The following is a 280,198-nucleotide window of genomic DNA, read 5'->3' on the forward strand; positions in this document are numbered from 1 at the left end:
AGTGTAAATCTAAAAAGGTAAAGGGTAGTAGATCAGAAAAAGAAGCATGTTTTAAACATAATCAAAGGTGTGCTATATCTTCTTAAGATTTAATAACAGGCAAACGCAACACATGGATCATAATGGGAAATATCTGATCAAGGTTGAAAGCTTACAATTCACATATATTTCAGGAATGGAAGGAAGTAACATTTTCTAAGGAATCAGTTAAAATCTTAAACTAAATACGTATTGAATGCTTAGAACTTACATAGTGCCCTTAACAATGGTTCGCATGGTTTGTGGCCAATTCAGCACTTTTGGAGTATTGTCACTGTTTTATGGCAGAAAAAGAGGCAGCCAATTTTCACATTTCTGTTTTCCACACACAGCAATTTATTTAAAATATTCATTCACAGGATGTGGACTTCACTCTATCAGCTATTATTTATTGCCTGTCCCAAGTTGACCTTTAGGATGTGGTGGTGAGCTTTCTTGATCTGTTGCAATTCATTTGGTGTAAGTTGACTCATAATGTGATGACGACCAGTGGTAACCAGCATTTAGTGATATTGACTGAGGGATAAATTTTGGCTTTGGACCCGAAATAACCCCCTCTATGTTCTTTGAATGAGTGCCATGCAACCTATTATGTTCACAGCACACCTATAATACTGCCATGGAGATTCAATCTAGTTTTTACTTTCAAACATCTGGCAAGGAATTTAAGCCCACAACCTTCAGACTGGAAGTATTGAGGCAGGGTTGAACTGATAAAAAGCATGTCATAAAAAGGAAAATTAGAATAATATAAATACAAGGAGCTACAGAAAGGCATAAATGCTAGTATGAGAGAACACTAGGTTAGCAAAAGATTAATTTAAATTCTGTACGGATACCTTGATCACAAAAGAATAATCAAAATAAGAAAAGGCTGGTTATTAAAAATTTGTATCTCCTCTCAGTTTGGTGCTACCATTCACTCAGAAGCAAGAATCCAATATGCTGAAGTAGACTTCTAGTCTACATATTTCATCCACCTCCAACCGTCTTTGGTTTGAATCAGGGTAGTTTATTCTGATGGCAGTTATTTCAGCTTAATTAGCTCCCAAACATGTTCAGAATGAGCCAGAAAAATGTTAATTTTATAAAAATTGTATTTGCTTTATAGTGATGATGACAAAGGACGTTCACCCATTAATCACCGAATTATGTTCTGATGACATAATGAAATTTCAAACTTTTCACCTTTTGACTTTGAAGTCTGGCAACACCATAAAGCGGAATTTGTTACATTTGATCTTGATAAATGATCTTAGGAAACGAGCCACAAAATTGTAAATTCTACTGCTGTTTGAATAAAATACCAAGTAATTCCACCAGCTTGGATCAAAGGGTTTTTTAAGTCTTTAAAAACCAACAGGGAACAGTAATCCATGGGACAGCTCCATGTGCACATTTACAGAAATAACCTTGTTGGTAATTAGGGTTTCTGTGCTAAAGTGAAATGTTTAATCAATAAACAAGTAATTATCCATGAGATCAACAAATTTTATGGCATTGGTTATATATGTCTAAAGATTCTTGTTCCCACGCAATTACATTTTGCAGGAATTTTACCAGAAAAATATTTATTTCCAAGCTAATTGTTCTCTCATGATATTGTCCAGAGTAAAGACATGTCATGTTCACAAAGTAGGATGCAAGCAGCCGTGCACTTTGTCCTCTTTTTCTTTACTACATCAATATTGTGTGAAGCCTCCTTTCAGCAAGGACAGATAGACAATGAAGCAACTTCACATCCAATGTGCTGCATAGCCTTAGTCCATCTGAGTGGTAGAGTTTGTTGGCACATATTTCAACTCCAATGCCAAGCTCATGGTCTAAATGGAGTAGTGTTACCTGCTTTCCTGAATACTTGAGAGACATGAAAAATTACCTCACAAGGAAAAGCTAGATAGACTATACCTCTAACCTCTGACATTTAGAAGAGTCAATAAACATAAGTCAACAACATAACAAAAATATAAGATACTGAGAGGACTTGACCAGAAGGGTATCGAAAGGATGTTTCCTCTTATCAGAGAATGAAGAACTGGGGTCATAATTAAAAATAAGAAATCACCCATTTACAAGAAAGAGAAAAAAAAAATTGCTTTCTCAGAGGGTTTAAAGTCTTTGGAATTCCCTTCTTGAAAAGGCAGAGGATTCAGAATTTTAAAATAATTTTAAGGCAGAAGTAGGTAGATTCTTGACTACAAAACAGAAGAAAGGTTATCAGAGATAATGAAGGAATATAGAGTTAAGTTTAAAATCAGGTCAGCCATGGTCTCACTGAATAGAGAAGCAGGTTCAAAGGGTTGAGTGGTCTACTCTAATTCTTATGCTTATAAAATATACAGTAGACTCCTCAAATCTCTAGAGAAATATCATCACTGGTGCCTGTGTAAAATCCTGCAAATATAATGGCAGGATAGGTGTTCCAATGTCAATGTCTTCTCTCAGGCCTACATCGCCAGCACCAAAGACTGGCAATAGTTAATCAACTACATTGGATGGACCACATCACCCTCCTGCTTCACACAAGATTCTAACAAACAAGCTCCCGAATCGACATGTCATCACAGCAAGTGGTTACACAGCAAGCAAAGGAAGTCTTTCAAGGACATCCTCAAAGCCTCACTAAATAGTGCAACATGTTTACAAACTCATGAGAATCTCTTGCCCAAAATTACTCAAAGAAGTGTCCAAGAAGTTGGAAATTATTTGGAGCATCTTTGTCATGCTTCAGATGGAAGTCAAGTATAAACACCAACAAGAGCGTGTGAAACCCAAGCAAGCCTCTCTGATGAAGGGTCTAGGCCCGAAACGTCAGCTTTTGTGCTCCTGAGATGCTGCTTGGCCTGCTGTGTTCATCCAGCTTCACACTTTGTTATCTTGGATTCTCCAGCATCTGCAGTTCCCATCATCACAAGCTCTCCACCTGCTCTTTATATACTACCTGTGGGCAACTGTCTGTGTGGAGTTTGCATATTCTCTCTGTGTCTGCGTGAGTTTCTTCTGGGTGCTCCAGTTTCCTCCCACAGCCCCAAGATGTGTAGGCTAGCTGAATTGGCCATGCTAATTTGCCCATGGATGGGCTATGGGAAATGGAGGGTTACAGAGATAGGGCAGTGGGTGGATCTGGGTGGGATGTTCTTCAGAGGGTCGGTATGAACTCAATGGGCAGACTGGCTTGCTTTCGCTCTGTAGAGATCTTATGATTCATGACAACGCCGATCTGCAACAGGGTACGCAAATCCAACTTTGGACGGTAGATGCACTAAGATCTACAACTCCAGAGTGTAAGGTGGTCATGCTTGGTTCTTGGGAACTGCGTAAGAAGAAGGATAGCTGCCCTCTTTCCCTGCTCCTCATTGGCTGCAACAGGTTCTTTTTTAAAATAAACAGACAGGCTTGTCATCCAAGGATTGTTTAACTGTTTACATGCTGTGGCTGTAAAATGCAGGTACAAGTTATGTCCAGTTTTTATAACATTTAACGAGAATTGTGTTCATTATTGTTTGCCTTGAAAGATCCTGAATTTTCATCAATCAAAAGTTTCCACTCAGCTTTCCTCTGATGCCAGAGATGAGTATTGCCATTCTGCAACCTCCCTCTCAGACTTGGATTATCCAGTCTTCAGAAAAGATTCTTACTTCAAATTGACAAAGTTTTGAGACTCTTACCATGCTCTAAACTCTGTGTATTGCTTTTGAGCTGTCATGGTTCATGATGTGAATATGCAAGAAGCATTCAACTCTCTACCTCAAGGGTTAACTGCAATTACCAAACATCGTCATTACTGTATACATTTATAGTCAACCAGAATGAGTTCCTTAAAAAAACCCTGTTTCATTGTACATCATTCTTCCTTTGTGAACTAAGAAAATCTTATTTACATCACAGATCCGGCTGTGGAACATCAGATGAACACATAATTTGCATGCTTTACAGTGAATACTAACTAAGATAGGAATTCAGCCTATATTCTAAAACTTTTGGATAATAAAGCAGAAAAGAAATCATTAAAACAGAACTGGAGTCAATTGGATTCTCTCAGGATCACATTACGTACAAATCTGCGCAGTTATTCTAGGACATTATGAATAACTATAGTGCTCCAAAATATATTATACGCCTACAAATGGCTGGAATTTTTGGAAACATTTTAAATATAGTCTCTTACTCTTTAAATATACAGTTGGTCATAGAAAAACTTATGCCCTCACATTTAATTCATGACCAAACCAACAAGACCATTTCCTCTCAGCCATGTCTTGCATTTTTGCCTCATTGAGGATGCAAACTGAATATGTCTCTTGCCTCATTTGTTGCTACAATAATCAATCGTACTTAAGTATTTTTATCTCAAAAAGTAACAAAGTTGTGGACAGAACCAATAGAAAAATCTTTTCCATTGAAATTACACAAACTGTTTTTTCACACATTTGGGAAACTAGTAAGGCTAAGTATCTCACCTGTGACAATATTTGTAATTAAAGGAGAATTTCATTATTTCTTAAAAAAAATATTGCTTTTACAGCTGTGAGCATCATTTTGAATTTATTCACTGGGCGCCCTTAAATCCTAAAACTATGCTTATGTATGAATATGACACAAGGTTAAATAGGTATATAAATACTTGTAAAAGCACAGTCCCAATTCCAATACAACAACAACAAATATAACAACACAATTCTAATGTGTAGGTTGTGGGCTGTCTTCATTTCACATAAACAGATGCATGTACTTGGTTAATGATATACTTTTAATTCATTAACAGTTTCAAATGTTTCCAGCTCCATATGGCTTTGCTAAGTTGTAATAATATGCAAACAAGTGAGAGACATGGCACAAAGATGGAGAAAGATAAGCAATTTCATTCATTCAATATACGCAAACATCCTTTTAAATAAGTCAGACAATGAAAGGCACGTTCAAAATAATGTTTTCAAATGCCATTTTCCCACCTTTAACAATGTTATAATCAAATGAGGGAGGTATGCAATGGATCCCCTCTTTCCCTCTCCTCATTTGATTGCAACAGGTTTTTTTTTGTTGTGGGAAGGATATACTTGCCAATTTTGTAGTGTTTATGCACCATGAACCAAACTGGATAGCTTTTATTGAGCTTAACAATGAGTTGTTAGCTTTATTATTCTTAAACTCAAGTAAAAATAGTAAAATACACTCAGACTCATGCTACACCCCACATACATTTTTACAGAGCGAGAAAGAGAAGATTTTGCTAAATTAAATTCATAAAGAATGAAAACAATATGCAGCGTGTAGTTTGGTGATTCAGGTGGAGCCAGACTGAATTCAGTGGCATTACTTTAATGGTTTTAATGCATGAAGAATGTAAACAGCTGACTCACTTGTGCTTCTGTCGAGGGTAGTTCTGTGCTGCACTCTTGCTCTGCAACTGCAATGTTCCTGGATAATCCTAGTCAACAAACAAGTCTTGAATCTTACCATGTGTGTTAGAGAAAGTGCAAAGAATGAGGAACCCCACTTAGCTCTTCTCTTTCACTTGCCTTTCTTTAGTTCTGCTTAGAAAATGAGCTTTTAAAGCTTACAAAATGTTGACTTGTCATCTGATATTCCCTCTCCAACTGTCCAGGAGAATTAAATAAGATTATTGTCCATGTATTTCAAGGGTGGTTTGATTAGATCATGTTTAGAAAGTTCTTCTAACCAGGGCCTCTTTTTCTAAGTGATTAGCCTTAATGGTTAACCTCCAACTGTTGAATAGTTCAAGTGATTGCCTACATACCTTGTTAATGGGAAAGGAGATGTGGATCCTTCAAACTCTCCAAAAGGTCACGATCTTTGGTGGGCTTTGTTGACATGCTTTCTCCATTCTCAATTGATTGGAATTTCTAATGTACGCTAATGCAAGTTGTAGCCATTTTGGGGAGTGGTTTTATGCCTAATAAAGATTTTTAATCCACCAGCTGAAAACATGATTACACTTTTAAAATTGATTTCTAAAGTGTAATCATGCTTTCAGCTGGTAGATTAAAAATCTTTATTAGACTTAAAACATATTTTCATGACAATAAATACTTCCCTTTTTTGGAATGATGGCTAAAAAACGCATGCAGGAGTAGCATGGCTTGAGTTCAGATAGCTTTTAAACTTTCCTTAACTTTCTGCAAAGGAGTGCCAAGTGCAAAAGAGTTTCTGCTAAGTCTCTCCATCATAGCCTTGATAGAGATTAGAAATATATTAAATGGGGAACAACTAATGTATTGGTGGAATGAATCAAATGATATGTTTCTTTGGGCTGTTCATAATAGGCACCACACAGATGCTAATCTACCAGCCCACACTTACAAAGCCCAAAGCAAAATATCATGTTAACATGATGAAGGCTTAGAAAGATTTTCCAGGATGTTGCCAGGAATGAACAGTTTGAGTTATAAGGCAAGGCTGGATAGATTGGGACTTTTTCCAATGGAGCACAGTGGGTTGAGGGGTGACCTTATTAAGGTTTATTGATCATGAGGGATATAAATAAGAGAAAGACAGGTGTCTTTTCCCTAGGTGACAGGAGAGAGATTTTAAAAAGATATGAGAGGCAATTTTATTGCATAGTGATTCGTGTGCGGAGTGAACTTCCAGAGGAAGTGGACGTGGATACGGTTACAACTTTTAAAAGATATTTAGATAAGTACGTGAATAAGAAATGTTGAGAGAGATTTGGGCCAAGTGCACTCAGGTGGGACTAATTTAGTTTGGGATTATGGTCGGAATGGAATGGTTGGGACAAAGGATCTGTTTCCGTGCTGTATGATTCTATGACTCTAATTATTCTTACTGAACATTCTTAAGTGTCCCAGAAGTTACACCAATTACAAACTAAAGATAATCAGTCAAGTTCACAATATGATTCACTTGTACTTGCTAAAAGAGAAATATATTCATACACAGCAACCCAGTCTCTACAAATAAAAGGAACGTGGTCAAGCCGTAATGACACAGAAATATGGGAAGCTTATGGTTCCTCATTCCTTTCTGAATGGCAACATCTCAACTAAAATCACCTTGACAAGCAATCAGAAAACTCTTATTCTTTCCTATTATTGTGATCACTTGAAGTTTAAAATTCTTGCATATATCCTGTTGAGTGCAAGACAAAAAGCTTTACCAACATATCTCTCTTTTCAGAACATCTAAATAGGATAAAATAATCTCAAACCTTGGCTGAGCTTCTAACGACATGAAAAGCAATATTTAATATAATCTTCAAAGAAACAAAGTATAAATAATTCATCAGGCTTTGTAACCTTCTTAAATTTTATGCTGCTTAATTTCTGCTGTACTTTGGCTCCCACTTAAGCAATAATTTTAAAATTCTCATTGTTGTTTTCAAAACCCACAATGCCTTCATCAGGATCTAACTGCAAATTTCCTCCTATCCCACAAATATCATGTAATTCTGGCCTGTTATGTATTCCTGATTTTACTACAAGCAGCTCTACCTTGTGAAGACAGTAACCTAAGGTCGGGAATTCCTTTGCTAATACTTTGCAACCTTTTCAAGGCATTCCTAAAAATCTACCCTCTGACCAACACTTGATTATAGATTCAAAGAATCTGTACAATGTGGAAGCAGGCCATTCATCCCATCAAGTCTAAACTGAACCACTAAAGAGCAGCCCGCCCAGATCCACCCTCCCTATGGCCCTGCTCTACCCCCATAACACTGCATTTCCTATGGCCAGTCCACCTAGCTTGCATACCTTGGGACTGTGGGAAACCCGGGCACCCAAAGGAATCATACAGACACAGGGAGAACGTGTAAACTTTACATAGACAATGACCAAGCAGGGGAAGTGAACTGGAAGTCCCTGCTCCTGACAGGCAGCATTGCCGACTGAGTTACCTTGCAATCCCATCTTCCTTACTATTTCCTTATGTGGTTCAGGGTCAAATTTTGTTTCCTAATATTTCTGTGAAGCACCACAGTCAATATAATTAAAGGTCCTACATTGATGCAAGATTTCTGTTGTTGTTCATATCCTAGGTACGAAGCAGGGAATTGAACTCAGTCAATTCTCGTATTAGGAGGTGTAAAATAAGTGAAATTGCCAGCAAATTATGAGCACTAATTTTTAAGTGCACGGTAAATCCAAGAGAGGCTCATAAGTTAACAATCTACTTGAATGTGAACCACCTTCCATTATGTTTTTAGGATTTAGCTGACATCTAATTCAAAAAACCTGCTAACAGTTTTGGACAGAAGGGAAGTTTTATAGGGAAGAGGCTGAGTCAATAAGGGTCAATGTTCTCTCAATTAAATTGCAGTCATCATTTAATGTGATTAGAAGATTGTGCTTAAACAAAGTGGGGGAGGGGGTAATCAATGAACGTGATAGGATCTCGCCCACTGGCAAGAACCATGGAGACGGATGTTCGTCCTGCTGAGAGCAACTCAAAGGGTTGCAACTTTTCAGTATGCAGCACTGGGAGGTGAGGCAGCTTCCAGGCCTACATCCTCCTGAGCGCAAAATCAGTGATGGACCAGGGCTCAATGGAGGTTTCATGGGTGTGGAGTGAGGAGGGTCAGCAGCATGGGAAAAGGAGTGGCTCTCAATGGCCCTTACTTCCTGATGTCTGGTCCCATGATTAGACTCTGAGTGCCAGGAGAAAAGAGATCCCCTTGGAGCTGTTTATGGGGAGGGTTTGTGGTATTATTGACAGATGTTCTGGGGACTTGGGTTCAAATCCTGCCACAGCAGACATTTGAATTTAACTTCAATAAAAATCTGGAATTAAGAGTCTAATGATGACCATAAAAGCATTGCAGTTTTTCAGAAAATCTAACTGTTTCTGAAATAACTGCGAACTTCATTTCCAATAATTTTCCTAATTCCCTTTTGAAAAGTACTATTGAATCTGTTCCCTTTCATCATCTTTCTGTTAGCGAGCTTTGTCGTGATAATTCCTATCTTCATTTTCATTCTTAGGGCTGATTTTGAACAGATCATTGGCTACAGCCTACTTTCATTAAATTATTTACCCTGTTAATTTAATTTCAAGTTACAATTTAATTCCTAGGAAATATGTAACCAGCACTTGCACTAGTCTCTAGAGGGAAGGAAATCTGCTATCCTTACATGGCCTGGCCTACATGTGACTCCAGACCCACAGCAACATGGTTGGATCTTATCTGCCTTGCAGGCAATGAGGGATTGGCAATAAATGTTTGCCCAACCAGAGACACCCATGTTCAATGTGTGAATTTAATCACCCCTCCCCTGCTGCTTAACACTGCTGGACACTAGCATCTGCGGGAATGAAGCCTCAATTTCAAATCTTTTGAACAACAATGACAGAGGGGTGTATCAGCCATTGACCAGGCATTCCCCAATGGACTTAGTTGATGTAGACATGGGAAAGTGCTGTAATCTCCTGTCTGATTAATTGTCCCCTGCCAGAGGATAGGGCATTAATTTGTCAGTTTAAATAATAACAATTCTGCACAACTTTACTTCAACAATCTTTCCAGTTCTCTCCAAAAAATAAAACTATCCTGCACATTCTTCTCTACTATGTTTTTGGGGAAAATTTCCAAGTCTTGGGAATCTGTGGTACCATTAAACCAATTGGGAAAAAGGTAATGGTGGGAAGTTATTTAATCTGATCATGTTTTTCTAAATAAAATTGCTATTTCATCTTAGTTTTACTTGGCACTGCCAAATCACAAGAGACTAGTACAAATGCTGGTTACATATTTCCTAGGAATTAAATTGTAACTTGAAATTAAATTAACAGGGCAAATAATTTAATTAAAGTAGACTGTAGCCAGTGATCTGTTCTAAATCAGCCCTAAGAATGAAAGTGAAGATGGGAATTATCAGGGCAAAACTTGGTAACAGAAAGATGAAAGGGAACATATTCAATAGTATTTTTCAGAAGGGAATTAGGAAAGTTATTGGAAAAGAAATTTGCAGTTATTTCAGAAACTGTAGAATAGGGAGATAAGTTAGATTACTCTTTCAAAGTGGTAGCATGGACAGAATGGATGAAATGGCCTTCTTCTGTGCCACATGATTCTAGATTCATGATTCCTGATGAAAGCAAGACAAAAGAATTCAATTTCTTGCCTCCTGTTACCAATGTTTCAAGTTTTACCAATGTTTAAGTTCTGCACTCCCAAGCAGTTACATCAGGGAGTGTTCAGTATAACAGGAAATTCAGATTGTTTTACAGTATGGGCAGATTAATGAAAATGTACTTTCTGATGAGTAAACAGCATCTCAGGATATAACGCCAGTTTGTTCTTTGAAATAATTGATACAAAGGGAGATAAATGTAGAAGTGGGCGTATTGCTTTTATAACAGCCGTCAAATAGAACAAAGACGTTCAATAGGCCCAATGAAGAAACTGTCATGAATTTGATTTTACGAGGCCAGATGCTGTGATCCTTGAACATGTTGTGTAAGCTAAAGAAAATTTCATAGCTAAACCATTACTATTGGCATACGAGCTGGTGATTGATCAGGGAACTGCAACAGTAAAACCTGGAGTGCTCTAACTCGCAACTTTAGTCAAAGCTGCCTGAATTAGTAGAATCTAAGGTTCTGAAGGTGCTAATGTTCATAACACATTGGCTCCAGCCATTCTGCTGATGTCATTCACAATTATTGGTGCAGACAAGAGGCTGAATTTTACTATAAACCGGCTTGGTGCGACAGTTCGGTTGCTGCCAGCCACAAAGGGACCTTCACAGTACATGCAGTGAGAGGGAAACAAAATAAAAATACTTTCAAGGGCACATTACTGGCACTGATGGCATTTCATCTGAAATAGAAGTTCACATGCATAAATATGTTGCCATTTTACATCATTAGCTATCTGATTGACTGTCATAGTAACTGCAGCTATAAGAGTCAAGATACATAGGTTACCTGTCCCTGGCACCACACTCTATTTGACTTCTATCGAAGAGGGTTGAGACTCTTTCCCTAACCTATAGGAATGAGCGAAAAGAAGGAATTGAGTGAGATCAAAGTGGCTGGCACAGCGGATGGTGATGATGCAGATACCAGAAGTGGTGAAGTGTCCGGACTGATTGCGTAGGAAGAACAGAGGTCATGAGGAGTTAATAGTGTGAGGGAATTGAGTGGATCAAAGCGAATAAAGAAAGATGATGTATGCAATAATAAGCACAGTAGATCATGAGCTTAGGTGGGAGATAGGTGATGCAGCAAAATTAGAGTGAATGCGAAGTAACGGAGGAGATTGGGGCTCTTACCATTGCAAAATGCAAAAGGTCATTGACTTTCTTGTGACATTGCTGCACACACCTTGTACCTTGGACCAAACTAGCAGTGCCAGAAGTTATGGTCCCCTTTGGAAGTCATGGGGAAGGTAGGCCACCATCCTCAGCAGTACCTCATCCATGTTCGAGTCCCTATTGGCCAAGCATGGTGCCAATTTCCCTCTGATTGCTGTGTCTAGGACAAATCTTCATACAAAGGATTTGTCACAGGTATGTCTGGACCGAAAGGATTTGAGCTGGTACACAACTGCGTTGTAAAATGACACAGGCACCCGGAACGACAGGCGTTTCTCATCAATGACTAGAGACAGAAGAAGTACAAGCAGAGTGCCTTTGAGCCTTGTGCATTGGTAATGAGACAAGTTTCAGTAAATGACATGAGGAAGCTCAGTACAGCTCACGGACAGAAACCCTCCATGATATTTGCCAAAATTCATACTTAGCCAATTTCTGATCAAATTCAGCCACTGTCACCTTTGTGCCAAAGGCATTTGGCACTTGAACTTGTGCATAATCAAACATCTTTGTATATGGCTGATGATTCTAAAAGTTTGAAACAATTTTCACCTCAGTGTCATGAAAGCAAACATTAGTGCTGAATTAGCTTTTCAATTAAAAAAGCCTGTATAAGACTGCAGAACCTAGCTTTTTTTTGTCATTAACAGCTCCACAGTTTATTGCAAGATTAATATTAATCTGTGACCTCCATAGAAAATCTCTGCTTAGAATGTTTATTCTTTTGAAAATTTGATAAGTTGTTGAAATTTCACTTTAGTTGACCACAGCATCAAAATCCCCAGTTGAGTTTCTCAACCAATTCCAGATAAGTTCAGAACTCAATTTGAGAACAAGCAATAGTTAGGTCCTATATCTTTTAATAGCTTTTCTACTTTGGGTATGTTATTCTTCTTCCTCTTCAAGTAGCACCCTCAATTGTTCAAAGCTAATCTAGCCACAGCTTGTTCCAAGATTTGACTGCTGCACTGTGGTATTTTTCCTGATGATCATTCCCGGTACATTGTGGTCTTTACCGCTTCTACCATGTTGTGTCATTAGGTAGAGGTTTCCTGAGAGAGCTCACTGCCAACAATCCTCCTTTGTCTTAGCCCAATCCAGTGATTAGTGGTAAAGGATACTGCAGTGAAAAGTATATACTGTACAGACGCTGATCTTGATCAACAAGAAGATTTAGTGCATGATGTCAATAAATACAATTACACTTGATCAGGCTTGGTTCCCTTGATGTAGGGAGCTTATACAGATACTTTGATTCTCTTTTAAAGCGAGAATTGGATTCCTTCTCTCTGACCACAGGTTGTGATGTCAGTATGATGAGTTTAGCCAATGCAACATGAACATTAACTCCATCAATGAAGAAGCCCTCTTATGGTACGGTGGTAGCATCCCTAATTCTGGGCTGAAGATCTGAGTTCGAGTCCCACCTGCATCAGAGGTATGTCACAGTAGTTCCAAACTTTAAAATAACTAACCCCATCAGAACTATTACCTTGTACAATGTAGACAAGGCAAAGAAGCAGACTCCAAATCTGTATCAGCTGAAACGAGTATCAAACTTCATTTGTTTGGTGTTATTTTGAACCACAAGTCAGACTTGTAGCCAAATGAGTGGATCTGGACCCCATTACTACATTTCATAATAAACATGATCAAGAATTTTCATAACTCAGTTGACGAGGGGGAGGGTGGTCCCTTTACCTTGTTAATAATCAAAGTTCTATGCCCATGCACTTTACTTTTTGAGGTTAACTGGAATTGCTATCTCCTTACATGTGAGAAGGTGACCTGAATATTGGCTCAATACTGTGTGCCAAAAGTCATATAACATTGAGTAGCGACATAATAAACATATTTCCCATCACTTATGAAATATTCATGGCAGAAAAGATGAACTGCAAACCCATAAAGGGCTGACTTTGTCACTCCTGTTCAGCATTAGTGAAGCTCTGCACAGTGAACGGGACCTCATAGCTTTGGGCTTTTCAATAATAAACATCACCCTCAGGTAATTTATGTGAAAATTAATGTACTGTTTCATATGTTTCCCTTTGGAAATATTGACAGAACTGATAGTCGACTGATTACATAATGTTGGACAGAAGAAAAATATTTAACTAATAATAGATGGCGAGCCACAAAGTTATAAAACATCCTGTGTTCATTTTTTGTTGATAATATTTAAAAGTCCACATCCAACTCCCATATGTATTCAGACCACACACAGCACACAGTAAAATATCAAAATAAAATGTGTAACTATGATCTTGGATCTGTATTTTGACTATAGAAAATTAGATTGAATATACAGGAATATTCAGATAAACTAAGTGTATCCTGTTGTTGCCTTAGATTAAGATATATATTCTTTGAAAATATTGCTACAACATTTAAGAGGAACAAATGGTCTTCATGTTAACTCTTCCTTGATATCAAATTAGTTGTCTTATGTGGGCACAACAACTTCCTTTCTGACTCAATGCTGCCTTTAGACAAACTATTTCATAACCTTAAGCAGATGTTCCTGAACATTATTGTGTTTTTTTCTGACCTTTAAAAATTTCCGTGACATCAGGTAAAGATCTTTGTTCTCAATTGTGTTTTCCCTTTGACTTTTAATTCTGAATGCATTTCTCATCTCAAGTCAGAAAAGTTTATTAGATTTGTCATTTCTGGAAATGTTGTACTTTTTTGTTGCGTATGTATAATGAGATGGAAATGAACCCTCTAACCCTACATTCAGAGCAAAGCAACACTTAAGTTTTAAGTCAGAATGCACTGTTGACATACTGCCTTTCAGGTTCACTAAACAGTTAGTCAAACCGGACACTCTAGCACCATTACACATTGATTTAATTTCTTGTGAAATTGTTTTAGCATTGGTAAACCAACCAGCATTTAAGTAGCACCTTTTAAGGATTTCAAGTGTTTTGACAACCTTTGACCTGGACACAGAAACAGAAAATGAAAATTTGTGATTACTTTAAATGTTGTGGGGAATGAGCAATTGTTTTTACAAATGCTTGAAAATGACTTGTAAGAGTTTGTATCAATCGTAAAGCGAACCTTTATAACTTTTACAGATAGCAGGATGTACTGGTCCCTGTCTTAATACTTAACCTGGAAGCCATGCAAACAAGAAGGACGTTAAGACAGCAGCTGTGTAGCTAACAAACACAAATATATTCTATAGCAAGGGGTATAAAAAGTCACACAAAGGGGAGCTGGAGATAGAGGGCATGAAGATACATGCACAAACAGAAAGTCGACAGCAACAGAAAAAAGGAACACAGAATTCATGAGAGGAGAAACCAGCAGGAGTCTTTGCATAATAGTTGGTTTTCTCTTTGGCAGTAAGGACAAAACTAAAATTCAACGATTTTCTGAGGGAAGCGATATATGAGTGAGTGAAAAAAAAACTGATTCCTTTCTCCAGCTCCCTTTTATCTGCCTTTTTATGCCCTTTAATGTAGAACATATTTGTATTTGTTGGCTACATCGTTAACCTTCTTCTTGTTGGAACTGCTTCCAGGTTAAGGGTTAAGACAGGGGCCAGCATATCTTGTTATGTGCAACAGTTCCAACAAGCAGTTGAAGGAAAAGTTACAAAAAGTGAACACTTGTCAATAATTATTACACTTTGGGGGTTATTTAGTGAAGTTGATTAGTTTTGCTTTCCTTTTCCCCATGAGGATCACATGGGTTATAAAGTAAAATACAAAATAGGTTTCATGTTCAGAGATATTAGTGCATGTCTAATAGCCTGGTAAAATAGATGGACTTTAAGAAGAACCTTAAGAGAGGAAAGAAATGTAGACAGGCTGATAACTTTAAGACGGAATTGGGCTTGGAAGCCAAAGCAATTAATATCTGGGATGCTCAAATTTTGCTTTAATTCGTTCATTGGATATAGTGTCACTGGTTGGGCAGTAATGTTTGACCATTCCTAACTGCCCTTGCTGGCTTCCCAGGCCATTTCAGAGAGCAGATAACTGTTAAGGACATTGCTGTTATTCTGGAATTATATGTCGGTCAGATCGAGTAAGGATGGCAGATTTCCATCCCTAAAAGGAAAAGTGAACTTGATGGATATTTATAACAATTGATGGTGGCCATGCATTAGCCAATGGATTAGTTTTTGATTCCAGATTTTTTTTCCACCATTGAACCCAAATTTCACCATCTGCCATTTTGGGTTTCAGACCCATGTCCCCAGATTAGTCTGGGACTCTGTATTAGTAACCAATGATATTACCACTAACTTGTCACTATGTCATCAAGTCCCCTGTCCGAATTGGAGGACTCCTGATATTGCGTGGCTGAGAGACTGAGGGAGACTGAAGAGATATGTTTAGGAAGGGCTGTAAGGGATTTGTAAGAAGGATGTGATTTTCTTTTTAGAAAAAAGGCACTTCTTAACCTGAAGCCAATGTGCATCAATAAGGACAGGATAATGCCTGAATGAAATTTGGGCAGAATCAATGCATTTTCATGACAGTGGTTAAATATAGACTGTCAATTTTAAACTTACGTAAAGTCATTTTAAAACTTTGAACTTTTATGGATTGAAATGGTTTTAAAGCAAAAAATAAGTGACTTAAAAATGACTGCAACAATCACACCTGACCACAGATCGAACCAAGCTTCCTGAAACCATCAATAAACAGGAGCCAACTATAACATGTTTTCGAAGAGACTGAAACCAATCACTTAGATCTGTATTTCCTGTTTGATTTAAATCTTAATCAAAAGTTCACATGACAGAGATTAAAACAAAAGCATTGTCTGCAATTAACAGACTTGAAGACAACAAAACACAAATTGGAATACATGAATGAGCTACATTTCCAGATACTGCCTTTGGCAGCACAATATTGAGATGGATTTGTAACCGGAGAAGCCTTCCTTGCTTTCTTGATCTCTCTGCTTTCTCTCAGGTTCTTGGAGTATAAAATTGATAACTCAAATTGGGGAGAACTGCCTGACCACCAATTATTTAAAAATATCTGAATATTCACTTCTGCCATTGATTGAGGACATCCCTAAACAATTGCGATATCAGGCTAAAACCTAACACCTTAAGAACACCTGAAGGACTTTAAACTACATTTACTTTTATCTTCATTTTCGTATTGACAACTAGCAGGTTTAACTTTGTGCATGTCATTGCATGCGCTTTTGACATCACACCAATTATTATTTCTTTTGAGCTTAACAAGATATAAAATTGCCCTTCCCTTCACTGAAAAAACAATGCAATAGGATCCTTAATTGTTTCTGGTGAACTGGAGCATGGACAGAATTTTGGATGTCGTCAAGTTTTTTTTATTCACTCATGGGTTGTGGGCACCACTGGCTGGGTGAGCATTTGTTACTTATCCCTAACTTCTCCCAAGAAGATGGTGGCTAGCTGCCTTCCAGAATCACTGCAGTCCATTTGCTGTAGGTAATTTCTCCATATCATTAGGGATCAGGGAATTCCAGGATTTTGACCCAGTGACATTAAAGGAACTGCAATATATTTCCAAGTCAGGATGGTGGGTGTTGGGGAGGGGTACTTGCAGGTCATGGTGCTCCCATGTATCTATTTCCCTTGTCTTTTAGATAGTATTCGTGAGTTTGGAAGGTCAGATTGAACAAATGATTTCTGCAAAAAAGAGGGTAAAATGTGGGAGGTCAACCAGGAGTAATTTGGAATAGTCAAATCCAGTGGTTAAAAAAAATGCATGTTTCAGTTTTTCAGCAGCAAATGTGACAGGGATAGAATTAGGCAATGTTTGCAAATGAAAATGAACGGTCTTAGTGCTGATGCAGATTTGTGGTCAGCTGCTTATCTGTGCCAACATGATGCCAAGCTTGTGAACAGACTGTGCAATCTGAGTTCTCAGAGACAAGGATGGAGTCAATGGCCAAGGAATGGATTGTTACCAAGACATAGAAATATTTCCACTGGCACACATCACATTTAATTAATCTGTACTGGTAGTGTTCATCATTTGGGTGGATGACATCATGGCAGCATGTACCTTGACTATTGTGTGTGGTGGCCTAGTGCTATTATTGCTAGATTACTAATCCAGAAACCCAGTGAAAGTTCTGGAGTCCTGGGTTCAAATCCCACCATGGCAGACGGTGGTTTTTGTCTTCAATTTAAAACAAAATGTGGAAATAAGAGTCTAAAGATGACAATTAATCCATTGTCAAGTATCAGAAAAATCCATCTGGTTCATCAATGCCCTTCAGTTGCCATCCTTACCTAGTGTGGTCTACATTTGATTCAAGACCCACAAGAATATGGTTGACTCTTAACCGACCTCTGGGCAATTAGGGATAGCAATAAATATTGGCCTTGCCAATGATGCCTATACCTTGATAAAACAAAATTACTTAATACCATTGAGATTATAAACATAACCAAATATGAAGTTACAGCTTTAAGGTGAAACAGTTATGACTTGATGGAGACAGTGAGTTCCTATATCTTCTCATTAGCGGACTAACCAGAACTTACTTCCATTTCAAATTACCCCAACTCTTTCAAACAAAACTCAAATGGCTGTTATATTTTCTGACATGTCTCCTTGTAACCAATACACGCCCTGTTCTCTTCCATGATTACAATCTTCAAGATTTAGGTGACAAACCTTCATTTGAGCATCTGACTCAACAGAGTTGTCATGAATGAGGATGCAAAATATATCTGGTAAGCAGACATAGATAATGATTGGGCATGAATGCTGACTCCCAGTCAGTGAACTCAGAATTTTACACTTAATCCTTGCTATTTGATTTCTTCGTAGCTTATATTCTGCTGAGTATTGGGCAGCACAGTGCCTCAGTGGTTAGCACTGCAGCCTCACAGCGCCAGGGGCCCAGGTTCGATTCCACCCTCGGGTAACTGTCTGTGTGGAGATTGCACATTCTCCCCGTGTCTGCGTGGGTTTCCTCCAGGTGCTCCAGTTCCCTCCCACAGTGCAAAGATGTGGGTCGGCCATGCTAAATTGCCCGTAGTGTTCAGGGGTGTGTGGGTTATAGGGGGATGGGTCTGGGTAGGATGCTCCAAAGGGCGGTATGGACTTGTTGGGCCAAAGGGCCTGTTTCTACACTGTAGGGAATCTAACCTAATCATTGGTGTTTAGAAACCAGACTTCTTAGACATAGGTCTCCTGCAGAGATCTGTCAACAAAGTTTTCTGAAAAGCATTTACATATTTATTTGCAGACAGTATTCATTTCTCAGGTAATTAGAAAGGTATCATTGCTTATGGTTCTGCACAAATTGCTTCTTTACCTCTTTAATCTTCAGATGCACTTCTAGGTGCAAACTCCAGGCCTTTTGTTTCTCTATTTGCTCTTGTTTCTTTCCCTGTCAACAGTGCATGGAGCAAGTGAAGTGTAACTTCTTTCAATGATCTCTGCGGGAAATGTTTGATAAAGCAAACCTATTCCAAACTGTCTGGAACAGATGTAAACCCTCAAGAACACATGTAATTCTCATACTCAAGAAAAATATCAGAGTACAACCTACAAAATTCTACAAGTATTACAGATACATGGGAACACTGCCACATGCAAGTTAGCCTCCAAGCCACTCACCATCCTGACCTAGATATATAACGTTATTCCTTCAGAAAAGCTGGATTAAAATCCTGATAGGTCCTCCCTAACTGCATTGTGCATTTATCTACAGTACATGGGCTGCAGCAGTTCAGATAGCAGCTCATCACCACTATCCCAGCCAGGGACTCCCACATCTCGTGAATGAATAAAATAAACCTGACAACTATAGACTGACCTCAGCAAACAGTGAGTATATCCTGACTTCAATTAACAGTAACTATAACCTGACCTCAATAAGCAGTAACCACAGACTGATCTCAGTGAACAGTGAGTACAGTTTGACCTCAATTAACAGCAACTATAACCTGGCCTCAGTAAACAGTAACTACAAGTTGGCCTCTATAAACAATAACTACAGCCTGGCCTTTGCAAATGGTGAGTACAGCCTGACCTCAATTAACAGTAACTACAACCTGCCTAAATAAACAATAACTACAGAATGACCTCAACAAGTAGTAACCTTAATCTGGCCTCAATAAGCATTAACTACAGCCTTACTTCAATTAACAGTAAAAGAAAGCATTTGTAAGACAAAAACATGATGTTAACATAGTCAATAAAATGACAGTATCTTGCCAGGCTGACCTCTGTATCTCTGCATTTACTTGGGTGGGTTCAGTAGAGGGGGTGGTGGATGCAGACATCAGTAATATGTGTCCCAGTTTAATACAAACTCTGAGGTAGCCAAGCAAACAGTCATATTTGCTTATTATCCAGAAGGAAATTGATTGGAATGCTTATAAAGGAATAATGTTTGCAGACAAAAAGTAACCAAAATTGCGTTTTTCATGAATTATGTTGGAATGTTCTGGTCTAAAACTCGCTGTACTTTTTTGTGTTTAAGAGCCACTGTGGAATGTAATTTTGAGATAAAGAATAGTTTAGGAAAATGTGAATTTTGAATTATGAGTTAGTACAGAACTTAAGCATTGCAACTAATCTAGTTACCTAGACAAGGGCTAGCATGATCCAACATGCAGCATTTTTTTGGATGAACTAACTGCTTAAGTTTAAAATAGAGTTCACTTTTACCCTATAAAATAGCCAGTTCAAACTCATTCAACTGTGATCTGTAACTTTGTACAGATAAGCAGGTTCTTCCATTAGTGTGCAAACAAATTTGTTGGTGGGGCTCAATAGCCAAGGGGATCAAATTCATACCTCCTCATCCAGATGTTTGATGGTTTGAGATAGCCTATCGCATTTGAAGCTATAACAAATTTGGGAACTCCTCACCCAGGGACGAGTCATAACAATTCTCATTGAGATGGGGTAACGTTTGAAATTACGCAAGGAGAATTAGTTCGCAGAAGTTGATGTCTTATATGCCTACACCCACTGGTAGATAGACAGACTTTTAATCAGTAAGGGAATAAACAGTTATTGGGATAATGTGAGAAACAGAATGTGAGGATTATCTAATTAGCCATGATTTCATTGAATGGTGGAGAACACTCGATGGTCCGAATAGCCTACTTCTACTCCTATGGTCTGAAGTAATAAAGGTCAATGTTGGGGGAGAAAATGGGAACTGCAGATGCTGGAGAATCCAAGATAACAAAGTGTGGAGCTGGATGAACACAGGAAGCCAAGCAGCATCTTAGGAGCACAAAAGCTGACGTTTCGGGCCTAGACCCTTCATCCGATGAACACCGATGAACATATTGAATTTCTAATTATAACATTTTTTCCCCAAAAAGAGAACATGCAGCAAGTCAAAAATTGAATGAGAATGTGAATTCTAATCAACATAATTTAGTGACTATCTGGAAGGTATGTATGGATTATCCTGAGCCTCAAGGGAGACCCTGGGATGTCACAACCATTGACTGTTAAGGAAACTTCAAACAGAAAGTCTTCAAAAGGGAGAAAGCTACTGAAATCAAACTAGTATCGTCAGATTTATTTCAGAGGATGGGCATTGAGTCATTGCATCATACTGCACAGAAACAGATCCTTCAGTCCAACCTGTACATGCCGAGCATAATCCCAAATTAAACTTGTCCCACCTGCCTTCTTATGGCCCGTATCCCTCCAAATCTTTCCTATTCATGTACTTGTACAAATGTCCTTTAAACACTGTAATTGTGCCCACAACCATCACTTCCCAGGACGTTCATTCCACACACAAACCATGAAAAGAGAGAAGACTGGGTAAGAGTGATGCTTGTGGGTTTCACCTTTCAAGGATACAAAAGAAGAGGGGGTAAATGCTAATTTTAACCCTGGTCTGTATATGCCAGTGACCAGAAATGTGTGCTGTGAGGGTCACAGCTGAGAAAACCACTGCACTACATGTATAAAAAAGAAGTTTCTTTGTTCGCCGGAGGGGAGAAAGCAAATGAAACTGCACTTGATGGGAAACAAGGCAAAGCCCTGACCTGCAAAGCCCAGCATCTCAAAATCAACTGCTGACCTATCAATGTTGGTATCACCAGTATCATCTCATATTCCAGCTAGAGTGTCTCATTGAATACTATACATTGAACTGAGACACATCCTTTTTTTAATGTAGTTTTTTTTGTATTCACTATTCATTTCTAATCTGTATACGTGAGTTGCATTATTATTTCTTGTTATGCTTAATCACCTGTAAATTCACTCTTTCATCAACCCCAGAAAGTCTGGTTAATTTGGTTCATTTTAACACAAACATTCATTTGATTTGGGAGCAGAGTAACCAATAGTGAAGCGATCCTTTTTTTAAAATAACCTTATAGTAAACCAAAGGGTAGGTGAATAAGGATGGGAAGCCAATTCATCCCTTCTCACCCTGAAGCTTAATAATTTAGGGTATTCCATTAGGAATTGTAATATATGAATGAACCTCCCCTGGGTCTGGTTGTAACAAATTGTGGTATCATGCCCACAACCTGAACCAACAGACAATAAGGAAGTATAAGGTGGATAAATTGTCCACATTCAATGCCCGTGCTTTGCAGGAAAGGTTGTGTGAAATTACTTCTGAGATGTAAAAGTTCAGTCCTTCAAACAGTGAAAAGATTTTGTGAGGAATTAGAAATAGAATTTCAGAAAACCAAAAAACCCAAATTTTAAAAGGGTTGGCCATTGAATTAGAAGTAGAAACTGAGGATGATGAAATAAGTGAAATATTAATAGGGAAATTAAAACTGAAATTTTGTGAAGATCGAAGATAGGTATTGAGAAAGCAAGAGAGAGAGCTACAGAAATACACCAGAGAAAGTCAGAAGGGAGAGTATTTTAGGCAAAGTGGCAGAAAAGGAGTCTTAAACCATGACAGCTCGAGCTGATTGGCAAGATACCTGTTGAAGATAGGTGTCTTCCCTTGAAGATACCACAAACTCAGAATTAAGGATAGTGGCAATGCAATTTTGCCCATTTGATTCCTAGGTCTGATGAGGCAAATGTGGAAATCTTGTTTCTCTTTGGGTAACATAGCTATTAAAGCAGTCAATCCAACAATGACCTTAACAAAGTGTGGGGCTGGATGAATGCAGCAGGCCAAGCAGCATCTGAGGAGCAAGACAGTTTATACCTCGTATTATAGTTATGATTACACATCTAACTGTTTTGTTATAGAAAATCAGTAACTGAAGATTTCACCTTTCAATCCAGTGGTCCAATTGCTGTTGCCCATTCTCATGCAATTTGCAGAATGAATTTTGGATAAACTTGGGTGGATTGTTAACACAGTACTATAGGATCATTCACAGGAACATCAAAAAATCTTGCGACTACTCAAGATTGTCAAAATTGGCACCCATTCCCTGAGAGTTTCATTGTTTTGTGGTTTGTGAACTTGTCACGACTGTGTCATTATGTTATTGCATACCTAGAAAGGAAGGCTCATCTGTCTGTAAAAACTAACACAGAATTTGGCATGTTGAACTGAAGGGGATGTTTCTGTGCTGTATATTCTGATTGACTCTATGATTCTAATTTTGCAGGATGGCTCCCAGAAACGACACAACTATCCTTGGGGGTTCTCCACAGCCAAAAAATAGCCAGCAGACTGATGTGTTATGTTAACATCAATTACAATGGGAAACATCTAGCACTGTTCAACATAATGGGTTCATCCCAAGTGTGAAAATTCAAAGCTTCTGAGAAAATATTTTCTTCATACCTATTTTTAATCTTTGTATTTGTACATTTTTAGTTAAAAACTATCTTTTTTCCAGAATAACTTTCAGTAATAATTGTATAACGAAGTAACTTTTGAACTTGTTTAACACAAAAAACAACTCTGCTGTTGATTATGTTTAAAAGGCAACACCTGAAAAACATAATGTCCATAATGAGCTGTACAATTTCCCAATCATGGGCTACTCTTTGGACATACCTGTTGTGGTTATGAGAATCTGCAAAGTCCACCAATATTCCAGAGGGGTTTCGGGAAGAGGAGTATAAGGATATATAAATACCATGTGATTACCATGGTGCAGGAGCCCTGAAACTAAATAGTGAGAAATGGGACCAAATCCTAAATTGAATTACCATCATGGCCACATGAATCAAGAAGTCTTTGAGAACAGATGTATCCTATTGGTTCTTGGCCAATCATCATCCACCTTTCATGCTTCTCCTAATTTGTAAGTTAAATGTTACAGAGTTAACGTATATACTCAAGAAGGTATAATTTCAAAGGATCAAGGTGAACTTGTTTAGCTCTTACATTTATCTTTTCATATTATCATTCTGCCTGTCTGTAAATAGAGAAATATTGGTTTAATTTATAATTCTGGAATTTCTACAAAATGACTGAGACAGTGTAAATAGGTAGAATGTCAATACCAATGATGTTTTCTCTTAAATATCTCCAGAATAGACGATTGAAAAGTATATTTGTTCATTTCACCTTCAGTAATTAAAGGCTGATACTTAGCAATAAAATCTTTCAACCTGACTATCGTTCAGACTAATTTTCGTAGGCAAAATGATCTGAAAAAATACCTCTATGTCTGTAGGTTTAAGTGGAGACTAGAATGTTTGGTCAGACTAAGTTTCCAGCGACATTGCATCCTGCCTCAGACACAAAGATCCTTCATAATTTTTTCAGCTGTTCAACAGATGTGAATGGCAAACAGTGGGAAATAGTTTCAGTCTGGCAATTGTACAGGTTCCATATGAGCAACGTCCAGCTCTATTGTTTGCCAAGGACAGATGGTTGTTGGATTAACAGAAGACTAATGACAAGAAATGGTGAAAAGAAATCAACAAAAGAGTTGAGCAAACCATATGCCGCAGATTAGCAGAACTACCGTGGGTGAAACTACAGAAGAACAACTCACAGACCAAAGACGTACAGGTTCGTGGATTGGCCATACTAAATTGTCCATAGCATTCAGGGATGTGCAGGCTGGGTGGATTAGCCATAGGAAATGCAGGATTACAGGGATAGGGTATGGGATGGGTCTGGGTAGAATGGTCTTCGGAAGTTCGGTATGGACTTGATGGGTCAAATGGCCTGCTTCCGCACAGTAGGGATTCTATGATTCTATGAACTGTCAATAATGTTTGTTGCATCCAGAACTCTGAAGATTTTCTCGTGATAAACATTGAACATATTGGCCAAGCCCTTATAGATAATTGCATGCACTAGTGTTCATCAGGGAGAATAAGACTATAAAAATTCAATGGCATTATTGCCCAATTCTGTATGAATTAACTCAGCTCAACTGGAACACTATAACTCTAATCTTCTGCAAGTTCAAACTCAAGAGAAGATGTTTCCCATACTACTTCAAGAAGAAATTGTAATTTCTTACTATCCATGCATCAATAGAAGGTTGCACTTACACAGCATCTTTCAATACCACTGGACATTTGAAAATGCTTTGCAACAAGTGAAATACGCTTGAAGCATTGCCACTGATACTCCAAATGTTAGTGATATGGATTAATAGCTTCTGGGAATTTGGCAGTCAAACTAATTTGACTTAAATACAAAGACTTTTCTAGCAACGGCAAATAAATTGAAATTCAAATCTTAGAGGTGAAAGAAAGGTGATAGAAAAGTCTATTCATTCTGTTCCTGACAAATTTTTAATTAGGATGTCAGAGGAGGGTATATTGTAACACCTTGCACAGTGTCCCTTTAGAGAAGCCTTAGCTCCAATTTGCCTCAGTTGAAATATAAACCCAGGATTCAGAAGTGAAAGTACAGTATTCTAATCCTCTGCAGATGAGCCATTCATCTCTTTGCACTCAAATGGATTTAACACAGGTTCTAGACATTTGGTTTAATATTCCTTTTTTTACATATTCAGCAGCATATGCTCGAGCTGTCTGTGTTTCCCCTTTCACAAGTTCCCTTGGGTGTATACCTAAATTGGCACAGAAATAAAGACTAGCAGACAACACCTAATCCCATGTCAATTCTAATGGAGTTTCTGGAAGGCTACTTCAGGGGTCTCCCTATCCAGCTTTCCTTTCTTGTTGGTCACATGTGCAGCAATTCGAACCAGGATCTGAGGATTTAATTCCTGGCCTGTGCTTAATTAGTTCAGCTCAACAGGGTAATGGTGGGGCTGCTCTAATTGATCTCAGTATGAGATCTATTCACTGAAATTTTTTGATTTATTTTGTCTGAACCCCCACTATTGAAAGATGCACTTATGATTTTGAAGGATTGATTAACAATGACGGAAACTGCATTGCATTTGAAACAATTTGGTTTTACTGATTTTGTTTGAAAGATCAGAAAATTGTAATTCCCACAAGAATGGTTAAAAGAAGGAAACATGATTGAAGAACATTTTTTTTGTTTACAAATTAGGACTATTGAAGTATACTATAATTTTAATGCATTTTCATGTCTGTCTCAATTCATGTATTTCAAGCCCAGATGTATTTTTGAAAATCTAAGTATGTGTGACCAAGTTCAAACATTGGCTCATAGACACTTCCATGTCAAGTGTGAATATTAACAGTTGGTATTATACCAGATATTAGTAGCTGCTTAGTAGCAGTAAGTGCAGAGAAAGTACTCCCCAGTGCTATTAGGGTGTTATTTCTGGGACTTGCAGCACAGATAGAAAGCATGTGCGGTATCAGGCAGCAGATGGTGGACCTTACTGTGGCAGAGTAGAAATAGTAACTGACTTTGTTCTTAGGTTTCTGGGCTTTCCTTAGTCTGCTGAGATTGCTTCAACCTGACTGGCAACCTCAGGCCAGGCTGGCATGGTCTGCTGTTGTGGCCTTCACTGCTGGTTCCTGGGAGAGGATGAAATTCCATGTTATCACCACCTGTCCAAAAAGACCTCTGCACCCTGACCTTAAATTGGGGCATTGGTTTCCCCACCTGCCACAGTAGGGGCAAATGTCAGCAACCACCCCCCCATACAGCACACCCCCAGATTGACAATGCTCGTCCGGGTGCAGAACAGGCTTTTAAAGGTAGCATGGACGCAAGGGCCGCTTGTGAAATCTGGGATATCTGCTGCGTGCTGAGTTGTTCCAGGAATGGCACGTGGTAAACAATGTTCCTTCTCAGCCTTGTGGTTCAGCCTTTCCAAATGTCCACATGTCCATGCTGTGGGCAGCATTGAATTCCAGCTCCAGAAGTCGCTGCCTCACATTGGAGTTTGGCAGACCACACAGGAAAAAAAGAAATTAGGAGAATGCTTATGGAAGATGGAGTGGAAACTAGATGTATGAGACACCATAGGGCATTGTAAGTAGTTAATGAGGGAAGGTGGGTAAGGTATGATGAGAGAACATGCTAGATTTCTTGGCAATAATGCCTCCATAAACTGGATCCTTCTTAGACTTAGACAAGAAGGGTAAGATTTAGCCTGGAAAGAAAATACAATGAAAGAATCCTAAACAGACAGCTGCAAAGACATCACCAAGAATAAAAGGACAATACAAACAGGTAATGTGCACATCATTGTTTTGTGGCTGTGAACAACTCAATGGACAAGTCACACATATTGAACCTTTTTCACATCTTACATAAGCATGCATATTGGAAAACAATCACAGCTCTGCTTATTTGTTGTGTGAAAACCAAGCCATAATTTAAGCCAAATTACTATTTAATGGCCTAGAACTAAGTGAACAAGGAAAGTGAGAATGGCTTTTACCCAGTCTTGGCATGCAACTATTTTGGATTTGTAGCCTTACAAGGGCAGGAGACAGCAACACACTTTTTATTTACAGATTAACATGCTACATTACACTTTCCACTGTATACAATCCTGTATTTGCTGACCAAGCATATATGGAGACATTAAGGAATATATAATACTTTGTTAAGTTCTGAAGGACCTTCTACTCAAATACACTGTCAAAATATCTGAAAAACATAGTAAAAGAAGAAGCAAATTGTTTTTGCATCGTGTGGATGAAACATATGTGGTGCTTTCATAATTGCTTGCCATTTAGCAAATCAGAGTCTTTCAAGTGGGCCACCAAATACATAATTTCATGTTGTTTTACATTAATGTTAATAAAAAATATCACTAAATAAAAGCCACCTACATAAATTTGAGAAGCTGGGTGTTGGAATAGTTTATAACTATTGGACTGATTTAGCAACAGAGCAGATAAAGAAAGGAAGAAAGCCTGGAGATTCCAAATGTGATTTGAAAAAAAAAGTTTTTAAAAAGTTGCCAAATTAGTTCAAGGAATTTTCCAGCCCTCATAAGGTATTCTATTTGGCAGTCCAGTCTACGAAATGACTTGCAGTTGTGAAACTAGCATCTTTAGTGCAATGCCATTCAGCGACTAAAAGCTCCAATTTCCTGCTGATATTCTTGTTGGCATATGCAGTGCAGGCTTAATACTAGTTTCAATCAATCACTTGACTGGTCAAAATGCCTGATTAGGGAAAGCGGAGCTTTGACAGTCACTTGAAGTGAGAGTGAATTATACCTTGGAGAATATATACTGTGTGTTCCAAGGTACAAATAAATCAAGAAATTGAGATGATAAATCATGTATTCAATTTTGTCTGTCTACCAATTCAACTCTTTGGAGCACACACCAGTGTGTGTGTTCATCTGCATAACATCTATAAACCTAATTTGTTATCGCGTCCTTTTCTGTGTTTTGTTAGCAACAATGGCAATTTAATGACTTACAGTAAAGTAGGAAACAATTTCAAGTAATGATGTTTTCATTGGTTAATACAAACAACTTTCTTAGATTTAATGCATTATGTAACTGAACATGAAACTTTGACAAAGTTGAAAGAGGATGGTGCAGTTCCACTAAACACAATATGAAAGTTTAATCTTTTGGAAACTATTAAAAAAAGCCTTTGGGCTCCAAAGTCTACCAGTGAGTTTCATTTATCCTCTTCTTGTTTTGACATCTGTAAGTGAATAAAATATAGGATTTAACGGCTAAGAAATTGGTTTACATTAGTAGGAGATGTTCGCTGGGCTACTTCGCCCAAGGCCTAACTCATATTGGGTCTTGGCCTCAACTGCATGACATTTGAGAAAGCTTGGATAGGCTTCCAGTGAAAATTCCCAATTTGAAATATTATGCCACTGCCAGCAGCCCTTGGCTAATCCATTAAGGGGTTAATGATCAGATAGGAGGAGGATGAGTAAGAAAGTGTGGAGTCAGCAATTGGATGTGTGAATAGAAGAATATAGAGGGAATGGTGAGAAGGGAAATCAGGATAAGGAGGAGAGTGTTCAAGAAGGAGGCAGTAATTAAGGGGCTAAGTGGGTGTTGCAGCAATTGACAGAGGGAGCGAGGCAATTGGAAGGAGGTTGAGAGGAGGTCAGAGCAGTCTTTGTGTTATAGAGCGTAGAGGAGGAGCTCCATGCTCAACTAAGAGTTTTGTCTTAGAACTTCCCATTTCGACAAAAGCCTCCAGTAGTGCTTTTAATGATGTTCAATTAAATCACAGGGCAACCATGGAAAGAATTTAATCCAGGAGACTAGGATCCTACCTAGTGGCTGGATACCTCGTGAGAGCTCTGTGCCACTTCCAGTAGCGACATGCCACCATATTAAGTATCAAACAAGCATTTAAGTGGTCGGTAGCCATCCTTTCCAATGAATAAGAAGAGCCACTGGCAGATCCTGGTAATGCATCTACCAGAAGCACAGGATTAGTGTGGGAATGAGGCCAAAAGTGTGTGAGAGCAGAAAGGAGGTTGGAGGAGGGGTGTTAAGAGGGTCGAGTGGAGAGGGGTGTGGTGGTAGATAGTTATGAGTAACCTGGGGAAAGAAAGGGCAGAATGTGGTCTGCACAGGACAGCTGCTTCCAACTGCAAGATCCTTCGATTAGGCACTGAGTGCCTTACAAAGACAAACCCTCAATGAGTGGGGATGTTTTACAGGCATCCTGAGTAGCGACTGTGCCCAACCCCTAGCACCCCCACCCCACACTCAGCATCTTATGCTTGATTACCAACAATGGTTGTCCAGGAGCTTTCCTACCCCAGATTTCAAAGGGTAAAGGAGGGTGGGCCCTGGAATCACCAACCGGCACTTCTTAAAGGAGACCAAGGGGAAAAAAATCTCTAATGGTTCAAATGGTAACATATGCAAAAAAAGATTGACTTTCAACAAGCACAACGTTCGTCCGAGCCTCATGACATTGATTCAAGATTTCCGAGGCAACTTATCATTAACCTTCCTTCCAACATAAGGTCAGAAATGGGGCTGTTCACTAAGGACTGCACGTATTTAATTCCATTCATGATTTCTCAGATAACAAAGCAGCAATTCCGTCATTTCCATAAAAACTAAATCTCTCCTTACAAACGGCTATGTCATCTCCAACTTCCCTTTCCTCTCCAAAATCCTTGAATACGTCATCAACTTCCAAATCTATTTTGATCTTTCCAGACACATGGTCCAAAGATATGTCAGCTCTACATCACCTCTTCCACCATTGCTAAATTGGATATGTTGAGGTTGAACAGGACTTTGATGAGGCCTCTTCTGGAGTAATGTGATCGGTTCTGATCACCCTGTTATGGTAAGGATATTATTAAGCTGGATAGGGTTCAGAAGAGATTTACCAGCATGATGCTAAGAATGGAAGGCTTGAGTAATAAGGAGATACTCAGTAGGCTGGGACTTTGTTTACTGGAATGTAGAATGCTGAGAAGTCACCTCATAAAGGTTTATAAAATCATTGCTATAAAGTGAACGGCAGGTGTCTTTTCCATAAGGTGAGGATTTCAGTAGCAGGGGCCATATTTTTGAGGTGAGAGGAGAAGTATTTTAAAAAAGACATGAGGGACTTTTTTTTCCCTCACAGCGTGGTTCATGTGTGGGATAAACCTTCAGAGGAAGTGGGGGAAGCAGGTGCAGTCACAATGTTTAAAAGGCATTTGGATAAGTACACAAATTAGCATTGTTTGGAGGAACATGGGCCAGGCCCAGGCAGGTGGGACTCGATTAGTCTGGGATTATGGTCAGCATGTACTGTTTGGCCTGAAGGGTCTGTATCACTGCCCTATGAGTATAAATTATCAGATTGCTTTTCTGACATCCAGTCTTTGAAGAACAAACATTTCCTACCACCAAGTATTGAAAACTTTGATACCGCTGTTTTCAATCCAAACTCCTCCAAATACCTACTAACTTCATCCCTCTTTCTGACAACAAGGTGTGATTGGGCATGTCTTTTTGCAGCCTTGATTTCATTTGATCCAGAGATGAACTTCTATCCTTTACCTCATGTGATCATTAGGTCTCTCTCTTTCCACTTATTTTGCATCACCCCAATCTCTTCTTTATTCCAGCCCATCCTGTGAAAACACTCAATCAAATCTCTTCTGTGATTGTCTTCCACTCTCTACCCTTCGTAAACTTATCGTCTATAAATATGCTCTCCTGAAGTTTGTGCCATTCACGTGTCACTTCAGTGATCACAGAATCCCCAATTGATCCCCAGTCAAGCTTGAAACTCCTCAATGGCCTCATCACCCCATCCTCCTCTTCTCTCACTCTCTCTGTCAGTAACATTCTCCAGCCCCTCCAACCTCTGAGATATCTTCACCAGTACCATTCTGGACTTGAGCATCTCCAATTTTAATTATCTTGTTACGATGTCTCAATTCTGCATCACTATTTCTGCCGATGTACCTTGAATTGGCTCAGTGCATGTACAACTAATAACCCAAGAAGGTTAATAATACAGTGTATGCTAAATACATGTACCTGGGACTAACAGCCAAAAGCTCTCCATATCTATGGACAAACCAAGCTATTAATTGACTGCTTTAGTTAACCTAGAAGTTTGACTCTAACAACGGCTTTATTGTGAGCGCTGTGACTGTTCAGTTACTTACACACAGCCTGAGGATACAAATCAGTCTTCCTTTGACTTTTTGCAACATGTAGCTATTACTGAAATATGGCAGAGTTTTGGCTGTTGAGAGCTGATTTTAAAATTTTTCTTCTGTTTATTATTTCAATCAGTTTCTGAAGTAATGTTAATAATGTTGTTATTAAACCACATCTGTTTTCTGTATACATCATTTAGAGAATAACACACAGATGCAGAAGTTTACTAATTGCACAAGTTAAATAAAGAAGCTCTTTGGAGTACAGCAAAGCATTGTGTGCTCTTAAAGATTGGGCTTTCTTTTGTACCTACAAAATTCTACAAATAATTCCCTTAAAATTAAGATAATCATTATGAAGTTGAGTTGTTGCAGTCCTACTCACAGCATTTTTTATTCACTCACACGTTTCGCACGGATCCTCTCCCTTGAAAGTTTAGGGTTGTTGTTCCTATTTATTAATGTGAAGCATCTGGTTCTTTGGGCTTGGTACAGGGAAACTCCCCAAAGTGTTGAATGGAGAGTAAATTGTATGCATTAGGAGCTCAAAGAGATGTACCAAATTGACCAGGAAGTGCTGTTTGCAGGTTACATGTGGCTAAAAATCTTTTCAGATGATTGCAAAGAATATAGGAAACAAATAAACTGGCAAAAGTGGCTGGCTCAATAAATGTAGAAACAGCATGGTTATAATACAGAAGGAACCTGTTTAGCTCCTTGGGTCCATTGCCAACTCTCTGTAGATTATAGAACATAAGTGCAGCAAGATGAGTCTATGGTAACCTGATGGAGTGGCACTGCAGATAACAAAAAAACACCCAATTTGATGGACTTTATAAGGTGGTGAAAAGCAATGGTTATTTGAGAACAGTAGTCCAGGGCACTCTTCCTAACATGGTATGCCCAACATGAGAGAGCAGCCAGGATCAATTGTGTGCACCACCCACACAACCTTGAAAGATGTGACATGTGCTAGAAGTTTAACAAAGAATAACCAATATTATTGAAAATATAGTGAGGTGATCTAAGTATATGAGCTACAATATGTTGCCTGTTATTTCAAGCTGGCACATGCCAAAACCTCAAAGAACTTTATAGGTCTTTCATTGGTAACTAGACAGACCAAAATATAAGCACTTTGAAGCTTACATGACAAAGCACTGCCACACTGACTATGGTGCAATGTATGGTCAGGTCACCCTCTAAGGCATCACATTATCGGAGTCTTTTTCACTGCAGACACTTCAGCACATAATCTAGGCCGGAGTGCTTCAGTGCAATACTGAGGGAGTGCTGCACTCTTAGTCAGAATATAATGCATATACAACTAGAAGAGCAGGAGCCAGCTACTCAGAGAGCAACATTAATAACCATTTCTAATACAATGCATTGGTTTCAGATTGTGCATTTGTATACTAATACATGAGCACTCCTTCAAATTGCAGTATTCAATTACCATGTCTATTTTTTCTCATGCCACGGTGAAGCTGAAATGAGATCTTCCAAACCACATTCTCTACTGAAGCCTCATAAGATGGAGAGGGATTAGAGAAAAAGAGAAAAGTTGATAGTTCAGTGGCATTGCCATTGTTGGCTCATGTTCCACCTCCTGACCCTACTCTGTTGAGAGTCTAACCTGCTCTTCTGCTGAATACTGGAGGGAAAAGTGAGAAAACAACTGCAGGTTTCTCAGAAGAAGAGTCATTTTATATTCACAACTTTAAGTCTGTTTTTCTCGCTGCAGATGCTGTCAGATCTGTTGAGTTTCTCCAGCATTTGCTGTCTTTATTGCAGATTTCTCAGATTTGCAACTGTACACATGGCTGATGTTGTCAAGCTTTGAAGTTGTCCTTGGGTTGGAAAGGCATTTAACAACAATTTAAGACTTGCCTATTTTATATTGTCCTCACCTGAGTCTTCCAGAGACTCTGCAGGCCACGGGTCCATCAAGTTAGTGTATTGCACAGATTTTCATCCATGTCCCTCTGTGAAGAATAACTGACCAGGAACATCCCTCTCACTGAATTAAAAATACCAGCACTGACCATGTCTCGATCCCAGTAAGATATTACTGGCAAACTCCAGGAATTCCAGGGCCAGCATAACAAAGTCAAAGGCCTAATATATGAAGATCTCCATTTCTGATACTAAACCTATGAGATACAATGAAAGTAAATTCTGATTGTACACCTTGCAATGCAAATTCAGTTTTCCAGATATACCTGCATTTTCAAATTTGTCATTTTTTTCCCCACAGTAGGCCTTGAAAAAGTAGTTTACCAACAGTGGGTCCATCTAAAGCAACATCTCTCAGAATCCCTACATCAAAGAATGGAAGTATTTGCCCAGCTACACAGAAGATGGAGTTGGTGAACTTGTAACCTCTAATCCAATGTAATTATTGTCACACCTGCACTATTGTATGTAAAGGTGTGTCAAGCTTGACTTAGTGGAAGAACTCGCACCCTCTAAGACATCACATTACCTGAGTCATTTTCATTGCAGACACTTCAGCACATAATCTAGGCTGGGGTGCTTCAGCGCAATACTGAGAGAATGCTGCATTGTTAGTCAGAATATAATGCATACACAACTAGAAGAGCAGGAACCAGCAACTCAGAGAGCAACATCAATAACCTGAAATATCTGTTTTATCTCATCTCTGTTGTAAAACCATGCCATAGAGTCATATAGCATGGAAACAGACCCTTCAGTCCAACCAACTCATGGCGACTAAGTTTCCCAAACTAAACTAGTCCCATTTACCAGCAATTGGTCCATATCCCACTAAACCCTTCCTGTCCAAATGCCTTTTAAATGTTGTTTTGGGAAATGTTGTGATATTGGACAGCTTTGCACCATTTTGCATGGTTCAGTGGAAAGGGAGTGCATCAGTTTTCAGAACAATGTGCCAATTGCAATACATTTCTGTAAATTAGCTGATGTTGCTGGTGACTCTGGCACTAGCCTGAATAGAAGCATGGACTGATTCCCAGCTCAAGGCCTTGAAATAGGCACGTAATTTTTGAAGTTAACTGAGATCAGTGCTGCTGAGACAATGAGGAATCAGGTATATGATTATTCAAGAGAATATAGCTGCAGATATTGAATTAAATATTAGCAATATACATGCGTTCTTGATATATTAAGAGGGGTGCCCTCCACACATTATGGGTTTAAGATCATCTGTGAAGACCTGAACGTATAATCAGGTGATGCTTCAGTGTAGTACTGAGTGAATACCACACTGTCAGACATAAAATATCTCAGATTGGAGACTAATCCAAGGCCTCTGTCTGCTCTGGGGTAGTAGGGACTGCAGATGCTGGAGATACTGAGATAACAAGGTGTAGAGCTGGATAAATACAGCAGGCCAAGCAGCGTCAGAGGAGCAGGAAAGCTGACGTTTCAGGCCTGAACCCTTCTTCAGAAATGGAGAGAGGGAGGGTTCTGAAATAAATAGGGAGACAGGAGGAGGCAGATCATAGATGGATAGAGGAGAAGATAGGTGGGGAGGAGATAGACAGGTCAAAGAGGCGGGGATGGAGCCAGTAAATGTGAGTATAGGTGGGGAGTTAGGGAGGGGATAGGTCAGTCCAGCGAGGACGTACAGGTCAAGGGGGCGGGATGAGGTTAGTAGGTAGGAGATGAGGGTGCAGCTTGAGGTGGGGGGAGGGGATAGGTGGGAGGAAGAACAGGTTAGGGAGGCGGGGACGAGCTGGGCTGGCTTTGGGATGCGGTAAGGTGAGGGGAGATATTGAAGCTTGAGAAGTCCACATTGATACCATTGGGCTGCAGGGTTCCCAAGCGGAATATGAGTTGCTGTTCCTGCAACCTTCGGCTGGCATTTCTGAAGAAGGTTCTAGGCCCGAAACATCAGCCTTCCTGCTCCTCTGTCTGCTGTCTTCAGTAAACATAAAAGATCCTTGATAATAATATTCTTTCCTTTATGCAATTATGGGGTGGAGGCATCACTAGTAGGTCAGCATTTATTGTCAATCCCTCATTGGCCACAGGGCATTTAAGCATCAACCACATTGCTGTCATTTTTAGGCCAGAGCAGGTAAGGATGGCAGTTTCCTTCCCAAAGGACATTAGTGTTGTTTTTTATTTGCCCGACAATGGTTTCATGGTCATCATTAGACTCTTAATTCCAAACTTTATTTTTATTGAATTCAAATTCTACCATCTACCTTGACAGGATTCAAACACAGTTTCTAAGATTATTATCTGGGTCTCTGAATTAATAGTTAAGCGATAATACCACTAGGCCATTGCCTTCCTCTATGATTAGAACAAGTTATCTAGTCATAACCTTGTTGCTGCTTCTGACACCTGGCAGTGCACAGACTGGCTGCTTATTTTCTTACATTAGTGATGGCTGGGAGCTTTTGTTGGTGCTGTACTAAGCTCTAGGAACTGATTATTGATCTTTAAATCCTGCTGATAAATCTGTGACAGAGGATAAAGAGTGGGAGAGTTTCCTGCTTTGTCACGAACTGGTTACTATGACAAAATTATTTGCCCAGGTTAAAAAATTCCACATGCAGACTCTTACCATGAGCAAGCATCATCCTCATTCCAAAGGGCTACCAGACAGATCATGGCTACACTTTAAATATATTTCAGCGGACCTAAAATATTTTGGAATGCACCAAGATCTTGAAGCACTAAATACGTACAAAGTATTTCCCCTTCATTAACCCAATAATTCTCTGGAAATATCACACTTATTTCCTGTTACTGCTTTGGGAGAATTCTGATATATCCATGCTTTGGTTACAACAGCTAGATACAGCTAGCACCAACAGACTCAATCCTGTATTGGCCTCCCTTCATGGATTTTATACATCCTTGGTTCTTTTGAATGTGCATGTTTGAACTGCACTCTTACAAGCTCTACTCTCTGCCTATACTGGTATGACTGACTGTTTCACATTCCAGTTTGTCCTAAACTTCGGGGAACTCTCTCTCACATTCTGTTGATTTCAGATTTGCATCATAGAACATATGGATACCATTCATACCCTTTGTCACTGTCACTTTTCCTATTCTACAATCCCCATTTTCATTTGCATACAAAACAATTCACCATAAACAATGCATTGGGATACATCAATATGACATGGAAGCGAGCCATTAGTGACATTTAAGCGACTGCTAGACATGCACATGGACAACAGTGAATTGAGGGGAATGTTGGTTGGGCTATTTTAGTTTTGGATTCGGATTATTCCACGGCACAACATCATGGGCCGAAAGGCCTGTACTGTGCTGTACTTTTCTATGTTCTATGTTCTATCCTGTCACTTGCCATATTTTGAAGCAAAGCATTATTGGGAATGCAGGAGGAATCCAAAGGGAGCAATAGAGGTAAAAATTACAAGCCAGGCAGATATAAGGGGTGACACATGGCTATAGGCATCAAAAGAGGTCAACGTTGACTTAACTCAAAACTGAGCGCCGTAAACAGACAGATTGAAAACTTCTTTAAAATCACAAAGGAGACATGAAAATTGCAGCATATTTAAAGAGGAAACTCATTTGATTCTATAAAGAAATAATTGCTATAAACAGATAGAGTGAAAATCAGTTTTAAATATAAAAAGACATGGTCACTGTAGAATATATAAAGCAAAGAATTGATTAGCCTTGAAAGAACATGATCGGTATCAAATGCATCAACCAGAGACTCATCAAATTTCACAAAGAAATGTAAATGATTATTTAAAAGTAAAAGCAAAGCTCCTCATCATACGATAATGAAAGCACCTAGGGAGCTAACATGATTGCAATGTAATATAGGGGTCATGTGGTGCGGTGGTATTGTCAGTACTTTTAGACCAGAAGGCCTGGTTTCAGATCCCACCTGCTCAAGAAGAGCATCATAACATGTCTGAATATAATGATTAAAAAGTATCTTTAAATGTGTAATATTAACTATGATGAGGGAGATGGTCTCTCTAAGCACTGTGTGAAAACTTTAAAAATCCATTGTTTGTTCTAGATCTACAACTAGAACATAGAACATAGAACAGTACAGCACAGAACAGGGCCTTCAGCCCACAATGTTGTGCCGACCATTGATCCTCATGTATGCACCCTCAAATTTCTGTGACCATATACATGTCCAGCAGTCTCTTAAATGACCCCAATGACCTTGCTTCCACAACTGCTGCTGGCAACGCATTCCATGCTCTCACAACTCTCTGCGTAAAGAACCCGCCTCTGACATCCCCTCTATACTTTCCACCAACCAGCTTAAAACTATGACCCCTCGTGCTAGCCATTTCTGCCCTGGGAAATAGTCTCTGGCTATCAACTTCTATCTATGCCTCTCATTATCTTGTATTCATATTTAGTGTCATTTGAACACTGCAACAAATCTATGACTTATCCAAATACATTCAAGCAAAAACAAGATTAATGGTTCCTTTCCCTGGATTTTTCCGGTAAATCGGTACAGATCAGTCAGAAACAATGCAAGGTCAGTACTGTAAACATGGAACCTTTTCTACAACTCGATTCTTGTAGAATTAATCATTCCTATCGTCTTGTTGAAATGCAGACAATTTCCTTTCTAAAACTCATAACCCTCTTGAATGTTCCTTTTTATTGATAACATAGACAAGAAAGACTGTATGTTGTCAAAATTAATTCATGGAAATTTTAGTGGGTCATTGGGGTTTAAACGATGTAAAAAACATTGAAGGAGCCTCAGTGGTTTTATTACAACAGTAAAGTTCGCAGATCATGGAAATGTATTTGTCTGCTGAAACTAACAGAGAATCTGCACATAGAGATAACAAGGTATAGAGCTGGATGAGCACAGCAGGCCAAGCAGCATCAGAAGAGCAGGAAAGCTGACGTTTTGGGCCTAGGCCCTTCTTCAAAATAATGTTATCTCAGATTCTCCAGCATCTGCAGTTCCTAATATCTCTGAGAACTGCACAACTGTTCAAATCACAAAAAGGGTTTATTTTCTATTTTTGCTTTTAAAATTGCCATTTGAATTAATGGGACAGTCAAGTTGATAGATTTGCATTCTGCAGAAAAATCATTTTTCTATATTTCTACAGACCTGAGTTTTCCTATTGTCCATTTCACGTTTTCTTTTATTGTGCATCTTTGAATTTCAATCACATTAAACAACTGTACGTAGCTATGTAGTAAAATATGCTGTATGTAAGTTGAGGTGCTGATAAAGGTAATTTCAAAACTGCCTCTCAACATTGTCCATGTTAAAAAAAGTACCACAAGAGATAAAGCTGGAAGCAATTCACTTTCTATGATAGTTACTGAAAACTTACATGCATGTTTATACATAGTCAGTAACATGTTATATATAAAGTACCTATGGCCTAAAATATATTCTACAATGTAAATAATGGAATTGTAGACACTGGTATAAAACTGACACAATAAACAGATCTCAGTAGTTGTTTTCAGATCAGCTTTCTTCCAGACAAGTTCTAATATACCCATCAAGAACTGTTTATGTTAAATTAATTCAGTCAACCATATTGCAAGAGGGTCTCTTTATAGAATATACCACAATTATAATGAACAACAGAAAAATCTGGAATTCATTGCACAACCTTTTATTTTACAGAGCGATGGAAAACTCGTCTTTTGTACAATGTCCGTCTTCCAATTAAATGGCTTCAGTGTAATGTTGTGACATTATTAAACACGTTCTAAAAAGTAAATACACATTTCAGATATTCCCTATTTAACAAGTTAATTGCAGTAAATCTATTGTGTTGGAGCTGAATCCATTGGAAGCTACATTGAGCCCAAGCTATTACAATTAGATCACATCAACTTTTGGATCACAATTACTTCATGTTAAACTGGATTTCAATTTAATTGCATAGATACTTCTCCATTACATTTGCGCAATTGTCCAAAAGCATTGCGCAAATTTCTCATTATAATATTTTGCATTGCAGATAAATGCATAACATTTACCTAAACAATACATAGAACATAGAACATAGAACATAGAACAGTACAGCACAGAACAGGCCCTTCAGCCCACAATGTTGTGCCGACCATTGATCCTCATGTATGCACCCTCAAATTTCTGTGACCATATACATGTCCAGCAGTCTCTTAAATGACCCCAATGACCTTGCTTCCACAACTGCTGCTGGCAACGCATTCCATGCTCTCACAACTCTCTGCGTAAAGAACCTGCCTCTGACATCCCCTCTATACTTTCCACCAACCAGCTTAAAACTATGACCCCTCGTGCTAGCCATTTCTGCCCTGGGAAATAGTCTCTGGCTATCAACTCTACCTATGCCTCTCATTATCTTGTATACCTCAATTAGGTCCCCTCTCCTCCTCCTTTTCTCCAATGAAAAGAGACCGAGCTCAATCAACCTCTCTTCATAAGATAAGCCCTCCAGTCCAGGCAGCATCCTGGTAAACCTCCTCTGAACCCTCTCCAAAGCATCCACATCTTTCCTATAATAGGGCGCCCAGAACTGGACGCAGTATTCCAAGTGCGGTCTAACCAAAGTTTTGTAGAGCTGCAACAAGATCTCATGACTCTTAAACTCAATCCCCCTGTTAATGAAAGCCAAAACACCATATGCTTTCTTAACAACCCTGTCCACTTGGGTGGCCATTTTAAGGGATCTATGTATCTGCACACCAAGATCCCTCTGTTCCTCCACGCTGCCAAGAATCCTATCCTTAATCCTGTACTCAGCTTTCAAATTCGACCTTCCAAAATGCATCACCTCGCATTTATCCAGGTTGAACTCCATCTGCCACCTCTCAGCCCATCTCTGCATCCTGTCAATGTCCCGCTGCAGCCTACAACAGCCCTCTACACTGTCAACGACACCTCTGACCTTTGTGTCGTCTGCAAACTTGCTGACCCATCCTTCAATCCCCTCATCCAAGTCATTAATAAAAATTACAAACAGTAGAGGCCCAAGGACAAAGCCCTGTGGAACCCCACTCACCACTGACTTCCAGGCAGAATATTTTCCTTCTGCTACCACTCGCTGTCTTCTGTTGGCCAGCCAATTCTGTATCCAAGCAGCTAAGTTCCCCTGTAACCCATTCCTCCTGACCTTCTGAATGAGCCTACCATGGGGAACCTTATCAAATGCCTTACTGAAATCCATATACACCACATCCACAGCTCGACCCTCATCAATTTTTCTAGTCACATCCTCAAAAAACTCGATAAGGTTTGTAAGGCATGACCTACCCCTCACAAAGCCGTGTTGACTGTATTTGATCAAGCCATGCTCTTCCAGATGGTCATAAATCTTATCCCTCAGAATCCTTTCTAACACCTTGCAGACGACAGACGTGAGACTTACCGGTCTATAATTGCCGGGGATTTCCCTATTTCCTTTCTTGAAGAGAGGCATTACATTTGCCTCTCTCCAGTCCTCAGGTACGACTCCAGTGGAGAGCGAGGATGCAAAGATCTTCGCAAGTGGCGAAGCAATTGCATTTCTCGCTTCCCAAAGCAGCTGAGGACAAATCTGGTCCGGGCCTGGCGACTTGTCAATCTTAATGTTTGACAAAATTTTCAGCACATCAGCTTCCTCTATCTCTATCCATTCCAGCATGCACACCTGCTCTTCAAAGGTTTCATTCACTACAAAGTTCGTTTCTTTCGTAAAGACAGAAGCAAAAAACTCATTTAGGGCTTCCCCTACCTCCTCAGACTCCACACACAAGTTCCCTATGCTATCCCTGATCGGCTCTACTCTTTCTTTGATCATTCTCTTATTCCTCACGTAAGTGTAAAATGCCTTTGTGTTTTCCCGGATTCCTTCTGCCAAGCCTCTCTCGTGCCCCCTCCTGGCTCTCCTCAGACCATTTTTGAGCTCCTTCCTTGCCTGCATGTAATCCTCTCTAGCTGAACTTGACCCTAGCTTCCTCCACCTTATGTAAGCCACCTTCTTCCTTTTCACAAGAAGCTCCACCGCTCTCGTCATCCAAGGTTCCTTTATCTTACCCCTTCTTGCCTGTCTCAGAGGGACATATTTACTCATCACTCCCAACAACTGTTCCTTAAACAGTCTCCACATGTCTATAGTTCCCTTACCATGGAACAATTGCTTCCAGTCCATGCTTCCTAACTCATGTCTAATCGCATCATAGTTTCCTCTTCCCCAATTAAATATCCTCCCATTTTGCCTAATCCTCTCCTTTTCCATAGCTATGTAGAATGTGAGGCAGTTATGGTCACTATCACCAAAATGCTCTCCCATCACAAGATCTGATACCTGCCCCGGCTCGTTTCCGAGCACCAAGTCTAGAATGGCCTCTCCCCTCGTCGGCCTGTCAACGTACTGCGTTAGGAAACCCTCCTGAACACACCTTACAAATACAGCTCCATTCAAATCTTCTGCTCGAAGGAGCTTCCAATCAATATTAGGAAAGTTAAAGTCACCCATTACAACAACCCTACTGCGACCACACTTTTCCAAAATCTGTCGACCTCTGCTTTCTTCAATCTCCCTGCTGCTATTGGGGGGCCTGTAGTAAACCCCTAACGAGGTGACTACTCCCTTGCTGTTCCTAATTTCCACCCATACTGACTCAGTAGGCAGATCTTCCTCGACAATGGAAGCTTCTGTAGCTGTGATACCCTCTCTGATTAGTAGTGCTACACCCCCTCCTCTTTTTCCCCCCTCCCTATTCTTTTTAAATGTTCTAAACCCTGGAACATCCAGCAACCATTCCTGCCATTAGAAACCCATGTCTCTGTTATGGCCACAACATCATAGCACCAGGTACTGATCCATGCTCTAAGTTCATCACTTTTATTCCTGATACTCCTTGCATTAAAGCAAACACACTTTAACCGATCCCTTGGTTCCTTCCCAGGAAAATCCTTCCCACTAGCTGGTCTACCTCTTGCTACTGCCTCACCTGCATCAACGCTCACCTCTGGTATACAGCTCATGTTCCCACCCCCCTGCCATACTAGTTTAAACCCTCTCGAAATACTCGAGCAAACCTTCCACCCAGGACATTGGTCCCCTTCCAGTTCAGATGCAACCCGTCCTTCTTGTACAGGTCCCACCTTCCCCAGAAGGCATCCCAATTATCTACATATCTGAAGCCCTCCCTCCTACACCAGCTGCGTAGCCACGTGTTCAGCTGCGCCCGCTCCCAGTTCCTCACCTCGCTATCTCGTGGCACCGGTAGTAAACCAGAGAACACTACTCTGTTCGTCCTGCTCTGCAGCTTCCATCCTAACTCCCTGAAATCACTTTTTATATCCTCAATCCTATTTCTGGCTATATCATTTGTGCCAATATGTAACACGATTTCTGGCTGTTCGCCCTCCCCTTTTAGAACCTTATACACCCGATCGGAGACATCCCGGACCCTGGCACCAGGGAGGCAACATACCTTCCGGGAATCCCGATCTTGGCCACAAAATCTCCTGTCGATTCCCCTAACTATCGAGTCCCCTACCACGAGTACTTTTCTATTCTGCCCCCTTCCCTTCTTTGCCACAGTGTCAGGCTCAGTGCCAGAGAACTGACTACTATGGCTTTCCTCTGGTAGGTCATCCCCCCCAGCAGTATCCAAAATGGTATACTTATTGCTGAGGCGAATGCCCACAGGGGATCTCTGCACTGTCTGTCTGTCCCCTTTCCTCCCCCTAACTGTAGCCCATCTATCCTCGTCCTGAGCCTTAGGAGTGACCAACTCCCGATAACTCCTCTCAATTACCCCCTCTGCCTCCCGAATGATCCGTAGTTCATCCAGCTCCAGCTCCATTTCCCTAACACGGTTTTCAAGGAGCTGTAGTTGGGTGCACTTCCCGCAGATGTAGCCAGGGGAGACGTGTGCCACATCTCCCAACTGCCACATTCTGCAGGAGGAGCAAGCAACTGCCCTAGCATCCATACCCCACTTATTTGAACACCCACTCAATACTAAAGTAGAAAGCTTACGTCAAGTAATAATAACAAATTAATAACAAACTTATATTCAATAGAGAAAGTTTAGAATGAACCTTACCTTATTAACTAGGTTAGAGGAGGAGGGCGGGTGGGAGACTCTACAGTTGTAGAGTCTCGGGTTTAGCCACCTTGCTGATGTATATGGCTGTGAGTTATTTGGAAATGCTTTATGCCTCTGTGACACCAACAACATGGGTTCAATTTCCACACCCACAGAGGGTACCATGAAGAATTCTCCTTCTCAACCTCTCCCCTCGCCTGAGGCATGGTGACCTTCAAATTAAATCACCACCAGTTCTCTTTCTCTGTGTGTGTGTGTAGTCAGCCCTATGGTCTGGTAAGACAATGGTAATCTTACTTTTTAACCTAACCCCAATGATTCCGAACAAAGCAGTTCACTCATGAGCTGTATAAATTCACTCTCAAAGGCCTGCAATGGCAAGTTTGAAAATGTATCTATGTTACAAAAACATGCAGCAATAATACTTCATTTTTAGTACAAACCATGCAATTCTGGCTATCAGGTTAGTTTCCAATTATAAATCAAAGTAATCCACAACTAACTAACTCAGACTTATTATTATCCTTCATTTGACCTTATGTCTATTCTTTACTCCTTCCAGCAGCATGAACATTTTGCAAAACCAGCTCAACACCGGCATGGTTTCAGCAAACAGAAGATGCAAAACATAATCCCAGGACTTTATGACCCATATATTTAGATAAATTCCTCTTCTGTAAGATGTATTAATTTTCTTTCTCTGGTACGGCTGCACTTGGAGTATTGCGTACAGTTCTGGCCACCGCATTATAAGAAGGATGTGGAAGCTTCGGAAAGGGTGCAAAGGAGATTTACTAGGATGGTGCCTGGTATGGAGGGAAGGTCTTACGAGGAAAGGCTGAGGGGCTTGAGGCTGTTTTCGTTAGAGAGAAGAAGGTTGAGAGGTGACTTAATTGAGACATATAAAATAATCAGAGGGTTAGATAGGGTGGATAGGGAGAGCCTTTTTCCTAGGATGGTGACGGCGAGCACGAGGGGGCATAGCTTTAAATTGAGGGGTGAAAGATATAGGATAGATGTCAGAGGTGGTTTCTTTACTCAGAGAGTAGTAAGGGAATGGAACGCTTTGCCTGCAACGGTAGTAGATTCGCCAACTATAAGTGCATTTAGGTCATCATTGGACAAGAGTATGGATGTACATGGAATAGTGTAGGTTAGACGGGCTTGAGATCGGTATGACAGGTCGGCACAACATCGTGGGCCGAAGGGCCTGTATTGTGCTATAATGCTCTATGATCTATGTTCTCATCCTGCAAAACAACCAGTGAAGCCAATTCATTTCTATCCTTCATGGAACTCCTACTTTGATCCAAAGATCTTAACTTTTATCTTTTTGGGACTCATCTCTCATTTCTAATGTGTTGATATGTGTGCTCTGTTATCATTTCTTCTCATTTAGTAATGAGTAAATTTACTCCTGCATTAGCTCAAGAAAGTTTGGTTAAATTGGTTTATTGTTCTCATTCATTGATTAGATTCCCTACAGTGTGGAAACAGGCACTTTGGCCCAACAAGTCCACATTGCCCCTTGAAGCATCCCACCCAGACCCATCCCCCTATAACCCCCACACCCCTGAACACTACGGGCAATTTACCATGGCTGATCCACCTAGGCTGCACATCTTTAGACTGTGGGAGGAAACTGGAGCATCCAGAGGAAACCCACACAGACACGGGGAGAATATGCAAACTCCGCATAGATAGTCACCCGAGGTTGGAATCGAACCTGGGTCCATGGTGTTGTGAGGCTGCAGTGCTAACCACTGAGCCACCATGCTGCCCTTGATGGGTTGTGGGTGTTGCTAGCTAGGCTCAAGTTGCCCTTGAGAAGGTGATGGTGAGCACCTTGAACTGCTGTGGTCCACTTGCTGTTTAGTAGACTCTTAATGTCGTTAGGGAGGGAGTTCTAGAATTTTGACCCAGTGATAATGAAGGAATGACGACATATTTCCAATACAGGATGGTGAGCAGCTTGAAGGCAACGTGCAAGTGACATTGTTCCCATGTGTCTGCTGCCCTTATCATTCTAGATGGTAATGGTCATGAGTTTGGAAGATGCTATCTAAGTAATCTTGGAGAATTTCTGCACTATGTCTTGTGCCTGCTTATGATTGTTGATATTGGTGAATACGGTGCCAATTAAGCATGCTGCTGTGCCCTGGAGAGTGGCAAATTTCTTAAATGTAGCTGGAGTTGCATATTCAGGGAAGTGCAGAGTATTATCACACTTCTGATTTGTGCCACATATATGTGAGACAGACTTTGGAGTCAGAGGTGAGTTATTCACTGCAGTATTCCTAGCCTCTGAACTGCCCTCGTAGCCACTATATTTACATGGCAGGTCCAGTTCTGTTTTTGGTCTGTGGTAACCCCAAGGCTGGTGACAGGGGGACATTCAGCGATGGTAATGTCATTGAATGTCAAAGGGTGAGTGTTAAATTCTGTCTTACTGGAAATGATCATTGCCTGACACTTGTGTAGAGCAAAGATTACTTGCCATTTGTCAACCCAAACCTGGAAACAGTCCAGATCTTGCTACATTTGGAATGCTTCAGTATCTAAAGAGTCCTGGATAGGATCGAACATCATGCTGTAATCAGCAAATAGCCCAACCTCTGACCTTATGATAAATGAAGGTCATTGATGAAGTAGCCAAAGATGTTTGAGCCTAGGTCCACCTCTGGAATTCAGCTCCTTTGTCCATGGTTAAACCAAGGTCAGGACCTGAGTGGTCTCAGCATTGGTTATTGCCAAGCAAGTTCTGTTTGATAGCATGGCTGATGATACCTTGCATCATTTTACTGATGATCAAGGGTAGACTGGTGTGGAAGTAATTGGCTATGTTGGATTTGTCCTGCTTTTTGTATGCAGGACATACCTGGGCAATTTTCCACATTGTCAGGTAATCCCAATGCAGTAGCTATGCTTAAACAGATTGGCTAGGGGCCTGGTAATTTCTGGAGCACAAGTCTTCAGTGCTATTGTCGGAATGTTGTTGGGACCCATAGTCTTTGCAGTGTCTTGAGCCTCCTTTCCAAACAAATTCATTTGGACTAGACGGAAGGCATCCTCAAGGAAGGGACTCTTTCTAATTTAACCTCAGTGTGCCCACAGTTCGAGGATCGTGAATAAAGAAGGGGAACCTGCTCATCCCTCCTCACTTGACAGTTTGCTAATTTCGTATATCCCATCAGGAACTATAAAACATTTAGGAATGTCACCTGGGAACTGGTTGCAACAGCATGTTCCAAGTAATCATTGCTCTGGAATGATGCCCAAATGAATTAAACCATTGAACACAATGAATATTACCAGGTCTTCAATAAACCATGAGTAACAAATGCGCGAGTTTCTAGGAAGAAAAGGTCAGAGTTGAGAGAATACCATGTATTTATAAGGCATTATCAACGATGTCGCAAAGCTTTTTACAGCCAGTTAAGGACTTTTAGAGTGTAGTCTCTCCTTGACTATAAAACTATACAAGCCAGTTGGGCCAAGTAAATTTCCCAAAACAGCAAATTGATAATAATAAGATTATCGTTGCTTTCAAGTAGTAAGAGAAATAATTATATTTATATATCTAAATATTCAAATATTATAAAGAGATATGAGTAATGCCAAACTGTCAGCCATCGAAAGACAGCTAATGGTTTTTTTATAACACATATATATGATTAACAGGTGGGTGATGTGTGAAACCATATAAAAACATTCTCTGTTTAATCATATGACTTTGGGAGATGGAGGTTACCCAAATTCCCTTGGATATGGAGTAGGTATTACATCAGCAATGTATGTGAGGCTAGATCTGTGCACAGGTTATTGTGTTTTTTCATCTATTAAGCATGGTTTAAACCTTGTGGTCCAGATAGGCAGTAAAGGCCTTTTCTCTATAATGACATTTATGAGTCTAGTTGTCAAGTAGGACAAATTGGCATCTTAAATTACACATTAGTCAACGTTAATGGAGTTATGATACAAAACATTCACACTGATACAGAGGCTACTGTACTGCTGAGAATGGTTACAATGCATCATATTACGTGAAACAGTGTCAGGACTGTACCTGAATTGTGACACTATGACAATCATTCTGTATGAATTGAAACTGTTTTTGTACTGTAATATAGTGATCTTGCACCTTTATTGATAAGCACAAAGTTCAGAGCAGAAAAAAATGTGCCATTAAGGTCAAACTATTCAAGCACATAATCTTCTACTGAGTGCATTGAAACATTGACTCTTTCACCCATTCAACAGTTTGTAACTAAAATATCAAAGAAGCTTAAGCACAATGGTTCCACTCACCGAGCTAAAATTAAGTGTAATATGAGGAGAGACAAGAACTTCTGTAAAATTCCTGAAGGAAAGTACGTCAGGTGTCTTTAATATTGCTTAGTTTATTTGCCAGAAGCAAAGTCTAAAGGCAGTATTTGGCATGGGGCTTCATGGATTAATATTAACATAGACTTTCCGACTCAGAACACAGAAAAGGAAGGATTTCAATATAACATTTTTCATTCATGAAGGAAAATATAAGCAAAAAAGAAAAAATTACTTGGAATTACAAAAAAAGGCCAAAATTGCATTCACTACGTAACTCAAAAATTTATGATTTTATAACCTGGTAGTGCTGTGGTAACAGTTTGAAGTTTGGTGCGATCTATACTTTCACAGTGCAGGACATCGAGTTAAATCATTTCCAAACCTGCTCCCAAAATTCTATAGCATGTATGCATTGGTTCCCAAATTCCACTGTTGTAAAATGGTAACTAGTATCAATTGTTCATTTTTACGTTGTGTTTAATAATGCCCGGATTATCTTCTGTGAAAGGAAGCTCTGTGGGCTACAAAATGTGTGCAGAGTCAGCATGCCATACTTCTTCAAAACAAAGTCAGAAGTCACATGACAACAGGTTTTAATTGAAATCACAAGCTTTCAGAATATGACAAACAAACAGCACTCCGAAAGCTTGTGCTTTCAAATAAACCTGTTGGACTAAAACCTGATGTCATGTAACTTCTGACTTTGTCCACCCAGTCCAACACCAGCACATCCACATCTTTAAAACTAACACAGAGAATGGTAGAGAAACTCAGCAGGTCTGGCAGTATCTGTGGAGATAGAAACAGAGTTAGCCTTTTCAGTCCAGCATGATTCTTCTTCACTTGAGTTTCTCCAGCATTCTGTGTGCTTGTTTCAGATTTCCAGTACCCATAGCATATTGCTCTTGTCAATTTTTTTTTGATGCATGCGGTGCCCAGGAGTTATCTTTAATCAAAAACCTTTATGAGAACAAATTCATTACTCATATAAAAATACTGTGGATTGACATGGAAACCATTATAAGCAGAGTGAAAATCATCAACAATTGGAGAAATTTTCTAACTTGACAATTTACGTCTTTGGTGTGAATTTCCAGAGTATAAATGGCTGAGAATGTCTTCAGACAGACTTGTAGCTGTGCCTTATAACATCTGGGAATTGTGAGTAATAACCAAGAACAAGGTCTCTGCAGCTGAATGCCATATGTCTTGAATGAACATATTCTATTTAAGTTAGTTTATGCCCTACATTGTGGTTATCTTCTTTCTCGTTGGCTGAAGAAATCATTTTTTTTAGATCCTGCCAAGTTCCTGTGAAGGGCTTCCTTCATACTAATAAATCCAAATTAGCACTTTGTTGCTTGTGCATATAACTGTATAAGCATTCTGCTTGCATAAACTAGGTCCAAATGAGCTGTAGGAATGTTTACATACTATAGTCACTTTTCTATGTTCCAGTTTTAAAAGGCAGATGCAGCAAGTTAGCGTCAGGATTTAACACCTCATCACTCAGGAATGCTGCCAGGCAGTAGAAGACTTTTATGGGACAATCGGAAACAAAGTTCTATTATCAGTGAGTCCAAACTGAAAAAAAATCAATCAAAACATCCACATGGTACTGAGCTCAAGAATAAAATGGATTTATACAGATACAGTCTTAGGATGTTGTAACATCTATGGAAGATAATAGCATTATCTTCAAAATTAAAGTGAGAACATTTGTTTGAAATTACAAATAACTATATTGTAATACAGTTTACATAAATATTATTCACATCAGTATTCACATCAACATTCTTTATGTCATTCACCTGAAAACTACCATCAAATTTGGCCTCACTCAATAATACACCACAATTCAATGTATAAAGTGTGAAAATTAAAACAGGGATTTTAGTCATTGCTCAACAAATAATGTGATAACACCAGAAGTTAGGAATCCTTATCATTTATTTAGTTTAGAAGATGAGTCTGCAATTCAAGTATGTTACACCGTTTCATTATTAATACCAATTTACTCAACCTGCTTTTGTTTTTTCTACGTTCTTTAATATTTTTGCTAGGGAAAAAACCTGCCCTGAGCATATTAAGCAATTACACAGGGATGCTACAACCTCTGCCTTGCGTTATCCAGTTGTGACATTTTCCTGTCAGCTGTTCAAAGCACCTGCTGGTATGACTTAAGGGTGAACCGCAGCATCCTGTGTGTATGTAATCACATCACTGCTAAGCCCAGACAGCAGCCAAAGATCTCCTTCAGACAGCAGGTGCACTGCAGCAAGATCTCTGATGTTCTTATTGCTGTTCCTTCATCCAAGAATTTTGGAGCAGCGCATTATTAGATCTTGGATAATGGCAACATTAATTTTTATAACTCATTCACAGGATGTGTGTCACTGCTTAGGCCAGTATTTATTGCCAATTACAAATTACCTTTGGGAAGCTGGTGGTGAACCACTTTCTTGAACTACAACAGTCCTTCTAGTGTCAGTACACGCACAACATTGTTATTTTCCTGCTGAACGAGTGCTACTCGATTGTAATTTCATTGACCCTTTGCATAATTTTTTTTGGTGATTGAGAGTGGACTGATGAGGCCGTAATTAACCAGAGTGGATTTGTCCTCCTTTTTGCAGATTGAAACAGCTGGGCAATTCTCCACGCTGCTGGGTGTTGTACTTGCACTGGAACAGCTTGGCTAGGCGTATCTGCATTTCTGGGGTGCAAGTCTTCAGTATTTTTGCAGGAACATCACCATGTCGATAGCCATTGCAGTATCCAATGGCTCCAGTCATTTCTCAATACCATGTAGAGCAAATCAAATTGGCCAAAGGCTGGCATTTGCGACAGTAAAGGCCTTTGGAGAAGACTGGGTTGCATGTTCTGGTTGAAATTGCACATAAATGTGTCAGCCTTCTCTTTTGCACTGATTTGCTGAGTTGGCTTGTCATTGATATTCAGGAACCCCTGCCTCTCGCGAGTTGTCTGATTGCACGCCACCATTCATGACATAGCCATTCCTGGGAGGTTCCAGCCTTCTGAATGAGAAAATAGAACAAAACATTAAATGAAATGTGTAAGAATTTTGTAGTCCTCTTACAAATAACTGACAGTATTGGTTTTGAATTTCAATGTGGCCTCTCCTGATAACCTATTTTACATTTGGTAGATAGAGTCATACAGTATCAGAGCATTCCAATCTGACCTTGTCCCATTTGCCAGCATTTGGATGATATCCTTCTAAACCCTTCCTATTCATGTATCCATCCAGATACCTTTTAAATGTTGCAATTGTAGCAGCCTCCACCACTTCCAATGGTAGCTTACTCCATACACGCACCACCCGCTGTGTGAAAAAGTTTCCCCTCAGGTCCTTTTTCAATCTTAATCTTCTCACCTTAGACATATAAACCTCGATCTCTTCAGGCTTGCTCAAGGAGTCAATAAATTTCAGCTGATTAGGTTGTAGGCTCAACTCTACTTTCCTGTCTGAACCTTGGCTATGTCAGCCTTGAGTAAATTCAATGACCCATCTCCATTGTTTTCTGGGGAAGAGAATTTCACAGACTTGTGCTTAAACTATGGCACATTCGAATCTCTCCTGTAAAGGGAAGTACCCTCTCAACATGCACCCTGACAAGTCCCCTCGAGATTTTATGTGATTCAATACAATCACCACCCATTTTTCTAAACTCCAATGGGTAAAAGCCCAATTTGTTCAACATTTCTTCAAAAGCCCCACATTCGAGGAATGAGTTGCGTAAATCTTCTCTGAGCTGTTTCTGATTAACATTGCTGCTGGTCTGCTGTTCCTTCAATGACTGTACCTTTCAGTTAAAAGTTTGTTTTTAAACCTATTTTCCTGGCGCAAATGTGCCAACCATTGCAGACTATAATAACCTTTATGGTGTGTCACCTGCTGTGAACAATTGAACTGATCCTTCTTATATATGTTTTGACAGTCTCATGGGTATAAATACAGAGTGCACTTTGAGAAGATGAAGAGCTGAGTTTTTATCTTTCTGCCCATCAGCAGCAACCCCAGTGTTGATTGACGGCAGAGGAGTGAACGACAAATTTAACAGCAATGCATAAAGCCAATTTCGTTTTCAAAAGGGACTTGACTGTCCTTGCCCAGCTTCCTATCTCAGTTATGGGTTCCTTGGGGTGGCATGGTGGCTCAGTGGTTAGCACTGCTGCCTCACAGCGCCAGGGACCTGGGTTTGATTCCACCCTCAGGCGACTGTCTGTGGGGAGTTTGGACATTCTCCCCGTGTCTGCATGGGCTATCCTCACAGAGACCAAAGATGTGCAGGTTAGGTGGATTGGCTGTGCTAAAATTGCCTGTAGTGTTTCAGGGATGTGCAGCTTAGGTGGGTTATAGGGGGATGGTTCTAGGTGGGATGCTTCAAGGGCCAGTGCGGACCTGTTGGCCAAAGGGCCTGTTTCCGCACTGTAGGAATTCTATGATGTTTCAACTCGAACATGTGACAAGCTCACATTGACTGTAAATTGGCTGAAATGCTCATTGGCAAACTGCAGTCCATTGTCTGACGTGATCATAACTATGTCTCTAAATGTGCTTAATAATTTATTCACCTCTATCCACTGTGAAAATAAAGTAAGACTTTCCATCAAAACTGAATAGGCCTATGCTAGTTCTTGCCCACATGTCGGGGGAGTGATAGGTGTCAGTGGTAGGCATTGCTCTGGCCTGTGAACGGTACAAATTTTATACGAATGAGATTTCCAATCTCTTTTAAAAGATTGACTGTGCTCTGGTTCTGCACTTAGTGATCCTCTAAATGTCCTTGCTGTATTTTGTTTGATATATCTTCCTGGAGTGAAGCTGAAGTGACCAGCCTTTCATCATATCCTTGCCACATCCTACCACTGGCACTGCAGTGAGCGCTCCTCTGCAAGTAGCTTCCAGCCTTGGCCTGAAGTGCTGGCGAGTCCCCAGGTATCTGTATCACCTTCCTAGTAACCTATCCAATCAACCCCACAGGCTTCAAACTTGCCCAATCCATTTACATTTGCCTCCTCCAGGAATATGAGGTGGCCATGCCTGATATGCTCATACACTACCACTCTTGAGGGCAGGGTGCAACTGGCAACTCACCCTCCTGCACTGGCCCCCACCCTAGCCATGTTTTGACATATTGCCCCCTTTGCAGACCCCAATAAGTCCCCTCCAGAATTACACCTCACCTTTTTCCAGAGACAGAGGATCCAGATCCCAAGACTAAGCTGCTGATGCACATTCACATGGCAAAGGTTGTACTTACATCAGCAACCCTCCCCATCTTCCATATTTTCTGTGGACAGGCTGACTGTAGTCCAGTCCCTCTTGGGAACTAAGTGGTCAATGGTGACTGAGATGTGCCTAATCTCTAACTGGTGGCTACGACCATGGCAGGACTCACCCCAGCCCCCACGAGACTAATTGCTGTGGAGACAAAGTTCTGAACTATGACCTGATCCCTGAACCACAGAAGAACAGATCCCATGCACTAAGCCACCCTAATTGGATCCCTGACTGTGGCCGATTCACATTACTGATATGGGAGGCTGCCCTTAAACAACTGTGCCTCCTGACTGACAGCTCCCGCATGTACTCCATTGATGACTACTCCCTGAAGACTCCGATATAGGGCTGACTGCTTGAAGCACTTACAGTATGTGCAGTGTGAATGCTGCTGCCACATGGTGGCACACTGACATACTGCAAGGTGTATAACCCTTTTGACTGTGGACTGCCATCACCAGCAAGGCAAGCTACCTGGTTTGTGTGACCATGCCAATTAGCACTGCAAGGTAAGGTAAGCATACTGCGGGCACACCAAAAGGTATTAAATGAATGCATGCTACGGGAGTAAGCAAATAGCCCATGACATGCAGACTGGTCAAATCCGTAAGCTGGGTGTTTATTGCTGTAAGGTAAATGTGCCCAACACAGCCTTTCAGTGATAGATTCCAGTGTGCCCTGCTATGCAAGTCTTTACTTCCAGGACTCACTGCCAGTGCATTGGACACAGACCAGGATATTGTCAAGAGTTTACATATTACAGGAAACCAGCAGTCATGGTAAAGAAGGTAGGTGCAGCTGTTACCCATAGGTCATACCCGGGGGCTGTAGTTTGGTCATAGGCAAACAGAGGTTCCTCAAAGGCAAGTTCAATTTGCCAGGTACTTGCCCTGATTTCCATGTCGGAGAAGGATCATGGACATTTCAATGAATTCAGCATCAAAATTGTAGTGGGAGTTCTCTGACTTTAATGCCCATCAGTATGCCATCTTAAACATGTTGCCAGCCTCTTTGTCTGTGCTAATGGCCCAGTGAGACTACCAACTTTATTTCTGAGTCCTTTACTATTTTATTAGTGAAAGATAACTGACATGAAAAATTTTCCTGGTTTTTTTTTGATATGCAAACCACTCCTCAATAAATTAGCACAAAATTGTTATACTTGTGCACTCTCAATCATTACTCAAAAGTGATTTTTACGAACACTTCCATTTGCTGTTTTATGATAGTCTTAGCATGAAAGTTAAATTTAGTTTATGATTTATTTGTGAAAGGAAAAGAGAGATAAGAAAACAGAGAAGTTCAGTTTTTTGAGGAATTAAGACAGCAAAAGTCAGACTTTCTAGTTATACCACAGGTATACAAACTAGCAAACATATATAGTAATCCACATTAAGAAAAGTATTTTTGGAAGTCATCACAGACTGAAGTTTAGAACGCCCCTGGACAAATTATCAGATAGAAATGTTTCTGTGTATAAACCTAGTTAAGATTCTGATTCAATGTAACATATTTAACTTTTAGTTTGTTTAACTTTTTATCCCAGCATTTGATTTAAGACCAATCATCTTCCTACTAAAGCCCTATTTTACATCAAAGAATTCTCTTTGCATTTGGAGCACAATCACAGCAATTTTAGCAAAACTACTTTTTGTTTTTAGCAATTCCTATTCCTGAGCTTTCACATCTTTTACATATTAAACTGAAACAAGTATGAGAGCTGTTTGGCCTGTTTTAGCAAAACAGCCAGACTTTCTTGTTACCTTTGATTTTCACTTCTGTTCTTTCAATCATGTGTTTATGATCAATAAGCTTTTCTTTGGCTTCTTCCCCATTTTCACACTGCAAGAGCTCTTTTCTTCCTTGGTTGAGTGTAAACTGGAAAGGAAATTAATTTTGGTTCATTCCACATAGATTTCTTTAGTTCAGCTTGAACCCAAACTACTGAAGTTCCTATTGTGGTATTCAGCTGATAAATTGGAATCTCATCCACCTAAATACTATCACGCAATGAGCTTAAATTGCACTTATACAATCTTCAGAATCTTCAACATAGCATATAAGAGAAGCCTGGGTGATGAAATCATCCTTATTTAAACAGTTACAATCACCAATCCCATCTCCTCTAACAGCAATGTCTGTTTCTTAAATAATTCTATGATTTTTGCCTCCAATATCATTGCCAAAAGCCCATTACAGATGTGGATGACTTATTGTGTGAAAAAGAGTACCTACACATTAATTCAAATGGACAGAATAGTGATGATTTAGGGAGGGCGTTTCGAAGAAACATGGCTGAGGACAACTAAACAACTGTCGTTTGGTGGATAAACAGTGGCTGAGATGAGAGAATGAAGTCAGCCATAGTAGTATATGCCATGTGGTTCCATGGGCTGCTGTGTGAGTACTTTACCAGTAAGAAGCAACACCAATGCTTGTCTTATTGCACAGCTAACTTTGAGATGACAGAGGTGCAAGGAATGCCTGTTTATTGATGAATATCTGATGAGTGACAAATTGTTCTGGGAATAGCATGTGGTAAAATGAGACTAGAATCACAAGGGAGGGACTCCATAGGGACAGTATAGGTAGTTAGGGGTAAGATAGTGGCTCACACTACTACCTCACACAAAGCCAGAGGCTCAGATTCAATTCCAGCCTTGGGTGACTGTGTGGAGTTTGCATATTCTCCCCGAGTCTGCGTGGGTTTCTCTGGGTGCTCTGGTTTCCTCCCACAGGCGAAAGATGTGCAGGTTAGGTGGATTGGCCATCGGAAATTTCCCGTAGTGTCCAGGCAAGTGCAAACTATCCATGGTGAACTATCCATGGGAAGTGCAGGATTATAAGGATAGGGTAGGGGAGTTTGGCACTGGGCATGAAGCTCTTTAGAGGTTCAGAGTGGACTTGATGGGCCAAGTGGCCTGCTTCCACACGAGAGAGATTTTATGATATGGTGGAAATCTTACTTGGCTTCATGATGGAAAACCCTTCAAAGCCTGATGCATCTGGCACCAGCCCTCAAAAACATGAGATTCAGCCTTCATTCTCAGATGTCACAAATCGGACATATCCTTTTGGGAAGTGAGCAGATGAACCAATCTTCACTCTCAAGAAATTTAATACATGGCATATGATTTGAAATCTCACTTTTCAACTGACCATACCTTATTCCATCCAATGCACTGAACAGGCTTTCATTATTCCAACTTCCATGAGACAGGCTAACAACGTTGAAATGTATCAGCAGAAGGAATCTCAGCCTGTATGTTGTTCTTAAAAGGATTCGTTTACTAACACTTGCCAAGAAGGGGTTTCTCCTCCAGAATTGTGAATGGTTTAAATTTAACATGTTCATCTATCAATTGCCAGATGCATTCCATTTCCTGGGATAAGTTACTTCTACATCTCAAACATAGGCTTTGTTCATTACATCCTCATTGCCTTTGAATCAAGGAGAGAAATGTGAACAGTCTAAACATCTCTGTTACTTCCAAGGTTTTAATTATTAAAGCAATTATATTATGTGTAGCACAGCACATATGCAAAAAAAGCCAGTGTAATATGGAGAATATATAAGTTCAAAATCTGAATTTCTTTTCCATCACACATGTTTAGCCACTATGAACTCCCATCTCTGACTTCCACTGCCCTGTAACTCAGGATGTATATAGGTTTATGTGCTTATATTTGTACTCACAAGATGAGAGATGTTACTGTCAGTGCATGAAATGGCATGAAATATTTTCCATTTCAAGGTGTGCTGCCTCCTGGATGGGATGTATAATACATATGAATATTTATAGATACACAATGTGGCAATTTCTGCTATTCCATTTTAGACACATGTCTATTTAATCCTTTCTGCTGCTGAATTGTGATTTTTTTCCAATTTAACTTGAATGCAACTTTTTACCGCCAGCAGATGGAGGAAACTTTCATTTCATCAGACTGGGCTAGAGTCAACTGGAAAATCGATTGTCTAACCAACTGCACCATCCGATTTCTTTTGGCTTCTGAAGTGATCTTAAAGCTCCTGATGAGGGCTGGACTTTTATGAGTTGATAGAAGTCAAGATAAATCAATGACAAAATCTTATAAAAATTTCGCGGTAAAAACATCCCACCAAGGACTAGTGAAGTTTATCACATTGGCTCTAAAAATGTTGGAGGACACTCAAACAGAACAAAGTAAATTTGCAGAAAATTGGTGGAAAACACTGTGCAAAATCTCTTTAAAATAAAGATTTCACAGAGTCAGCATCAATGGTTTTAGTTAATATAAACTCCGATTAAAGGTCTTTTTAAAAGGCAAAATGAAAGACTACTTAATGAAAAGTTTCCATTAGATTTATGCAATTAATTCTCCCATATGTTTGCCTCATTTAGTCTCTGAAATACTTCCACAGGGAAGTCCATTTTGGAAAAGCTGCAGTGAAAGGAAGGGGACTGCTGGTTCCACCAAATATTTGCCCTCATTCCTTGTACAAAAGGAAGGCAGACAATGCTGTCCCAATCCATCAAAGAAGCTGTCAGCCTCCCCTTTTTGCAATCATGGTCTCTCTCTTTCCCTTTGTCTCCCTGCCACAATCTCCAAACTCCCTCCCAAAGCCCAAAAGAGATTCTTTCACCAATCCCAATCACACCTTATGTTCAGAATGCCAAATTTCTCCAGCTCTCCAATGCCATGCACTCCTTTCAATCAATCATCCCCATGTTATCAGCCATTTAGTTTTCCATCTTCCTGCCTATCTGTTTGGTTGGCTGCCAGGCAGAAAGTGGAATAAAAGTTCTTAATAAGACTCTGTCTTTATATCTGACAGCCTTTCCGGGTTCATCAGATATTATCAGTCTGTCAGCACCCTGCCTACACGCTATCATTTCTCAGATTCAGCTAACAAGCGTTGTCGTAACGAGACACATATGTACTTACAATTAACGTTATGGAAATTGTTTTCTGGTTAATGCTCCCTAAGTATATTTCAGAATCTTGTTGCTCGTGCTAGCATCCATTAACCTCTGTTGTAAAGCAGTGTGTTTAAAGACCACTAGACTTTATCACAAATTCTAAGCTGACACTTTTGTGCAATGACGAGGGAGTGCTGAAGAGACCTTAAACTGAATCCACTACAACTGTAAAAATGTTCCACAGCAAACCAAAAAGGTGTCTCCTACAATCAACACCACTCAAAATAATAATGTTACCTGGCCATTTATTAATTTGTTATTTGTATGACCATGTTGTCAGGCTGTCACATTTGCTGTCACAACAGTGATCTGAGTTTAAAAGGACATAAATTTATAGTTATATAACACTTTTATTATCCGTCCTGCGCATTTCCAATGGGAATCCTAGCAAATCAATCCCTCAGCCCACATATAGAAAACAGCACAGGATTCTATTAAGTCTAAATTACTTTTCTGAATGTTCAAGTCCTCCCCTGAGCTTTTTGCTATCTTTCCTCTCCAAGATGTTTGTACATCAGGAACCAATTAATGTCACATGTATTTATGTTCCAACAACATTCTCCACTACAGGAGTGAAAGACCAGTCTATGAGGAGATTGATGCTGCTATCCCCAGAATCCCTGAGTCAGAGCATCTTCACTTTCTAAAGGTATTTTAATGTAATACGGTGTGTAAGAACATAAGAACAGAAGAATTAGGAGCAGCATTAGACTAGTCAGCCCTTCAAATTTGCCCTCCCATTCAATCAGATCATGCTTGGTCAATAAGATCTGTCTGCAAGCTTCAACTTCTCTTTCATGCCAGCTCCTCATTACCGTCAATTGGCCCATATTTCAAAAATCTACCATTATCCTTTTAAATTCTTTCACTGATCCAGCCTGCACAACTGTCTTGATGTAGGGAACTCCAGACATACACTACACCATGAGAAAAGAAATTTCTTCACATAAAAAGGCATTTAGCATGCTTGCCTTCATTGCTCAGTCCTTTGAGTGTAGGAGTTGGGAAGTCATATTGAGGTTGTTCAGGGCATTGGTGAGGCCTCTTCTGGAGTATTGTGTCCAGGTCTGACTTCCCTGTTATCAGAAGGATTTTATGAAGCTAGAAAAGGAACAAAAGAGATTTATCAGGGTGTTGCTGGGGTATGGAAGGTTTGAGTTATAAAGAAAGGCTGGGGCTTTTTTCGGTGGAGTGCAAGAGGTTGCGAGGTGACCTTATAGAGGCTTATAAATTCATGACGGGTTTGGATAGGGTTAACAGGAGGTGCCTTTTCACCAGAATACAGGATTTCAAGGTTAGGGGGCATGGTTTTAAGGTGAGAGGAGATGGATTTGAGGAAGACTTGGGGGAAAATGTTTTACACAGTGAGTGGTTGTGTGTGGAACAAACTTCCTGAAGAACTGGTGGATGCAGGTACAGTTACAGCATGTAAAAAACACTTACGTAAGTACATCAATAAGACAGGTTTGGAGGGATATGGTCTAGGAACAGGCATGTGGGACTTGTTTGGAATTATGTTCAGCGTGGACTGGTTGAACTGAAGGGTCCATGCTGTATGATTCCTTAACTCTATCTCAGTTTTAAATAGATGTCCCATTATTCTGTGACTGTTTGTAGTTTGAGAATCCTCCACTATAGAAACAGCTGCTCAAGTTCTGCCCTATCAAGCCCCATCAGAATCTTGTGTGTTTCAATAAAACTTCCCCTCACTCTTCAAATCTCCAATGAGTAACAATTTAACCTGTTTAGCCATCCTTGATAAGTAAACCCTTTCACACCAGGAATCAGCCGACTGAATCTTCTTTGAACTACATCCATTGAATAGTATATCCTTTTTGAAATATGGGACAAAAACTGTAAGCAGTAACAGCGCATGCTATGAGGCATGGTTCTCCTGCCTTGGACCTCTTTGCCCAAGAAAGATAAATAAGAAAAGACAGAGACCACTTCAGCTTTGTTACTACCGCAAGCCTTGTGGTAGTAACACCTTCTTGTGAAACCACTCACTTCATGAAATGTGTCCAGGAGACAGCCAAACTCAGAGCATTAACACGAGGTAGCATAGACCATTACCAGGTATAACTCTTTGAGCACATTGTAAACATACATAGCTAACTGTGATACAGGTCACTCCCTGACATGCACCAGGGTGAGTATGCATCACTTGAAGTTTCTTGAATCAAAGCAGATATGTCATCTTCCTATCAATTTCAACTATACTGTCTATCCAGACAAAAACATACAGCTCCACAACTCAGTCGAATAGGTTAGCACTGCTGCCTCACAGCACCAAGGACCTGGGTTCGATTCCAGCTTCGGGTGACTGTCTGTGCAGAGTTTGCACCTTCTCCCTGTGTCTGCGTAGGTTTCCTCTGGGTGCTCCGGTTTTCTCCCACAGTCCAAAGATGTGCAGGCTAGGTGGATCGACCATGCTAAATTACCCGTTGTGTCCAAGATGTGCAGGCTAGGTGGGTTAGCCATATGCAATGTGGGGTTACAGGGATGCAGTAGGGGTTGGGTCTGGTTGGGATGCTCTTCAGTGGGTCAGTGTAGACTCAATGGGCTGAATGGCCTGCTTCCATATTGTGGGGATTCTACGATAATGAGTCTATTCTCTGACATTCCCACATTGAAGACTGAAATCACTAGTGACTTAAACCTGCTGAGGTGTTAGAGACAGGGACACTTGTATGAGTATTGTATGAGTGGTGTTTTGGAATTGTACCAAAAGTGAACCTGGCACACGATACAACATTTGTTTTGGTTCTTTTAATTCATAAAGGAATGTTTGTGATTAATGAGCTTGTACTTACACTGTGTGTTTCAAACATCTTTGAATTTGTATTGTAAGTAGATAGTTTGGATTGTTCTATTTTTACCATCATTTCCTTTGTAACAGACTTCCATTTTATTGTGAAAGTAAAGTCTGTAGCTTAAGTTTCAGCAAGAGATCACTTTGTTAAAAGTAAAACTAATAAAAAGATTATTTATCAAGCTGGATTCCTGTCACAGAACTGACTTGTTTGGTAATAAGATCAGTTGGGATCATAGCAACTACCTTCATTAATCTCTCCTAGGCATTCAGCGATGTGACCAAGACATATAAACCTATGAATTAAGACCAAGAGTCTTCATTTTGAGCTTGCTCCACCATTCAATAAGGTTGTTGCTGTTCTGATTATTTCACATTCCTACCTATCACTCTCAACTTGCACCCCCTACATGGCAAGGAGTTATCAACTTCTGAAGATTTTAAAGGCACTCTAATTGCACTACCTCTTGAAGAAGAGAGTTCCAATGAATTATTACCCTCTGTGAGAACAAAAAAAACTTCTCAACTGTGTTCAGTGGCTGACCACTTACGTTTAAGCAGTGACATCCAGTTCTAGATTCTCCCAAAAGAAGAAACTTTCTTTCCCCATCCAGCCTGTAAGACACTTTAGGATGTTTCCACACTGTAGGGATTCTATGAAAATCTATGAAATCTTATATATTTAGATCATGTTGCCGCTTACCCTTCTGAATTTCAAGGGATAGAAGCCTAACCTGTCCAAGCTTTCTTCATAAAATGACCCACCCATTCCAGGCGTGAGCCTAGAAACCTTTACTGAACTTCCTACAGATTTAGATTGTTCCTTAAAAGAACGAACTAGTACGGCACACGCTGTTCCAAATATGGTCTTACCAGCATCCTCAATAACTAGAGCATATCCTCCCTATAGTTTGTATCCAGTTTTCCCCACATGGTTTAGTGAATTGGAAATCATGTCTCATTTACTTGATTGAGTTTTTTGAAGAAGTAACAAAGAGGATTGATGAAGGTAGAGTGCTGGACATGATCTATATGGAAAGCAATCAGGCATTTGAAGAAGTAACAAAGAGGATTGATGAAGGTAGAGTGCTGGACATGATCTATATGGAAAGCAATCAGGCATTTGACAAAGTTCCTCACAGTAGACTGGGTTGCAAGGTTAGATCACATGGAATAGAAGGAGAACTAGCCATCTGAACACAGAACTGGTTCAAAGCTAGGAGACAGAGAGTGGTGTTAGAGGGTTACTTTTCAGACTGGAGGCCTGTGGGTTGGTGCTGGGTCCACTGCTTTTCATCACTTATATAAACGATTTGGACGTGAATGTAGGAGGTATGGTTAGTAAGTTTGCAGATGACACCAAAACTGGAGGTATAGTGAACAACAACGAAGGTTACCTCAGAACACAACTGGATTTTGTTCAGCTGGGCCAATGGGCCAAGGAGTGGCAGTTGAAGTTTAATTTAGATAAATGTGAGGTGCTGCATTTGGAAAGGCAAATCAAGGCAGGACCTATATGTCTAATGATAAGGTCCTGGGAATGTTGCTAAACAAAGAGGCCTTGTAATGCAAGTTCATAGTTCCTTGAAAGTGGAATCACAGGTAAACAGGGTGGTGAAGAAGGCATTTGGTATGCTTGCCTTTATTGGTGAGTGCATTGAGTATATATCGTTGGGAGGTCATATTATGGCCATACAGGGCATTGGCTAGGCCAGTTTTGGAATACTGCATTAAATTCTGATCTCCCTGCTTTAGGAAAGACGTTATGAAAGTGGAAAGGGTTCAGAAATGATTTACAACAATGTTGCTAGGGTTGGAGGGTTTGAGCTGTTGGGAGAGTCTGAATAGGCTGGCGCTATTTTCCCTGGAGCATTGAGGGCTGAGGGGCGACCTTAAAGAGGTTTATAAAATCATGAGGGGTGTGGAGAGGGTGAATAGCCAAGGTCTTTTGCCCAGTGTGGAGGAGCCCAGAACTAGGGGGCATTGGTTTCAGATAAGGGGGAAAGATTTAAAAGGGACCTGAGGATCAACATTTTCACATAAAGGGTGGTGTGTATATTGAATGAGCAGCCAGAGGATGCTGGTACAATTATGCCATTTAAAAGACATCTGGATAGGTAAATGAAAAGGAAGGGTTTAGAGGGATATTGGCCAAATTCTGTCAAATTGGTTTAGATTCATTGAGGACATATGGTCGGTGTGGATGAGTTGGACCAAAGAGTCTGTTTCCGTGCTATATAGCTCTATGACACTATGATTGTATGTTTATATTTGTCAGCCAGGGCTCCATGATTGGCCCAGTTTAACAACCCCAATCAAGGATCTCAATGTCAATGAGATCCATTTGGTGCGGGGTCCAATCACTACATACTTTTTGAGTGCATGTTATTGTCATATACATTGATTGAAATTCAGTCAGAATGCAGAAGTAGAAGGAAGTCATAGGGCTGTTTATTATCAGCAATTTAGTTGAGAAAGTATGCAACAAGAAAAGACTACTCAGACCACTGGTTGGATTGTTGTCAATTGTTATTGTCATGGTTCAAAATTGTTCATCTAATAAGAGCAAAGAATGGCCAGATGCAACACTTGTACTGAGAGAAAATCCTTTGAAGTTACTTCCAAATCCCACTAAAATAATCAAGCGAAACTTACTTGGTAAACACCAGCATTATAATCTGCATACTTCCAGCAATGTAATAATAGTTGCGCATTTACGCCATTTGGCGCTATCAGAGCTTTGATTTTTGCTATATCCTTCTATTGAATGGCAGTGGTTTTAGTGCTGCAATCCAAGATTGTATGTTTTATTCAGGACTGGTAGAAATATGAAAAACATCTCTTTGGGGGGAAAAATCCATCTGGAATATGTTAGACAGAGTCTGGTGTCATGCAAAACAGAATTGGTAACTATAACCTTAAGTAGTGAAGAGAAATAAATGGAAATTTCTGCTATTTAACAAATGCCAGGAAAATCCAAACTGCAGAGATACTAATACACTCAGTTTCTTTTAAACAAATAACTTGCTTGCTGTAAAATTGTGTTCACTTGTCAAGAATATCAAAATGTTGGAATCTCACTGAAACATTATGAAACATTCCACTGCATATTTTGATATGTATATAATTAGAATGAAAAACATACAGTGCACAAATTAGGCTCAGAGAATTTTCAATTTTATGCTCAATTTATAAAAGGTATTAAGTACAGCTTTAAAGTATGTGTATTTATCTAATCTGTTCAAAATATAATTTGATACTGATCAATCTTCATTCAGATTATCCCTGAGGCTGTTCTAAGCATAAAAAAAACACAACTGAAATCTGTGTTTTCTCTTTATGCCCTTTACTCCCTTATACAAACCTATTTGCATTTCCCAGACAGAAATTTCCAGTCAATTCCTTGTAACTTCTGAAACAAAAGCTAAATTTCTCCAGATGCTGGAAACTTGAAATAAAAATGAGATAGTGAACAAGCTTCCACCAGAAGCATTAAGCTCTTTTGTTCTCCAGTGTCTCCAGCCTCAGATAAGAGTTTGCATTTCTACAATCCTGGTTGGGACACACATGAATTGTTATGGTCCTGGGTGAGATGGGAGGAACTGGTTCCCCTTTTTATTCAAACATTCCTGGCCTCAGTCAGTTGCAACATGGGATTCCTTTCCTCATGGAAGCCTTTTTAAATCCCAACATGCTGATGTTTAAAAGGAGACAATTTATCCAGGCTTCCTTGAGTCAAGTCATTAGTTAGGAGAAAGCACTGAAAAATAATAAAACACAACACACAGATTAGAAATAAGAACTGAAGAAACACACAATGGAGAAAAGAAATGCGGCAGTTTGTCTGCACTGACTAGATTGTAAAACATTGGGGTCATTTGGTTGAGCGGTCTGGTGGAATTGACCTTCAGAGGCTCTGGTTCTGAAAGTTAACTTAAAGGAGTTAACAAGGCATAGAGCTGGATGACACAGCAGGCCAAGCAGCATCAGAGGAGCAGGAAAGCTGATGTTTCGGGTCTAGATCCTTCTTCAGAAAAATAAAATTCTGAAGAAGGATCTAGACCTGAAACGTCAACTTTCCTGCTCCTCTGATGTTGCTTGGCTGCTGTGTTCATCCAGCTCCATAGCCTGTTATCTCAGATTCTCCAGCATCAGCAGTTCCTACTATCTCTGTAACAACCTAAAGGAATTATCCGGTTTCCTTTCAAGGGTGGCTTTGCTGACTTGCAACAGGTTTTTTTTTTATTAATCAGCAAGAGAGAGATAGACTTTTTCTTTCATCTACCAGTTCAGAGGTGCTTGTTGAATATTTCTCAGTGTGATCTTTGCAGTACATCCCAGGCCTGTAGAACTAAAGCATCAGGCTAGCACATTGAGACCCAGGTTGCAATTGTTGTTAAATTCCCTTCTCTTGCATATTGCTGTAAGGGAAACACAAACAGGTCTTTCACCAGTGATCACTTTCTTTAACTTCCCATCATGTTCACATTCTGGGACACAATTCAAAGGAGATGTTTCTAGCTGAAGAGATAATTGGTCTCCAAGTATCTCTGCAACCATAGAAAATTTAAACTGTTCAAAATATAATTTGATACTGACCAATCTTCATTCAGATAAACCGTGAGTTTGTGCTAAGAATAAAAAGAAACACAACTGAAATCTGTATTTTCTCTTTATGCCCATTATTTTCTTTTACAAATCTATTTGCATTTTCCAGACAAAAATTTCTAGTCGATTCCTTATTTTTGCATTGCATTTCTTTATTTGAAATATCTCTGGTTGAAGCTCCTTACACCCCACAGGTCTGACATTCCATGCCCTCCCTAGGGATGGAGTATAATCCAGACAGAAGTTTTCCAGACAGTCGTGGAATTGCATTCTCAGAATTTACATTCCCAGTCATCCTTTGCTTGTATTTTCTTTTACTCTTTTCAAACTAAAACACGGTATCAATTAAAAGTTGATTGCAAGTTTAAATAATTCAGGTCTTTAATCCATTACCATGACAACTAGTCGTGATGGGATGAATGCTTCCAACATGTTCTCTGTTCATATCTTACAATTACTGTCCATTCTTAATACATTCTAAATAACATTTAGTTCTAGTTACTACTGGTTAAGAAGTAACTGAGGTGGAACCCACATCCCTGTTACTGTTCATCCTCTGCCCCAGTGCTCCAGTGCTTGTAAAATATCCAAACATTTACTCAACTAATTTAATCTCCACCTTTCTCTGAGCTGTATTCACCTTGTCGCAATTAGCAGCACTCTTTCCAAAATCAGGAAGCTGTCAATTTAAGTCCTACACCAGCATTTGAACATAAAATTCAATCTTAACACTGCAATGGCTTACTGACAGATTGCAGCACTATTGAGTGCATTTCTCAGATGAGATCTTAAAACAAAGCCACATCAGTGTTCACAGGCATTTATCAGACAGAACAGGGGGATTAGCCCTCATATCCTGAGCAATCATTATCACTCAATCAGTATCATAGAATAACTGGTCGTCATCATGTTTTTGTTTTGGGAGCGAAACGTCAGCTTTTGTGCTCCTGAGATGCTGCTTGGCCTGCTGTGTTCATCCAGCTTCAAATTTTGTTATCTTGGATTCTCCAGCATCTGCAGTTCCCATTATCTCTGTGTAAATTACCTGCCGTGTTTCCTGTATTATAAAAGAACTTCACTGGCACTTTCACTTCACATAAAGCACTTTGGGACTTCCTATTGTCATGAAAGTTATGCAAGAAGCATTAATCATTCTTTCATTCATTTGTTTAAGAACAACAGTATTATTCATGTCCTGTCCCTTACAACAGGACTAAGGTACAATTATGTCATTGAAATACTTATAACAACACTAAGTAAGCTTTATATCATTGTCTAGTGTTACAAAGGACAGTTGCTAGAAAAATACCAAAAAGCAATTTGATTTTGTCATTCTTTGAAGAAGTAACATGTGTTGTGAATAAAGGGGAACCAGTAGTAGCAATGTACCTAAATTTCCAGAAGGTTTTTGATACGGTAAGATCACATCATTTAGGGAGTAAGAGATCATGATGTAGGGGGCAAGGTGCTATCATTAATAAAAGTTAACAGGAAACAAAGAGTAGTCCTAAATTGATAATTTTCTAGTTGGTAAGGTAAACCATAGGGAGTATCATTGGGGCTGCAACATTTTACTATTTACATTAGTGATTTGAATGAAGGTTGCTAAATTTGCTGTTGACATGATGGTAGGTGGGAACGTAAGTTGTGGTGAGGACATAAGGAGACTACAATGAGTTATCAGCAGGTGAAATGAGTAGACAAATACCTGGAAAATGGAGCAAAATTGTCCATTTTGGCAAATAGAATAAAAAGTAAGAAGAATATCTAAATGCTGAAAAATTGCAGAGCCCCAAAGTGCGGAAGGATCTGGATGTGTCTTATGAATGGGTCACAAAAGCTTAATAAGCAAGCGCAGCAAGTAATTGAGAAGGCTGATGGAATGTCAGTACTTATTGTCAGGAGAACTGAATACAGAGTACAGACTATCTGCTTCAGCTACACAGGGAATTGATGAGACTACATCTGGATTACTATGCACAATTGGAAACAGTTCATAAAAAGTTAACTCAAATAATACCTGGGGAGTGAATGGGTTGAATGATGAAGAAAGGTTGAACAATCCGGGCTTCTATTCACTGGAGTTTAGAAGAATAAAAGGCAACTTGATTAAAATATGTAAAATCCTAAGGTGACTCGAGAGGGTAGCTATGGGAAGGATTTTCCTTTGTGATAGCATCTAGCACTAGGGGTCACTGTTTCAAAACAAGAGCTGAACCATTTGAGGCAGAGATGACGAATTTTATTTTTACTCGAAGTTGTATGTCTTTGGAAATCTCCTCCAAAAAGGTGATGGAATTGGAGTTCTTGAATATTGCTACTGGAGAGATAGATAGATTCTTGATGATCAAGGGTGAAAGGTTATAATGTGGAATCATCAGATCAGCCCTGATCTTGTTGAATGGTTTGCCAAGCACAAGGGGCAGAACGTCCTAATTTTGTTTCTAATTCACATGCAGATATTTTTAATCAGCCCGCTCAGGGAGATATTATGGTATATCACTGGAGCAAATGGGACTTGAAACCAGGCCTTTTGGCCCAAAGAGAGAAATACTATGATCACACCACAAGAGCCCCATAGCTTATTCGGCCTGTGTGCATATTCATATGAAACTGTGAACAATTCATAGAATCCGTGCAGGGTGGAAGCAAGCCACCCAGCCCATTCAGCCCACACCGGCCCTCTAGAGAGTATCCCACCCAGTTCGAAACGCCTATCCCTCTAACCTTGCATTTCTGATGGCTAATCCACTTAGCCTAAACATCTCTGAACGCTGTAGGTAATTTAGCATGGCCAATCCACTTAACCTGCAAGTCTTTGGACAGTGGAAGGAATCCAGAGCAGATTGGAGGAAACCCACACAAACACAAAGAGAATATTCAGACTCTACACACAGTCACCCGAGGATGGAATCAAACCTGGGTTCCTGGTGCTGTGAGGCAGCAGTGCTAACCCCTGTGCCATCATGCCACTGTAAGGGGGTAAAATATTTTTATCATGGCAACGAGTGTGGGTGGAATCAATAATGACATGGTGTATCAGGGAGGAGAAAGGGGAACTTTAAATCATGGGACGAGAAACAAATGGTCTTCAGGATAGTGCCAGCTGGACACCACATGCCAACAACATTGCCTTGGTACCTGGGCATCAGGGTAGACATTGTGTCAAGCTGCTTTCGTGAATTACCTTAATGAGAGTTTGGGCACAAACAGCCATGTTAGCACTAAGTCTAAAAATTAGCCTTGAAGTACACAATATGATGTTATTGTGCAAATGTATTAGCCTATTTTCCTGAAATTCCTCCTCTCGTTTTTATGGAGGCAATAACTCAGTCACACATTTAAAATAAATGGGTTAATACATTCACCAAAATAACAGAGAAAGGAATTCCAGACAAATGCATGAAGCATTTATTACTGTTAACTTGCATTGTGATTTTGAATCCCACAATGGAAGGAGCAATTTCAACTCCGGGACTTTTAATAAATACTGCCATCTGCTGGTGTTCAGGTAAATTACACAGTTCTCCCTCAACTTTCCCACTTCGATGTGGAAATTGAACATTTTTGGCCTGTTTTAGATCAAAAATAATTATGTTTTGAGATGCAACACATCCAATTCACACCTGTGTCATCAGAACAGCATATCACATGAATACAAATTCCTATTTTACATTGCAGGGATGCTGCACCAAGGTAATGTCATTAAGCCACTAAATAAAAACCTAAAGAACTGTGGATGCTGTAAATCAAAAACAAAACCACAGTTGCTGGGGAAGCTCAGCAGGCCTGGCAGCATCTGTGGAGGAGAAAGCAGAGTTAATGTGCTCAGAACTTGAGTTCACAGATGCTGGCAGACCTGCTGAGCTTCTTGAGCAACTTTTTATTTGTTCATTAAACCTCCATTCTGGAAAACTGGGAATACAGATCAAAAGACCAGCTCTGACCAAAAGCAAAAGTAGAATAAAAGATCCAGACACTGAGGGTGGAAGAGAACGAGAGTTCATGGCCTGCAGTGGTTAATTCAGCGTTTGCATCCTGAAGGCTGTAGTATATCATTGTAAATGAGTTACTATTCCTCTAGCTTCCATTGGGCTTTATTGGACCGGGTCAGAATATAAACCTGAACATAGTTGTTCTGAGAAGGCTGGAGCTAAAAGTAAGAAGAGAAGTCAGCCCAAATTCCGGTGCCCCTGATCTGGCTTGAAAGCTTTTTGGCTTTAGAGAGGGGTCTACTCCTAGGGTTGGAGCTGAAGAAAATTAAAACTAGAAAAATTATTAACTGTCTTCTATATAATTTTATAGTGTTTTAAATTAATAACAAGCTCAGAATCAAAACTGACAGGTTGATTAAAATCAATGTTGATTGAATTCAAAGGAAGATTCTGTTAAAAAAGAGAGAGACAATGTTTACACATTGTACTTTTACTTTCTGGAAGTTAAAATTCAGACTATACCCGGACTGCTGAATACTGCAATAAAGAAGCAATATATGCACATTCTGTGTCCGTGCGTAGTAGTCACATACCCATGTAGAAAACTGCTTCAACATAGTACTGTCAGTCCTGGATAACTCACGATGTTGTAAAATATAGACATCACTGCCCTTTTCTTTCTCTGAAAGAAGTAACCATACCATATCATCCTATATTTCTACAGAAAAGTGTAACATATGGATCTGATATCTGTGGATATTATTGGTATTGTGATGACCATATCAGGTGAATCCACTGAGTGTCTCATGAACTGTAAATTTGCGTCGTACATTTAGCCCCTTCTAGATTGACAAATGTTCCGATTTAAAAGTAAGTAGCAAAGTTTTAGCCCTAAACAAGATTAATTTAAAATTATCTTAGTAAAAGATAGAATTATTACCAAAAATACAGATACAAAAATTAAAATAAGGTATGGATAAAAGATATTTATGAGGATGCAAGTAAGATCAATCCAATTGCGGGCCTATTACTCATTGAAAGATTTCTCTCCCCGACGTGAAGGGTTGAAAGCTTCCAGTCAGAATTTACCAACTGTGATGGCTTCTGTAGTCAAATGGTTGGAGGTTTTGCTACAGATTCTGATGGGACAGCAGTATCATGTACAATGCAGGAAAAAAAGTAAGTGATGGAAGGTGGTGGTGTCGAAAGCAAAAACGTTGATTGCCTGTGGGGAGCAACCTATGCCCCAATCTAAGTGCTCGATGTGATCACATTTGATTGAGGGACCTCTTTGAGGTGGTAAGTTGCCTGTAGTGTAGAAGCCATTGTGAACAATAGTTGATAACAGAACCACCTCTAACTGGGTTAATCTCAGTGACATTGGGCTGGGATCCATAACAGTCTTTAATTGGCCTTTTAAACAACCTCAGTTGGCAGTGGGGCAGGAAAATTGACCATGGGCCTTCCTCCTAGAACTTCTATCTAGTGGTGGTGGGCAGTGGAAGGGTTGAGGTGCAATTAAATGCCTTTCCTGCCTCTGTGCTCTCTACCTTTGGGCGCAGGGAGTTCTACACTATAAGACTAATCTACAAGTTTGTTTGATGATGTTTTATACCCATTTTTGTTCAAGACTGGCAATTGCACTTCAATTATAAGCATTCTCCATATCTAGCCTTTGTAAATAGATCCAAGATATTCTCACATAATTGGGATAAGATGCTGGAAATACAATGAACTGCGAGAGATAATTTCAGCTTCAAGACCTGTCGGTTCATTGCAGGTTAGTATGTAGGGCTCTTGTGGCACAGTGGTTGTGCCCCTATCTTTCAGCTAGGCAAACACCACGTTCAGGTCTTACCTACTCCAGAGGTGTATCAGAATGTAGCTGAACGGATTCGTTAAAAATGCCTACACTGCAAAAAATCAGTAGCATCATGCAATACAATGGAATGTTACAGTTGGGAGACAAGGCCCTGTGTATATTTCCTATTGGCTTACAGTTTTACAATTTACAGCAGCTGCATTGTCTCATAAAAGACCCAAATTTCATGTGAAAATAAAACAAGACTGCGGAATTTGTTCTGGATTTCCTCAGCCATTTAAAACGCTAGCAAAGGAAATAAATAATCGCTGATCTGATTTCCTAGGTACTCTTATCAATTTGTCAAGTTGTACAATAACAAAATATTACCAGTGTTTGTAAGTAGCCAGGGAAAGAAACAAAATCTGTTTTTTTTTCTGTTAGATTCAACGTATTATAAAGTGACTGGATTGAATAGTGCAATTTTCCTATAATACTGTCCTTCCTATCTACCCTTTCAGTCTTCATAAACCAATCAACAAATTGGAGTTTTGACAGGGCCACATTTAAAGCCTGCCTAATATCGAACTAAATGCTGTCTGACCTGCTCTGTGCTTCCACCATTTTTATCTTAATGTTATGAAAGTTCATCTTGTTTAAGCCAAAGCCACATGTCATTACCACATACACGGTTACAATTCAACATATTGCATCAATCTAAAAGTATGCATGAAGTAGCAACAAATATTTCATGTACCACCTCATCTATCTGTGGAATTTTCTGAGTTGTCAGATGAAACTATTTGTTCTATATAGAACTTAATTCATTATTGGCTGTATTAAGTCAGGCTCCATAGAAATAGTCAAAGTGTTATAATTAATTTCACTGTTTGTACTTACAGAAATAATTTTAAATTTATTGGCAAGTCAATTTTAAAACATTGAATTTAGAAATAAAACTTGGAGGTCACTGATAAGGCCACCATTTGTTGTCTATCCTTAACTACACTTGAACTGAATGGCTTGCTTGGTCATTTCAGAAGCCAATTTAGAGTCAAATATATCCCTGTGTGTCTGGTACCACACATAGGTCCAACCAGGTATGGGTGGCAGATCTTCTTCACCTATGGATATTAGTGAGCCAGATGAACTTTTGCAATAATCAATTATTGTGTCATGGGCATCATTACTGAGATGAGCTGTCAGTTCCAGAAAGATTGTGTTGTGCAGGCCAATGACGTAGTTTGCATTTGTGTAACACTATTAATAAAGTTAGTGAAGGAGCTGAAAATGGTTGAATCATTGATATTTAAAAACTCATCTAGTAATTACCTGAAACTATATTGAGCAGCTTCAAATGTCTGGAAAACTTTCCTCTTGAACTCCAATTAACATGTTTTGCATGAGCTCTTTAGCATTAAATGTGACTGTGTCCCTTTCCTTCCTCCTGCATGCATTCTCACTGTTATTCTTAATGGGCTCTGGAAGGGCTTGGAGCTGGACTATGTGAATGAAACTCATACATGAAAACATGATATAAGCCTCATAGTGGGAATATGGGCAAGTCATATTAGGGTTTCACCATGAATTCACAACCTGAATTAAAAGCAAAGATTGAATAGTGTTATTTTTCTACCGCACATTTCAGGATAGACTTCTATTACTTATGTTTCCATATTAATGGGAAATAATTCAACCATTTTTAAAAAATTTCTCCTAATGGTACATAACGTTCATATGGAACTCAAAACAATAAAATACTATCCATTCATTTGTTTTTTTATTCATTCCCAGGATGAGGACGTCACGGGCTAGGTAGCGTTTATTGCCCATCCATAATAACCCAGAGGGCAGTTAAGAGTCAACCACATTGCTATGGGTCTGGAGTCATATGTAGGCCAGACCAGACAGTTTCCTTTCCTAACGGACATTAGTGAACCAGATGGGTTCACCAGAAAATCCCAGAAGATTGATTCAGCCTGCAACTGACAAGAATTGACTTACAAAACCCTATGAGGCAGGTTTTCTCTAAGACAGAAAGCTTTAAATACCATTGTCATTGTTCAAATACAAATAATCTCTGCATAGAATACTTCATATTATCCTTCCCAAATACAAAGCTGTGGGAGTTTGATGTATCATATTTACAAGTGTTTTAGGTAAGTCTGTTTTTGGCAAATGAGCTACACTTAGAAAACTTCAAATCAACAAAATTAAAATAGACACCATTATATATGTAAAAGTAAATTTTGCAATACTAACTTTTGTCAGAACAACAACCAAGAAAAAGGTCATTTACAACTGCAAAATCAAGCTAAAATTAACAATGGACCTGTAGCACTACAGCCTGAGTATTGCATGAAGTAATTCAAGGGGAAATTAATTATGTCACAAAGATCACACTCACCCTGGCCAGATATCATACATTATGTCAGTGATCTCTATAATTTCCGTGATATCTATGGTGCAAAGATAGTGAGGGACTGATTAAGGTCAGTGCGCTACTGGTTGCAAATCTGTGTTCTCAGTTACAAGGTTACCTGCTGTCAACGTGTGTCAGAGCGATGACATTGCCAATGAAATTGAACTTTCTTTGCCATCTTCTGCCAGGTAATTTCCACTACTAACGTCTTGAATTTTCCCGTGTTTACATCATTGAACTGTACTCTCTGTGAAAAATGGTATGTAGGATTTCCACTGATGCACCCATTGCTCAAGTTCCATTTTCTGCTTGCATTTGTTCTCTCACCATTAGGTTTGATCTGAGCAAAGTGAGAACAGACTTTTGCATACACATGTAAACATAACATTTTAATAGACATATGTATCTCATGTTTTTCAATAACCTTTAAACAAGCAGCTGTGACATACAATTCTTCACTTGTTTTTAAGAAAAATCTCTATTGCAATTAACAAATATTTGGTCATCCCCAGGAAATTGATTGATTTACCCTGAAACCAGCAAGAATTGACTTACAAAACCCCTTGAGGCAGGTTTTCTCTAACTGAAGACTGAAAGCTTTAGATACAATTGTCATTGTTCAAATAAAAACAATCTCTCCATAGAATACTTCATATTATCCTTCCCAAAGACAAAGCTGTGGGAGTTCAACATATCATATCTTCAAACATTTTAGGAAAGTCTGTATTGTCCTTCTATGATGTAATGCTGCAAGCATCTGGGAGACAGCAGGTTTACCTACAGAACAGATATCAGAAATTACTTATATATCTGGGATCTTATTTTGTACAGTAAATGAGACTCTATGTTCAGCTGAAAGCTAAAGTCAAGTGAGTTAGGGAAAGTAACACGTAAATGATAAATTAGAAGACAAACTGGAAGAAATGCCGTTTATATAATCACATTCAATTTCAAACGTTTGCATGACAAGTTAATCAATGCCACAATAGTGACCCTATTTGTAAGTGGAAGGAAATGTCCAGGAATCTCCCATAAACCTTTAAATACATGCTCATGTGGTATTTATAAAAAACAAATCTAAGACTGCATGCCCTTGAAACGCAAGACTATAAATGGTAAAACTTGGGCTGAAAACATTAAACTGCATGAAAATGTTCAAAACAATTTGCTTTCATGCATTGCCAAATTCAATGAAGGCAAACTATCTAAGGAATAAAAGTCCTTTGCCTTAAAGAAATTGACCAATTTCTACTTTGTTTTGACTACGTTCCTTTTGTTTAACTTGCATTTCAGAAATATTAATCTTTGAAACATTTGTTGCCCGTTTGGGTTGGCATGGAATGTGTTACAGTGACAGAATTCTTTTGTCGAATTCTGGCACCTTTTCCTGAACATCAGACTCCAATATCATGTGGTGAGCAGTATAATCAAATCAGAATGCAAACAGTGTTAATTCTGAATGCTTTGTTAATATGAACGAAATTATATTCCAGTGAAGAATTTCTGTATTGATGGAAACAATGATAAAGATCTACAAACATTACGGAACATTTATGCCAGCTTTGGGTAGTTCTAATTGTTATGTTCTTCTGCAAATTGTGGAATTTCAGAACACAAGAATGGTCCAAAGTAAGAGAGGAATAGTAAATGGCCAAGCTGAAGATGATGTTGTAAATATTTAAAGGACTACTTGAGAAAACTGGAAGATTTTGAACCACTTGGACGTTCTATGGATTGAAAAGAATTTGCACATGATTTCTTGGAAATGAACCCAACAGTTACATGTGTTGGCAGGTTTACCTGCTGACAAGTGACTTTGTAGAAAAGACATGCACATTTGTCAAGAGATAAGAGATGAAGTTTATTGCCTGCTATTGGTTTCCCTGCAACATTTTTTGGACTTGAATTCTGTATTGCAGACACTGGATTGCACGTAAAGAAAATGACCTTAAAGCTCCGTGATTCTATCCTGAAATCCTTTTCTCAGGGCAAGTTCTTGGAAATCTTCTAACTGCCGATATTTCCGTCTACCTAGTAAAACTAGAAAAAATGACCGCGACCAATTCCCAGGGACTCAAAACCAAGTCAATTGCACTTTGAATTGAATGCCTGTCATCAATCTATGGCATAAGACATCACATTTTATCGTTTATTTCCAGTCCCTTTTCCAACAGGGATAGTTTCTTTTAGTTTTTATAACAAACAATCCATGAAAAAAATATCTTTTTGTGTTGTGCATGAGCGTGTCTGTGTGATTAAGGGGATAACTCTACGATCCACTGGTTAACCAGTGTTTGCCATTTGCCTTAAGAATAAGTTTTGTTCATAATAAGTAGATTAATTAAAGTTCATTAAATAAACCTGGTGGATTGATTCTTTTAATCCAGATTGTAGTACAAAGGAAAAGCAATTAACAATTTAGGTGGTTCAAACCACAAATTTGTATTTAATGGTATATGGGGATGAGTTAACTCAGCTGGCTGACTGGCTGGCTTGCTCTAAAGAGTGGCGCCAGAGTGGGATCATTCTCACACTAGCTTGAGGTTACCATGAAAGAATCTCCTTCTGGATCTCTCCCCTCACCAGAATTAATTTACCACCAGTCATCTCTCTCAGAGTTCAGGCCAATGGTCTGGTAGGAGTGTGCTGACTTTACCTTTACCAATGATGAGAGCAGGGGGCTGGATTATCGGTGCATTCCTCCCATCACAATTACAACAAGAATATGAGATAACAAGGTATAGAGATGGATGAACACAACAGGCCAAGCAACATCAGGGGACCATGGCCCGAAACATCAGCCTTCCTGCTCCCCGATGCTGCTTGGCCGACTGTGTTCATCAGCTCTACACCTTGTTATCTCAGATTCTCCAGCATCTGCAGTTCCTACTATCTCTGCAACAAGAATATATTGGGATTGGTGACTAGGTGGTTTTAATTAGGGTCCTAAAGGATGGAAAAAAATGGAGGAGCTGAAGAGCAGAATTCTTGACTCGGATAGAAACAATAAGCAGCACAAGTAATTGAGAGCTGCAGTGAGCTGTGGTGACAGACAGGAAAAGCTGAACTCATCAAATTATTTAAACACAAGGATGAGACTTTGAAATTTGAAGTGTTGGAGATAATGACCAACTTAAGTCAACATTGACAGAAATGAAGAATGACCAAGACTTGGTGAAGTTGGGATAGAGGTCACACAAGTTTGATGAATTGAAGTTTATAAACAGCAGCAAATTTGAGGTGATTACCTTTGGAGCATCAGAGCCTATGAATGAAAATGGCATGGATGAATTGAGCAGCAGAGGGGCTAAGTTAGGGATGGGAATAGGCTATGTTAGGGACATGGGCTGGACATTCTTTAAAATAGTTTGAATTTTCCTGTAATTTGCTTTTAGAATATAAAATTAATTGGCTAGCCCTGGATGTCTTTGGAATTTGAAGAATTAACCACATTGCAGGAAACTAGGCTCATATGTGATGCAAATTCAGTGGGGAGAGCAGGCTATCTCTCCTGAAAACAACAGTAAAATTATTAGGTATTGAAGACAAAACTGACAGTTTGTATGGTCAGCTTCTCTGGTGCAAGTTCAATTTAATTACTTGCTACATTGGAATTCAATGAATGCAATAAAAGAATTGCACTTATACAGTGCATTTCATATCCTAAAGTAATAATAACCACCAAGTCACATACGTGTGTGGGATCTGACAGTCAGTTCTGGGTCAGATTAGATTCTGACCTTGGAAACTTATTGGTTCAGCGTAAAGAGTAAGCTGGAAGGGAAATGGATTGGTATAAGGGCAAGACATTTAGTCTTCCCCATATTTTAGTGGAAGGAAGCATAACCCACAAAAACAGGATATAACAATTAACCAAGTGACGGTGCAGAGTCTATTAAGGATTTCTAAGAGGTGGAACCAGGTGTCATTTAAGGAATTAAAGACGTGACTGTGGATGACTTTACCAAGATGCAACATGGAAATAAAGAGGTGTCAGTATCCAACAAGCTCAGGTTGATTGTTCCCCCTCCAGTTGCAGCTCTCCTTGATCCTCTTCCTCTCTTCCCAGATTTGGATTCCATCGAGGACTTCCATCAAGAAGCAATCTCAAGTGCCAAGGGCATCAAATATTCACAAGTATTGCAATTTCAAATCCAAAAAGTTCAATAAAACCCACGAGCTACTGGAATAAAACAGGTCTCCAAAAACTCCGCCTTGCCTTACCTGAGCAGCTTGTACCATGTGGTTTAGAGAAAGAAATGCTGATCATCAGGCAGTGATTTCAGACATTATTTCACTACTAGAATAATGTTATAAGATCCCAATTTGAACCTATTCATTAGGTTCCACTGATTTGCAGGTGGGTGTTCTGTGCCAGTAAAATCGGAGTTATAAGTGAGTGGGATGTGCAGCTTTATAATTTTCCATTGCCTCGCAAACTTGGGTGGTAAAGGGACAGATGATCCCTTCAAATTTGTGTTTTTAAGATTGTTGAGTAACCATTTCGGGTTTATATCGGTCATGGAAAGGAAGGTGATCAGAATGCTATCCACCCTAATGTAGATAACAGTGTTGAATAAAGTCATTATTTCACTCTGCAGTTTTGAAAATAAACTGTGCATAACTGAGCTATACCTGTTGGGTCTGTTCAAATGTAAAATGCTTTACCTTTCGTGTAAATCTGCAATGATGAGGAAGTATTTGTCCTGTTAAAGCAGAGGAATAGAAGCAGAGAGGTGAATGTCTGGTAAGCTAGAGGACTGCCTCATTTGAACCTTACCTGGCTAGAAGATTTTAATGAGACATTGGATAATGGTTTCCACTGCAGATTTTCAACAGTTTACAACATACATAGGCAATGTTACAATACAATCAGAGAGGTGACAGCCTATCACTGGACTAATAATCCAGAGTCACAGAAAATTGTTGGTGACTGAGGTTCAAATCCTGCCACAGCAGATGGTGGAATTTGAATTCAATAAAAATCTGGAATTAAGAGTCTAATTATGACCATGAAGTCGGTGTCAATTGTTGTAAAATCCCATCTGATTCACTAATGCCCTTTCAGGAAGGAAGCTGCAACCTTAACTGGTTTAGCCTACATGTGACACCAGACCCACAGCAATGTGTTTGGCACTGAACTGCCCTCTGGATAATTAGGGATGGGCAATAAATACTGCCTCGCCAGCGATGCCTAAATCCTGCGAATGAATAAATCTTTTATAACATTACAAATCCTGAGGAAAGGTCTTTGATCTAAAAGGCTAACTCTGTTTCTCTCTTCACAAATGTTGTCCCGACTTTGCAGTGGTGCCATTATTTTCTGTTTTTATTTAAGAATCCATCCTCAAGTATTCTTCAGACCCGCAAAGACTTACTCACCACATCTGGCCATTGTGGATGGAATAGTTTCTCTTGTTTAAGCGACTATTGAACATGATATTATAATACCAGTGATAATTCTGTATTAAGTTGAACAGTGTTTCAATATCTTGTAAAATGTCGAAATTTATAGGGATGCAACATTGCCTAGTTGGAATGTAGCTTTCCACTGTTATGAATATTATCCTGAGATTGTGTTAAACCTGATCAGCTTTCCTTGAATAAATTGCTGTATCTTGGCCTTTCTGGCAACCATATTCTCTTTATTCTCATAATGGATTGCAAGAAATAGCATTTGCTCTATTTTACCATTCAGTTTTCTCCTTTGTATGAAAGGTCTATCTGACTCTGATTATCACCCTAACTTGTGTTTTGTTTCCAGTGCTGTTTCCAGAGTGAACGTAGTCTTTTCTTTGACATTGAGAGCACTGTTTCCTGTTGAACATTAATCCCAAATGTGACTGGAATTGATTTTTCAGTAAGCAAAATTGGAGGTTTTCTCATCATTAGTAATGAGCAGACTTCCTTAATACTTCAGAATAATTTTGTTCAACTTTGTTTGAATAGAAACTTACAACCAGAACTGCAAATACAGTTATGACCTTTACACTCAAAACTGTAGCTAAATTGCTCCTGATTTATTCGGAATAAAAGAACTGCAGTAGACTATTTAGCCCATCAAACCTCCTCCACCATTTAATGTGATCATGGCTGATTGAACGCTTCAATAACTTTTACCTGCACTCCTCCCATTACCCATTATAGCATTGGTAAGCAAAAGCTCACTAACCTCTACTTCAAATATATACAAAAAGAGAGCTTCTGTAGCTCTCTGGGGTAGAGAATTCCAAACATTTGCTACCCTGTGAGCAAAATACTTGTCATCTTGATCCTAAATGGCATCTCCTTATTTTTCAATTGTGTTGCCCTGTTTCTGGACTCCCCAAACAGGAGAACATCTTACCTGCATCTGGCCTGTCTATCCCTTTAAGTGCTTTGTAGATTTAAATGAGATCACCCCTCATTCTTCATACCTCCCGAGAATACTGGCCCAATTTGCCCAATTTCTCTTCATAGGATAGCCAACCATCCCAGGAATGAATCTGGTGAACCTCCACTGTACTTCCTCTGAGGTAACGAGATCAAAATTGCACCCAATGTTCCAGGTGTGATCTAGCCAAGCTCCTACACAACTGAAGCAAGATTTCAGCTGTACACAAATCCTCTTGTGATAAATTTAAACATTCCATTAGTGTTCTTAATAACTTGCTGTACTACCTTGTTAACTTTCAGTGGCTTATTGCCAAGGACACCCAAATCCTTTTGCACATCTACACTTTTTAAACTCTCAACATGCAAGAAATTTTCTGGTACATCTGGATTCTTTTATCAAAGTGGACAGCCTCACACTTTTCCACATTGTATTCCTCTTGCCATGTTCTTGCCCAATCATTAATGTTGCCCAAACATTGCGGAAGACATTCAATGTCTTCCTCACAACACAACTGAAACAACAATGATATCTTACTCAAATAAATAACAGAATACTCTTATTTCTTTGGCTTAACTGTCCTGACATATTCCTAAATAAACTACTATGAAGAATTACACTCTGACTTCTCTTAAACCCTCTGTGCAATTTGAAGAAATTGTACAACTTGGAAGAATAATCTTGAAAGCATAATTTTGAGAGAACCTCAAATAGTGAAATGTAGGACCAGTATTACAAATTCATCTATCACACAAAAGGATCTGTAGAAATGCAAATGTTTACTTTAGCATATTATCAGTTTCTGCAAAAAATATACTTTGCAGGGATTTTTATTTCTTGAGAAGCCTAATGTGTGCCCAACTGATTTGTTCAAATTATTTTCCTACCATCGCAACCCCATTTTTCTTTTTCGTTTGAGCCAAAATTTAGAGCTAAGACTCCATGTGGATACAACATGCTTACGCCGAGAAGACAAAACAAAGAACACAAATACAGAGGTGTTCAGATGGTGGCAACATCACTAAATCAACCAGTTAATCATGAAGGATTCAAATTCACAACTAACAAAGCTAAATGGCTTGTTGAGTGTTTTCTCTCAAAGCACTGATATTTATTTAGTGTCGTGGACAGTGTGTTTTCATTTCTGTCTTATAATAACTCACTCTAGTTTTCCCACAGATATTTTACATGAATTTGACTTAAATTAACCTCCTGTGCACTATGACAGTGCTGTTTAAAAATATTTTTCTTCCTATTTTCATCACAACTCATAATACACGTCAAAGTTTTGTTGTGTTGATGTTACACTTTGATGGTTTCTGTCATTCTGTAGCTTTATTCAAGGACATATTATTGATGGTCATTACATGACAATTATTCAAAATGCACAGACTTTGGGTGCAGAATACCAACTTCAGATACGAAATCGGATTCCAGTTGAAATATTTGCTAATCAGTGACTGATCAGTGACCACATTAGTAGTAATACTAAAATGTCTTAATAAAGCCTCACAAAACAAAGAAATATCTAAATTTGTTTTAAATTCATGACATGGCAATTAGGTGAATGCCATTGGTGGCCTCAGACCAACACAGTAACATCCAAACCACAGGATCCAACTCTTAGTTTTCAATTTGCCAGTTCAGAAAGAATAAATGGTTACCAGTCTGGCTGTCGTGTAATATTTAGAAAAGAGAGGTAAGAAAGAGATAACAGTTGAATTGGAAGAGCCAAGCGGGTTGCAGAACAGAAGAGCAAGGAAATGGGAAAAAGCAGAGAAACAAAGAGATGGCCAAAAAAATTGGGAAAAATAGCAGGGGTAAATATGGAAAATGTTAAGAGAGAAGCAGGTTACACTAATGAGCTCAGAGGAGTCAGCAGATCAGTAAGATCTTAATATCAAATAATTTAAACTGACAAGTGAAAGCAGTTCCAGAATAAAAAGGAGCAGGGCAACAACACAAAGAAAGACAAGCAGCAAGTAACAAAGTGCATTGTCTCATGACTCCAAACGATCAGAGAATTCAATATTTATTAAAATCTTAAACAAAAATCAAAAGAACTGCGGATGTTGTAAATCAGGAACGAAAACAAAGTTGCAGGAAAAGCTCAGCAGGTCTGGCAGCATCTGTAACGGAGAAAACAGAGTTAACGTTTTAGGTCCAGTGACCTTTCCTCAGATCTGAAGTTTGGGATTGTTAATATATTTAGCTAAATTGTTCCACACTGGTATGCCAGATTTACCAGGATATTGCCTGGGCTGAAGAGTTTTAGTTATGAAGTGAGATAGGATAGACTGAATTGGTTTCCTCTGCTCCAAAGAAAATGAGAGGGGCCATAGAATCATAGAAGTAATACAAAACAGAGGGAGCATTGGGCCCAACTTGTTCATGCCAACCCAAAGACACCCAGATGCCCTTTCTAATCCCATCTCCTGGTATATGGCCCATAGACCTGCATTTTACAGCACTTCAAGTGCAGGCCAGATGCATGATTGAGATGTATAAAATTTAGGGACATAGACAGGGTAGATGGGAAGAAATGTTTCCCTTTATTGGTGGGAACAATGACAGGGAGCATGGATTTAAGGTAAGAGGCAGAAGGTTTAGAGGGTATATGAGGAAAAATCTTTTGATTAAGCGGATGGTGGAAATCTAGAACTCACTACCTACAAAAATGGTAGAGACATTTTTCTCCTTCACAGATGCTGCCAGATCTGCTGAGCTTTTCCAACAACTTTGTTTTTGTTCCTTATTAAAATCTTGTTCTTACATCACTATGTTCAAATTATTGAATAATTCCATATTGAGTGTAAATTTCAACTGAATTATCCAGCCTAAACTGGCAGAGAAGTCTACAGCAGGGTAAAGGCCATTCGACCCACTGCGTCAGCACCAGTCAAAAAACCACCTGACTATTCTATTTTGCAGCACTTGACCCATAGCCTTGTATGCCTTGGCATCAAAAGTGTACATCCAAAATAATTAGATGTTATGAGGGTTTCTGTCTCTACTATTTTTATAGGTAGTGAGTTCGAGATTTCCACCATCCTCTAATCAAAAGATTTTTCCTTATATACCTTCTAAACCTTCTGCCTCTTACCTTAAATCCATGCTCCTTGTCATTGTTCCCACCAATAAAGGGAAACACTTCTTCCCATCTACCCTGTCTACGTCGCTAAATTTTATACAACTCAATCATGCATCTGGTCTGCACTTTAAGTGCTGTAAAATGCAGATCTATGGGCCATATACCAGGAGATGGGATTAGAAAGGGCATCTGGGTGTCTTTGGGTCGGCATGAACAAGTTGGGCCCAATGCTCCCTCTGTGTTGTATTACTTCTATGGTTCTATGGCCCCTCTCATTTTCTTTGGAGCAGAGGAAACCAATTCAGTCTATCCTATCTCACTTCATAACTAAAACTCTTCAGCCCAGGCAATATCCTGGTAAATCTGGCATACCGGTGTGGAACAATTTAGCTAAATATATTAACAATCCCAAACTTCATCAGGATTACATGTTTTCTAAACTTGAAGCATTAAAGAAAATAAATTCAGGATTTGTGCAGAATCTTTTCCAACTTCTTACAGAGTTGCACAAATCCTGACTCATCAATAGACTAATTGAGTCTGGCAAAATCCCACTGTTTGTGGGAAATGTGTTTGTAGAGAACATCATAAACTGCGAGATGGCAAGCCACGAACATAATTCAAACTAGGACTCAGTGGGATAGGTTTCAGCCAACCACACGCTCATATCTCCAGCAGACAAGCAAAAATTGTTGACTTAGTCTACAGTTTTATCAATTTGTCAGTGGTGACCTTAAAAACATGGCCAAGGAAGTATTTCACTCAATTTTAATCTCTTTGTATAAATAACATGGTTATTGGTCAGTAGAATTTACTTTGAGAAAATCTCTCTTTGCGAACAAAATAACATGAACTTTAATGTTGGTTTGCTTCCTTTGGCTCACCTTACGTAGACGATTTCTTATCAGTACCAGGGCAAAATCAATACTTTAACATGTACTTCTACTAAACTAGAATTCTAAGGAACTCTTTGGAAACATCAAATTCCAAATTCTGGCTAGGTATTGGCATTGAAATGTAATCAGTAGTGTTATCAGCTCCTAAAATAAGTTGGCTGGATTACCAGCTGCAATTTTTTTAAATGTCTTACAGCTGTACATTGATTGCACTTATAGTTTACTTACTGTCCAGTTTATGTGAAATGTCTACACCATGTTTTAAAATTGTTTGAAACACTTTAATCGCAAAGCCACACATTAAATTGTAATGACCTCTCACCATATCACCCTCAATAGATGGCCACAGATAAAGAATTCCTGTACACAAACCTATTATACCTGAATATTCTGGCATTTTGGGGATCTTAAAAAGAATATCCATTCCTTCTATATGTACTATTCATTCAAAATACTATCATCTGATCACAGCAAGTTTAAAATCACCAATTAAATCTAACTTAATGTACAAATTGTACCAATTTAATCCAAAATGTTATTTCTGATAGAAGAAAATAAAGACAACAATGCTTTTGTTAAATGGTCATATGGATGAAATTGGACTAAACTGATTATGGCAAAATACTGAATTGGTTCTTCATAATTTCTTAACATAATTGAAGCCATTAATGGCAAACATTACTCTGCAAGACCACAGAAATTCTGGGTTCAGTCCAATTTTGCATTAACTGATCACAGTCCAGGTTATTTGAATAGATTTACAGTTGGCCCTCATTCTCCCTGGATTTCAAAGGTGAGGGAGGAAATGTTCAGGTGTCATCTACTTGTCTTTATTCCACAGTGACATTTGCTGCAAGCGCAGTGAACCTTGGGTTAGAACAGGATCAGAGTTCCAGGATTTTAATCGAGGAATTACAATATAGTTGCAAGTCAGGATTTATACAGCTTGGATTGAGATTTGGAGACAGTGGTGACTTCAGGCATCTGCTGCCCTTGGCCTTCTAGGTAGGGGAGGTTGAAATTTTTAGAAGTGCTGTCTAAAGGAGTCTAACGGTCAACCAATGGTACACCCATGGGATCTCCGATATCAGGTTTCTTAGCAGAGGCAGTAATGCAGAGACTCGAACAAACAGCTCTGCCAATCATCCAACCCAAACTTTGGGTCCGCTATGTGGATGACACCTTTGTCATCACTAAACAAAACAAATTAGAGGAAACCTTCAAGACCATCAATAATACCCTTACTGGCATAACATTCACAAAAGAGGAAGAAAACAACAACAAACTGCCATTCCTAGATATCACAGTAGAGCGAACAGCCAATGGGGAACTTCAAACCAGCGTCTACAGGAAAACAACACATCCGGACCAAATACTGAACTACAGGAGCAACCATCCCAACACCCACAAACGAAGCTGCATTAGAACATTATTCCAACGAGCCACCACACACTGCAGCACAGAGGAACTACGAAGAGCAGAAGAAAATCACCTATACAGCATATTCAAAAAGAATGGATACCCCATAAACACAGTCCGCCGATTTCTCAGCAATAAACCCAAACAAACAGACAAAACGGGCTCAGAAACCATAACCACTCTCCCCTACATCAAAGACATTTCTGAAATTACTGCCAGACTACTCTGACCTCTTGGCATCAGGGTAGCCCACAAACCCACCAACACACTAAAACAGCAGCTAATGAACTTAAAAGACCCTATACAGACAACAAACGTCATCTACAAAATACCTTGCAAGAACTGTGACAAACACTGCATTGGACAAACTGGCAGAAAGCTAGCCACCAGAATACACGAACATCAACTTGCCACAAAACGACATGACCCACTATCACTCGTATCCTTACACACAGATGAGGAAGGACACCACTTTGACTGGGACAACACATCCATCCTAGGACAAGCCAACCAGAGACACACACGAGAATTCCTAGAAGCATGGCATTCTAACTGGAACGCCATCAACAAACACATTGGCTCCAAATCAATCTACCATCCCCTGAGAAAAAGAGCAGGAAATGACATCACCAACCCAAGGAAACCTAACCAGATAAATAGAAAGCGGGACTTAACACCAGAGCTTTGTCGGCGGCTCACTGATGATGTTACCTGGAGTGGTGACAAAACGTCTGAAAACTAACCTTCCAGCTCAGCAAGCAAACTCACATCCAGCATAATTATATCATTAAATGCATGAGTTCACAACTTTGATTTTCTTCTGTCCTGGCCCTACTCAGTATAAAACAGATTTAGTAGCAAGATGGAATTAAGACACAAAGGTAAAGCAGAAATCTTCACATTAAGTGTATAACTTGACGTATCATATCTGGGACCCTGAATGAGGCAATTTAAAACAGAAGCATTCTGTAATGTCCAAATCAAACAAAATTGAGAGACTTTGTACCAATTATAAAGTCACAGATCAACCAAGCTGTAGATAAAGGAGCTCCATTAACAATCTCCTAAGATTTGTGTGTGCTACTCTAAGAAACTGAAACCATTTCACAAGCAGTGTTATGAGTTCACACATGCATAATGTTGGGTAAGTGGTGTCATAGGGTGAAGAAGTCAGTGTAATGGTTGATTTGTTCCACTGTTCTTTGGTAGAAAGTGAAAGCAAACAGCAATGTCCAAATTATCAGAATAACATCAAAGGTAAACAATGTCTTAAGAAAAATAAGCATCTTTATGTTCTGAACTCACCTCACATCTCACACAAGAGATAATGGGAACTGCAGATGCTGGAGAATTCCAAGATAATAAAATGTGAGGCTGGATGAACACAGCAGGCCAAGCAGCATCTCAGGAGCACAAAAGCTGACGTTTCGGGCCTAGACCCTTCATCAGAGAGGGGGATGGGGAGAGGGAACTGGAATAAATAGGGAGAGGGGGGGAGGCGGACCGAAGATGGAGAGTAAAGAAGATAGGTGGAGAGAGCGTAGGTGGGGAGGTAGGGAGGGGATAGGTCAGTCCAGGGAAGACGGACAGGTCAAGGAGGTGGGATGAGATTAGTAGGTAGCTGGGGTGCGGCTTGGGGTGGGAGGAAGGGATGGGTGAGAGGAAGAACCGGTTAGGGAGGCAGAAACAGGTTGGACTGGTTTTGGGATGCAGTGGGTGGGGGGGGGGGGGGGGGCGGGAAGAGCTGGGCTGGTTGTGTGGTGCAGTGGGGGGAGGGGACGAACTGGGCTGGTTTAGGGATGCAGTAGGGGAAGGGGAGATTTTGAAACTGGTGAAGTCCACATTGATACCATTGGGCTGCAGGGTTCCCAGGCGGAATATGAGTTGCTGTTCCTGCAACCTTCGGGTGGCATCATTGTGGCACTGCAGGAGGCCCATGATGGACATGTCATCTAGAGAATGGGAAGGGGAGTGGAAATGGTTTGCGACTGGGAGGTGCAGTTGTTTGTTGCGAACTGAGCGGAGGTGTTCTGCAAAGCGGTCCCCAAGCCTCCGCTTGGTTTCCCCTGCAGCCATATGGTATCAATGTGGACTTCACCAGTTTCAAAATCTCCCCTTCCCCTACTGCATCCCTAAACCAGCCCAGTTCGTCCCCTCCCCCCACTGCACCACACAACCAGCCCAGCTCTTCCCCCCCCACCCACTGCATCCCAAAACCAGTCCAACCTGTCTCTGCCTCCCTAACCGGTTCTTCCTCTCACCCATCCCTTCCTCCCACCCCAAGCCGCACCCCCAGCTACCTACTAACCTCATCCCACCTCCTTGACCTGTCCGTCTTCCCTGGACTGACCTATCCCCTCCCTACCTCCCCACCTACACTCTCTCCACCTATCTTCTTTACTCTCCATCTTCGGTCCGCCTCCCCCTCTCTCCCTATTTATTCCAGTTCCCTCTCCCCATCCCCCTCTCTGATGAAGGGTCTAGGCCCGAAACGTCAGTTTTTCACATCTCACACAAGTTAGGTAATGGGAATAACTGTAGGCAATCACAGAACTAAAAGATGCTTGGTTGAAGTTGATGGAGCCATAAGGAATGTTGATATTAGGTCAAATGACTTCAAAAAAGCCATTAACAAACCCTTAAGACAACACAGTGTAGAGCAGGAGGAATACAGCAGGCCAGGCAGCATCAGTGGAGCTCCTCTGATGGTGCCTGGCCTGCTGTGTTCCTCCAGCTATACATTGTGTTCTCTCTGACTCCAGCATCTGCAGTTCGTGCTATCTCCAAATCAAGCTCAGATTCTTGAGCTTGGTCAAGAACTCATTCCAGAATGTAAATGAATTCAGACTTCAATGCCCAAAGTAGCATTTTCTGAGAAAGAAACAAGATCTGCTGACAATACTGAGCTGAAGCTAAGCAATCCAAAATCTGACTCTATACCAAAACCTGAAAAGAATATCATTAAGCCTTTGTAAACCAATTCCTGAGCTTGATTTGTGAATGAATTTCAAAAAGTCAATTGTATTTATACCAAATGTGCATAATCATAAGGACTTGCGATTATCTTTTTACCATTAAGTTATAGGTATTTTTTAATCAATTTGTCAAACCACAAGACACAGGAGCAGAAGTAAACCATTCAGCTGATCATGCCTATCTGCTATTCAATGAAATCATGACTGCTTTGATTAGATAGATTTAGAAATCTATTCCATCCACTCTTTCCCCTTTGTCCATCCTGCTTGTTGCATTTTAAAAAGAATTCTTGTAAATTTTTCAGGCATAATTTTTCCTTCATGAAGCCATGCTGACTCTGTTTCATCATATTATGAATTTCTTGAAACTCTGATATTACACCCTTTATAATAGACTCTAGCATTTTCCCAACAACACATTTTAAGCTAATTGGTCCAGAGTTACTTGTGTTTCTTTTGTCTTCTCCCCTTTTAGAAAGGTGTTGGCAGTTTTCCAAATCCTCTGGGAATTTTCCGGAATATGAGGATTATTGGAAAATTACAACCAGTGTATCCACTATCTTTGTGTCTACCCCCTTTAATATTCTGGGATGTATCCATCAGGCCCAGGCATCTTTACCACCGTTTGAGTCATACGGTCAGATGTACAGCACAGAAACAGACCCTTTGGTCTAACTTGTCTATGCCGACAAGATATCCTAAATTCATCCAATTCCATTTGTCACCATTTGGCCCATATCCTTCTAAACACCTCCTCTTCCGATGTCTTTTAAATATTATAATTGTACCAGCCTCCACAACTTCTTCTGGCAGCTCATTCCATACGCGTACTACCCTCTGCATGAAAAATCTGCCCCCAGGACATTTTTAAATCTTCACAATCTAACCTTAGACCTATGTCCTCTAGTTTTGGACTCCTTTACGTTCGGGAAAGACTTTGACTAGTCACCCCCCTCATGATTTTATAAACCTCTAAGTTCACCCCTTGGGTGCAGGAAAACTAGCCCCAGCCTATTCAGCCTCTCCCCACAGCTCAAATGCTCCAACCCTGGCAACATTCTTGTAAATCTTTTCTGAGCCATTTCAAATTTCACAACATCTTTCCTATAGCAGGGAGGCCAGAACTGTATGTAGTATTCTAAAACTGGCCTAACCAATGTCCTGTACAGAAGCAACACGATCTCCCAACTCCTATCCTCAATGCAGTGACTAATAAGCGTAAGCAGACCAAACGCCTTCTTCACTATCCTGTCTACCTGCAACTCCACTTTGAAGGAACAATGAACCTGTGCTCCAAGGTCTCTTTGTTCAGCAACACTCTCCAGGACCTTAAAATTAAGTGTACAAGTCTCACCCTGATTTGCTCTACTAAAATGCAGAACCTTCCATTTATCTAAATTAAATTCCATCTGCCGCTCCTCGGCCCATGTGATCAATGTCCCATTGTACTGAGATAACCTTCTTTGCTGTCCACTACACCTTCAATGTTGATGTCATCTGCAAACATACTAGCTATACCTCTTATACTTACATCCAAATCATTTATGTAAATGAAAAAAAATGCAGTGGAACCAACGCTAATCCTCATGGCACACCACTGGTCACAGAGCTCCAGTCTGAGAAGCAACCCTCCACATCCACCCTCTGCCTCCTACCTTTGAGCCAGTTATGCATCCAAATGGCCAGTCCTCCCTGTATTCCATGTGATCTAACCTTGTTAACCAGTCTACCATGAGGAACCTTGTCAAATGCCTTACTGAAGTCCAGATAGACAGCATCCACTGCTCTGCCCTCACAACCCTCTTCGTGACTTCAAGAAATTCAGTCAAGTTAGAAAAACATGATTTCCCACAGGCAAAGACATGTTGACTGTCCCTAAACAATCCTTGCCTTTCCAAATACGCATAAATCCTGTTCCTTAGAATCCCCTTCAACAACTGCCCGCCACTGATGCCAGGCTCACCAGTCTCTGACTTTTCCTTACCATTTTTCTAAATACTGGTGCCACATTAGGCAACCTCCAGTCTTCCGACACCTCATCTGTGGCTATCGATGATACAAAATATCTCAGTAAGGAACCCAGCAATCACTTCCCTAGCTTCCCACACAGTTCTTGGGTGCATAGGATGAGACCCTGAGGATTTATCCACAGTTATTTGCTTTAATACATCCAGCACCTCCTCCTCTGTAACATGGGCACTTTTCAAGATGTCATTTTTTATTTCCCCACATTCTCTAGCTTCCATATCCTTTGCCACAGTAAACGCTGATGCAAAGTACTCATTTAGTATCTCACTCATCTCCTAGGGTTCAACAGAAATATATTCACTTTCAATGAGCCACAAGAGATCCTAACCCTGCAAATTACAACTTCTAAAATTGAAGGCTTCTGTTTTATGATCTTTATGAAAATCATTATATTTGTTAGCAGTGTACTCTAACATGTCCCTGAGGAAAGGAGTCAAACCTTTTGAATAAGTATCCTTGAATGTTTCTGTAGCTAGCATTTCTAGTCTGTACCTCCAGTGATGTCTATATCAGTTTATAAATCACATACTGATGCTTAGCATAGGCCAAGCAATTTTCGTCTTGTTTGAGATAGTAATAACTGCCGATGCTGAAGTCAGGAATAACACAGTGTGGAGCTGGAGGAGCACAGCAGGCCAGGCAGCATCAGAGGAGCAGGAAAGCTGGTGTTTCAGGTCAGGACCCTTCAGAAGTGGGGAAGGGGACGAGGGAGCTCAAAAATTAATAGAGAGGGGAGGTAGGTGGGATGATGATAGGTGAGAGCAGGTTGACAGTGGTGAGGATTGTTCAGTGAGGTGGGAGGAGCAGATAGGTGGGAGAGAAGATGGACAGGTTGTATCATGCCAAGGATGAGGGGTTGAGAGGGCAGGTTGGTCATGGGATGAGACCAGGAGTGAGGGGATTTTGAAACTGGTGAATTCCACATTTAGGCCATTGGGTTGTAGGCTCCTAAGGCAGAATATGAGGTGCTACTTGTCCAGTTTGCGGGTGGCATTATTGTGATGCTGGAGGCGGCCCAGGATGGACATGTCACCCAGGAAGTGGGAAGGCAAGTTAAAATGGCTGACGACTGGAAGGTATTGTTGTTTGTCGTAAACAGAGTGCAAGTGCTCTACAAAGCGATCTCTGAGCATCCGTTTGGTCTCATCCTTGTAGAGGAGGCCACATCGGGAGCAGCAGATGCAGTAGACCAAATTGACGGATGTGCAGGTGAACCTCTGTCTGGTGTGAAAAGGTTGTTTGGTGCCTTGAATGGAGCTGCCGGGGGGGGGGGGGGGGGGGGGGGGGTGCAAGGGCAGGTGTAGCACTTTCTGCCGTTGCAGAGAAAAGTGCTGGGGTGATGGGGCTAGTGGGGAGTGTGGAGCAAACAAAGGAGTTATGGAGAGAGCAATCCCTATGAAAGGCAGATGGAGATGGGGAAGGAAATATGACTTTGGTTGTGGGGTCAGCTTGCAGGTGGCAGAAGTGGTGAGAAGGATAAGCTGGATATGGAGGTTGGTGGGATGATGTGTGATAATTTTCTTCTAGTTATTGTTTGCAGTTTTTCAATAAAGCAGACCAACCTAAGAGGGCAATCAGTATGAATAAGTAGATCCTAATTGTTATTTGGGGTTTTGAACCTGAAATAATCAAGAGGACACACCTCTGTGGTGTTTGTTATACCGATGCCTCTTTGGCCTTCTCCAATCCACTGTGGACTGTGCTCTGGTAACACTCAGCTCTATCCGGAACCCTTCACAGTAGGGCCGTGCTTCTCTCCACCCAAAGCTTGGGTTAATCTTGAAGAAGCCATGATTGCTTTCCTGTACAATCCAGCTGGCTCCTGCAAAGCACCATACACATCTAATTTCCAATATATCTAGTCGTTCTCTTGTATCAGAGCAGCAGATTGCTGCTTGACTGTCTAGTTGATGCTGTGCCTGTACCAGCCCACAGTGCATTCCCCAACCAGCTACTGAATGGATGCTAAACCAGCTGCTAGTTGGTTATGTAAGACATCTAACTGCATCTGTTGTCGTTGTAACTGTTCCGAAGACTCGATGTCATAATCATATTGAGCACAAAACAATGCTGCAGGTATGAAATTAAAAGCCTTATCTGCTTTCCCACAATTAACTAGGAGGCTGAATCCTACTTCTGTGCCAATTATAATATGCCCTTGAAAAGGAATCATATCATGTTTCTGTATGCATTCCTCTAACAAGATCTGGACACTGTTCATTTTGCACTTGGTGTCTCCCAGAGACTTTCTATTCCTTTAGCTTTTCAGGACATTGCTTGGACTTGAAAGACTCTTCCGGATTAGTTTCAGCTGCTGCCCCTCTAAAGAATACCATGACAGTCAGTAACGCTGGATGAATGACATTGCCATGTTGGTAAATCTTGCTCACATACATTCGATTTATGCCTTGGATAGGTCTCTGCTCAGGCACTAAACTGCTCAGATTCTGGATCTGAATTCAAATTTTGCAATTTAAGAATGAATGACTAAAAAGGAGATCATTCCAGGTAAAAATGTGTTTAGAAACAATTCACCAATTTAAGTTATCAAAACAAGTATAACCAAAATGGCACATAATCAGATATTGGGTTCAGCTGCTCCACAATGGAACACCAATCGTCATCTGTCTCCTCCTCTACTCCTGAAAAGTAGACCCTATGAACCAAATCTAAACCCATACCATGATCAGTGATTTCTCTGGACCCACACCAGTGCAGGCATTGCACCACTAGATCCTTAATTGCCTCTGTGATACACGCACAGTTTACAATCAATCTTGGATTGACAAAGTAGTGTATGCCCAATTCCTGATTTGCTTTTTAAAAAGCAAAACATCATCAACTTACTATTGTTCCCCATTATCTACTGCTTAGTCTTTTAACATGTCATTCACTAGTAGGTCATCCAGGCTTAGTATAATTTTACATTTGTAGAACTTATGTGCAAATTAAACAATATATAAAAGTTGAGATCGTAAGATACCGCTATATATTCCAAACGTAACTTCACCGAAAATACCTGAAGAATTATATTGCTAATAAGACAAAACACACATTGTTACAAACATTACTCAAAATAAATTTAACAAATGTTTCTTTCTCCCCGAAGTAAAACAACGCAAATTAAAAAGCTAGAATATTTATAATAGATATTCTGTTCCTGAGAATGCCTTCCCACATGAGAGAAGGTAGCTCATGCATTTAACTGCAGAGTTGTCCCTTTTATTTCATTTAAAACCCCGCGATGCATTTCTCTGGAGAGTGAGACTAAGCAGTGACAAAATTAAAGTCCTGCATTGGGTCAGTATGAAAGAGTGGTATTTTAGGTTAAATGACTCAGACTTTGAACTAAACTTGAAACATCATTTTTTCCAAGATATCAGAAAGCAATTAGTACATCCCAGAATCATAACTCAGCAAGAAATTAATGTCTTCACAAGAGGGAAAGGAATATTTAAAAACTATAAGAATTTAATTAAATGATGTTTAAGATCAGTATCAAACATCAAGGGCTAAAATGTAAGAACTGATATACAAAAATCATCAGTTAAAATGTCCCACATGATTTGCCATCTCTGACCTCACTGTCTTCACAAGGGTCCTAATATCATCCTGTTCTTTATGGGGTTGAACAAGACACTTAAATAGTCCACCTTTAACATTTCCAGATTCAGCTTCAATCACACAATCAGGGCACGACTGCAAGCTTAACTGGAGGTCTGTCCAGACAAACCATTGTGGATCCCCATCAAACCAAATCTGTTAGGAACAGAAGCCAGGGCTAGAAGAAACTCAGAAATGCAAGCTTACTTTCATGTTTAATTTACTGGCGGCACCAAGGAGCAGAAGTCCTCCCCTGACCCAGAATGCAACCTCGGGCCTCTCTCACGAGGCATCCCTCCTTCTAACCTAAAACCCTCTGACAAACTCCTCAGTTTTGGGGTCTAGTCCAATGAATGATAACAGAAATCTTGTTCACACCTGCTGGACAGCTAAGTTTGATTGGCAGATTGATGCACATAAATACATAAGGCTCGGTGATCAAAATTTCCCAGACCTTTCATTAAAGATGCCAGGATGTCTGTCTATCTCCCTTGAAGCCAACACAAGAAGAACTTGCTCACCTTTAAAATTGACGATATGTCCATCTGTAGATGTTACACATTGATTCTGGATGTTAAAATCATTTTATATTAATGGGACTCAAGCCCAAGTCATCATTAGCACTGCCATCTCTGTAGGTGTTCAAAGTTTTGGCAGCTCAAAGATCTGCAGCTCAGGTTGTGGGTGAGATTGTTGACTTGCTCACTGAGCTAGCTTGTTTTTGTTCAGACATTTTGACACCACGCTAAGTGACATCATCAATGGAGCCTCCGATGCAGTGATGTTATTCTACTCCACTTGGAATTTATACTGTCCAGTCCATTATGGCAAGTATGGTCATTTCTGGTTTTGATCTGTATGGGTTTGTATATGGGGTCCAATTCTATGTTTGTTGATTGTGTTATGGGTGGAGAACAATGCCTCCAGGAATTCACATGCATGTCTGTGTTTGGTTTGGACTACTTTGGTTACCTTGGCCCAGGTAAACTGACGGCCTTCATTGTCCAAGTTTACTGATATTAAGGAGAGTTTGTTGTGCTGTTTTGGTGCTAGTTGATGTTCATGTATTCTGATGGCTAGTTTGTCCAATGTAATGCTTATGGCAGTCTTGCATGGTATTTTGTAAACAACGGTGGTTCTGCAGGTTGTGGGAATGGGGTCTTTAATCCTTGTGTTTGTTGTAGAGTAGCCACCGTGATTAGTAGTGGTCTTAGGAGTTCTGATGTCATTTTGATATGTTCTTGATGTAGGGCAGTGTGGCCAGTGTGACCTCTTTCCAGCATAGTTCTGGGGTGCTGCAGTGTGTCCTGGCCTATTTAAATAGTGCCCTAATGCAACTTTGGTTGTGAACTTTGGGGTGGTTGCTGTGAAACTTCCCATCTCTACTTGTGTGAAATCAACATTTTGAAATTCAGGGAAGCCACCAGTTGTATAATGTTATAAAAACTGTCTTTTGTTACATATCTCTTTGTGATCAAATCTTCAGAAACAGTGTTTCAGTGATTTCCTAAATTCAAGCTTGAGGCACTTTTGGACTTACACTGTTAACCTCGTGTGATTGGAAAAATCTAGTAGTGGTGATTATTCATGTCTATTGTCCCTATCACAAAGCAGAACTGTTTTAAGATCTTTGTCGATCATCTTCCCCTATTACATAAACCTTAGTCAAAGGCTTATTAATCATTGCACATAGTTCACAGTTTGTTGTGTGAATGTTGCTCCCTGGATGATGGTTAAATGCAAATAAAATGCTAGCTCGATTTCATTCACACTTTTTCTATTTCTAGCAAAGTGGCACACACTGGGCCCTGGCCAATCACCTAACTTTAGAATTGTATTGGGAAAAGCAAATTGGTTCTCTCTCATCATTCTCCTGTCCCACCAGCAACATTAGCTCAATTTCTGTTTCTGCTTCAAATGTTTTCTGTTATTAAATGATTTTTGCATTTTAAGCCTGTGCTTTACTGTTAAATTCGTAATGAAAAATTAGCTTCGAAATCAATGAAGTACTTCAAGAATTTGAGAATTTACACACACACAATCATTGAATCTTACAGCAAAGGAAGCTGATGCACTGTGTTTCTGCTAGCCCTTTGAAAGAGCCATAATGTAGATGAAGGAAGGATGTTTCCCCTGGTGCTGGGCAGGGTGGGGCAGAGGGCAGCGATGAGTCTAGGCCAGGAACACAGTCTAAGAACAAGCAGCTGGCCAGTCAGGACTGAGATAAGGCGGAATCTCTTCACTCAGAATACGGTGAATCTTTTGAATTCTCTTCAATGAAGGAGGTTCTGTTGTTGAACGTATTAATGGACTGAGGTTAATGGATTTCTACATAATGAAAACATTGAGCAATGAGTGAATAGGACGGAAAATGCTGTTGAAGTGGAAGATCAGCCATGACCTCACTGAATGACAGAGTAGCTTCAAGGGCTAAAGGGCTTAATCTTACTCCTATTTTTCATGTTTTCATCCAATTAGCCCAACGCTTTGCTTTCTCCATAGTCTAATTAGTTTTTCATTTAAATACTTCAAATTTTACTGCTGCTTAAACATCCTATAGTTAAACAGAATAATTACAAGTTGTTTTAAACCTTGAATGCTTATGAACCTTTCGAAACCATAACGCAATCACAATACTTTTGGTTTTAAATAGCAAAAATAGTAAGCAATAAAGGAACAGTCATATAGTAGTAGTGGCACAAAAATATACCAGGTATTCAATTTGCTTCCACTGTCACTTTGAGTAATATATTTCCAATCTCAAAATAATTTTCATCTTTCCAACTGATTATTTTACCATTTACCTTAAACATGGGAGTGGGATATCACAGCAATTACAGAGACATGCAGCTTAATGTTCCAGGGTATAGATGCTACAGGAAGGACAAAAAGGAAGGGGCAAGAGAGGAGGGGTGGCATTTTTGACATAGGGAGGATATTCCTGGGAATACATCTGGAGAAGTTATTTGGGTGGAACTGAGAAATAAGACAGGGATGATCACCTTTTTCGGGATTATACTATGGGATTTTAACTCTCCAGACATAGACTGGGACCTGCCATAGTATTAAGGGGTTGAGTGGAGAGGAATTTGTTAAATGTATACAAGAAAATTTTTTCATTCAATATGGGGATGTACCAACTACAGAAGGTGCAAAACCTGACCTACTCTTGGGAAATATGGAAGGGAAGATAACTGAGGCATCAGTAGGGGAGCACTTTGGGGCCAGTAACCATAATTCCATTAGTTTTAAAATAGTGATGGAAAAGGAGCTATTTCCCCTGAAGCATCGAAGGCTGAGGGGTGACCTTACAGAAGTTTATAAAAGGCTTATAAAATCATGAGCGGCATGGATAGGGCGAATGGACAAGGTCTTTTCCTCGAGATGGGGGAGGCCAAAACTAGAGGGCATAGGCTTAAAGTAAGGAGGGAAAGGGTTTAAAAGGGACCTAAGGGGAAAACTTTTTTTAAAATAGAATGCCTACAGTCTGGAAACAGGCCCTTCAGTCACATAGAATGTGTTATGTATATGGAACGAGCTACCACAAGTGGTGGAGCTTAGTACAATTACAACATTTAAAAGGCACCTGAATGGGTTTATGAATGGGAAGAGTTTGGAGGGACATGGGCTAAACACTGGTAAATAGGACTAGATTTATTTAGGTTATCTGATCAGCATGGACAAATTGGACTGAAGGGTCTGTTTCTGTGCTGTACATCTTATGACTCCCTGGCTCTAACTCTGCAACGGGTGGAAAGGCTTCCTTTAGCTAATCTGTCAAAACTCTTCATAATTTTCAAAGCTGATATCAAATCTCTCCGTAACTTTCCTTGGACTGGAGACTACCAGCTTTTTCTATTATCACCACATTAACTAGTCTGTCATTCTGATCCAATTCTGGTAAAACTCATTCTTTTAATATAATAAATTTACGTTGTTCTTTGAATCAAATACTTATCATTTATTCCACATTGTGAACTACGTATCACTTTGAACCCGTAATACTTCTGTGCTATTCTAAGTTATCCTGAAAGTTGACAGAACGGGAAGCAAATTTGTTAATACCGTATATATTTTCAATCATTACAATGCTACCATCTAGTGGTGGAAGTAGTTTGCCTTTTAAATAATTTTATAAGTTTCTTATTTATCGCTGACTGCAACAAAGGTCAACCCCATATACGTACATTTTCACATATTACATGGGATTCCATGAAGAATTATCATTTATGAAAATATCTTTTAAACATTTCCATTTTATACTATAATGAATGGCTTTGATATTGTATGGGAAAATAAAATCACACAAAACTAACTTCCATTAATGCAATTTCTAGTTTGTTGGTTTCATTTGAACCAACAATATAAATGTGACCAAGTCATTCCCCCTCATCCTTTAGCATGATGTAAAACATCATTATCCACTCATACCTTTCCACCAGCATCTAGCTGCATGAAACTACTCTCTCCTAGTTCCATTCCTATTTATTTGATCATAATCATATCACTTGCAATGGCTTCTCTTCCCGCTCCCCTATCAATACCTCTGGTAATTTATAAAGACATACCCACTCCTATTTCTTACTTATACATTTCCCTCCTAATATCATCATCAAAAAGTAGCACTGATTGTCAAGCATATCCTGGTGACATTAAACTCTACCTCAGTTTTTCTTTCACTCGTCTAGTGAGGACGATTAACAGGCTGCTTATGCACCATCCATTAGTTGATGAGCAGAAATATCCTCCAATTTCATATTGGAAAAGTCTGAAGCAATTTCTCCTTCACTCCAAATTATTGCCTTTCTATTGAATTCATTCCTTTTGCTACAGTCTGTTTTCAATCAACTCCATCCAGCTCATGTGCTGCTGAAATCCTCATTCATACTAATGCATTTCTGGTTGATGCAGCATGCTCTATTCTCTGTAAACTTGAGGATATCCAATATTCTACTCCCTTAACTCAACTCAAACGACATCCTGTTTACTTGTTATAACTCCCAGTTAAGCAACATCTTAAATTTTAAAAATCTCATCAGTGCTTCAAAGCCCACCATGGTCTTGCTGTTCCCTATCTTATGATCTTCTGAAGCTTCACAAATCGCCAAAATATCTGTACCACACAAGTTTGGAAAAAAGTGTGGGGCTGGGAAAATGTTAGAAGCTCTTATGAAATACATTATAACAAGTTACTTGGAGTGTGTTCAAGAAGATCAGAGCCAAAATCATTTTGTCAAAGGGAAATCATGTTAAAGTAGTTTATAGGAGCTCTTTAAAGTAACTTACGCTGGAGATAAAATGAAACCAGTGGATATACTGTACTTAGATTTCATGAAGTTATTTGTAATGAAACAGAAGGGGTCCAGAGGTGCTATCAACCACCTGCTGAGCAATAACTTGCTCACTGATACTAAATTCAGGTTTCGCCAGGACTACTCAGCTCCTAACATCTTTACAGCCTTAGTTCATACATAGACAAAAAAGTTAAAACTTCAGATTTGAAGTGGAATAGTTGTCTTTGACATCGAGACCACATATGACAAGAATGTGGCATTAACGAGTCCTCGCAAAACTAGAGGCAACAGGAATTAGAAAGAAAATAAGCCAGTTGGAGCATCAACATCCTGGGCCTACTACCAATTACGTACTGAACTGGACTCATCGTTTAAATACCGTGGTTACAACAGCAAGTCAAAAGGGTAGGAATTCTGCTGCAAGTAACTCACCGCCTGACTCCCAATGCCAGTCCACCATCTATCAGGCACAAATGTGCAATGAGATGAAATACTCTCCACCAAGCTGCATGAGTACATCTCCAACGACACTCCAAAATCTTAACACCAATGCTCAGCAGCAGTGTGCACCATCCACAAGATGCACCGCACAAATTCACCCAGGCTCCTTCAATAGCACCTTTCAAAGCGACAACCGCTATAATCTAAAAGAAGATACATAGAAATGCCACCACTTGCCAGTTCTCCTCCTAGTCACCCACAACCTGACTTGGAAATATATCACTGCTCCCTCAGTGTCACTGGGCCAAAATCATGCAATTCCCTCTCTAACCACACTGATGGTGTGCTATTTCAGGTGACCCAAGCCACATCAATATATTGCTGCTTGGTCAATGTTGCCAAATCAAAATTCTGGAATTCCCTCCTTAAGCATATTCTAAGTACACCAACACCAAATAGATTGTAGCTGGTTTAGAAGGCAACTAAGGATGGAAAATTAATGCTGGTCCAGTCAGTGAAACCAACATCCCTAGAATGACTAAAAAAATGTTATGTGCTAAGTTTTCATATGATCTTTGTCTCAGAGGCAACAGAATAGTATTAGAATACTTAGACTAGGTTTAAATGGCTAATGTATTGAAATTTTACAAACCGGCTAATAGTAGCAATGGTAATATTAAAAGAAGTTTATTTTATGTTAACTATGAAGCTGGACAAAATTGTTACTGTTACATTAAAGGATACAAATCAAACATTTATTTCTCCTTTCTAACTGAAGTTATCTACCTTATGCATCTCTGAATTCTCAAAACATGTTCCTTAAAGGAAGACTATACCTTAAAAAAATGACTAGAATTCAATTAATTTAGCCATTAGTTTAATTCAAAATGAGCTGTCAAAAATATAGAGAGTTGAACAATTCACATAAGAGTTTTATATTTGCATGAATGGCTTAGTTTCTGGGTCAGTACATGAAGAATAAACTATTAATGTGGAACCAACCACACAAAGTGAACTATTATTTAGTTATCGAAGAATTAAAGATATCACTTCAACAGCATGAATATTCCTGCGTATACATTTAGAAGACATGACTATAATCTTACCACAGGCCTGTGCATTCTTAACAATACTCTTCTGTTCGTTCATTTGCTCAGGTGGCTTAACAATTAATTTATTGATCGCAGTTCCCCATCAACTTGGCCAATTACATCTAATAACGTACATATTTCATTAAAATTTCACCCTCATCTTATAAAAGTACTCATGCTCTTGTCCATTAGAAGTTGAAATAAAGTGAAAAGCAAATGTTATCGAACCTATAAAAAGGGGGTTGCCAAATGAAGCTTTTCTCCCATGTCTAACTTTATAGTTTTAAATCTCAAAGTGACAAAAAAATCCTTCAAAGACGTAAACTGAGAAGTGATTATTTTGATGACAAAAATCTTGACTCATGCCGTTTTTTGTGTATTTCAATATTATTTACTTTGTTCTATCTACATCTGCAAATTTTTTTTCATCAAAAAGGAATTAGATTTATACCCCATCTGTCACACTGACTGGCACCCCATCCACTCTCTCCACCAGCTTGGTGCACATTGTGTAGTACAAATAATCTCCAAGCGGCACTGCAAGAGCTCACCAGGGTTCAATAGCACCATCCAAACTTGAAACATTTACCACCTAGGGGGGCAATGAAGCAAACTGTTCTCTTCCAAGTCTTACAGGATCCTGATTTGAAGCACATTGCTATTTTCTCACTGTTGTTGGGTCAAAATCCTGAAACTGCCATTCTAATAGTACTATGCTGTACTTACACCCCATGGACAGTGAAGTAACTCCACAGAGGTCAGTATCCCGTCACTAAGTCACTTTTTATTTACATGTGCATAGTACTTGAGCCGGGTCCAGGTTCCTCAGACGCAGCTCTCAGAGCGAACGGAAATTCTGACACTTCTGTTTATACCTGTCAGCCAGGGCTCCCTGATCAGACCAAAAAAAAACAGCCCCCAGTCAGGGAACTCATATGATAAAAAATCCAATGCCAGACCTCGTTACAAAAACTACAGATGACAATGTCCAATCCAGCAGCTCATCACGTTCTCAAGGGCATTTTGGGACGGGAACCAAATGCTGGCCAAGCTAGCAATACCCAATTCCAGTAAAAGAATAAAAACAATCTTCTTCCTGCTTCATGATACATAATATTAGGTTGTTTTAAATGAGTCTGAAATACACAGTTTTAAATAAAGTCTATACATTAAATATTATAAACAATACAACTTTATTTATTAGCTATGAAATTCACATTTTAAATGTTGCATCTCCTGTATAATGCAATGCTGCCCATTTACTACTTCTGATTTGACTTAGGGTTCTGTTTTGAAATTAGGTCATGATGGGTTAAGGCAGGAGTGGAATTCACATCTCTACATATGCAGAATTATAATAACCAGTTTCCTTTTCATACCTCAAAAGCAAACTGGCCTAACTTATAAGTAACTTTGGAACAAACAGAACCTAAAATAAACAGACAAAATACGTAAAAGCAGGCTCCTAACCAAATCTAGTGCTTAATATCAGTGTTCAGATGGAAACTGGCAATCACAGTAAACTTTGACATACAGTTTCAATAAACTTTGCAAGTGCATAAGCGTTTAGAAAATTCTCCAAGCTGCATATAAGCTGAAATACCTGCTTACTTCAGTTTGTTACCATGTCTGTCCCTCATTTTGTCCACAAATCTAGAAACTTCTTAGCAGCAAGGCAGCATAACATTAAGTGAAAGCAACACATTTATATTTTGTGCTGAAAGAAATCACTTCAATTAGTTTTTGCTCTTCTCCCTTTTAGGTAAAAATTAGGTAGCCAATGGCTATTGAAAAAAACCAACATGGGCACCTAAATCTTTTCCTTGGAATTAGAAACAAATTTGAGTTACATCTTCTCTTGAAAAGCAAAAAAGGGGTATCTTTTTAAAAATGTTACCTAGTTTTCCATTCATTCCTCACTATCATTATCAGACTTACCATTGCTCACAGAGAAACGAACATGCATATTTTCCAAATCATGAAAAGATTAAATGTCAGATAATGGAATTCAGAGTTAGAAACAACATATATTAGAATCGGTACCATGTTCAAATGTGGCCTCAAAGTTACATCAGGTACCAAATCAAAGACATTTTAAATAACAAAACTGATACAACTAAGTTATCATTGGACTAAATACAGCCTCAGCATCTTATTGCATCATTTTTGGGACTCTAATGAGATAAATTACAAATAAATCTGAGATTCTAGACAGATGAGATGTTTCTGTTGAAAAATTTCCTGGATATACTAGAACATTGACAATAGCAAGCACAAAACAATTAACTTTATGGGTTGCAGCATTTGCCCTGACAATTTGAATGGAGCCACTAAGATGTATCAATTGGATAAATTCACAAAAATGCTTTCAGCACTGCAGCTTCACAAAAAAGTACACCTTTTTGCCATTGTCACACCTCAAACAAGATGAAACCAACTTATAAGAAGCATTTTTCAGGCAGCAATATTGTCTGTTAATGGAAGTATGTGTGGTGGAATTTCCATTGTTCTTACTTTGGAACTTCATTATGGAAGAAATTCAAAACTTCGTTTCTATTTTAGCTGGATTATCTCTGGAGTGTACAACCACAAAGACTTGAAGGAAGAGCTTCGTGCTGGAGTAAAATCCATACCAAATTAAATTCCTAGTGAAGCAACGTATAAGTAGAATCAGAACAACATGATGCAGAATGAATGGCACCCTCAACAAGCATAAACATTGTGTTAAAGAAGAAAAATTGCAAACACAAGAAATAATTAAAACACTGAAAAACAAAGCACCAACAAGCTTCACCCAAAACATGTGTTAAGGGTCTTACCTCTTTAGCAGATCAGTCAGGATCTGAATGTTGTTCCAACATTTACCATTTTTATCATTTTAAAGCAGTTTTCCTTCAAGCTCCATGCAGTTTCACATAACTACCAACATAAAATTCCACAAATCCATGATGTCATCAGCCAGAAACAATGGTGCAAGTTAATGAGGCAGTTCTTCAATCATTCTGAACAAAATGCTTTGACAACTATAGCGTACAGGTTGGGGAAGAAGAGAGCAGTGGTAACCTTGTAAACATTAACATTGCATTCTTAAGTAGTAACGCATAGGCTTTGTGTCAAAAGAAGAGGTAAAGATGACAATTTTTGAAGACCCCAGAGATTTATAATCTACAGATATACAGATTATAGAACAATAATGAAAAACACCAACATTTGATATGATCTGGAAGAAGGTAGCAGAGCATGAACACAGAAATTCACTGCTGTATTCAGTTTTGGAGTCTGTCCAGTTTAAATCCATGGCTAATAAATTGTTTTTCAGTCATGGTCTTCATGTCAAACTTTTGCCAATAATATAACCTCAGACGCAACAATCTACAGTGATGACAGAATATCTTCTTAATGTCCAGGATCATACAATGCTTTGACATGTTATTCTTCTCCAGCTGGAAGATTTTCTTCAATTCTTTTAATGAATTTCAGTCTGATTTCTGTTACATTGTCACCCTTGAGTATGTCCTGGATGAATTTCACATCAATTGCCATTTGAACCTGCAATAAAAGAAACGGCTGAGCAAAGAATAATCAGTATTGTTGATTCCACTAGTGTTCTTGATGGGCAGTCAGAATTGTTTGTTTCCTTTCAACTCATCATCAATTAACTTCAAGACATCTCATATTTTGAGCATTACAACATGAAACACACAAGCAGGTTTTCATCCAAGATTTAGCTGCGCTTTTATATACACATGTATGCCTTAAAAAGACTCATCCTGATTTAGTGATAATTTAAAATATCTGTTATTGAAAAGTGAACAGACTGCTCTGAAACCAATTTGTGGATATTCAATTTATGTTATACATCACACAAATGTGAACAACCAGCTGCATAAATTGCTTTCATTCAGGGATCTAACAATTTACTGAAATAGCTATTTAAGTAGGCAAGATGTTTATTTTATGAGAAACTTCAAGATACTTCTGATTCAAAGTTAATTGATATCACAATAACTAACAAGAAGGAAATAACTTGCATTTTAACCTCACATCCTAGTTTGTTTAATGAAAGTGGAATTGTATTGGGCACTTGAGAAACAGCTGTGCTCAAAATAAAATTTAAGGATGTGGAAATCTGGAAAGAAAACAAAAATTGCTGGAAAACTCAGCACATCTGGCAGCATCTGTGGAGAGAAAGCAAAATGGAATAGCACAAATTTGTTAGAGGCAGATCCATCTGACTAACTTAGTTTCATTGAGAAAGTGACTAAATAGATTGATAAAAGCAGTGCTGTTGATGCGATTTTCATGGACTTCAGTCAGGCCTTTGACAAAGTAAGAAGGTCCAAAGGTAAGAGCACATGGAATTCAAGGCAAGTTCGCAAACAGGATCGGAAAACTGGCTTGAAATTAGGAGGCAAAGGGGCGATGTTGGATTGGTATTTTTGAGATTGGAAGCCTGTGACTAGAAGTGTACTACAGGGATAGGTGCTGCAACCCTTGCTGTTTGTTAGACTTGAATGTAGAATGTATAATTATGTAAATTTGCAGATGACAAAAATTGGTGGTGGTGTGAAAAGTTAGGATGGTCGTGGGCTACAATCTGACAGTGATCATCTCGTAAACGGGACAGCGCAATGGCAAATGGAACTTAATCCTGGTAAGTGTAAGGTGACACATTGTAGATTAATAAGGACATACAGGATCAATGGTAGGTGCCGGGGGAGTACTGAGCAACAAAGGGGCTTTTCTTTACAAGTCTATAGATTCTTGAAGGCGTCAGCACAGGTAGACAGGGTGGCGAAGGCAGCATATTCACTGCACAGAACATAGGAGTAAGGAAGTCTTGTTACAACTTTACAAAACATTGATTAGGCCAGAGATAGAATACTGTGCACAGTTCTGATCGCCATATTACTCTATATGCCTATTATCCCGTGACTACACTGGAGAGATTGCACAGGAGATTCACCAGGATAGTTCCCTGGAATGAAAAGTCTCAGTTATGAGGACAGGCTGGATCTGTTTTCTTTGAAGCACAGGATCTAACTGAAGAATACAAAAATTACGAGGACAGAGAAGGGTAGGTTGTGGGAATCTTTTCCCCTTGGTAGAAGTGTCTAAGAACAACGGGTATAAGTTTAAGGTGAGGAGTCAGTAGTTTAGAAGAGATTGGAGAAAAAAAACTTTTTCACTATGAGGGTGATAGAAATATGGAACATGCTGCCTGAGAGGGTGGTGGATGCAGGTTCTCTTAAAATGCCAGGGCACAGTAGGCTATGGACCAAGTGCACATAAGTACGATTGGTGTAATTTGGTGTTTGCTGGTCGGTACAGACATGGTGAGCCAAAAGGCCCGCTTCTATACTATATGATCCTATGAACATTTCAGGTACAGTGACCCTTCTTCAGATATGCTCCATTATGGGCCAAACTAAATAAATGCATGCCAAATTTATTTTATTGACAAGATCGACAATTTGTCACAAGGTAGTGCCTCTAGAAGAAATTCCTAAGGCATTTAGGCAAACCAAACTAGACAAAATAGAATACCAAACCAAAGATTACAGCGGATGGTCAAACTCTTGTTCAGAGAATTGAGGACTAAAGGATGGTTTTGCAAGTTGGAAAGGATTCAAGTGGTATTTCAAAAGCTAACAGCTGAGTTGGCTGTGGTTACAGCTACCAATGGGGGAAATGTCCAAGCAAGGCCAGCACTTTTTGCTCATTCCTGGTTGCCCCTGAACTTATGGCTCTCTAGGCAATTTCAGAGGGCAGTTGAATCAACCACATTACATGGGTCTGTGTCACATGTAGGCCAAGACAAAAAAGACTGCAAATTCCTTCAGTGAACTAAGTTGTTTACTAGTCCACTGACGTCAATTCAAATGTCAACACCTCCCGAGAACATAACAAAGCAGCAAGTATCAGGAAGTGTTAAAATCAAGTTAATTAGAAGGATAACAATTTTAAGGACAGACAAGGACCAATTAGGGATAGTCAGAATAGCTTTCTACACGGGAAATTGTAGCATCCCTACAGTGTGGAAGCAGGCCATTCAACCCATCGCGTCTACACCAACCCCCCAAAGAGCAGAGCCACACCCCTGCCCTAGCACTGTAACCCAGCATTTCCCATGACTAATCCAATTAGCCTGCACATCCCTGGATACTATGGGGAAATTTAGCATGGCTAATCCACCTGCACATCTTTAGACTATGGGAGGAAACTGGAACACTTGCAGGAGACCCTCACAGACACGGGGAGAATGTGCAAACTCCACACAGTCACCCAAGGCTGGAATCGAACCAAGGTCCCTGGCGCTGGGAGGCAGCAGTGCTAACCGCTGAGCCTTTGTGTCTCACAAACATGATAGGGTGTTTTGAGGACAAAACCAAAAAGAGTAATGACAGCAGAGAGGTAGACATTGTCTACATGGACTTTAGTAAAGCCTTTGACAAGGATCCACATGGTAGGCTGATTAGTGAAATTTAATAACATGGATTCAGGGAGAGCTTGCCATTTGCTTACAAAATTGGCTTGAAAGTAGGAGACAGAAGGTGGAGGTGGAGGGTCATTTTTCGGACTGGAGGCCAGGGACCAGCAGTGTTCTACAGGGATTGGTGCTGGGTCCACTGTTGCTTGTCATTTATATAAATGATTTGGATGAGAATTTAGGAGGCATAATTAGTAAGTTTGAGGATGACATCAAAATTGGTGGTATAGTCGACAGTTAAGAAGGTGACATTAGAGGTTTATAGAATTATGAGGGGCATAGATAAGGTGAATAGCAAATGTCTTTTCCCTAGGATGGGTGAGTTCAAAACCAGGTGGCATATTTTTAAGGTGACAGGAGAAAGATTTAAAAAGGGCCTCAGGTGCAATTTCTTCACACAGAGGGTGGGTCGCATATGGAATGAACTACCAGTGGTAGATGCAAGTACAATTACAACACATAAACAACATTTGGACAGTAGGAAAGGTTGAGACAAATATGGGCTAAACACATGGGACTAGTTTAGTTTGGAGAAGTATGGGCAGGTTGGACTGAAGGGTTTGTTTTTGTGCTGTACGACTCTATGACGCACCAGAACTTCATTTAAGCTCTTGATCTTGTCTGAGTGGCAGTATTCATCTCAGAGCTAAAAGGGTGAGGCTTCAAGAGCACTCCAGAGACCTTTGTACATAACCTAATTTAATGCCACATTGCAGTACTAAACAGGTGCTGCTTGTTGGAAGTGCTTCCATCAATTTAGATGTTAAATGAAGGCCCCATTTTCTCCAATATCCTGTACACAAATATCGACCACCACAAAATAATGAAAATAAATTATCTGCTCCTTACATATTTGCTGTTGTTTTTAACCTCATGTGTGTTAACTACCACATACTTTTCTCTGCTTTACAACATCAAATTCTGAAATGTGATCATTAACTGTGAAATTTTTTAAGACATTATCAACGTTACACTTTCTTTTTTTCATTAATGTATGAATCAAGCTAAAGATCAAGCATAGTTCTACTGCCTAAATAAACTGAAATGGAATGCAGATTTAACTAGATGAGCATTAAGTGTTAAACTGTAGGTGCAGAATATACCACAATCCTCACCATTTCCAATGCACCTCTCAGAACTCCGCAGAGAAGATTAGAGTAGATCAAACCGGAATGATTATCAGGCAGTTCCACAAAGTCAACAAGTGGATTATTTTCCAGAATTAATGAAAACTCATCCCCTGCTGGACTCCAGTTGGTCACACTGGGAGTTATTCCCAGGTACATCTTAAAAGCAACCTGTTAGCAAGTTTAAAACAAAGGCAAAGCAATAAATCAAATTAATCACCTGACACCATTTTATAAGATAAAAGTCTAAGACTTTACATTTATAATAACCGTGAAACAAACAGCTCTCTCCATTATGGAGGAAATCAAATTTTAACCTCTGAAGCACACACTTGCATGGTCAAATGTGAAAATCCAGATTTTGCTGTCCAAATGCCATATCCCTCCAAATACTATACAATTACAGTACATCAGTGACAAAATACATTCAACTCTATGATGTTGAGGTACTTGCACCGGCTAAAAGCACCATTGGTTAAACCTGCTGTAGTCAAGTACAAAATAATTATGGTTATCGTACTTTAAGTGTGGGAAATGATTATTATTATTATTAAATAACTTCTTTGCCCAGAAAGCTTAAATTTACAAGTGTAGGAACTCATTCACTCATAAGCAATTAGTGAAGAATTTTTTAATACAAAATATATTAATTTAATTCTTCCTATCACAACTTTCTCTTTTAATTCTATTTTTCATGTCCAATCTTTATTTTGTTTTCTTAGCTTCATTTTTCTGTTGCACTCCATAATCTTTGACTCGAGTCCAGCTCAACCTTGAATACATTATATGACACAGGCTCCACTGCTCACTGTCGAAGAGAACTTCAGACATCAACAAACCTCAGAGAAGAAATTCTTACACATCTCAGACTTAAATGTGAGATTCCTTATTTTAAACTGCACCCTCATTCTAAATAGCCTTATAATAGGAAACGTCATATTAGCATCTACCCTTTCGAGTCCGATCAGAATCAGATATTGTTTCAATAAGTACACCACACATTTTTCTAAAAGCCTGAGAGTACAGATCCAAGTAACTCAATCTTTCCTCATGAGAAATTCCCTTCTTTCAAATAATTAGCCAAATGAAGTATTGGCTGAATCAAATTCTAGATTTGAAAAAGGTCCCCATTAAACAGCTCATGAAAAATGTATGGGTAGCTGTATGCTAATGTCTCATTACTGCTGATCACAAAATCTGGCTCAATAATTTTCACAAGGGCATTTTACAAATAGCCAAGTAGGTCAGTCATCTACATAATAACTTTTACCAAATAGATATCCCCTGAATATCGCCACTTCCAAAATCCAGCAACTACACCAATTACAATAATACCAAAAGTGCTAATCACGGAATTGCAACTGCTACAAAACATAGCAAGTTCTCGCTAAGGTGGAATTGTGTCATGATTGTAAGGTTTTAAGAAGGTTATCATTTCGAGGCTCTCTTTAAAGTAGTACAAAGTAACTTACAGTAATGAAGGAAGACATGTGATCTGTTAACAAGATTTGCCCAGCAGTCAGCCTATTTGTAGCCTGCTTACTATGGGGACCAGGTCCTAGATTAAGTGCTATGGAAATGCATGTCTCAGATTTAAAACCTGAACACAACGGAAGTGACATATGTACTTGCTACTGTAGACTTGTTGTCTCAGACATTTTAAAATGATAGAGAAAAGAAAAGGGAAAAGACTGGTCTTATTATTAGTTATAAAGCAAAGTGTTAGTCATGTGATGTTGCCTGGTCAGAGAATCAGAACCTGTGGGCATTCAAGACCTCAAAAATTCCTTCTAGCACAGTCAGGGCATGAGTCACAGGACTGCACCATGCTGCTGGAGATCAGTTTGGGAATACTGACTGAACGGACATTCAACGGTCACTGGTTCACATTACAACTCAGTCTAACAGACAAATGTGGAACGGAGAAGTTGGTACAAACTTTTTCCCGTAAAAAGTCTAAATTGCAGAGAGTGATGTATTTGACAGCACAGTGACTCAGTGGTTAGCACTGCTGCCTCACAGCACCAGGGACCCGGGTTCAATTCTACCCTCACGCGACTGTCTGTGTGGAGTTTGCACATTCTCCCCGTGCCTGCGTGGGCTTCCTCCACGTACTCCGGTTTTCTCCCACAGACCAAAGATGTGGAGGTTAAGTGGATTGGCCATGCTAAATTGCCCGTAGTGTTCAGGGTCTGTAGATTATAGGGTGATGGGTCTGGGTGGGATGCCCCAAGGGTCAGTGTGGACTTGTTGGGCCGAAGGGCCTGTTTCCATGCTGAAGTGATTCCATGATTCTATGAAATAATGTGGCATAGGGTTATCAATTATGTTATAATATTAATACATTATCATCTTTTCAGTACCTATGGTATGTACCATTTAGTTTACAATGATTTCAAGTTGCATACAACAGTAAGAGTCTTAAATTGGAATTGTAGAACGGAATTCCTTTAAGATGGTCATCAGAAGTACAAGTTTTTAAGGAAAATTTCAGACTCAACTGGAATTATAATGTTGAAGCCTTTGATAGTGGACTTCAGCCTTTATAACAGCTCATTTACTAACATTTAATTACATATACTGGATGTTTGTAACAGCATGATTCTGAGCCAGCTTTATTTTTGCAAGTTCTAAGAACACTGCCTATTCCTAAAAATGTTTGCTTTGTAAGAAGACCGTAAGAGTGGAAAGGGCATTTAATTCGAGCTAATTCGTGAAAAATTCTAATTTACCTTGGCAATAACATCTGCAGTTTCACGAAAATCATGACATCGCCCAACATTGGAACGAGCTAAAAAATCTTCTATCAGTCTGACTCCAATGTTGTACCCCCTATGTTGAAATATAGGCAAACCAATATCATTCATTTAGCAGAAAATAATTGCTTTTAAAAACGTCACCTGTTAAACTCTTCCAACTTGAGTCTCCTTTGTAAAATACTTGAAGTAATCTTTGATTAGAAAATACTTTTTAGATACATGAAAAAACAAATTTTCATTGCTGCCAAAGATGCAATTATCAACATGTCAAAACTCAAACACACATCAGAACAAGGTACACTTATTAACAGAGTCAGATATTCAGAATGAATTAAGCTTATACTTCTTTTGGATTTTGCTTTGTTAATAGGAACATAATGCAGAACTCATAAATCGTTGAGCACTTCCATTCAATTGTTTTAAATTCTAAGCTTAATACAATCACTGTATTGCAATGTAGTTATTGTTTTCTTTTAATCTCTTAAAACTTACTGTAGTGTACTGTAGACCTTGAACTTTCAGCTTGGTTTTCCAGTCAAGAAATAAAATGTATCAATGTTAGAACCCAAAAAATGTACTTCTAATAACTTAAGTTAGAGACTGAAAGGATATTCCTGATGGTGGGCGAGTCCCGAACCAGGGGTCACAGTTTAATAGAATACATAGAATCCCTACAGAGTGGAAACAGGCCCCTCAGCCCAATACGTCCACACCGACGCTCAGAACACCGACCAAAACCCACTCCCCTATAACCCACCTAATCTACACATCCCGGAACACTATGGGCAATTTATCATTGCCAATCCAGCTAGCCTGCACATCTTTGGGCTGTGGGAGGAAACCCACACAGACACAGGGAGAATGTGCAAACTCCACACAGACAGTCACCCAAGGGTGGAATTGAACTCGGGTCCCTGGCGTTGTGAGGCAGCGGTGCTAACCACTGTGCATTTATGGGCTAAACCATTTCAAACTGAAATGAGAAGAAATTTATTCATGCCGACAGTGGTGGGCCTGTAAAATTCACTACCACAGAAAGTGGTTGAGGCCAAAACATTGTGTTTTCAAGGAGGTGGTAGATATAGTTCGAGGCTAAAGGGATCACGGGATATACAGGTAGGTCAGGATTTGGGTATTGAGCTCAATGATGAGCCATAATAATACTGAATGTCAGATTAAGGTCAAGGGATTGAACGGCCTATTCCCACTCCCATGTTCTATGTTTCTATGTAACAGGCCATTTGCTTGCTCAAGAAAACAAGTTAACTATGGAAACAGACATAAGGCACACAAAGCGTGTGTGTATGGGTCAGCAACAATGTCAAAGTTTAATCTTTCAATACAAGACTCCTATACTCGCAGAGGTAGATTAAGTTAAGTACAGAATCATTATATCAAAATAGAAATATTACAGCATATCTGGCAACTACAATGGGAAGTGCTTGTCCAGTATAAAGTGACTAAAGCATTCAATTACACTTACATTTTATCCAACTGCTTATTGACATCTTCATCATTTTCATAATCTTTACACAGTTGTGTAACCAGAGCTCCATAGGTCAACGTGAATAGCTCTGAATTCTGTCAAGGCAGGGAAAGAAATTGAGCAAAGTATTTGGAAGCACCAAGACTGCATCAACAAATTCCACAATTCTTACCCCCAAAATCTTAAGCCAGTTGTTGATAAATGAGATCACAAGTTTATTTAATAGGTTTGACAACATATTCACTGCATTCTTAAAAAATGAGCAAGCAACTTGCTCCTTCACCAAATTACTTACATTGCTGATTCATATTCAATTATTAGAATTAGCCAATGCCAACAAAGTGAATGGCCGGAAGTGAGAAGTGGGAAACTGGTTAAGAAATACAAAATAAGCAATTCTGATTTCTGGTTTCCTTTCTGAAATTTTTAAAGTATTTATTCACGGCTTGGGGACATTGTTGGTTTGGCCAGCATTTGTTGTCCACCCCAATTACCTTGTGCAAAGTCGTTGTGAGCAGGGTTCTTGAACAGTTACAGTCTTTACGGTGTAGAAACACCCAGGTTGCTGATAAAAATGGTTCTGACTCGATACTTTGATACAGCGAAAATGAAGCATGGTGATATAGTTCTGAGTCAGGTTGTTGTGTGGCTTGGAGAGGAATTTACACATGGTGTTCCCGCATAACTGCTGCCCTTGTTGCTCTATGTAATGGAGGTTGCAGGTTTGGAAGGTGCTGTTGAAGAAACCTTGCTAAGTTACTGTTGTACATCTTGTAGATGGAACACACTACCGTCTCCAGCAATCCAAGATATTGTCCAAAGTTTTCAATGGCAAAATAATCATGAGTTACTGCACTGAAATTTAATTTCCAAGCAACCGATCAGGTCAAACCAGTTAGTTACAAATAAATGCACACGTTCACTGAATCAGTTACAGTTATTTTAATTAATGTTTGGACAGGTTACGACACACCTCAGTGAGAGCTAGGACTTGAACCCAAGCTTTCTGTCAAAGAAGTAGACACACTACTGGGCTAACGTATACTATTACTAGCTTTGAGAACGTCACAAAAGACTTTCATTGACAACTTTCAAGCTTCAGTAAATAGGCATAAACTGATGTGTTCATGTGCATTGCCAATTAAACAAATTGAAAAAATGCACTTCAAAACATGTTTTATATTCTGAAATGGACCTGCTTTTTTTTTTCAATTGTTGATTCAATTTTTTTCTCAGACACTACATGATTTCCATGCAGTCTGATCAGCCATTACATCAGACAATGGAGACAAATTAATTGAGAAGGGTTTCAGCAGCACATTGAATTGGAAGTGGAAATACATTTTGATGAATGATGGCCCACTATTTATGAATAATGGCACAAAATTAAAGGGTTAATATAACCCAGGTTCAACTCAGTATTTATTGTCCATTCCTAACTTCCCAAGAGAAGGTAGTAGTGGTTTAAGAAGGTGGCTCACTTCAGTCCCATGTGAAGTTGGCATACCCAGTGCTGTAATGGGGTGACTTTTATGCCACAGGCATCACTAGGTCAAAGATATAGCTCCAAATCAGGATGGGATGTGGCTTGGAGGGGAATGTGAACATTGTGTATCCACCCATTTGTTGCCCTTGTCCTTCTCAGTGGTAGAATTCACTAGTTTGGAAAGTACTGACAAAGAAGCATTAGTGAGTTGCTTCAGCACATCTTGTACCTGACATACATGGTGCTCTGATGGTGAAGGGAGTGAATATTGAAGATAATGGATGAGGTGTCAATAAATGGGCTGCTTTATCCCAGGTGGAGTGGCACTTGTAACACAATCTTACAAAGTAGGAGCAGAGGTAGATCATTGGTCCCTCAAACCTTCAAGATGATCAAAGAATTCCTAATAAATTGATCAAACACTACTTCCCCTTCATGAAACTATGGACACTTGTCCTGATTACCATCAGTCTTCGTTTTAAGTATGCAGTTATATAACCTCTTTAATGATCAATTCTAGCACCTTCCCCACAACAGATATCTAGCTAATTCGTCTAAAGTTTGCCTGTTTTCTATCTCCCTACTTTCTGGAACAGAGGGGTAATATTTGCTACTTTCCAGTCGGACGGAACCTTTCCTAAATCAAGGGAAATTTGGAAAATTAAAATCAGCACATCCACTATGTCAATCACCACCCCTTTTTAAGATCCTAGGATGAGGGCAATCTGTGTCCAAGGGATTGTCAGTCTGCAGCTCCATCAGTGTTTTGTACTGTTTTCCTGATGATTGCAGTTTCACTTAGTTGTTCTCTCCCTTCCACTACCTGATTCACAGCTATTCTTTTAATTGTGGGCTCTCTCATGAAGAAGAAAAATGCTTGTTTCATCAGTCAGTTCCTTGTTATCCACTAACCCCCATCTCTCTCTATCTCTCTCTCCCTCCAGGGAACCAGTCACTTTACTTACTCTTTTGCTTTTTAAGTAGTATCGCAACTCTTGCGATCTGTGTTGATATTTTTAAACAAGCTTCTTCCAGGTTAACTTTTTTGTCACTTTCTGCAGTTCTTGACATTTTGACTAATCATCTGACTTGTCATTCATCTTTGTGCAGATATATAATTTTTTCTTAAGTCTGAAGCTTTCCCTGATTTCTTTAGTTAACCACACAGACGGTGGGTTCTCCTTTACATTTCTTTATTGTCAGATGTTGGTGCAGCTGCACTCACCCAGGCAAATGGAGGGTATTCTATCACAAACATGGGTTGTGCCTTGTAAATGCGAGACAGAATTTGGGAGAAAAGTGGTGAATGATTTACCATAGAAGTCACAGATTGAGGGCTTGCTCTTGTAGCCATTGTTTTTACACACTTCACTAGTTCAGTTTCTGGTCAATGGCTGCTTTTTGGTGATAGCAGGGATTCATTTAAATGTTAAAGAGAGATGGTTAGATTGTCACTTGTTGGAAGTGGCTATTGATGGGAAATAAGTGCCAGACTATGTTAGTTGCCAGTTAGCAGCCTAAGACTGAATGTCCAGGTCTCGCTGCAGAAGGCCACTGATGCTTCAATATCTGGAGTTGAAATAGCAGCAAGCACTGTGCTATCATCAGTCACATTCCCCTTTATGATGGAGATAGGTTATTGATTAAGCTACTCAGAATGATTGCGTCACTAAAAATTCACTGCACTCACCCAAAACTCAGGGGCTCTGCTGCAGCACATTCCAATAGCAAATTGTTGATTGACCCAGCTGGTAAAGACCAATTTTACAACATTCATCTGCCTGAGGATGGGCGAGGCAAGGGTGTTCATTTGCTTCACAAGTGAAATGTGAGCAACAGCGGGTGGCACGGTGGTTCGGTGGTTAGTACTGCTTCCTCACAGCGCCAGGGGCCCGGGTTTGATTCCAGCCTGGGGTAACTGTCTGTGTGGAGTTTACACATTCTCTCCATGTCTACGTAGGTTTTCTCTGGGTACTCCGGTTTCCTCCCACAATTCAAAGATGTGCAGGCAAGGTGAATTGGCCGTGGTAAACAGCCCATAGTGTTCAGGGATGTGTAGATTAGGTGGGTTATTCGGGGATGGGGCTGGGTGGGATGCTCTGAGGGTCAGTGTGGACTTGTTAGGCCTAAGGGCCTGTTTCCACACTGTAGGGATTCTAAGATTCTAAACTCAAATTGTAGCTCTAATCATTTATTGTCAGACCATCACCTACATACCAAACTTCTGCTCTTGGGATTCGGCCCCGGTGACAGCACAGTCAATTTGTCAGCTGAAGGCATTGAACAAATTGTTAAACTTCATATCAAACTGAAACTATCTCCCCAGACATACACATTTTAAATATTGCCAAGAATTAGGCAAAACTCTTATACATTTTAATGCATTTCTACAGAGGGCAAAAAAATTTAGGTCGAGCAATTTGATCCAATGTTTGGATACTAGTACAATATCACCATGTGCAGTTATACAAAAGATTGGAGCAGGTCAAGAAAATGTAACCGATATTTTATTACTTTTATTTACCTAGCAGAAAAGAATATTAAAGTAGTATTTCACTGCATGGTTGCTAAAGGTGTATTGGTTCCAGGTTTTATACTCACATTTCCAAAAGGTTATATAAATCTTGCTTTAGCTATTTACGAAACATACACATGAAGCCCTCATCAAGAAAACATTCATTCAAAATAAAACAAAGCGAATTTGTCCACTTAGAATCATTGACACGGAGATATACAATACAGAAACAGACCCTTCAGTCCAACTTCTCCATGGCAACCAAATATCCTAAATAAATCTAGCCCCATTTGCCAACATTTGGCCCATATCCCTCGAAACGCTTCCTATTCATATACCCATTCAGAAGCCTTTGAAGTATTGTAGTTGTACCAGCCTTCACCACTTCTGGCACCTCATTCCAAACACACACCACCCTTTGCATGAGAACACGTCCCCATAAGTCCCTTTTAAATCTTTCTCCTCTCACCTTAAACTTAGGCCATCTAGTTTTGGACTCCCCAACCCCAGGGAAAAGACCTTGTCTATTCATGCCCCTCATGATTTTATAACCATCTAATAAGGTCACCCCTCAGCCTTCAATGCTCCAGTAAAAATAGCTCCAGCCTATTCTACCTCTCCCTATGGCTCAAACTCTCCAAAACCTGGCAACATCCTTGAAAATCTTTTCTGAACCCTTTCAGGTTTCACAACATCCTACGTACAGCAGGGAGACCAGAATAACAATAAAAGCATACAGCCATCCAGCAGAATGCTAACAAGGATCATGCACTTTTCTTTTTTAAAAAATAACTCTGACCAGAAATATAGTTTCCATAATATCATAGCAATGTTCCTGTTTGTTGCAGTTTAAAGCAGCAATTTTCAAAGTAATCCAAACACATTTCTTTAAAGCATACAAAACTTTAAGCAATGGTTGCAGTCTTCATGAAACAATCTCAATTAGCATCATAGATGCTGGAAATTAGATCATGTTTTGAATTCAAGTTATAAATTTCCCCTTACACTTCATAATCCAAGGAGAAATCTAGCATTGCACAGAAAGCCATGAAGCAAACCAGAAAGCGAAATGAAAACATGCATTGCGGTAAACCCATTTTCAAAGAGATTAGTATTCCTAACACCTACCATGAGATGCAGAGATGCAGAAGGTGAAATGAATGGCAAATACCAGTACTACAGAATGAATGCGTTAGGCAGAGGAGACAGGAAAAAGACAGAATTGAGATTTAGTGAGATCACACAACTCGTACATAATGAAGTACACATCAAAAGAACATATTACTTAGATTAAACATAAAAGAACTCAACCCAAGATCTTGTAGTTCTGCACATAGAGCAGATTAGGCAATTCATTAAGCTTAACTCCAATACAATGGAAATTTGTTTTTGAATTTACAGTTAAAAAGATAGTTCGAGATACCCAATTTTATCTGGATGAAAATTTCAGCAAAACGTGTTCTTGATTTATTTTTATTATTTTTAAAAATCATGCTTAAATTTGCAAAGCTGGTAGAAAATCTGAACTTCGAGGTTCTTAAAAAAACATCATGCCAACATACTTGAACCTGTGCCAGGACTTGGGTGCCTCAATCTCCACATCCCGAACCAAACAAAACTGACTGGTATTTATGGATTTTAGTAAGAGTAATTTAGTTGCTGTACGCACAGAGCCACAAAATTCAGATAAATACACTAAATGGTAGTAACATTAACAGGACTTGAAACTTATGCTTTGATTAATTTGTGCCAAAGAGTATCCTGTGCAAATATGAAACCAATGCTGAAAATCTGAGATAAACTTGAAAGTCATTCTGGAAAGGAGTGCATCCAGTGGAATTATGTGAGAAATAAGGAGGCCCATTACCTAAGTTATCAAATAGCCCTCAAATTGATTTGGAGGGGAATATGTCCAAACAAGATATTATAAATAAGCACAAAGTTGCTGGAAAAGCTCAGCAAGTCTGGCAGCATCTGTGAAGGAAAAAATAGAGTTGACGTTTCAGGCCCGGTGACCCTTCCTCAGAATTGGGAAGAATCTGAGAAAGGGTCACCGGACCCGAAACGTTAACTCTGTTTTTCCTTCACAGATGCTGCCAGACCTGCTGAGCTTTTTCAGTAACTTTGTTTTTGTTCCTGTTTACAGCATCCATAGTTCTTTTGGTTTTTATCATAAATAAGTGATTCAGTGTTTGCAGGAATATGAAGACTCTCAAAAGAACAAAATTCAGAAGGGATGTTACTTCTGCTGGGTCTGACTCAACCACGTGTGACGTTGTTTCTTGCCCACACAGGCATAGATAGATTTGGGATCGGAACTGACACATATGGGAAGAAAATTGTCAAAAAAACTGTGACAGCAGTCCAAGTGCCTGTATCTTTCTGATCACAATCAAATGGCATGCGATGACCTGATGGGTTTTTTAAAAAAAAATTCTTTTGTTTCTGCTATGTAATCAGCTAGGAGTATTAATTTAGTAGCCAGCCAGATTGACAAACTGATTATGTGAATCTGAAGAGGTCTGAGCACTGGTAATCTTCCTAAATTGGCGTGAAGTAAGATTTTAACCAAGCATCTATTTACATCAACTTTCTGCCTGCACAGAAGTTCAGCCTCATGCAACCAACTGTGGGTACTGACCCTAAGAGAACAGCTCCATAATATCAAAATTACTCAACAGTTCCAACAAATCCAGTTGTCTTCACACATTTATTTAAAAAACTGCATTACCAATTTAGCACTTAATATACAAGCACGCAGGCTATAATGTTCACGATTAAGTTTAGTTTAGAAACATCATGATAAAACCGAAAACAACACTAATCTATTCACACAATGTATTATGAGTTACAGTCCAATTGCATAACTACTGAATTCAATCTCCAGTTAATTTCTGGAGCAAACTGGATAATATTCTTTGTTTTGACGAACAAAAAAGTCCGCTACTTTTGAGGGCAAAGATGATTCTTTATTTAAATAAAGCTATCAGGCTCCTCATACAAAGTAGATTCATTTCTTCTCATGTTATTTACATTTCTAATTCAATGATAGATACAGCAGATTTGGAATGTTTTCATTATTGTCCAAATAGGAAAAAATGAATTTGTAATTATAGCAGTGACAGGTCAGTCAATCCTCCCTCTGTACATCACATTCCGAATATGTCTGAAAACATCTCAAAATTACCCTCTAAAATACAACACTGTATTGAAGGAAAATCTTAAGCATTTTTGGTTGAATTTAGAATACTTCAAAATTCAAACTAAAAACTTTTTTCCATCTTACATTTTATGAATCCAAATCAAGCCCTTACAAATCGATGGACAAATGGTCTTTGGTTTCCAATGCTGTGTCTTTTTCCATCTTGCGCCAAACCACAAACATTGCAGTGGAGTCAGTGCTCATAGGTTTCACATTTGCAAACATATCCAAGCTTAAGACACATCAGATGTGACAAGCTTAAAATGCACCTCATTCTTTACAAATAAAAAAAAAACTTAGAATGAACTGAATTTATGGAACACAAAAAGGAAATGCAAATGGTGGCTAAGCAGGTAAAGAACAAAAAAAGTACAGCTCTGGGGCAGACCCTTTGGCCCATGGAGCCTGTGCTAATTCCTAGTCCTTATTTGGACTCACGACCTATCGCCCATACATGATTTCTATCTGTCTATTTGGCTCCCATACACGTGTCTATCGAGAGATGCCTTAAACATTGTTACCTTGTCTGCTTCCACTACCTCCACTGGCAATGCCTTCCAGGCAACCACCACCCTGCGTGTGAAAGATTTTTGCTTCTCTCCTTGCACCTGCATGCTCTTGTATTTGACCTGTCCACCCTGGGAAAAAGCCTCTGACTAGCCACCCTATCTACGGCCCTCGTAATTTTATAGAACTCCATTAGGTTGCAACACTCCTGCCACCGACACAACCAAGCCTCCGTCTTTCTAGTGAAAACAATCTGAAGTTATCCACCTCTCATCATACCTAAAACCCTCCAGACCAGGCAACATCCTGGTAAACCTTCTCTGAGCCCTCTCCAAAGCATCCATGTCCTTCTAGCAGTGTGGCAAACAGAACTGCACATTATATTCCAAACGTGGTCTAATTAAAGTTTTATACAGCTGTAACATAACTTGCAATCTTTTATATTCAAAACCCCAGCCAATGAAGGCAAGTATGCATTATGCCTTCTTGACCACCTTATCCACCTGCATTGCCATTTCCTGGGATCTGTAGACCTGCACGCCCAGATCCCTTTGTATGTCAATGCTCCTAAGGGTTCTATCATTTGTGGTGTAATTCGCACCCGAGTTTGAACTTCCAAAATGCATTACCTCACATTTGTACAGATTAATCTCTATCTGCCATTTCTCTGTCCAAGTCTGCAATCTATCTGTATCCCTCGGCATCCTTTTACAATCCTCCTCACTATCTGCAGCTGTGCCAATTTTGGTGTTATCCACAACTTTAATCAGATCACCTTCATTTTCCTTCAGATCATTTACAGATATTAAAAACAAAGATCTCAGCACTGATCCCTGTGGAACATCACTAGTTACTGATCTCTATTCCGAAAAGCACCCTTCTACCACTACTCTGTCTAGCCATGTAGCAACAGAAAAATATCAGAAACATTAATTGGGTCATATTAAAGCTCAATAAATTAAAACACAGCTGGTTTCTATATTTTCTCTAGGTATAATATGTTGGGACTTAAATGCAAATAAAAATGCACTGTTTGAATGTTTTAATTTGAAAGGAAAATTTGAAAGCAAACTTGATTATTATTTTAGGCTTAGAAATTTTGCTAAGCTAATGAGTCTTTTCTGCCTAGCAAAATAAATCATAGCTTGTTATATGACAAAATATGAGGCAATAGGTCTATCGACAAAAATATGCTCACAAGCCACATTAGTTTTTTTTTTAAAAACAGCCAAACAAGTGCCCTAAACTATTTTTCCAAAGCCATATCCCTGGTGTCAATATTCATTCTTATTCATAGGCATCACTGGCTACAGCATCAATTGTATATCCATTCCCAATTGCCCTTGAACTGAATGGTTTGGTAGGCCATTGCAGAGAACAATTAAGAATTAAACATTTTTGCACAATTAAAGTCCTATATAGACCAGATCAAGTAAAAAAGGCAGTTCTCTCTTTCTCTAAAGGACATTGCTCAACCAATGGTTTTATCATAGTTCATTCTAATTTCATGGTCACCATTACTGAGATTAGATTTTAATTCTAGATTTCATTCACTGAATTTAAATTCCACCAACTGCTTTGTTTGGATTTGATCACATCCCAACATTAGCCTGAATACCTAAAATTGCTCATTCAGTATATTCATCTAGAATTCCAATTCTTAGACCACTGAAAACTAACAAAAGACGACCCTATTCACATTGTCAACATAGTGTATTTTAAGCTTGTACATAAACACAAGTTGTTGCACTCGTCATAAAATTTCACCAATGCAATACTGCACGAGCATCAGTTAATATATTTAACAAGTTCAAACAGTACGATGCTAGAGTTTCAAAGAAGTTAAGCGACGAAATCAGAAGTGCCCAAATCTGTCAATGTTGAGGGTGGGGATAATGGCAATGATCAGGATGTGACAAAACTCCAAAACAAACACAGGAATTGCTGACGAAACGCAACAAGTCTGGCAGCATCTGCGGAGAGAAAAAGAGTCCGATGAAGAGTCACCGGAATGGGAATGTTAACTCTGCTTCTTCCCCTCTGATACTGCCAGACCTGCTGAACTTCGCCAACAATTTCTGTTTTTGTTTCAGATCTCCAGCATCCACAGCTCTTTATTTTACGTGAGAGAGTCTCCAAACTCACTGCAAGGTGAACATTTTTTTAAGGAATACGTCAAGCAAACTGAACGCTTAAACACGTCGAGTTTGTCTCTCTACCTACAGTGAGAGCCTGTTCAGTGTAAGCGGCCTGTAGCGGCCATTGAGTCACCAGCACCAGAACAGGCCCACAGCTAACAGATTCGGCACTTGATTCGGTTTGGGTTTTTCTTTCGGCCATAAGAAACGCCTAAAATTCGAAGCCACAAATTACCATTTTCTTGCTCTCGGTACCTCGGTTCGCCTGGCGAGACATCTTTCTACCCCACTCGGAGCTCTGGACCGACCCTCAGCTTCTTCTGTGGGGAAAAAAAACTACTCACCGCAAGCTCCTGGAGAAGGGTGGAGGATGAAGAGGGGAGGAGCATGCATGCGCGCGGACCCTCGCTGCCTGCTGGGAGATGTAGTGTCTTCCTAGGGGAGGCCAGCAGACCGTTAGCAGGAACTGTCGCTGAACGAGGGACTACAACACCCAGGATGTACCGCGGCAGCACTGTGACGCCGTTGGACTACAGGAACCAGAAGTCCAGGCGACTTTGAAAAAAAAGAGCCAGAACTGCAGAGGCAAGACGGTTATGTACTGTTTCGATCACCCAGTACCTTGCAGGTGTGCCACATATACAAGAGGGCTAGCGTTTTATCTTTTTGAGTTGTTTGTGGATGATTCATAATTATTCATAAATTGTAGCTAAAATCTAGCGGTAATTAAAAGATAATCATTGTTAGTTAAATGAAAGCGATGTGTGTTTTCTGTCAGTCTATGTCTAAAAGTCAGGTAAATTGGGGAATTTTACATACTTTTATAAAACTTCTAATGTTAGTGGTGATTGTGGAAATAGCGGGATTTGGTTTCCAGCAGATTACCCCAGTGACAACTCCACAAACTAATCAGCTATTTGTTGCTGGCCGAATCTCACTTTGGACACTCGTCTTGTGCCTGTCTTCCACAGTGTTTGGCCAAAGCATCAGTGTAAACATGGCTTACAGTGACTTGCAGTATCTTCCTCTGATAAAGTGTAACAATTTCTTCCAAAATCCCTAGTTTAGAACTGCTGTTTTCTCATTTCAGTCCATGATCAAAGGTAAAAAAAATTAAAAAGATACTGTCTTTACAATGCTCCCTCCCAAATGTTGGAAGAAGAGTAGAGGAGAAGGTGGTGGCATCATATCGAAGTAAATGAAAATAATTGAGCAGATCCGTTCAGTATAGAAGCTGGTGGAGCTGAAGGAGATGCCTATCACAGATCTGCATGTGTTTAGTAGAATAGACAAGGTTGAACACTCTGTCAACCATGAGGAAGAAAGATATTCTGAATTAAGGAAATTAGTAGATACATCAGAAGTGCTAGTACAGAGTTTACATCATCCAATCCAATATGACAGGAATGGAGAAAATGCAAGAATATAAAAGATTCCTTGCAGGATTTTATGTTAGGAAATGTGGTTAAATTATATTTGAGAGTCCTTGAGCTCTTAGTGAATATTGTTGAGAGCCGATCCCCGTAAATGAAGGCAGAGAACTCAAGGATGGGAAAGGAGGAGCCAGAAATTAACTATCTGAGGGTGAAAGGTGGACATTGGAAACACAGTAAATTGAAAATTTGCAGTTTAGGTCGAGAGCAAGAAACAGCATACACTGAGTCATTATTGTACTAAGAAGTGAAGTGATGGAGTGGGCCTGAGTAAGCCTGTATGCAAGGAAATAGGCTTGCAGTAAAACCAAAGATTTTTGCAACAAAAGTTTAAATTGCAGGAAAAGCTCAGCTGGTCTAGCAGCATCTGTGGAGATAAATCAGAGTTAACATTTCAGGTTCAGTGACTCCTCTTCTGAGGAAGGGTACTAGATCCAAAATGTTAACTCTGATTTCCGTACACAGATGCTGCCAGACCTGCTGAGATTTTCCAGCAGTTTCTATTTTTGCCTCTGATTTACAGCATCTACAGTTCTTCCACTTGTTAAGAGATTTTTTGCATTTTAGAAATTAAAGAAACAATCATGCACTTAGGATTTTATGTGTAGAAGTTTCCATCTGTTGAAATTATGTAATTTATTTGATAGCCATATAATTTACAGGTTGCATTATTTGCTATTTCCAGACAAATACATAGTGAAAGATTAAAGCGTCCTGCTTGATCCTATAGGATTGCCTTGCAACCTCCCAATACAAGTCAATTCTGTTTATAGTACTATTTTAATCCTTTTCAAGCAGTTTATGCACCTCCTCACTTTTTCATCCCTAGCCAAACCTGCCACAAAAATTTTTTAAATCAAGATAAAACTAATGAATTTTTGTAAATTAGTAGCCATGAAGACATTTTTCTTTATAACAAAGTGTGAAACTGGACGAACACAGCAGGCCAAGCAGCATCTCAGGAGCACAAAAGCTGATGTTTCGGGCCTAGACCCTTCATCAGAGAGGGGGATGGGGAGAGGGTTCTGAAATAAATAGGGGGCAAGGGGGAGGCGGACCGAAGATGAATAAAGGAGAAGATAGGTGGAGAGGAGAGTATAGTGGGGGAGGTGGGGAGGAGATAGGTCAGTCCGGGGAGGGCGGACAGGTCAAGGAGGCGGGATGAGGTTAGGAGGTGGGAAATGGAGGTGCGGCTTGAGGTGGGAGGAGGGGATAGATGAGAGGAAGAACAGGTTAGGGAGGCGGGGATGAGCTGGTCTGGTTTAGGGATGCAGTGGGGCGAGGGGACGAGCTGGGCTGGTTTAGGGATGCAGAGGGGGAAGGGAAGATTTTGAAGCTTATGAAGTCCACATTGATACCAGAAGCTTGTGAAGTCCACATTGACACATTTTTCTTTCCCTGGATTTCAGTATATTCTTCAAATTTAATGTTGTTAGAAAAAGGTGTACAGAAAATGGCAACACAGTCCTCACTTCATGTTGACCTGTCCCTTGGTACCACTATAATGCAATCTTACATTTGTTCATTTGCCAATTTGTCAGAAAAGCTCTGTATGTTGGCTTTCTTAATGCTGCTTGTATTCAGACAATCAAGGTAAATTTGGGATTCTGAAGCTGTTCGGTCACTTTCCCAAGACTTTGTTTGCTATAATTCACCCTTGTCTGACAAGGATTAATTAATCCAGTTGTCAGCATTTTGTTATTACCGGCCTTTCTTCAATGCATACACTGCAGCAAATTGCCCAGCATATATCTCATTGGATCATGCAGGCGAGATGAAAGTGGATGTGTTACAAGCGGTGCACAGGGGAGAGTCTATAATTTGTTACGATTCCAAATGGATATCTGAAAATGGTTTTTATACTCCTGGGTGAGGAGGGAAGAGCTGGCCCCCTTTCATAATTCAACCCCTCCCTAGTCACAAACACGGTTAATCAAAACAAGAATCTCTTCCTTGTAAATACCTTTCCCCAAGTCAAAGGGTTTATGTTTTAAAAATTGCCAGTTTAACCATGATTTTCTGAGATAAAGAGTTTATTAGGTACCATATGTGAGAAAAGATAATTAAATGTGACACATATACACAGAGATCAAAAACGTGAATAAAGTGAATAGGTAATGACTAAAACAATACATAAATACTCCCTGCGTTCCAAAAAGTGTGTTGAGTGGAATGTAGCAGCTGTTAGGTAAACTGATGTTGGTAGCAAAGCAGTTGATTTCGAGATTCTGAGCGATATGGTTAGCTGACAGGCTCTGCTTCCTTCATGGTGCTTTCACTGGTTTACTTAGGTTCCACCATTCAGCCTAAGGAAGAAACTTCCTTTTATCTGGGGAAATGGTTGTCCTCAAACTTTCACAGTACACAACTCCACACTAGCACAGACCATGTATGCACATCCCTTTTAACTCTTTTGTAAATGGAGAACCACAAACAGGTCTGCAATTTGGGGCGTGAGACTGAGGAGATGGATTCCTATTGCGAGGGGGTAGGTCAGCTCCTTTATCTTTGCAACCTCAGGAGATCACAGACCAGTTTGCTTTGGCTTGTCTTTTTCCATTTGGAAGGGTCACTGTTTGAACTTCCTTGGCATCATCGGAAGCAACATTCTCGGCTTCCTGTCCAGACAGCTGGTGAATTTTCATCCAAGATCATCTTTTGCCACATGTCACTTTTAAATAAGTGCATCTAATTAAAAGTTCAATATCTCTATAGGTAATCCAGATTTATAATCTATTGTTATGATAGATATGATGAGCTTCATGAAAAGTGGTGTAATCTTCGTCATCACATTGCTAGCTGGAGAATCCAATTTCTAATATTCTGGTTGCACAAGGAAAAGAATTGCACTGTACCCTCTTCAGTCATAAAATCTATCTTTTGAAAACGTGAACTGAATGGAAATCTCGTGGACTGGACCAAGCAACTCGCTGCATCATGTCAGTACAGCACTTTGGGAGCAGAAACACAAAAGCTGCAATTTTCATACAAGTAAAACATTATTTGTTACTGCTTTGTAATATTTTTTCAGTATTTTATGCTGCAGCTAAACGTTTATATCTACAGTTTCTGTAGTGGCGTAGTCACTGATACGGAGACACGGTTACATCGTGATGAAGTTTGGAAAATAAATATTTCAGTGTGTACAATATTTTGAAAAGACAAAGCAAAGGAGGAGTAATTATGCTAGTATAGGGTGAAATGAGAATGTTCATGAAGAAGGATTTTGGCTCAGAGGATCATAACATAGGATTGATATGAGGGTACTTTAGGAATGGCAAATTTCAGACTAACTAAGTGGGTGTAGTTTTACCAGTGGCCAGGGAATTAGATAAGAAATTATTCAGTATATCACAAAGTCTATGTAACAAATGTAGGGAACTTTAAACTTCATGTAGGCTGAATAAATCACATTGGCACATGAGCCTGTAGAATGTTTTTGTGACACTTGTCATGAGGATTGAATGGTTCCATCATCTGTGTTAGTATTTAGGATTTCTGGATGGAAATGTTTTTAAAAAGGAACCAAAAACATTGACTAAAAATGTGAATGCACATCACCTGACCATATGGTTTGGTCAGGTCTCATGAAATTGATGTGGATTAGTCAAAATATTACCGCTCCATCGCTCTACACTTGATCATTAATAAAGTGCTGACAAGGTTATCAACAGTACTATCAAGTAGCACTTGAGGTGCCAGTAATTCCCTTCAACATTAAGGCTGAACCATGTGTGGCATCATGGATGACCCAACTATTCGAGCATCAGTGGGAATCAGGGTCAACTCTTCGCTGGTTGGAGAGCACAAAGGAGGGAGCTTGTGGTTCAGTGCAGGTGATTTTCAGGGTAATATCCAAGATTCAACTATTTTCAGCTTCATCAAAACCTTCCCTTCAACACAAGGTCAGAACTAGGAATGTTCACTCATCATGGAACAATGTTCAGCACCCTACACCACTCTTATGCTGAAGCAGACCTTAACAAATGCAGGCTTGCTTTGACCACATGCAAGCAACATTCAGGCCGCAAAAGGATCAAGCAATGACCAGCTCCAAAAAGAGAGAATCTAACCACCGTCTCTTTATATTCAATGGTATTATCATTGCTGAATCCTCCTCCAACAACAACCTGTTGATTTTCAAAACTGGACTAGCCATATAAATAAAAGAAGAAACTGCATAGGCTGAAGATCTGAAACAGAAATTGCTGGAGAAAGTCAGCAGGTCTGACAGCATCTGTGGAGAGAAAGCAGAGTTAATGTTTTGTGCCTGGTAACGCTTCTTTGGAAAAAATACTACTGCCGCAAGTCACCAAACCTCCTCAATCAACACCTTCCAAAACCATAACCTAATTAACTCTCTGTCACTGTGAAATATTTTTGTTGGTGAAGGCAAGTGCAGGATAGAATTGGATCTGCTCCTTCCCTGCCCCTCAGAGGCTTCCAAATGGGCTGGGTAAAAGGCCTGCATCAGTTCTTGAGACTCCATCATAGTTACAATGGAATTTTAGTACTTTCAACTTTCACCTCTCATATCCCAGCCAAACCCCTTACCACCAGCAAACACCCACATGATTCAATACCAACTCATGTCCTCCACCCATCTCATAATTCTTCACAGCGCCGTGGCAACTTAATGCCAACCCACCAATCACACTTGGCCAACTTACCCAGCATCACCATGAATCATTCAGGAACCATCCTGAGGTGAAATAATATAAAAGTCGAAGTCTTGATTACAGCCTTCTGTACATTAAATGAAATTGTCCCATTCATGAAAGCCTATTTAAACATTTAAAAAAGCAAACCTTTATTCATAACCGAACAGCAAAGGCAGCTAATAGGATAATTGAGCTGGGTTGGTCTGGTGGCTCAGTGGTTAGCACTGCAGCCTCACAGCGCCAGAGACCTGGGATCGATTCGAGCCTCGGGCGACTCTCTGTGCGGAGTTTGCACATTCTCCCTGTGTCTGCGTGGGTTTCCTTCGGGTGCTCCGGTTTCCTCCCGCAGTCCAAAGATGTGCAGGCTAGGTGGATCGGCCATGCTAAATTGCTCGCAGTGTTCATGGGTGTGTGGGCTATAGGGGGAAGGGTCTGGGTGGGATGCTTCAATGGGCAGTGTGGACTTGTTGGGCCAAGGGGCCTGTTTCCGCATTGTAGGGAATCTAATCTGATCTGTAATTCTCATGAATTTAGAATTCCCTAACTAGATAATTATAGATGGTGAAAAACAATACAGTATTCATCGATGTCCTTTAGTAATTGCTAACAAACAGCTGAAACAGAGTTTTTCCAATCTCATTGACAGACAGCCTTTTAAAAAGAAAATTAAAGAGTTTGGGATTTACATGTCTCATGACAGTTTTCCATCCTTCAACACCATTCATACCTGACCTATAAATTTGTGACTACGGTGCAATGGATTAAGGGCCATGCTGCACTGAGCACTCTGTTCAAAAGTGTCGACTAAGTTTGGGTTTCCCTGATGTGATTCACTATTTCCTCTACAGGAAAACATAATGTGATCGGCTTGTCAGAGGGTGGCGCTTCATCATCCAAGTGCCACCTGCCAGTTTAAGGGTCTGAGAAGTTCTCTGTGTTTCCTCAAAATCTGGTAGTAAAGTCTCATTTCAGTTTCTAATTTTGATTTCATCACTATCCTTCACTGGAAAAGAGAATGTGTGCTTAAATCAATAAACAAGAATGATGAAAATATTTATAAAGTGAGTATACTATTTATTCTTAAAATACATAAAATGCAATATTTGATAAAAATTGTCAATTAATTATCGAACTTTTATGAAGTAGTTATATTGATATTCACATAAGTATTCGATAAGGAAGAGTAGTTTGATCAAACTTAGTATGATACAGCCAACTCTCGCAGCACCTCATCAATGTCTGAGGATTACCCTTTTGGCTACCATTATAGAAAAAGGCTACAATGAATTGATGAATAGATCCGGGAAAGCAGCCCAAAAGAGTACTATCCTGCAGAAGTTGGCATATAAATTGAAAAACAAAGTCTTCCAAATGCAGGGATCCACTTATACACCAAATATACAAGTGAACCATTCCATGCGTATGAGTTCTGACGAAGTGTCACCGGACCCAAAACATTAACTCTGTTTTTACCTTCACAGATAGTGCCAGACCTGCTGAACATTTCCAGCAACTTTGTGTTTGTACCCCATGTGCACGAGTGGTCACTTTTTAAAATATCATTGGTATTCAATGAAAGGAGTGGTGTGGTCTGAATTTTCAGCGGATTTTCTGAAAACGACCTGCATCGCCTGCTCGGGCATTTATATCAATTTTGAGGTACCAGGGAGATAGTACACATTTGACAATTGAAACATTGAGATCAGCTACCAATTATGCAAATTTATTCTGGCTGTAAAGGAGCTTGACCTATATGACAAAGAAATGCAAAAATTAGGATTTCTGGTGCCAGCAAAGTGGGATCATCATTTCTGCCAGATGTCTTTAGCAATATCATTTTCAATTATATGTTTTGATTTTTATATTTTATTTATTCATGAGAAGAAATGGAAGTGTGTTGGTCCAGATTTTTCAGTTCACAAATAAACAGCACTTGCTTTCCATTACACTCGCCTGCTATCTTTTTGTGGGAGTTGGCACAGGCTTGTAATTATCACGTATATTACAATTTAAACATTGATATGTATTATTTTTATATCCAATGTATATCTGATTTACACAGATTATGCCATCTATTAAAATCTAAATGCTTATATATATGTGAATGATTGAGACTAAAATATGTAAATATTGGTGATATACGCTTAAATTTAGAGGAGACTATTAAGAAGTTCGCAGAAAGGAAGTTTAGCTAATAGTGAGAGAAAGCTGCAGATTGCAGGAATATATTAATAGGCTGGTCAGCAACACTCAAAATACTTGGGAAGGTGGGGGAATTTATCTCAAAATCCTCTCAAAAGACCTGGGAATATTTTGTCACGGGAGAACAATTGGGCGTAAAGCTATCCCATCAACAGAATGGACAATATCCTTGAGGAGCTGCGCCTCCAATCACAGGCTGGCTCTCACTTGCAAACATGGGAGGGGAGCAGTCTGCAACTGAATCATCAGTGAGGTGAGTGGGAGCAGTCAGCAAGGCTGCAAAGCTGAAGTCTGTGGGAATGGAAGGTGACGCCAGGGCCCGCGGAGCAAAGCTACCAGTCCTGGAATCTGGAAAGAAGTGTAGCTGCAGAGTAGCGAGGGAATGAAAAAGGGGTTGAAAGGGAAATACAAAGTGACGGTGAGAAGCTACAACAGGGTGGGGGAAGAGGAGCTATAAAGGTAAGGAAAGAGGAGTTGCAAATTTATACCTTTTCCCTAGAAAGCGGTGAAGTTATTGTTATGCACATGGCCAATTGGCTAATTTTTAACATTAAACAGTTCTACTTCATTAAAACATTTTTTATGTTACTTAAGGTACAGTCACCATGTCAATAACAAAGATGCAACTGTTTTGTTGAGAACTCGTCAGTCTGTGGGAAGCTTGTTTCAGGTTTTTTTTAATGTGCAGCAGCGTGTACAAGTTATTCTTTTGCATGGAAGACTTATATTGCTAAAGTTTGTTGAGTGTCTCTTCCCAATTTAAATACTGCAGTGCCCAGGAGATTAATGATTTCATGAAATGTCATGGCTTTAAGTTTACTAGGCTCAGGCTAAGTGAGGGTATTGTTGAATTTGGGGAGCACAGTGGCTCAGTGGTTAGCACCGCAACCTCACAGCACCAGGGACCTGGGTTCGATTTCAACATCGGGGAACTGTCTGTGTGGAGTTTGCACATTCTCCCCATGTCTGCATGGGTTTCCTCCGGGTGCTCCAGCTTCCTCCCACAGTCCAAAGATGTACGGGCTAGGTGAATTCGCCATGCTAAATTGCCCGTAGTGTTCAGGAGGTGTGTGGGTTATAGGGGGATGGGTCTGGGTGGCATGCTCCAAGGGGCGGTGTGGACTTGTTGGGCTAAAGGGCCTGTTTCCACACTGTAGGGAATCTAATCTAATCTAATTCATCTAAATCTGAGAGTTCAGATACTCCAAATGTCAGCAAGAATATCCCATGCGTTAAGATAAATCAAGTAGTTACTTTGTGACTTAATTAACAAATAAAGGAGTTATTGAGGATGAGAAAGAAACTCCTGAACATCAATCCATCGCCCTGAAAATCCAAAAATAATCCTGAAGAAATCTCGATAGAAGCTGTTGAAAAATAAATTATTTTGACACCAACTGGTCAGATGAGCAAATTGAATTCAATATGAAGAACACTATTTTATTATTATTTGGAACACTATTTTTGGAGAAATCAAATTAATACCCATAAATGGGACTGAAAAGTTTAGAGGAAACGAAAGACCTCAGAGTGTTTGGCCACAGATTCTAAAAGATAGTTGGGCAGGTAGGTGAAATGGTTCAGAAGAGATGCATGTGGTCTTTCTTTATTATTATGGGGAGGCTGCGACATAATGGTAATGTCACTGGACTAGAAATCCAGAAGTGGCGGCTAATGTTCTGAAAACAGGGGTCAAAATCCCACTCTGGCTACTGGTGAAAATTTAATTCAATATCATCTGGAAATAAAAAATCATCTAATACTGGCCACATAACCATTGTTGATTGCGGTAAAATACATCCAATTCACTAATGTTCTTTAGGGAAGGAAATCAATCATCCTCATCTGTTAGCTACGTGTGACCCCATACCCACAGTAAGGTGATTGACTCTGAAGTGGTCCAGATAACTAATCAATTCAAGAGTTCTTAGAGAAGGCCAACAACTGCCAGCCTTGTCAGATTTGGGATAAGTGAGGCAGGATTTTAAGTGAAAGGTTTATTGAGGTAGAGCAATAGAAGGCCAGCCAGGAATTCCTTCGAATAGTTGAGTTTGGAAGTAAAATGAAATGGTTGGATCCAAAAGAAAGCTCTTGTTTATTGCAAAGGGAAGAGAATACAAAAATTGAGAGGTTATTCTTCAGTTATACTGGTCACTAGTGAGGCTACATTCAAGTACTGTGTACAGTATTGGACTCCTAATTTAAGGAAGGATGCAGATGCCTTGGAAACAGAACAGAGAAGGTTTATCAAAGGAATCAAAGATCTCACAAGGAGACATTGGACAGGGTGGACTTGTAGTTCATGGAGTTGAGAAAATTAACAGGTAACTTGACTGAAACAGACAAGATCCCAAAGGGTCTTGTCAGATTTGATATGGAATGGATTCTTCCCACTACTGGAGAATTTACAATTACAAGTCTTTGTTTAAAAATGGACGGTAGCTTATTTGGAATTCTCTTACTTGAAAGGTAGTGGAATCAGAGCCTTTGAGTATTTTTAAGTCAGGGATGGATAGATTCTTGATGAACAAGGGGGTCAGTTCCTTTAACATCTTTGAATGCCCGTGCAGGATACATCAGGAAAAGTTCGATAGAAAGATATTGGAGAATCACACATTCTGCAATATTTGAATTTTAAAATTACTACTTATTTGGGAATGATGTCTGATCATTCACAGCACTGTCAAACTTCAGAGGAAAGTCTCCCATTTTCTCCTGGTAGATGGAATCAAACCACTCATTCTGAGACACAAGAAAGTGATTCTTCCAGTCTCCAGTAATTCCTAAAACCACATAATCAGAGATTAAACATTTAATAAAATGTACACCACAAATATGCACTATATGTAGATAATTTAATTTTAAAATTAATAACAGATTAACAATTTCAACTGTATAATACATATAGAATATAACACATCAGTGCAAATCTGAAGCAGACACATAGATGGGATAACAAATTGTGAAGCTGGATGAACACAGCAGGCCAAGCAGCATCTCAGGAGCACAAAAGCTGACGTTTTGGGCCTAGACCCTTCATCAGAGAGGGGGATGGGACAGGGTTCTGGAATAAATAAGGAGAGAGGGGGACGCGGGTCGAAGATGGAGAGAAAAGTAGATAGATGGAGAGGAGAGTATAGGTGGGGAGGTAGGGAGGGGATAAGCCAGTCCAGGGAAGACGGAGAGAAGAAGGAGGTGGGATGAGGTTAGTAGGTAGGAAATGGAGGCTCCGCCTCCACCGTATCTGCTCCCAGGATGAAAGCATTCCACTCCCGCACATCCCAGATGTCCACGTTCTTCAAGGACCGCAACTTTCCCCCCGCAGTGGTCGAGAACGCATTTGACCGCGTCTCCTGCATTTCCCGCAACACATCCCTCACACCCCGCCCCCGCCACAACCGCCCCAAGAGGATCCCCTCGTTCTCACACACCACCCCACCAACCTCCGGATATAATGCATCATCCTCCGACACTTCCGCCATCTACAATCCAACCCCACCACCCAAGACATTTTTCCATCCCCACCCTTGTCTGCTTTCCGGAGAGACCACTCTCTCCGTGACTCCCTTGTCCGCTCCACACGCCCCTCCAACCCCACCACACCCGGCACCTTCCCCTGCAACCGCAGGAAGCGCTACACTTGCCCCCTCACATCCTCCTTCACCCCCATCCCAGACCCCAAGACGACTTTCCACATTAAGCAGATGTTCACCTGCACATCTGCCAACGTGGTATACTGTATCCACTGTACCCGGTGTGGCTCCCTCTACATAGGGGAAGCCAAGCAGAGGCTTGGGCACCACTTTGCAGAACACCTCCACTCGGCTTGCAATAAACAACTGCACCTCCCAGTCACGAACCATTTTAACTCCCCCTCCCATTCCTGAGACAACATGTCCATCATGGGCCTCCTGCAGTGCCACAATAATGCCACCCAAAGGTTGCAGGAACAGCAACTCATATTCCGCTTGGGAACCCTGCAGCCCAATGGTATCAATGTGGACTTCACCAGCTTCAAAATCTCCCCTTCCCCTACTGCATCCCTAAACCAGCCCAGCTCAACCCCTCCCCCTACTGCATCCCAAAACCAGCCCAGCCTGTCCCCGCCTCCCTAAACTGTTCTTCGTTTCACCTATCCCTTCCTCCCACCTCAAGCCGCACCACCAGTCCTACCTACTAACCTCCTTCACCTGTCCATCTTCCCTGGACTGACCTATCCCCTCCCTACCTCCCCACCTATACTCTCCTCTCCACCTATCTTCTTTTCTCTCCATCTTCGGCCCGCCTCCCCCTCTCTCCCTATTTATTCCAGAACCCTCTCCCCATCCCCCTCTCTGATGAAAGGTCTAGGCCCGAAACGTCAGCTTTTGTGCTCCTGAGATGCTGCTTGGCCTGCTGTGTTCATCCAGCTTCACAACATGTGATCTTGGATTCTCCAGCATCTACAGTTCCCATTATTTCTGATACATAGATGGGATAGTTCTGTGATAGACCATCACTAACAAGGTGATCATTGAAAGTCCAATTCAGAAAAGCACGCGGCATTAAAATTAATACATCCATGGAGTGCCACCAGTGATTTCCTGAGATGGCCTTTTGTGGGTAACGTTACTGCGGTAAGTATGGATTTTGGAATCACACAGATAGGATGCAACTAAAAATCTACTGTGAGCCATTCCTGCCGAATTTGAAATGTTCTACATTAACACTAGTGCTATTTTTCTGTGAAGCAATTCAGTTTCTGAATTTTAGGTCAATCCCTAATCCAATTTCAGGTACTCACTGGGAAATACAAGCATTTTAAAAATCTAAGATACCATCCTTGAAGAACATTAATGGATCATGCACAATTAAGCCAATTATTTTTCCATATTTTCTACTATTTAAAGTTCCTCATCAGTAAAAGTAAGGCCTGAATAAGTAACAATCTTTCAAGCAACCACAAATCTGATTTATACTCTCCTAGTTTTCTTGTGATCGATGCATTACTCACCTTTTCTATAAAAAGAGCCACTCTCAGTATTGAACAACTCTGATACACCTTGGAAGTTTGTTCGAGGATCTTCTTTCATACATTTAAATGTGCATTGATTCAAAATTGACTCCAAGGTTTCTCCATCCAACTTTTTATTCAGAAAAGATGCAACTTTTTGGACAACATTCCGGAGATCCTTCAACAATTCAAAATAATGTTATTTGTTATTCAAATTCAATCTAAAGCAGAAATCTTTTCTCACACTCATAAATGTGATAGCATTCTCCTATTAATAATACATACATTTATGAATAAACTTAGCAATACAATTTTTAATGAGATCATAAAATTTGTATTCTGGTTTTAATGATTATAATTCAAAGATTTTTTCAACGTGGTCATGATCAGTGACTCAGTAATCGGTAGCCAGTGTGGGCCAGAGGCATTCACATTTATGGGTTCAAGCCACAGTCCAAACACTTGAGAACGCAGTCCAGATCTGCCATTTCAATTCAGTGGTGAGGGTGTACCACACCATTTGAAATGCAGTCATGGGAAGAGCTGTTACAATGAGGTCTTGTTTCTCTCTTTAGGTGATGTTAAGGATGTATAGAATTATTTCGAGAAGAATATGGGAATAGTCCTGGCTCTCCCAATAAATTACACAAGATGGCCTCAAATTAGTTTTTCTCACAATTTGCATTATCCCACTGTATATTCTGAATGTGAGATTCAGGCTAAGATGAAAATGACCCCTGTTTGCCTGAAAAGTTGATTGTAGATCTTCTTTCCCAGCCATTTGAGGCCAAGAATTGTCAAACTTGACTTGATCTCATTACAGTTATCGCCAAGGTTAACTGGAGAACCATATGAGATTAAAGTCAAAGGAAAAAGTCATTTGATCAATTGTGTCTGTACTTACTCTTTGCGGGAAGTATTCAAAAGTAATCACACTTTCTACACACTCCTATCGGTCAAGATTCCATTGAGCCCAGGGGATCTTGCCCACTGTTTCAATCAAGTTGCTGCTTACTCTTCTAAATTCCAGTGGATATGAGCCCAGCCTGTCCACCATTACCCACAAGAGAACAAACAAATTCCAGGCATTGATCTAGCAAACCTTCTTTGAACTGTTTCCAATGTATTCCTTTAATGAGGAGACCAATATTGTACAGAATGGTCTCTATAATGTCCTGTAGAAATGAAACAGAACCTCATTCAGAGAGAGCAAGAACTGCAGATACTGGAGTTACTGATAATACACGGTGGAGCTGGAGGAGCACATCAGGCCAGGCAGTATCAGAGGAGCAGGAAAGTTCACGTTTCAGAAATGAGGAGGGGAAAGGGAGCTGGGAAATAAATAGACAGAGGAGGGGTGGGACTGGGGAAGATAAGTGGGATTGTGATAGGTGAGTGCAGGCAGGGAGTGGTTGGGATTGATCAGTGGGATGGGAGGGGCAGATAGATGGGAGAGAAGATGGACAGTTGCGTCAGGTCAAGGAGGTGAGGGAGGGTTGGACATAGGTTGAGGCCGGGGATGGGGAGATTTCAAAACTGGTGAAATCCAAGTTTAGGCCATCAGGCTGTAGGCTCCCGAGGTGGAAAATGAGGTGTTGGTCCTCCAGTTTGCAGGTGGTATCATTGTGACACTGGAGGAGAACCAAGATGGACAGGTCACACAGAGAGCGGGAGAGGGATTTAAATGGTTGGCAACCGGAATGTGTTGTCGCTTGTCACGAACAAAGTGCAGATGCTTTACAAAACGGTCTCCAAGTCTACGTTTGGTCTCAAGAAGTAGAGGAGGCCACATTGGGAACAGCAGATGCAGGAGACCAGGTATGTGTGGATGTGCAGGTGAACCTCTGTCTGTTATGGAAGGCTTGTTTGCGCTTTGAATGGAAGTGTCAGGGTGGTGTAGGGGCAGGTGTAGCACGTCCTGCGATTGCAGGGAAAGTGCCAGGGTTGGTGAGGTCAGTGGAGAGTGTTGAGTGGACAAGGGAGTCACAGAGGGAGCAGTCTCTACGAAAAGCAGGAAAGGATGAGGAGGGAAATTTCTCTTTGTTGTGGGGTCAGATTGTAGGAGGCAGAAGTGACGGAGAATGATACTTTGGATGCAGAGGTAAGTAGGGTGATATGTGAGGACAATGGGGGGTTCTGTCTTTATTTTTGTTGGGCGTGTGAGTGCAAAAGTGCAGGAAATGCAAGAGATGCAGTTGAGCACATTTTCAATCACCAGAAAAGAGATATTACTGTCCTTGAAGTAGGAGGACAGCTGGCATATTTGGAAGTGGAACAGCACATCTTGGGAGCTGTCATGGCAGATGCAGAGGAATTGGGAGTAGGGGATCGCATTCTTGCCGGAAGGTGGGTGAGACGAGGTGCAGTCCAATGTAGCCTCGCTACTTTGTTTCTTGTGAACTACCAACCTATATCTAGGCCAGTATATTGCCTCTTAAACTGTGAGCTTTAATTTTCTGCAATAGTATTTAATGTGGCACTTTACCAACTCCCTTCAGGAAATCTACAAAAAGTATGTCCACTGATTCCTGTTTATTCACAGCATACATTACTTCTTCAAAGAACTCCAGTAAATCAATTAATAACCAAATAACACTATTCACTCCTCCTGATTGTTTTGAATTTCTCTATTTGCCCTGCTATAATGTATTTATTCATAGCTGCTGGTGTTGTTCCAATGCTTTAGGATGCCTACTGTAGGTAATTTGCATTTCCACTCAATATAGCCGTGTGGGAAGGGCTTTGGCTTTGTCTGAGCGTGCCTTCAAACATCTTTCTTCTGAGATGGGCATGGACTCCACTGGCACAGCTCAGATGGTATCAAAAAATGTGGAGTTGGAAAAGCACAGCAGGTCAGCAGCATCCAGGCTCTGCAGGGGTGAGCAGCGTGGATCCTAAACACGGCTGCTCCGTTGTGGGGGCAGCTGCCAAGATGCTGTAAGCGCCTCAACCAGGAGCAAGATGAATGAATCTGACACCCATTGCCTCATGTATCAGTTTGTGACTTGGGACTTCTTTGTACCACAGTTCTGCTCCCACCGCCATTGGCTGGTCACATGGGAGTTTTGTCTGGGACTGGTACCTCGTGGTAGGACGCCTGTGCATGATGCCTTTTAATGTGGGGGAGATGATATACAGACAGCTACCACAAGGACCCTGACAGACAGGGGTCGAAGCCCAGTGACATGGAGACCATGGGAGCCCTTCTCTGTTACGGTCTTCATTCACCTTCACAACCATTGTATTGCTCTAATTTAAATTCAGCTACCATCCGCCACCTGCTCTATCGTTGAAGTCTTCATGCTTTGACTGGAACCTCCCCCTTGACTGTAATTGGGTGAGCCTGCCAGGAGCCACGGTCCAGACAGTTTAGAATCATAGAATAGAATCCCTACTGTTTGGAAACAGACCCTTCACCCAACAAATCCACACTGCACCTCAGAGCATCCCACCCAACCGATCCCCCTCTAACTTCCCTAATCTACACATCCCTGTGAGCAATTTAGCATGGCCAATCCACCTAACCTGCATATCTTCAGATTATGGGAGGAAACCAGAGCATCCAGAAAAAATGCACTCAGACACGGGGAGAATGTGCAAACTCCACACAGACAATCGCCTGAGACTGAGAATCAAACTGTGAGGGAGCAGTGCTAACCACTGAGCCACCATGCTGCTCTGCGGTTATTCGGTATACACAAGAGAATAGCTTCTAACAATTTGTCTTCTCCGGGGTGGCATGGTGGTTCAGTGGTTAGCATTGCAACTTCACATGGCTTGGCATGACCTGGCTTCAATTTTAACCTTGGGCAACTGTCTGTGTGGAGTTTGCATATTCTCCCCATGTCTGCATGCGTTTCCTTCTGGTGCTCCGGTTTCCTCTCATAGTCCCAAGGTATGCAGGCGAATTGCCTGTAGTGTTCAGGGATGTGTGGATTAGGTGCGTTTTCAGGGGATGAGGTCTGGATGGGATGCTCTGACAGTTTGTGTGGACTTGTTGGGCCGAAGGGCCTGTTTCCACACTTTAGGAATTCTATTAGGGTGTCACTTATTTTCAGAGCTAAAAAGAAATCCATCAAGACCCAGACGCTTGTCCAGCAATTTGCAAAGTACTACTTCTCTGATGTTGTAATTAACTTGAGTTGATCACTTCCTTATATTTCGTGATTTATCATTTCCTAAATAAATATTTTTCTCTCTTGCCATGTCTCTACTCTTTGATTAATCCCATCTTCATTATTATGATTCTTTGCCCTCATTATTTTGTACCATATCTTCTCTACTTCTCGACTTGCATGGCTCACTGGAAGGTTGGCCCAAGCAAGATTGAAGTATAGATCATCCCAGTAGTACAATGCTCAATTTCCCCAGTATTGATGCCAATGTCCCATGAAGCATGGCCCATGTATTAACATTAACTGGCCATTGTACGCTTTCTCATTTGCTGTATATTTCTAACCCTATGGAAAGGTTTGCTGATTTCCTCCTTGGTTGTAGTTTAACCAATGGCACTGTCCACAAAACATGCTGCCAAATCTCACTTCTAGTGGTATAGTTTGAAGTAGTTTGTACTTTTCCCAAAATGGTAGCCATCTTGGCTTTTTTGATTCATTCATTAATGGGTTGTGGGTGCTGGTTCGAGTTGGGCCAGCAGTTATTGCCTGTTTGGAACAGAATTTCCCGTTCAATTTACATATTCAGAATTTTTCAGCATGTTCTTCAAAGTAAACATTCTAATTTATATAAAACCTGGACACAGAAGACTTAATGACATTATCCTTGCTGTAATTGTTTCAGCTACATGTAGCTGATGATTCATTCATCATCTTTAGTTACATTTATAACAGTATTTATAAACAAATATCACTTACTTTTATCATATCCTCATAAGCCACAAACAAGATGTTGAGTTCATCTTTATGACCGTACCAGCCTTTGATATGTTCAAACCAAGATCCAAAAAACACTTCAAAAATGAGTAAATACAGTGAGTCATCCACAAACATGCTTATAGTGCATTCACTTCTATCATTCCAAGTCATTAATACACATTGTAAATCATTGTGGCATGTACTGATCACTGTGCCACTCAACTTTTCACAAGTTACCATTCCTATAAATGCTTAAATTGCTGTATTTTTTTGCCAATCCTCTGTTCATGCTGATGTACTAACTCCAATACCATGGGCTCTTATTATATGGCCTTATGTGCTCTACCTTATTGAATGCCTTTTGGAATCCCAAAACTATCAGATCTCCTGGTTCCCTTTTATCAATCCTGCTTGTTACCTCCAGAACGTACTCTAATAAATTTGTTCGGCTTCATTTCCCTTTCATGGAGCCATGCTGACTCTACTTGAATATATCATGGATTCCTAAATTCTCCCCAATTACACAAAATACTTTAACATTTGCTTAATGACATGTGAAGCTATCAAATAAAAGCAAAATACTACAGATATTAGAAATTTGAAACAAAAACTACGTGCTGGAGGAACTGAGCAGGTCTGGCAGCATCTGTAGCAAGAGAAACTGAGGTAATTCGAGACCAATATTACTCTTTTTCAGAACTGAAAGGACCTGGAAAACTGTGGTTGTAAGGTTGTTGGCAGAAGGGGAGCAGGAGTGGATAGGTCAGATTGTGAGGCTGCCATGATCAAAACACAAAGTCTGATAGTGATGGTAAAGTGAAGTAGAGTGATAAATTAGGCATAAATGAATGTTTGAGGAGGAGAAAATAGATCCGCTCTGCTGAGAGCAGTCAACAATACTCAGACATTGCCAGCAGAGGGATGGAAGAAGAATGGAGGGCAGAGGCTGTAATTTGACGTTATGGAACTCACTACTGAGTCCCAGAGATGGTGAAGTGCCCAAGAGGAAACAGGTGTTAAGCCAACTGGCATATAGTTGCCTGTTTTGGCTTTTTTTCTCTCTCCTTCCCTTTTTGAAGTGTTTGCAGTGGCAGTTTTCTAAAGATTCCTGAACAACTCCTATCAGTGTGTCCACTATCTCTGTCGCTACTTCCTTTAATATCCTTGGACCCATCAGGTCCAAGAGAGTAATCAACCTTTAGGACCATTGATTTACTTCATACCTTTTAATCTAATGATAGTTATTCTTTGTTATTTGCTCCTGTCTTTTAGCACTTTGACTATTTCACATTTTGGGAATGCTATTTGTGCTTTTTATTATAAAGATTGACACAAAGTATTATTCAACTGCTGACCCTTTTCTTTGTTCCCTGTTCTTACTTTGCCAGTCTTGTTCGCGAAAAGGGCTTATGGTCATTTTGGGCTCTCTCTTCCTTTTTTATATATTTCGAGAAGCTCTTTTTATTTAATTTTATAGTACTTGCTAGTTTGCCTTCAGTTCATTTTCTCCCTCAATTATTGTTTGGTCTTTGTTGACTTTTAAAACTTTCCTAATGCTGTAGTTCACTACTAAACATTGCTACATTGTGAAGAAGGGACGAGGCCCAAAATATCAGCCTTCCATCTCCTCTGATACTGCTTGGCCTGCTGTGTTCGTCCAGCTCTACACTTTGTTATCACTATTGCCACATTGTATGTTTCTTTTTGCTTTCAATTGAACCATGGTTCATTTATCCCCTTCCTAGGATTCTTCTTCCTCATTGGAATATGTTTTTGCTGTGAGTCATGAGTATTTTTTAAAGTGTCTGCCATTCTTCATCACTTACCTTTTCTGCTAAACTACTTTCCCAGTGCACTCCAGTCCACTGTGCCCAAATTTAAAGGTACCATGGTTAATGTCCTGCCTCTTTTACATGCCCTCATTATTTCCTGATTAACTCTGTCCTGTAGAATACCTCGTGTTAGAAGGCCTACAGACAACTACCACCAGTGTCTTCTTTCTGTTGTTACTTCCTACTTCCATCCATGTATATTCTGTACCATCCAATCCTAGATAATTTCCTGTTGCTACACTTATCATTTGTCTACAATCAAAGGTACCTCACCATCCTCCCTTCCTGTCTGACTTTTCAATTGTCATGTACCACTGAATATCCAGTTTCTAGCTTTGATCTCCATGCATCCATGTCTCTCTAATTATTATTAGATCATACACATTAACATCTATTTGTGGCATTAATTCATTTATTTTCTTCAAAATATATGTACATTTCAGGAAACAACCAGTAATTTTGACATTTTGCCATTTCTATCCTCTTTGACCCTCGTTGCTTTTCTAAATATGCTTGTACACTCTGTCCAACTCTGAGTATTATTGCCACAATAATTTCCCTGCAATCCCAACATATCATTTTGCTTTGTCAGCCTACATATTCCCCTGCCCAAGCCATCCTCATCAGCTGTTGTTGGCTGACCGTTTAAAGCTATGCTGAACTTTCTGGAAAATGGACCAATTCAACAAATATGAAGTGGAAGGCTGGAATAGCTGTTTGATGTCATGATAGGACAAGCTGGGAGGTCTCTCTGCATGCACACATGTTAATTCCTGTATATAGAGATGAGTGTGGCCTCATCAAAAGTAGCTAAAAGTGCTGCTTTCATCACTTTGAAGGTTTCAGCTTCTGGAGCTGAATTTCAAGCCTGAGGATTCTTAAATGAATTAAAACAAAGTAATAGCATGATACATTTAATATGAATCAAGTAAAACTTTAGGGAGAAAAAATACCATTTCCTTCAACAAATTGCTCCAAAAATTCCTGAAAATCCTTCGGTGCCTCCAAGAAACGGCTATATTTGTGAAAGTGGTATGATGACACAATCACATCCTTGGGATTTCTGGCAACATAAATAATCTGGATTTGGAAACAAATACAGGAACAGCCAAATCAGTTATCAGCTGCTGCTCATTCAGTTGTTTTCTCTACAGGGCAATAATTCACACAAATCATTCGCTTTAGTGCCTGAACAGAAATTGCTGGAAAAACTCAGCAGGGAAAGGGAAATACAGTTAACATTTCGGGTTGAGTGTCCCTTCCTCAGAACTGGACTCAAAGTATTAACTTTGATTTCTCTCTACAAATGCTGCCAGACCTGCCAAGCTTTCCCAGCAATTTGTGTTTTTGTTTCTGATTTACAGCATCCACAGGTCTTTCAACTTCTATAACAAAGTGTAAGGCTGGATGAACACAGCAGGCCAAGCAGCATCACAGGAGCACAAAAGCTGATGTTTCGGGCCTAGACCCTTCATCAGAGAGGGGGATGGGGTGAGCGTTCTGGAATAAATAGGGAGAGAGGGGGAGGCGGACCGAAGATGGAGAGAAAATAAGACAGATGGAGAGGAGGGTACTGGTGGGGAGGTAGGGAGGGGATAGGTCAGTCCAGGGAAGACGGACAGGTCAAGGAGGCAGGATGAGGTTCGTAGGGAGGAAATGGAGGTGCGGCTTTAGGTGAGATGAAGAACAGGTTAGGGAGGTGGGTCAAGCTGGGCTGATTTTGGGATGCAGTGGGTGGAGGGGACGAGCTGGGCTGGTTTTGGGATGCAGTTGGGAAGGGGAGATTTTGAAGCTTGTGAAGTCCACATTAATACCATTGGGTTGCAGGGTTCTAAAGTGGAATATGAGTTGCTGTTCCTGCAACCTTCGGGTGGCATCATTGTGGCACTACACGAGGCCCATGATGGACATGTCGTGGAAGGAATGGGAGGTGGACTTAAAATGGTTCGTGACTGGGTGGTGCAGTTGTTTATTGCGAACCGAGCGGAGGTGTTCTGCAAAGCGGTCCCCAAGCCTCCGCTTGGTTTCCCCAATGTAGAGGAAGCCACACAGGGTACAATGGATACAATATACCACATTGGCAGATGTGCAGGTGAACATTTGCTTAATATGGAAAGTCATCTTGGGGCCTGGGATGGGGGTGAGGGAGGAGCTATGGGGGCAAGTGTAGCACTTCCTGCGGTTGGAGCGGAAGGTGCCGGGTGTGGTGGGTTTGGACAGGAGTGTGGAGCGGTAAAGGGAGTCACGGAGAGAGTGGTCTCTCCGGAAGGCAGACAAGGGTGGGGATGGAAAAATGTTTTGGGTGGTGGGGTCGATTGTAGATGGCGGAAGTGTCGGAGGATGATGCATTGTATCCAGAGTTTGGTGGGGTCGTATGTGAGAACGAGGGGGATCCTCTTGGGGAGGCTGTGGTGGGGGCGGGGTCTGAGGGATGTGTTGTGGGAAATATGGGAGACGTGATCAAGGGCATTCTCGACCACGGCAGGGGGAAAGTTGCGGTCCTTGAAGAACGTGGACATCTGGGATGTGCGGGAGTGGAATGCCTCATCCTGGGAGCAGATGCGGTGGAGGTGGAGGAATTGGGAATAGGGGATGGAATTTTTGCAGGAGGTTGAGTGGGAGGAGGTGTATTCGAGGTAGCGGTGGGAGTCAGTGGGCTTGAAATGGACATCAGTTTCTAGCTGGTTACCTGAGATGGAGACTGAGAGGCCCAGGAAGGTGAGGGATGTGTTGGTGATGGCCCAGGTGAACTTGTGGTTGGGTTGAAAGGTGTTGGTGAAGTGGATGAACTGTTCAAGCTCCTCTGGGGAGCAAGAGGTGGTGCCGATACAGTCATCAATGTAACGGAGGAAGAGGTGGGGTTTGGGGCCTGTGTAGGTGCGGAAGAGGGACTGTTCCACGTAACCTACAAAGAGGCAGGCATAGCTTGGGCCCATGCGGGTACCCATGGCCACCCCCTTTGTCTGTGAGAAGTGGGAGGAATTGAAAGAGAAGTTGTTGAGGGTGAGGACAAGTTTGTCTAGGCGGATGAGGGTGTCAGTGGAGGGGGTGTGGTCGGGCCTATGGGACAGGAAGAAGCGGAGGGTCTTGAGGCCATCTGCATGAGGAATACAGGCGTATAGGGACTGGATGTCCATGGTAAAAATGAGGTGTTGGGGGCCAGGGAATTGGAAGTTCTGGAGGAGGTGGAGGGCGTGGGTGGTGTCACAGACGTAGGTGGGGAGTTCCAGGACCAAAGGGGAGAAAATGGAGTCCAGATAGGTGGAGATGAGTTCGGTGGGCCTGGAGCTGGCAGAGACAATAGGTCGACCAGTGCAGGCAGGCTTGTGGATTTTGGGAAGGAGATAGAAACGGGCCATGCGGGGTTGGGGAACAATAAAGTTGGAGGGTGTGGGTGGGAGGTCCCCTGAGGTGATGAGGTCATAGATGGTTTTGGAGATAATGGTTTGGTGCTCGGTGGTAGGGTCATGATGAAGGGGGCGGTAGGAGGAGGTGTCAGAGAGTTGGCGTTTGGCCTTAGCGATGCAGAGGTCAGTGCGCCATACGACCACTGTGCCTCCCTTGTCAGCGGGTTTGATGGTGAGGTTGGGGTTGGAGCGGAGGGAGCAGAGGGCTGCGCGTTCTGCTAGGGAGAGGTTGGAGTGGGTGAGAGAGGTGGAGAGGTTGAGGCGGTTAATGTCACGATGGCAGTTGTAGATGAAGAGGTCAAGGGAGGGTAGGAGGCCTGAAGGTGGTGCCCAGGAGGAGGGCTTGTGTTGGAGGCGGGTGAAGGGGTCAGTGGAGGGAGGATTAGACTCCCGGTTAAAGAAGTAAGCGTGGAGGCGAAGGCGGCGGAAAAACTGCTGTATGTCCAAACGTGACTGGTATTCGTTGACATGTGGTGGACATCCCAGGTGTCCACGTTCTTCAAGGACCGCAACTTTCTCCCCGCAGTGTTTGAGAACATGTCTCCCGCATTTCCCACAACACATTCTTCACACCCCGCCCCCACCACAACCGCCCCAAGTTCTCACATACCACCCCACTAACCTCCGGATACAACGCATCATCCTCCGACAATTCGGCCATCTTCAACGCGACCCCACCACCCAAGACATCTGCCTTCCGGAGAGACCACTCTCTCCGTGACTCCCTTGTCCGCTCCACACTACCCTCCAAACCCACCACACCCGGCACCTTCCCCTGCAACCGCAGGAAGTGCTACACTTGCCCCCAGACCTCCTCCCTCACCCCTATCCCAGGCCCCAAGATGACATTCCATATTAAGCACATGTTCACCTGCACAACTGCCAACGTGGTTTACTGTATCCACTGTACCCGGTGTGGCTTCCTCTACATTTTGGGAAACCTAGCGGAGGCTTGGGGACCGCTTTGCGGAACACCTCCGCTCGGTTCGCAATAAACAACTGCACCTCCCAGTCGTGAACCATTTTAACTCCTCCTCCCATTCCTTACAAGACATGTCATTCATGGGCCTCCTGCAGTGCCACAATGGTGCCACCCGAAGGTTGCAGGAACAGCAACTCATATTCGGCTTGGGAACCCTGCTGCCCAATGGTATTAATGTGGACTTCACAAGCTTTAAAATCTCCCCTCCCCCCACTGCATCTCAAAACCAGCCCAGCTTGTCCTCGCCTCCCTAACCTGTTCTTCATCTCACCTATCCTTTCCTCCCACCTCAAGCCGCACCTCCATTTCCTACCGACTAACCTCATCCTGCCTCGTTGACCTGTCCGTCTTCCCTGGACTGACCTATCCCCTCCCTTCCTCCCCACCTGTACCCTCCTCTCCACCTATCTTCTTTTCTCTCCATCTTCGGTCCGCCTCCCCCTCTCTCCCTATTTATTCCAGAACCCTCTCCCCATCCCCCTCTCTGATGAAGGGTCTCGGCCCAAAAAGTCAGCTTTTGTGCTCCTGAGATGCTGCTTGGCCTGCTGTGTTCATCCAGCTTCACACTTTATTATCTTGGATTCTCCAGCATCCGCAGTTCCCATTATCTCTTTCAACTTTTCATTAGGTTTAGTGCAGTTGTTTTCTCCTTGCTTATTTCGTTCCTGTTGTTTTGATTAAATTCTTCTATACTTTTTCACATCTTATTTGTCTCTTGACAGAATGTATAAATAATACCCTTCATTGTAGAATGATTGTTTTGTGTCGAGGATAATAGGCCTTTGAAAGTACAGAAGTGACACTGAACCCATTTCCAAGATCATAACATATGGATTGAGAAGGACATTTTAATTCTTTCAGCCAGAAAGAGACACACGGCAAACAAATGATTGCCAGTCCTGTTTCCTGTATAGTGACTGTGTGTGAAAAACATTTCCTAATGATCAGTCCTAAATTTATCATCTGTATTTTAAACTTGTGACTGCTTATTCTATTCCCAATTTCGTTGAAAATAACTTTTGAAATTTACCTCCTCCAGTTATTTCACGATATAACATTCATTTCTAAGTTAAACGTGTAAAAAGAACATTTTTTCCTGTCTAAAAATAGTATCTCTACTCTTCCCTCTTAAAGTAGTACTCTACCAAAAGTATTGTCAACTTTACAGCATTTATCTGCTTCTTCAAATCCCTTGTCCAATTTATTAGATGATTTCTGAGATGTATTCTTGAACCAGTTAAAGTCTTTGTGATATTTCATGGCCTGTCAGGCAGGATTTTCGACCAGATCATTTTGTTTTATCAGTAAATTTGATAGATTTGAAAGCGAACTGCATGCCAAGTCATTGGAGAAAATATTACCCACGTAATATAGATGATTGTTTGTGCAGACTGCATATTAAGAAGAACAGAAGTCTGTGGTATGTCAAGAAACATGCAAAAACTTGTAGACCTGTGCATTTATCCAAAACATCTTTGTTAATGTGGCTAAGAATCAAGCAGGTATGATATTTTAATATGTTAATATCCAATTAAATGGAGTACTAATCCTAGATTTGGTCTTTAGCTCCGTGTGCACAGTTTTCGTGGACCACCTGGAAAGTCTCAGGTAAGACAATGGGAAATAACACGGCTGAGCAATTGATAGGCAAGAAAGGCTTTAAGTACTGATATATGATATTGCTTCATAGGTAGTAGGAACTGCAGATGCTGGGGAATCTGAGATAACAAGGTCTAGAGCTGGGTGAACACAGCAGGCCTGAAACATCAGCTTTCCTGTTCCTATGATGCTGTTTGACCTGCTGTGTTCATCCAGCTCTATACCTTGTTATCTCATATGATATTGCTTCCTCACTTAAGTGTAATAGCTTTGCTCACCAGACTTGTTCTTAGAGTGGTCATCACTCTTTGAGAGGTGATTTCCAAACCTTGGGAGGTCATTTGGGCTGTTTTGACTTTAACCTGCATTTTCCAGCTGACAGCCTTGTCATCAGCATGTCAGCTGTTCAGGAGGGTCTATTTTAGCAAGGGCCACAAATGGCTTCTCTTTAACTTCTCACCTCTGAGTGGAAAAAAGGGAATGAAGACAAAGCACTATGATACATGGGGCATACCGGCAGCAAATTAAAATTTTACACAAGATGGAACACCAGTGTTTCAGGAGGCTCTGACTTTCTGTCTGCTGATTGCTGACAATTCCAAATGGACCACTGAAACCATTCAGTTTCACCTCAAGTACAGGTTGAGCAGATATCACACAAATACTGATATCATTCACCGCAAGACTACCCGCAGCATGAAAACAGCTTGTGGCCGGCTGAAAGCGTGGTGGCTGGTGCTATACCAGTGAACAAAAGTCAAAAGCAGCATTCTCTCTCCAATTTCCTCTGACATACAGATTATGCTTCAGCAAGTGCCTTTGATGCACTTATGAATGAGATCCAAAACAGGTTCACAGAGGTAGAGTCAGGAATAGTTTCATTTTTGACATCTGTCTCAAAAGCGGCCCTCAGACAGCTTCAGCTGATCGACTTAGACGGCAGCACGACAAGAAGGCCCAACAGCTGCCAACCTAATGCCAGCTGATGAAGGCGTCCAAACAGGCACAAAAACTGTTGAGATCCTGAAGAGGGTCAGGCAAGAGGAATTAGTCTTCTGAAGGCTGGTTCATGGCAGTGAGAGAGAGGTGATGCAGCTCATCCTTCCTGACAGCCTCACTTGGCAAGTGGTAGTTGATAGTGGTTCATGATCAAGCAAGACACCAAGCAACGGGTAAAATTACTGCCCTGACCAGACAGCAGTGTAACTCTTCCTGGGTGGCTGCAGGTATTGGTGGATATTGATGAAGTTGAGAAAGGTGTACTTTGGTCAAAGCAGGGAATCAGCTTCACTCTGGCATGGGATCCCTGGTTGTCAAAGAACCTCAAGTGGCTCTTGCAACGGATTTTCCAGACTTTGACCACAGCAATTAACTGGGCCAAGCAGGTTCTCATTCTCGTGGATGCTTTCAAGTTCACACAGGCCATTCCCAACTGTGACCAAAGGCCTAAATTATTTGCAACATGTTACTGTGTGATTGGTTTGTCTGTTTTGGAGTTCTGTGTTGGATTCACAGTGATCAGGTATGCAACTTCATAAGCAAGATCCTGGAGGAGCTTTACAAGGTCTACAAGCATTGCCAGAGACCATTGGAAAGTGCCAACTATTCAACCATACTCTACAAGTTGGCCTATGAACCTGTTCAGGGATATTATTAAACATCTCTGGAGCAGGTGGCACTTGAACCCGGGGCTCTTGATCTACTTAGAAGTTGATGGTCTGAGAGTAAAGAACAGTACATTCAAGGGGATTGCGTTCTTTTAAGGCATCTTAAATGTTAATGCTGCAACAATAGCGCAACGTTTAATTTACACAAATTAAGGAAAATAGATGTACAGAGCTAACCTAATAAAGTTCTACTCTTCAGCTGAGTGAGTCACATTGAGGGAATATCCCCAGCATAGACAATGTTGAGACTAGGGGTTGAGCTACATTGATCGACTCTATTTAGCCACAATAGTTTTCAGTTATTACTTACTCGAGAAGAAAATATATCACATTATTGAAAGAAATATAACTAATTTGCTGCTAGAAATTAAAGGTACCATATGGTTAGAACTTATTTTCTGTACATTTGAACTTCATCTGAAAAATAGATTGATACAGATACTAGATAACAAAGTGTGAAACTGGATGAAAACAGCAGGCCAAGCAGCATCTCGGGAGCACAAAAGCTGACGTTTCAGGCCTCGACACTTCATCAGAGAGGGGGATGGGGTGAGGGTTCTGGAATAAATAGGGAGAGAGGGGGAGGCAGACCGAAGATGGAGAGAAAAGAAGATAGGTGGAGAGGAGAGTATAGGTGGGGAGGTAGGGAGGGGATAGCTCAGTCCAGGGAAGATGGACAGGTCAAGGAGTCGGGATGAGCTGGGTAGGTAGGAAATGGAGGTGCGGCTTGAGGTGGGGGGAGGGGATAGGTGAGAGGAAGAACAGGTTAGGGATGCAGGGACAAGCTGGGCTGGTTTTGGGATTCAGTGTGGGGAGGGGACAAGCTGGGCTGGTGTTGGGATGCAGCGGGGGCAGGGGAGATTTTGAAACTTGTGAAATCCACATTGATACCATTGGGCTGCAGGGTTCCCAAGTGGAATATGAGTTGCTGTTCCTGCAACCTTCGGGTGTCATCATTGTGGCACTGCAGGAGGCCCATGATGGACATGTCGTCTAATGATTGGGATGGGGAGATAAAATGGTTCGCGACTGGGAGGTGCAGTTGTTTATTGCAAACCGAGCGGAGGTGTTCTGCAAAGCGGTCCCCAAGGCTCTGCTTGGTTTCCCCAATGTCGAGGAGGCCACACCAGGTACAGTGGATTTCACAAGCTTCAAAATCTCCCCTTTCCCCACTGCATCCCACCACCAGCCCAGATTGTCCCCGCCTCCCTAACCTGTTCCTACTCTCACCTATCCCCTTCTCCCACCTCATGCTGCACCTCCATTTCCTACCTATTATCCTCCCCCTGCCTCCTTGACCTGTCCATCCTCCCTGGACTGACCGACCCCCTCCCTACTTCCCCACCTATACTCTCCTCTCCTCCTATCTTCTTTTCTTTCCATCTTCGGTCCGCCTCCCCCTTATTTCAGCACCCTCTCCCCATCCCCCTCTCTGATGAAGGGTCTAGGCCCGAAACGTCAGCTTTTGTGCTCCTGAGATGCTGCTCGGCCTGCTGTTCCCATTATCTCTTGATACAGATACAGGTTAGTACAATTTCAATGTACCGAAGAACTTATCGTATTGCAATTATATTGAAAGTTGGTTAAAAACAAACCTTGTGCATTTTGTTTTTCACACTATTTGGCACCATTTGGTAGTTTAAGTGTGTTGACAATAGTTGATAGTCTGTGCTTTCAAGCTTGAATCGAGCACTCTCTATCCGTGGGGCTCGAAGATAGAGGTCCATCTGTTTTGTGGACTCATTGTCATCACATAAAATCAGACTTATGATCTGCTGCATCCAAGTAGTTCCTGAATGAGGGGGACACAAATCATTAATTAATTAATAGAAAAACAGATGTAAAAAGGTGCCCCACCTTCCCTATCTTGGTGTGGGATGTTCATCATGCAATTTCTTTGTGACTTTAATCATAAGATTTGTCAGCTTATTACTAACAGCAATGTCATCAAATAAATAGCAACTCTTGTATTCACGAGGGAGACTGTTCCATTCTTTCTGTCAGGGGATATGCATGCACTCCAAACAGGAGAATCAGAATACATGAGGAAATGTCATTGTTCTGAGACTGTCAGGAGTACACCAAACGTTTTGAAATAATTGAAATGCAACTGATATTCAAAATGCTTGAACAAAATGGTCAGTCTTATTCAAATTTTCAGACGAATGAGAGGGTGGGGATATCGTAGAGACTTATAAAATTCTCACACCACAATGCAAATTAGATACAGGGAGGGCATTTCCAATAGTGGGTTTGCCAGAACCATCAGTCGGAGTATGAGGTTTCAGGGTAGACCATTTAGGACAGAGATGAGGAAGCATTTCAGCCTGTGGAATGCATTACCACAGGAAGTAGTTGATGTCAAAACATTGAATGTATTCAAGATATATCACTGAGGGTGAACAGGATCAAAAGTTATGGGGAGAAAGCAGGATTAGACTATTGAGTTGAGCGATTAGCCATGTTCGTGAAGAATGGTGGAGCAGCCTTGAAGGGCCGAATTCCCTCCTTCTGCTCCAATCTTCTATGTTTCTCTGTTTAAAATTCTTTCCACCACTGTATTTAAGGATTGATGCTAAAATGTACTGTCATCAGTAAATGCCTGTTTAAGTAAATTTACTAACTTACATTCTGAACAAACACTAGCTCCTGGCATCATCAGATGAGATTAAGGTTTCCGTTCATATTCCAAGTATCATAAATTAAGTGGAATGGCTATATATTAAGCCACATTAAATCATAATCACATTCTACAATGAGGTAGTTTCTCCAGAAACATCACTCGGAGCCCATTTTTTAAACTACATTTTACTGCAGATATTTCCTTGCAATCGTTATTAGTTCTCCATTTAAAGCTTCAGATGGTAGACAGGTCCTCGGATCACTGCAAGACTTCAAAGTGACAAGGGGCAATAAGTTCCTGGCCGAAGGCTGAGGTTTCTATTTATAAAGCCAGCAAAGTGCCTGGAGTTTGGGCAAGAGCATAGTACTTAGATGAGAGAAGTTGGCAATACTATACATGCATCTTGGACATCCAGTATCAGAGAGAATGGAAAATGCTATGACATGCTTGCGGGGTGGGGGATGGGGGGTGCGGGGTCGGCTGGCAACTGGACAGATCAGCCCATTCTGTAAGACATTGGGCCAATACATCTGTAAATCCTATGCCTTGTCTCTAAGTTTCTCCAATCATGAAGGATACCAATGCCGAGGAAATTTTGCTATTAAAGAGATTCTTTATATTTGTTTGCATTTTTTTTATTAACCATGACATATTTGAGGATTTCATGACGAGAACAGGGCCATTATCTAAAAAGTTCCATATGGTTACTGGAAAGAGATAGAGAATGAGACTTGGTGAATTGCTGTTGCAGCAAGCTATCACAGGCTTGTCGGGCCTCCTAGGATGAAATCATTCCATAATTCTGTTGTTAGCTTCTTTCTCTTATTATAATAATTGCATGACACTTTCATGATGTTTTCCATCATGGACTAGCATTGGTTATGTAAGCCAACAAAGACACTACTGGTCCTGCCAGTGTAATCAGCAGAGACTGATTTCTGCTATTTTCTTTAACTCCATTTAACATGAGGCATTGTGCATACCACCCAAGCCCAGGCATAACAGAATTCAGCCTTTATCAGAGACTGACATGTAAAGAGTATGGATGTCCTTTTACCACAGACTCACAGGTCACCTGTGTTCATGGGTTCAACCCCAACAGCAGTGGCTCACAAACAGAAGTGAAAATTAAATAGACGTGAATACATATTAAACATTATTTTGAAGTAGATGTTCGACAACTCTGGCCACAACAATATTAAATCATGACAGTTTCTGACCAGATTTGGGGTAAGCGATGAGGAGTGGAATATCTGGATCGATGTTGAAATCTTTTAACCATTCAAGTCGCTCAACTGAGTGTATCGATGAACAGAATATGATGCCATTGTGTTGAAAGTACTTAACCGTCTCTTCACTATTTTCCATCGTGGATTCTTTATCTAAAAAGAAAATGTTTCCTTTAGGCTTTATTTTGCATATATTAGGAGCAGGCAATTGCAAAATCGATCCAGAATGTTACAATTTATTAAAAGAATTATCACACAGGCCTTTGCTTCAACAACTTGTGCCTTCTCGAAGCACAAAGTCAGGATGTTCAAATCTCTGCCCGTTTGACATTACCCAAGGATTTCCAGGAGTTTATCTGAAAGCCTGGTAGGTTTGTTTTCCGCTACCCCACAGCACTCCTAGTCATCCCCTCACCCAATATTCATCTGTCCGCAAAGCTACCCACTACCTACCAACCAATTGCTCACTCACCCACATTTACCAGTTTCTTACTCACCCACCCAGTCACTAACAGGGAGTAACTGCTGGGCACTCTATCACACAAGAACAAAAGATAAATGGTACCACGTGTGCATGATTGAAGCTAGCTGCTTTGTTTTTCTATCATGCTATAGGAACATGTGGTATTTCCCAATAACTAGTCCAGCAACGTGTCACGGCGTCACAGAATTGATATAATGGAGAAGGAGTCCATCCAGGTCTGCACTGAATGTCTTTGAATTAATGTCAATTTGCTGACTTCTTCTCCTACCTCTGAACATTGATTATTCATATCAATTGATTATTCTGCCTTCCATACTAGATTCCAAACAAACTCATCTCCAAAGTCCGAGACTTAGGACTCTACTCCCACCATTGTAAATGGATCCTTAGATTGCTGGCCTGCAGACAGCAATCAGTAAGAATTCGCAATTAGAGCTTCTCCACAATAATCCCCAACATTTGTAGCCTACAATGTTTTGTTTACAGCCCCTTACTATACTCCTTATACACTCATGACACTGTGGCCAAATTTAGCTCGAACTTCATTTAAAAATTTGCTAACAACACCACCGTAGTGGGTCAAACCTCAAACGATGACAAGACAGAGTTCAGGAAGGAGATAGGTAGCTTCGCAGCACAGTGGGGAGACAGCACTCTCTCCCTCAGTGGCAGCAAAGCAAAGGAGCTGGTCACTGACTTCAGAAAGTGGAGTCGAGGTTGTGCTCATGCCTGTATCAACAGTGCTGAGATGGAGGTGGGTGGTCAAGTAAATATCAGCAACGACCTATCCTGGTCCATCACGCCAAAGCTAGATTCAGAAAAGTACACAAATACCTCTATTTCCTCAGAAGGGTAAGGAAATTCAGTATGTCTGCAATGACTCTTCACAATTTTTACAGATGCACCATAGAAAGCAACCTATCCAGATGCATCACAGCTTGGTTGGGAACCGGTCAGCCCAAGGCCACAAGAAATTACAGAGAGTTATGAATGCAGCCCAGTCGGTCATAACAAGTCACCATCCTTCCATTAACACTGTTCCTCTTCCTGCTGCCTTTGAAAAGCCGCCAACATGATTAAAGACGTACCCCACCCCAATAACACTCACTTCCAACGTCTTCCATTGGGTAGAAGATGCAAAAGTTTGAAAACATGTATCAAAGTACTTAACAACAGCTTCTTTCCTGCTGTCATCAGACTTATGTACAGACCTCTCATATGTTAGAGTTGATCTTTCTTTGCACTTTCTCTGTAGCTGAAACACCATATTCTGCATTCTGTTCCATTATCGTCACATATGTAAGGTATGATTTGTCTGGCTGGCACACAACACCATACTTTCCACCGTATCTCGGCACATGTGACAATAATAAATCAAATCAAAAATAGATATGAAAGCCACCTTAACTGCCTGATTTGAACTTACCACCACAATTCCAGATTGTGCATTCCATATGCTAACTACTCACTGTGTGAAAAAGCTTTGTCTTACCTCACATTTCCATCTTGATCCTTTTGCAGGTGGAAAAATTTATCTCCATTTACTCTGTACAGGCCCATTATGATTTTATAAACTTCTTTCAAATCTCCTCTTAACCTCCTCCTGTCCAACCAAAAATGATCCAACTTTGCCAATCTACTTTAACAATTGAAGTTTCTCATCCCTGGAATCAATCTTAGGATTCTTTTTCTTCGCTGTCTCCAATGTCTTCACATCCTTCCGAAGGTGCAGTGTGCAGAAATGTACACAGTACTCCAGCTGATGTCTAACTAGTAACATTTATATGTTCGAGATAACTTCCCTGCTTTTGTACCCATGTCTCCATTAAAAAAACCTCGAATACCCTGCACTTTGTGAGCAGCTCCCTGTACCTGTGTTGCCACCTTTAAAAACTTATGCATACACAGATCTCTGCCCCATTGCTTGTGCACAACCTTTAGAATAAAACCTTTGATATTATATGAACTTTCTGTATTCCTTGGACCAAAAAGCATTACTTCACATTTCTTGCTTTGAACTTCATCTACTACCTGCTTGCCCACTTCACCAAGTTCCTGTGGACCCACTACAAACCTGAAGTCTTACATCTCAATTTCTTCTCTGAATGCAGTTCTCATTCTCTCAAGAGCAGCAGCAGCTATCCTCGAGCTCCTCTGACTTCCCATCCTTCCTTGCACTGTTTGTCTTTCATTAATGACCTTGAACCTCCCCCACAACCATGACAATTCAGTTTCACGAACACAAATCCATAGAGGTACAGTGAGTGTCATTGCCAGTTTTATACAATTGCCTAATTTGACCAAAGTACAAGCTACAGTTAATAATGCAATCAAGAACAATTTTTTTTATATAAGAACACCACCAGTGTCAAACAACCAAACAATTAAATACTTCCATTCAAACCAGCAGCCCTTATCCTGACACTGGAGTTGCATCCCTTCCAGTCACTTGAAACCCAGATCTGTAAACTCATTTTAAATTGGAACAAACTGGTAACTTACTGAGATAGAAAATAGCACAAAGTTGCTTGAGTAATCACTACACCCTCCTTCATAGTTAATAGCAGATCATGCTTTTGCCCAGACACACTGGATGACCAAAACACACCTGATCCAACATAATATTAAGCATATTTTCCAGAGCCATCAGGCACATAATATCACCTGGCAATGTCATGGTGACACCAAACCTCTGGGCCAGAAGTTCCAGTGACTTTCAAGTCCTACCAGTGTCAATAACATGACCCAACAAGTTGATTAAAATAACTATCACCACGCTAAATTGTGATGGCACAACATCCATTTGCCAACATTAAATCAACCGTGACTTGAAAATCCTCATCAACCTTTCTGATTGTTCGACCCAAAAGCCTGAATGATCACAAAGTAGGTTGCCTTCCCCAATGATAGATCAAGCAACTTATTTACAATGAACTTTTTTCCAAATAAAGTTTGGAAGGTAAAATTTGGACTTCAGGCTTTTTTTTGATGATGGTCTCAATTCTTTCCAATTCAACACTCCTTGAACACCAAATTGTTGCTGTACTCAATTTCTTCCATCAGGGAAAGACGGAATTGTGAACAAATGAGGGCATGGCTGCAAGGTTTGTTTTCCGATTTCAACACAGATAAACTTAATGGACATGTGAGTTGTTCCCAATGTGCACAAATCTGATAACCGTCAACTGAACTCACAAATCATGATTTTGCAATCGTATACTAACCTGATGACACAGTAGTTGAACATCCAACTTTGGACTGTCCCAAAATTGGCTTCAAGCCACAACCCATAAAACAGCTGAAACTGCAATCTATGAAGGGTTTGCTCTTGCCAGTTTTACTCATGCAGGAAGAGAAAGGGAAGCTTGCGCATTATATCATTTTCAAGACTGGAGAAACTGTATCACAGTTTAATTCTTAAATAGTGGAGAACTTTGAACATAGATGATTATCTTCATTATGTGAAAGCACCAAATGGCAGCATTAAGAAAGCGTATCAGAAATGTGTTAATTCACAGATAATTATGTATGCTTTCTGGCTTTTGATAAATAAAAGTAAATGTAAACATTTAATCTTTGATTTACAATGGTGTTTTGTTGCATAGGTTTAGATTTTGTTACGTGACACTGCTTGAAGACGATTTCAAGACACAGCATGTACTAGCCAGATAGTAAATGGTGCATGTGCACCAAGCCGTTCCAATTGGTGCAGATCCTTGATGCTTCCATAACCCTGTCCAATTTAACTGCAGTCAGGCTTATCATGCAATTCATCTTCTCCAATGAACAATCCTCCGGTCGGAGAAAACTGAAAGTTTTAAGTTTGCCATTTGTTAAAGGCAACCTGGAGAATGAAAAGGTAGGTATACTTTTCTGTGGTATCCATTGGATACTCATGCTCAGGATTTTCAGAAAATTGACTTCAACCATTGCATCACATTTGCTACAATTCAGCTACTCATAGATAGAAGAACAAGGTTCATTTGCTTCCAATGGTTGGCACATGACCAGATAAACGTTTTTTTGCAGCAATAGACAAAAGTCTTCAAAGTTGTAAAATTATTCTAAAAAGTCTAAAAATTATTCCCCGGACCTGTCTGCTGGGCATGACGTAATTAGGATTGGCAGTGGAAGAATTTCCTTCATGTCACACACCCTTGTATTATTCTACTTGAACAACAAACACTGTCAGTTCGGTGGTTCCCAAGTCTCTTCTCCAACAGAACAAGAGACTTCATTGCATCTTGAGCGGGAGCTTGGACCCGGGGACTGTCGGGAAGCCGGTGAGTCAGAGATTTTTAAAACTTTAAAAGCTTACCTCGAGCGTCGGAGCCTTCCATTTCTGGTTACAGCAGCAGCAGCACCTCGGAGCAAAAGTTTCTGGAAAGGGAGGGACCTTTTATTTTCATCCCTCGGCTATATAAGTGATCGTTGTCTGAACCTCACCAATCCACCTCCTCTAACCTAATACACCAGGGACAAATCAAGTAAGCTTCTCTTTTTTTCACTTTCTGGGGATTAGCAGGGATGGCAGTGCAGCTAGAGGAATGCTCCTCCTGCATGATGTATGAGGTGAGAGACAACATTAGTGTCCCATCCAAATACGTCTGCAGGAAGTGCACCCAACTCTTGCTCCTCCAAGACCGCGTTAGGGAACTGGAGCGGGAGCTGGATGAACTTCGGATCAATCGGGAGGCAGAGTCAGTGATAGACAAGAGTTACAGGGAAGTAGTTACTCCTAAGCGTGAAGAAAGCTGGGTAACTGTTAGAAAGGGGAAAAAAGCAGACACTGCATGGATCCACCGTGGTCATTACCCTGAAAAACAAGTATACCATTTTGGACACGGTTGGCAGGGGACGACTTACCAGGAGCATGCACTGGTATGCAGGGGTGCAGGTCTCTGGCACGGAGTCTGTCCCTCTTGATGTTTTTGAGAAGGTGACCAAGCATGTGGATGAGAGAAGGGCCGTTGACGTGGTGTACATGGACTTCAGTAAAGCCTTTGATAAGGTTCCACATGGTAGGCTATTGGAGAAAATACAGAGGCACGGGATTGAGGGAAATTAAGCAGTTTGGATTAGAAGCTGGCTTTTTCGAAGAAGACAACGAGTGATGGTTGATGGAAAATCTTCAGCCTGGAGTCAGGTCACTTGTGGTGTGCCTCAAGGATCTGTTTTGGCACCACTGCTGTTTGTCACTTTTATAAATGACTTGGACGCAGGCAGAGGTGGATGGGTTTGTAAATTTGCAGATGACACTAAAGTCAGTGGAGTGGTGCACAGTGTGGAAGAATGTTGCAGGTTGCAGGGAGACTTGGATAAACTGCAGAATTGGGCTGAAAGGTGGCAAATGGAGTTCAATATGGATAAATGTGAGGCGATTCACTTTGGGAGGAATAATAGGAAGGCCGAATACCGGGTCAATGGAAAGTTTCTTGGGAGTGGGGATGTGCAGAGGGATCTTGGTGTCCATGTACATACATCCCTGAAAGTTGCGACCCAGGTTGATGGTGCTTTCAGGAAGGCCTACGGTGTGTTAGGTTTTATTGATAGAGGGATTGAGTTCTGGAGCCGTAATGTCATGCTGCAACTGTACAAAACACGAGTACGGCCTCATTTGGAATATTGCGTGCAATTTTGGTCGCCCCATTACAGGAAGGATGTGGAAACATTGGAGAAGGTGCAGAGGAGATTTACCAGGATGTTGCCTGGTCTGGAGTGCAGGCCCTCTGAATAAAGGCTGAGGGATTTGGGTCTGTTCTCATTGGAGAAAAGGAGGCTAAGAGGGGATTTAATAGAGACATACAAGATGATCAGATGATGAGATAGGGTGGACAGTGAGAGTCTTTTTCTGAGGATGATGACTTCAGCTTGTACAAGGGGGCACTTGAGGTACCAGTAATTCCCTTCAACATTAAGGCTGAACCATGTGTGGCTTCATCAAAACCTTCCCTCCAACATAAGGTCAGAACTAGGAATGTTCACTCATCGTGGAACAATGTTCAGCACCCGACACCACTCTTCTTATGCTGAAGCAGACCTTGACAAATGCAGGCTTGGATTGGCGACAGGCAAGCAAGATTCAGGCCACATAAGGGTCAAGCAATGACCAGCTCCAAAAAGAGAGCATCTAACCACCGCCCCTTTATATTCAATCGAATGATCATTGCTGAATCCTCCAACAACAACTTGTTGATTTTCAGAACTGGACTAGCCATATGAATAAATGAAGGAACTGCATAGGCTGAAGATCTGTAACAGAAATTGCTGGAGAAACTCAGCAGGTCTGACAACATCTGTGGAGAGAAAGCAGAGTTAATGTTTTGTGCCTGGTAACAATTCTTTGGAAGAAATACTACTGCCGCAAGTCACCAAACCTCCTCAATCAAAACACCTTCCAAAACCATAACCCATTTAACTCTCTGTCTCTTTGAAATATTTTTGTTGGTGAAGGCAAGTGCAGGATAAAGTTGGATCTGCTCCTTCCCTGCCCCTCAGAGGCTTCCAAATGGGCTGGGTAAAAGGCCTGCATCAGTTCTTGAGACTCCATCATAGTTACAATGAAATTTTAGTCCTTTCAACTTACACCTCTCATATCCCAGCCAAACCCCTTACCACCAGCAAACACCCACATGATTCAATACCAACTCATGTCCTCCACCCATCTCATAATTCTTCAAAGCACCATGGCAACTTAATGCCAACCCACCAATCACACTTGGCCAACTTACCCATCATCACCATGAACCATTCAGGAACCATCCTGAGGTGAAATAATATAAAAGTCGAAGTCTTGATTACAGCCTTCTGTACATTAAATGAAATTGTCCCATTCATGAAAGCCTATTTAAACATTTAAAAAGGCAAACCTTTATTCATAATCTAACAGCAAAGGCAGCTAATAGGATAATTGAGCTGGGTTGGTCTGGTGGCTCAGTGGTTAGCACTGCAGCCTCACAGCGCCAGAGACCTGGGATCGATTCGAGCCTTGGGCGACTCTCTGTGCGGAGTTTGCACATTCTCCCCGTGTCTGCATGGGTTTCCTCCGGGTGCTCCGGTTTCCTCCCGCAGTCCAAAGATGTGCAGGCTAGGTGGATCGGCCATGCTAAATTGCCCGTAGTGTTCATGGGTGTGTGGGCTATAGGGGGGAGGGTCTGGGTGGGATGCTTCAATGGGCAGTGTGGACTTGTTGGGCCAAGGGGCCTGTTTCCGCATTGTAGGGATTCTAATCTGATCTGTAATTCTCATGAATTTAGAATTCCCTAACTAGATAATTATAGATGGTGAAAAACAATACAGTATTCATCGATGTCCTTTAGTAATTGCTAACAAACAGCTGAAACAGAGTTTTTCCAATCTCATTGACAGACAGCCTTTTAAAAAGAAAATTAAAGAGTTTGGGATTTACATGTCTCATGACAGTTTTCCATCCTTCAAGACCATTCATACCTGACCTATAAATTTGTGACTACGGTGCAATGGATTAAGGGCCATGCTGCACTGAGCACTCTGTTTAAAAGTGTCGACTAAGTTTGGGTTTCCCTGATGTGATTCACTATTTCCTCTACAGGAAAACATAATGTGATCGGTTTGTCAGAGGGTGGCGCTTCATCGTCCAAGTGCCACCTGCCAGTTTAGAGGTCTGAGAAGTTCTCTGTGCTTCCTTAAAATCTGGTAGTAAAGTGTCATTTCAGTTTCTAATTTTGATTTCATCATTATCCTTCACTGGAAAAGAGAATGTGTGCTTAAATCAATAAACAAGAATGATGAAAATATTTATAAAGTGAGTATACGATTTATTCTTAAAATACAGAAAATGCAATATTTGATAAAAATTGTCAATTAATTATCGAACTTTTATGAAGTAGTTATATTGATATTCACATAAGTATTCGATAAGGAAGAGTAGTTTGATCAAACTTAGTGTGATACAGCCGACTCTCGCAGCACCTCATCAATGTCTGAAGATTACTCTCTTGGCTACCATTATAGAAAAAGGCTTCAATGAATTGATGAATAGATCCGGGAAAGCAGCCCAAAAGAGTACTATCCTGTAGAAGTTGGCATATAAATTGAAAAACAAAGTCTTCCAAATGCAGGGATCCACTTATACACCAAATATACAAGTGAACCATCCCATGCGTATGAGTTCTGACGAAGCGTCACCGGACCCAAAACATTAACTCTGTTTTTTCCTTCACAGATAGTGCCAGACCTGCTGAACATTTCCAGCAACTTTGTGTTTGTACCCCATGTGCACGAGTGGTCACTTTTTAAAATATCATTGGTATTCAATGAAAGGAGTGGTGTGGTCTGAATTTTCAGCGGATTTTCTGAAAACAACCTGTCTTGCCTGCTCGGGTATTTACATCAATTTTGAGGTACCAAGGAGATAGTACACATTTGACAAATGAAACATTGAGATCAGCTACCAATTATGCAAATTTATTCTGGCTGTAAAGGAGCTGTAAAATCTAAATGCTTATATATATGTGAATGATTGAGACTAAAATATGTAAATATTGGTGATATACGCTTAAATTTAGAGGAGACTATTAAGAAGTTCGCAGAAAAGAAGTTTAGCTAATAGTGAGAGAAAGCTGCAGATTGCAGGAATATATTAATAGGCTGGTCAGCAACACTCAAAATACTTGGGAAGGTGGGGGAATTTATCTCAAAATCCTCTCAAAAGACCTGGGAATATTTTGTCACAGGAGAACAATTGGGCGTAAAGCTATCCCATCAACAGAATGGACAATATCATTGAGGAGCTGCGCCTCCAATCACAGGCTGACTCTCACTTGCAAACATGGGAGGGGAGCAGTCTGCAACTGAATCATCAGTGAGGTGAGTGGGAGCAGTCAGCAAGGCTGCAAAGCTGAAGTCTGTGGGAATGGAAGGTGACGCCAGGGCCCGCGGAGCAAAGCTACCAGTCCTGGAATCTGGAAAGAAGTGTAGCTGCAGAGTAGCGAGGGAATGAGAAAGTGGTTCAGAGGGAAATACAAAGTGACGGTGAGAAGCTACAACAGGGTGGGGGAAGAGGAGCTATAAAGGTAAGGAAAGAGGAGTTGCAAATTTATACCTTTTCCCTAGAAAGCGGTGAAGTTATTGTTAAGAACACAGTCAATTGACTAATTTTTAACATTAAACAGTTCTACTTCATTAAAACATTTTTTATGTCACTTAAGGTACAGTCACCATGTCAATAACAAAGATGCAACTGTTTCGTTGAGACCTCGTCAGTCTGTGGGAAGCTTGTTTCAGGTTTTTTTTAATGTGCAGCAGCGTGTACAAGTTATTCTTTTGCATGGAAGACTTATATTGCTAAAGTTTGTTGAGTGTCTCTTCCCAATTTAAATACTGCAGTGCCCAGGAGATTAATGATTTCATGAAATGTCATGGCTTTAAGTTTACTAGGCTCAGGCTAAGTGAGGGTATTGTTGAATTTGAGGAGCACAGTGGCTCAGTGGTTAGCACCGCAACCTCACAGCACCAGGGACCTGGGTTCGATTCCAGCCTCTGGGAACTGTCTGTGCGGAGTTTGCACGTTCTCCCCGTGTCTGCATGGGTTTTGTCCGGTTGATCTGGTTTCCTCCCACAGCTCAAAGATGTACGGGCTAGGTGGATTGGCCATGCTAAATTGCCCATAGTGTTCAGAGATGTGTGGGTTATAGGGGGATGGGTCTGGGTGGCATGCTCCAAGGGGCGGTGTGGACTTGTTGGGCGAAAGGGCCTGTTTCCACACTGTAGGGAATCTAATCTAATCTAATTCATCTAATTCTGAGAGTTCAGATACTCCAAATGTCAGCAAGAATATCCCATGCGTTAAGATAAATCAAGAAGTTACTTTGTGACTTAATTAACAAATAAAGGAGTAATTGAGGATGAGAAAGGAACTCCTGTACATCAATCCATCGCCCTGAAAATCCAAAAATAATCCTGAAGAAATGTCGAAAGAAGCTGTTGAAAAATAAAATATTTTGACACCAACTGGTCAGATGAGCAAATTGAATTTAATATGAAGAAGTGGTATTTGGAACTCTATTTTTGGAGAAATCAAATTAATATCCATAAATGGTACTGAAAGGTTTAGAGGAAACAAAGGACCTCAGAGTGTTTGGCCACAGATTCTAAAAGATAGCTGGGCAGGTAGGTGAAATGGTTCAGAAGAGATGCATGTGGTCTTTCTTTATTATTATGGGGAGGCTGCGACATGATGGTCATGTCACTGGAGTAGAAATCCAGAAGTGGAGGCTAAGATTCTGAAAACAGGGGTCAAAATTCCAACAACTGCCAGCCTTGTCAGATTTGGGATAAGTGAGGCAGGATTTTAAGTGAAGGGTTTATTGGGGTAAAGCAATGGAAAGCCAGCCAGAAATTCCTTCGAATAGTTGAGTTTGGAAGTAAAATGAAATGGTTGGATCCAAAAGAAAGTTCTTGTTTATTGCAAAGGGAAGTGAATACAAAAATTGAGAGGTTATTCTTCAGTTATACTGGTCACTCGTGAGGCCACATTCAAGTACTGTCTACAGTATTGGTCTCCTTATTTAAGGAAGGATGCAGATGCATTGGAAACAGAACAGAGAAGGTTTATCAAATGAATCAAAGATCACACAAGGAGACATTGGACAGGGTGGACTTGTAGTTCATGGAGTTTAGAAAATGAAGAGGTAACTTGACTGAAATAGACAAGATCCCAAAGGGTCTTGTTAGATTTGATGTGGAATGGATACTTTCCACTACTGGAGAATTTACAATTACGAGTCTTTGTTTAAAAATGGACGGTAGCTTATTTGAAATTCTCTTCCTTGAAAGGTAGTGGAATCAGAGCCTTTGAGTATTTTTAAGTCAGGGATGGATAGATTCTTGATGAACAAGGGGGTCACTTCCTATACTATCTTTGCATGCCCGTACTGGATACATCAGGAAAAGTTCTATAGAAAGATATTGGAGAATCACAATCGGCAATATTTAAATTTTAAAATTACTACTTATTTGGGAATGAAGTCTGATCGTTCACATCACTGTCAAACTTCAGAGGGAAGTCTCCCATTTTCTCCTGGTAGATGGAATCAAACCACTCATTCTGAGACACAAGAAAGTGATTCTTCCAGTCTCCAGTAATTCCTAAAACCAAATAATCAGACATTAAACATTTAATAACATGTACACTACAAATATGCACTATATGTAGATAATTTAATTTTAAAATTAACAACAGATTAACAATTCCAACTGTTTAATACATATAGAATATAACACATCAGTGCAAATCTGAAGCAGACACATAGACGGTATCGTTCTTTGATAGACCATCACTAACAAGGTGATCATTGAAAGTTCAATTCAGAAAAGCACACAGCATTAGAATTAATACATCCATGGAGTGCCACCAGTGATTTCCTGAGATGGCCTTTTGTGGGTAATGTTACTGCAATATGTATGGATTTTGGAATCACACCGATGGAGTGCAACTAAAGATCTACTGTGAACCATTCCTGCCTACTTTGAAATGTTCTACATTAACACTAGTGCTATTTTGCTGTGAAGCGATTTTGTTTCTGAATTTTAGGTAAAACTCTAATCCAATTTCATGTACTCACTGGAAAATACAAGCATTTTAAAAAATCTAAGACACCATGCTTGAAGAACATTAATGGATCATGCACAATTCAGTCAATTATTTTTACATATTTTCTACTCTTTAAAATTTCTCATCAGTAAAAATAAGGACTGAATAAGTAACAATCTTTCAAACAACCACAAAGCTGATATATACTCTCCTAGTTTTCTTGTGATCAATGCATTACTCACCTTTTCTATAAAAAGAGCCACTCTCAGTATTGAACAACTCTGATACACCTTGGTAGTTTGTTCGAGGATCTTCTTTCATACATTTAAATGTGCATTGATTCAAAATTGACTCCAAGGTTTCTCCGTCCAACTTTTTATTCAGAAAAGATGCAACTTTTTGGACAACATTCCGGAGATCCTTCAACAATTCAAAATAATGTTATTTTTATTCAAATTCAATCTAAAGCAGAAATCTTTTCTAACACTGATAAATGTAATAGCATTCTCCTATTAATAATACATACATTGATGAACAAACTTAGCAATACAATTTTTAATGAAATCATAAAATTTGTATTCTGCCTCTTAATGATTATAATTCAAAGATTTTTTCAACGTGGTCATGATCAGTGACTCAGTAATTGGTAGCCAGTGTGGGCCAGAGGCATTCACATTTATGGGTTCAAGCCACAGTCCAAACACTTGAGAACGCAGTCCAGATCTGCCATTTCAATTCAGTGGTGAGGGTGTACCACACCATTTGAAATGCAGTCATGGGAAGAGCTGTTACAATAAGGTCTTGTTTCTCTCTTTAGGTGATGTAAAGGATGTTTAGAATTATTTTGAGAAGAATAAGGGAATAGTCCTGACTCTCCCAATAAATTACACAAGATGGCCCCAAATTAGTTTTTCTCACAATTTGCTTTATCCCACTGTATATTCTGAATGTAAGATTCAGGCTAAGATGAAAATGACCCCTGTTTGCCTGAAAAGTTGATTGTAGATCTTCTTTCCCAGCCATTTGAGGCCAAGAATTGTCAAACTTGACTTGATCTCATTACAGTTATCGCCAAGATTAACTGGAGAACCATATGAGATTAAAGTCAAAGGAAAATGCCATTTGATCAATTGTGTCTGTACTTACTCTTTGTGAGAAGTATTCAAAACTAATCTCACTTTCTACACACTCCGATCGGTCAAGATTCCATTGAGCCCAGGGCATCTTGCCCACTGTTTCAATCAAGTTGCCGCTTACTCGTCTAAATTCCAGTGGATATGAGCCCAGCCTGTCCACCATTACCCACAAGAGAACAAACAAATTCCAGGCATTGGTCTAGCAAACCTTCTTTGAACTGTTACCAATGTATTCCTCCAATAAGGTGACAAATATTGCACAGAATGGTCTCTATAATGTCCTGTAGAAATGAAACAGAACCTCATTCAGAGAGAGCAAGAACTGCAGATGCTAGAGTTAGAGATAACACAAGGTGCTGTAGGAACACATCAGGCCAGGCAGTATCAGAGGAGCAGGAAAGTTCACGTTTCAGGTCAGAAATGGGGAGGGGAAAGGGAGCTGGGAAATAAATAGACAGAGAAGGGGTGGGACTGGGGAAGATAAGTGGGATTGTGACAGGTGAGTGCAGGTAAGGAGTGGTGGGGATGGTTCTGTTGGATGGGAGGGGCAGATAGATGGGAGAGAAGATGGACAGTTGCATCAGGTCAAGGAGGTGAGGAAGTGAGGGAGGGTTGGACATAGGTTGAGGTCGGAGATGGGGAGATTTTAAAATATGGTGAAATCCATGTTTAGGCCATCAAGCTGTAGGCTACTGAGGTGGAATATGAGGTGTTGGCCCTCCAGTTTGCGGGTGGTATCATTGTGATACTAGAGGAGAACCAAGATGGACAGGTCACACAGGGAGTGGGAGAAGGATTTAAAATGGTTGGCAACCAGAATGTGTTGTCGCTTGTCACGAACAAAGTGCAGATGCTTTACAAAACGGTCTCCAAGCCTTTGGTTGGTCTCAAGAAGTAGAGGAGGCCACATCGGGTGCTGCAGATGCAGGAGACCAAGTGTGTGTGCATGTGCAGGTGAACCTCTGTCTGATATGGAAGGTTTGTTTGTGCTTTGAATGGAAGTGTCGGGGTAGTGTAGGGGAAGGTGTAGCACTTCCTGCAATTGCAGTGAAAGTGCCAGGGTTGGTGAGGTTTGTGAGGAGTGTGGAGCGGACAAGTGAGTCGCAGAGGGAGCAGTCTCTACAAAAAGCAGAAAAGGGTGGGGTTTGGTTGTGGGGTCAGATTGTAGGAGGCAGAAGTGACAGAGAATGATACTTTGGATGCGGAGGTAAGTAGGGTGATATGTGAGGACAATGGGGGGTTCTGTCTTTATTTTTGTTGGGCGTGTGAGTGCAGAAGTGCAGGAAATGCGAGAGATGCAGTTGAGCACGTTTTCAATCACCAGAAAAGAGATATTACTGTCCTTGAAGTAGGAGGACAGCTGGCATGTTTGGGAGTGGAACAGCACATCTTGGGAGCTGTCATGGCAGATGCAGAGGAATTGGGAGTAGGGGATCGCATTCGTGCAGGAAGGTGGGTGAGACGAGGTGCAGTCCAATGTAGCCTCGCTACTTTGTTTCTTGTGAACTACCAACCTATATCTAGGCCAGTATATTGCCTCTTAAACTGTGAGCTTTAATTTTCTGCAATAGTATTTAAAGTGGCACTTTACCAACTCCCTTCAGGAAATCTACAAAAAGTATGTCCACTGATTCCTGTTTATTCACTGCAGACATTACTTCTTCAAAGAACTCCAGTAAATCAATTAATAACCAAATAACACTATTCACTCCTCCTGATTGTTTTGAATTTCTCTATTTGCCCTGCTATAATGTATTTATTCATAGCTGCTGGTGTTGTTCCAATGCTTTAGAGTGCCGACTGGAGGTAATTTGCATATCCACTCAATGCTGTAAGCACCTCAACCAGGAGCAAGATGATTGAATCTGACACCCATTGCCTCATGTATCAGTTTGTGATGTGGGACTTCTTTATACCACAGTTCTGCTCCCTCCGCAATTGGCTGGTCACATGGGACTCTTGTCTGGGACTGCTACCTCGTGGTAGGACGCCTGTGCATGATGCCTTTTAATGTGGGGGAGATGATATACAGACAGCTACCACAAGGACCCTGACAGACAGGGGTCGAAGCCCAGTGACATGGAGACCATGGGAGCCCTTCTCTGTTACGGTCTTCATTCACCTTCACAACCATTGTGATGCTCTAATTTAAATTCAGCTACCATCCGCCACCTGCTCTATCGTTGAAGTCTTCATGCTTTGACTGGAACCTCCCCCTTGACCTTAAATGGGTGACCCTGCCAGGACCCATGCTCCAGACAGTTTAGAATCATAGAATAGGAGTCCTATAGTGTGGAAAATGGCCCTTCGACCCCCCTAACGTCCCTAATCTACACATCTCTGTGGGCAATTTAGCATGGCCAATCCAGCTAACCTGCACATCTTTGGATTGTGGGAGGAAACTAGAGCACCCGGAGGAAACCCACGCAGACCCAGGGAGAATGTGCAAACTCCACACAGTCGCCTGAGGTTGAGAAACGAACACTGATTCCTGGAGTTATGAGGGAGCAGTGCTAACCACTGAGCCACCGTGCTGCTCTGTGCTTCCTAGGTACACACAAGAGAACAGCTTCTAACTATTTATCTTCTCCAGGGTGGGAAGGTGGTTCAGTGGTTAGCACTGCTGCTTCACAGTTCCAGGTACCTGGCATCAATTTCAACCTTGGGCAACTGTGTGGAGTTTTCACATTCTCCCCATGTCTGCATGGGTTTCCTTCTGGTGCTCCAGTTTCCTCTCATCGTCCCAAGGTATGCAGGCTAGGTGGATTGGTCATGCTAAATTGCCTGTAGTGTTCAGGGATGTGTAGATTAGGTGGGCTTTCAGGGGTTGAGGTCTGGATGGGATGTTCTGAGGGTTTGTGTGGACTTGTTGGGCCGAAGGGCCTGATTCCACACTTTAGGGATTCTGTAATCTAAATATAAAGCTGCCTGGCTACGTTTTGGCATTTATCTCCTTTCCGTTTTTCTCATGGAACCTCCTCCAAATCTGGGGAATTTAGGAAAATTAAAGCCAATGTATCAACTATCTCATGAGTCACTTATTTTCAGAGCCAAAAGGAATTCCATCAGGACCCAGACACTTGTTCAATAATTTGCAAAGTACTACTTCTCTGATGTTGTAATTTACTTGAGTTCATCATTTCCTTATATTTCCTGATTTATCATTTCCTAAATAAATATTTTTCTCTCTTGCCATGTCTCTACTCTTTGATTAATCCCATCTTCATTATTATGATTCTTTGCCCTCATTATTTTGTACCATATCTTCTCTACTTCTCTACTTGCATGGCTCACTGGAAGGTTGGCCCCAGCAAGATTGAAGTATAGATCATCCCAGTAGTACAATGCTCAATTTCCCCAGTATTGATGCCAATGTCCCATGAAGCATGGCCCATGTATTAACATTAACTGGCCATTGTATGCTTTCTCATTTGCTATATATTTCTAACCCTATGGAAAGGTTTGCTGATTTCCTCCTTGGTTGTAGTTTAACCAATGGCACTGTCCACAAAACATGCTGCCAAATCTCACTTCTAGTGGTATAGTTTGAAGTAGTTTGTACTTTTCCCAAAATGGTAGCCATCTTGGCTTTTTTGATTCATTCATTAATGGGTTGTGGGTGCTGGTTCGAGTTGGGCCAGCAGTTATTGCCTGTTCGGAATAGAATTTCCCGTTCAATTTACATATTCAGAATTTTTCAGCATGTTCTTCAAAGTAAACATTCTAATTTATATAAAACCTGGACACAGAAGACTTAATGACATTATCCTTGCTGTAATTGTTGCAAGTACATGTAGCTGATGATTCATTCAGCATCTTTAATTACATTAATAACAGTATTTGTAAACAAATATCACTTACATTTATCATATCCTCATAAGCCACAAACAAGATGTTGAGTTCATCTTTCTGACCGTACCAGCCTTTGATATGTTCAAACCAAGATCCAAAAAACACTTCAAAAATGAGTACATACAGTGAGTCATCCACAAACATGCTTATAGTGCATTCACTTCTATCATTCCAAGTCATTAATACACATTGTAAATCATTGTGGCGTGCACTGATCACTGTGCCACTCAACTTTTCACAAGTTACCATTCCTATAAATGCTTAAATTGCTGTATTTTTTTGCCAATCCTCTGTTCATGCTGATGTACTAACTCCAATACCATGGGCTCTTATTATATGGCCTTATGTGCTCTACCTTATTGAATGCCTTTTGGAATCCCAAAGCTATCAGATCTCCTGGTTCCCTTTTATCAATCCTGCTTGTTACCTCCAGAACGTACTCTAATAAATTTGTTCGGCTTCATTTCCCTTTCATGGAGCCATGCTGACTCTACTTGAATATATCATGGATTCCTAAATTCTCCCCTATTACACAAAATACTTTAACATTTGCCTAATGACATGTGAAGCTATCAAATAAAAGCAAAATACTACAGATATTAGAAATTTGAAACAAAAACTACGTGCTGGAGGAACTGAGCAGGTCTGGCAGCATCTGTAGCAAGAGAAACTGAGGTAATTTGAGACCAATATTACTCTTTTTCAGAACTGAAAGGACCTGGAAAACTGTGGTTGTAAGGTTGTTGGCAGAAGGGGAGCAGGAGTGGATAGGTCAGATTGTGAGGCTTCCCCGAGCAAAAGACAAAGACTGATAGTGATGGTAAAGTGAAGTAGAGTGATAAATTGGGCATAAATGAATGTTTGAGGAGGAGAAAATGGGTCTGCTCTGCTGAAAGCAGTCAACAATACTCAGACATTGCCCGCAGAGGGATGGAAGAAGAATGGAGGACAGAGGCCATAGTTTGAAATCATGGAACTCATTATTGAGTCCAAGAGATGGTGAAGTGCCCAAGAGGAAACAGGTGTTAAGCCAACTGGCATATAGTTGCCTGTTTTGGCTTTTTTTCTCTCTCCTTCCCTTTTTGAAGTGTTTGCAGTGGCAGTTTTCTAAAGATTCCTGAACAACTCCTATCAGTGTGTCCACTATCTCTGTCGCTACTTCCTTTAATATCCTTGGACCCATCAGGTCCAAGAGAGTAATCAACCTTTCGGACCATTGATTTACTGCATACCTTTTAATCTAATGATAGTTATTCTATGTTATTTGCTCCTGTCTTTTAGCACTTTGACTATTTCACATTTTGGGAATGCTATTTGTGCTTTCTACTGTAAAGATTGACACAAAGTATTATTCAACTGCTGACCCTTTTTCTTTGTTCCATGTTCTTACTTTGCCAGTCTTGTTCGCTAAAAGGGCTTATGTTCGTTTTGGACTCTCTCTTCCTTTTTTATATATTTCAAGAAGCTCTTGTTATTTACTTTTATAGTACTTGCCAGATTGCCTTCAGTTCATTTTCTCTGTCAATTATTATTTAGTCTTTGTTGACTTTTCAGACTTTTCTGATCCTGTAGTTCACTACTAAACATTGCCACATTGTGAAGGGTCCAGACCCAAAATATCAGCCTTCCATCTCCTCTGATACTGCTTCGCCCGCTGTGTTCATCTAGCTCTATACCTTATTATCTCTAATGCCACATTGTTTTTTTTTTGACTTTCAATTGGATCCAAATCCTTAACTTCCTTGGTGAACCATGGTTCATTTATCCCCTTCCTAGGATTCTTCTTCCTCATTGGAATATGTTTTCGCTGTGAGTCATGAGTATTTTTTAAAGTGTCTGCCATTCTTCATCACCTACCTTTTCTGCTAAACTACTTTCCCAGTGCACCCCAGTCCACTGTGCCCATATTCCATTGTAATTGCTCTGATTTAAGTTTAGCACAGTTATTTCTGATGCAAGTTTCTCACTCTCAAACTGAATGTCAAATTCTACCATGTTAAGGTCACTCTTCTCCAAGGAATCTTTTCCTCTGAGCTCATTTATTAAACCTGCCTCATTACACATTACCAGATCAAAAATAACCTGATCCCTGGTTGGATTTTCAATATACTTTTCTAGAACACTCGATGAGTGCTTCCTTGTGGGTACATTTGCCCATTTGATTTTCCAAATCTGCTTGAAATTTAAAGGTACCATGGTTAATATCCTGCCTCTTTTACATGCCCTCATTATTTCCTGATTAACTCTGTCCTGCAGAATACCTCGTGTTAGAAGGCCTACAGACAACTACCACCAGTGTCTTCTTTCTGTTGTTACTTCCTACTTCCATCCATATGTATTCTGTACCATCCAATCCTAGATAATTTCCTGTTGCTACACTTATCATTTGTCTACAATCACCATCCTCCCTTCCTGTCTGACTTTTCAATTGTCATGTACCACTGAATATCCAGTTTCTAGCTTTGATCTCCATGCATCCATGTCTCTGTAATCATTATAGGATCATATACATTATCATCTATTTGTGGTATTAATTCATTTATTTTCTTCAAAATATACGTATATTTAAGGAAACAACCAGTAATTTTGACATTTTGCCATTTCTATCCTCTTTGACCCTCATTGCTTTTCTAAATATGCTTGTACACTCTGTCCAACTCTGAGTATTATTGCCACAATAATTTCCCTGCAATACCATCATATCATTTTGCTTTGTCAGCCTACATATTCCCCTGCCCAAGCCATCCTCATCAGCTGTTGTTGGCTGACCGTTTAAAGCTATGCTGAACTTTCTGGAAAATGGACCAATTCAACAAATATGAAGTGGAAGGCTGGAATAGCTGTTTGATGTCATGTTAGGACAAGCTGGGAGGCCTCTCTGCATGCACACATGTTAATTCCTGTATATAGAGATGAGTGTGGCCTCATCAAGAGTAGCTAAAAGTGCTGCTTTCATCACTTTGAAGGTTTCAGCTTCTGGAGCTGAATTTCAAGCCTGAGGATTCTTAAATGAATTAAAACAAAGTAATAGCATGATACATTTAATATGAATCAAGTAAAACTTTAGGGAGAAAAAATACCATTTCCTTCAACAAATTGCTCCAAAAATTCCTGAAAATCCTTCGGTGCCTCCAAGAAACGGCTATATTTGTGAAAGTGGTATGATGACACAATCACATCCTTGGGATTTCTGGCAACATAAATAATCTGGATTTGGAAACAAATACAGGAACAGCCAAATCAGTTATCAGCTGCTGCTCATTCAGTTGTTTTCTCTACAGGGCAATAATTCACACAAATCATTCACTTTAGTGCATAAACAGAAATTGCTGGAAAAACTCAGCAGGGAAAGGGAAACAGTTAACATTTCGGGTTGAGTGTCCCGTCCTCAGAACTGGACCCAAAGTATTAACTTTGATTTCTCTCTACAAATGCTGCCAGACCTGCCAAGCTTTCCCAGCAATTTGTGTTTTTGTTTCTGATTTACAGTATCGGCAGGTCTTACAACTTTTAATTAGGTTTAGTGCACTTGTTTTCTCCTTGCTTGCTTCGTTCTTGTTATTTTGATTAAATTCTTCTATGCTTTTTCACATCTTATTTGTCTCTTGACAGAATGTATAAATAATACCCTTCATTGCAGAATGATTGTTTTGTGTCGAGGATAATAGGCCTTTGAAAGTACAAAAGTGACACTGAACCCATTTCCAAGATCATAACATATGGATTGAGAAGGACATTTTAATTCTTTCAGCCAGAAAGAGACACACGGCAAACAAATGATTGCCAGTCCTGTTTCCTGTATAGTGACTGTGTGTGAAAAACATTTCCTGATGATCAGTCCTAAATTTATCATCTGTCTTTTAAACTTGTGACTGCTTATTCTGTTCCCAATTTCGTTGAAAATAACTTTTGAAATTTACCACCTCCAGTTATTTCACGATATAACATTCATTTCTAAGTTAAACATGTAAAAAGAACATTTTTTCCAGTCTAAAAATAGTATCTCTACTCTTCACTCTTAACGTAGTACTCTACCAAAAGTATTGTCAACTTTACAGCATTTTTCTGCTTCTTCAAATCCCTTGTCCAATTTATGAGATGATTTCTGAGATGGTCATTCAATTCCATTTTCTTTTCCTCCCTTTGCAAGTGTACATTTTCTGCCTGTCTCTAATATCCATGGTGAGCTGTATTCTTGAACCAGTTAAAGTCTTTGTGATATTTCATGGCCTGTCAGGCAGGATTTTCGACCAGATCATTTTGTTCTATCAGTAAATTTGATCGATTTGAAAGTGAACTGCATGCCAAGTCATTGGAGAAAATATTACCCACGTAATATAGATGATTGTTTGTGCAGACTGCATATTAAGAAGAACAGAAGTCTGTGGTATATCAAGAAACATGCAAAAACTTGTAGACCTGTGCATTTATCCAAAACATCTTTGTTAATGTGGCTAAGATTCAAGCAGGTATGATATTTTAATATGTTAATATGCAATTAAATGGAGTACTAATCCTAGATTTGGTCTTTAGCTCCGTGTGCACAGGTTTCGTGGACCACCTGGAAAGTCCCAGGTAAGACAATGGGAATTAACACGGCTGAGCAATTGATCGGCAAGAAAGGCTTTAAGTACTGATATATGATATTGCTTCAGAGGTAATAGGAACTGAAGATGCTGGGGAATCTGAGATAACAAGGTCGAGAGCTGGATGAACACAGCAGACCTGAAGCGTCAGCTTTCCTGTTCCTATGATGCTGCTTGACCTGCTGTGTTCATCCAGCTCTATACCTTGTTATCTCATATGATATTGCTTCCATACTGAAGTGCAATAGCTTTGCTCACCAGACTTGTTCTTCGAGTGGTCATCACTCTTTGAGAGGTGATTTCCAGACCTTGGGAGGTCATTTGGGCTGTTTTGCCTTTAGTCTGCATTTTCCAGCTGACAGCCTTGTCATCAGCATGTCAGCTGTTCAGGAGGGTCTATTTTAGCAAGGGCCACAAATGGCTTCTCTTTAACTTCTCACCTCTGAGTGTAAAAAAGGGAATGAAGACAAAGCACTATGATACATGGGGCATACCGGCAGCAAATTAAAATTTTACACAGGATGGAACACCAGTGTTTAAGGAGACTCTGACTTTCTGCCTGCTGATTGCTGACAATTCCAAATGGACCACTGAAACCATTCAGTTTCACCTCAAGTACAGGTTGAGCAGATATCACACAAATACTGATATCATTCACCTCAAGACTACCCGCAGCATGAAAACAGCTTGTGGCCGGCTGAAAGGGTGGTGGCTGGTGCTATACCAGTGAACAAAAGTCAAAAGCAGCATTCTCTCTCCAATTTCCTCTGACATACAGATTATGCTTCAGCAAGTGCCTTTGATGCACTTATGAATGAGATCCAAAACAGGTTCACAGAGGTAGAGTCAGGAATAGTTTCATTTTTGACATCTGTCTCAAAAGTGGCCCTCAGACAGCTTCAGCTGATCAACTGAGATGGCAGCACGACAAGAAGGCCCAACAGCTGCCAACCTAATGCCAGCTGATGAAGGCGTCCAAACAGGCACAAAAACTGTTGAGATCCTGAAGAGGGTCAGGCAAGAGGAATTGGTCTTCTGAAGGCTGGTTCATGGCAGTGAGAGAGAGGTGATGCAGCTCATCCTTCCTGACAGCCTCACTTGGCAAGTGGTAGTTGATAGTGGTTCATGATCAAGCAAGACACCAAGCAACGGGTAAAATTACTGCCCTGACCAGACAGCAGTGTAACTCTTCCTGGGTGGCTGCAGGTATTGGTGGATATTGATGAAGTTGAGAAAGGTGTACTTTGGTCAAAGCAGGGAATCAGCTTCACTCTGGCATGGGATCCCTGGTTGTCAAAGAACCTCAAGTGGCTCTTGCAACGGATTTTCCAGACTTTGACCACAGCAATTAACTGGGCCAAGCAGGTTCTCATTCTCGTGGATGCTTTCAAGTTCACACAGGCCATTCCCAACTGTGACCAAAGGCCTAAATTATTGCCAACATGTTACTGTGTGATTGGTTTGTCTGTTTTGGAGTTCTGTGTTGGATTCACAGTGATCAAGTATGCAACTTCATAAGCAAGATCCTGGAGGAGCTTCACAAGGTCTACAAGCATCGCCAGAGACCATTGGAAAGTGCCAACTATTCAACCATACTCTACAAGTTGGCCTATGAACCTGTTCAGGGATGTTGTTGCACATCCATGGAGCAGGTGGCACTTGAACCCGGGGCTCTTGATCTACTTAGAAGTTGATAGCCTGAGAATAAAGAACAGGACATTCAAGGGGATTGCATTGTTTTAAGGCATCTTAAATGTTAATGCTGCAACAATGGCTCAACGTTTAATTTACACAAACTGAGGAAAATAGATGTACAGAGCTAACCTCATAAAGTTCTACTCTTCAGCTGAGTGAGTCACATTGAGGGAATATCCCCAGCATAGACAATGTTGAGACTAGGGGTTGAGCTACATTGATCGACTCTATTTCGCCACAATAGTTTTCAGTTATTACTTCCTCAAGAAGAAAATATATCACATTTTTGAAAGAACTATATCTAATTTGCTGCTAGAAATTAGAGGTACCATATGGTTCAAGCTTATTTTCTGTACATTTGAACTTAATCTGAAAAATAGATTGATACAGATACAGGTTAGTACAATGTCAATGTACCAAAGATCTTATTTTATTGCAATTATATTGAAAGTTGGTTTAAAACAAACCTTGTGCAATTTTTTTTTCACACTATTCGGCACCATTTGGTAGTTTAAGTGTGTTGTCAATAGTTGATAGTCTGTGCTTTCAGGGTTGAATCGGGTACTCTCTATCCATGGGGCTCTACGATAGAGGGTCACCTGTTTTGTGGACTCATTGTCGTTACATAAAATCAGACTAATCATCTGCTGCATCCAAGTAGTTCCTGAATGAGGGGGACACAATTAATTAATTAATTAATTACTTAATAGAAAAACAGGTGGAAAAAGGTGCCCTACCTTCCCGATCTCGGTGTGGGATGTTCATCATGCAATTTCTTTCTGACTTTAATCATAAGATTTGTAAACTTATTAGTAACAGCAATGTCATCAAATAAATAGCAACTCTTGTGTTCACGAGGGAGACTGTTCCATTCTTGCAGAATTAGTCCATTGAGTTGGGCAATCAGCCATGTTCATGAAGAATGGTAGAGCAGCCTCAAAGGGCCAAATTGCCTCCTTCTGCTCCCAGTTTCGATGTTTCTATGTTTAAAATTCTTTCCACCACTGTTTTTAAGGTTGATGCTAAGATATAATGTCATCAGTAAATACCTGTTTAGGTAAATTTAATAATTTACATTCTGAACAAACACTAGCTCCTGGCATCATCAGATGAGACTAAGGTTTCCATTTATATTTCATGTATCATAAGTTAAGTGGAATGACTATATATTAAGCCACATTAAATTATAATCGCATTCTACAATGAGGTAGTTTCTCCAGAAACATCACCTTGGAGCCCATTTTTATTTAACTACATTTTACTACAGATATTTCCTTGCAATCATTATTAGTTCTCCATTTGAGGCTTCAGATGGTAGACACGTCCTCGGATCACTCTAAGACTACAAAGTCGCAAGGAGCAATAAGTTCCTGGCCTCAGGCTGAGGTTTCTGTTCATAAAGCCAGCAAAGTGCCTGGAGTTAGGGCAAGAGCACAGTACTTAGATGAGAGAAGTTGGCAATACTATACATGCATCTTGGACATCCAGTATCAGAGAGAATGGAAAATGCTAAGACATGCTTTCGGGATGGGGGGTAGGGGGTGCGGGGTCAGCTGGCAACTGGACAGATCAGCCCATTCTGTCAGACACTGGGCCAATACATCTGTAAATCCTATGCCTTGTCTCTCAGTTTCTCCAATCATGAAGGAGACCAATGCCGAGAAAATTCTGCGATTAAGGAGATTCTTTATATTTGTTTGCATTTTTTTATATTAACCATGACATATTTGAGGATTTCATAAAGATAACTGGGCCATTATCTAAAATGTTCCATATGGTTACTGGAATGAGCTAGGGAATGAGACTTGGTGAATTGCTGTTGTAGCAAGCTAGCACAGGCTTGTTGGGCCTCCTAGGATGAAATCATTCCATAATTCTGTTGTTAGCTTCTTTCTCTTATTATAATAATTGCATGACACTTTCATGATGTTTTCCATCATGGACTAGCATTGGTTATGTAAGCCAACAAAGACACTACTGGTCCTGCCAGTGTAATCAGCAGAGACTGATTTCTGCTAATTTCTATAACTCCATTTAACATGAGGCATTGTGCATACCACCCAAGCCCAGGCATAACAGAATTCAGCCTTTATCAGAGACTGACATGTAAAGAGTATGGATGTCCTTTTACCACAGACTCACAGGTCACCTGTGTTCATGGGTTCAACCCCGACAGCGAGTGGCTCACAAACAGAAGTGAAAATTAAATGCACGTAAATACATGTTAAACATTATTTTGAAGTAGATATTCAGCAACTCTGGACACAACAATATTAAATCATGACAGTTTCTGACCAGATTTGGGGTAAGTGATGAGGAGTGGAATATCTGGATCGATGTTGAAATCTTTTAACCATTCAAGTCGCTCAACTGAGTGTAGCGATGAACAGAATATGATGCCATTGTGTTGAAAGTACTTAACCGTCTCTTCACTATTTTCCATCGTGGATTCTTTATCTAAAAAGAAAATGTTTACTTTAGGCTTTATTTTGCATATATTAGGAGCAGGCAATTGCAAAATCGATCCAGAATGTTACAATTTATTACAAGAATTATCACCCAGGCCTTTGCTTCAACAACTTGTGCCTTCTCGAAGCACAAAGTCAGGATGTTCAAATCTCTACCCGTTCGACATTACCCAAGGATTTCCAGGAGCTTATCTGAAAGCCTGGTAGGTTTGTTTTCCGCTACCCCACAGCACTCCTAGTCATCCCCTCACCCAATATTCATCTGTCCGCAAAGCTACCCACTACCTACCAACCAATTGCTCACTCACCCACATTTACCAGTTTCTTACTCACCCACCCAGTCACTAACAGGGAGTAACTGCTGGGCACTCTATCACACAAGAACAAAAGATAAATGGTACCACGTGTGCACGAGTGAAGCTCGCTGCTTTGTTTTTCTATCATGCTATAGGAACATGTGGTATTTCCCAATAACTAGTCCAGCAACATGTCACGGTGTCACAGAATTGATATAATGGAGAAGGAGTCCATCCAGGTCTGCACTGAACGCCTTTGATTTATTGTCAATTTCCTGATTTCTTCCCCTACCTCTGAACATTGATTATTCACATCAATTGATTATTCTGCCTTCCTCACTATATTCCAAACAAACTCATCTCCAAACTCCGAGGCTTAGGACTCTACTCCCACCTTTGTAAATGGATCCTTAGATACTTGGCCTGCAGACCACAATCAGTAAGAATTCACAATTACACCTTCTCTATAATAATCCTTAGCATTTGTAGCCTACAAGGTTTTGTTTACAGCCCCTTACTATACTCCTTATACACTCACGACACTGTGGCCAAATTCAGCTCTCACTCCATTTAAAAAAAGCACACAAATACCTCTATTTCCTCAGAAGGCTAAGGAAATTCAGTATGTCCGCAAAGACTCTTCACAATTTTTACAGATGCACCATAGAAAGCAACCTATCCAGATGCATCACAGCTTGGTTGGGAACCGGTCAGCCCAAGACCACAAGAAATTACAGAGAGTTATGAATGCAGCCCAGTCCATCATAACAAGTCACCATCCTTCCATTGACTCTGTTCCTCTTCCTGCTGCCTTGGAAAAGCAGCCAACAGGATTAAACATTTCCCCTCAAGCCAATAATACTCACTTCCAACCTCTTCCATTGGGTAGAAGATGCAAACGTTTGAAAACATGCAGCAAAATATTTCACAACAGCTTCTTTCCTGCTGTCATCAGACTATGTATATATATTATATATATTAGAGATGATCTTTCTCTGCACTTTCTCTGTAGCTGAAACACCATATTCTGCATTCTGTTCCATTATCCTCACATATGTAAGGTATGATTTGTCTGGTTGGCACACAACACCATACTTTCCACCGTATCTCGGCACACGTGACAATAATAAATCAAATCAAAAATAGATATGAAAGCCATCTCAAATGCCTGATTTGAAACTACCATCACAATTCCAGATAGTGCATTTCATATGCTAACTACTCACTGTGTGAAAAAGCTTTGTCTTACCTCACATTTGCATCTTGATCCTTTTGCAGGTGGAAAAATTGATTTCCATTTACTCTGCCCAGGGCTATTATGATTTTATAAACTTCTTTCAAATCACCTCTTAACCTTCTCCTGTCCAACCAAAAATGATCCAACTTTGCCAATCTACTTTAACAATTGAAGTTTCTCATCCCTGGAATCAATCTTAGGATTCTTTTTCTTCGCTGTCTCCAATTTCTTCACATCCTTCCGAAGGTGCAGTGTGCAGAAATGTACACAGTACTCCAGCTGATGTCTAACTAGTAACATTTATATGTTCGAGATAACTTCCCTGCTTTTGTACCCATGTCTCTATTTAAAAAACCTCGAATACCGTGCACTTTGTGAGCAGCTCTCTGTACCTGTGTTGCCACCTTTAAAAACTTATGCATACACAGATCTCTGCCCCATTGCTTGTGCACAACCTTTAGAATAAAACCTTTGATATTATCTGAACTTCCTGTATTCCTTGGACCAAAAAGCATTACTTCATATTTCTTGCTTTGAACTTCATCTCCTACCTGCTTGCCCACTTCACCAAGTTCCTGTGGGCCCACTACAAACCTGAAGTCTCACATCTCAATTTCTCTCTGAACGCAGTTCTCATTCTCTCAGTAGCAGCAGCAGCTATCCTCGAGCTCCTCTGACTTCCCGTCCTTCCTTGCACTGTTTGTCTTTCATTAATGACCTTGAACCTCCCCCACAACCATGACAATTCAGTTTCACGAACACAAATCCATAGAGGTACAGTGAGTGTCATTGCCAGTTTTATACAATTGCCTAATTTGACCAAAGTACAAGCTACAGTTAATAATGCAATCAAGAACAATTTTTTTTATATAAGAACACCACCAGTGTCAAACAACCAAACAATTAAATACTTCCATTCAAACCAGCAGCCCTTATCCTGACACTGGAGTTGCATCCCTTCCAGTCACTTGAAACCCAGATCTGTAAACTCATTTTAAATTGGAACAAACTGGTAACTTACTGAGATAGAAAATAGCACAAAGTTGCTTGAGTAATCACTACACCCTCCTTCATAGTTAATAGCAGATCATGCTTTTGCCCAGACACACTGGATGACCAAAACACACCTGATCCAACATAATATTAAGCATATTTTCCAGAGCCATCAGGCACATAATATCACCTGGCAATGTCATGGTGACACCAAACCTCTGGGCCAGAAGTTCCAGTGACTTTCAAGTCCTACCAGTGTCAATAACATGACCCAACAAGTTGATTAAAATAACTATCACCACGCTAAATTGTGATGGCACAACATCCATTTGCCAACATTAAATCAACCGTGACTTGAAAATCCTCATCAACCTTTCTGATTGTTCCACCCAAAAGTCTGAATGAGCACAAAGTAGGTCGCCTTCCCCAATGATCGATCAAGCAACTTATTTACAATGAACTTTTTTCCAAATAAAGTTTGGAAGGTAAAATTTGGACTTCAGGCTTTTTTTTTGATGATGGTCTCAATTCTTTCCAATTAAACACTCCTTGAACACCAAATTGTTGCTGTGCTCAATTTCTTCCGTCAGGGAAAGACGGAATTGTGAACAAATGAGGGCATGGCTGCAAGGTTTGTTTTCCGATTTCAACACAGATAAACTTAATGGACATGTGAGTTGTTCCCAATGTGCACAAATCTGATAACAGTCAACTGAACTCACAAATCATGGTTTTGCAATCGTATACTAACCAGACGACACAGTAGTTGAACATCCAACTTTGGACTGTCCCAAAATTGGCTTCAAGCCACAACCCATAAAACAGCTGAAACTGCAATCTATGAAGGGTTTGCTCTTGCCAGTTTTACTCATGCAGGAAGAGAAAGGGAAGCTTGCGCATTATATCATTTTCAAGACTGGAGAAACTGTATCACAGTTTAATTCTTAAATAGTGGAGAACTTTGAACATAGATGATTATCTTCATTATGTGTAAGCACTAAATGGCAGCATTAACAAAGCGTATCAGAAATATGTTAATTCACAGATAATTATGTATGTTTTCTGGCTTTTGATAAATAAAAGTAAATGTAAACATTTAATCTTTGATTTACAATGGTGTTTTGTTGCATAGGTTGAGATTTTGTTACGTGACACTGCTTGAAGACGATTTCAAGACACAGCATGTCCTAGCCAGATAGTAAATGGTGCATGTGCACCAAGCCGTTCCAATTAGTGCAGATCCTTGATGCTTCCATAACCCTGTCCAATTTAACTGCAGTCAGGCTTATCATGCAATTCATCTTCTCCAATGAACAATCCTCCGGTCGGAGAAAACTGAAAGTTTTAAGTTTGCCATTTGTTAAAGGCAACCTGGAGAATGAAAAGGTAGGTATACTTTTCTGTGGTATCCATTGGATACTCATGCTCAGGATTTTCAGAAAATTGACTTAAACCATTGCATCACATTTGCTACAATTCAGTTACTCGTAGATAGAAGAACAAGGTTCATTTGCTTCCAATGGTTGGCACATGACCAGACAAACGCTTTTTTGCAGCAATAGACAAAAGTCTTCAAAGTTGTAAATTTATTCTAAAAAGTCTAAAAATTATTCCCCGGACCTGTCTGCTGGGCATGATCTAATTAGGATTGGCAGTGGAAGAATTTCCTTCATGTCACACACCCTTGTATCATTCTACTTGAACAACAAACACTGTCAGTTCGGTGGTTCCCAAGTCTCTTCTCCAACAGAACAAGAGACTTCATTGCATCTTGAGCGGGAGCTTGGACCCGGGGACTGTCGGGAAGCCGGTGAGTCAGAGATTTTTAAAACTTTAAAAGCTTACCTCGAGCGTCGGAGCCTTCCATTTCTGGTTGCAGCAGCAGCAGCACCTCGGAGAAAAGGTTTCTGGGAAGGGAGGGACCTTTTATTTTCATCCCTCGGCTATATAAGTGATCGTTGTCTGAACCTCACCAATCCACCTCCTCTAACCTAATACACCAGGGACAAATCAAGTAAGCTTCTCTTTTTTTCACTTTCTGGGGATTAGCAGGGATGGCAGTGCAGCTAGAGGAATGCTCCTCCTGCATGATGTATGAGGTGAGAGACGCCATTAGTGTCCCATCCAAATACGTCTGCAGGAAGTGCACCCAACTCTTGCTCTTCCAAGACCGCGTTAGGGAACTGGAGCGGGAGCTGGATGAACTTCGGATCAATCAGGAGGCAGAGTCAGTGATAGACAAGAGTTACAGGGAAGTAGTTACTCCAAAGCGTGAAGAAAGCTGGGTAACTGTTAGAAAGGGGAAAAAAGCAGACACTGCATGGATCCACCGTGGTCATTACCCTGAAAAACAAGTATACCATTTTGGACACGGTTGGCAGGGGACGACTTACCAGGAGCATGCACTGGTATGCAAGGGTGCAGGTCTCTGGCACGGAGTCTGTCCCTCTTGCACAGAAGGGAAGGGGGGATAGGAAGAGAGTGTTAGTGATTGGGGACTCAATAGTTTGAGGGACTGATGGAAGATTTTCCAGGAACGAGAGAGACTCATGGTCGGTGTGTTGCCTCCCTGGTGCCAGGGTCGTGATGTCTTGGATCATGTCTTTGGGGTCCTGAAGGGAGAGGGTGACCAGCCCCAAGTCGTGGTCCACATAGGCACCAATGACATAGGTAGAAAGAGGGATAGGGACGTCAGTAGGATTTCAGGGAGCTAGGGTGGAAGCTGAGAGCTAGAACAAAGGCTGGTTATCTCTGGTTTGTTGCCCGTGCCATGTGATAGCGAAGCAAAGAGCAGGGAGAGATTTCTGCTGAACACCTAACTGCAGGGATGGTGCAGGAGGGAGGGCTTCAGGTACATGGACAATTGGGGCTCATTCTGGGAAGGTGGGACCTTTACAAACAGGTTGGTCTCCACTTGAACCAGAGGGGCACTAATATCCTGGTTTAGAAATTTGCTAGTGCTATTCAGGTGGATTTAAACTAGCTCAGAAGGGGGATGGGAAACTGAGGTGTGGTTCTAGTACACAGGAGGATGAGCATCGGGAGGACATGGTCAGGACCTCACTGTCACAGGAGTGTGCTGGCAGTCAGCAAGCTGGATTGAAATGTGTCTACGTTAACGCCAGGAGTATCCGGAATAAGGTAGGTGAGCTTGCAGCATGGATAGGTACCTGGAACTTCGATGTTGTGGCCATTTCGGAGACATGGATAGAGCAGGGTCAGGAATGGATGTTGCAGGTTCCAGGGTTTAGATCTTTCACTAAGGTCAGGGAAGGTGGTAAAAGAGGGGGAGGTGCGGCTTTGTTAGTCAAGGACAGTATAACGGTGGCTGAAAGAACTTTTGATGAGGACTCGTCTACTGAGGTGGTATGGGCTGAGGTCAGAAACAGGAGAGGAGCGGTAACACTGTTGGGAGCTTTTTATAGGCCTCTTCAAAGTTCCAGGGATGTGGAGGAGAGGATCAGCAAAACTATTCTGGACAGGAGTGAAAGGAACAGGGTGGTCATTATAGGAGACTTTAACTTCCCCAACATTGACTGGAAATGCTATAACTCTCGTACGTCGGACGGATCAGTTTTTCTCCAATGTGTGCAGGAGGGTTTCCTGACTCAGTATGTCGAAGGGCCGACAAGAGGGGAGGCCACACTGGATCTGGAACTTGGTAATGAACCAGGCCAGGTGTTTGATTTAGTGGTAGGTGAGCACTTTGGAGAGAGTGACCATAATTCGGTTAGGTTTACTTTAGCAATGGAAAGGGATAGGAACATGCCACAGGGCAAGAGTTATAGATAGGGGAAGGGCAATTATAATGCGATTAGGCAAGACTTAGGAGGCATAGAATGGGTTAGCAAAATGCAGGGGATGGGGACAATTGAAATGCGGAGCTGGTTTAAGGAATAGATATTGCATGTCCTTGATAGGTATGTCCCTGTCAGACAGGGAGGAAGCGATAAGGTAAGGGAACCGTGGTTTACAAAAGAAATTGCATCTCTTGTTAAGCGGAAGAGGGAGGCTTATGTGACAATGAGACAAGATGGTTCAGATGAGGCGATGGAGAGTTACAGATTAGCTAGGAAGGATTTAAAACGAGAGTTAAGAAGAACAAGGAGGGGACATGAGCAGGGAGAATAAAGGAGGACCCTAGTGCTTTCTATTTGAGGAATAAGGGGCTGACTAGGGCAGGAACAGCGCCAGTCAAAGACAGAAGTGGGAAATTATGTGTGGACCCTGTGGAGATTGAAGAGGTGCTCAATGGTTATTTCTCATCTGTTTTCACTGAAGAACAGCAGAATATTGTAGAGGAGATGACTGAGTTACCGGATCCTAGAATTGAAAGGATTAAGTTTTGTAAGGAGGAGGTGTTATCAATTCCAGAAGGGGTGAAGGTAGATAAATCGGCTGGGCCGGATGGGATTTTTCCGAGGATTCTCTGGGAACCTAGGGAGGAGGAGGTGGAGCCTTTGGCCTTGATCTTTGAGTCCTCACTATCTACAGGTTTAGTAACAGAGGACTGGAGGATTGCAAATGTTGTGCCCTTGTTCAAGAAGGGCAGTAGGGATGACCGAGGCAATTATAGACCTGTGAGCCTTATGTCTGTTGTAAGAAAAGTTTTGGAAAGGATTATAAGAGATAGGATTAATAATCATCCAGCAAGCAACAATTTGATTGGAGATAGCATGGATTTGTTCTGGGCAGGTCCTGTCTCACAAACCTCATTGATGTTTTTGAGAAGGTGACCAAGCATGTGGATGAGAGGAGGGCCGTTGACGTGGTGTACATGGACTTCAGTAAAGCCTTTGATAAGGTTCCACATGGTAGGCTATTGGAGAAAATACAGAGGCACGGGATTGAGGGAAATTAAGCAGTTTGGATTAGAAGCTGGCTTTTTCGAAGAAGACAACAAGTGGTGGTTGATGGAAAATCTTCAGCCTGGAGTCAGGTCACTTGTGGTGTGCCTCAAGGATCTGTTTTGGCACCACTGCTGTTTGTCACTTTTATAAATGACTTGGACACAGGCAGAGGTGGATGGGTTTGTAAATTTGCAGATGACACTAAAGTTGGTAGAGTGGTGGACAGTGTGGAAGAATGTTGCAGGTTGCAGGGAGACTTGGATAAACTGCAGAATTGGGCTGAAAGGTGGCAAATGGAGTTTAATATGGATAAATGTGAGGAGATTCACTTTGGGAGGAATAATAGGAAGGCAGAATACTGGGTCAATTGAAAGATTCTTGGGAGTGGGGATGTGCAGCGGGATCTTGGTGTCCATGTACATGGATCCCTGAAAGTTGCCACCCAGGTTGATGGTGCTTTCAGGAAGGCTTACCGTGTGTTAGGTTTTATTGATAGAGGGATTGAGTTCTGGAGCCGTAATGTCACGCTGCATTGGAGAAGGTGCAGAGGAGATTTACCAGGATGTTGCCTGGTCTGGAGTGCAGGCCCTCTGAAGAAAGGCTGAGGGATTTGGGTCTGTTCTCATTGGAGAAAAGGAGGCTAAGAGGGGATTTAATAGAGACATACAAGATGATCAGATGATTAGATAGGGTGGACAGTGAGAGTCTTTTTCTGAGGATGATGACTTCAGCTTGTACAAGGGGGCACTTGAGGTGCCAGTAATTCCCTTCAACATTAAGGCTGAACCATGTGTGGCAATATGGATGACCTAACTATTCTAGCATCAGTGGGAATCAGGGTCAACTCTTCGCTGGTTGGAGAGCACAAAGGAGGGTACTTGTGATTCAGTGCAGGTGTTTTTCAGGGTAATATCCAAGCTTCAACTATCTTCAGCTTTATCAAAACCTTCCCTCCAACGTAAGGTCAGAACTAGGAATGTTCGCTCATCATGAACAATGTTCAGCACCCGACACCACTCTTCTTATGCTGAAGCAGACCTTAACAAATGCAGGCTTGGATTGGCGACAGGCAAGCAACATTCAGGCCGCATAAGGATCAAGCAATGACCAGCTCCAAAAAGAGAGAATCTAACCACCGCCCCTTTATATTCAATAGAATGATCGTTGCTGAATCCTCCAACAACAACCTGTTGATTTTCAGAACTGGACTAGCCATATAAATAAATGAAGGAACTGCATAGGCTGAAGATCTGAAAGAGAAATTGCTGGTGAAACTCAGCAGGTCTGACAACATCTGTGGAGAGAAAGCAGAGTTAATGTTTTGTGCCTGGTCACAATTCTTTAGAAGAAATACTACTGCCGCAAGTCACCAAACCTCCTCAATCAACACCTTCCAAAAACATAACCCATTTAACTCTCTGTCTCTTTCAAATATTTTTGTTGGTGAAGGCAAGTGCAGGACAGAGTTGGATCTGCTCCTTCCCTGCCCCAAAGAGGCTTCCAATTGGGCTGGGTAAAAGGCCAGTTCTTGAGACTCCATCATAGTTACAATGAAATTTTAGTCCTTTCAACTTACACCTCTCATATCCCAGCCAAACCGCTTACCACCAGCAACCACCCACATGATTCAATACCAACTCATGTCCTCCACCCATCTCATAATTCTTCACAGCACCGTAGCAACTTAATGCCAACCCACCAATCACACTTGGCCAACTTACCCATCATCACCATGAACCATTCAGGAACCATCCTGAGGTGAAATAATATCAAAGTCGAAGTCTCGATTACAGCCTTCTGTACATTAAATGAAATTGTCCCATTCATGAAAGCCTATTTAAACATTTAAAAAGGCAAACCTTTATTCATAACCTAACAGCAAAGGCAGCTAATAGGATAATTGAGTTGGGTTGGTCTGGTGGCTCAGTGGTTAGCACTGCAGCCTCACAGCGCCAGAGACCTGGGATCGATTCGAGCCTCGGGCGACTCTCTGTGCGGAGTTTGCACATTCTCCCCGTGTCTGCGTGGGTTTCCTCTGGGTGCTCCGGTTTCCTCCCACAGTCCAAAGATGTGCAGGCTAGGTGGATCGGCCATGCTCAATTGCCCGTAGTGTTCATGGGTGTGTGGGCTATAGGGGGAAGGGTCTGGGTGGGATGCTTCAATGGGCAGTGTGGACTTGTTGGGCCAAGGGGCCTGTTTCCGCACTGTAGGGAATCTAATCTGATCTGTAATTCTCATGAATTTAGAATTCCCTAGCTAGATAATTATACATGGTGAAAAACAATACAGTATTCATCAATGTCCTTTAGTAATTGCTAACAAACAGCTGAAACAGAGTTTTTCCAATCTCATTGACAGACAGCCTTTTAAAAAGAAAATTAAAGAGTTTGGGATTTACATGTCTCATGACAGTTTTCCATCCTTCAACACCATTCATACCTGACGTATAAATTTGTGACTACGGTGCAATGGATTAAGGGCCATGCTGCACTGAGCACTCTGTTTAAAAGTGTCGACTAAGTTTGGGTTTCCCTGATGTGATTCACTATTTCCTCTACGGGAAAACATAATGTGATCGGTTTGTCAGAGGGTGGCGCTTCATCATCCAAGTGCCACCTGCCAGTTTAAAGGTCTGAGAAGTTCTCTGTGCTTCCTCAAAATCTGGTAGTAAAGTCTCATTTCAGTTTCTAATTTTGATTTCATCATTATCCTTCACTGGAAAAGAGAATGTGTGCTTAAATCAATAAACAAGAATGATGAAAATATTTATAAAGTGAGTACACTATTTATTCTTAAAATACAGAAAATGCAATATTTGATAAAAATTGTCAATTAATTATCGAACTTTTATAAAGTAGTTATATTGATATTCACATAAGTATTCGATAAGGAAGAGGAGTTTGATCAAACTTAGTGTGATACAGCCAACTCTCGCAGCACCTCATCAATGTCTGAAGATTACTCTCTTGGCTACCATTATAGAAAAAGGCTACAATGAATTGATGAATAGATCCGGGAAAGCAGCCCAAAAGAGTACTATCCTGTAGAAGTTGGCATATAAATTGAAAAACAAAGTCTTCCAAATGCAGGGATCCACTTATACACCAAATATACAAGTGAACCATCCCGTGCATATGAGTTCTGACGAAGCGTCACCGGACCAAAAACATTAACTCTGTTTTTCCCTTCACAGATAGTGCCTGACCTGCTGAACATTTCCAGCAACTTTGAGTTTGTACCCCATGTGCACGAGTGGTCACTTTTTAAAATATCATTGGTATTCAATGAAAGGAGTGGTGTGGTCTGAATTTTCAGCGGATTTTCTGAAAACGACCTGCATCGCCTGCTCGGGCATTTGTATCAATTTTGAGGTACCAGGGAGATAGTACACATTTGACAATTGAAACATTGAGATCAGCTACCAATTATGCAAATTTGTTCTGGCTGTAAAGGAGCTTGACCTATATGACAAAGAAATGCAAAAATTAGGATTTCTGGTGCCAAAAAGGTGGGATCATCTTTTCTGCCAGATGTCTTTAGCAATATCATTTTAAATTATATGTTTTGATTTTTATATTTTATTTATTCATGAGAAGAAATGGAAGTGTGTTGGTCCAGATTTTTCAGTTCACAAATAAACAGCACTTGCTTTCCATTACACTCGCCTGCAATCTTTTTGTGGGAGTTGGCACAGGCTTGTAATTATCACGTATATTACAATTTAAACATTGATATGTATTATTTTTATATCCAATGTATATCTGATTTACACAGATTATGCCATCTATTAAAATCTAAATGCTTATATATATGTGAATGATTGAGACTAAAATATGTAAATATTGGTGATATACGCTTAAATTTCGAGGAGACTATTAAGAAGTTTAGCTAATAGTGAGAGAAAGCTGCAGATTGCAGGAATATATTAATAGGCTGGTCAGTGACACTCAAAATACTTGGAAAGGTGGGGGAATTTATCTCAAAATCCTCTCAAAAGACCTGGGAATATTTTGTCACAGGAGAACAATTGGGCGTAAAGCTATCCCATCAACAGAATGGACAATATCTTTGAGGAGCTGCGCCTCCAATCACAGGCTGACTCTCACTTGCAAACATGGGAGGGGAGCAGTCTGCAACTGAATCATCAGTGAGGTGAGTGGGAGCAGTCAGCAAGGCTGCAAAGCTGAAGTCTGTGGGAATGGAAGGTGACGCCAGGGCCCGCGGAGCAAAGCTACCAGTCCTGGAATCTGGAAAGAAGTGTAGCTGCAGAGTAGCGAGGGAATGAAAAAGGGGTTGAAAGGGAAATACAAAGTGAGGGTGAGAAGCTACAAAGGGGTGGGGGAAGAGGAGCTATAAAGGTAAGGAAAGAGGAGTTGCAAATTTATACCTTTTCCCTAGAAAGCGGTGAAGTTATTGTTAAGAACACAGTCAATTGACTAATTTTTAACATTAAACAGTTCTACTTCATTAAAACATTTTTTATGTTACTTAAGGTACAGTCACCATGTCAATAACAAAGATGCAACTGTTTCGTTGAGACCTCGTCAGTCTGTGGGAAGCTTGTTTCAGGTTTTTTTTAATGTGCAGCAGCGTGTACAAGTTATTCTTTGGCATGGAAGACTTATATTGCTAAAGTTTGTTGAGTGTCTCTTCCCAATTTAAATACTGCAGTGCCCAGGAGATTAATGATTTCATGAAATGTCATGGCTTTAAGTTTACTAGGCTCAGGCTAAGTGAGGGTATTGTTGAATTTGAGGAGCACAGTGGCTCAGTGGTTAGCACCGCAACCTCACAGCACCAGGGACCTGGGTTCGATTCCAGCCTCTGGGAACTGTCTGTGCGGAGTTTGCACATTCTCCCCGCGTCTACATGGGTTTTGTCCAGGTGCTCTGGTTTCCTCCCACAGTCCAAAGATGTGCATGCTCGGTGGATTGGCCATGCTAAATTCCCCATAGTGTTCAGAGATGTGTGGGTTATAGGGGGATGGGTCTGGGTGGCATGCCCCAAGGGGCGGTGTGGACTTGTTGGGCTAAAGGGCCTGTTTCCACACTGTAGGGAATCTAATCTAATCTAATTCATCTAATTCTGAGAGTTCAAATACTCCAAATGTCAGCAAGAATATCCCATGCGTTAAGATAAATCAAGAAGTTTCTTTGTGACTTAATTAACAAATAAAGGAGTTATTGAGGATGAGAAAGGAACTCCTGAACATCAATCCATCGCCCTGAAAATCCAAAAGTAATCCTGAAGAAATCTCGATGGAAGCTGTTGAAAAATAAAATATTTTGACACCAACTGGTCAGATGAGCAAATTGAATTCAATATGAAGAAGTGTTAATTGGAACTCTATTTTTGGAGAAATCAAATTAATATCCATAAATGGTACTGAAAGGTTAAGAGGAAACGAAGGACCTCAGAGTGTTTGGCCACAGATTCTAAAAGATAGCTGAGCAGGTAGGTGAAATGGTTCAGAAGAGATGCAGGTGGTCTTTCTTTATTATTATGGGGAGGCTGCGACATAATGGTCATGTCACTGGACTAGAAATCCAGAGGTGGTGGCTAAGATTCTGAAAACAGGGGTCAAAATTCCACTATGGCTACTGGTGAAATTTTAATTCAATATCATCTGGAAATAAAAAAAATCTAATACTGGCCACATAAGCATTGTTGATTGCGGTAAAATACATCCAATTCACCAACGTTCTTTCAGGAAGGAAATCAATCATCCCCATCTGTTAGCTACGTATGACCCCATACCCACAGTAAGGTGATTGACTCTGAAGTGGCCCAGATAACTAATCAATTCAAGAGTTCGTAGAGAAGGTCAACAACTGCCAGCCTTGTCAGATTTGGGATAAGTGAGGCAGGATTTTAAGTGAAGGGTTTATTGGGGTAAAGCAATAGAAGGCCAGCCAGGAATTCCTTCGAATAGTTGAGTTTGGAAGTAAAATGAAATGGTTGGATCCAAAAGAAAGTTCTTGTTTATTGCAAAGGGAAGTGAATACGAAAACTGAGAGGTTATTCTTCAGTTATACTCGTCACTAGTGAGGCCACATTCAAGTACTGTCTACAGTATTGGTCTCGTTATTGAAGGACGGAAGCGGATGCATTGGAAACAGAACAGAGAAGGTTTATCAAAGGAATCAAAGAGCTCACAAGGAGACATTGGACAGGGTGGACTTGTAGTTCATGGAGTTTAGAAAATGAAGAGGTAACCTGACTGAAATAGACAAGAACCCAAAGGGTCTTGTCAGATTTGATGTGGAATGGATACTTCCCACTACTGGAGAATTTATAATTGTGAGTCTTTGTTTAAAAATGGACGGTAGCTTATTTGAAATTCTCTTCCTTGAAAGGTAGTGGAATCAGAGCCTTTGAGTATTTTTAAGTCAGGGATGGATAGATTCTTGATGAACAAGGGGGTCACTTCCTATACTATCTTTGCATGCCCGTACAGGATACATCAGGAAAAGTTCTATAGAAAGATATTGGAGAATCACAATCTGCAATATTTAAATTTTAAAATTACTACTTATTTGGGAATGAAGTCTGATCGTTCACACCACTGTCAAACTTCAGAGGGAAGTCTCCCATTTTCTCCTGGTAGATGGAATCAAACCACTCATTCTGAGACACAAGAAAGTGATTCTTCCAGTCTCCAGTAATTCCTAAAACCAAATAATCAGACATTAAACATTTAATAACATGTACACTACAAATATGCACAATATGTAGATAATTTAATTTTAAAATTAATAACAGATTAACAATTCCAACTGTATAATACATATAGAATATAACACATCAGTGCAAATCTGAAGCAGACACGTAAATGGGATCGCACCCATGGGATGCAACTAAAGATCTACTGTGAACCATTCCTGCCTACTTTGAAATGTTCTACATTAACACTCGTGCTATTTTTCTGTGAAGGGATTTTGTTTCTGAATTTTAGGTAAAACTCTAATCCAATTTCAGGTACTCACTGGAAAATACAAGCATTTTAAAAAGTCTAAGACACCATCCTTGAAGAACATTAATGGATCAGGCACAATTAAGTCAATTATTTTTACATATTTTCTCCTATTTAAAATTTCTCATCAGTAAAAATAAGGACTGAATAAGTAACAATCTTTCAAACAACCACAAAGCTGATATATACTCTCCTAGTTTTCTTGTGATCATTGCATTACTCACCTTTTCTATAAAAAGAGCCACTCTCAGTATTGAACAACTCTGATACACCTTGGTAGTTTGTTCGAGGATCTTCTTTCATACATTTAAATGTGCATTGATTCAAAATTGACTCCAATGTTTCTCCGTCCAACTTTTTATTCAGAAAAGATGCAACTTTTTGGACAACATTCCGGAGATCCTTCAACAATTCAAAATAATGTTATTTGTTATTCAAATTCAATCTAAAGCAGAAATCTTTTCTCACACTCATAAATGTGATAGCATTCTCCTATTAATAATACATACATTGATGAACAAACTTAGCAATACAATTTTTAATGAAATCATAAAATTTGCATTCTGCCTCTTAATGATTATAATTCAAAGATTTTTTCAACATGGTCATGATCAGTGACACAGTAATTGGTAGCCAGTGTGGGCCAAAGGCATTCACATTTATGGGTTCAAGCCACAGTCCAAATACTTGAGAACGCAGTCCAGATCTGCCATTTCAATTCAGTGGTGAGGGTGTACCATACCATTTGAAATGAAGTCATGGGAAGAGCTGTTACAATGAGGTCTTGTTTCTCTCTTTAGGTGATGTAAAGGATGTATAGAATTATTTCGAGAAGAATAAGGGAATAGTCCTGACTCTCCCTATAAATTACACAAGATGGCCCCAAATTAGTTTTTCTCACAATTTGCATTATCCCACTGTATATTCTGAATGTGAGATTCAGGCTAAGATGAAAATGACCCCTCTTTGCCTGAAAAGTCGATTGTAGATCTTCTTTCCCAGCCATTTGAGGCCAAGAATTGTCAAACTTGACTTGATCTCATTACAGTTATCGCCAAGGTTAACTGGAGAACCATATGAGATTAAAGTCAAAGGAAAAAGCCATTTGATCACTTGTGTCTGTACTTACTCTTTGTGAGAAGTATTCAAAACTAATCTCACTTTCTACACACTCCGATCGGTCAAGATTCCATTGAGCCCAGGGCATCTTGCCCACTGTTTCAATCAAGTTGCCGCTTACTCTTCTAAATTCCAGTGGATATGAGCCCAGCCTGTCCACCATTACCCACAAGAGAACAAACAAATTCCAGGCATTGGTCCAGCAAACCTTCTTTGAACTGTTTCCAATGTATTCCTTTAATAAGTTGACAAATATTGTACAGAATGGTCTCTATAATGTCCTGTAGAAATGAAACAGAACCTCATTCAGAGAGAGCAAGAACTGCAGATGCTAGAGTTAGAGATAACACAAGGTGCTGTAGGAACACATCAGGTCAGGCAGTATCAGCGGAGCAGGAAAGTTAACGTTTCAGGTCAGAAATGGTGAAGGGAAAGGGAGCTGGGAAATAAATAGACAGAGGAGGGGTGGGACTGGGGAAGATAAGTGGGATTGTGACAGGTGAGTACAGGTAAGGAGTGGTGGGGATGGTTCTGTGGGATGGGAGGGGCAGATAGATGGGAGAGAAGATGGACAGTTGCATCAGGTCAAGGAGGTGAGGAAGTGAGGGAGGGTTGGACATAGGTTGAGGTCGGGGATGGGGAGATTTTAAAACATGGTGAAATCCATGTTTAGGCCATCAAGCTGTAGGCTACTGAGGTGGAATATGAGGTGTTGGCCCTCCAGTTTGCGGGTGGTATCATTGTGACACTAAAGGAGAACCAAGATGGACAGGGAGTGGGAGAGGGATTTAAAATGGTTGGCAACCAGAATGTGTTGTCACTTGTCACGAACAAAGCGCAGATGCTTTACAAAACGGTCTCCAAGCCTATGGTCGGTCTCAAGAAGTAGAGGAGGCCACATCGGGTGCTGCAGATGCAGGAGACCAAGTGTGTGTGCATGTGCAGGTGAACCTCTGTCTGATATGGAAGGTTTGTTTGTGCTTTGAATGGAAGCGTCGGGGTGGTGTAGGGGAAGGTGTAGCACTTCCTGCAATTGCAGGGAAAGTGCCAGGGTTGGTGATGTTTGTGAGGAGTGTGGAGCGGACAAGTGAGTCATAGGGGCAGAGGGAGCAGTCTCTACAAAAAGCAGAAAAGGGTGGGGTTTAGTTGTGGGGTCAGATTGTAGGTGGCAGAAGTGACGGAGAATGATACTTTGGATGCGGAGGTAAGTAGGGTGATATGTGAGGACAATGGGGGGTTCTGTCTTTATTTTTGTTGGGCGTGTGAGTGCAAAAGTGCAGGAAATGCAAGAGATGCAGTTGAGCACATTTTCAATCACCAGAAAAGAGATATTACTGTCCTTGAAGTAGGAGGACAGCTGGCATGTTTGGGAGTGGAACAGCACATCTTGGGGGCTGTCATGGCAGATGCAGAGGAATTGGGAGTAGGGGATCGCATTCTTGCCGGAAGGTGGGTGAGACGAGGTGCAGTCCAATGTAGCCTCGCTACTTTGTTTCTTGTGAACTACCAACCTATATCTAGGCCAGTATATTGCCTCTTAAACTGTGAGCTTTAATTTTCTGCAATAGTATTTAATGTGGCACTTTACCAACTCCCTTCAGGAAATCTACAAAAAGTATGTCCACTGATTCCTGTTTATTCACAGCATACATTACTTCTTCAAAGAACTCCAGTAAATCAATTAATAACCAAATAACACTATTCACTCCTCCTGATTGTTTTGAACTTCTCTATTTGCCCTGCTATAATGTATTTATTCATAGCTGCTGGTGTTGTTCCAATGCTTTAGGATGCCTACTGTAGGTAATTTGCATTTCCACTCAATATAGCTGTGTGGGAAGGGCATTGGCTTTGTCTGAGCGTGCCTTCAAACATCTTTCTTCTGAGATGGGCATGGACTCCACTGGCACAGCTCAGATGGTATCAAAAAATGTGGACTTGGAAAGGCACAGCAGGTCAGCAGCATCCAGGCTCTGCTGGGGTGAGCAGCATGGATCCTAAACACGGCTGCTCCGTTGTGGGGGCAGCTGCCGAGATGCTGTAAGTGCCTCAACCAGGAGCAAGATGATTGAATCTGACACCCATTGCCTCATGTATCAGTTTGTGACTTGGGACTTCTTTATACCACAGTTCTGCTCCCTCCGCCATTGGCTGGTCACATGGGACTTTTGTCTGGGACTGGTACCTCGTGGTAGGACGCCTGTGCATGATGCCTGTTAATGTGGGGGAGATGACATACAGACAGCTACCACAAGGACCCTGACAGACAGGGGTCGAAGCCCAGTGACATGGAGACCATGGGAGCCCTTCTCTGTTACGGTCTTCATTCACTTTCACAACCATTGTATTGCTCTAATTTAAATTCAGCTACCATCCGCCACCTGCTCTATCGTTGAAGTCTTCATGCTTTGACTGGAACCTCCCCCTTGACCTTAAATGGGTGACCCTGCCAGGACCCATGCTCCAGACAGTTTAGAATCATAGAATAGGAGTCCTATAGTGTGGAAAAAGGCCCTTCGACCCCTCTGACGTCCCTAATCTACACATCTCTGTGGGCAATTTAGCATGGCCAATCCAGCTAACCTGCACATCTTTGGATTGTGGGAGAAAACTAGAGCACCCGGAGGAAACCCACGCAGACCCAGGGAGAATGTGCAAACTCCACACAGTCGCCTGAGGTTGAGAAACGAACACTGATTCCTGGAGTTATGAGGGAGCAGTGCTAACCACTGAGCCACCGTGCTGCTCTGTGCTTCCTAGGTACACACAAGAGAACAGCTTCTAACTATTTATCTTCTCCAGGGTGGGAAGGTGGTTCAGTGGTTAGCACTGCTGCTTCACAGTTCCAGGTACCTGGCATCAATTTCAACCTTGGGCAACTGTGTGGAGATTGCACATTCTCCCCATGTCTGCATGGGTTTCCTTCTGGTGCTTCAGTTTCCTCTCATCGTCCCAAGGTATGCAGGCTAGGTGGATTGGTCATGCTAAATTGCCTGTAGTGTTCAGGGATGTGCAGATTAGGTGGGCTTTCAGGGGTTGAGGTCTGGGTGGGATGTTCTGAGGGTTTGTGTGGACTTGTTGGGCCGAAGGGCCTGATTCCACACTTTAGGGATTCTATAATCTAAATGTAAAGCTGCCTGGCTACGTTTTGGCATTTATCTCCTTTCCGTTTTTCTCATGGAACCTCCTCCAAATCTGGGGAATTTAGGAAAATTAAAGCCGAAGTATCAACTATCTCGTAAGTCACTTATTTTCAGAGCCAAAAGGAATTCCATCAGGACCCAGACACTTGTCCAATAATTTGCAAAGTACTACTTCTCTGATGTTGTAATTTACTTGAGTTCATCATTTCCTTATATTTCCTGATTTATCATTTCCTAAATAAATATTTTTCTCTCTTGCCATGTCTCTACTCTTTGATTAATCCCATCTTCATTATTATGATTCTTTGCCCTCATTATTTTGTACCATATCTTCTCTAATTCTCTACTTGCATGGCTCACTGGAAGGTTGGCCCAAGCAAGATTGAAGTATAGATCATCCCAGTAGTACAATGCTCAATTTCCCCAGTATTGATGCCAATGTCCCATGAAGCATGGCCCATGTATTAACATTAACTGGCCATTGTACGCTTTCTCATTTGCTGTATATTTCTAACCCTATGGAAAGGTTTGCTGATTTCCTCCTTGGTTGTAGTTTAACCAATGGCACTGTCCACAAAACATGCTGCCAAATCTCACTTCTAGTGGTATAGTTTGAAGTAGTTTGTACTTTTCCCAAAATGGTAGCCATCTTGGCTTTTTTGATTCATTCATTAATGGGTTGTGGGTGCTGGTTCGAGTTGGGCCAGCAGTTATTGCCTGTTCGGAATAGAATTTCCCGTTCAATTTACATATTCAGAATTTTTCAGCATGTTCTTCAAAGTAAACATTCTAATTTATATAAAACCTGGACACAGAAGACTTAATGACATTATCCTTGCTGTAATTGTTGCAAGTACATGTAGCTGATGATTCATTCAGCATCTTTAGTTACATTTATAACAGTATTTTTCAACAAATATCACTTACTTTTATCATATCCTCATAAGCCACAAACAGGATGTTGAGTTCATCTTTCTGACCGCACCAGCCTTTGATATGTTCAAACCAAGATCCATAAAACACTTCAAAAATGAGTACATACAGTGAGTCATCCACAAACATGCTCATAGTGCATTCACTTCTGTCATTCCAAGTCATTAATACACATTGTAAATCATTGTGGTGCGTACTGATCACTGTGCCACTCAACTTTTCACAAGTTTCCATTCCTATAAACGCTTAAATTGCAGTATTTTATTTGCCAATCCTCTGTTCATGCTGATGTACTACCTCCAATACCATGGGCTCTTATTATATGGCCTTATGTGCTCTACCTTATTGAATGCCTTTTGGAATCCCAAAACTATCAGATCTCCTGGTTCCCTTTTATCTATCCTGCTTGTTACCTCCAGAACGTACTCTAATAAATTTGTTCGGCTTCATTTCCCTTTCATGGAGTCATGCTGACTCTACTTGAATATATCATGCATTCCTAAATTCTCCCCTATTACACAAAATACTTTAACATTTGCCTAATGACATGTGAAGCTATCAAATAAAAGCAAAATACTGCAGATATTAGAAATTTGAAACAAAAACTACACACTGGAGGAACTGCGCAGGTCTGGCAGCATCTGTAGCAAGAGAAACTGAGGTAATTCGAGACCAATATTACTCTTTTTCAGAACTGAAAGGACCTGGAAAACTGTGGTTGTAAGGTTGTTGGCAGAAGGGGAGCAGGATTGGATAGGTCAGATTGTGAGTCTTCCCCGAGCAAAAGACAAAGACTGATAGAGATGGTAAAGTGAAGTAGAGTGATAAATTAGGCATAAATGAATGTTTGAGGAGGAGAAAATGGGTCTGCTCTGCTGAGAGCAGTCAACAATACTCTCACATTTCGATGTCTTAGATTCTCCAGCATCTGCAGTTCCCATTATCTCTAATACTCAGACATTGCCAGCAGAGGGATGGAAGAAGAATGGAGGACAGTGGCCATAGTTTGAAGTCATGGAACTCATTATTGAGTCCCAGAGACGGTGAAGTGCCCAAGAGGAAACAGGTGTTAAGCCAACTGGCATATAGTTGCCTGTTCTGGCTTTTTTTCTCTCTCCTTCCCTTTTTGAAGTGTTTGCAGTGGCAGTTTTCTAAAGATTCCTGAACAACTCCTATCAGTGTGTCCACTATCTCTGTCGCTACTTCCTTTAATATCCTTGGACCCATCAGGTCCAAGAGAGTAATCAACCTTTAGGACCATTGATTTACTTCATACTTTTTAATCTAATGATAGTTGTTCAATGTTATTTGCTCCTGTCTTTTAGCACTTTGACTATTTCACATTTTGGGAATGCTATTTGTGCTTTCTACTGTAAAGATTGACACAAAGTATTATTCAACTGCTGACCCTTTTCTTTATTCCCTGTTCTTGCTTTGCCAGTCTTGTTCGCTAAAAGGGCTTATGGTCATTTTGGGCTCACTCTTCCTTTTTTATATATTTCGAGAAGCTCTTTTTATTTAATTTTATAGTACTTGCTAGTTTGCCTTCAGTTCATTTTCTCTGTCAATTATTATTTGGTCTTTGTTGACTTTTCAGACTTTTCTGATCCTGTAGTTCACTACTAAACATTGCCACATTGTGAAGGGTCTAGACACAAAATATCAGCCTTCCATCTCCTCTGATACTGCTTCGCCCGTTGTGTTCATCTAGCTCTATACCTTGTTATCTCTCATGCCACATTGTATTTTTTTTTGACTTTCAATTGGAACCAAATCCTTAACTTCCTTGGTGAACCATGGTTCATTTATCCCCTTCCTAGGATTCTTCTTCCTCATTGGAATATGTTTTCGCTGTGACTTATGAGTATTTTTTAAAGTGTCTGCCATTCTTCATCACCTACATTTCCTGCTAAACTACTTTCCCAGTGCACTCCAGTCCACTGTGCCCATATTCCATTGTAATTGCTCTTATTTAAGTTCAGCACAGTTATTTCTGATGCAAGTTTCTCACTCTCAAACTGAATGTCAAATTCTACCATGTAAAGGTCACTCTTCACCAAGGAATCTTTTCCTCTGGGCTCATTTATTAAACCTGCCTCATTACACATTACCAGATCCAAAATAACCTGATCCCTGGTTGGATCTTCAACATACCTTTCCAGAACACTCTCTGAGTGCTTCCTTGTGGGTATATTTGCCCATTTGATTTTCTAAATCTGCTTGAAATTTAAAGGTACCATGGTTAATGTCCTGCCTCTTTTACATGCCCTCATTATTTCCTGATTAACTCTGTCCTGTAGAATACCTAGTGTTAGAAGGCCTACAGAAAACTACCACCAGTGTCGACTTTCTGTTGTTACTTCCTACTTCCATCCATGTATATTCTGTACCATCCAATCCTAGATAATTTCCTGTTGCTACACTTATCATTCGTCTACAATCAAAGGTATCTCACCATCCTCCCTTCCTGTCTGACTTTTCAATTGTCATGTGCCACTGAATATCCAGTTTCTAGCTTTGATCTCCATGCATCCATGTCTCTGTAATTATTATAGGATCATACACATTAACATCTATTTGTGGCATTAATTCATTTATTTTCTTCAAAATACTATTTACATTTAAGGAAACAACCAGTAATTTTGACATTTTGCCATTTCTATCCTCTTTGACCCTCGTTGCTTTTCTAAATATGCTTGTACACTCTGTCCAACTCTGAGTATTATTGCCACAATAATTTCCCTGCAATACCATCATATCATTTTGCTTTGTCAGCCTACATATTCCCCTGCCCAAGCCATCCTCATCAGCTGTTGTTGGCTGACCATTTAAAGCTATGCTGAACTTTCTGGAAAATGGACCAATTCAACAAATATGAAGTGGAAGGCTGGAATAGCTGTTTGATGTCATGATTGGACGAGCTGGGAGGCCTCTCTGCATGCACACATATTCATTCCTGTATATAGAGATGAGTGTGGCCTCATCAAGAGTAGCTAAAAGTGCTGCTTTCATCACTTTGAAGGTTTCAGCTTCTGGAGCTGAATTTCAAGCCTGAGGATTCTTAAATGAATTAAAACAAAGTAATAGCATGATACATTTAATATGAATCAAGTAAAACTTTAGGGAGAAAAAATACCATTTCCTTCAACAAATTGCTCCAAAAATTCCTGAAAATCCTTCGGTGCCTCCAAGAAACGGCTATATTTGTGAAAGTGGTATGATGACACAATCACATCCTTGGGATTTCTGGCAACATAAATAACCTGGATTTGGAAACAAATACAGGAACAGCCAAATCAGTTATCAGCTGCTGCTCATTCAGTTGTTTTCTCTACAGGGCAATAATTCACACAAATCATTCGCTTTAGTGCATAAACAGAAATTGCTGGAAAAACTCAGCAGGGAAAGGGAAATACAGTTAACATTTCAGATTGAGTGTCCCGTCCTCAGACCTGGACCCAAAGCATTAACTTTGATTTCTCTCTACAAATGCTGCCAGACCTGCCAAGCTTTCCCAGCAATTTGTGTTTTTGTTTCTGATTTACAGCATCGGCAGATCTTACAACTTTTAATTAGGTTTAGTGCACTTGTTTTCTCCTTGCTTGCTTCGTTCTTGTTATTTTGATTAAATTCTTCTATGCTTTTTCACATCTTATTTGTCTCTTGACAGAATGTATAAATAATACCCTTCATTGCAGAATGATTGTTTTGTGTCGAGGATAATAGGCCTTTGAAAGTACAAAAGTGACACTGAACCCGTTTCCAAGGTCATAACATATGGATTGAGAAGGACATTTTAATTCTTTCAGCCAGAAAGAGACACACGGCAAACAAATGATTGCCAGTCCTGTTTCCTGTATAGAGACTGTGTGTGAAAAACATTTCCTAATGGTCAGTCCTAAATTTATCATCTGTATTTTAAACTTGTGACTGCTTATTCTATTCCCAATTTAGTTGAAAATAACTTTTGAAATTTACCACCTCCAGTTATTTCACAATATAACATTCATTTCTAAGTTAAACATGTGAAAAGAACATTTTTTCCAGTCTAAAAATAGTATCTCTACCCTTCCCTCTTAACGTAGTACTCTACCAAAAGTATTGTCAACTTTACAGCATTTTTCTGCTTCTTCAAATCCCTTGTCCAATTTATTAGATGATTTCTGAGATGGTCGTTCAATTCCATTTTCTTTTCCTCCCTTTGCAAGTGTACATTTTCTGCCTGTCTCTAATATCCATGGTGAGCTGTATTCTTGAACCAGTTAAAGTCTTTGTGATATTTCATGGCCTGTCAGGCAGGATTTTCGACCAGATCATTTTGTTCTATCAGTAAATTTGATAGATTTGAAAGCGAACTGCATGCCAAGTCATTGGAGAAAATATTAGCCACGTAATATAGATGACTGTTTGCGCAGACTGCATATTAAGAAGAACAGAAGTCTGTGGTATGTCAAGAAACATGCAAAAACTTGTAGACCTGTGCATTTATCCAAAACATCTTTGTTAATTTGGCTAAGAATCAAGCAGGTATGATATTTTAATATGTTAATATGCAATTAAATGGAGTACTAATCCTAGATTTGGTCTTTAGCTCCGTGTGCACAGTTTTCGTGGACCACCTGGAAAGTCCCAGGTAAGACAATGGGAATTAACACGGCTGAGCAATTGATAGGCAAGAAAGGCTTTAATTACAGATATATGATATTGCTTCAGAGGAAATAGGAACTGAAGATGCTGGGGAATCTGAGATAACAAGGTCGAGAGCTGGATGAACACAGCAGACCTGAAGCGTCAGCTTTCCTGTTCCTATGATGCTGCTTGACCTGCTGTGTTCATCCAGCTCTATACCTTGTTATCTCATATGATATTGCTTCCATACTTAAGTGAAATAGCTTTGCTCACCAGACTTGTTCTTAGAGTGTGTCATCACTCTTTGAGAGGTGATTTCCAAACCTTGGGAGGTCATTTGGGCTGTTTTGCCTTTAACCTGCATTTTCCAGCTGACAGCCTTGTCATCAGCATGTCAGCTGTTCAGGAGGGTCTATTTTAGCAAGGGACACAAATGACTTCTCTTTAACTTCTCACCTCTGAGTGGAAAAAACGGAATGAAGACAAAGCACTATGATACATGGGGCATACCGGCAGCAAATTAAAATTTTACACAAGATGGAACACCAGTGTTTAAGGAGACTCTGACTTTCTGCCTGCTGATTGCTGACAATTCCAAATGGACCACTGAAACCATTCAGTTTCACCTCAAGTACAGGTTGAGCAGATATCACACAAATACTGATATCATTCACCGCAAGACTACCCGCAGCATGAAAACAGCTTGTGGCCGGCTGAAAGGGTGGTGGCTGGTGCTATACCAGTGAACAAAAGTCAAAAGCAGCATTCTCTCTCCAATTTCCTCTGACATACAGATTATGCTTCAGCAAGTGCCTTTGATGCACTTATAAATGAGATCCAAACCAGGTTCACAGAGGTAGAGTCAGGAATAGTTTCATTTTTGACATCTGTCTCAAAAGCGCCCCTCAGACAGCTTCAGCTGATCAACTTAGATGGCAGCACGACAAGAAGGCCCAACAGCTGCCAACCTAATGCCAGCTGATGAAGGAGTCCAAACAGGCACAAAAACTGTTGAGATCCTGAAGACGGTCAGGCAAGAGGAATTAGGCTTCTGAAAGCTGGTTCATGGCAGTGAGAGAGAGGTGATGCAGCTCATCCTTCCTGACAGCCTCACTTGGCAAGTGGTAGTTGATAGTGGTTCATGATCAAGCAAGACACCAAGCAACGGGTAAAATTACTGCCCTGACCAGACAGCAGTGTAACTCTTCCTGGGTGGCTGCAGGTATTGGTGAATATTGATGAAGTTGAGAAAGGTGTACTTTGGTCAAAGCAGGGAATCAGCTTCACTCTGGCATGGGATCCCTGGTTGTCAAAGAACCTCAAGTGGCTCTTGCAATGGATTTTCCAGACTTTGACCACAGCAATTAACTGGGCCAAGCAGGTTCTCATTCTCGTGGATGCTTTCAAGTTCACACAGGCCATTCCCAACTGTGACCAAAGGCCTAAATTATTGCCAACATGTTACTGTGTGATTGGTTTGTCTGTTTTGGAGTTCTGTGTTGGATTCACAGTGATCAAGTATGCAACTTCATAAGCAAGATCCTGGAGGAGCTTTACAAGGTCTACAAGCATCGCCAGAGACCATTGGAAAGTGCCAACTATTCAACCATACTCTACAAGTTGGCCTATGAACCTGTTCAGGGATGTTATTGCACATCTCTGGAGCAGGTGGCACTTGAACCCGGCGCTCTTGATCTACTTAGAAGTTGATAGCCTGAGAATAAAGAACAGTACATTCAAGGGGATTGCGTTCTTTTAAGGCATCTTAAATGTTAATGCTGCAACAATGGCTCAACGTTTAATTTACACAAACTGAGGAAAATAGATGTACAGAGCTAACTTAATAAAGTTCTACTCTTCAGCTGAGTGAGTCACAATGAGGGAATATCCCCAGCATAGACAATGTTGAGACTAGGGGTTGAACTACATTGATCGACTCTAATTAGCCACAATAGTTTTCAGTTTTTACTTCCTCAAGAAGAAAATATATCACATTTTTGAAAGAACTATAACTAATTTGCTGCTAGAAATTAGAGGTACCATATGGTTCAAGCTTATTTTCTGTACATTTGAACTTAATCTGAAAAATAGATTGATACAGATACAGGTTAGTACAATGTCAATGTACCAAAGATCTTATTTTATTGCAATTATATTGAAAGTTGGTTTAAAACAAACCTTGTGCTTTTTGTTTTTCACACTATTTGGCACCATTTGGTAGTTTAAGTGTGTTGTCAATAGTTGATAATCTGTGCTCTCAGGCTTGAGTCGGGTACTCTCTATCCATGGGGCTCTACAATACAGGTTCATCTGTTTTGTGGACTCATTGTCGTTACATAAAATCAGACTTATGATCTGCTGCATCCAAGTAGTTCCTGAATGAGGGGGACACAAATCATTAATTAATTAATTAATAGAAAAACAGGTGGAAAAAGGTGCCCTACCTTCCCGATCTCGGTGTGGGATGTTCATCATGCAATTTCTTTCTGACTTTAATCATAAGATTTGTAAACTTATTAGTAACAGCAATGTCATCAAATAAATAGCAACTCTTGTGTTCACGAGGGAGACTGTTCCATTCTTGCAGAATTAGACCATTGAGTTGGGCAATCAGTCATGTTCGTGAAGAATGGTAGAGCAGCCTCAAAGGGCCAAATTGCCTCCTTCTGCTCCCAGTTTCGATGTTTCTATGTTTAAGATTCTTTCCACCACTGTTTTTAAGGGTTAATGCTAAGATATAATGTCATCAGTAAATACCTGTTTAGGTAAATTTAATAATTTACATTCTGAACAAACACTAGCTCCTGGCATCATCAGATGAGACTAAGGTTTCCATTTATATTTCATGTATCATAAGTTAAGTGGAATGACTATATATTAAGCCACATTAAATTATAATTGCATTCTACAATGAGGTAGTTTCTCCAGAAACATCACCTTGGAGCCCATTTTTTTAACTACATTTTACTACAGATATTTCCTTGCAATCATTATTAATTCTCCATTTGAGGTTTCAGATGGTAGACACGTCCTCGGATCACTCTAAGACTACAAAGTGGCAAGGAGCAATAAGTTCCTGGCCTAAGGCTGAGGTTTCTGTTTATAAAGCCAGCAAAGTACCTGGAGTTCGGGCAAGAGCACAGTACTTAGATGAGAGAAGTTGGCAATACTATACATGCTTCTTGGACATCCAATATCAGAGAGAATGGAAAATGCTATGACATGCTTGCGGGATGGGGGGTAGGGGGTGCGGGGTCAGCTGGCAACTGGACAGATCAGCCCATTCTGTCAGACATTGGGCCAATACATCTGTAAATCCTATGCCTTGTCTCTAAGTTTCTCCAATCATGAAGGAGACCAATGCCGAGAAAAGTCTGCTGTTAAGGAGATTCTTTATATTTGTTGGCATTTTTTTTATTAACCATGACCTATTTGAGGATTTCTTGAAGAGAACTGGGCCATTATCGAAAAAGTTCCATATGGTTACTGGAATGAGATAGAGAATGAGACTTGGTGAATTGTTGTTGTAGCAAGCTAGCACAGGCTTGTTGGGCCTCCTAGGATGAAATCATTCCATAATTCTGTTGTTAGCTTCTTTCTCTTATTATAATAATTGCATGACACTTTCATGATGTTTTCCATCATGGACTAGCATTGGTTACGTAAGCCAACAAAGACTCTACTGGTCCTGCCAGTGTAATCAGCAGAGACTGATTTCTGCTAATTTCTATAACTCCATTTAACATGAGGCATTGTGCATACCACCCAATACTCACAGGTCACCTGTATTCATGGGTTCAACCCCGACAGCAGTGGCTCACAAACAGAAGTGAAAATTAAATGCACGTAAATACATGTTAAACATTATTTTGAAGTAGATATTCAGCAACTCTGGACACAACCATAGTAAATCATGACAGTTTCTGACCAGATTTGGGGTAAGTGATGAGGAGTGGAATATCTGGATCTATGTTGAAATCTTTTAACCATTCAAGTCGCTCAACTGAGTGTATCGATGAAGAGAATATGATGCCATTGTGTTGAAAGTACTTAACCGTCTCTTCACTATTTTCCATCGTGGATTCTTTATCTAAAAAGAAAATGTTTACTTTAGGCTTTATTTTGCATATATTAGGAGCAGGCAATTGCAAAATCAATCCAGAATGTTACAATTTATTACAAGAATTATCACCCAGGCCTTTGCTTCAACAACTTGTGCCTTCTCTAAGAACAAAGTCAGGAGGTTCAGATCTCTGCCCGTTCGACATTACCCAAGGATTTCCAGGAGTTTATCTGAAAGCCTGGTAGGTTTGTTTTCCGCTACCCCACAGCACTCCTAGTCATCCCCTCACCCAATATTCATCTGCCCGCAAAGCTACCCACTACCTACCAACCAATTGCTCACTCACCCACATTTACCAGTTTCTTACTCACCCACCCAGTCATTAACAGGGAGTAACTGCTGGGCACTCTATCACACAAGAACAAAAGATAAATGGTACCACGTGTGCATGAGTGAAGCTAGCTGTTTTGTTTTTCTATCATGCTATAGGAACATGTGGTATTTCCCAATAACTAGTCCAGCAACATGTCACGGTGTCACAGAATTGATACAATGGAGAAGGAGTCCATCCAGGTCTGCACTGAACGCCTTTGATTTAGTGTCAATTTCCTGATTTCTTCCCCTACCTCTGAACATTGATTATTCATATCAATTGATTATTCTGCCTTCCTCACTATATTCCAAACAAACTCACCTCCAAACTCCAAGACCTAGGACTCTACTCCCACCTTTGTAAATGGATCCTTAGATACTTGGCCTGCAGACCACAATCAGTAAGAATTCACAATTACACCTTCTCTATAATAATTTTTCGCATTTGTAGCCTACAAGGTTTTGTTTGCAGCCCCTTACTATACTCCTTATACACTCACGACACTGTGGCCAAATTCAGCTCTCACTCCATTTTAAAAAAGCACACATATACCTCTATTTCCTCAGAAGGCTAAGGAAATTCAGTTTGTCTGCAATGACTCTTCACAATTTTTACAGATGCACCATAGAAAGCAACCTATCCAGATGCATCACAGCTTGGTTGGGAACTGGTCAGCCCAAGGCCACAAGAAATTACAGAGAGTTATGAATGCAGCCCAGTCCATCATAACAAGTCACCATCCTTCCATTGACTCTGTTCCTCTTCCTGCTGCCTTGGAAAAGCAGCCAACATGATTAAACACTTCCCCCCAACCCAATAATACTCACTTCCAACCTCTTCCAGATGCAAACATTTGAAAACATGTAGCAAAATATTTAACAACAGCTTCTTTCCTGCTGTCATCAGACTATGTATATACATTATATATATTAGAGATGATCTTTCTCTGCACTTTCTTTGTAGTTGAAACACCATATTCTGCATTCTGTTCCATTATCCTCACATATGTAAGGTATGATTTGTCTGGTTGGCACACAACACCATACTTTCCACCGTATCTCGGCACACGTGACAATAATAAATCAAATCAAAAATAGATATGAAAGCCATCTCAAATGCCTGATTTGAAACTACCATCACAATTCCAGATAGTGCATTCCACATGCTAACTACTCACTGTGTGAAAAAGCTTTGTCTTACCTCACATTTGCATCTTGATCCTTTTGCAGGTGGAAAAATTGATTTCCATTTACTCTGCCCAGGGCTATTATGATTTTATACACTTCTTTCAAATCACTTCTTAACCTCCTCCTGTCCAACCAAAAATGATCCAACTTTACTAATCTACTTTAACAATTGAAGTTTCTCATCCCTGGAATCAATCTTAGAATTCTTTTTCTTCGCTGTCTCCAATGTCTTCACATCCTTCCTAAGGTGCAGTGTGCAGAAATGTACACAGTACTCCAGCTGATGTCTAACTAGTAACATTTATATGTTCGAGATAACCTCCCTGCTTTTGTACCCCATGTCTCTGTTAAAAAAACCTAGAATACCCTGCACTTTGTGAGCAGCTCCCTGTACCTGTGTTGCCACCTTTAAAAACTTATGCATACACAGATCTCTGCCCCATTGCTTGTGCACAACCTTTAGAATAAAACCTTTGATACTATATGAACTTGCTGTATTCCTTGGACCAAAAAGCATTACTTCACATTTCTTGCTTTGAACTTCATCTACTACCTGCTTGCCCACTTCACCAAGTTCCTGTGGACCCACTACAAACCTGAAGTCTTACATCTCAATTTCTTCTCTGAATGCAGTTCTCATTCTCTCAAGAGCAGCAGCAGCTATCCTCGAGCTCCTCTGACTTCCCATCCTTCCTTGCACTGTTTGTCTTTCATTAATGGCCTTGAACCTCCCCCACAACCATGACAATTCAGTTTCACGAACAAAATCCATAGAGGTACAGTGAGTGTCATTGCCAGTTTTATACAATTGCCTAATTTGACCAAAGTACAAGCTACAGTTAATAATGCAATCAAGAACAATTTTTTTTATATAAGAACACCACCAGTGTCAAACAACCAAACAATTAAATACTTCCATTCAAACCAGCAGCCCTTATCCTGACACTGGAGTTGCATCCCTTCCAGTCACTTGAAACCCAGATCTGTAAACTCATTTTAAATTGGAACAAACTGGTAACTTACTGAGATAGAAAATAGCACAAAGTTGCTTGAGTAATCACTACACCCTCCTTCATAGTTAATAGCAGATCATGCTTTTGCCCAGACACACTGGATGACCAAAACACACCTGATCCAACATAATATTAAGCATATTTTCCAGAGCCATCAGGCACATAATATCACCTGGCAATGTCATGGTGACACCAAACCTCTGGGCCAGAAGTTCCAGTGACTTTCAAGTCCTACCAGTGTCAATAACATGACCCAACAAGTTGATTAAAATAACTATCACCACGCTAAATTGTGATGGCACAACATCCATTTGCCAACATTAAATCAACCGTGACTTGAAAATCCTCATCAACCTTTCTGATTGTTCCACCCAAAAGCCTGAATGATCACAAAGTAGGTCGCCTTCCCCAATGATAGATCAAGCAACTTATTTACAATGAACTTTTGTCCAAATAAAGTTTGGAAGGTAAAATTTGGACTTCAGGCTTTTTTTTTGATGATGGTCTCAATTCTTTCCAATTCAACACTCCTTGAACACCAAATTGTTGCTGTACTCAATTTCTTCCGTCAGGGAAAGACGGAATTGTGAACAAATGAGGGCATGGCTGCAAGGTTTATTTTCCGATTTCAATACAGATAAACTTAATGGACATGTGAGTTGTTCCCAATGTGCACAAATCTGATAACAGTCAACTGAACTCACAAATCATGATTTTGCAATCGTATACTAACCTGATGACACAGTAGTTGAACATCCAACTTTGGACTGTCCCAAAATTGGCTTCAAGCCACAACCCGTAAAACAGCTGAAACTGCAATCTATGAAGGGTTTGCTCTTGCCAGTTTTACTCATGCAGGAAGAGAAAGGGAAGCTTGCGCATTATATCATTTTAAAAACTGAAGAAACTGTCTCAGTTTAATTCTTAAATAGTGGAGAACTTTGAACATAGATGATTATCTTCCATTATGTGTAAGCACTAAATGGCAGCATTAAGAAAGCGTATCAGAAATATGTTAATTCACAGATAATTATGTATGTTTTCTGGCTTTTGATAAATAAAAGTAAATGTAAACATTTAATCTTTGATTTACAATGGTGTTTTGTTGCATAGGTTTAGATTTTGTTACGTGACACTGCTTGAAGACGATTTCAAGACGCTGCATATACTAGCCAGATAGTAAATGGTGCATGTGCACCAAGCCGTTCCAACTGGTGCAGATTCTTGATGCTTCCATAACCCTGTCCAATTTAACTGCAGTCAGGCTTATCATGCAATTCATCTTCTCCAATGAACAATCCTCCGGTCGGAGAAAACTGAAAGTTTTAAGTTTGCCATTTGTTAAAGGCAACCTGGAGAATGAAAAGGTAGATATCCTTTTCTGTGGTATCCATTGGATACTCATGCTCAGGATTTTCAGAAAATTAACTTAAACCATTGCATCACATTTGCTACAATTCAGTTACTCATAGATAGAAGAACAAGGTTCATTTGCTTCCAATGGTTGGCACATGACCAGACAAACATTTTTTGCAGCAATAGACAAAAGACTTCAAAGTTGTAAAATTATTCTAAAGAGTCTAAAAATTATTCCCAGGACTTGTCTGCTGGGCATGACCTAATTAGGATTGGCAGTGGAAGAATTTCCTTCATGTCACACACCCTTGTATTATTCGACTTGAACAACAAACACTGTCAGTTCGGTGGTTCCCAAGTCTCTTCTCAAACAGAACAAGACACTTCATTGCATCTTGTTCTGCTCGAACACTCTCAAAGCTTGCTGGCATGCTCACAAATAATTCTCCCTCTTGGTTGAGTAAGCAAATTCTTTCTGCTGTCATGGACTCTGTTTTGAGCTGCCTCACAGAACAGGACAGAGACCAATCCACATATACTGCCTTCAAGGCTGCCATACAACTGAAAAGCTCATACAATCAGAGACAACTTTGCTGCCTCTGACCCAAGTGTCAGTGAGAGGATCTGCCACCATTCTGACTGGAAAAAGCGAGCAGGCAGTAGGGGAGATTGTCTGAATGGACGCTATCATCAGCAATTTTTTTATTTTAATTTCAAAAATATACTTTATTAATTTAGGAAAATCTTTGTATATATACGTAGGCAAAAAACACCTTTCTGTTCCATACAGTAGCATATCAAGGAAACAAGTGTTGGAGTTTGACATTTTGCAAAAAGCCAAAGACCTCACTTGTGCATACTTACGTATGCATATATTTACGTACCATTTGGGGCACCAGGAGGGTCAGCAGTGTGTTGGGGAATCTATTCTTTCTTTTATTTTTCATTTAATTTCATGCAGTCAACATAGTGGGCTATTGCACTGCCACTCTTTGCTCCTACTTACGGTCAGCTTGGTGTGTTACCCTCGGCTTGTCTAACCTTTCCCATACTTGGGTGTCGCATTTCACTTTCTCTGTCTCTTGGCTTTGGATCCAGTCAGCAAATCTCACAATGATAAGGTTTGCCACAACAATATTAATGTATTTTGGATGTGGTGGAAGAAGGCAATTGCAAAATAGAAACATATCATTTAAATCAGTAATTAACACAAATTACTATGCAAAAGTGCCAGGCAGTCAAGTGAACTAACAACGCCCCATTTTCTCATTTTCAAGAGAGTCGGGAGGTGGGGGGTGCAGAGCTGAGTATAGTGGCCATCACCAAGGAGAAGGTGCTAGAAAAACTGAAAGGTCTGAAGATGGATAAATCACCTGGACCAGGTGGACCACACCCAAGAGTTCTGAAGGAGATTGAAGACATAGTGAAGGCATTAATGCTGATCTTTCAGGAATTATTGGAATCCGTCAGGGTCCCAGACTAGAAAATCGTTAATGTAAGCCCTGTTTAAGGAGGGAGTAAGGCAAAAGACAGAAAATTATAAGCTGATGAGCCTGACCTCAGTCATTGGTAAGATTTTGGTATCCCTTGTGAAGGATGTGATTTCTGAATACTTAGAAATGCATGGGAAAACAGGGCAGAGTCGACCTGGATTCATCAAGGGGAGATCATGCCTGACAAATCTGTTAGAACTCCTTCAGTAGGTAAAGAGCAGGTTAGACCAAGGAGAGCCAATGGATGTTATCTACCTGGACTTCCAGAAGGCCTTTGACAAGGTGCCACACAGGAGGTTGCTGAGTAAGATAAGGGCCCATGGTGTTCATAGAATCCGTACAATGTGGAATCAGGCCCATCAGCCCCATGAATCCTCACAGCATCCCACTCAGTCCCATCCCCTTATAACCCACCTAATTACACACTCCTGAACACAATGGGCAATTTAGCATGGCCAATCCACCTAGCCTGCATATCTTTGGACTGTGGGAGTAAACGGGAGCACCCGGTGGAAACCCACCCAGACACCGGGAGAAAGTGTAAACTCCACACAGACAGTCACCTGAGGGTAGAATTGAATCTGGGTCCCTGGTGCTGTGAGGCAGCAGTGCTAACCACTGAGCCACCGTGCTGGCCCTAAGATTGGCTGTCTGGCAGAAAGCAGAGAGTGGGAGTTAAAGAGTCCTTCTCAGGATGGCAGCTAATGACTAGTGGTGTTATATAAGGGTCAGTGTCAGGACCACAACTTTTTACTCTATACATTAATGGTCCAGATGAAGGAACTGAGGACATTCTGGCTAAGTTTGCAGATGATATAAAGATAGATGGAGGGACATGTATTATTGAGGAGGCGGTGAGGCTGCCGAAGGATTTAGTCAGGTGAGGAGAGTGGCTAAAGAAGTAGCAGATGGAATACAATGGATGGAAAGCGTGAGGTCATGCATTTAGGTTGGAAGAATAGTGGCATAGACTATTTTCTAAATGGAAGAAAATTCAGAAATCTGAGGTGCAAGGGGACTTGGGAGTCCTAGTCCAAGTTTCTCTTAATGTGAACATGCAGGTTGAGGCCGTAGTTAGGAAGGCAAATGTAACATTGGCATTTATTTTGAGAGGACTAGAATATAAAAACCTGGGAATTTATATTGTAGTCTTCACCTTAGAGTAGAGGGAAGTCCTTTTAGAATGGAGATAAGGAGAAGCCTCTCCAGTAAGAGAGTGGTGAATCTTTTGAATTCATTGCTACAGAAGGCCGTGGACGCTCAGTCATTGAGTATATTTAAGACAGAAATAGATAGATTCTGGATTATCAAGAGGATCAAGGGTTACAGGGAGAAAGTGAGAGAATGAGGTTGAGAAACTTATCAGCCATGATTGAATGGCAGAACAGATTTGATGAGCTGAATGTCCTAATTTCTGATCCTATGTCTTATGGTCTTTTATGGCCTTATTTTGTTTCGGAGGCAAAATGAAAATGAATAAACCCTCAGTATTGACCATCAAAAACGATGCAGAGACAGGGTCACTGAGAATTGGAGTGGATTAATTTTGGTGGGTATTGGTCCAGTATTATGGGCAGAGAATGGATGGAAAGGGTGGATATCTACAGAACAATCCAAATCATTCAACCATAAATTCCATTCATCACTCATTCATCCACCAACGTTCCTTTCCCAATCATGCACTCTTCCACCCACACTGCCTGTTGCTCTCACTCACAAAGCCACTCCAATCAGTTTCTCACTCACCATGTCACCTACCCCTCCCAGACCCTCTCACTCACTGAGGGACCCACATCTCCCAGTCCCTCACTCAATCACCAAGTCACCAACATTCCCCAGGCCCTCTCATTCACGGAGGCACCCACATCTTCCTTTCCCTCACTCACTCACCAAGTCACCTACCCTTCCTAGTCCTTTTCACTCACCGAGTCACATACCTTTCCCTGTCCGTCACTCAGTCAATTAACCTTCCCAGTCCTTCCCTTGCTCATTCATCGAGTCACCTACGTCTCCTGGTCAGTTGTTTGCTTACACACAATAACTCCAATTGCTTGCTTGTTCCATCTAGCTATGCACCCGTATCCATCACTTTCTGAGCCTATTACACCTGCCTGTCAATTGCTTTTCCAACTAATCCTCCAGCCATCTAAGTTGCCTGCTCACCTATCCTGTTATCTATCACTCACGTGTACACCCACTAAGCCACCCAGCACCTTACATTTGTTGGCTCACTTACCTACAGAGTCAGCCACCTTTCCCAGTCGCTCGTTCCCTCACCCACTCACCCAGTCACCTAGCCCTCCCACTCATTCACTCAGCCATCCTGCCAGTTACTCACTCACACACTCACCCTTCCCTTCACTCATTAACGCACTCACTCTACCCTCTCACTCACTCATTCACACACCCCATTGGTTCACCAAGCCATTCTCTCCTTCCAGTTATGCCATCATTCAGCAGTTACCAATCCCTCCCATTCCTCTCATTCACAAATCCACCCCCCAGTCACTCACAGCCAAAGCCCATGTTCCACTCTCACCTGCATGGACATCCTGTCACTCACTTCTTTAACTACACACACCTCCAGTTGCTCACTCATCCATCAATCCCATCCAGTCTGTCATCTGCTCAAAGTTATTCATTCCTCCCAATTAATTTCTCAATCACTCTATACTTTCCTCCCAGTCCCTTGTTCACCCACTCTGACACAACTTTACTAGTCTCTTGATCACTCATCTCTTACCCATCCCTCCTCATCCCATTTTCTGCAGAAGGGTCTAGACCTGAAACATCAGCTTTCTTGCTCCTCTGATGCTTCTTGGCTTGCTGTGTTCATCCAGCTCTACACCTTGTCACCTCCTAATCACTCGCTTGCTGTCCCAGTCACTCACTCTCTCACCTCCTCCCTGCCCTTCCCAGTCACTCACTTGCTTACCCAGTGAAGTATAGTCCCCTGTCACTTGCCCACACTCTTCCTCCATCCGCTTTTCCTGGTCACTCATTTGCTCACCAGCTACCCAACCCCCTTTCCATTTTCTCATCCACTCCTACGCAACACTCCTGTTCACCCATTCACCTCTCCCAGTCCCCTTGCTTACTCAAGCCCTCACTCACCCCTCCCAATCACTTGCTCAATGCTTCTTCATGCTTCACGCACTCATTTGCACACGTCCCTATTAACATTCACTCATCTACAGTCCCCCAGTCACTCTTTTGCTAACAATGACACATGCCTCACTCACCCACCTATTCAATCCTCCAGTAATTCACTCACTCTCCAACCACACTTCCAATCACACAGCCAAACAGCCACCCACTCACGTATTTACACTGCTACTCATCTGTTATCATTTTGTACAGCCTGAAAGCATCCCTGAGACCTGCCTGAGACCAAGAGAACAGTTGATGGATTTGTGGTTAAGCGAGTACGAATATATGAATATGGGGGTCTACTAGTCCCTGAAGGTTGGTAAACTGAAATAAAGCTCGCCTTGAAAATATGAACATGGGTTCTGTTCAAAAACAGTTGTCTTCAACTAAATAATGGTGATAGCAGAGGATAATGAGTGAAAAAGTAATGTTTCAGGGTATGATTACCCACTCCTGTTTTCTGAAGATGATCCTTATGACCAGTGGAAGAATCAAGTTATCCACCTGGGTCTCAGTTACTGTTTTGCCAAAGTGGAAACGAGGTCTCGGCCAGTAATTGATGTCTTCATGGCAGAGCCTTTCAACATGCAGTATTGGAAAGTGGATGCACATCTACTGTGTGCAGGGGATTCTGGATAAAATGCTACCTGGTCTCTCAGTAAAAACAATCAGGAGAAAGTTAAGCATTTTTAGATTTCTATCATTTTCAGAGTTGAGGATGATGACACACTGAAATCTTTTCAAGAGTGATAGTTCCCTTTAAAACAGCCAGAATCAATCGTTTTATTCTTGCTTTTCAGACCATTGATCACTGAGGGTGTTTTCTCTTCGCCCTCTTTAAATTGGAGCGATTATCCACAACACCATAATGTTCCTGGCACAGATACATTCCGTGCCGACAAATCAACAGGCCACAGGCAGTATCTGTGCCTGAAGCACTGATATAAACAGGCGAGGGTTGGGGGGTAGGAAGCAGAGGTGGAAGCCTTGGCTAATGAAGCGGAGCCTTCTCACCCTGGCAGTGTCTGCAGAGAAGGTTTTCTTGGTCACTGCTTCCTTGTGACAAGCCTCTCCAGCTGCCAATCTGCTCAATTCAACCATTTAAATGTGAGCAATGAACAAAGAATTTGTAAATTAAATTTCTGCAATGCATTCTTCATAGAATCTATAGCATGCATGAAATATTCCTCTGTGTAATAACTATCTCTTTTTAAAAGCTATCAAAGTCAGATCACACTTCATAACTACATAAAGGACTCTGTTCCTTATAAACTTCAAACATGAAATCCAAGGCATTTGATAAGGTTCCCCATGGTAGGATCATTCAGATAGTAAAGAGGCATGAGATTCAAGGAAATTTGGCTGCCTGGATACAAAACTGGTTGTCCAACAGAAGACAGAGGTGGTCGTAGATGGAAAGTACTCATCCTGGAGCTCGGTGACCAGTGACGTTCTGCAGTGATCTGTTCTGAGGCCTCTGCTCTTTGCGACCTTTATAAATGGCTTAGATGAGGAAGTGGAAGGGGAGGTTAGTAAGTTTGCCAATGACACGAAGGTTAGTGAAGTTGTGGATAGTGCGGAGGGCTGTTGTAGGTTGCAACAGGACATTGACAGAATGCCAAGCTTGGCAAAGAAGTGGCAGATGGAATTCAACTCGGAAAAGTGTGCATTTTGGAAGTCTGCCCACATTTGAAAGCAGAATACAGACTTAATGGCAGGATTCTTGGCAGCGTGGAGGAACTGAGGGATCTTGGGGTCCACATCCATAGATCCCTCAAAGTTGCTACCCAAGTTGATAGGGTTGTAAAGAATGCATATGGTGTGTTGGCTTTCATTGGCAGGGGAATTGAGTTTTAGAGCTGCGAGGTTATGCTGCAGCACTATAAAACTCTGATTAGGCCACACTTGGAATATTGTGTTCAGTTCTGGTCATCTCATTACAGGAAAGATGTGGAAGCTTTAGAGAGGGTGCAGAGGAGATTTACCAGGATGCTGCCTGAGCAGGAGGGCAGGTCTTATGAGGAAAGTTTGAGGGAGCTAGGGCTTTTTTCATTGGAGCGAAGAAGGATATGAGGTGACTTGGTAAAGTTTTACAAGATGATGAGAGGCATAGATAGAGTGGATAGCTAGAGACTTTTTACCAGGGTGTAAATGGCTGTTACGAGGGGCACAATTATTGGAGGAAGGTATAGGGGAGATGTCAGAGGTAAGTTCTTCGCTCAGAGAGTGGTGGGCACGTGGAATGTGCTGCCGGCAGTGGTTGTGGAGTCAGATACTTAAGAGACTTTTAAGCGGCTCTTGGAAAAGCACATGGAGGATAGTATAATGTAGAGTATGCAGGGTAGTTTGATCTTAGTAGGATAATAGGTCGGCACAATAGTGTGGGCTGAAGGGCCTGCACTGTGCTGTACTGTTCTAAGTTCTATCGGTTCGAAAACACTTTGTTGCAGGTTTTGCTTTTGTCAGGAAATGATATTGCCAAAGCCAGAGCTTGAACAAATGAACAAATGAGCAACTGAAAAAGTACAGCACAGGAACAGGTCCTTCGGCCCTTCAAGCTGTGCCAACCATCATGCCCTAATCAATCTAAAAACAAACCCGCCATTTTTCGAACCATATCCCTCGACTTCCTCTCTATTCGTGTGCCTATCTAGGTGCCTCTTAAGTGTCTTCAACATGCTCACGTCCACCACCTCTTCTGGTCATGCATTCCAGGCTGCTACCACTCTCTGCTTTCCTCGCACATTTCCCTTAAACTTTCCCCCTCTGACCTTGAGCCCATGTCCCCTTGTAATTGAAACTTCAATCCTTAGAAAAAGTCTCTGACTATCCATCCTATGTGCCTCTCATAATTTTGTAGATCTCTATCAGGTCTCCTCCCAGCCACCGATTTTCCAGTGAAAACAATCCTAGTCTACTTAACCTTTCCTCATAGCCAATGCCCTTGAGACCAGGCAACATCCTGGTGAACCTTCTCTGCACTCTCTCCAAAGCTCCCCTGTCCTTCCGGTAGTGTGGTTACCAAAACTGTACACAATACTCCAAAGGCGGCCTTATAAGTGTTTTATATAGCTGCAACACATTTTGCCAACTCCACACACCAGGTGATGAAGGCAAGCATGCGATATGCTTTCTTAATCACCTTGGAGACTTGTGTTGCCACTTTCAGGGACCTGCACGCCCAGATCTGTCTGAAAGTTATTAGTGTTCCTAAGGGTTGTGCCAATCACAATATAATTCACATCTAAATTTGATGCTCCAACCTTGCACTTATCTGGATTAAACTCCATCTGCATGTGCAAGCAATTGTAAGCCTAGATATGGATGAACTGGAGCCAGGCAGTTATGTGCAATGGAGCTTCTACCAGCAACAATAGGTCTGTGGATTAGTGGCCAAATTATAAAGACCTCCTGTCTAACAACAGCGCCTGTGAATGCCTCCTGAATGAATGATCTATGAGTGTGCATATTCAGACAGAAGCCAATGTACCTCTGAACGGAAGGAGCTGTCCTCCCCAGTGCAGCAAAAGCCTCAAGGACATCGAAAGTCAGTTTATATGCTCTTTAAAATGAAAGAGAAGGCAAATTCCATTAACTGAATTGAAACCCTCTTTTTAAAAATATGAGAAAAAATTCAAAAATAGCATCTCTTGTATCTTTCATGGACTAACTTCTTTTTTGATCATAATCTGTCAAATGAAAAATAAACAAGGAAACCTGCTCATCAGGAACAAAAACAGACTTTGCTGGAAAAGCTCAGCAGCAGGTCTGGCGGCATCTGTGAAGAAAAAATCTGAGTTAATGTTTCAGGTCCGGTGACTACTTCCTCAGACCTGCTGCGCTTTTCCAGCAAAGTCTGTTTTTGTTCCTGATGAGCAGCTTTCCTTGTTTACAGACTTTGCTGGAAAAGCGCAGCAGGTCTGAGGAAGTAGTCACCGGACCTGAAACATTAACTCAGATTTTTTCTTCACAGATGCCGCCAGACCTGCTGCTGAGCTTTTCCAGCAAAGTCTGTTTTTGTTCCTGATTTTCAGCAACCACAGTTCTTTCAGTTTTTAGAAGCTGCTGATCATTCAGCACCTCGTACCTTCTTCAGTATTCCATAAAGTTATCATTCAACATCACCCCCCATTTTCTTTCTGTCCAAAAGTTGCTTTTCCTCAGTCTAGGATATACCCATGAACCCCCGCTATCTTCTAGATTCGAAAATCCTAAGATTTACAAACACTGAATCAAGAAATTTCTACTCAACTATGTCATGAATAAATGGGTGTCTCATCCTCTTTTTGCACATTAGTTCTAGATTTTCCAGTCAGGGCAAAGAAAGTCTCTCAGCATCTAATCCCTCAGGCTTTTTAAAGGATTTTGTATGCATCACTAAGATGACGTCCCATTCAACAACAACAGTAAGTTAACATTGGTACCACAGTAAGGTGCTTCACATAAGCTATAAGGAACAAAACTTGAAATCAAATTTCATAAAGAGATGTTAAGCTAGATGACCCAAAACTGTGCTCACAGAGAAAGGCTATAAGGAACACCCTGAAAAAGAAAGCTGAAAGCAGTGATCATGAGGTATAGGGCTGGAGTTTCAAATGCCAACTGGTGCATAACCTGGTGTAGGTGCAATTTCAAACTTTTGCTCCTGGACATTACCTCAAAACCTCTGGGACAGTCTGAAATATTCAAAGTGCTGGCATGGCAATCCACTCAGCTCCAATTCATGGCCCACTCGGCTCCTCAGTCAGCTTGTTAAAGGTCAAGGAAAAAAACATTACAATTTTAGAAAGACGACATTAATTAAGTTGGTTTTGACAAACCCAAGCAGTCCGGTGCACAACTCTCAGGTTTTTCGTTTACTGCTGAAAATGATTGGATCAAGAGTAAACTGCATCAGAATGAGCACATATCTCTTGTTGGCCTGGTTGCCCTCAGACTCAGGTGCTTATATCCTATGACCTTCAGACGTGCTGCCTGATTTCTTTAGTAGGACGGCAGCAGGCTCTGATATTGCTGTTACCTGCCATAGTATCTGGTGCCAGGCAAAATTCTCATACTTTCTGGAGGTACTCTACTACACTAATAATGCTTCTATGTCACCTCTTATCCAAATAACAAACTTGAGGAATGGAGTTGAACTCACATTAATATGGGGTTCAGATTCTTAAGCCTGTTTTGGAAATCTGGTCCACAGGGATGGAGTTTTAAATCTTAAAAGTCCAAGCACACAAGGCAGGCTTACCAATGCTGGGATGTTTCAAATAGCAAATTGTACAGGGGGTCAGATTGACAAAATGCAGAGATCTAGGCCATTGATATTCTAAAAAAAATTGGAGGAATAGACGGAAGCCAGATCGTGCAGTCATTTAAAAACAAGTACAACATGTTATTGTTTAACTAATGCTTGATCAAGAGCCAAAGAAAATCACAGATGGACGGGAGATTGGTGATGGGACTTATTAGAATAAAAACAGAAAATACTTACAGCGCAGAAAGGGTTCACAGAGCCCTGAAGGTGTCTGAGCGGATACACAGGGTGGTGAAGAACTCATGCAGGATGCTTGCCTTCTTTATCTGAGACATAGAACATAGGAGCGAGAAAGTCTTGTTATAACATTACAGCATTCGTTAGAACATAGAACAGTACAGCACAGTACAGGCCCTTTGGCTCATGATGTTGTGCCAACCTATTATCCTACACTAAGATCAAACTATCCTGTACACCATACATTTTACTATCATCCATATGCCTGTCCAAGAGTCACTTAAATGTGCCTAATGTATCTGAATCCACAATCACCACCGGCAGTCCTTTCCATGCACCCACCACTCTCTGTGTGAAGAACCTACATCTGACATCTCCCCTATACCTTCCTCCAATAACCTTAAAATTATACCCCTCGTAATAGTCATTTCTGCCCTGGGAAAAAAATCTATGGTTATCCACTTTCTATGCCACTCATCATCTTGTATGGCTCTGTTAAGTTACCTCTCATCCCTCTTCGCTCCAATGAGGATAGCACTAGCTCCCTCAACCTTTCCTCATAAGACCTGCCCTCCAGTCAAGGCAACATCCTGGTAAATCTCCTCTGTACCTTCTCTAAAGCTTCCACATCCCTCTATAACGAGGCATCTAGAACTTAACACAATATTTGAAATGTGGTCTAACCAGGGTTTTATGAAACTACAGCATAACCTCGCAGCTCTTATACTCAATTCCCCTGCCAGGATGTAGAAAGAATACTGTGTGCTGTTCTGGTCACCACACAATCAGCAGGATGTGATGGCACTGGGAAAAGTGAAGAGGAGACTCACCAGGATATCACCTGAGGTTAAAAGTCTCAGTTATGAGGAGAGACTGGATAGGCTGGGTTTGTTTTCCTTGCAGAACAAGAGACTGATTGAGGTGTACAAATTATGAGGCATAGATAGATTGTGAGAAGTGTCTAAGACCAGAGGGCATAAGTTTCAGGTGAGGAGTAAGTGGTTTAGAGGCGATCTGAAGAAAGATTTTTTCACTCAGAGGATGGTGGGAATATGGAACATGCTACCTGAGATAGTGGTGAAGGTAAGTACTCTAAAGGAACACAGAGAATGCTAGAGAAACTCCAATTCTGTAGAGGTCTCACATTAGACTCAAAGCATTAACTCTGATTCTCCCTTCACGGATGCTAACAGATTTGTTGAGTTTCTCCAGCAATCACTGTATTTTGTCTTTATTCAAGTGATTGGGGTAAAGATGGACAATAATTAAAATTATTATTTGAGTCACTGAGAAGAATATGTGCTACAGAAGTCATGTCTTACGAGGAAGGGGAATACTGAGTGAGGTGTCCAGGGATAGTTGACTACAGTCTCTAACTTAAACATTAACTTGGAGCTTTTAAAAAAAAAACATTTGCTGACAATATCAAATTCAGTGGGAGTGTTGCATGGAAGGATTCCTTGTCAAAATCATGAAATACAATGGAGAGGTAGAGATCTAAGTTGTGGGAAAGACGATAAATACTTTACCTTTTCTGCCTGGAAAGTCGGTCTTTAAGTGTGTATCTCATAGACGTATCAACGTTGTTAAGGAAATGGAGAATACAATTCTTGGATGTTACTTAACATTAAAATGAGAGTGGGATTAAAGCATCACAAGATTGGAACAACAAATGATAAATGTAGGACTGAGAATACCCACATTCAAAAAAACCATCGTCCAATAAATTAAGTTAGACCTGTTGCCCTCACCACAGTTCACAACATTATTTTTTGAGGCGTTTGTCTATGTCAAAATTTCCCAGTAAATCTCTTTGATCCTTAAACATATTTTTTTATTTCTCATTTGTAAAATATAGTCCCATTGAATCTAAACAAGGGCTGAAAACTTGTACATTCAAAGTAAATATGAGAAACAGCTTCCAAAAAGCACATGCGCCTTGCCATCCCATAAATCTATTCAAACATTTGTTGATCGGGACTACTGCAAGAGACAATGTCAGCCCAAAATCTTTTTTAAAATGAGGAAGGACCCCTTTTAGAGATCCCTCCACTGCCGAAAGCTGCTGCCAGAAGACAGAACATTGTGCCTCAGTGTAGGAACAGAGCTTCTAGTCCAAAAAGTTGACCAAAAACATAATATGAAAAATATGTGAACTTTTATGAAAAATAAAATGGTCAGTATAGCTACAGATACTGGTATGCAATTGTAATATGTTGTGCAATTGTTAGTAAGGTGATGGCTGTGGTATTGTCACTGGACTTTTAATGCAGAGACTCACATAACATTCTGGGGACTTGGGCTCCAATCCTGCCATGGCAGATGGTGGAATTTGAATTCAATAAAAATCTGGAATTAAGAATCTAATGATGACCATGAATCCATTGTTAATTGTTGGGAAAAACTGTCTGCTTCACTAATGCCCTTGAGGGAAGAAACTGCCATCCTTACCTGGTTTGGCCTCTGTGTGACTCCAGGCCCACAGCAATGTGGTTGTCTCTTAAATGCCCTCTGGGTAATTACGGACGGGCAATATATGCTCCCTAGTGGGTGATGTCCTCACCCCATGGACGAATTTTAAAACATTTAAAGTTTATTTCAAACACTCCTTAATCTTTTTGTTTTTCACAGCATTTGGAGCCATGTGGTAGATTAACTGTGCTGTCAGCAGCTAACAGTATGTGCATCCTGGCTTGACTGTAATATACTCTATACCTGGGGCTCTATGATTGAAGGTTTTGTCTTTTACAGAAGTAATGTTCCCATTGTTTGAAATCATACTTGCGATCTGTTACATCCAAGTAGTTCCTGAATCAGAAAATAAAAACAATTATTGCTGAAAGCAGTGCCTTACACTCTGTCTATTGGTGTGTGAGCCTTTTTTTCAGGTCTTATGTAATCTGAAGAGGCAGATGTTGATTAAAATTTCTGATAGTCCTGCACACTCTCCCTGCTGCACTGAAACGCCAATCTCTTTGAAGACTGCAGCTTTAATCCATAACCTCCTGATTTATAAGTGAGCACTAGCAGGAACTAGTTAATCCAAAAAAATAGTAAAAGCAAGATAGCATTCTTTCAGAATCACACCTTGAATCAAATGGAAACGGAAAGTGCTGGAAAAACTCATTCGATGTGATAGTGCCAATGAAGACAGAACCATTTAAATGTCTCAAGCTCAATGTTACCCTTCTTTGGAAAGGAACAGAGATGGAATTTTTTTCTTATTCTGCATTCATTCACAGGATGAGGGCATCACTGACCAGGCAGCATTTATTGTCCATCCCTAATTGCCCAGAGGGCAGTTAAGAGTCAACCACATTGCTGGAATCACTTGTAGGCCAGATCAGGTAAGGATGGCAGTTTCCTTCCCTAAAGGACATTAGTGAACCACATGGGTAATGTGATGTATTTTCTGATATTGAGAAAGGAAGGAAGGGCACATGAAACAAAAGTGAAGCTTGGAGAATGATTAGACAGCAAGGGAGTTTAAAGATCAATATCTCATGGATTAGAACAAAGTTCTCACATAATCATGTATGCCACAACAATGCTTATGAAACACACTGCTTTCTTATTGTACATTATTTTCTAAATTCTTCCATGGTCTATGCTAATCATAACTGGGAAGTTGTATAGATGCCGATCTTGGACTGGGATGGACAAAGTTAGAAGTTACATGACACTGAGTTATGGTCCAACATGTTTATTTGAAATCACAAGCTTTCGGAGGACAGCCCTTTTGTCAGGAGAAGTGAGAGAGAAGCACACAGACATAAAATTTATAGGTAGAGAGATCAAGGTTAGATAGAACAAAAGACTATACAAATGGCGTGAGTGCAGTATTGAATAATAAGTTTCTGCAGGTGATCAAAAGTGTCAGATGGTGTGAGTAAAGTGTCAACAGCTGAATAACAAGCAAAGGGATGACCTATATCCCAATTAAATGAGGCAGAAAGATAATTACAAAAAAAAATTAAAAATAAGGTGATGCTGGAGACAAACCAAATGACTAGAATAACAGGATAGGTATAAGAGTCGCATGCCAAGGGTCTAATCAAAGTAATAAGTAATCCAAAATAACTAAGGTAGAGAGATCATGACAATTTATCAAGGTAATGCTGTCAAAACAAGGCAGTAAGGAAGATTTTACAAATATAGAACAGTATGGTAGGGTCACATGTAGTGTGACATGAACCCAAGGTCACAGTTGAGGCTATCTTCAAGGGTACGGATCTTTGCCATCAGTTTCTGCTCAGTGATTCTGTGTTGTTATGTGCCTTGAAGGCTGCCTTGGAGGATGCTTACCTGAAGATGGGAAGCTGAACGTCCTTGACCAAAGAAGTGTTCCCCGACTGGAAGAGAGCATTCCTGTCTGGTGATTGTTGCACAGTGTCCATTCATCCATTGTCATAGCGTCTGCATGGTTTCGCCACTCTTACATGCCCTGGGCATCCTTGCCTGCAGACAACATTGGCCGAGTCACATGAGTATCTGCTGTGTGTGTAGTGGGTGGTGTTCTCACGTGTGACGGCAGTCTCTGTGTCAATGATCTGACATGTCTTGCAGAGGTTGCAATGGCAGGGTTTTGTGGTGTTTAGTCGATGTTATCCTGTAGGCTGGGTAGTTTGCTGCGAACAATGGTCAGTAAGATTTGGTAGTTGTCTGCAGGCGAGATGTAGAGGCGTAGGGATGACTTTAGCAAGATGCTCATCATCATCAATGACATGTTGAAGGCTGCAAAAAACATGATGTAGTCTCTCCTCTGTGGGGTAGTACTGGATGACAAAGGGTACTCTATCAGTCATATCCTGTGTCTGTCTTCTGAGGAGGTTGTTGTGGTTTTTCGCTGTGGCAAGTCAGAACTGGCGATTAATGAGTTGAACATTGTATCCTGTTCTTATGAGGGCATCTTTCAAAACCGAATTGAAATGATAGTAATGTGTTTACAATTAATTGACTTCAACATCCCTGGACATTGGATGCAAAACTAATAACTGTCTTTTGCCTTTAATCAATACATGGCTGGTAGGAGATTATGTGTAAATTGAGTAAGAACAGCCTTATGCTTAGGGGTGCTGCCTAACCTATGGATACTCACCATATATGCTCAAGAATGAACATTTGAGAATCATTCTTGTTAACCCATGTCATCGGTTGGTTTTGCACAAGCCATACAATAAATGCAGGTTGATTCCACTTTTATTGAAATCCATTCAATGCTAGGCAGTTCCTGTACCAATCAGACAGTAAAACCATTCATTTTAATGTGTTATCATTAATTAAAAAATCTGTGTATTCATGGTATTTTAAGAGCATGTTGGATGGAAACCAGCGATCAGGAATATAACTTCACAGGAATAATATAGAGGGGAGAATGTTGAAAGACCAAAATGTATCCTGAAAATAGGTTTTAAAATAATTGTTCAACAACTTTGGACGCAGTAGTAATCTGTTATGACAGATTCTAACCACATTTAGGATAAGTAATGTTGAGTGGAACATCTAGATCCATTTCAAATTCTTTCACCCTTTCAAAATGTTCAATCGACTGTTCATGTGAAATAAATAAGATGCCTCTGTGTTGAAAATGCACAAGCATTTGCTCCTTTTGTTTCTTGTTGTCCATTGTGTATCTGTGACCTAAAAAGAAAAGATGTCCTTCAGGAATTTTTCTTCTACTTATTTTAAACAAATTCACAATGCTGCAAAATATTACTGGCTGGATTTACATGCCTTCCCTTGATGCAACGAAAAGAAGTGGGCAGAGATCCACATCTCTGTCTCTTTCACATAACACATGGTTTTTCAGTCTATTTAGGTGCCTGATAAAGCCGATACATTCACTGCTAATGGAATATTTCTAATGTTCTGCCTAATTTTCCATCACAACTGTCTGATAGATATGCCAATTCACAAACATTCTTGGACTAAGATGTTGTGCTTGGCTCAATAATTCTGGCTTGAAGCTCAGCCCTTGCTGTAAGATTCAGGCCACTTCAGTAGCTTACAGCAATGGCATTATATTTCAGAGTAAAGGGTGCCTAACGGGATGACATAGGTACTGATGTTTGGCATGAGTCACATACCTAATTCAGTATATACATTTGGTTCCCATATCAGTTTATAATCTCTCTCTTTAAACACACATTTGATCTTTTTAGTGGAACAGAACTACAGTGGCAATGTTACTGAACTAATAATCTGATGCCCAAACACTGCTTTGGAGACAAAAGTTCAAATCGCAGTGATTCAAAGAGATTTTCAGAGAGATGATTGAATCTGAATGTAAAGTTTCAAAGTTTGATTATCCATTCCTGTTATCCAAACAGAAAACTTTGTGATTTGCCAAAAAAAAACCGTGTTGACCTGAGTTACTTATTTATCAAAGAATAAATAAGCAGTGGCATTGACACTTTTGCTGCGACCTAATATTAATTTACTTGAGCAATGTTTTCCAAAACTCTGAACAATGTAGGCAATTGCAAGCAAATAAATAAATTCAGTGAGATTGAAAAAGTTAGATTTGTGACACCAAGGGAAGGAAGTCACATTTCTCTCATAAGGTTTTAATAGCTGAATAAGAATCTTACTAGGAGATAGCAAGAACTGTAGATACTCGAATCAGAGTCACAGTGTGGAGCTGGAGGATCGCAGCAGGTCAGGCAGCATCAGAGGAGCAGGAGAGCTGACATTTCGGGTCAGGAACCTTCGAAAGGACGAGACTTTATTATTAGAAACTGGTGAGGACCTTATAGATACATCCTGTTATTAGCTGGCTTCGCCTCATTTCTATGAAGTTCGCTGTTCTCCCAGGCAGCAACGAGAAACTAGTCCGTGCCAGTTCTGGATTTGAAAGGCAGAGCTGTGACCTGGTGACTGCAGCTCACTGCCTCCTCATACCAGCCTCCAAATTGTCTATCATTCCCCGACATCTCAGGGCATGCTTCATGGACAGATGCTGAAAACACCACGGGCAGAAGTGACCTGCACCTTCCTGTCACTGAAATCAGCACTGGTAAAGTATCAGTTTCAGAATACTTATAATATAGCACTTCAGTACTGCATTTTGGAACTTGCCCACACCTCGCATTGCAATTTTGCTGCTAGTTGGTTTTGCATGCAGGGACATATAACCATCTCATCCACCTTCACAGGATACATCTCAGGCCTCTTAGCTTGCTTTCTTAGCACTCAATTAGTTGTTTTTTACCTGGATGCTTGTAGCACCTCTGCCACGCTTGTATGTACACTGTCACCTCACTTAGAAGTTACAGTCTAACGGTAGTTCTGCTTTGACTTTTGGCACAGACAGATAGCTTCTTGTTTGAATTGCCACTGTTCAACAACCAAGGAGGCATCATGCCACCTGGGCCTGGGTTTAGGATGTTATTGGATATATTAACAATTGAATAAAAGTTTTGAATGGAACGTGGGGAGGCTCAAATCTGATAAAGTTAAAAGGGACTGAAATGCAGAACAGCATGAAATGTGAGATGAGCACTTCATACAACAGGCTGAGCCCTCATCTCACTCTCCAGTGTAATCCAGAAAACCTTCCACCTTGGCCAAATTTCAACTGTGCAATAAACATGAAAATATGGCGGCCAGCACACATCCAGCAAGTGGAGAAAGTTTACTTGTTTTTGTCTGCAGAAGCTAAGTCCTCTTGCAGGGTATATGAGGCCCTTCAACAGTTAATTGCACTAATCAGGCACTCAGGTTTGAAATTAAAACACATCATCCATTGCAATAATCTGAATGTGCATCTACTTCACTGACCAACCATGTATATTAGAAAATCTGGCTATAAGCAATCCTAAACATGTAATTGTTAATTATAAATTGATTTTAGTAATCTCTTGTGAGATCTTGTGGCTCCACGATATCATCCATAGCTCTAGGCTGGAAACATAGGTTCAAGTCCCACCTGCTTTACAGCCCAGCCTTGACTTATGAGCTAGTAATCCCTGGGCTGGTTGGACTTAACCTGTAGGACTGGCCATGGCCCATTCCCCAGAGTAGAAATGCAAGGATCCCTGCAACCTGACAGTGTATTGTGTTCTACTGGGTTTCTACAAAAGAGTTGGGAAGAGGTGATGGCCTAGTGGTATTGTCACTGGACTATTAATCCAGAGACCCAGATAACATTCTGAGGACCTGGGTTCAAATCTCACCATAGCAGTTGGTGGAATTTGAATTCAAGAAAGTATCTGGAATTAGGAGCCTAATGATGACCATGAATCCATTGTCCATTGTCAGGAAAAAACCCATCTGGTTCACTAATATCCTTTAGGAAAGGAAACTACCATCCTTACCTGGTCTGGCCTACTTGTCACTCCAGACCCACAACAATGTGGTTGACTCTGAACTGCTCTCTGAGCAATTAGGGATGGGCAATACCTGCTGGCCCGGCCAGCAATGCCCTCATCCCGATAATGGATAAAAATAAGTAACATTCCATTACATAGGATTCTAATATCATATAGTGCTAAAGAAGGGTAGCTCTGTCATTGAGCTTTGGCCCAACCATTAAAATGGCAGGTGATCAGACAGATGATGGTTTGAGGTAGAAATATATTTCTATGTATTATATTCTATTTATAATTAAGTGTCCTCATTAGGTTTTCTTTTTGTTTGCCCTGCCAAACATACAGGAGCAGTGCCATGGTCGCATGGAATGGGGAGAGCCTGCTCAATAGGGGGAGCCAGTTGTTCTGGAAGGTTTGGATGGCCAATTGAGAATGTTTTTGTAGCTATAAGGGCCAGGCGTGCTGGGACTGTCTTTCCCAGATACAGACTCACCTTTTCACCTGCAACTTATACTGGCTTGATGGCCAGGTGTCATTACTTAGTAACCAATGGCAAAAGTAATCGACTAAAGGTCTGCTTATGTTTCCTGCAGGAAATGTTTATTCTTTGAGAGATTGTTGTAGTGAGGCTCAGCAAAATTTCAAGCCTCTTTTACCATCCTGCCCCATCACATCTCCCACATTCAATTCAATCCACATATTGCCACACATTGTTCCAAGAATAACTTTCCACTGAGCAGATATACCAAGCAAGAAGACCGCCTCTCTGCTCAGCAGGAGTTTGAAAAATGGACCAAGATGGTCCTGATAGCAAGACAGACATTGCCAAACATCTTGTCAAATTATGCCCTAGATCTCACCATCACCCACATCACTCACACCTTTACAGGATTTTGGCCCACAAGTCCATGTATTGCGTCTTGTGCCACACATAGGCCAGATTACAGTATGATAGTATGTTTCCTTCTACAAGACATTAGTGAAACAATTGGGATTTTATGTCAATCAAATTGATTTATGGTTGTGATATTGTTTTCTTAATCCCAGTGTCTTTTTTGTCAAAAATGCTAATCTGAAACTCCAAAACTGTCTTGATGAGACTTGAATTCATGATCTCTATTCATCCTGACCTCTAGATTACACATGCACTGCAATTCCTTCCATGAGTATGAAATCAAGAGAGATGCTACAGTTGATGGCTGCCCCATTACTGCCAGTTCTACAATACTGCCCAAAGTCAAAATTACTCCAAACCACAGAAGACACCACACCATGACAGATTTAAAAAGCCCACCAGCAGACTGAAACAACCAATCAGTTAAATTCCAGTTTTATAAGAAAATTTTTATTTCTCAATGTGATAAGATATTCCAACAAGTTACTATTTCAGTGAAAAGAAGATAATTCAAGTTAATCTAATACATCCTTTGCTAAAAGAGATGCTGAAACGAGTTAAGTAAAATGAGGTTAATCAGATTGCCATAGACCTTGCTGTGGTGTTATCTGACACTGCCACGTTATGTTCAGGTTACCATACACCAAGGCATATGGTGGTAAAATTGAAAGAATGCTTCATCTAAGCATGAACATGGACCTCAATGCATAGGTTGAAGAACATGAGGAGGTTTCTGATGAACAGGCTGAGGAACATGATGAGGAGCATGAAGATGCAGAAGAAAAGATGGGTGACATAACATGCTGGTCTAAGAAATTGACTTGAAAACACTCAATCAGCTCTTCATCTAGATTAGAACCTGATATTTTTCTTATCTGATCTTTCTACTCAATGCACAGGTTAAAATTTCTCCATGAGAATTGTTGTAGCCTTGTGACAATCTCTCATTTTTTTTCTCCTTTGATGTCCTGTCCTACCATGTAATTACTGTTAGGGGGCCTGTACACAACTCCCAATAGTGACTCCTCATCTTTATCATTCCTCATTGCCACTCTGACTGTTTCTACTTCCTCACTTCCTGAATTTAGGTCACCCCCTTCTCTGGTGCTAATGCCATCTTTCATTAACAAAGCCATTCTTCCACCCTTTCCCAGCTTCCTGTCTGCAGTGATTGTAATGAGGTCACCCAGCTGGAACTCATAGAATATGAGTTCTCTGACTGGGGCTGTTAATCTGGTCCAAGTGGGGAGCCCTGGCTGACTGATAAGGACAGGAGTGTCAGAGGTTCTGTTCACTCTGACATCGAGCTCTGAAGGAGCTGTTCAGTGTCAAGGACTCGCCATGTATAAATGACGGGTGACTTGGTGATAGGATACTAGCCTCTGTTGAGTAATGTCACTATTAATCCTAAATGTTACGTACTCTTCAATATTCAGATCTCAATCTCAGCCTCTCCATAGCCACATCTTCATAACGGCTGGTGGACCATGAGTATTTACTTCAATTTGTACCACTAATTCATCTAGAACTCATTACTCATAGGATTTTTGTATAAAAAAGGAAAATATTTCTTTTTCAACAATTACAGGACATAGTATTGTGGTGAATCACAAAAGGTCGGTATGCAGATACAGCATGTAACTAAAACAGCAGGTGAAATGTTTTTCGTTATTGAAGAGAAATGAGTATGAAATTAGGGAAGTCTTGCTTCAACTTTCCTGTGAATGTACTGTGTGCAGTTTTAGTCAAGCATAAGAAGGGGCATATTTGAAACAAAAACAAATTGCTGGAGAAACTTAGGACGTCTGGCTGCATCTGTGGAGAGAGCAACAAAGTTCACATCTTGAGTCCAGTGATACTTCTTCAGAGGACCTGCTGAGTTTCTCCAGCAGTTTCTGTTTTGTTTCAGATTCCCAGCATCTACATTGTTTCATTCTAAGGTATTTCCTTGCATTGGAGACAATTCTGAGAAGATTCGCTCCACTGATTTGCAGGTTGATAGTACTGTCTTATGAGCATGAAAGTGGAGTTTCAGGCAGATAGGGTGGTGAAGCAGACATTCGGCATGCTTGCCTTAATTGGTCAGTGCATTGAGTATAGGGATTGGGAGATCATGTTGCAGCTGTACAACACATTGAGGAAGCTACTTTTGGAATAGTGCATTCAATCCTAGTCTCCCTTCTGTATGAATGATGTTGTTAATCTTAAGAGGGCTCAAAAAAGATTCACAAGCACGTTGCTAGGATTGGAGGGTTTGAGCTATAGGAAGAAGCTGAATAGGCTGGGGCTATTTTCCCTGGAGAGTCAGAGGCTGAGGAATAGATCCTTACAAAACTCATGAGGGGTATAGATTAGATAAATAACCGAGGTTTGTTCCCCAGGGGAGGGGGAACCAAAAGTAGAGAGTGTAGGTTTAAGGTGAGAAGGGAAAGATTGAAAAGGGACCTGACGGGCAAGGTTTTCACGCAAAGGATGGTGCATGTATGGAACAAGTTGCCAGAGGAAGTGTTGGAGGCTGGTATGATTAGTTAACATAGTTTAAAAGGCATCTGGATGGGTACATGAATAGAAAGGGTTTAGAGGGATTTGGGCCAAATACTGGCAAAGGGGACTAGATAATGTAGGATGTGGATTTAGCGTGTACGAGTTGGACTGAAGGATCTGTTTCCATGCTGTATCACTTTATGACTCAATGAATCTTTATGACAGATCGGGTCTGTGTGGGTCATTGCTCATTAAAACATACAGGTGGGTGAATCAAGAACCCGGTACACAATTTCTAGGACAATTACTCACTGATTTATGATTAAGATGAGGAAGAATTTCTTCCCCTGGACGGTTGATGGTGTTTGGAATTTCCTCACTCAGCAAGAAGTGTAGAGTGGATCACTGAGTACATTCAGGGCAAAGTTAGAAAAGTTGTAATATTGGATATTCACTTGCACATTCTTTAAACAAGGCATTTCTTCATGGTTAGCATGGCAGAGAAATCTTAAGGCGCTTTATTAACTATGTGAACCTGTCTTGCCATCTCACAGAAGGTGGCTATTTGCCCCATTGTGTCCATGCTGGTGAATTGCAATCATAAGGGAAGTGGTACTAGGAAAGTGAGAGAGCTCCAGACTGGGAAGAATCTGGGTCCAGGTAAATTTCCAGGTTATGAAGAGGTAGCGGATTATTGCTGTTTATAGTGATTTTTCAAAACCTTCTAGATTCAGAAAAGATTCCATCTGACTGAAAAAGCAGCCAATATGACCCTCTGTTCATGAAGGCAGTGAGGCAGAAAACAGGACACAATAGTCAGTTATGGCGACAGTACTAGAATTTATTGAATACTTATAAGGTAGGAGAATAGATACATTCTTGTTAGGCAAGGGAGTTGAGGCTTATTGGTTTTCAGATAGGAAGGTGGCATTCAAAACACAACAGAATCCACCTCATGGTGTTGTTGAATGGTGAAGCAGGAATGACTAGACAAATTCTGAGATAACAAGGTGTTGAGCTAGATGAACACAGCAGGCCAAGCATCATCAGAGGAGCAGGAAAGCTAACATTTCAGGCCGAGATCCTTCTCTGCGAAGCCTATTCTAAGGTCTCCAGCATCTGCAGTTCCTACTGTCCATGACTAGACAAATGTTTCTTTGCCTTCATTTTGAAAGATTAGATTAATTAAAAATTAGATGAGGAGTAGGAAAGAGAGTGTAATGGCTCATGGGAATTTTTTTGCATTGGACGAAAAGTTTACATAGAGTTTCCCAGGTGTCACTATTAATACTCTTGCTTTTCCAGAAATAAACATAAATGTTCTAGGTCTTGTTTCGAAGTTTTGCGAATGACACACTACTTTGGAGAACTCTAAACTGGGAGGGATGGTGTAGAACATCAAAAAACATGGACAAGTTGGTGATAAAGGTGGCTAAGTGGCCGATGAAGTTCAATGCAGATCTGTGTGAATTGATGTACTTCAGTACAAAGAACGTGGAGAGACAGTATGAAACAAAGGGCACTATTCTAAAGGGTGAGCAGAAACAGAGTCCTGGATACATTCAGTCAATAAAGGTGGCAAGACTGGTAGAGGAGTTGTAACAAAGCATTCAGTATTCTCGACTTACTAATAAGAGCACAAGCACAACAGCAGTGATGGTATGCTGGATTTACATAGAGCTCTGGTTAGACTTCAGCCAATGCATTGTTTACAGTTCTGGGTGCCACGCATAACAGTACGTGAATGTAGCAGAGAGAATGTGAAAGGTTCTATGAGAACCGTTCCAGAGATGAGAAAATTTAACTATGAGGATAGATTGGAGAAGTTGGGACTGTTTTCTCTGGAGAATAGAAGGCTAAGAGGAGATCTTTGTTTTGAAATCATGAAAATCTATAGAAGATACAAGAAACTATTCTGATGTACTGGCCCTATCTCGGATAGATGTAAGGTTCAGAGACAAAGGACTGGGTAGCTAGTTGTGAGATGCTCTTAACTGCCTCATTCTGCATGGAGAACTTATTCTCAGCACTGTGGTGTTACATATGGATTTGAGGAACATGTAGTAGTTTCCCAGGAAATGAAAACTTGATGGGCAGGAAATATCATTCCCACACCACATAGTAATGTGGCAATAATGTATCATAACCCTCAGTCTTTCGCACAAACCAACAACTGTGCAGTCTTCTGCTAGGGAAAAACTGAGATTATGAATCTAAATAAATTTATTGTCTAATTTTCTAGGCACCACATTATAGAATGTACATGATTGCATTGGAGTGCTGAAACAATTTACAAGAATAGTTTCAGGGAAGAGAAATTTCAGTTATGAAGAAAGATTGAAGAAGGGCCTATTCTCCTTTGAAAGAATACAGGCAAGAGGAGACAATGATACAGGTTTTCAAAATCGTGAAAGGGCTTGATAGAGTAGTCAAGGAGAAATTGATCCCACTTGTAAAAGGGTCAAGAAGTACAAGGCACGGATTTAAAGTGATTTGTTAAAGGAGCAAATGTGATGCGAGAAAAATCTTTTGCACACTGTGGTCCTTCATCAATTAGTTACTATGGGATAAACTAATTTGTCCACTTTTGTTTGGGAGCCACAATTAGATGGGCAATATTGTTACAGACAATCATTATTAATCAGTCAGGTTGCAGGAATACCTGCCAAGTGCTCAGTCAACATGTTATGCACAGGACAAAATAATTAAGAATTAGAAAACACCTCCTGGGTGACCCAAGGAAATGTAGGAGAACTGCACTTCACAGCCCAGGGACCAAATATGCTATTACAACAATACAGGTACAAAAGTAAAAAGGAAATTTTAAATCTATTATCCAAGACCATAATTAAGACTATTGACTTCAGTCCAAGAGAACAGCTTGGGACATGATGGCTAAGAAGCTTCTAGAAGTTAGGCCGAGTCTCTTGTGGTGCAGGGGTATTGGGTGGGATCAGGAGGTGGGTGTGTACCCACACTCCCCACCAAGTAGAAGAGGTGCTCTCTTGATGACCGTATGAGAATGTTGTACTGAATCATCACATTACACCATCTGCTCCTATCATACCGTGAAACCTATTAGCAGGATTTTGATAATAATTAACACCAGTTAGACCTCATGGAAGTATCTTCAAGGCAAATAAAACTTGCCCTATTCATTAGTTCTGTCTGACAGATAGATTGAGATTCTTCGGTGGAGAATTGGAATGTAGCAGCAACATTTACAGTGGGAGACTTCCTTCTCTCTGGCAGGGCCCTTACTGCTTATGTATTCAGGCTAGAGTGGAAAGGTGCATTCAACATCAACAATGCTGGGGAAGAACAGATCAGGTAACATGGAAAGAGTCCGAGGATTTTCCCAATTAATTATTTAGCAGAGCCACCTAACAATCACAATGGAAAGTGTACCTGGCTAAAGGTATGGCAAGGCTACTTGTGCACTTGGCTACTGAGTAAGACAAAGTGGCAAGAATGCAGTATAACTACTGGGAAGTAGGGAGAATGGCAGCAACAGCTGCTGACCAGTTGCTGATGATATCTGAAGGAATGCAGATCGTAACAGTAGTCAAGGGGAAACACACATAGAAGGAAGCAGCAGAAAATTTACTCGAGCTTCTGAGATTTAAAGAAGAAAGGGATTGAGGATTAGCCTCGGTCATTCGGATCTCAATGAGGCTGGAAGTGAACTCTAAATTTGCTTGAAAAATGAAATTTACTGAACTCAGTTAGATCCCTGAAGGTAACAATGGGTGGAGGATCTCAGGAATTGTTCCATCCGTTTCAGATTAACCTGACCAGAGCTCCAACAAAATGGACTGCAGAATAATGAAACGACAACGTAAATAAGAAGTGATGTGGTCTATGCTAAGTGTAAAACAGAATATCCTGGAAAATTAAACAAAACCATCACAATGACAGATACAGAATAAGCTGTGAAAGTATGAAACAATGTTCTGGGAGAAATGGGTGATTGAGTACAATAAATATATGCTGCTAGCTCTGTACATATGAGTAAGGCTCTGAAGAAACTGGGACTTTCTTCTTTGTACAGTCACAGAGTCATAATATCATAGAGATATACAACATGGAAACAGATCCTTTGGTCTTGTCCATGCTGACCAGGTATCCGAAATGAACCTTGTTTCATTTGCCAGCATTTGGCCCACATTCCTTTAAACACTTCCTATTCACATACCCATCCAGATACCTTTTAAATGTTGTAATTGTACCAGCCTCCACCATTTCTTTTGACAGCACCACCCTCTGCGTGAACAAGTCGCCCTTAAGGTCCCTTTTGAATCTTTCCCCTCTCACCTTAAACTTATTCCCTCTAGTTTTTGACTCCCCCACCCAGAGGAAAAGACCTTGCCTATTTAATAACCACTCCAGCCTTCCAGTTGCCATCCATTTTAATTTTCCTTCCCACTCCCACTCCCCTGGCAACATGTCCGTCCTTGGCCTTCTCCACTGTCAGAGTGAGATCAAACGTAAACTGGAGGAACAACACCTGACATTTTACTTTGGGAGCTTAAAGCCCAAGGCCCTAGGCCCTGAATACTGTCTTCACCAGCTTCAAAATCTCTCCACCTTATCCCATGTCCCACCCCCCGACCTTTCCATTTTCATACTCACCTCTCCGCTCCACCTTTTCCACTGACCAACCACTATAACCCCTTACCTACATCTCCCCATCACCATTTCACCTACCTTTCCCCAAACCACCAGCTCCATGGTAATTGAGTCTAGCCTTCAGCATCTACAATGCTTACTGTCACCTTACCTATTTACCCTATCCATGCCCCTCATGTTTGTATAAACCTTTATAAGGTCATCCATCAGCCTCCAATTGTCCAGGGAAAATAGCCCTTGTCCAATCAGCCACTCCCCATGGCTCAAATCATCTAATCCTCACAACATCCTTTGTAAATCTTTTCTGGACTCTTTCAAGTTTCACAACATCGTTTCTGTAGCAAGGAGACCAGAATTGTAATAGTGGCTTGACCAATGTCCTGTACACTTGACCTCACAATTCCCATACTCAATGCACTGACCAATAAAGGCAAACATACCAAATACCTTCTTACTATCTTATTGCCTGCAACTCCACTTTCAAAGAACTATGAACCTACACTTCAAGGTCACTTTGTTCAGCAATATTCCTCAGGGCCTGACCATTAAGTGTATAAGTCCTGCCCTGATTTGCCTTTCCAAAATGCAACACCTCACATTTATGTAAATTATACTCCATGTGCCACTCCTTAGCCCATTGGCCTATCTGATCAAGATCCCACTATATTCCGAGGTAACCTTCTCCACTGTCCACTATCCCTTTAGTGTCATCTGCAAACTTACTAACCATACCTCCTATGTTCACATCCAAATCATTTAGTCACACAGCATAGGAAAAGATTCTTCAGCCCACAATGTCTATGCTGAACCACAAACACCAAACTATATTAAGATAACAAGGTTGAAGGGTCGAGGCCCGAAACGTCAGTTTTCCTGCTCCTAAGACGCTGCTTGCCTGCTGTGTTCATCCATCTCCACACTGTGTTATCTTGGATTCTCCAGCATCTGCAGTTCCTATCATCTCTCCCAAACTCTACGAATCCATTTACCTGCACTTGATCCATTGCTCCTATGCCCTGCCAGTTTAAGTGCTCATCCAGATGCTTTCTAAGTGTTGCAAGAGTACCTACCTCTACCATCATCTCAGGCTGCATATTCCATATTTCTACCACCCTCGAGGTGAAAAAATGCTTCCTCAGATGCCCTCTAAACCACTTATTCCTCACCTTACACTTTTGCCCCTGCTCTTAAACATGTCTGCCATGCAGAGAAGATTTTCATGATCTATCCTGTGCCTCTCATAATAGTTTGTGCCTCTCAGATTTCCCCTCACCCTCCTCTGCATAATCGAGAGTTTCCATTTTGGGTAAAGTCCTGATGCATCTCCTCTGTACCCTGGACAATGCAATCAGATTCTTCCAAGTGTGGTGATCAGAACTGCACACATCATTCCAAGTGCTCTAACCATTGCTTTATAAAATTGCAAGAAGACTTCCCTGCTCTACTCCAACCGCGCACTCCCCGAGCTAATGAAAATAGGCATTCCGAACGCCCTCTTCATATGCTTTCTTAGTGCTGATACTGAATTTGACAGATTTTGCCAAGGTCCCTTTGTTGCTCTGTACTCCCTAGGGACGTACCAATTATTGTGTAAATCCTTTCCTTATTGGAAATCCCAAAATGCATTTCCTCACACTTTTAAATTCCATCTGCCATTGCTCTGCCAATTTACCAGCTGATTAATATTAGACCATCCGCTTCAGTAACAACCCCTCCACAAATTTTCATGGCATCTGCAAATTTACTAATTATACCTTCTACATTCACATCCAAGTCACTAATGCACATAACAGATAGCAAGGGTCCCAGTATTGAACCCTGCGTCACCGCTGGTCACAGGCTTCCAATTGCAAAAACTACCATCTGCCAATTTTGGATCCAGTTTGTCAACTTGTCTTGGATACCATAGGCTCCTATCTTTTGGAACAGCTTTTCATATGGGACCTGGTTAAACGCCTTATTGAAGTCCATGTAAATCAATTATATTTATCAATATAATTAGTCACCTTTGCAAAATACTCAATTACATTAGTCAAACAGGATCTCCCTTCAACAAATCCATGCTGACTATCCCTAATAAATACCTGACTTTTGATGCGTTGATTAATCCTGTCCCTTAGATCTTTTTCCAATCATTTCCTCACCACTGACGTCAGACTAATTCGTCTATAATTATTTGGTTGTCTTCTTCAACAAAGGAAGGTTATTAGCTATATTCCAGTCATCAGACACTTCACTGGCCACAGGTGAAGTATTAAATATCTCCATGAGGAGCCCAGCAATCCCTTCCCTTTCCTCCTACAGCATCCTGAGATTCATCTCACCAGGTTCTGGGGATTTATGCATCTGTGTACCCACTAAAACATCTTATACCTCCTCCTTATAAACCTTAACATGGTCTAGAACTTCACCGTCCCACAAGAAATCTCTAGGCTGCAATGTCTTTCTCCTTTGTAAATACACATGAAAAATATTCATCTCGAAACTCCCCCAGGGCCTCGGTCTCCATGCATAGATTCGGTGAGAGGAGACAGACAGGTCAAAGAGGTGGGGTTAGAGCCAGTGAAGGTGAATGTAGGTGGGGAGTTATGGGGGGATAGGTCAGTTCAGGGAGGGTGGGATGAGGTTAGTCGGTAGGGGATGGGGGTGGGGCTTGAGGTGTGAGAAATGGTTAGGGAGGCGGGGACTAGCTGAACTGGTTTTGGCATGTGGTCAGGGGACGGAAGATTTTGAAGCTTGTGAAATCCTTTTTGGGGACTTGGAGTCCATACAAATTGGCATCATCTGTTATAGACTCACGAGAGGTCAGCATCACAGTAATGCTGATTGGTCAGGATTCTGATTCACTGAACTTCAGTCAGGGAAGTGAAACATGGAAGAGGCAACCTCGAGAAGTTGCTGAATCAGTCATTGTCTCCTGACATCCATTGCAACATTGTTCTCCAATTTTCTGTCAAAACACTAGACAAAAAAGCTAAATTTAGAAGTGCTGAAATAATTTAGAAATAATTCTAAAACCCAAAAGATAACCAGGGACACCCTGGGTCTGACAAAGAAATTAATTAACTACAGAGCGAACATCACCACATAGCTAACAATTAAGACATCATCAAAACAATCAAAAGGATTAAGAAACCAACCCATCCAGTTTTGGAATTCGGCTTAAATGATTCAAAAATGTGTTTTTCTGCCTGTTGTTTTCCTTCCACCCATACTTGTGTTTTGTCGGTTTTCTTATCATTTTGTGTGGGAATTTTAAAAGGGGAAATACTTAATATGGTTAATTTAGAAATCCTGTTCTTGTTAAAATTGTTACAGTAAATGGAGTTATTGTTACTATTAATGGAGAATCCCCTGCAGTTTGCTTTTGTCCTGGGTAGCAGTCAGTCACATACAAATTGGACTTTTTGATAGTCCCATTAAATCCTCACATTTCATAGAATCATTGAATCCCTACAGTGTGGAAACAGACCCTTCAGCCCAACACGTCCACACCAAACCTCAGATATCCCACCCAGACCCAAGGCCTGCAACGCACCTAATCCACACAACCCTGAACACTATGGGCAATTTAACATGGCCAATCCCCCTACCCTGAACATCTTTGGACTGTGGGAGGAAACCAGAACACCTGGAAGAAATCTACGCAGGGAGAATGTGCAAACTCCACACAGTCATCGGAGGTTGGAATTGAACCCGGGTTCCTGGTGGCAACTTTGGGAATTGTGTGGGCTTGGTTTACAGCTCACTACCCCAGTGAGTCACGACAAAACTTGGGATTTGTCTGTGATATTTTGGAATAAGGGGAACACAAAATTGGGTGTGGAGTTAGTGTAATAAAGGATGAAAGGAGAAACTCCAGGTTTTTATGAAGAAATTAGATGGTACTAGTAGTTCCTAACACCTTCCTGCAGAAGGGCACGATGTTTCTGATGAACTTATAAGGAATCAGAGAAGCCAGGTTTATTGAATTGATAAGTAAATTAGAACCAAATTGTCTGTCATAGCTAATGGGGCAGAGATAATTGAAGTACCAGCACAGCATTTGGGGTTGGTTGAAAAACAACAGTCACTAGGTATTCTAAGCAATGCAACACTTACGACAGCTAATGCTAAGTTACAGCTAAGGCAGATCGCAAAGGAGATGAAGGAGCCAGAGCTGGAAACGTAATTGAGGAGTGTTAAGCAGCTTTTGAATCAACAAATGCCCTCTTAAATGGACTAGTGTCAGTCTTCTACAAATTTCAACAAGTAGCTACTGCTCCTAGTGATCTGAGAATACATACTGTTCTGTTCCTAGATGGTTCACAACAAGAGAGGCTGTAGTCGAATACTTCTCTAAAGTGTTAAATCAGCAACAAAATAGATGCCACTATGGAGAAGGAAATCCTGGGACAACTAGTGGCTCTTTAACACTTGGAATTATATAGCTAACACAGCTAAAGGGATGTGCATGCTGATCATATGCCTCTAAAACTTGAGGACAAATTCAAAATCCAGAATACCAGGTTAAAATGGTCAAGTTTGTTATTGCAATCCTTATCAGCCACTGCGTTTGCCCTGTAGTAGGATAGCTGATGCTCTGCCCAGAATTTATCTTCAGTCCAAATTAGCAGAGTGCAAAAATTCTAAAGAACATAGCTATAATAAACAGAGAGAGAGAGTCACTGTGCATGTATTTCTTACTTTTTATTGTGTAACTTGCCAACTTGTACTACACACTTTCAAGCCAAGTTTTCATTTCATCCAAGGATGGAGGTTAGGAACAGACATTATAGATATATTGAACATTTTAGCAAATTTTCAAATAAATCCACAGCAAAACCCTTTAAGAGGATATCGGCTTATTAACAAAACATTGGAAGTGCAGGGTAATTGGTTTGCTACTTCATTCACACGCACATGCATGTGGAAATTAGGATGGCAGGAGAGAAGATAGTTTACAAATTGCCATTCACACTAGATACAACTGCCATTAGGTCAGTGTCTTGAAGTAGTTTCCTTGTTCAGCTGGGCTAGTAGTTTTCCTTCTTGCTGGCAAAGTGTAGGCTTCCTTCCAGCCAGCAACTTGGAGAAAGAGATGGAGGGTCTCAGGTAAGCTGCCAATTCAGCCTAGTATCCCCTTCCTCTGGTACTCAAAAAGTAACTGAGGCCAGAAGTCAAAATTATATGCTCAAGCAATTCAACAAGTGGAAGCTCTACTCTGTACCGACCATAGAAAAGGTTAAATGCAATACCCGGGTGGACTCTCCGCTCACTGGAGACACACCTAGCACAATTATGATTGTGGTTACTGGAGGTTAAATCATTTCAATTGTGGCTCCAGCAATCATTGCTGTGGTATTCCAGCCATGGTATTCCTCTAGTTACAAGTGGAAAAATCCAACTATAAGTTAACTAAATTTTTATCCATGCTAATATAGTACCCCAACAACATGGACTCTCAAGTAGCCCAACGTATGCAGTAACATCTTAACACTTTTCAAAATCCAAAGATAATACATCTACTGGCTTTCCTTTCATCTATTCTGCTTGTTACCTCTTCGAAGAATTTTATTAAATTGATCAGGCACGATTTTTCCTTCCTGAAGCCACATTGGCTCTGCTTATTTATATTATGCTGTGTAGTTCAACGTCAAAGTACATTTACTGTACTTGCATGTCAAATTTCTATGATTAGTGCAGAGACACACAGGCCTCACTGAAAACCCCCACTTTTCAGTCTTTAACTGTGCAGAAAATACCCTGTTTCTCTTTTTCCTACCAAAGTGGATGATTCCCACTTTATACTCCATTAGTTATGATCTGGATCATTAAAGTCACTTGTTAAAATCACTTTGTAGCCTCACGTCCTCCTCACACCTTATTTTTCCAAACTGCTAAGGTTTCTTGGGATATCAAGGCATTTTATAATAAATAGCTTATCCAAGTTATTGACAATGATTGCAAGCAGAAACCCCAACATTGTCCCTCACAAAACCCTGCTAGTTACAGCTCCTGAATTCAATATACCTACTTCTTGTCTTTCTTGTCTCTTAACCAATTCTCAATCCATGTTAACATGCTACCATCAACTTCATGAACTCTAATCTTGCGATGTTATTGTGTGGCACCTTGGAATGTTTTGAATATCTAGTTACACTACTGGTTTCCCCTCATTGATCCTTCAAATTAACATGAAAAAAACAACTTTTAATTGAACTGCCAAGCAGGATTTCTCTTTCATGAATCAATGTGAAATTCAGCGAATAGTATTACGTTTATCTAAGTTTTCTGTTCCTACATTCAGAATACTAGTTTACAGCAATTTTCTAAAAAGCCACCTGGATGGTAATATGAATTAAAAAGAAATTTTTGGGGCCAAGTGTTGGCAAATGACTCTAGATTAATATAGTCAGCATGGATGAATTGGACTGAAGGGTCTTTTTCCATGCTGTACATCTCTCTAAATTCTACAACTGATTTTGAACGGTCTTTAATTCCCCATATTCCTGCCTCTCATTTTTTTGATTACAAGGTTGAGCTGGCTGCAATATTTCTGAAGTTTTCCAATTACTGCTCATTTGAAACAGACGAGAAGTCATAGACAAGCTTCAGAGGAAATTCTGCCATCATCTTCTGGTAGATGGAATCAAACCACTCATTCTGAGCCACAAGGAAGTGATTCTTCCAGTCTCCAACAGTCCCTAGAAAAATCCCAGATTTAAATATTAAATATAAAAATTACAATAAACATAATCACACCGGCTTAAGAAATTACAACAAAAACAACCCCTGAAGGCAGCAAATATCCACTGGTTTCTTTTCTCAGCTCAGTTTGCTCAACACGGAGGATCAGTGGCTAGCACTGTTGCCTCACAGCACCAGGGACACAAGTTCAATTCCACCCTCGGGTGACTGTCTGTGTAGAGTTTGCACATTCTCCCAGTATCTATGTGGGTTTCCTCCAGGTGCTTCAGTTTCCTCCCACAGTCCAAAGATGTGCAGGCCAGGTAGATTGGCCATGCTAAATTGCCCAGAGTGTTCAGGGATGTGTAGATTAGGTGGGTTATGCAGGATGGGTCTGGATTGTGAAGGTTGGTGTGGACTTGTTGGGCTGAAGGGCCTACTTCCACACTCTAGGGATTCTATGATCTCATCAAGGGAATACAACCAACTGTTCTCTCTACTAAGTTCCTGGAACACAGGTGATTTCTTTTTTTAAAATAAATGGCGCACAGACATCATCTCATTTAATATTTTGTTTCAAATATGTCTGTATTCTAATTTTCATCATCCATAAATATATGCCATCAAAACATGCATCCATACTGTGAAGAGGAAATTATACATTCAGATGTGATATTACAATGTAATGTTATGCATACACAACAAAACAATTACATTCATTCTTGATACAAGAGTACATTTTCTTGCCATCTCTTAATCTCCAAACTATTTTAGCGTCATTACATTCAGGATAGTTCATCAACCACATTACCTTTTCCAACAACATGAACTTTTTAAAAAATATATTCTAACAAAACACTCTGTCATTTTGAGTGTTAAATTTGTTTACAATGGCAACAGGATTATGGGCAGTGTCAATTTGTGTTTCTTTTTGGTTGTGATGGGCAGAAACTTTGAAATGTTTAAGAACCAGTAATGTTGCCAGAGTTTCCATTCCTACAGTAGAGCAATTCTTTTGCTACTGATGAAAGTACAGCACCGACTTCTATGTTCTCATCGTGAAAGATGTCCATATGCACTCCAAAGTCACTAGCATCAATTGTCACTTTAACAGTTAGTGAACTCAAGGGAATCCAACTGGCTTCATTCATTTGGATTAGCTCCAGCTTCTCAACAGATATTTGCATTCATTTCAAAATATTACCTTGCCTGTTTTGTAATAGATCAATTGGAGGCGTAACTTTTGTGCTGAAGTCTGGCACCAATTTCTGAATAAAAGTCACATCCCCAAGAATCTCATGATATCCCTACTTAGTTTTACGAACAGGTAGTTCCTATCATAGCCTTTACTTTCACTGCTTTTGGCAACACTTGGTCTTGCTCCACTGTGTCTCCAAGGCAATTTAGTCTTGCTTTCACGAATTCACACTTAGCAAAGTTTATTATCAAGTCAGCTAACTAACTGAATGTGAGTTTGCTCGCTGAGCTGGAAGGTTAGTTTTCAGATGTTTCGTCACCATTCTAGGTAATATCAGTGAGCCTCTGACAAAGCGCTGGTGTTATGTCCCGCTTTCTATTTATCTGGTTAAGTTTCCTTGGGTTGGTGATGTCATTTCCTGTTCTTTTTCTCAGGCGATGGTAGATTGGCTCCAAAGCAATGTGTTTGTTGATGGAGATCCAGTTGGAATGCCACACTTCTAGGAATTCTCGTGCGTGTCTCTGTTTGGCTTGTCTTAGGATGGATGTGTTGTCCCAATCAAAGTGGTGTCCTTCCTCATCTGTGTGTAAGGATACAAGTGATAGTGGGTCATGTCGTTTTGTGGCTAGTTGATGCTCATGTATTCTGGTGGCTAGCTTTCTGCCAGTTTGTCCAATGTAGTGTTTGTCACAGTTCTTGCAAGGTATTTTGTAGACGACGTTTGTTTTGTTTGTTGTCTGTATAGGGTCTTTTAAGTTCATTAGCTGCTGTTTTAGTATGTTGGTGGGTTTGTGGGCTACCCTGATGCCAAGAGGTCCGAGTAGTCTGGCAGTCATTTCGGAAATGTCTTTGATGTAGGGGAGAGTGGTTATGGTTTCTGAGCCCGTTTTGTCTGTTTGTTTGGGTTTATTGCTGAGGAATCGGCGGACTGTGTTCATATCGGCGGACTGTGTTCATAGGGTACCCGTTCTTTTTGAATACGCTGTATAGGTGATTTTCTTCTGCTCTTCGTAGTTCCTCTGTGCTGCAGTGTGTGGTGGCTCGTTGGAATAATGTTCAACACATACGGACCAAATACTGAACTACAGGAGCAACCATCCCAACACCCACAAACGAAGCTGCATTAGAACATTATTCCAACGAGCCACCACACACTGCAGCACAGAGGAACTACGAAGAGCAGAAGAAAATCACCTATACAGCGTATTCAAAAAGAACAGGTACCCTATGAACACAGTCTGCCGATTCCTCAGCAATAAACCCAAACAAACAGACAAAACGGGCTCAGAAACCATAACCACTCTCCCCTACATCAAAGACATTTCCGAAATGACTGCCAGACTACTCGGACCTCTTGGCATCAGGGTAGCCCACAAACCCACCAACATACTAAAACAGCAGCTAATGAACTTAAAAGACCCTATACAGACAACAAACAAAACAAACGTCGTCTACAAAATACCTTGCAAGAACTGTGACAAACACGACATTGGACAAACTGGCAGAAAGCTAGCCACCAGAATACATGAACATCAACTAGCCACAAAACGACATGACCCACTATCACTCGTATCCTTACACACAGATGAGGAAGGACACCACTTTGATTGGGGAAACACATCCATCCTAGGACAAGCCAAACAGAGACACGCATGAGAATTCCTAGAAGCATGGCATTCCAACTGGAACTCCATCAACAAACACATTGGCTCCAAATCAATCTCCCATCGCCTGAGAAAAAGAACAGGAAATGATATCACCAACGCAGGAAATGACATCACCAACCCAAGGAACCCTAACCAGATAAATAGAAAACAGGACATAACACCAGCACTTCGGAGGCTCACTGACGTTACCTAGAATGGTGACGAAACGTCTGAAAACTATCCTTCCAGCTCAGTGAGCAAACTCACATCCAGAACCTCAACCTGAGCTACAAATCTTCTCAAAACTTACTAACTGTAACCGAATAAGGTTTCCAATTGTGTTACATGTTCTTTCCAAGTTTAACTGTATGTTATTACAAAGTAAACCACATTATCAGCTAGAGATAATGGGAAATGCAGATGCTGGAGAATCCGAGATAACAAAGTGTGGAGCTGGATGAACACAGCAGGCGAAACAGCATCTTAGGAATGCTGCTTGGCCTGCTGTGTTCATCCACCTCCACACATTAGCTACACTGATGATAATTTGGTTCATTCGTTTCTTGAAATGTAGCTCGAGAGCTTTTAAACCCAATTACAATGACTTGATGTTGAACCCTTGATTTAGTGCAACAAAAGCTGATATCACCAACTCTTGACAGTAATTTTTAGTACGGCTTCAATAAGTCAATCTTAGTAACAAATGAGGTACTGCCACCCCGATGATGCAATCTTCTAACTGAGAAAATTGGGTACAGATCTGTTTTTGTTACTGCATTTACTTTTCTGTAATCTATGTAGAATCTAGTCAAAGCTTCGTGTTTAGGAACTAACACTCCTGGTGAACTCCAACTGCTATGGTCAAGTTCAATTAAGTGATTTTCTAACACATACTAAATCTCGATTTTCACCCCGGCTTAAACATCAAGGATCTGTTTTACTGGTGCCAATTCCCCCAAATCCACATTAACTTTGGCTAAAGATGAACATCCAGATGTATCCCTTCAAATGACCGTGAATTCCACAAGTACTTTAATTAGATCAGAGATAATGGGAACTGCAGATGCTGGAGAATCCAAGATAACAATTTTTGGGGCTGGATGAACACAGTAGGCGAAGTTGCATCTTAGGAGCACAAAAGCTGACATTTTGAGCCTAGACCCTTCACCAGGAAGATGCAACCTAACTGACATGCATAAAATCATGAGGGGCCTAGGTTGGATGAATGCATGTAGTCTTTTTCCCAGGGAAGGGGAATTGAAAACTAGCAGGCATCAGTTTAAGGTGAGAGTGGAAGGATTTACAAAGGACCTGAGGGGCAACAACTTCTCGCAGAAAGTGGTGCGTACATGGAACGGGAAGCCAGAGAAAGTGGTTGAGGCAGGTACAACATTTAAAAAATAACTGGATAGATACATGGATGGGAAGAGTTTAGAGGAATGTGGTTCAAATGCAGCTAATTGGACCTAGCAGAGTGGGCACCATAGTCAGCATTAAAGATAATGGCAACAGCAGATGCTGGAGTGTACTGCATCCAGTGTACCCATTGTGGCTTCCTCTACATTGGGGAAACCAAGCGGAGGCTTGGGGACCACTTTGCAGAACACCTCCGCTCGGTTCTCAATAAACAACTGCACCTACCAGTTGCGAACTATTTTAACTCCCCCTCCCATTCTTTAGATGACACGTCCATCCTGGGCCTCCTGCAGTGCCATAATGATGCCAGCCGAAGGTTGCAGGAACAGCAACTCATATTCTGCTTGGGAACCCTGCAGCCCAATGGTATCAATGTGGACTTCACAAGCTTCAAAATCTCCTGTTCCCCCACTGCATCCCAAAACCAGCCCAGCTCGTCTCCTCGCCCCACTGCATCCCAAAACCAGGCCAGCTCATCCCCGCCTCCCTAACCTGTTCTTCCTCTCACCTATACCCTCCTCCCACCTCAAGCCGCACCTCCATTTCCTACCTACTAACATCATCCCGCCTCCTTGGCCTGTCCATCCTCCCGAGACTGACCTCTCCCCTCCCTACCTCCCCACCTATCTTCTCCTCTATCCATCTTCTGTCCTCCTCCCCCTCTCTCCCTACTTATTTCAGTACCCTCTCCAACGAACTGTGTAGCCCCGAAACGTCAGGTTTTGTGCTCCTTAGCTGCTGCTTGGCTTGCTGTGTTAATCCAGCCTCACACTTTGTTACCATAGTCAGCATTGTCCAGTTTGGGCCAAAGGGCCTGTTTCCATGTTGTTTTACTCTGACAGTATCTTAGTATTGGCTAATCGGGAATAGGGGGTTCAATAATGAATTTTCTACATCATTTTCCATCTCACTCTTACTGTCTCATTTATCCTCTTCTATTCTCATGGACTGACATTCTTATTCTTTATTCTCCTTTCTCCGATAATGCCATTTTAACAGGAAAGCAACTGGCCCAAATAGAGTCCCCAGCCAAGCACTCAGATCCTGTGTGGATCAGACGGCAGTATTCGCTGACATCTTTTAACCTCTCCTTTATGATCTTGAGTCCCCACCTGCTTCAAGAAGACCACCATAATCCTGGTGCCAAAGAAAAATCATGCAGCATGCCTCAATGGCTATCGCCCAGTCGCTCTGGCATCCTGAAATGATCTCCTCAGGAGCAACTGCACTGCACAGCACACATTGCATTATGGAATCATACCCACGGATTATAAATTAAGACCCAACGTACAACTATTCCTGCATCACGAGCATTCCAAAATAACATTACATTGTTTTCCAGTTAATCACCAAAGTTTGAAGCAATGTGCTTCGTTCTTGTAAATCTGCCCATAATTTCAATTTAAATATTTAAAGCAAAGGAAGAAATGGACCAGGGGCTAATCTTCAGAACAAACTTAAAACTGATTTGTACTGCCATAGTTCATTCCTCTGATCAGTAGCATAACTTACCCTTTCTAAAGAAATTGCCAATGTCATGATTGATATGCTGCAATGCAGCTCGGTAGTTTGTTGCAGGGTTTGTTTTCATATATGCAAAGGTGCAATGATCCACAATTGACTCCAAGGTTTCTCCATCCAGCTTTTTATTAAGAAAAGATGCAACTTTTTCTATCACGCTTCTGATATCCTTAAACAAATAAAAATAATGCTATTCAATTATAAATCTGACATATAATTTCTTTCAAACGTTTTAACAGTATGAGAATGCTGGTTAGGCAAAGTAGAAGCAGCACTAGTAACAGTCAAATTTTCTACTCAATGCCTGACAACTAATAGTATGAGCTTTTGCGGCATAGTTTTAATATTTTAAGTGGTTATTATTAATAGGAAAAAGATTGGCAAAGACAAATATGGATCTACTAGAAGTAGAGATAGGAAAATTCATAATTGAAAATAGGTATGTCGCAGTGAAGCCAAGTATTTACTTCACTTCTCTTTCCAGAGACAAAGAAATCTCCCAGAAATTAAAATAAATTAGTATTAGCTAAAAAGTATTTCTTTAAAGCATTAGTGGAACTTTGATGACAAATGTCCAGGACCTGACAATTTACATTGCAGTTTTAGAAGAAATTGGCACAGACATAGTCGATGCATTGGTGATCACCTTACAGATTCTGTAATGATTCCAGATTACCACTTCAGAAAGGATGGAGGAAAAAAAAATTGAGAACTACAGTTCTGACAGTCTGGCATCATTTGCACGGAAAGTGCTGAAGTCTGTTATAATTTTTTTTATTTACTAAAGTTGTAAGTGTCATTGGCTGGACCAGCCATTATTGCCTGTCCCCAGTTGCCCTTGAAGAAGTAGTGGCAAGCTGACTTCTTGAATCTCTGCAGTCCATGTGCTATAAGTCAACGAACAATGTTGTAAGAAAGGGATTCTGACCCAATGACACTAAAGAAATAGTCATATTTGCCCAAGTCAGGAAGGTGAATGGCTGGGATGGGGAAATGGCAGGTGTTCCCACGTATGTTGCCCTCCAAGCTTGAAATGAATTGCATTAGTTTTACTGTCACGTGAACTAATGGCACCATCTTAGGTACAAGGTGCCTAAGTACAGATTCTTCAGTAAAAGTGCTTAGGAGAAAAAAAAATTAGAAGATATAAGAAGTTCAGCACAACAGTCTTTCTAATCTAGTCCTTCCACACTGGCTCCTAGACTCCAGAACATGCGAGGCTTCATCCCAAAGCAGGGAGACTGCTCTGGGGTCTTGAGGCCGGAAGTCCACGCTGAGGCCACTCTGGGCCAAAAGACCACAATGCTGGGCGAGGAAACTGCCTCACCAGATGTATGCTGAGGCCCAGGAGTCTAAGTCCACACTGAGGCCTGGAGTTCAGATTGCCACCAAGGAGAGAGGAAAAAAGGAAAGAAACAAGAGGAATAAATGGAGCGGACAAGTTCCAGCTGAAGCTTCGTACTCTAGTCATCTTGGATGAACTGGAAGTGGTCATGAGTTTGGAAGGTGGTGTCCAAGGAGCTTCTTTGAATTTCTGCACTCTCTGTAAATGCTACACACTGCTGCTACTGAGCATCAGTGAAAGGGTGAATGTTTGTGGATGTGTGCCAATCAAGTGGGCTGCCTTGGCCTGAATGGTGTCAAGCTTCTTGAGTGTTGTTGGACCTATCACTCATTCTGATAAGCGGCGATATTGGCCCTGTACGGTTTAAATTCTGTCATTGGCTCAGCGCAACTGGCTCACAGAAAAAGACAGGGAGCAGCTTTTTTAAGCAGCTGACAAGTTGAGGACTGGAGCAAAGGCTGCTCAATGCACCTGGTAATTAGGGCTCTGACAGCCCGTACTGAGCAGCTATCAGCTCAGAAACTGAAGCGTAGTCATCTTCTCAGTAAAACTGGGAATTGTGTCAAAGACAGGTCATGTGCAGTAGTTATCTACTTGGAACTGCCAGACAGCATGGTTCATCCCAGTGTATGGATGAAGGCATGCAGACTATTGAATGCGGGAAGATAAAATGTCTGGAGAACAGTTATAGCAAACACAAGCATTTATTGGGTAGCTACTGAAGAAAATCAAAGACTATTTTCTTGAAGAACAAAAACGGAAATCCCTCACATGGAAGACAGTTAAAAGGATTTTGTGCTTAACAGCAATCACTGTTGTCTATTTGGGTGAAGAAGAAATTTATCAGACTGCCTGTTTTGGTGGTGTATGAGAATTAATACACAAACTAGTCAAGTTTAACTCATTTTAATTCTGGATGTTATAGTCTAAGATAGAGAGTATTGTCTATTAGGTTTTGTTGACTTTTTTATAGTAAATTATTTTCTTTTGTTTAAAACCATGGCATCTGTGGTTTTATTCTTAGTGAAAACATGCATTTTAAATTTTGTCTGCTTTACGACAAAGGTTAGTGTTCCCTGACCAGTTTGTAACACTAGGCCTATGTGATTCATATTATTGTGAAGATGGATTTGCAAAGCAAAGAATCCTCAATAGTATCTACTCACAGGGCTTTCTTACACCGGACCAAACAGGTGATACTACAAAAATCAGACAGTGTGAGTACAACAATACAGGTCTATTGTTCACCATGCAGAATGTGCATGTGAGCATGCATGTGGACTCAACAGGCCAAGGTCATGAGAATTCAAACAAGGCTGTATGATTTGCCTAGCTTTAGCAAGAGGGGTAATATCTAGGGCAACCTTCTCCGTTAAAATAAATTTGGGGATTAAATGTTATTGAATTGGAAAAGGAAAAAAAGGCAGCAAGTCACTGGGAGCTAAGAATAGCTTGGATTAGCTTCTGGAAAATAAAAGTGATATTATATAACCATGGAAAAGGATTTTTAAATAGGGATAGGGAAACCTATCTGCAGGTAACAGAATAAGTTGGCTACTGAAGTAGTATTTAGCCAATGTTGCTTTTAGTCTATTTGTAACAATAAAAATCTTAAAATTTGAGAAATTTTGTTGTATGATCCTTCCTCTCTCTATACAAATGATGAAAATTAGATTTGACAGCATTTTCCTTTATGTAATAGGATCAGGGCCTTAAAAATCATGATCTATTGAAGCATGTCTAATTACATAAATCTGAACTTACTTTCTGCATATCCTCATATGTTACAAACAACATGTCGAGTTCATCCTTATGGCTGTACCAATCTCTGATGTGGTCAAACCAAGATCCATATATCACTTAAAAGACAAATAAATATGGTGAGTAAGTTTACAGGATACTTTTTACTATTTCTAATCAACCTGTTCAGAATCGAATATTTCTAGAGCGGGGGAATTTGAGCACAAATTGCACAGTCCAGGGTTAGGAATGCTACCACTGTGCCACAAGAGAGCCCCTAGCAGGATAACTTTATTGCAGTTAAGCGTAATTTTAACAATTGTTCCAATTCATCACTAATTCAGTAATGAAGGTAATTCTTGGTGTGGTGCCAGAAGTGCTCCAGTTTGCTATATTTTTATGAGATCTCCTGATTTAAAGACACATTATTGCCAGTTGATACTCTCAATTTACCAGATCCCATGCAAAGGGATGATGTCAGAATTCAGTTCTCCACACAAAGAACCCTGAAAATCTAATGCCCTCATCAACAAAAAGCTGTTACGATGGGGCCAATTCAAAACTTAACAAATGAAACTGATAGCTTTGTATTAGGCAAATGTACTGATCAGTTATGGAAGCCAAGGTAGCTCTAAGCATACTTATCAGCTGTGAATTAATCAAATACTACAACTGGCTCAAAATAAGGATATCATGATAAAAGGAAATAAGAGCAGAAGACTATACAACCTGACAAACTACTCTGCAGTTCAAGGTCATCCTAAAACTATAAGATAAAGGAGCAGAATTAGTGCATTCAGCCCACAGAATTTGCTCTGCCTTACGATCACAGATGATGTGTTTCTCACATCCATTCTCTTGCCTTTGCCCTGTAATCTTTGAGCCCACTACCCATTAAGGATCTGTCAGTCTTAAATACACTCAATGGCTTGGCCTCATCAGCCCTCTGCAGCAATGAATTCCACAGATTAACCACTCTCTGGCTGAAGAAATCTGCCCTTATCTCAGTTTTCATTTCTTCTCCCTGATGCAGTACGCTGGTGTCCTTGTCTCTCCCACTATTGGAAACATCTCCACATCCGTTCTATCCAGGCCACTCAGTGTTCTGTAAGTTTCAATCAGATGCCCCCTCAACTCACTAAAGCTCCATCGAGTACTGATCCACAGTCCTCAACTGGTGTTCATGCAAAATGCTTTTCATCCCCAGGGTCATTTTTATAAACCTCCGCTGGAACCCCTCTAATGCCAGCACATCCTTCCATAGAAAGGGGTCCAAACTACTCAATATTCCAAATGCAGTCTGACCAGAGCTTTAAGCAGCCTCAGCAGTACATCTCTGCTCTTATATTCTAGCTCTCTTGAACTTAATGCCAACTCTGCAGCTCTGTGACACAATGAGGAGCACACTGACTTTTAAGGCAATGGTTAAAGGGGCTATTCGAAGAAGTAGGTTCAAATCAGGCAGTAAAGGGGATCAGTGGTTAGCACTGTTCCTTTCACAGCAGCAGGACATGGTTTCACTTCCAGCCTTCAGTAACTGTGTGGGGCTTGCATATTCTCCCACAGATTCTTCTCAGTCCAAAGATGAGCATACTTATGTGGATTGGCCATGCTAAATTACCATGTAGTATCCAGGCATGCGCTGGTTCAGGTGGGTTAGCCGTGGTAACAAGGGGGTCTGAGTCTGGATCGGATGCCCTTCAGCGGGTTGGTGCAGACACAATGGGCTGAATGGCCTCTTTTTGCACAGTAGGGATTCTACGATTGCATTTGTCTTCCTAACTGCCAACTGAACCTGCACATTAACCTTAAGGAAATCCTGAACTCAGTTTCCCAAGTTCCTTTTTGCTTCAGTTTTCTGAAAGCTTTCCCCATTTTGAACCTCAATTCTTCCTACCAAAGTGCAAACCTCACACTTTCCCACATTGAATTCCATGTGCGACTTCTTTGCCTACTCACCAAATCCTTCTGCAGCCTCCCTGCTATTTCAAAACTACCCATCTATCTTTGTATCATCTGCAATCTTAGCAACAATGCCCTCAGTTCCTTCATCCAAATAATTAATGTGTAACATGAATAGTTGTGGGCCCAACACTGACCCGTGTGGAACTCCACTAGTCTCCTGCTGCCATCCTAAGCAAGAACCCTTTATCTCACTGCCTTCTGCCAGTCAGCCAATCTGTTGTCCAAACAAGTACCTTACCATTAACACCTGGGGTCCTGTCTTCCTTCGTAGCTCCTGTGTAGCACCTGGTCAAAGGCGTTCTGGAAATCCAAATTGATTCACTGGCTCTCTTTTGTCTAACGTGTTCATGATCTCCTCAGAGAATTCTAACAGATTTGTTAGACATGGGCTACCCTCGATGAAGCTGTGCTGACTCCACCTTAATTTACCATGCACTTCCAAGTAATCCGCTGTCACATCCTTCATAATGGACTCCAAAATCTTACCAATGACTGAGGTTCCTATAGATTCTGGTCTTCTGCATCTCTCCCAACTGAAGCACGGGTGTTACATTAGCCATTTTCCAGTCCTCTGGGATCCTCTGACTCCAGTGATTCCTGAAGGATTGAATCTCCTCAGTTATCTGTTTCAGAACTCTGGGGTGTAGTCCATCTGATCCATGTGATTTATCCACCTTCAGACCTTTCAGTTTCCTAGTGATGGGTTTCACATTCACCTCTGTACCTGCAGCACCGCTCCCCTGCACCAACCCCCTGACTCACTAGAAGTTCTGGTTTGCTACTACCGTCTTCCACTGTGAAAAGTGATGCATAGTACCTATTCAGTTCTGTGCCACTTCTTTGTTCCCCATTACTACTACTCCAGCTTCATTTCAAGTCATCCAATATCCACTGTTTCATCTCTCTTATCTTTTAAGTATGTTCAAAAAAAGTCTCATAATCTTCTATATTACTAGCTAGCTTCCTCCGCTATTTCATCTCCTCCCACTTAAATGTTTTTTTAGTTGCCTTCTGCTAATTTTTAAAGGCTTCCCATTAATCTTCATCACATTGTATGCTTCTTCTGTTATGCTCTCCTGACTCCCCTTGTCAGCCACTATGGCTTCATCTTCCCCCTGGTATGTTTCTTCCTCCTTGGGATGGATTTCTGCTTTGCCTTGCAAATTAACTCCAGAAACTCCCACTATTGCTGCTCCACCATCTTCCCTGCTAACTCCTATTCCAATCAACTCTGTGGCCAGATGCTCTCTCATGTCAGTCACCTTTAACCAACTGTAATACTGTCACATCTGATTCAGTTTTCTCCCTTTCAATCCGCAGGGTGAGCTCGATCAGATTACAGTCACTACCTCCTAGGGGTCCCTTCACTTTAAGCTCCCTAACCAAGTTTGTTTCATTGCATATCACGAAATCCAGGAGTGCCTATTCCCTCGTGGGTGCCACCACAAGCTGAGTCACAAATTAACCTCTTTAATCTTCTTGCCTCTGTGCCAATTTGCTTGTGGCTCAGGCAGTAATCTTTTTGGCTCTGCTTTTTAATCTTGCCCCTAGCAGCTCATATTCCTTCAGCAGAACCTCACTCTACTTTCATTGATACCTACGTGGGACATGACTATTGGATCTTTCCCCTCCGACTCCAAGTTCCTTTGCACCAAGATTAGATATCCTGAGGCAGGGCCAACACAGCCCTTGGGACACTCGATCCTAGCCAGAGATCAATGTCCATTCCCCTAATGATACTATCCCTAATTACAACTACACCACTTTTCTTCAAATTCTTGAATGGCTCCCTGTACCAGTGCTTTGGTCAGTTTGTTTATCCTCCATTTCGGTCCATACAGGAAGCAAGAATCTCAAACTTGTCAGACAGACTCAAGGGCTAAGGCTCCTTCAACACTACCTCCTGGACCTGCCTTGCTGATAGTCACTCTCCTGTCCCTGGCCACTGACTGAATTTGATGTAGTTAATCTAAGGGGTGCCATTGGCTCCTTAAAAAAAAGTGTCCAGTTAACTCTTTCCCCCTCCCTCATTTGTTGCAGGGTTTGGAGCTCAGACTCCAATTCATTAACTCTATGAATCACAATGGGGTGCATCAGCTCACATTTTGTACAGTTACAACACATCACCAGGCCCAGCATCTCTATTTTAATTAGTCTTAATTTAATTTTTAAAAATTTTGCACTGCTCTTTTCATTTGTAGCCTGTCAATATTTCCTGATTCACCTTCAATCTGAAAGTAACCTAAAACAGTTAAATCAGAAGTTATCAACAACCAACCAACTTACGGTTTACCTGTCATGTTAGTCTTTTCTGCAGGGCCCCCTGGTCTTGGGCTTAATTTATCCTGTTTGAAAAAAAGAACCCTACCAACTATGGGCTAATGAAAAAGCAAGCAAAAGGCACGTGTTCCCATCTCACCTTCAAATTCCTTGAACTACATACTCACTCTACATGTGTGTTCCTGACCGTGTAAAGTTTACTGACCCTAGTGATCATGATGGATCTTGGGCTTTAACTCTCAACCAACTCCTCATATCACTTACTTACCCTAGAGACCCAAAATTTCTCTCTCTACATTAAATTTAATTATTGGAAGCACATCCATAATTATCAAGATTGAAGAAATTTCTCATCTCACTTCTAAATAATCAGCACCTCACCCTGAAACTGTACTTCCTTGTTCCAGATTCTGTAGCCACAGGAAATCTCATTATCTAACCCACCAAGTCACAACAAAATCTTGAATGTTCCAATGAGATTATCTCTCATTCTTCTGACCTCCAGAGAATCCAGATACAATTTATTCAAGCTCTCTGTTAGGAAAATGCTCATTCTAGTGAGCAATACAACATATCTCTGCAGTACTGCCTACAATGGATTTTTAAACAAAAGTTCATGCATGGGTCACTGATTAGGCCAGTGCTTAATGTCCATTCCCCCAAGTGGCTTTGACGTGCACGCACAGACAGGAGTTAGAAAGGGAGTTCCAGAATTTTGAGCGAATACCAGGGAAGGAGTGGCAATATCGTTCAAAGTCAGGATGAAGTGCAGCTTGGAGGAGACTTTAGAGGGGGTAGTGCTCACAAGCATCTGCTGCTTCTTATAGATCAGAATTTTGCAACTGTTTCCATTCAGGGTTTGGTGGGAGGTGCAGGAGGGAGGGGGCACGTTTCAAATTTTCTTCTACTCAGGAGAGTAATAAGAACCTTTCAGACAATTAAACGTTTATGGTAACAGTAAACACATTAAAAATTCTGAAGCCAGCTTGAAAGTTTCTCATTTATCCCTGCTGATCATTTCCTGTCCGTTAATCAAATCTTTATTTGTATCAATAAATCATCCCAATTTCATCGGACCTTAATTATTAATCTCTTGTATGGACTATACCTTTAGAAATCCACACATTTCATCGAATGTTTCCTAAATACACTAATATATTAGTCAATCATGATTTCCCTGCCTGTTGACTTGTCCTAATCATGCTATACTTTTCCAAGTGCATTGCTAAGTAACAATCTCTGCAATTTCCTCATGAGCGATGTGTCCTTTATTCCTTTATTCAATCACGGGATGAGGGCAATATTTATTGCCCATCCCTTATCGCCCAGATGGCAGTTCAGAGTTAACCACATTGCTGTGGGTCTGGAGTCACATGTAGGCCAGACCAGGTACGTATGGAATTTTCCTTCTCTAAAGGACATTAATGAACCTGATGGGTTCTTCCCCTGACAATCAACAATAGATTCATGGTCATCATCAGATTATTAATTCCAGATATTTATTTAATTCAAATTCCACCTTCTGCCATGGCGGGATTCAAACCCAGGTCCCCAGAACATTATCTGGGTCTCTGGATTAATAGTCCAGTGATAATACCACTAGGCCATGACTTCCCCTGATGAACTGACTTGTGGTGCCTGTTTCCTTTCTTCAATAACTGCTATATTTGCTAGCTTCTTTTCAGACCTATCCAGAATGTCAAAAATGGTTGAAAACCACAACCAGCGTAGGCACATTGTTTGCAGTTGTTTTACAACTCAAGGATATCGGCAATCCAATCCTGGGGCTTTGTGGAATTTCAGTCAGTAATGTCGCTCCACTGCTGTTAGCTACATAAATTTCTTCAATCCTATCAGCCACAAGTTACTCTCTATTTCTGCTACGTTATTTATAGAAGACAGCCAAAACTTTTGTTCAATGCCTCTACCAAATCCCCATGATAATTTCTTCTGTCTCTGTTTTTAAGGCACCAGCTTTTACTTTAAGTGCGCACTCATCTTTTTCAGATATTTGTAAACATTCTTATAATCTATTTTTATATTTCTGGCTAATTTGTTTGCAAAATCTATTCTATTTTTATCGAATTCTTCATAGTTCTTTGCTGGTTTCCAATACACACTCAATACTCAGCTTATAATGCAAAGAATCCTGATAGCTCCCTGTTTTAATATAAGGCTATCCCTTAATTCCCTCAAAAACTTCAGGTGAATTGTCTTTCTAATTATTTGATGCTGAATGGCAAGTAGTTTGTTAAACGTTGAATTTTTTTAAAAAATCTTTCACCGTTTATTTACAGCTGTACTTTTTAGCCTCGTTACCAGATCAATCTTCAAAAGCTCTCCCCTCGTACCAAATTAGATTTTAAGCTATGCCTGCCTCTTTGTAGGTTACGTGGAACAGTCCATCTTCCGCACCTACACAGGCCCCAAACCCCACCTCTTCCTCCGGTACATTGATGACTGCATCGGCGCCGCCTCTTGCTCCCCAGAGGAGCTCGAACAGTTCATCCACTTCACCAACACCTTCCACCCCAACCTTCAGTTCACCTGGGCCATCTCCAGCACATCCCTCACCTTCCTGGACCTCTCAGTCTCCATCTCAGGCAACCAGCTTGTAACTGATGTCCATTTCAAGCCCACCGACTCCCACAGCTACCTAGAATACACCTCCTCCCACCCACCCTCCTGCAAAAATTCCATCCCCTATTCCCAATTCCTCCGCCTCCGCCGCATCTGCTCCCACGATAAGACATTCCACTCCCGCACATCCCAGATGTCCAAGTTCTTTAAGGACCGCAACTTTCCCCCCACGGTGATTGAGAACGCCCTTGACCGCGTCTCCCGCATTTCCCGCGACACATCCCTCACACCCCGCCCCCGCCACAACCGCCCCAAGAGGATCCCCCTCGTTCTCACACACCACCCTACCAACCTCCGGATACAACGCATTATCCTCCGACAATTCCGCCATTTACAATCCGACCCCACCACCCAAGACATTTTTCCATCCCCACCCCTGTCTGCTTTCCGGAGAGACCACTCTCTCCGTGACTCCCTTGTTCGCTCCACACTGCCCTCCAACCCCACCACACCCGGCACCTTCCCCTGCAACCGCAGGAAATGCTACACTTGTCCCCACACCTCCTCCCTCACCCCCATCCCAGGCCCCAAGATGACATTCCACATTAAGCAGAGGTTCACCTGCACATCTGCCAATGTGGTATACTGCATCCACTGTACCCGGTGCGGCTTTCTCTACATTGGGGAAACCAAGCGGAGGCTTGGGGACCGCTTTGCAGAACACCTCCGCTCAGTTCGCAACAAACAACTGCACCTCCCAGTCGCAAACCATTTCCACTCCCCCTCCCATTCTCTTGATGACATGTCCATCATGGGCCTCCTGCACTGCCACAATGATGCCACCCGAAGGTTGCAGGAACAGCAACTCATATTCCGCCTGGGAACCCTGCAGCCATATGGTATCAATGTGGACTTCACCAGTTTCAAAATCTCCCCTTCCCCCACTGCATCCCTAAACCAGCCCAGTTCATCCCCTCCCCCCACTGCACCACACAACCAGCCCAGCTCTTCCCCCCCACCCACTGCATCCCAAAACCAGTCCAACCTGTCTCTGCCTCCCTAACCGGTTCTTCCTCTCACCCATCCCTTCCTCCCACCCCAAGCCGCACCCCCAGCTACCTACTAACCTCATCCCACCTCCTTGACCTGTCCGTCTTCCCTGGACTGACCTATCCCCTCCCTACCTCCCCACCTACTCTCTCCACCTATCTTCTTTACTCTCCATCTTCGGTCCGCCTCCCCCTCTCTCCCTATTTATTCCAGTTCCCTCCCCCCATCCCCCTCTCTGATGAAGGGTCTAGGCCCGAAACGTCAGCTTTTGTGCTCCTGAGATGCTGCTTGGCCTGCTGTGTTCATCCAGCCTCACATTTTGTTGTCTTGGAATCTCCAGCATCTGCAGTTCCCATTATCTTAGATTTTAAGGTTCTTGTTTGTGCACGGAATCTCCTGAGATAGTCAATGACCACCTCCCGCTCTATGCTTCTCTAAATTCCAAACAATACATAATTAACTCCAGCACAGAAATAAAACCTCACTAAAATATGCAATATGAACTTATATAAATCCTTACACGTGCTGAATAATTAAAAGACATTCAAATTGGTTAAATTCAACATTTTTTCAGGCTTGTTTAAAGCAGATGATAATTTTCGGTTTTCTCACTTCAAATTTCAACTGATTCTGGTATTAGTATGAGGTGATGGTTTCATAGTCACTATTCAAACCACATTCAGATTGCTTTGTTTTGGACACCTTGTAACCATCCACACACTAGTGACTTGAAAGAAAATCCTAAATTGATTACTTTAATTCTTAATAACATTATAAATTGTTCAACATGCTTAGGGGAAGCAGTGCATAATGTTAGTATCATTGCGCTAGTAATCTAGTGCTAATTCTCTAGGGACATGGGTACAAACCCCATCATCATAGATGAATTTAGTTTCAATTAATAATAAATCTGGCATGAAAAGCTAGTTTCACCACTCACAAGCATGAAACCATCATTGATGGTTATGAAAATCTTTCTGGCAGGAAAGGAAAACTGTTATCCTTAACTGCTCTGCATAATCATGACTCCAAACCTAAATGGCTACCTCTTCAATGCCTCAAAGGCCTGGTAGGCCACTCAGTTGTAAAAAGTCAAAATGGAATGAAACCGAATGGCACCAGACAGCACAAACCTTAGCACCAAAACTGGTAGTGACAGATGCAGCCACTGCAATGTCCTATTCTGACATCTACTGCTTGTGCCAAAGAGGAAGGAGCCGTCCTACACAGTAGTCAAGGAACAGGTGGGTACAGTTGTTCTCACAGAAAGATAACACAGATGAAGTCCTACACACTACAATCACAAGCCCTGGATATTTCTCATCTCGCCATCCAGCATCACACAGTTGGGAGAGTTTCCCTAAGAGTCTCAGCTGTGATTTGGGATCCTACGAAGTCTCAACTTCACAACAGTTAGAAGGAGCATAGAATGGCAAGGTTAATAGAGCGTACCTTTTTTTAATTCATTCACAGGATGTGGACAATTGCTGGCTAGGCTATCATTCATTGCCAAACTCTAACTGCCCAAAGAGCAGGCGCAAGTCAACCATGTAGCTGTATGTCTACAGTTACATCTAGATCAGACTAGGCAAGGATGGCAATTTACTTACCGAAAGGACATGAGTGAGCCAGGTTTTTTTTTCCTGACAATAAACAATGGTTTCATGCTCATCATCATTACATTTTTAAATTCGATTTTTAATCGGATTCAAATTCCACGCCATGGTAGGATAGGAACTGGGTCCCAGAACATTACTTGGGTCTCCAGATTAATAGTCTAACGATACTACTATGAAGGCATTGCATCCCCATTGTGTGTTTATCACTAAGGGTGGCTTGGTAAAGCCACTAGTGACCAATTTGGCTGAGCTCTAAAGGAGATTCCTGTATACCTGAGCAGCAGCAGTAGGTAATGAGGAAACCCACAACAGGAGAAAAAAAAATCTACTTGACTTCATCCTCAAATGTACCTGTTGAGAATGCAGCTGTCCTTGATAATACTGGTAGAAGTGACAACCGCACAGAATTTGGAAAAAAAACAAATACCCATGCTCACACTGAGGAAACCATTTGTCGTGTTGTGTACCATTACCACAGTACCAAATGGAACTGATTTTGAGTGGATCTAAGGTCTCAAAACTGGGAGAGTCATGAGACACTGAGACCATTGGCATAAATGCCGCATTACAGCTATAACACTGTCATTTAAACAGCAAGGTGGAATTTGGCCAGGTGTGTACTCTCCAAAACAAAAAAAAACTACAAATCACACCACAGTCTGCCCTTAATCGCCTAAGTAATGGAAAAAGGTTTCTGGCAGTGAAATCAAGTGGCATTTATTAAGCAATATTCTACTCAGTTACATCCAGTTTGGGTTCCAGGTTTCGTTACAGTATTGGTCCAAACACGGACAGAAGAGCTAATTCCAGCAATGGAGATCGAGGATTGATCATCAATGTAGTATTTGACTGTTACATCAAGATTCCCCAGTAAAATTGAAGTTATAATGGAGTCAGGGAAAGCTCCACTGGATGGAATCATAGCTAGTACAAAGGAAGATAGCTGTGGTTGCTGAAGGCTAGTCATCTCAGTTCCAAAGTTGTGCCAAAAGTGTTCCTCTCGGTTGTTCTAGGCCCGACAACGTTCTACTTCATCAATGACCTTACTCTATGATCAAAGTTAGAAGCAGGAATGTGATGATTGCACAATATTTGGCACTCCTCAGATAGTGAAGCAGCCCATGTCCTTAAGCAGCAGGACCTGGGAAGGACACAAGCTTAGGCTAATAACGGCAAGCACCATCTGTGCCATGTTGGTGCCAGGCAACAACCATCTTCAACAAGAGAGAATCTAATCCCTTTGAGGCATTCCTCTCCTATCAATATCCTAGGGGTCATCATCATTGATGAGAAACTGAACCAGACAAAAGTAGTTTGATAAATGAGGTGGTCAGAGGCTGGAAATTTTGTGGCACTAACTTGTACACTGAGGCCCCAAAACCTGTCCAGCATCTGCAAGGCACGAGGCAGCTGATGGAATACTTGCCACTTGCCTGATTGGTTGCAGCTCCAACAACACAGTGCCATGTCATACAGAACACAGTAACCTACTCCAGTAGTACCACAATGACAACATTAAACATTCAGTACCTCCAATACCATTATAGTGATATTGTGATGGCATCACTGCTGCCACAATCTACAAGATACATAATAGTAGTCCGAGGTACTTTGAATGGTAAGCTTTGAAAAGTATTCAAAAAGTCAAGTTTTTAATGACATTTTCTCATTCAAGTGCTGGTAAGGCAATGGGTGTAGGGCTGGAATCAATGGAGGCCTACTCAGCAGACACACAACACAAACAACAGAGGGTCAGTCTCCGCCACTACTGCTACCAGGACAGGGAGAAAACTGCAAAGAATGAAATAGCAGGGTGATGTACGAACAAACAAGATTACTTCCCCACACCATACTACTGTGCGAACAGAAGCAAATCCTGCATAGGTCAGATAAATTCTATTGGAACATTGAGACTTTTGCTCAAGCTTAACATCAACAAGTGAACTTTAAACGAATGCTCCCTACCTTGATCCACCAATTTGCCAATACTGGAGATGTTTGTGTGTAGGTACCCTATAAACATAAAGAGTGACTACAGCAATTGAACAATATCCACGATAGGAAAGAAAAGCCTGGCCTATGTCACTGGTTTCAGTCTCTGCTGTGCTCGTAGTAGCTGTTCACCATGGTCCTGCTGACAAGTTACTGAGCACAACTTAAACACACAGACCCCACATTTAATTCAACCATGACTGTAATGCTGTAAGATGGAAGATCACAGCAAGGAGTTATCAGACCTAGAGTGAGTGAGAGATGAAGGTTACGCTCATTATGCACACCAGCAATGAGAGAGGGCACACAATGGTAGAGGGACTCAGATGGCTCTACTGGCAGGGCTGCTGGTCAAATGAGACAAAGTCTCATAAAACAGGCCACAGGCCATGGGCAATGCAGGGCAACAAGTGAGCAGTAGGAGGAGTGAGGCAAAAAGCTCAAAGAGACCAAGAAGCACCAAGTACAAAAGAGTATGCATTGTTACTTTTCATCCCTAACTCACAAATCAGGAATTGGTAATGTGCACACTTCCTGCATTCCTTGCACGTGACAGCCATTTCTCAGGTTCCGTCTCCAGTCGTGAGCCCTGATTCGTTGTAACCCATCATCATCACGTAAACATAGAAAGTGGGTTAATAGAAGACATACAAATGAGTGAGGGAAACTGATGTCATGTTCAACTCTGTATTTGATCAACAAACGATAACTAATAGATAGGGAAATATACATCAAAGTTGTCCTTCCTTGTAAATGCACCAAAGATCATTCACCCAATGGAACACGGACAAAGCACTACGCAGTGTTTCTTGCACTTGAACTTGAGATGGTGGGCAGCCATTCCACAGACTGAATCAGACTACTGATACAGTAAAGCTGGCATGTGCCAGCCTCACATAGCATCATTAGCAGAGTACTACAAAAGGTTGCATGGCCAACTTTCTCATGGGTGACTTGTTATTAAGCATCCATCTGACACCGGGACAGAAGTAGGGAGGGAACCACCCAGCTCGATCAGCAGTGTTGTTAAAGAGTTAGCCAGTCAAGGGTCATCCCATGTCAGACTTGACTTGCCACATCTATTAGATGAACACTCACTCACACACAGGCTTGTGAACCACATTTTAGTCAACCGCTGACAGCCTTCACCGGCTGGCTCAGCACTACCTTTACTATCACCATTATTATCCTTGATTGTGTCGATTTATCTTTAAGACACACGCTTAAAATGCTCCTGTACAAAGTGTTCTGAATCCTTCTCCCTAATTTAGGGAATTCGGGAACAGGCAATATATTGGCTATTAACACCATGGAAGTTCCATTGGCCACAAAATGAACTGGACTAGCCATATAAACATAGAAACTTCAAAAGCAGGTTAAATGGAATTCTGCAGCAAAGGAAGATACTTGTGGTTGCTGAAGACTAGTCATCTCAGTTCCAAAGTTGAGCAGCCTCACCTGCTAATCCGATCCTGAAGAAAAAATGCATGAAAGAACAGAATGACTCAGAAACACATTTGAACATTTCAAACAAGATTTTCCTCAATTAATATTTGTGAGAACTAAACTGAACTGTTAATTGTAAAACATTACCATTTCCCTCAACAAACTGCTCCAGAAATTCAGAAAAATCCTTTGGTGTCTTCAAGTACTGATGACAATTGTGATAGTGGTAAAATGACACTATGACATCCTTGGGATTTCTGGCAACATATATAATCTGCATTGGAAAAAAAATCAAACAAATGCAAAAATTCATTTTTGTCTCTTCTGAGGCATAACTTAACCATTTCATTTTTCTCATCATTTTCCCCACACTAGTTTCATTCTTATTATTTTGATTTTGCATTGTCTCCTTTATTAAACTGATTCTTCTAGCCTTTTGCAGAATGCGTAAGTACCTATCTTGTCACCTTGTGTAAAGACCAAGGTAGGCTTTTGAAAGAAAACACAGAACAGGTTCCCAAGATCACAAGGCACGTAAGCACGGAAGACAATTTAAAACTAATCCTACAAAAAAGACCCATATCACCTGGCAGGTACCCATTCTTGTTTTCCAGTGATTTTCTGTGTTTGAGAGAAAAGAAACACTTCCTTGCTGCTTTACATACTATGTGCTGTTTCAAACTTGTTACTCTTTATCCTAATCTCAGTTTAATGTGAAATAGCATTCAAGAATTACTGTCACCTTTATCCTTGATTGTGTCGATTTATCTTCAAGCACACACTTAAAATGCTCCTGTACAAAGTGTTCTGAGTCTTTCTCCCTAATTTAGGGAATTCCAACAACAGGCAATATATTGGCTATCAACACCATGGAAGTTCCACTGACCAGAAAATGAACTGGACTAACCAAAAACATAGAAACTTCAAAAGCAGGTCAAATGGAATTCTGCAGCAAGCAACTCACCCCTATTTCCCCAAAAGCATCTACCACCTACAAGGCTCAAGTAAGGGATGTGATGGAATACTACACACTTTCCCTGATTAGTGCAGCTCAAACAACACTTAAGACAGGCAGCCCACTGGACTGGCATTCCATCATCACCAGCACAAATATTCACTCTCTTCACCATGAAGAAGTAATGGCACTACTGCCATTTACAAGGTGGCATTACAGTAACTCACCAAGGCTCTTCTCAGAACACCTCCAAACCTACCAGCTCTACCATTTAGAAGAACAAGGAATGAAAAGACCACCATCTGGAATTTCCTTCTTAACAGCACCATAGGAAGGATTGCAGTAGTTCAAGGCGGCAGCTCACCATCACCTTCTCCAGGGCAATTAGATATGGGCAACGAGTGCTGGTTTAGCCAGCGACACTCATGTTCCATCGGTGAATGAAAAGAATTCACACCTTTTCACTAGCTAATTCCATGATTTTGGCCAGGGCTCCTTTAACTCCATTTCCCCACTTAATGTGATGTCAACAGTAAATCTCACTCTCTTCTTTAAAAGATTGACCTCATTGTTGAAATAATAGTAATGATTTCAACTCCTTCTACAGGTCACCCATTGAGTATTCTCTATTCCAACATGACCAGACTTCTCTAGCAAGCACCTTCCTGCAGAGTCACTCAGAATCCTACAGTGTGGAAGCAGGCCATTTGGCTCAGTAAGATCGTCTGAACACCAGACCACCACCCCACCCTATCCCTGTAACCCTCCATTTCCCTGTAGCCAATCCACCCAACCTGCACACTTCTGGATACAATTTAGCATGGCCAATCTAGCTAATCTGTAAATCTTTGGACTGCGGAAGGAAACCGGAACACCTGGAGGAAACACAAGCAGACGCAGGCAGATCACGTAAACCCCACACAAACAAACAGTCGCCCGAGGGTGGAATTGAAACATGGTCGGTGGCGGCGAGAGGCAGTGCTAACCGCTGAACCACCATGTCACCCTACCTAGCCTGTCGTGCCTCCAAGCCTGCCTATGTTGGGGGTTTGAAAATTAAATAATGCCTGTTGTTACTTAACACAACCTTAACTATCACATTAATCAACAATGAAAGTCGTCAGAATAATAATGTTAGTTTAGAGATCCTTTAGACAGCACCTTCCAAACCCATGACCACTTCCATTTAAAAGGACAAAGGCAGTAAAAACATGGGAACTTGCAAGTTCCCTCCAAGCCAATAACTGTCCTGACCTGGAAATTTGTTGCATTTCCTTCACTGCTACTGGTCAAAATCCTGGAATTCTGTTTCTAAGGGCATTATGAGTCAATCTACAGCATGTGGATTGCAATGATTCAAGACAACAGCTCACCACCATCCTCTCAAGGGTAACTAGATAGGGGTAATAAATGCTGGATAGCTGGCACCACATACATCCCACTAGTAAATAAAGAATGTTACGCAGAAACAGAGGAACATGTGACAGGAGTGGGTCTATCAGTCCCTGGAACCTGTTGCCACCATTCTATATGGCTGAACACCCCATCAATACCACTCTCTCTCAGTGGCTTCATATAAATTCAGCTTATTATTGGACAGATGTCTATGCAATGGAAAATATATCACATCAACTAAAGAAATGTTATCAATCTGCTGCCACATCAGTACAAGAATAGCATGGTTCTTCTAAGTATATGTACACCCAAGGACTACTGTGGATAAAGGTGGCAGTTTACTGTCACCTTCTCAAAAGTAATTAGGGATGAGTGATAAATGCTGCCTTCACCAACCTCCCGTGAAGACAAAAATATTTTGAGGCTTTATTCTGAAAATCTGAGCCAGACTCTCACCAGAAAACGTTGCAACTTTTTCTTTAAAAAAAGAGTAATCAGTATAATCACAGGCATTATTAGATATTAATTCTTACTCGATTTCAACTTTGAAATTTTTATAAAACCTACCTTTGTCTTTCTATTTTTCGCAGAACTTGGAACCATCTGGTAATTTAAGTGCGTTGTCAGCAGCTGATAGTCAACGTCACCTGGTTTGAATGGAACAAATTCTATCCACGGAGCTCTATATTTGAGAATTTTGTCTTTTACAGAATCAATATTGCCATTGGCTAGAATCAGGCTTGTCATCTGCTGCACCCAATTAGTTCCTGAATCAGATGACGTATAAAAAAAAACTGATGAAAACAGCTTGAAGGACAGTGTCTTAAACTTCCCTATGTTGGTGTGGGAACTTCTTCAATGCTGATGTAAGTTGTAAGATTCCTGTGCACTTCCTTATCAATTACAACAGGCCGAAAGCAGCCACTGCATGGTTACAAGATTGTCAGGAGGATTAAAGCACTGGTCGTGTCAATATTTTGAATGTGCTGACAGCACACTACCTATCATTATGTCAGTGAAATAAATGGATGCTCAAAATACTATACTGTCAGCATGGGCCATTTTCTTTGCTTTCACAATCATACCAGTACTTTCTAAATAATTTTCTCAAGCATTGTTACTGAAACACAGGATCAACAATGAAGGCCTATTTAACAAGAGTGAATTTTGTAACCTTACATCCCTGTGGTAGGCAGGGATAGGAAAAGCCCAATTGCCTCACACTTTAGGGTTAAGATTTCTGCTTACACACTTACCAGGATATCTGGGATTAGGGCAGAAGGATAACATTCAAATAAGAGATGCAGTCAATACTGCAGCCGCTTCATGCATATCTGTGAGCACAGAAACCATGTTAAATCTAGTGACAATTGGGCCCTGGGAAATTTTGAAGCAGATATACTAGTCAACCCTGTGACTTTTCTGTTGAGTTTATCCCAGTAATCACCAGACAAAGCAGACCAGGGCTGAGAAGGTTCTGGGATTGGAAATTTCCCACACCTGTTTGTGCACCCCGACACAGTCATATTCAGGATAAATAAGAGCTCTCCAATTATTCAGATTCTGAATGGAAGTTTGGAAATTGTGTTGTGATATGGTACCTTAAGAATGTATATATTGGCTGATAAACAAACACTAGAGCAACACTATTTTACCCCATGTCATCAGATAACTTAGAAAGGTCAATGAATTAAACGTTGAGTTGTTGCAAGTTTATTATCCCCATCGAAACCCAGAATGCATCTACCAACAATAAATAGCAAACATTTGCGTTTTATATGATTTAGTAAAGCACATCTATTCAATGCATTTTTACAATAACTTGGAGGGTAACCAGCGATCATGAATCTTTATAGCAAAAAGGTAACAGTAGAGAAAACTAGAGTACTTTTAAAAGATTTAATTCTGCAGCAGACATTATACTCAATTATGATATATTCTGACCAGATTTAGGATATGAAACAATGAGTGGAATATCTGGATCCATGTCAAAATCTTTCAGCCACTCAAGTAGTTCAAGTGAATGTAGCGGTGAAGAAAATGTGATTCCACTGAATTCAAAATATTCATACAGTTGCTTGCTCACTTCATTGTTGTCCATCGTGGATGCATTAACTAAAAATTCAAATAAGATTTCCTTCAGAATTTGTTTTGCATATTTTAAGATATCACACAATCAATTTTCCAGGGCGTTACCTTCTTTGTTGCAAAGAATTTGGTGGATATCCAAATTTCTGTGCCTTCAACATAATGCCTGATGGGAGTTGTTTAAACAAAGCTAACGAAATATTCCCAATTTTCCGTTTGACTGGAATATTAATCCAGACACAGACTACTACTAGACATTAGAATCACACATTAAAACCTTATTATGGCAGCTGGTGGAACTTAAATTGAATTAGTAACCCCACGATAAAGACAACTAACCTCAGCGATGGCAAAATTAACCATGAAACTAGGAGATCGGTGTGCAAACCTAAATTCTTTACAAAAGCAAAGCAACTATCCTTGTCTGGTCTGGAATATGTGTGGTTCCAAAACTACTGCAACAAGAACAAGCTAATAAAAACCGAAAGAACTGTGTTGAACAAGACTAAGTGAAACTCGCGGGTCACCTCGCTGCAGAGCAAACACAGAACAGTTGACTGATGAACAAAACCCAACAGGTATGCTGTAGCCGCCTGCCTTCAATCACCCAAAGTCGGGGTTACTCAGCACACCCATCTCGCAGCTGACTGCGTGGCCAGTCCGATCGCGGAGCAATCCTCACTTTGGTTAGTCATTTAGAAACTTCCCTTGATGACCCAGCTTTCGAAACTCTTCATCAACCCCCGGGCTTTGAAAACCAACAAACGGAAACATTCAAAAGATTTCTACAAAAAAAACACAACGCGCAAGACGCGGGAGTCTTGAGAGACCGCCGAAGGACTGGTAGCTCTGCACCTAAAGAAGAACAAACAGATTTTTTTGTCTGTTTTAAAGAGTGAAGTTACCGTGCTCTCTGACAGACGATCTCACACCTCGACAACCGCCCAAAGTGGCCGCCCACACCCTAGTGCGCGTGCACCGATCCGTGCACATGCGCAGATGCAGCTCCAACGCAAGCGAGGACTGTCGATGCTCGAGTCGGGGTGTGGAACTGGAGGAACATAGCAGGCCAGGTCTGAAGAAGGGTCCCAACCCAAAACGTAAGCTTCCCTGGCCCTGCTGTGTTCCACCATCTCCACACTTTGTTACCATGCTTGATGTCTTGTACTCAGCAAAGGTCTCATGCCCATCTGCATGAATTGCGGGCACGACATAACCTCGAACTCTTGTTCCTTCACCTTCACCTCCATGCCCTTTTTTTTGGACAACAGTCTTACCCCCCCGCCCCCCCCCCACCCCTTAGGCGGCCTCCAAGACTGTCCCTCCACCTGAACGCCTCACTCTAGCCTTTTACCTGCAGCAGACCTGTTTGTGGGGAACTGTCGATACGACATTGGTCACCTCGATTTCTCTGCCACCCCACCCATTCCAACCTATCTACCCATTAACTGATTGCACTCAGTGCTCTCAAATCCTATTAAGAGGATTTTCCCTGTCAGTATCTCTGAGGTGGTTTTTACCTTTACCTGTTCAAGAAGATTATTGACAGATATATGAGAGAGAGATGAGTTATATTCATGGGATTTCCTTTACGTCTTCCATTGATAGATGGCAGAGAGATTCCTTGAGAAGGTGACCAAACAGGTAGATGAGAGTAAACCAGTTGATGTGGTGTATATGGATTCCAGCAAAGCGTTCGATAAGGTTTCCCACAGTAGGCTATTGTACAAAATGCAGAGGAATGGGATTGTGGGAGATAGAGCAGTTTGGATCAGAAATTGGCTTGCTGAAAGAAGACAGAGGGTGGTAGTTGATGGGAAATGTTCATCCTGGAGACCAGTTACTAGTGATGTACCACAAGGGTCAGTGTTAGGTCCACTGCTGTTTGTCATTTTTATAAATGACCTGGATGAGGGCGTAGAAGGATGGGTTAGTAAATTTGCAGACGACACTAAGATCGGTGGAGTTGTGGACAGTGACGAAGGATGCTGTAGGTTGCAGAGAGGCATAGATAAGCTGCAGAGCTGGGTTGAGAGGTGGCAAACGGAGTTTAATGCAGACAAGTGTGAGGTGATGCACTTTGGTAGGAGTAACCGGAAGGCAAAGTACTGGGCTAATGGTAAGATTCTTGGTAGTGTAGATGAGTGGAGATATCTCGGTGTCCATGTACACAGATCCTTGAAAGTTGCCACCCAGGTTGACAAGGCTGTTAAGAAGGCATGCAGTGTTTTAGCTTTTATTAACAGAGGGATCGAGTTCCAGAACCAAGGGGTTATGCTGCAGCTGTACAAAACTCTGGTGCGGCCACACTTGGAGTATTGTGTACAGTTCTGGTCACCGCATTATAAGAGGGATGTGGAAGCTTTGGAAAGGGTGCAGAGGAGATTTACTAGGGTGTTGCCTGGTATGGAGGGAAGGTCTTACGAGGAAAGGCTGAGGGACTTGACGCTGTTTTCCTTAGAAGGAGGTTGACAGTTGACTTAATTGAAACATATAAAATAATCAGAGGGTTAGATAGGGTGGATAGGGAGAGCCTTTTTCCTAGGATGGTGACGGTGAGCATGAGGGGGCGTAGCTTTAAATTGAGGGGTAAAAGATATAGGACAGATGTCAGAAGTAGTTTCTTTACTCAGAGTAGTAAGGGAATGGAATGCTTTGCCTGCAACGGTAGTAGATTCGCCAACTTTAGGTACATTTAAGTCATCATTGGACAAGCATATGGACATACATGGAATAGTGTAGGTTAGATGGGCTTCAGATCGGTATGACAGGTCGGCACAACAGTCGAGGGCCGAAGGGCCTGTACTGTGCTGTATGTTCTATGAGACGTTCTCTTCTCTGGGTTTTTTCTGCCGTACTGTTCAAGCAGAAAGCTTTAGCCATTTGCCCAGGAACCAATCAAGAAGTTGTTAGTCCAAAACACACAACTAGTCCTTTTTGGAATAACCAATGAAAGATCTTACTCTGGACAAAGTTGACCCTGGACATACATCCATGGAGCTGCGGTGTCTAGCATCACCACCCCCTCCCCACCCCCACTGCCTCAATAAGGAACTTTGTGGATACAACACACGAGTCCCAGTAATTCACTTGTCTTTTTTAAACCTGCCACATCTTTTCCCAAAATCCCTTAGTTTAAAGCAGTATATTTTCCTATTTCACCGCAACAAATAACTAAAAGTACTATTAAATAAACAGTACATTCTTTTTGTAGGCAACTTACACTTTAAACTACTGAGAATAACATTCCCTGTTATAGTTAATACAAATCACTCTCCAAAGACTTAAGAGTCTTTCCAGAAAATAGTTCCTAAATTCTCCAAACATTTAAATGGGTTTTTGCAAATTTGTCATTCCAAGTGACTATAACCAGGCAAATTTCTCCTTTTAGAGATTCTTAAATCTGTCACTGGCAGTAAGGCCTTTCTCAGTAACTGTTCCTTTCTGATTATGCCAGAACGAATTTCCAAAAATGGAAAAATGGTGGGAGCATGGTAAACTGACCATGTAAAGGGCTGCTAGGAATTGGCAGAAACAAGAACACCCTGCCCTTCAGCAATGAAAAACCACAAGGTAATCATTCGTAAAAAATATCAAGCCCAGACAGACTAAGACAGTTTAGCAATAATCTCAAAAACCAAAAGAACTGCGGATGCTATGAATCAGGAATAAAAATAAAGTTGCTGGAAAAGCTCAGCAGGCCTAGCAGCATCTGTGAAGAAAAAAAGAAAGAGTTAAGGTTTCAAGTCTGGTGACCCTTCCTCAAACCTGGACTCCTCCCTCCGGCCTTTTACCTGCACTCAGTCTGTTCATTGAGAACTGTCGACATGATATTAGTCACCTCAATTTCTCCGCCCCCTCACCAAATCCAACCTATGTCCCTCTGAACTGACTGCCCTCCGTGCACTCAGTTCTAACCCTGACTTTGTTATTAAGCCTGCTGATAAGGTGGTGCTGTTGTAGTCCGGTGTACTGACCTCTACTTGCAGAGGCTGAGTGCCAACTCTCTGATACCTCCTCCTACCTTCCCCTGGACCATGACTCCACCATGCCACATCAGGCCATTTTATCTGTTGCAGTGACTGATCTCATTTCATCCAGTGATCTGCCCCCACCTCTGCTTCCAAGCTGATAGTCCCCCAAACCTGCACTGCTTGCTTCTACCTCCTGATTCTGAGGAACCTGCTGAGCTTCTCCAGCAATCCGCCTTTCCAACATCAAATGAACAAGTTGAAGATTGAAACTGTCATAGGCCTATCACGTAAAATCTAAAAAGTCAATCTCCATTCATCAGTTCTTCATTTACAGGCCTACTTGTTACTGATTCTGAGCTACATATATTGTAACATATGTATAAATGACAACAGAACCTTCCTTTTAAATTCAAACTTTGTCACGATCAACGGGGGGACTGGGAAAATAAATGGCATCTGTCCAGCCTCCAAACTGTGTTGTCACAATGACCTGACAGAAAATTGGAAAGACACCACAGGAAGAATCTAAAATCCAAGTTAGCCATCCTTTGGTGTGACGAGGTTTACTTTTGGGGAGGATACATCAGCTTGAAGCCTAAAGAAATGGATATTCACCTTTTGAGATAGCTGTGGAGGGTGAGCAAATCCATGAACTATTTTAAGCCTACACTACTTGGGCGAAGGCTGCAAAAGGCATTTTTTTTGCAGATAAGTTGACATGGAGGTGTGAACAATTAAGTAGCATTTAAGCACCACAGTCAACGTTTTAAAAGGTAATATATTTGGAGTCAGTGTTGGCCATTCATCTTTTCAAATGAGCTCTGTTATTCATTAAGATCATGCTGACCAACTACCCCAACTCCACCATGCCACACTATCCATATATCTCTTAATACCCTTCGTACACAAAAATCAATTAGATGGAGTATTTGAATACTCTGAGCAATTGAACATCTACAGCTCCTTGGGGTAAAGAATCCCAGAGATTATTAATCTTGCCAATTAAGACTATTTCTCATCTCAGATTTAAATGGCTAACCAGTCATTCTGATATTGTCGCGCTGTCAGCAGCCAGAGAAACCATCCCCCTATCATCAAGCCAGTCTAAGCCTTTTACAATTCTATGTTTGAGTACAATCACCCCTCCAACAAATTTTGAGGAATATTGGCTCAGTCAATTAAATGTGTTCTCAAGGGACAAATGTCTCACTCCAAGCAGCTCTCTCGTGAATCTTGGTCGCACTCTCTCTAAAGCATATATATTCTTCAAGAGGTAACAAGTCAAAACCTCAAGTTACTTTAAACAACAAGTTTGGGAGAGTCAAAATCTCCGTGCAATGCTGCAAATGTGGTCTCACCAATGCTAATGAGATCTCAAACTAATGAAGCATGAAAATTGACACTGAAATTCTCTTGGTAATAGGTCTATTTGCAGAATGCAGCAATTCGTATGTCTGCTTCTTATCACCTAAAGCTAGCTCTGAGCAGTCTCTATTGATGACAGCACTAAGTATTTAAATAATGTACTTTATCTTTATTTCAGCAATATAATTGACATTAACAACCAAACCCCTTTTAATTGCTGTAAGGTGTCATTACATTTACATTCTAATCTCTGTTATGGAAGTGATGTATGATTTACCATATTAATCATTTCGGTAGCTGCATGTTACCTCTCAGCTAATCATGGACACTGGGCCCTCTGAACACCACTACTTCCCAATTTTTCACCATATTAAAATATTTTGCTTTTCTATTTTTCCTACTAAATTGCAGCATTTCACACTTCCCTCTATTATATCCCATTACTATGATCTTGCGCATTATCATAACCTGTCCACACTCATTGCATCATCTGTGTCCTCAAAGCTCGCTTTCCCCAAACATTTTATCCTGAGAAATGTTTTGATATATTATAGCCAATACGCTCATTTGACAATTAATATTGATTAATATCTGAATCCTCAATATTAATTCTCAGAATTCTTACCCCTTTAATTGTAGCCTGCCAATTCAAAACTGGCCCACTTATGTCATCTGTTTCCTTAACCAGTTCTCAACTAATTCTTTTACACAGCCACCAATACTATGAAATCAAATTTTGTTTAATAAGCTATTATGTAATACCTCATTGAAAAATACGTCAAAACCCAAATAGACTACATCCATCAGCTCCCCTTATCAGCCCCGCTAACTAAATCTTAAAGAACTTTTAATCAATTAAAGAATTTGTAATCAATGTTGAATTTCCCTAATCATATTAAGATTATCTAAATTATCTGTTACCACATCCCTAATAATAGATTCCAGCAGTTTCCCTGAAACTGATCTCTAACGGCCGATAATACTGCATTTTTTGGTCCCTCATCACTTGAATTCTTGGTCCATTTCCAATATCTTCAAATTACTGCTTGCTGAGAGAAGGGAGGTCACATACAAACTTCAGAGGGAAGTCTCCCATCCTCTCTTAGTTGATGGAATCAAACCACTCATTCTGAGACGTCAGAAAGTCGTTCATCCAGTCTCCAACAACTCTTAAAAGATAAATAATCCCACACACAAACATGAACTACAATTACAGTATACTTAACACAACAACTTATTATTAGCAATCACTGACACAGAAACAATACACATAGCTGGCATAATAAATTTAGTCACAGGTTCTGTGATTCCAAATTCCAACAGTGGAATAGTGTTCATTGGAAATGGAAATTGGGAATGAACAGACAATTATAGTAAACGTAAGGAAGTGATGGCCTACTGGTATTATTAAACCAGAAACCCAGGTAAAGTTCTGGGAATGTGGGTTTGAATCCTGCCACAGCAGTTAATGCAATTCGAATTCACTAAAATCTGGAATTAAGAATCAAATGATGACCACAAATAGGTTGTTGAAAAAAACACATCTAGTTCACTCATGCCCTTGAACAAAGGAAACTGACATCCTTAACAGGTCTGGCCTACATGTGACTCCAGGCTCACAGCAATGTCATTGGCTCTTATTTGTCCTCTTGGAAATTAGAGTTAGGCAATAAATGCCAGCCTAACCAGTGGTACCCTCAGGCTGCGATTAAATATAAAAAGTAAATCTATCTAAACAATGTCCCTTTTATGTAACTATACTATCAGGTACACTGGACAAGAAGGGCAAGAGCAGAAGACAAAGGCAAACATGAAACCAGTTATAGAGTCATAGAAATATACAGCACGGAAACAGGCCCTTTAGTCTAACTCGTCTGCACCGACCAGATATCCTAAACTGATCCAGTCCCATTTGCCAGCATTTGGCCTAAATCCCTCTAAACCCATCCTTTTCAGGTATCAATCCAGATATGTTTTAAACGTTGTAATTGTACCTGCCTCTACCACTTCCTCTGGCAGCTCATCCCATACACACACCACCCTCTGTGTGAATAAGTTGCCCCTCACCTCCCATTTAAATCTTTCCCCTCTAGTGGTTTATTATTTTGTATCATTGTATGAAAACCATTTCCTAAATTCATCATTTATTAATTTGATCCGGTGACTGTTTAATCCATTCTCAATGTAATGCAGGATTCAGGAATTCTTGTCTTCATTTACTTGGTTATGTTATTCACCTATGAGCATTCATTATGCTGAGAACATCATGGAGTACACTTTTAATGAGTGGGTCACATCACCAATAAGGGTTACACAGACAGAGAAAAGTTGGGTGACCATCCGGAAAGCAAGTTATGGTCAGCAGGAGTTCCCTATAGCCATTCCCTTTTAAATAGGTTAACTGTTTTGGACATTGTTCGGGGATGGCCTCTACAAGAAGGCAGCAGCCAGATCAGTAGTACCACAACTTATACAGTTGTACAGCAGGGAAAGCCTAAGTGCCAGTGAGAGTACTGTTAGGGATTGAGGAAAATGCCAAGGAGAGTCTATAGTCAGGGGTACAGATAAGTGTTCTATGGCTGCTGGCAAGTCTCCAGGATGGTGTGTTGCCTCCCTAGTGTCAGGGTCAAGGATCTCTCCAAGCAGGCATGGGATATTCTGAAGAAGGAGGGTGAGCTGCTGGAGGTAGCCCATATTGGTACTATCAACAAAGGCAGAAAGAGAGAGATGAGGTCCTGCCAAGAGAGTTTAGGCAGTTAGGTAGTAAGTTGAAAAGCAGAACCTCTAAGTTTACTTCCTGTGCCATAAGCCAGTGAGGCTAGGAATTGGAAGATAGTAAAGTTAAAGATGCGGTTAATGAGTTGGTGCAAGAGGGAGGTCTCCAGTGACGTGAATCGTTGGAATGTCTTCTGGGGCAGGTGGGACTTATTCAAGGTGGTCAGGTTGCAGCTAAACTGGAGCAGCACCAATATCCTAGCAGGGAGGTTTGCCTGTGCCATGCAGCAGGTCTTAAACTAGTATGGCAGAGGGGTGGGAACCAGAGTAATAGGTCAGCAATTAAAGTGACCAAGAAGGAGTCAGAGACAAGTTCAGTAAGTAATGAGAAGTGTATGACAGTAAAGCAGATGAATTTGTAGCTTGGATTAACACATATAACTATAGTATTGTGGCTATTGCAGAGATTTGGTCGAGGAACAATTCTGACAGCTTAATATTTTGAGATTTACATGTTTCATGTGTAAAGTGAGGGATATAAAAGAGGCGGAGGAACTGCGTGACTGACAAGGGAGAATATCACAGCTGTGCTGAGAGAGGACACCATCCATCGAGCCTATACAGGCAGACGCAGGAATAGGAAGGGTGTAATCACTTAGTTAGAATTGTACTACAGATCTCCCAACAGCTAGCAGATAATAGAGGAACAAATATGTGGACAGATTGTGGAAAAATGTAAAAATGACAGGGTTGTTATGGTGGGTGATTTTAACATCCCCTATGTTGACTGGGTCTTGCACAGTGATGGGGCTTGGATGGGGGAAAAATTCTTAGGTGTGTCCAGCATGGTGTTTTGAAACAATATGTAAATAGTCCAACTAGGGAAGGGCCATTTTAGGCCTGGTATTAGGCAATGAGCTTGGTCATATAGGTAACTGAATTTTCAAAGTGGGAATGTTTTGGGAACAGTGACCATAATTCTGTAAGTTTTAAATTACTTATGGATAAGGAAAAGAGTAGTCCTTGGA

General features: G+C 40.8%; 5 protein-coding genes across 17 annotated transcripts; all 5 read right to left on the minus strand.

Annotated features, from left to right (window-relative positions):
- Positions 1 to 100,221: 100,221 nt before the first annotated feature.
- On the minus strand, positions 100,222 to 122,693 carry trappc3 (trafficking protein particle complex subunit 3). Of its 3 annotated transcripts, XR_007250159.1 has the most exons (7): positions 122,545 to 122,693; positions 117,591 to 117,638; positions 112,459 to 112,556; positions 110,949 to 111,048; positions 108,205 to 108,387; positions 103,419 to 104,148; positions 100,222 to 103,244 (listed from the first exon to the last, which is right to left on the minus strand). XR_007250159.1 is itself a non-coding variant. In XM_048558063.1 (6 exons), exons 1-6 carry the CDS (start codon positions 122,584 to 122,586, stop codon positions 104,029 to 104,031), a joined length of 591 nt encoding a protein of 196 aa, XP_048414020.1. In that variant the 5' UTR covers positions 122,587 to 122,693; the 3' UTR covers positions 100,222 to 104,028. The 3 variants fall into 3 exon arrangements, 2 of the variants coding, with proteins under 2 accessions (XP_048414020.1, XP_048414021.1); XM_048558063.1 differs by having other exon boundaries at positions 100,222 to 104,148; XM_048558064.1 differs by lacking the exon at positions 117,591 to 117,638 and having other exon boundaries at positions 100,222 to 104,148.
- A 6,761-nt stretch (positions 122,694 to 129,454) lies between these two features.
- Positions 129,455 to 161,404, minus strand: LOC132205990 (amine sulfotransferase-like). 4 transcript variants are annotated; one of them, XM_059654299.1, is made up of 7 exons: positions 159,159 to 161,404; positions 153,800 to 153,961; positions 151,552 to 151,748; positions 143,255 to 143,381; positions 140,470 to 140,564; positions 135,599 to 135,776; positions 129,455 to 133,388 (listed from the first exon to the last, which is right to left on the minus strand). In XM_059654299.1, the coding sequence occupies exons 1-7, from the start codon at positions 159,310 to 159,312 to the stop codon at positions 133,249 to 133,251; spliced, it is 1,053 nt and encodes a 350-aa protein (XP_059510282.1). In that variant the 5' UTR covers positions 159,313 to 161,404; the 3' UTR covers positions 129,455 to 133,248. The 4 variants fall into 4 exon arrangements, with proteins under 4 accessions (XP_059510282.1, XP_059510284.1, XP_059510285.1 ...); XM_059654301.1 differs by lacking the exon at positions 159,159 to 161,404 and adding an exon at positions 156,379 to 157,216; XM_059654302.1 differs by lacking the exon at positions 159,159 to 161,404 and adding an exon at positions 156,367 to 157,216.
- Positions 161,405 to 162,065: 661 nt separating this feature from the next.
- LOC125465092 (amine sulfotransferase-like) lies at positions 162,066 to 181,939 on the minus strand. Of its 3 annotated transcripts, none has more exons than XM_059654296.1 (7): positions 181,729 to 181,939; positions 179,429 to 179,590; positions 177,601 to 177,797; positions 173,933 to 174,059; positions 170,862 to 170,956; positions 166,107 to 166,284; positions 162,066 to 165,419 (listed from the first exon to the last, which is right to left on the minus strand). In XM_059654296.1, the coding sequence occupies exons 1-7, from the start codon at positions 181,922 to 181,924 to the stop codon at positions 165,280 to 165,282; spliced, it is 1,095 nt and encodes a 364-aa protein (XP_059510279.1). In that variant the 5' UTR covers positions 181,925 to 181,939; the 3' UTR covers positions 162,066 to 165,279. The 3 variants fall into 3 exon arrangements, with proteins under 3 accessions (XP_059510279.1, XP_059510280.1, XP_059510281.1); XM_059654297.1 differs by having other exon boundaries at positions 181,686 to 181,821; XM_059654298.1 differs by lacking the exon at positions 181,729 to 181,939 and adding an exon at positions 181,147 to 181,673.
- Positions 181,940 to 189,760: 7,821 nt separating this feature from the next.
- On the minus strand, positions 189,761 to 210,102 carry LOC132206011 (amine sulfotransferase-like). Of its 4 annotated transcripts, none has more exons than XM_059654305.1 (7): positions 209,994 to 210,102; positions 207,703 to 207,864; positions 205,953 to 206,149; positions 202,282 to 202,408; positions 199,140 to 199,234; positions 194,175 to 194,352; positions 189,761 to 193,645 (listed from the first exon to the last, which is right to left on the minus strand). In XM_059654305.1, the coding sequence occupies exons 2-7, from the start codon at positions 207,848 to 207,850 to the stop codon at positions 193,506 to 193,508; spliced, it is 885 nt and encodes a 294-aa protein (XP_059510288.1). In that variant the 5' UTR covers positions 207,851 to 207,864; positions 209,994 to 210,102; the 3' UTR covers positions 189,761 to 193,505. The 4 variants fall into 4 exon arrangements, with proteins under 4 accessions (XP_059510288.1, XP_059510287.1, XP_059510286.1 ...); XM_059654304.1 differs by having other exon boundaries at positions 210,006 to 210,097; XM_059654303.1 differs by having other exon boundaries at positions 209,951 to 210,043.
- Positions 210,103 to 242,881: 32,779 nt separating this feature from the next.
- On the minus strand, positions 242,882 to 272,096 carry LOC125465049 (amine sulfotransferase-like). 3 transcript variants are annotated; one of them, XM_048558120.2, is made up of 7 exons: positions 272,022 to 272,096; positions 270,973 to 271,143; positions 269,596 to 269,795; positions 266,826 to 266,952; positions 253,771 to 253,865; positions 250,653 to 250,830; positions 242,882 to 244,897 (listed from the first exon to the last, which is right to left on the minus strand). In XM_048558120.2, the coding sequence occupies exons 2-7, from the start codon at positions 271,127 to 271,129 to the stop codon at positions 244,764 to 244,766; spliced, it is 891 nt and encodes a 296-aa protein (XP_048414077.1). In that variant the 5' UTR covers positions 271,130 to 271,143; positions 272,022 to 272,096; the 3' UTR covers positions 242,882 to 244,763. The 3 variants fall into 3 exon arrangements, with proteins under 3 accessions (XP_048414077.1, XP_059510290.1, XP_048414078.1); XM_059654307.1 differs by lacking the exon at positions 272,022 to 272,096 and adding an exon at positions 271,644 to 271,959 and having other exon boundaries at positions 269,596 to 269,675; XM_048558121.2 differs by lacking the exon at positions 272,022 to 272,096 and adding an exon at positions 271,644 to 271,959.
- Positions 272,097 to 280,198: the final 8,102 nt, after the last annotated feature.

Source organism: Stegostoma tigrinum, chromosome 24 (assembly GCF_030684315.1).
Source record: "Stegostoma tigrinum isolate sSteTig4 chromosome 24, sSteTig4.hap1, whole genome shotgun sequence".
In the NCBI taxonomy this organism is placed as follows: domain Eukaryota; kingdom Metazoa; phylum Chordata; class Chondrichthyes; order Orectolobiformes; family Stegostomatidae; genus Stegostoma; species Stegostoma tigrinum.

Excerpts from the sequence above, each read along its gene's own strand:
- trappc3 (XM_048558063.1), bottom strand. The coding sequence starts at position 122,586 with ATGTCTCGCCAGGCGAACCGAGGTACCGAGAGCAAGAAAATG. Across the intron at positions 117,639-122,544 it reads GTACCGAGAGCAAGAAAATG|TACTGGTATTTGCCATTCAT; the intron begins GTAATTTGTGGC and ends TTCATTCTGTAG. Across the intron at positions 111,049-112,458 it reads AATAAGCAGTTGGATAAAAT|GGGGTACAACATTGGAGTCA; the intron begins GTAAGTGTAATT and ends ATTTCAACATAG.
- LOC132205990 (XM_059654299.1), bottom strand. The coding sequence starts at position 159,312 with ATGTGGAACCTTATCAAAGGCTTTACTGAAGTCCATGTACACCACGTC. Across the intron at positions 153,962-159,158 it reads CATACCAGTGCATGCTCCTG|ATAAAGAATCCACGATGGAA; the intron begins GTAAGTCGTCCC and ends TTTTCTTTTTAG. Across the intron at positions 133,389-135,598 it reads TGGCTCTTTTTATAGAAAAG|GAATTACTGGAGACTGGAAG; the intron begins GTGAGTAATGCA and ends ATGTGGTTTTAG.
- LOC125465092 (XM_059654296.1), bottom strand. The coding sequence starts at position 181,924 with ATGACACTCACTGTACCTCTATGGATTTGTGTTCGTGAAACTGAATTG. Across the intron at positions 179,591-181,728 it reads ATTGAGATGTGAGACTTCAG|ATAAAGAATCCACGATGGAA; the intron begins GTTTGTAGTGGG and ends TTTTCTTTTTAG. Across the intron at positions 170,957-173,932 it reads GCAATTTGTTGAAGGAAATG|TGTTTTTTGGATCTTGGTTT; the intron begins GTATTTTTTCTC and ends TCATTTTTGAAG.
- LOC132206011 (XM_059654305.1), bottom strand. The coding sequence starts at position 207,850 with ATGGAAAATAGTGAAGAGACGGTTAAGTACTTTCAACACAATGGCATC. Across the intron at positions 202,409-205,952 it reads TGAAAAACAAAAAGCACAAG|GTTATTTATGTTGCCAGAAA; the intron begins GTTTGTTTTAAA and ends TTCCAAATCCAG. Across the intron at positions 194,353-199,139 it reads CTTATGAGGATATGATAAAA|GATCTCCGGAATGTTGTCCA; the intron begins GTAAGTGATATT and ends GAATTGTTGAAG.
- LOC125465049 (XM_048558120.2), bottom strand. The coding sequence starts at position 271,129 with ATGGACAACAATGAAGTGAGCAAGCAACTGTATGAATATTTTGAATTC. Across the intron at positions 269,796-270,972 it reads TGTTTCATATCCTAAATCTG|GAACTAATTGGGTGCAGCAG; the intron begins GTCAGAATATAT and ends CATCTGATTCAG. Across the intron at positions 244,898-250,652 it reads TGGCAATTTCTTTAGAAAGG|GGACTGTTGGAGACTGGAAG; the intron begins GTAAGTTATGCT and ends GGATTTTTCTAG.